General features: G+C 41.3%; 12 protein-coding genes across 31 annotated transcripts; 8 read left to right on the top strand and 4 right to left on the bottom strand.

Annotated features, from left to right (window-relative positions):
* The first annotated feature begins 886 nt into the window (after positions 1-886).
* On the top strand, positions 887-17,762 carry ctdspl3 (CTD (carboxy-terminal domain, RNA polymerase II, polypeptide A) small phosphatase like 3). 2 transcript variants are annotated; one of them, XM_085433100.1, is made up of 12 exons: positions 888-993; positions 1,082-1,173; positions 3,509-3,623; positions 3,736-3,879; positions 4,108-4,222; positions 4,445-4,556; positions 12,937-13,023; positions 14,753-14,815; positions 14,962-15,041; positions 15,231-15,357; positions 15,785-15,880; positions 17,310-17,762. In XM_085433100.1, the coding sequence occupies exons 3-12, from the start codon at positions 3,554-3,556 to the stop codon at positions 17,373-17,375; spliced, it is 960 nt and encodes a 319-aa protein (XP_085289226.1). In that variant the 5' UTR covers positions 888-993; positions 1,082-1,173; positions 3,509-3,553; the 3' UTR covers positions 17,376-17,762. The 2 variants fall into 2 exon arrangements, with proteins under 2 accessions (XP_085289225.1, XP_085289226.1); XM_085433099.1 differs by having other exon boundaries at positions 887-1,173.
* LOC146692859 (uncharacterized) lies at positions 7,055-9,884 on the bottom strand. Its single transcript, XM_085433098.1, has one exon. It carries the CDS (start codon positions 9,791-9,793, stop codon positions 7,478-7,480), a length of 2,316 nt encoding a protein of 771 aa, XP_085289224.1. The 5' UTR covers positions 9,794-9,884; the 3' UTR covers positions 7,055-7,477.
* Positions 17,763-19,073: 1,311 nt separating the features above from the next.
* LOC146692857 (uncharacterized) lies at positions 19,074-29,602 on the top strand. The gene is made up of 5 exons (XM_085433096.1): positions 19,074-19,236; positions 21,542-21,887; positions 23,997-24,557; positions 25,100-25,313; positions 27,043-29,602. Exons 2-5 carry the CDS (start codon positions 21,614-21,616, stop codon positions 27,272-27,274), a joined length of 1,281 nt encoding a protein of 426 aa, XP_085289222.1. The 5' UTR covers positions 19,074-19,236; positions 21,542-21,613; the 3' UTR covers positions 27,275-29,602.
* A 1,180-nt stretch (positions 29,603-30,782) lies between these two features.
* Positions 30,783-38,785, top strand: ndufs7 (NADH:ubiquinone oxidoreductase core subunit S7). The gene is made up of 8 exons (XM_085433095.1): positions 30,783-30,837; positions 31,684-31,720; positions 33,945-34,016; positions 34,115-34,235; positions 35,253-35,432; positions 35,743-35,789; positions 36,851-36,939; positions 37,613-38,785. Exons 1-8 carry the CDS (start codon positions 30,822-30,824, stop codon positions 37,708-37,710), a joined length of 660 nt encoding a protein of 219 aa, XP_085289221.1. The 5' UTR covers positions 30,783-30,821; the 3' UTR covers positions 37,711-38,785.
* A 2,827-nt stretch (positions 38,786-41,612) lies between these two features.
* On the bottom strand, positions 41,613-44,650 carry gamt (guanidinoacetate N-methyltransferase). Its single transcript, XM_085433094.1, has 6 exons — positions 44,372-44,650; positions 42,953-43,098; positions 42,769-42,832; positions 42,578-42,645; positions 42,239-42,349; positions 41,613-41,773 (listed from the first exon to the last, which is right to left on the bottom strand). Exons 1-6 carry the CDS (start codon positions 44,547-44,549, stop codon positions 41,633-41,635), a joined length of 708 nt encoding a protein of 235 aa, XP_085289220.1. The 5' UTR covers positions 44,550-44,650; the 3' UTR covers positions 41,613-41,632.
* Positions 44,651-53,691: 9,041 nt separating this feature from the next.
* Positions 53,692-71,748, top strand: dazap1 (DAZ associated protein 1). Of its 8 annotated transcripts, none has more exons than XM_085433088.1 (14): positions 53,692-53,916; positions 55,037-55,077; positions 56,755-56,921; positions 57,326-57,391; positions 58,519-58,626; positions 58,858-58,906; positions 62,636-62,718; positions 65,526-65,673; positions 65,860-65,892; positions 66,427-66,576; positions 67,059-67,223; positions 69,352-69,444; positions 69,897-69,944; positions 70,857-71,748. In XM_085433088.1, exons 1-14 carry the CDS (start codon positions 53,885-53,887, stop codon positions 71,027-71,029), a joined length of 1,356 nt encoding a protein of 451 aa, XP_085289214.1. In that variant the 5' UTR covers positions 53,692-53,884; the 3' UTR covers positions 71,030-71,748. The 8 variants fall into 8 exon arrangements, with proteins under 8 accessions (XP_085289214.1, XP_085289219.1, XP_085289216.1 ...); XM_085433085.1 differs by lacking the exon at positions 53,692-53,916 and adding an exon at positions 54,096-54,588 and having other exon boundaries at positions 58,522-58,626; XM_085433091.1 differs by lacking the exons at positions 53,692-53,916; positions 70,857-71,748 and adding exons at positions 54,098-54,588; positions 70,571-70,849.
* A 180-nt stretch (positions 71,749-71,928) lies between these two features.
* LOC146692853 (dipeptidyl peptidase 9-like) lies at positions 71,929-86,844 on the top strand. 5 transcript variants are annotated; one of them, XM_085433078.1, is made up of 21 exons: positions 71,929-72,243; positions 74,487-74,577; positions 75,611-75,855; positions 77,430-77,542; positions 78,708-78,881; positions 79,487-79,655; positions 80,042-80,152; positions 80,341-80,469; positions 80,622-80,683; positions 80,776-80,876; positions 80,986-81,163; positions 81,340-81,499; positions 81,703-81,782; positions 82,830-83,000; positions 83,353-83,488; positions 83,642-83,787; positions 84,065-84,211; positions 84,369-84,521; positions 84,963-85,105; positions 85,352-85,463; positions 85,584-86,844. In XM_085433078.1, exons 2-21 carry the CDS (start codon positions 74,522-74,524, stop codon positions 85,674-85,676), a joined length of 2,679 nt encoding a protein of 892 aa, XP_085289204.1. In that variant the 5' UTR covers positions 71,929-72,243; positions 74,487-74,521; the 3' UTR covers positions 85,677-86,844. The 5 variants fall into 5 exon arrangements, with proteins under 5 accessions (XP_085289204.1, XP_085289205.1, XP_085289208.1 ...); XM_085433079.1 differs by lacking the exon at positions 71,929-72,243 and adding an exon at positions 72,332-72,398; XM_085433082.1 differs by lacking the exon at positions 71,929-72,243 and adding an exon at positions 74,202-74,313.
* A 2,006-nt stretch (positions 86,845-88,850) lies between these two features.
* LOC146692852 (angiopoietin-related protein 4-like) lies at positions 88,851-90,791 on the bottom strand. Its single transcript, XM_085433083.1, has 4 exons — positions 90,269-90,791; positions 89,928-90,035; positions 89,747-89,834; positions 88,851-89,351 (listed from the first exon to the last, which is right to left on the bottom strand). Exons 1-4 carry the CDS (start codon positions 90,707-90,709, stop codon positions 89,173-89,175), a joined length of 816 nt encoding a protein of 271 aa, XP_085289209.1. The 5' UTR covers positions 90,710-90,791; the 3' UTR covers positions 88,851-89,172.
* Positions 90,792-107,313: 16,522 nt separating this feature from the next.
* Positions 107,314-152,814, top strand: kank3 (KN motif and ankyrin repeat domains 3). Of its 2 annotated transcripts, none has more exons than XM_085433076.1 (12): positions 107,314-107,395; positions 137,499-137,554; positions 138,087-138,171; positions 138,751-140,550; positions 143,156-143,258; positions 143,429-143,653; positions 143,793-143,883; positions 144,297-144,516; positions 146,120-146,266; positions 147,681-147,877; positions 149,379-149,480; positions 151,882-152,814. In XM_085433076.1, exons 3-12 carry the CDS (start codon positions 138,135-138,137, stop codon positions 151,942-151,944), a joined length of 2,985 nt encoding a protein of 994 aa, XP_085289202.1. In that variant the 5' UTR covers positions 107,314-107,395; positions 137,499-137,554; positions 138,087-138,134; the 3' UTR covers positions 151,945-152,814. The 2 variants fall into 2 exon arrangements, with proteins under 2 accessions (XP_085289202.1, XP_085289201.1); XM_085433075.1 differs by having other exon boundaries at positions 138,083-138,171.
* Positions 152,815-155,609: 2,795 nt separating this feature from the next.
* LOC146692850 (phosphatidylinositol 3-kinase regulatory subunit gamma-like) lies at positions 155,610-171,313 on the top strand. Of its 4 annotated transcripts, none has more exons than XM_085433072.1 (12): positions 155,610-156,183; positions 159,304-160,053; positions 162,500-162,640; positions 162,753-162,858; positions 162,992-163,090; positions 163,742-163,922; positions 164,100-164,222; positions 164,305-164,447; positions 164,551-164,727; positions 165,780-165,851; positions 166,074-166,235; positions 166,320-171,313. In XM_085433072.1, the coding sequence occupies exons 2-12, from the start codon at positions 159,801-159,803 to the stop codon at positions 166,507-166,509; spliced, it is 1,647 nt and encodes a 548-aa protein (XP_085289198.1). In that variant the 5' UTR covers positions 155,610-156,183; positions 159,304-159,800; the 3' UTR covers positions 166,510-171,313. The 4 variants fall into 4 exon arrangements, with proteins under 4 accessions (XP_085289198.1, XP_085289196.1, XP_085289197.1 ...); XM_085433070.1 differs by having other exon boundaries at positions 164,097-164,222; XM_085433071.1 differs by having other exon boundaries at positions 155,610-156,187; positions 164,097-164,222.
* A 5,007-nt stretch (positions 171,314-176,320) lies between these two features.
* Positions 176,321-180,226, top strand: LOC146692849 (gamma-interferon-inducible lysosomal thiol reductase-like). Its single transcript, XM_085433074.1, has 7 exons — positions 176,321-176,695; positions 177,509-177,697; positions 177,785-177,856; positions 177,941-178,033; positions 178,476-178,628; positions 179,076-179,144; positions 179,231-180,226. The coding sequence occupies exons 1-7, from the start codon at positions 176,555-176,557 to the stop codon at positions 179,288-179,290; spliced, it is 777 nt and encodes a 258-aa protein (XP_085289200.1). The 5' UTR covers positions 176,321-176,554; the 3' UTR covers positions 179,291-180,226.
* Positions 179,586-261,811, bottom strand: LOC146692848 (3',5'-cyclic-AMP phosphodiesterase 4C-like). 4 transcript variants are annotated; one of them, XM_085433065.1, is made up of 16 exons: positions 227,345-227,852; positions 202,624-202,815; positions 201,149-201,190; positions 200,029-200,065; positions 198,746-198,819; positions 198,612-198,661; positions 198,130-198,242; positions 193,412-193,505; positions 189,944-190,116; positions 189,755-189,853; positions 189,503-189,667; positions 189,279-189,378; positions 187,309-187,463; positions 186,543-186,665; positions 185,539-185,721; positions 179,586-184,521 (listed from the first exon to the last, which is right to left on the bottom strand). In XM_085433065.1, exons 1-16 carry the CDS (start codon positions 227,578-227,580, stop codon positions 183,952-183,954), a joined length of 2,406 nt encoding a protein of 801 aa, XP_085289191.1. In that variant the 5' UTR covers positions 227,581-227,852; the 3' UTR covers positions 179,586-183,951. The 4 variants fall into 4 exon arrangements, with proteins under 4 accessions (XP_085289191.1, XP_085289194.1, XP_085289193.1 ...); XM_085433068.1 differs by lacking the exon at positions 227,345-227,852 and adding an exon at positions 222,258-223,340; XM_085433067.1 differs by lacking the exons at positions 201,149-201,190; positions 227,345-227,852 and adding an exon at positions 260,726-261,811.
* Between the last annotated feature and the right edge of the window lie 6,366 nt (positions 261,812-268,177).

Raw genomic sequence — 268,177 nt, 5'->3', positions numbered from 1 at the left:
GATGGCACTGTCAAAAAGCACAGACAGCAGAGATGGAGATGTTCAGATTTTCATGTGGAGTGTCAGATTGGACACAGTTAGAAATGAGTAGCTCAGGAAGACAGATTGAACAAGCAGTTTGGAAATAAAGTTAGAGAGGCTGAGATGGTTTGGATATGTCCAGAGGAGGGATAGTGGATATACTGTACAATGGATGTTGAAGATGGCACAGCAAGGAAGAAAAGAGGAAGAACATAGAGAAGATTAATGGATGTAGTGAAGGAGGAGATGTTGATGTGGCATAGAATAGGTGGCAGAGAATCTTGCAATAGGACTTAAAGGTACTGTGCTGCTGGGGTTGTAACAGACTCCACTTTGTTTGTGTGAATGGGGAGTCTGCCTAACACTAAGTTTCATCATGGAGTTCCACAGGGTTCTGTGCTAGAACCATTTATATTCACATTATACATGCTTCCCATTGACTGTATCATTGTGGCCTTTAATTTCTTACTGGGCCCTAAGAGTCTTAGAAACATGGGGTATGGTTGTTGGGGTTTTCTTTTGTAGGGTCTTTGCCCTAAAGCATCTTGAGGCCACTGTTGTTGCCATTTATGTAAATAAAATTGAATTAAAGTCTGAATTCTACACCTTAAATGCCTCATTTTAAGTTCACCGTGTATATTAAATTATGCAGTTTTTTTAAAAAAAAGTAAGGTATGCTGTTGCAGAAATTGCCTCTTTGCTCTTTAATAATCGTGCTCACCCAGAGGTTCTTTGCATATAAAATTCAAAGGGGGGTGGGAGTGAGGGCAACGTGACGGGCGTATCACGTTGACGCTGGCTTTTTTACAAAGCACCGCCCAATAAGCGTCTCCGCGGTGCTAAACCTATCGGAGCCCGGTAGATTCAAACGAACGCGCTGATTCAGCGAGTGGGGGCGGAGCTACTTCTAGGTTCTGTTTGGTGCTTGAACAGCGAAGCGTCGGATTGAGAGCGATTATCTTCGTTACGGTGGCAAGTGTTACGTTTAGATGATAACAAACCCCCACGTAAAGAAAAAAAATGAGACTTAGGTCTCAGAAAACTGTTGCTGTTTGTCCAGAGACACCGAGGCGCTCCCGTCGACGGTCTAACGGAAAAAGGAGTCGATCGCGCCTGTCGGGGTCGGAGATTGAAAGTCCGCTTCAAAGCAAGGTAATTTATTGTTTGTCGGGTTATTTCTCTATGGTGATAGTGCTGTTATTAATGTTGGTGGAACAGGTAAACATTATGGTAGCATACAGAGCTGGATGTTGAATATCGTCCCTTTGTTAGGATGCTAGGCTAGTTAGCTAGCTACTAGCGTTCTCATAACAAAACAGCTAACAGAGTTGCTAACATTAGCAACTTCTCGATGGTAGGTGGCATTTGCCACAGTTCTCTAGTTCTATCTGGATCTGTCTGGACCTATTTAAGTAATTTTTTTTGGTTAATTTTAATTGGTAGGTTAAATACAGCAAGGAGGGTTGGTAGGGATATAGTTTCCAATTTAGACCTGAAAATAAACCATCGTGGTTGTAAATATAAGCTACTGTTAAAACCTCGAGCTACTGATTAAGCTTTATGACTTCAAGTTTAGATTTTAAAACGTGTTGGATTGGCAGACATGACTGTGACTAACCACTGTTTGCATTGTAGATTTAAACTGTAGATCATTCACTGGGTGTCGAAAAGAACAAAGGAAAACAATGTTGTTCATACAGATCCAATTCATTCTTAGTAGCTGCTGTCTTTAAGTAAATCAATCAATCAATGAAACTATCATTAGTATTATTTTTTTGTATTCTTTTCTTTTAACCTCTACACCGAGTCGTATTGTTGTGTGTTGCTTTAAATTACTAAAATGAAACAGTGAGTTAACTTTGGTTTCAAGTTTAATCCTTTACCTTAAAATTGAGGGTCTTTTCACCCATAAGAGAAACTTGAGAACATCTCAAAGAAGAAGCATACATACTAGGCAGCGTTAATCACATCACAACACTGGATTCCAAGAGGATTGATGCCAACAAGGATTAAAGATCCCAGTTGCATGTGGAAGAGGGTCGCAGTAAAGTAGGTCACCAGGACACGTCTTCCTGTTTAGACCCATTAGACTAGTGTGGATAGAGGCCATGCAGAACAGAATCCTATTCAGGGCAACATATGTGGTGACTTTGGTTGTTGGTTAAATCAACTTGATACTCAGGTTGAAATATGGGGCAAACTGCTGCTTGAAGAAAGGTTTATAACCATATTACAATTGTACTGTAAATAGCTGTGAAACTGTGTGGTCACCAAAATACAAGCTGACTTACCTTTAATGACGGCGTTTGAATGACGGCGTATTCACTACGTGAAGGCTTAAAAATAGCCAAATCTTGTATCCATCCTAGGTGAATTGGGTGTGTGCCTCCAGAGATTTATAATTGCGAAATTGGTTCGCCCTATATGTGCTGACTCCTCAGACAAGGTACGAGAATAAATAGCGGTTGGTCTTCAGGGTTTCTACTCCACTGCCGTATTTCATACGGGTCCACATTTCCAATGCGCGCAATTTTTTGCAAGTACCGTCTCTTTGCATCTGGACACAATCTGTCTCTATAACGTCCTCTTTCTTTTGAGCTGCTTTTAAGTATGGTTCATAGCAATCTTCCTTCCAACACAGTGTGTTTGTTTTGATTCGTGGCCTACTAAAATGGTGCCGCGCTCCCACAATGCATTGCGGTGTGAACTCCAAAGCCCCATTGTCCTTGGTGATGTAAGACTTGGATGCAGCTGCTGGCCATGGAAACCCATTCTATGGAGCTCTCTACACGCTGTTTTTGAACTAATGTAAATTCCACAGTTTGGAGGTCTGTAATGATTGACTCTGCTGAAAATTGGCGACCTCTGTGCACTATGCGTTTGTTGAAACAATCTGCATGCCTAGGTGTTCCCGTGGAAGTAATTGGAATATATATACATACACACACACACACACACACACACACACACACACACACACACACACACACACACACACACACAAGCTAGAGGCATGTCAGCAAAACAAGAGAAGGGGACACATTGAAGAACAAAGTGCTTGGAAGCAGTGCAAAGGGGTTGGTCTGAGTATATCCGTATGTGAGGCCTGAGTGATGGGGATTACTCAGACCGTGGCACAGATTGGTGGGGGGATGGTGTTTGTGAGGTGTAGGACCTGATTGACCTGAAGTGCTGACCAGAGGTCAGCAGGCCTTCCTGTTCTCAGTCGTGGCCCCTGCGTGCCAAACACCCAGGCAGTAGGAAAGCTTGCTCTCCATCGAGGAGCGGTAGAAGGTCAGGAGCATCTTCTGGTCCAGGTTATTCTGGAAGTGCAGCTGCTTTTGGGTCTTCTCTAACAGAATTTTTTTATAAACGTGGAATACTGATTGAGACATTCTGAAGTAATGCACTATTACGCTGTTTTAAATGGACCTTAGGGGTAATAATGAAGGTGGGTTTTTTTCTTCTTCTTGTTTTTATTGTGTAGGATGAAGAGACTGTGAATAAAGACTCAGAGGATGAAGTTCCCACTATGGTGAGGCGACCGCTGCCTCGTGGCCGGGCGAGAAAGAGGGCTATTGCTGTGAATGACCAAGAATCAGGTATTTTAGCGCCATCGGCTGATTCTGCTTTAAAGCACAGTTACACTACCTGTTAGTTGAAAAGCTCATCGTTTTCTGTTGTGTTTTCTGAATGACTCATTTTACTGTCTAGATTTGACCTTCAAGACTCCAGTCCGTCCCATCATGCACCACGAGCGCATACTGTCAGAGATCGACCCTGTGACTCCGCGTAACGCGACAACAGCTAGAAACATCTACTCACCCATTGTGCGTTTCCTCACACCCAGCAAAGAAAGTGAGTACCAGTCATCCATTTGAAACTTGTTTACATGTAACAAAAGTCTCTCATTGAGAGACATCACCATACAACTGAATGCAGCTTTGTGATCCATGTGATAAACTCCACCTTGAACAAGCTGACCTGCTTAAACTACTTGGTCGGGAGTCAACTATATAAGTCTTATGTGATGTCATAAAGTCAGACTTGGTACTTACAGTCTGTGTGTGTGTGTTTTCTATTCAGATTTGAAGTACGCAGGAACGGGGACCAGTGTACTGATGAGCCCAGAACACGGTGTGTTCGGTTGTGGCTCCATTGACCTTCTGGGTGGAGACGAGGACGATGACATCTTTGATCCGTAAGTTGTTTTTCTACATACAGTCACAGGAGAAGACCATGATGTAACTTCATCTCATAGATTATTTTAAAGGAAGTATTCAAAATCAGTTTACAAAATCCAAAAATATCTTTTTCTAGTTCTTCAGTAACATGGATATGGGTTTGGTAACTTAGCTATTTGAGAAACGACACAAAGTTTTGTTTGAAAGTTTCTGTTGCTGAGCATCATTTTCATCTGCAGCTTTACGTTCATCAAGAACATGCCGTCGCGGTCCCAGCATTCTAGACCTGCTCTTCTAGATATTCCCCCGAAGACCAGAAGCACCCCAGAGGGAACGCTGGTGGTCGATCTGGTGAGTTTTATCCTCCCTGGCCTCCTGCTCGCTGCACACATATGTAGGGATGGGTACCGGTTCTGACATGAACGGTAGTAACCAGACCGAAAAGCAGCGCACATTTCGGTGCTTTATTTCGGTGCTTTTTTTCCCTGAGCTGTGATACACTTTAGATTCTAGCCAATCATTTTACGTTTCCGAGGATAGTAGGCGGGTCCAGGTACGTACGTTCTTTTAGAGCAGAGCTACAGATTAAAAATGCCCAGGGCGAAGCGGTCAAAAGTCTGGCTGTACTTCACAGCAAAATATGCAAACTCAGCAGCAACAAGTGCTTTAAGGTGATACTGTGCAAAGGATGTAATACCTCAAATCCGATGAAACACCTGGCGACGCATAGCGTTTTTTTAAAAGCCGAAAAATGCGCCGTATTTGATAGCTTGCTGCAAGACCTCACACCGAGCACATCTACTGCGGGTGTGGCGCCTGTTATCGGACCCGGAGTTAGCAATATCCCCCAAAAACCCGAAGAGGAGAGTCCTGGCCCCTAGCCCTGCCAGTGTAGCAGAAATGATGAGGATGATGATGCAGCAGCAGCCGTTCTTCTCTGCGTGAGTAGCTTAATGTTGTTCGTGTGTAATTTACGTTGAGTAGGCTAACCACATTATTACATTAATGCATGTAAGGTGAACTAGCAAACATCATCATAGCTACATCCGGCTGTCTTCTTGTTTGATGGCAGATACTCCCTTCACCCTGGCCAAAAAGGCTAAAATGACCAAAGAAAAAGTGGAAAACAGTTAAACATGAGAGGTTTTGGACAAAGTTTGTGTTTGTTCCATTGATTAAGCACTGCTTCCAGCCAAGAGTGATACCATATATGCCCTGTAGCTGCAGAAAAGGCTAACATTGTTATCTTTTTACAAAAAAACAGCTGAACATGAGAAGTTTTTGGACCAATTTTGTGTTCTCCATTCTTTAAGCACCGGTTCGAGCACCGTTTAAGCACCGGCACTGTTTCAAAAGTACCGGTTTGGCACCGGTATCGGATAAAACCTAAACGATACCCATCCCTACACATATGCAGCTCGGACACATGGGCTGTATCCCAATTCAGGGTCTGCAGCCTTAAAGGCCGCATTTTAATGCCGATTATGTCACAGCGACGAAGGCTGTCCAAATTCAAAGGCTGCTTGAAATGCGGCCCTCAAATGTGTCCTTCATTTCCCTGAATTTTAAGGATGTGGCGGTGTAGACTTTGTGGCCCAAAATATCCCAGAATGCATAGCGAGGCGGTGGGTGTGGATAATTTTGCCGAAAAAAGACGGTGGAAGAGGGGGGGCCGAAGAGTAAACTTTTAAAAGTACTGAATATTATGTCACTTATTTATGTGCAAACGTTTAATGACGAAGAACATTAAAACATTACTGTTGGCCACATGTCGGCAAAGTTATGTGACATTACTGATGTTTGTACTAACGTGGTTTTAAAGACTTTACTTTAAAATATACGCTGTTCAATAGTTGACGTTAATCTTACAGAGAATGTGATAATTTCATGGATATTTAAAGTAAGCACTGAGACAAATTTAGTAATGCCAACATATTGAAAGAACATATATTTGTCTCTTATATATAATACATTTATATGTACAGTGTCAAAGGAACCTGTCTTTAAATGAAGATTTAAGGTGACAGGAAATATAAATAAATGCAGCTTGAATCTCAGTATTTGAAACAGAGTTCATTCACTGCTATAATAACTAATAATGATTGAAATAATAACTTTAATATTGGCAATATTATATTTACATTACCAACATGAGATGACTTTAGTCTCATGAACAACATTAGCTAATTGTTATTTACTAGCTAATCTTAAAATGACTGTTCAGTACAGAAATGAAGCCCAACAGTCATGTTTTACAGTCCTGTGGTCTCAGCCTCAGATACTTATCAAATCAAAGCTCATGTAGAAAAAAACAAACAAATGAACAAAAGATTTTCTCCTTCATTTCTGTCAAACAATCCTGTATGAAACGTTTCCAGTATCATGGTTGCTAGGCAACCTGGGCAGCGCGACGGAGGCTAGACCGTCCCATTTCACAAGCCTCGCACTTAAGGCCTTAGCGGTCTTTGAGTACGCGACCCTTGTGGACCGTCAAAACTGCGTACTTTAAGGCTGCAGACCCTGAATTGGGATACAGCCATGGATGTCAACTGTGGAACACGAACTGAGGACATCTTAAAGAAAAATCACAAACAATATTTACTGAGTTTTTTTGTGTGTTAATTATATTTTCAAGGTCAGGAATAGTTTGCTTATTTTGCTTATTAGTGTGAATGCTTACCAGCATCTCTGTGAAGCTCAAATCTCAGTGACCTTGACTTCAAGGTCAGAGGCCAACTTTTTTGAAAATCAGAGGAGTTTCACATTTATAACACAGGGATGTCTACTAGGAGGCTGAAGGGTAGCACTATATATTTATAAACAATCAAAAACAACAATTATTAGGCAATTTATTTATTTCCAATTTTTATTGAATTTATTTCTGTTAACATGGTGTTTTTGGTCTGATTGAAGGACTGATGTGATGGTAAGGTGTCCGCTGCTCTGCTTTGAATATTGGTAGGCTTTTTTTTTTTTTTTTAAATTTTCACAAGAATTGCTAGTTCCCCTAGAGTTTTGGCCACCCCAACAATCAGACGATTCCCTATGAGCAAGCATTTAGCAACAGTGGGAAGGAAAAACTCCCCTCTAAAAGGAAGAAACCTTCGACAGAACCAGGCTCAGGAAGGGACAGCCATCTGCCGCGACTGGTTGGGGTGGGGGGAGTGAAAATTAAAAAAAAAACAAAAAACCAAAGTGATCATTATTGGAGCAGCTTAATGAATTTTTCCAGTGCTGTTAATATCCTTTTCCAACCCCAGTTTGTGTTTTTGTCACTTTTGTCCAAGGTGGAGGAAGCCATGCTGTAGATTGATTCTGTATGGTCTTTCAATGTCAATACATGGGAACCTCTTAGAGAGGCCAGGGTTGAAAAAGGGATGCCGGAGAACCTCCGAGGGTGTTATCCGCTGGTGTGCATCCAAGGCCAACATCCCTTTAATTAAGCTGACAAATAAACGTTGGCCATTTTCAGGTCCTCGTCCAAACACCATTACTTGTTCGAGGTCATCAAGACGCGCAAGTTTTATGTATCGAGTCTCCAGGGACTCATATCCTGTCTCGCACTGAAATTGTTTGTCAGTCTTAAATGTCCAGCGCTGTTGGTTGTAGTTGTCTTCAATGAAATAGTCTTCAGTGTACACGCCAGAGTCCAGAACATGATCTGGTGGCTGTCCCTGGGTCTCTATGATGAATTTCAAAACATCATATTCTCCATTTCCAGGGTAGAGTGGCACCCCTGTACCAAGTTCCACAGCTACAAGCCCCAAAGACCACATGTCAGCTGCTTCATTATAAGGAATGCCAAGCATAACCTCAGGTGCACTATAACCAACCGTCCCCACACAATCACTAGGATTCACTGCAGACACAGGACATGCGAGGCCAAAGTCTATAAGTCTGACTTTGACTGGAGACTCATGGCGGTTAACAACCATGATGTTTCCAGGTTTGAGGTCAGCGTGCACTATTCCCACAGAACCTAGGTGTGACAGGGCATTTGTGAGTTGATGTAAAATTGGCCTGACTTCGCTTATGGGGAGACCCTGGTTTTTCCGGTCCCGTATGTAGTCCCACAGGCATTGATCAAGGAGTTCAAAGTTTAAGCAGACTCGCTCTCCGTCATGGAAAAAGCCGTTCCATTTAACTATGTTGGCGGCATCTGGATCCAACCTTCTCAGCTGCTCCAGGATGAAAATTTCCAGTTTTGCCTGTTGCAGAATATCAGGCCGGTTCCTGTTGACTTTAATAGCCACAGCACGGTTGGTTTTGGTATCGCGACATTTGGCTACAATACCAAAGCCCCCTTCTCCGAGGAAAGCCTCTACCTTGTAGCGGTTTCCCAAAATGCTCCCTTCAACTATTTCAAGCTCACCTGAGTTGAAGGATGAGCTGGCTGACGTGTGGACGCATACTTGCTGAGAAAATTCAACCGAGTTTTGGAAACTGCAGTTGATTTTCTGTGATCTCTTGCTTTCCAAGTTTGAAGGGTGCTGAAAGACCACAGGGTTTTGTGGTCGTTCAACACTCATGTTAGTGCAAGGGGAACTCTTACGGTTGAAAAAGGGATGCCGGAGAACCTCCGAGGGTGTTATCCGTTGGTTTGGATCCAAGGCCAACATCCCTTTAATTAAGCTGACAAATAAACGTTGGCCATTTTCAGGTCCTCGTCCAAACACCATTACTTGTTCGAGGTCATCAAGACGCGTAAGTTTCATGTATCGAGTCTCCAGGGACTCATATCCTGTCTCGCACTGAAATTGTTTGTCAGTCTTAAATGTCCAGCGCTGTTGGTTGTAGTTGTCTTCAATGAAATAGTCTTCAGTGTACACGCCAGAGTCCAGAACCTGATCTGGTGGCTGTCCCTGGGTCTGTATGATGAATTTCAAAACATCATAATAATTTCTCCCAGGGTAGAGTGGCACCCCTGTACCAAGCTCCACAGCTACCAGCCCCAAAGACCACATGTCAGCTGCTTCATTATAAGGAATGCCAAGCATAACCTCAGGTGCACTATAACCAACCGTCCCCACACGGTCACCAGGCATTACTGCAGACGCAGGACATGCGAGGCCAAAGTCTATAAGTCTGACTTTGATGGGAGACTCATGGCGGTTAACAACCATGATGTTTCTAGATTTGAGGTCAGCGTGCACTATTCCCACAGAGCCCAGGTGTGACAGGGCATTTGTGAGTTGATGTAAAATTGGCCTGACTTCGCTTATGGGGAGACCCTGGTTTTTCCGGTCCCGTATGTAGTCCCACAGGCATTGATCAAGGATTTCAAAGTTTAAGCAGACCCGCTCTCCGTCATGGAAAAAGCCGTTCCATTTAACTATGTTGGCGGCATCTGGATCCAACCTTCTCAGCTGCTCCAGGATGAAAATTTCCAGTTTTGCCTGTTGCAGAGTATCAGGGTGGTTCCTGTTGACTTTAATAGCCACAGCTCTGTTGGTTTTGGTATCGCGGCATTTGGCTACAATACCAAAGCCCCCTTCTCCGAGGAAACCCTCTACCTTGTAGTGGTTTCCCAAAATGCTCCCTTTAACTATTTCAAGCTCATCTGAGCTGAAGGATGGGTTAGCTGACATGGTGGAATGTGTCGGCTTGATCGGTGAATTGCTGAGAAACGTGAAATTCTCTCAAAACTTTCCAAAAGGTTTTTGGTTGCTGTCAGGTCTACGTCCGTTAAGCACTGAAGTTTAACAGAGCAAAGCCCCTATTTGTAGGCTTTGCCTCTCAGCAAGATTATGACATAACAAAGGATCAACGGCATTCTATTTTGGATCAAAGGCATTCTATTTTTTTCAGTTGAAACACTGAAAAAAAAAATAGTGTTTCAACAGGGCAGGCTGGCGCCCTATGGGACGCAGAGGTGATAGGGTAAGGATGCAGAGGATAAGATCCAGGATAAGATTTACTTATCGGTCAGCTCATCATCAGTGAGCAGCCGCAGAATCACAGGTGCAGCTTGGCAGGAGATGGACTCAGGGTGAAGACACAAAATCAACAATGACAACACTGTTATTCTTTATTAGTGTGAATGCTGGTAAGCGTGTGTGTGTGTGTGTGTATGTGTTTCGACTGCTGCTGTGTGCACAGTGTTTGCTCTACAGCCATCATTTTATCCTCACGTAGCCATCGTTGTTGTCTTTCCAACAGCATGTCTTTCAAAGCTCACAGATGTAAACGTTTTTAAACTGTGTGGATCCAAGTGGAGGGATAATCCTCTAACCGACCCATAGAAATACATTATATTTTCAGACAGGAGTTTGTCTCAACAGCAGGAAAGACCCTACTTTTTAAATTGCTCCTGCGGCCAAAGTTTTGACAGCAGGAACATGAAGAACACACTGTTGTATAGAGCAGGTCCTCGGGATCGTCACCATTTGAAAATGATTTTGATGGGAGTTAGGGTCTTGGATTTAGAAGCAGTTGTTCAACAGGTGCACCGAGGCAGATTTGACAGGGTTTTGCCACAGAGTAATAGTGTGTCAGTAGTTAGTCCTGGACAACTAGATCAAGCATTCCGATTGGCCCATGAAATTCAGGATTCTGTTTGATTGGTGCATTTGTTTTCAGCAGACAGGTGGTTCAGATCTGGGCTTTTGGAGTCAGTTGATGACTTTTAGAATCATCTTTTCTGACTGGATCATTAAAACTTAAAGCATTGATCTTTCTGCAGTGGATTCTCCCACATTTCAGTGATATGGTGAATAAATGAATATTGTAAAGTCAAAATACACAACGTCGTAGTCTCACTTCAAGCACTTTATTCCTTACGTCTTGTTTTTCCGCTCACCCACAATAAGAACAACCCACCGCAGGCAACAGTACTCTCGCGATATAACAGAAAATGACAAGTTAACAATCTCCCTCTTTCTTTTTTAAAAATAAAAGTATAAATATCCCTTTTAAACATTTGTATACATATATATGTAAACAAAACAAAAAAACATTGTCAACATTATAGAACATTCAGGAAACATTTCAATGTGCTTTGCTTTACTCAAAGCGTACTATCACTGCACACAATAAACAAGAGTGCATTTTAATGCAAAGAAAACTTCGTAAACAAAGGATCACAGTATCCAGAGTCCTTCATCTAGTGCTTTTAGAAGGGTTCTGGATAAAACTCCCTTTTTTTTTTTTTTCAGACAATCAGCAAGTTGGGATTTGAAATCTGACCAACCAATCTGTCTGATTTTAATGGATTGTATGAGCGCTTTAATGCTGCTCATTTCCAGCCCCAGTCTCTTCTCTGTAACCTGCTTAGTGGACTTGAGTGCATCAAACAAGGAATGATTGTCAGGCACACAGATCAACAGAAGAGCATTCAGACCAGTGTTACCAGTTTTAAGCTCAGAAAAAAGTGTTGCCAGGAAGACAGCACTGTCTATTCCAGGGGTGTCAAACTCAAATACACAGTGGGCCAAAATTCAAAACTGGAACAAAGTCGCGGGCTAACGTTAATATTTACTGAAATACATTTATTCCTCCAGATATAAGAATGAATCTTTTCTTATGGACTCAAACACATTTTGCTGAAAAACTGAATATGGAACAAGCAAAGCTTAATACTAAACAATATATATATTAGCTGTATAATACCAGTAGGCCAGCTCTAATAGTAATTTGGTATGGCTTCGGGCCAGAGTTTGACACCTATGGTCTATTCCATCTGACATGGCAAGAGTTTCTCCTGCCAGTGTACTTCTGACCACACGTCTGATATTTTTTTTTATTTTTTAGACTGCCAAAAGAGAGGACAAAACTTTCCTCCTTTACCCATAAGGATGATTAATGCCCCTCCTTGAGTACCGCCAGCGGGAAGGTTGCCAAATGAAGCGTCACTGAAAACAACCAATGCCAAATCCTCACTGTTACCCAAGTGTTGAAACTTAAGAGTCACTTTCTCTACTTTAAGTTTATGGATAACTTTGTTCACTTCATGAATGGACTGCACAATTGCACCTTTGATATTAGATCCCAGGCTGCATGTGTCAAACGTAACATCTGGTCTCGTTTGTTTGGCAACCCACAAAATCTGTCCTATTTTTGACCCGAGTTGCTCCCGTTCTGTTTCACTTAAGGAAGCATCCCTCTGTACAGCCCGTGCTGCTTGTAACTGAACCGGTTGTAGGTTGTCAATGCAAAGTTATTGATGCACCTCTATTACATCATTAACTGTACAAATGTCCATACCAACATAAAAAAACTGTCATGTTCTTCACGGCCCACAATTAAGGTAGATTTCAGTACAGGAATGATGAGTTGCAAAGTGACTTGAACCAGCCCAAAGGAAATCATCAACGTGGCATGCAAGCACTCCTGTAATCTCAGATTGTTCATTCTGCCAATAGAACACTGTGGGATCAACCTGTGATATTTTACCACCAGTTTTGAGCATAATGTCTTTGACCTTATTGTACCAATAAAGTGAAGCAATTATTTCATTTCAGCTCAAAACATTCAGCTATCAGCATTCACACAGCAATTTCTTCAGAAAATGCATTTTCTAGTTGATTTTTAAGTATCTGCAATTCCTTTTGGATGTTGTATTTAGCAAGAATAGAGTATGGTCTACATTTTATTGTTAAAGATTCACTTTCTGTGGCTTTAACATGGTTAAAATCATAAACTGGACACTTTCACCTTGCTCCCTTGTGAAAGCAGTCAGTTATATATTTAAAATATTAAGTAATCTGAGGCATGTGGTCGTGTTTATTTCCAGGAGGAGACCCTGATGTTGAGCTCTCTGAATGTGATCGAAGACGCAGAGTACACCTTCCATGCAGCTTTCCAGGACCATCAGTACAAGGTGACCACTCACTGAAAGCCACTCTTCACAACCCTCTGTGGTACTCTCTTCTGCAGACCAGATGTTTACCACAGCAACTTATTTAACAACAAACAAGATCTTTCATTTTGATTCACTGTTGAGAACTTAACATGTGCCTCACATGTTGGTGCATTATATCACAGAGCTGGTGATGATGTTACTGATATATCAGCAGGTTTATTTTTCTTTCAGAGACATGAAACAGAAGCTTCCCTAATATTTGTTACCCCTGCTTATTGGAGTCCTTATTAACATGATGTGGCAATAATAAAAAAAATATTGATCTTTTTTTTTAACTGCATTGTCACAAGTCATGGATAATTACTCGTGTCTTTACTCTTTAATCTGCTTTTATAAATGCTGATACCAGCAGATCGTCAAACAGCCAATATTTTCAGGGGACCTCTACATTATGTTATCTTTCCTAACGTCGTTAAAAACAAAAGGAAATGTATATTTCAGTTGAAAGTCACATAACCTATTGGATTTTGTTTTTAATAACTTGATGCGGTTGGGTTTCTGTATTTGGAAATTGTGCACTTCTCTATTTCATACTTCCTTCGTGGTTCATTTACGTACAAGATGCATGAATTAGGAAACTAGTAGAAAGTGTGGCATGCAAGCATCTGTGAAACCATTTTTCACTCACTCTAAAAATTAAAAACTGCAGTTGATGAAGTGCAAAAACCCATTTTGGAAAACTGAAAAGAGACACACACACACACACACACACACACACACACACACACACACACACACACATATTTTTATGAATTTTGAAATATGCATTTGATTTCTTTGACCTCTCTTCTGTTTTGTGAGCAACTGGGGAGCTTCCATCGAGGGCTAAAATGGTCTAAATTCTTTCTGTTCCCACAAAGAAATTATTCTGCAAAGTGTTGTAATCGAGTGCAGCATCAAGGCATCTTTGTGGATAAAAGGATTCACGAGGTTGAGCAGACTTAAAAATTGTCTGTAAGCTTGTTATCTAGCTGGGATCTGAAGATGATATGCTGCGGAGGGTCAGTGAAGTCACCCTAGTTATAAATAATGATATGTCATTCCAAGGCAGGCTACACAGCTGTCATTACACGAACATAACACTGGCAGAGGTTTAAAGGTGAGGGTGAAATGGGTTTTAATAAGCACCCAGTGGGGCGCAGATAACGTAGGAGCCAAGAGCGTCTGAGACAACACATTTCACAACGCTGTGCAGTTAGTTGAAATGTTTGGTGGTTTTGAGTTAATTGCCAAAAGTTATGATCCCAACCTTAATCATCTGACTAGACCAGGCAGTTGGATCTTTACTGAAACTACAAATTTTGGTATCTGGGACGCTGTGAGTCCAGGAGCTGACTCTACAACTGCACTTGACTCTTTACCCCTTAAAGCCTACTACGTGTAACCCTCAAAGCTCTTTTATGAACTGAGTGGCTTCTGTCATTTCTCAGGCTTATAGAACAAAATGACTGAGTGTGCATCAGCAGTTGGTGAGGGTGGCCTCTGTTGATGCAGACAAACCATTCTAGAGGTGGTCAAACCGTTTTTATTGGTGTGTGTATACCAAGGTGTCAAAGCTCGTCATAAAGGGTACCTGGAAGGTTGTCAGATGTCTTGATGGGGAACAGAGTTAAAAGATGAGCTTCAGTCAGCAGAGCAGATCTGAGGTTACTGACTTGACCACTTATTCTTCCCCTGTTCTCAACAGGTATACATGGTGCTGCGACCACATGTGAAGGAGTTCCTGCAGGCCATGGCAAAAATCTACGAGGTGTGTGTCAGTGTGTAGATTAGCAAATAGTTTGGTTATTTTGAGCCTCATTCACACGTTAAACAAATTATTTTTCTGTCACTGCTTTAACGTGGAGCAGTTAAAAGTGTGGAATTGTACCAACTGCTGTGCGTGCTCTGTTCCAGCTGTTCGTTTACACGTGTGCGAAGAAGGAATATGCCGAGAAGATCCTGGACATCCTGGACCCGCAGAGAAAGCTGTTTCGGTATGAGCTGCTTCCACTTGTGTTTTGTAAACTCGGTGCTTGAGTGCAGAGACGTGCGGATTCGCACTGCTGCTGTGTTGCGTGCTCAGAAATTCGACATGGCCTGCTTCAAACGTTCCCTTTAACATTCTGCCCGTGCCATACAATGAGGACGGTAAATGTGAGTTTCACTTGTGATTTCTCTGGTAGACACCGGCTGTATCAGGACGACTGTGCCTGTGTTCTTGGCCACTACATCAAAGATCTCAGCATCCTCGGGAGGGATCTGAAGAAGACGGTGGTTCTGGATAATGCACCCCACACATATCCATATAATGTAAGTTTAAAGGCTGTGTTCTTTGATTTTCTCTGAGCCCCACTTGAATGACTGAACTTCTCACCCTGTGCTAACCTGTCCACCCTTCGGAGAAAGCTCATTGCACCGATTGTATCCACTATCTCATTCTTCGAGCTAACAGTAACAGTATAAAGAATGAGACCAGGCTTAGATACTGGGACTTTAGCTCCATCTGGTGGAAGATGGCTGCATAACATTTATGGCACAACAACTTATGGTAACTGGGCATCAATTAAAATGTTAATAATTAGACTAAACGACTACGTCTGGCATCGACTGACAGTAGTGGCGATTATTCATCTTGTTGACTATTCGCACACATCCTTAATTAATTACTTTGTTTTGCTCTGTCAGCACTTTGTTGCTGTTACTAACTTTTAATAACATGTTTGTTTGTTTTTTGTAGTTGTTGAACACGATTCCCATCAAGAGCTGGTCTGGGGAGTCTGATGACAGAGAGTTGCAGAAGCTCATCCCCTACATGGAGAAACTGTCTGCAGCTGTAAGTCTGCTTACATCTTCTGTGTTTACTGTGTGCTTGTTTAAAATGGATTCAGAGGCAACAACATGTGCTTCCTCCTTCACTGCACCAGCATCATTGTTTTTGGTCCCGGCAGGCGGCTGTTTTCAGAGAAAAACCCCGCTGCTCTGCAGGTGCTGCTCTGCACCGGACAGCAAACCCATACAGATGGCATTTATCAGTGCCTCACGTTTACTTTAGAGATTATGAGAGAACGAGAGCAGATCTTTGAGAGTAAAAGTGTGAGTTACAGTAGTCAGCTGGACACAAGCGCCAACCAAATTAAAGGATTGAGCTTTAAGGTCCGCATCAAGTCGAACTGTATGCTAGCGTTGTTTCGGCTGCCGCCAAGTGGCCACTCACCTTGTTACGTGAGTTACAGTTAACAAAAAAGATTTTAAAATGAATATAAAATTCAGATAAGTAGCTTTGATCGTCAGCTTTAGTGAATGCCTCTCGTCCGTGAGCCTGCTTCCTGCGATCTATACAGACGTTTAGATGTGTGGCAGGCGGACACTTAATCGACTCAGAGCTCATTTGCATCGGTTTTGTTAAACAAATGTTTAATCGTGTCTATGTGTGATGGTGCCTGTGATAAGATGCAAGCGTTTGTCTGTCTTTAATCTCACGAGATTCAAACATGCTAGTGTGTTTTTTCTGTCTGTTATGTAGCTGCAGTTAATAATGGTCATAAACTATTAATCTATCATGTACAACAAAGAGTTCTCACATGCTCGCATTCGATAAACTAGAAAATCTTCACCATTTAATACAATGATTGATTTATATTAATAGTTGAGGCTGTAAGAATGCACGGTAACTGGTGTGGTTCTCTTACAGCACATTTCTACTTAGCCCTAGTACAAGTCTCATTTATGCTTCGCATTCATTTGTGCCTCACAGACTGGACACGTGAATATGGTGGGATACATGTTGTAATATTGGGCGGATCCATTCTGGGTTTAGTTTTTTTTATTGTCAGCGTTATAATTTGGCCCCTTGTTTGAAAACTTTGCTGCATAAACCTGTCCGTGTTTGGGATGAGTCGCATGCTGCGCTCGCGTCCTGTTTCATGTGAACATGCTGATGGCTGGAGCGGGGAGGCCCGGGCTGGCTCGCTGAGTTGATAACCTTGTCGTGTAGCTGCTCAGCGTCACCGTGCTTGTGGTTTGGTGAGGACAGATAGTGAAAAGATATTCTGGGCATGCCGGGCAGGCTAAGTGCTACAGACTCAGATTGTCATAGAGAAAATGGATTTTCCTTTTCTTTTAGGGTTGTTGCTGATTCCCCGGTCAGTGAGCTGTGAGTGAAACAGCTGGTTATCTGCAGAAGCATCTGCCTGATGTCTTTCCTCTCCCGGTTTCATGATTGACTCTGAATATCTGAATATCTCTCGCTGGTGTTTTTTCAGGAGGATTTTCGGGAGGTGCTGAAGAAGAGGAAGGATCACGTCCACAGGCTGCTGTCAGAGGACTGACAAACCCCCCACTTTGACTGCTTAATGTGACTTTCACAGCCCATGTTTGCTTTGGCGAAAAGGCAGAAGCCAGTTGGACCTAGGTAACCTGCAGACTGTTGGTTCGTGGTGGACCTGTGCGCCCTCCCCCGTCCTCCCGTTGGCTTGAAATGACAGCAGAGCGGTGTTTCAGACATGCTGCTGGTCGCTCAACAGATTACACAAGCAATAAACTCATATCTGTGTATATATATATTTACAGCTCAGAATCCAAAATATGTTGTTTATAGTCCTGATTTTTTTTTAATTTATTAACTATATTGCAAATCTACAGCTGTTATCTGTATATTTTAAAATGTTTTCTTATACAATAAAATATCCCTGATAATAACTGGGGAAAATAAAGCATTCGTGCCTAGGTGTCATTTGATTTTCATATTTAGATTATGTTATTTTATATGATCACCTTATCTTCAGTTGTTGAAATTTTTCATTGAGCATACAGACGACTGTGAGGAAGAGGAGGAAGCTACATGTTTGGAGAACACATGGGCTCAAGGAGGCTGAACTAAAAGAGAGTCAGACAAAAAGAAATATTAATAAAGTTGAGGTGATTGAATGGAAATTGAATTCCAATCATTCCACGTTCAGGTCTCCCTATTTTTCAAGGGTGAAAGTCTTATGTTTCCAGGAAACGCTCCTCAACATAGCGAAAAGCAGCGATGTGAGAATTTCCTCTAAGGAAACATCCTGTAATAGGATTTTCAAAAGATTTGTTTCTCAGGCATGAAATAAATAGATTTTCAAAAATCTCAGCTGCTCTCTGCACTGCCTCTGCAGGTATCTGTAACCCTTTGAACATCTGCACCGCTGCAGCAGAGCTTTAAACTTGTTTCTATTCACAATAACTTAATGCGCAAACCCTGCTCATCACTTCCTGTTAAGGAGGAAATGGAAGTATCACAAGGGCAAGTGGAAAGATGGTAACGCATGCGCACACCTTTCCTAGATCACTCCTTTATTACCATTGGTAATCTGATATTCACTGACAGCACATTAAGCATCCCAGGATCCATGTGTGAGTCACAGACTTCATTCACCAGTGGCTTTTATGTATTGTTTGTGGGCAAAGATGTTAAACGCTTTTCTTTATCTATTTGGTGAGAAATTCCAGGAATCAGATGTTTAGAGAAAATGGGGCATGCGCAGTAAAGTTACACACAATCCGAAAATGTTTGGCGTCTGTTCGTCGCGCCCGAGGCCACCGAGGAGTTATCAGTGGACTGTTGGAAGTTGGAGTGACTGATAATGAAAAGCCCAACAAAATCAGCAAAAACACAATGACGTCTCTATAACCTTAATTTTGAAAAGTTCATCACTTATTATTGAGTGAAAAGACTTTCTATAAACGGGTTGTCTGTAGTAGCTGATGCTGTCTGAGTGAGCATTAATATACTTGGAGTTCACGCGCTCATCCTGTATATGAATATCAGAGGCGCGCCGAGGTTTGGTTTCATTGTAAATATTTACTGCCCTGTTTAGATGCACTCGTGTTCGTGATGGATGTGATTGTTCATGTTGAATTTGAAGGTAAACTAAAAGTAAGTGCCTCCTCCTCCTCCTCCTGCTGCTGCCGCTCCTCTGCCTTTATTTGCTCCATATGGTGTTTGACATGGTACCCAGGAAGGAAAAAAAAAACTTGTGTGGGCGGAGGAAAAAGCCTAGTATTTTGTCCGTCCTGAAATTTGATTCAGAAGTTCGGGATCCTGGAAGACAAAAAGCAAACGGAGGGGGAGGGAAGAAAGGCAGACGAGGACGGAGGGTTTTTTTTAAACTGCGAGGAGAGTAAACTCACCCAAATACTCCGCAACCTCCGACTAAAGTAAGTTAATTTATAAGAGTAACGCTTCTTGTTCCGCTCATCAGCACATTTGGGCATTTCGTTTCGCCAAAGTGAGGCAGGTTTGTCTGTGAAATGAAATGAATCGCTTTAATTGCTGCTGGATGCCACAAAATACACGATTCGTGATTTGTGAATGACCCGTCCTTTACGCGTAGCTTTCACGCGTGCGTTTTCCCCTCATTTGATTTATTTATCTATCAATAAATGAGGTGTTTCCTGCAGCTGCTACACTGAGCCCGAGAAGCTTCGTGGAGGAGGCATCGTATAAAGTTTTTGTTTTCAGAGAGTGGCTCAACACTGAAGGGAAAGTTATTTTTCAGCGGGTTTTAAAGCCACATACCCCTCTCCGCCCCCTACGCGCCACATCCAGGCCAGCTCCGATAACCGCCACCGACATTTATTCCTCCAGACCTTCAAGCCCCGTGGCTCCTAATTGATCTCTATACATGGTAAGGTCCTCGCTTGTTTGGAGAAACGTCGCCGTGCGCGCCCGCTCTGCGCCACAGTTGGTTGTGCGCCAAGAAAACCCAGAGAAAAATGCTCCAGATTCAATCTGCAGATGTTAATGAAGCCTTTGAAGACAAAGGCGCGTGACTGATGTTATTTTACGCACACCTGGCAGACGCTTTTGTCCAGTAAGTGCATTTTATGTGCTTTAGAGTTCATAAGTGCTGGAAACATTCGTCCGTGTGTATGCATATGTGTAGAAAACAGTCATAAATGAATATGTATTTATAGATTGTATTTACTGTTGTAATACAGGAAAAGGTACAGTGTTACAATAACTGCTTAGGATTATTTGTGATATCAATAGTGGAGTTGAAGTAGTCCATGAAGAGCCATAAAGGAGATGTTCCAGTAAGCTGCTTCTGTGCTTTTTTTAGACCTTTTTAACTAACTTGAACACCTCTGGTTCAGTTTCACATCATGAGATGGGAACAGGTGAAACGTTGCCCTGTTTCATCCTCCAGAGTTCTCTTAGAAGAAAGCTAAAGTCTGACCTCACAGTAGCAATGTAACACAAGATTTTCCATGAATCCACGAGTTTCTGAATTGAAATCTCATCAGTGTTATAATCCTGTGTTTTTTGGATTTGAAATATGTGTTTTTAAAATTTGTAGCTTCTAAAACTTTGGTCAAAGCTGCCAGGACAGGAAATACTTTTCACAAGATGCCGAGAACTGATTATCAGTACTGAAGGGACGTGTAGTGACATCCACACTTCAAAATATAACTTTAGAGATCCCTGATGGTGACACACTGAGCAGTCGGAGCACTTTGCTCAAGAAAGATTAGAAACAGGGGGGACGTTATGTGAATACTTCCAGTGCCTTTAAATCTTGTTAATAAACACATTATGTCTCATTTGTTTAATCAGTATGTGAGTAAATACACATTTAACATTTCTCCCTGTTTCAGTTTTGCTCGGCAGGTCAGCTGTTTGCTGTAGCTTCATGGTTTTGGACTTCTTATCTCCCAAAATATCGATTTGCTCCTTTTAGGTGAAAACGGTCAAAGCATATTTATTACACCTCTGCAGTGCTTTCCATTTTACTACATAGATATTTGAGTCATCCTGCTGCGAAATACGAGCCAAAAGGAAGATTTTAACTAACAATAAGCTTCCTCCAAAGTGTTGAAACCTGCAGATTCACACAGTCTCATGTGTGATACGTTTAAAGGATGCAGGGCAACAGCACGGTGCACGCCAGCCACCTTCTGGACTTCCCGCTGTAGATCATAAAGCTGGAGTCTGTGATTATTGTGACGTGCTTCGGTGTGCACGAGAGTGTGACGCATTCGTGTGCTGATTTGCTGAGTTTTTCTACTGACAGGGATTCAAAACTGATGAGAAAGTGTTCCCAACAGAAACAGGGGAAGATAAACTTTGACATCCTGTCAGTGATGATTATTGTATAACCATGTGCATAAACCCATAATTTCCTCTATCCTCCCCCCCCCCAAAAAGCCCGCATAAAGTCCCAGTGAAGTTTTTGAGTGTTAGCGTCTCCCTCAGCGCTGACCTTTCCCCTGAGGTCAGGGCTGTTCTGGTCAAGACAAACAGATTCCTGAAGCAGGATATAAATTGGGCCTTACAGGTAGAAGAAAAGCGCAAAGACAGCAGAGGCTTGAAAGAAAGCAGATTACTGACGATATTTAAGGGAAAATAAAGATGAATCACTGTGTTTTCTCGGGGATATTTTTTCAGACGTGTGTATTAATCAAGCTTTTCTGACACTTTGGGGAATTAAGGTGATTTTCTCCCTCTTGTCTCTTTCTGCAGTCTGATGTTTTAAACTGATCTTGGCCTGATTTCCACCTGGACCTCTTCCTGCTCCTCTCAGGCTCTGTGACTATGAGCACCTCGGGGCTTCAGGCCACTAACCGGCAGAATGCAAAGGAGCTCGACAGCATGAAGGAATCCATCAGCGATATCATCAACCAGCTCCAGGACATCGACCCGGCCAGGCTCTCCTTCTCCCCCTTCCTGGATCTGGACACTCAGATCTCTTTGGCTCCGGTGTCAGACAGCCCCGAGTCTTCGGTGGAGGAGCTGCACTCGTCCTCCCACTCTGTCTCCGGCTCCCAGCGCTCGCTGGAACCGCCACCAGCGACGGATCAGCCAAGGAGTGAGTTATTACCGCTGCTTTTTACTGTCTCCTCGTCGGAGCTGTAGGATTTGAAGGGAGGCCAGAGCAAATTAGCAAAAGCTAAAGTCGGATTGAGTACAGGCTGGATCCAAATAGAGTTAGGACAGAGTCTGTAGAGGAAAAAAAGCATTGTTTGTGTTGAATGGAATAAGCTAAGAGCAATTATATCACAAAAACATTAAGAAAAAACAAGTTAAGTCATTTTCCAGAAGAGAAAAAACTTTTAAAATCCTTGACTTTAGTCAGATTTTGGAAAAATCAGCTTTGAATTCTGGGTAAAATATCATAAAAACTTGAGTTGTGTTTTAGGAAAAGGAGCTTTTTTTTTGTAAACAAGACAAACATTCTTATAGTTAGATTTAATATTTGTGTGAGAGAACCAAGTCCGAGCTGTGAGGGAAACAGTTAAAGTTGGTGTTGGTGGGTGACTCCCATCTGTAATGTGAAGTGTCCAGATGTTTGTAACCCTTCTCAACAGCTTCTGGTGTTTAATGTGTGCTGTTTTGTGTCCTTGCAGCAGCGGCGGTCTGGATGTTTTTACGTTTCGGTCCAAACCATTTTTCTAGAGCTTTAATTTGTGTCTGAGGGCTTCTGTTGGTCTTTGGGCTCTCTTCTGCATATCGCACCCGTCAGATGCTTAATTAGAAGTGAATGAAATGTAATGAAAATTAAAGATGACACGTGGTTTTTGTGGCAGTCGGGATGCACCTCATGATGTACGACTTTACTTTTTATAAACAAATCCCATTTAAAGACCAAAACCAACAGCGAGTTGGTGCGACCGTCTACACTTTAGATAGATTTTTAAAGAAGCATCTGTACAGGACTATTTTCTGTGTATTAAAACACAACCCTTTGGTTAAACTATGTCACACTTTTAGTATACAGAAAATTTAATTCCTTTCACTGTATGTTGGTTGTTTTGGTCCTTTTCATTCGATTATTTGACAGTAATGCAAATACACTCACATCGACCCGTCCAGGCTCTCCTTCTCCTCCTTCCTGGATCTGGACCTTCAGATCTCTTTGGCTCCGGTGTCAGACAGGCCAGTTCATTAGGGACACTTGCTAGTACCAGGTTGGGGCCCTTTTTTGTCTTCTGGTTGTTTTAGGGCATTGATTTAACAAGGTGCTGAAGTTTGATTGAGATTTGTTGGCTGCATATCCATGACATCAATTTCCCGTGCTCTATTGGATTGAGATCTGGTGACTCTGGAGGCTGTTTGAGTGCAGTGAACTGATTATCTATCAGCTCGGAGCGCTCTAAAAGGTCACCTCTGACATCAACAAGGCATTTCCATCCAGAGTGCTGCTGCTCACTGGATTGCTTCCCTTCGTCAAACCATTGTGTTGTGCAAGAAAATCCCAGCAGATGAGCAGTTTCTGAAATATTCAGATCAGCCTGTCTGACACCGACGATCCTGCCACATGCAACGTCACTTAAATCACCTTTTCTTCATCCTAGTGTTCAGTTTGAACCTCAGCAGGTGGTTTTGATCATGTCTTCACGCCTAAATGCACTGAGCTGCTGCCATGTGATTGACCTAATAAAATGGCCCGTGAATGCATATATCATTACTACAGCTCAACCAAAGATGAATTAAAGTTCAAAGCAATTATTAGACTCTTTATTGGTTCATTTAAATGTTTTGATATATCTTTTTTTCCACACATATTTTCAGTAGCATTGAAATGACTAGAGAAATAAATAAAACATAATAACAAACCTTTCAAATATAGATTTCACAAATGTGTACACAAAGCCAGCCTGTTAAGGACACTGTGTATTAGGCTAATATTACCTACTGTTTACATGCTTCGAATACTAAACTATGAACAGTCATTTATGAGCAGGCCAACAGCCTGCAGAAATCCAGCCTTATAGTAAATGTAATTAGTGTGTAAGCACCGCAGTTCAACCACGTAAACTAGAGGTGCCACTAATTGCTAATCTTGTAAGAACAGTTTATATGAGTATTTCGACTCTGCTTTGTATTTTGAAAGTAAGAAAGTGAATGATTGATTGGAGTAAGTCTGCAGCTGATTGCTTTTGATGTTTTTTTTTTAAATGTGCTCTGATTCGAACAGGCTCTGCTCCTTGCCACCAGCAGTCTGGCGTCAGTCTCCCACAAGAGCCTCGAGCGCATCGTGGGGAGGAGGGGGAGCTGGATCAAACTCTTTCCAGTCCTATCATCACGGCGCGCAATTTGGACGCCGCCACGGAAAACTGCGTCGGCCCTCCAACCCCGGCCTCTCAGGGAGACATTCCCAACGGCACAGACGCACCGAGATGGAGTCCAGAATCCACCAATCTGGACTGCACTGTGGACGAGGGTCGGCCTCTGATAGGGCCGCCGCCGGAGAGCGTGGAGCTGGCTGTGTGGAGCTCCGAGGGCCGGGGAGAGACTTGCGTGGCTGCGCGGGAGGCTTCGGATCGGGGGCAATGCCGCTGCTGCCAGTGCACATGCTGTCAGAGCAGCCGAGTCCCCGCTTTCTTCTCGGTGCTGGCCTCGCTTCTGTGTGCGTCCGGGATCCTCTATGCACTCTATTTCTACGTGCCCATCAAACCCCCTGACTTCCCTGACGTAACCAGCCGCATCGTTTTCACCTTGTGCTGCTGTGTGGTGGCCGCTGTCCCCATCCTGCTCGGTATGCGTCTCACAAACACACACACCTGCACGCTGACATTCAAAAACAGCCATGTGAGAGCCTTGAATGAAAGATAATGATTAAGAAAGGATTTGGTTTGTCTGGCTGCTTTGTCTTGGAATGCTTCAGTGTCTCCTGTCCTCTTTAATTTCATGCGCTTTCAGCCTCAGTAGCAGCAGACGTCTCCCAGGCCTCTGGGGAGAAGCATAATTTCCTTCTCCTTCACATAGCTTTAAATGGAAACTACAATAAGAGGCTGGCTGTGTCCTTCATCTCCCAGGCTGTGGCCTAATTGTTCGAGAACATTTTAATCACTTCCCAACCGAGAGTGACTCGGAATAAGAGGGCAGGTGGTAAAAAAAAAGGTCAGGCTGGTAGCTGTGAGGAGCATTTGCATGTGGGCCAGTCTACTGGCGTTTGCTTCACATTCAAATGATGGAATTGCAAAAACAAAGTGTGCTGTCAGGATGAGCGCGCTGTTTGCGGAAAGATGGCCCAGATTCAAGATGCTAACTGACTTATTGCTCCTTTATCCCTTGCAGCGATGCTCATGGGTGCAGCCTGCCAGTTCTGCAACGGCTCCTTCGATCTGCAGGAGTCGTTTCCCAGAAGAGGTGCGGTTCAGCAGCTTTTCGTCACCACATCCCTGGAGCAGTTACTCCTCTATGTCCTGAACCTTGTTGTTATGGCTGCGTTACTGCCTCAAGACCAGCTGAAGTTGGTGCCTATCCTGGTCATAATGTTCATCTTTGGAAGGTGAGGCTCAAAAGCGAGAAAGGTGGAAAGCTCCTGTGAGCCAGTGGGGTTGGTCCGACCTTACCAGATGCACGATTTGTTTTTCCTTTCTTCCCCTTCTGTGGTCACTCTCTTCCCCATTCTAGCCATTTGAATTACCCACTGTGGATGGGCCTGCTAGCTGCTGGCTTGTTGGAGGACTTTACATAAATGTCTCAGCAGCCTCCACGTCAGCTGAATTTCCATAATCCTTCTATCTGCGTAGCCGGAGTGCTACACAAATAAGGACCAATAAATCCGCCTAAAAGTCAGGTCTAGAATAACTCCAAACTGTTACACACAGATCACTTTGTTCCCAGCAAAGAACTCTGACATTTTAAGATGAGACCGTGATGTCCCCACGGAGAGTTAACCCTGTAACGCCACGTGTATCATATTTGACTTTTTGAGACCTCTACATCACCAGTAACACATTTTTAAGTAATAAATAGTGGATTTGGCAAATACGATATAAATTAAAACCCATATATGGAGATTAATATTTAATATCTTATTTTTTTATTTGGCAGAAAAGTCGATAAAGACAGGCTTTATTGAATATTACACCTGCAACAACCTAAGAGTTTCTAGCCATGCTGGCAGCCAGACTTTCCTGTGAGCCCAGTGTTGTCATCAGTGTGCAAACGTGCTAATTAGTGACACTTTTTTCTGCTTCACAGACCAGAATTGAGAAAAGTCCAGAGTTAGTACACTGAATAGGAAGAGTGCAAAATGCCAACCCCATGTTGAAACTAGACAGAGGTAAAGGGGACCAAGACCAAAAGGTTAATGACTTTTTGTTACAGTTGCAAAAATAAAAAGGAAACCCATTTTGAGCCAGCACTTTAAGGAAAGGTTATTGAAAGATGTTTCAGTGATCAGTAGTTCACGCAAAAGTGTGACAACCACACACGTTTTCTCCAAAAGGAGTTTATCCTCTGTGCACCATAAATGACGGCGATGGCGTTGAGATAGTTATTTTAGTCCAAAGCGATGCACTGACAGGCTGACACTGCCGTTTGTAGAGCCACGCCACTGACAGGGCTAAAAATGAACACAACCACTGTCATTAACAAACCCAAAGAGAAGCTCTGGCTCTGCGTCACAGAGCGGTGCAGAGCTCAGACTGCGAGCCTCAAAATTTGCCAGTTTTACAAAGTGAAGTTGGTTTGTGCATCTGATTTATCAACCCTCTTATTAGATATTAGTTAGGCCTCATTTGTGACCTCCTGAAGTTTTGTCTCCTTTACTTTGGTCTCTAAGATCTGAGTGAAATGCAGCATCTGTCTCTTAACCTGCTCATTTAAACAGCCCGTCGCTGACTGCGTCTGCACTGCTGTTTGATGCTGGACGGGTATTACTCAGTTAGTTCTTAAAGCTGAGCAGCTGTCTGCTGTGGCCAGTAAAAAACGAGAGTACAAAAAACCCCAGTAAAACTGTGGTTTCGAAAGTTGCTATAAACTGCTGAGAGCTGTTTGTGTTATTGCACCCACTCCCAAAAAAAGGTCAATTTATGAGCCTACAAATCGATTGTAGCAACATTTATTGCAGTGCAGTGAAAGGCGTATATGTATTTTGGGAGACTTTATTTAAAAATATGGAGTTATTAAACATGTCTGGCAGACTGAGCTTAGCCGATTGGAGGTAACGCTGGTGGGGAAGCTGTGAGTGTCTGATTTCCTGTTTGATGTTTTCTTTTCGTGCTCCTCAGGCTTGTTTACTGGGTCGCCCTGAACACGTGCGTCTCCTGGCGAGGCTTCGGCTCCGGCCTGAGCGTCTTCCCACTCCTCGCCATGGTGGCTCTTAATCTGTTCCTTGTGTACATGCTCCATCTCAGAGAGCCACTTTTTGGCTCTCAGGACGTCCTCTATAATCAGGTCACCCCCTCTTCCTGGTCATCACAGAGCCCGAGTGCCACACCAGACATCCTGGACGCTCAGTGAAGAGGCGAGCTGCCTGCTTCCTTCTCCGAGAGGAGGAGATCTTTCCAAAAATAGCCCATTCCTGTGGTCTGCAGTTCAGCACAGCTACCCGTGCTGCCACTGCAACCTCCAACTCTGTGACGGCTTGACTTGTGTTTTCTTGCTCCTCCCTATACACAACCTTTTATGTGGATTCATGCTTATTATCTGAAATGCAAGAGCTCCGCCTGCTAGTGGCTGGGGACGCCTTTGAACAATGCTGTAGTCATAAAACATTTGTCCTTTTAAGCTATTCCTGTGCCTACATTTAATGTTTTGAACTCTAAATACTTAAAAGCTATATATACATACATATATATGGCTGGATTTGGTTTGACCGAAACACGAGCAAAGCAGCTGCAGTTGTCAGACTTTATTATTATTTGACAAAGTTTGTACATGATGAAGACAGAATAAAAGCCATTTTGTAAAAAACAAACAAACAAAAAAAAAACCAAATGAAAAAATGTCTTCCCGTTGTTGGTTTTCCATTGACCGCTCTTTGCTTTTGCCTTGGCTGGGCGTCTATTCCTGGAGAGACGGCGGCGCGCGTTTTCAGAGCTGGGACTGTCATTATGTGATAATAACGTGCTCCATCTCCACCCTGCTGGCGTCCTCGCTGCTGCTGATGAACTTGCTCGGTTTGTGGCACCAAAACGGGGCCAAAACAAAAACGAGATGAGACGCAGTGCGTTTTGTCTGACAACTGACACTCAACTGAAGAATACCCAGGGATCCAGATTACTATAATTACAGCAGTGTTGACCCGAGGTATTCACTGAATCTGAATGCATATTTTTCACCGTCAAATCCAGAGATTTATTTGAGTTTTCCAAATAGCAGTAAAGATTGAACCACACTCACGCACGTTACAAACAACCAGCACACAGGTTTGTCAGCGTCAGACTAAATAACCGGCTCTAAAGGTATCTGAGCACAGAGCACGGTGAGAGGGGAACACAGACGTTTTGATGCGTTTCAGAGTGAATGCCTGAAATTACTTTACAAATGACTGTTTATTAAAAGACCTTTAATTTCCTTTCTTATAAATTAATGTGCAAACGTCTTGAGCCACCACTCTTTTGTTTTTCTTCAAAATATTTTGCTTCCAAGCAGCCAGACTGTCTGGTCATTTTTCAAAGTGATAAAAAGGCACCTAACTCAGCAGATGAACCTGCATTGTTTAAATGTAACACTTGGCAAAGAAATTGTATCTTAGTAGCAGAATGTTACAATAACTCATAATTTGTTCCAGTTTCTTTAGTTGAATCCACAAAAAAATCCAAAGAAAGTAACATTTTTGCCATAACAAAGTGAATCCCAAAGAGCCACGAGCCAGAAACTGGGCATGGTGAGCAGAAACAGGACAAATGGGGGACTAAAGAAGAAGTCATGTCCATCTACTGACCATCAGACGTGGTCTCAGTGGGAGGATGGACCATTCTTAAGAAAGGGAAACGGGAAGAAAAGGCAGTGGTATGTCAAAGTATGTCAACTCTATGGAATCAGAAAACAGAACGAAAGAAAGTCGACATCCAAAGAAGAGCTTTGAGAAGTCTGGAGAAATATTCCAGAAGAAAGAAAGTTTGCCTGAGAGTTCGGACTGTGTTGAAGAATAAGTCAAATCAACCATGTACAGTGGTACAGTACAGAGTGAAATGAGACAACACCAAATAGAATTGTACAAACTGTTTTCTGTCTTCTGTATTTCCATGCATGTTTGCAGATGTTTCACCTATTTCCCATTTTCCGAGCAAAATACAAAGAAATTAGCTCAAGACTTTTGCACAGGACTGTATATAACATCAAATTTGGGGATTTCCTCAACATGTTTCCAAACAACTTTGAATAAACTTCATCTGTTACAAACTTCCTGCAAGCTGCTTTGAGAGTCAGCTGAAGTTCTGGATTTTTTTGGCAAGCAAAGTAATTCAAGTTTGAGCTTCTTTTTTCACACTCATAGTAAAATAAATTGGAGATTAATCGACGATCTGCTTGCTGCGCTGCTTCTCGTCTGTTCTGCTTTCATTTCATTTGAGATAAATTATTTTAAATCTGCACATAAAGATGTTAGATTAGCTTCCCATTCATCATCTCCATCCTCCTCCTGATGGAACCAAGAGGAAACAAACCATCACTCTAGGTCAGCAAATGAACAGAATATTAACCATTTAAACACTTTTAGACATTTAAATCTGTTTACAGAGATGGATCAGGAGATTAATGAAACACAGGTTAGACCGTGCAGGACCTCTCGCTCTCTGCTATCAAACTGAAACCACAGACTGCTGCTTTCAGCCGTTGAGCAGCTCCAATAATAAGTCAGGCGCTCCTGCAGTGTTTGATGTTATTGTGCTCTCATGCTGGTGCGAACCTTTGGCGTGGCTGTGCTCTGTTTTCATGGTGCAACACTCACATGAATGGAGACAATAAGTTCAACTTCATCTGTGATCGTAAAGTAATAAAAAAAAGAGTCAACACGGACATATTTTAAATATGATCAAGCACACACACGATCATATGTGTTAGTGCAGCAGATATAAATCAGCCCTGGTAACATGACAGCGTTATTCGAGTGTGATAAATTTGATTTAATAAATGTATTTGTTATGACAACATGCTCCTGAATGCAGCTCGACCAGTAGAGCCAGGCTGTTCCTGCTGCTGCTCTGATTACCTGACATGTAAGTGAAAGTCAAAGCTCTGTTAATGCACTCTAATAATCTCCAAAGTAAGAGTAGCCACAACCCCACTGGTGTTTTTCACGATTTCTGAAGTACAGTGTAGTTGGCCAGTAATGAAACAGAAATGTGTTGTGTGGTTTTGCTCTAAAAAATAGATAAAATAATAAATAAATTAAATAAAATGGAAATGTTTTATTGACTAATGACATAAATTATGTCCCTCAAACGGTTTACTTTTTGTTTCCTCTGCACAGAAACTTAAGTTGCACCTCAAACTGTGGGGTGGGCCCCAGTGATGGGACATGGAGCCACTGTGGGTGGGATGTAACTGATAAAATCCTGCATCAAATGTGGGGCATTTCAGAAAACGTGTGAGGCTCAGTGAGTTAACCTCAGTCTGAATGTGTCACGGTGACAGTATCTGTGGATACTCTTTAGCATCGCAGAGGTTTTTACAAATGCATACATACACATATACATGAGAAACCACAGTCATAAATCACCCTTGGAGACGTTCAAGTCTGTCAGTAGCAATGTGCCTCCACTGGAGGCGCCAAACAGCTACCTAAAGACTCAATAACTGTGATCAGTCTATTTAATAATATATAGACATCTAGACACGAAAATTCAGTATTTCTAAAAGTCAAAGTCCAAAAATGTTCCCCCAGTATTGTATTAGTACTTTTAGGGATTATTGTTTGTCTGTTATTTTGGTTTTTGATTATGATTCTCTGAGGATTTGAGCTGGTTTAAAGTGCGCAGCTCGAATATGTAGCAGTAGCGCCCTCAGCAGCTCGCGCTCTGACACGACAAGAGCTCGTTTGACGTAACCAGAACCTCCAAAGATGGCGGCGTTGGTAGGTGAGTGATGTTTTGACTGAAACTACACGCTTTTCTGTAGTCGTTGGTGTCTTTTTATACTCATGCTGCTCTGAGTATTTTAAAAATGAGCCCAGGGGAGTGAACTGCACAGCGATTTGGCTGCGTTTGACGGCCGGTTTGTAACTTTTAAGGAAAGCGCCGCTGACCTTGCTCTGTCTGTGTTAGCATAACGGCTAGCCATGTTAGCGTGCAGCAGTCACATTAAACAGGTATTAAAACAGGCTTTGACAAATGTCGTGTTTAAACCACCCAGACTGCTGTTATTTTAGTTTACTAACGACTGCTTCCATACTGGATTAAAGCTGGTGCCTCCCAGTGCAAGACGACAGGTTCGAAGTGCTGATCATGGAACCAAACTTGGTGTAAAAACTTTACAAGTTTAGGATTGTCACCCGAGTTTGCGATCACCACAGCTTGAGAAGCACAAGTTAAAGACTTTTTGAAAAGAGGCAGAAATTTACTACTTTTCGGCTTTGATTTGATATGTTACAGACAGCAAGAAAACTAATACATTTCTATTCCTAGACCCCCCCCCCCGAAACCATAAAGTTATAATAACTTTTAAGTGTTACACTTTGTTTCTGGTGGATTGTCAACAGCTGGGTGCTGACATTACTTTAAGTGAACAGATGTTGCAGTGTAGTTTGGCATGCAGAGAAAGTGTTTTTCGTGTGCAGACATGGTGCTGCTCCTATAGCTTGCAAAAATCCTTCTTTGCATAGTTTGAGCAAAGGCCCCATTTATACACCTCTAGCTCTTGCACTCTCTCTAGTTGTTAAAGTTTCTTCACCTTGTGTAATAATGCGTTCTGTATTTATTTTGCAGCACCTCGCCTGGCCATATTTGGCTCTTTTTCAACAAGGTAAGAACCTTCTAATCTGGTTCCTTGTATTGAAACCGATGCTAATCTGGCCTTGTCCTGCTTACAGCTGTTACAGCATCACACTTCATAAGAGGTTCTCTTTATACTTGTGTACAAATGCATTCTGTATGCGGTCATCTTAAAAACAAATAACAAAAGGTAGTCACACATATAGAGTAGACCAGGGCTGTGCAGAGAGGTTTAAAGGGGCGGGTGCTCAAAGTTAAAAAGGGGCACATTGAACCAGGCTGAATAACAACACACATTCATCAAGAATCTAATATGGGAGGGCAGGGCTGTGTTGATCTGAGACTGTAGACATTAAAAAGTCCATAGGAGAGATGGTAGCTGATTAAACAAGTGTCATGAGATAATAACAAAATGCAAAGATTGGTGACAGCACTTGGAACCATAAGGCAACAAAAAAACTGTGAGAAATAATTTAGGCTCTGCCTGTGAATCACTCTTTGCTTCTCTTCTTCCTTCCATCCCATCATTTCATATATCACTCTCCACTTGCTGTCTATCTGAGAACAAGGCACAACTTGCTATTGCAATAAACTATAATTTAATTATCCACACCTAACAACTCTTGCACTTAATCTATAATAAAATGATGACAGAAAAATGTTATAGCCCTGCCTTTAGTAGCCTCACACAGCTCCTGCTGTTTCCTCCTCATGTCCTTACCAGGCATGTCTGGACAATGTTATATCATGAGTAATAATTTAAAATAATCCATATACATAAAACACACACATGCACGCACACACAGTGACATTTTAGACCTTCTTCAGAATACTGTATATACTATGGGCATCACGGTGCTGATCCAGAATCCTTACATTATTATTTATTACTAGAGCTACAATAATAAAGCAATGAGGAGGGGGAAGTAATAAATATGAAGTAATGTATTTATGACGATTCCATTTGTTTCACTATCCACTCTGTGCAGGGGCAAAGCTTATTACATTTTTAAACTGTAAAGATACAATAATTTTACTGCTGTAAAATCCAAATTTTGTCTTATTTAAAATATAAATCTAATATAATCTGCTTCTTAATGTATGTTTTTTAAAATACAGCGTGTGTTTTTTAATATATTATAATTATAATAATGCATAATTATGTGGACATGCATATTAGATCGTTTTTTAGTGAAATATAATCCCTCCAGAAAGGCAGGAAAAGCCCGGAAACTTACTTTAAAACTAAATATGTTCCCTAAAACGGTGACAGAGCTACAGACCCATGACAGCCTTACACAGGTAGCCAGCAGCTATGACCAGCACTACTTGTGCAGTTAATAAAAGGACAGGTAATGTTTGTCGTGCTGTTGCACACACAGCACGCTCGTTTGTTTCAGTTCGTCAGTTGCAACAAGACAGCTTACCAACGTGTACGTAATAAGCTGATACTCCTGTGTGCTACACACTACAGTGTACGCTGTACACCTACTTACTGGTTTTGTTGCATCAGTCTGTGTCTCTGAGTAAACTTGTGTTTCTCCTACAGCTCCGGACAACAAAAAATGCGCGTGTTCTTTATGAGCTCGTTCCCGGCTCATAACCAGCGCGTTCTGCCGTCAAGGGCGATCATTGGTTAAATGTGATCATGTGACTGATGCAAGCCAGATCCTTTTACGTATTTAGCAAAACTGTGATTAATAGTTAAATATTATTGTTGAGGGGCACAGACAGGAGTCCGCATGCACACACACATTAAAAATAAATAAATAAAATTTTAGTTGCCTCAACAAAAGGGCACTTTGGGCACCCATCAGGAAAGAGGCGGGTGCTCAAGCCCCTCTAGCCCCCCCCCCCTCTGCGCGTGCCTGGAGTAGACCCGATTTTACTTCTCAACGTTCTGAATTTGTTATTGGAGAAAATAACAAGATGAAGCAACCTCCAGAAAAAAACAAAGACTGAAACATTTGCTGTTAGGTTTTATTCCTCCACACTGGCAAGCAGCAGCAGCCAGCCTGCGAGTTAATCCTTTAAAGCACCACCAGGTTTTGAAGGCTCAGGCAAAATTGCCATCGCATCGCCCTCAAAGAAATCCCCCCCATCTGTCCGTCACCCGGTACCATCAAATGATGATAGCATTTCAAATGTTGTCTTTTTGTGAAGCTGAGAGCTTTTGTGGTGCATTATTTTATTGTTAGGAGTGGCTTTAACATTTAACATCCCGCTATGTCTAACTGTTACTTCTGTCCCCGCAGGCCCATTTCAGTTTTTGCTCTTCAGCACAAGAGCCTGCACAGCACTGCTAAAAATGATAACAACAGCACAAGGTGAGTTTATGAGAGAGATTCTGTGGTAACAGATACATTCAAACTAATGCGCATGGTAAAACTCTACTCTCTCTCATTCCCTCCTCCTGCTGCTGCAGCGTGGTGCCGGCTAGAGAGAAAAGCACGGCGGTGGCTGCAGCCAAACCGACGTCTGCAGCCAGCAGCAAGGGCGAGTATGTGATCACCAAGCTGGACGACCTGGTTAACTGGGCTCGCAGGGTGAGTAGATGAGAAACCGTGAGCTGTGTTAACATGCTCATGAGTATGTGCGCTGTGTTTTCATTACATGCCAAATGGAGAACAAAGCAGTCTGATATAAAGTACACATCTAGAAATAAAACCAAGTTCTCTGTCAGCATGTGATGTGACCCCACCATCAGCTGAAGAACGTTGTAAATGTGACACTGTAACTGGGGTATTATGGATCTTAACCCCCTGGGGTCGACTACTTCTGATTTTCTGTTTATATTTCACCTTTAAAAACTATTGAGCTTGTCTTGTTTGATATCATTCGTCTCAGTACAACCTCGGTTTTCTCTGTTCAGTTATTTTCTTATTTTCAGTGACCTTATTGTTTTGCCACACAAAATCAAACAAATGACTAGAATACTACACACTAACCATTCACTCCAAACACACTCAAAACTCACTATCAATATTGCTCTTGCTTTCTGCCGTCACTCCCCAAACTTTCCCCTCTTTCTAAGCAACCGAATGCCACGTGTTGTCATATAATTTAGTTTGGTTGATGTGGTGCATTTTCCCACCAATAGGAAAGGGGGTGTCCTTTTTTTTTTTTTTCTTTTGTCTTTGTTCGAGGGCTGTCCTTTTTTCTTGATGCAACATCTGTTACAACAGTATTCAGGAGAAAGTATGGTGCAAGTTGTTTATCATAACTCTGTTGTTTTTTTTCTGGCTTATCAACAGAGTTTAAAAACTAGTATACAGTTTGAAGTCCAGGCTTTCAAAACGAGTTGAAACAGAGACTCAGCGAGGCTGCATCTTGCTGCTATTTCATCTTAAATCAGTTACGTGATTTAGACACTACAGCGTGACTATGGGGGTTAAAGGGCCAAAAGTAACTTGCAGACTTGTTGCTGTCACGTTAACATAATGCACATACAGAGCTAAGTACAGATTGAGACAGTAAACGTCCTCAAAAACTTGATAACCCTGTGAACGTTGCGGCCTATTGCCCAGAAACTGCACAAACGATAACTGCTGTTTCCTCCTCAGAGCTCTCTGTGGCCCATGACCTTTGGCCTGGCTTGCTGTGCGGTGGAAATGATGCACATGGCGGCTCCCCGTTACGACATGGACCGTTTTGGAGTCGTATTCAGAGCCAGTCCCCGGCAGGCAGATGTCATGATCGTGGCAGGAACGTTGACCAATAAGATGGCTCCAGCCCTGCGCAAGGTGAGAAAAGGGCCTTCACTAATCATCATCATCACTTTCACCTAACTGCAGTTTAACTGTTTAGCTGAAGTGTGAGGTTTGACTTGGGTTTGGGAATTGAAGGAGAAACAAAAAATGTGTTTTCACTCACAGCTTGTAGACATAGTCAGTGCTGTCTGTCTGCAGGATAGCTGAGCAAACGCTGGCTGGATTATGAGCAGCCTGCCGGTGGATTGAGTGACTGGCATGAAGCCGCCTCCAGCTGAATCTACAGATTAGACTTAGTTAGACATTATATAAGAGTGTCTGAACCGCTTCTTCTTCCCAACAGGTGTATGACCAGATGCCTGAGCCCAGATATGTCATTTCCATGGGAAGGTAAGTCCTGAAGAGATCTCCTCTAATCTTTTTATTCCAACCACTGATCAAGTCGTTCCTTTTTTTTTTTTTTTTTTTTTTGGTGGGGGGTGGGGGGGGGCAGTTAAAGAAATATTAGGCTTCTGTGATAAAGAGACAGGATCAAAGTGCTGAAGCTGCTCGTTCCAACCTATGAAATTTTGAGTTGCAATTTATTCACTTTTGATTTAACGATAAACGATGTTTAGAAGCTGGTGTGTGCACCCATCTTTTCAGTCTTACAAAGACAAATAATCTGGCACGTTTGTAATTTTTACTCTTGCACACTCTTAAATTGTGATGTCGTAGAGTCAGACCCTCACTGCAACACTAGCAGGCTGAGGTGGGTGGGGGGAAAAAGATTTGAGGATCCCGACATCTTCGGATCATCACAATGAGCTTTTTAATGATCAGCTCTGCTAGGAATGAGAGAAGAAGCATAAAAGCAGCTGTCTTAGCAGAGGTTTTATTTTAATTGCAAAGAAAGAGGCAAAAAAGGTGCAGCAAAATCAGAGTAAAGGAAGTCAAAAGACTAACAAAGCACTAAAGAACTGAAGAAGTGATTGAAAAGAAATAAAATTAACCACCTAACAACACTTTGTCAACCAGGTAAAACTAAGCCTGTCCCAGGTAGTGAAATGAGTACTTCGTGTAAGTACAAACACTAATTACAACAACAGGATTATCGCTATAATCAAAGGAGAGAGATGATTTATGTAAATAAAGCAAACATGAGTGTGGTGGAAAAGCTGGAGTGGGCTTGTCTCCACTCAGTGTTCAGACAGCAGCTGGGAAGCAGACTGAGCTGCATTCTGAGGCTCAGCCAATCACACAATCAGAGATTGCAGAGGAAAAGGTCGAGCACAATCAAAGCAACGCTGGGTTTTAGGACACAACACATCTGTGTCATTAGGAACCCATAATTTGGCTGAACGTGAAACTCGGCAGTGTCTTTATTACTGCTGTGACGTTGACGTGAAATGTTGCTGCTGTGGTGTAACGTTTAAAGAGAGCTGATTGGATTTTTTTCTTTTCTTTTCCAGCTGTGCTAACGGAGGAGGCTACTACCACTATTCTTACGCTGTCGTCAGAGGCTGTGACCGAATCGTACCGGTGGACATTTATGTTCCAGGTAGAGTTTATTACAGAGAAAGGATAAAATTTGCACATTTTCTTATTAATGAAAGTGGAAAATGTAGTCTAGACACCCAGTTAGTGGAGAGATATTTGTGGATTGCCATTTCTGTAGTCTGGTTATTAAGAATTACCAAATTAAGGGTTTCTGCTACCATATTGCAAGCCTCTTCAATCTGTGACCTTTTCCATCTTCATATATTTTCTGCTGGAGTGGAGCTGAACTGGCAATCAGTTAGATTTGAGCCAATAAACCAAGTCAACCTTTATGAAAACGCCTGTAGGCCTCCAGTGGCTGACCTCACTCGTGCTTCTGCTGCTGAATGATAGATTAAGATTTTGCAAAGAGATGTTGTTCTCACATTTGTTGGTGTGTTCAGTCTGTGGTCTTGTGTTCCCCATCCACACTAGTCCAGATCAACATCTTTTTCATAGTAATAATTTATAAACACGGCAGCCTGGAGTCTGCTGGCTGGGGAAGGGGAGAGAAGCACTCGTACTTGATCTGTAGCTGCAGTATGAAAACTAGTAATTGTGTCATCAGCAGTAATCAAATATAGATGTTTGATTGTTTTAAATAGGAGATGACTGCGCAGTGCTAATGTCATTGTGCAGTAATGTGGCCTCGTGTTTCTGTTGAAATATGCATTATCAGTACCTTTGCCTTGCAGGTTGCCCGCCCACTGCAGAGGCTCTTCTCTACGGGACTTTACAGCTGCAGAAGAAAATCAAGCGTGAGAAGAAATTAAAGATCTGGTACAGGAAGTGAACAATCTGTATATGTGTGTGCGTCTGTTTGTAAACACTGTATTCTGGTTGCATTTGGAGCGCTGCTCCTCCTCAATGTAGAGCTGCAGGAACGAACTTCATTAAAGTCTTTGTTGTAATTTACAGACGGCACACGCTGTGTATTTAAATTACAGCTTTAAATTGAATTCATGTCTTCAAGTAGCCATCAGAAAAACTGTATATCTCATCAGTCATTCATGAAAATAGAATATGAGTGGCATATTTCAGAATCTTAAGTGTTATTTTCAATAAACTGAGCTTACGTGAAGTCCCATGCCAGCTGTTGTCATTTCTGATGCTGTGAACGCCGGAGCCGAGTCTCGGCCACCAGGGGGCTCCTGTGATCGCCAGCCCTGACCTTCACTGGTGTTTGTGGACGTTCTGCAGTGGTTGGAATCAAAATGCACTTTTATTGTGTGCTGATTGTTTCGCTCTGAGTTTGGTCTTTTAAAACACACACAAAGGAGTAAAAAGGTTAGTGTATGTTTGCATGTACTGCTAAAATGGAATAGGCTGACATTAACGCTAGAGCACTAATTTGCAGTTTTGTAACACTATCACTAATATCAGGTATATTTGAACCCTTATAACCCTTTTAACCCTTATGTGCATTAAATATTTTAATGTATATATTAAAATACATGTCTAGCTGAATTACTCTTATTTTATTTTGCCTCTACAACATCTCATAAACTGAAGAAAGGTAACCTATAAAATGGCTCTAAAGCTAAAACAAAGAGAATTACGTGGGTGAAAATCGCCTATCATAGGTGTCCTAAATTTTTTCCTAAAAATTCAAACATGAATTCACTTTATGGTTATCTACCATGCAGCCATGACAGCCAAGTGTGAGTCACAATATAACCTGAAATGCATGTTTTTAAACTCTGGGAGGAAACCCAACAACCTGGTTGTTGAGACCGCTCTACCACTGTGCAATCAAAACACAAGTATGCAGACATTCTTTACTGTGACTTCAGGATCTTTGTTTTATGTTCTTCTGTTAATCTGATTGTTTCAATTCCACAAAAGTAAAATAAAACAGGTTACATGTTTATGAGCAGTGTTTTTTTTTTTTTTGTGTGTGTGTATCTATATAACGTATACCAAAATAATGAAGCTCAATAAAAGGCAGCAGGATGCTAGAGGAATCAACCATTTAAAAACATTTCTGCAGGTTGTGTTGTTTAGTCTCACTGAGCTGAAACACGTTGTAGTCCACGGGTTCATCTGATATTTAGTTATTAAGTCATCAACAGTTACAGCAGCACAAAACAAAACTAAAATTTCAGGAAGCTCTGAAATAAATATCCTCAACAGTTGAATTGCTATACTAGCCTTGATATATTACAGGGGGTGATCATGTGTAAAGCTCTAGAGCAGTTTACTTATTTTGCTGCCAGGGAGCCAGACCTTTTGTCATTTTTAAGTGATATATAAGAAATGAATCAGTGCACATGCACTAAAGTAAATCTGCTTATTATAGTTGCCAGTAGTTAAAGGGGAGCAAACAAATGCTAGTTACATGCATGCATTTGTGGTACAATGCTGTGCAAAAGTCTCGAGCCACCTCTTCTTTCTTTATATTTTGTTTGGAAAATGGGAAATATGTGCCATAGTCCAAAGGACATTCAAAGCGCTTCTCTGGATGTTAGCGGCTCGTAGTTCTGTTCTCTGTCAAGATGATCCAACAATGCTTCAGTAATGATGAGGTCCAGGCCAGGGTTAGGTTTAAGCCAATCCATGACTGATTGGGTTCTTCGTGCATTTTTCTATCCAGGCATGCTTTTATTGCATTGGCAGTGTGTTTGGGATCTTTGGCATGTTGAAAACTGAAGCTGTAGCTAATCAGATACTTTTCAGATGGTATTGCATTCAAAATAAAAATGGTTAAAACCCTGTCCAAACTAACCTCTCGCAGTGAGAAGGAATTGAACCAGATATTTGAAATGTACATTAAGTTTCAGTCCTCATGTGTAGTTTGTGCCCTCTTGGGTGTAAGGTCTGGTTTTTTTGCTTCTTCATTTTGCACACGAGCACACTTGCAAAAATACAAGTCCTGATTCAGATCTGCCAGCTGCTGTAGTTTCCCACCTGACTGCCGCTTGGTGTTGCATCATCACATCCGTCTAATGATTAATGAGTCTGCGCCAGGTGGTAACTTATTTCCACATGTTCAGATAACGTGCACAGTTATCTGAGACCATAAATGAAAACATAGTGTGCAGTGTACTCTGTGGTAACCTCGATGAACTTTTTGACAGCTGATACCTTGTTTTAAACAATTGTCTTTCATTATGTAGACGGATGTTAACACGTGCAGTTACTAGAAATATGTCACTTTTAAGCAGGTGATTTTTATGGGATTGTCGTTGTTTCAGTCTTTTTGCCTTTTCTTGTGAACATGCATGATATTCAACAACGGGTCGTTTTATTGCTTACATGTTGTTAGTGTCTGGTTGGACTCCTTTTTTGCTTGCAGAACTGCTTTTATTCTTCGTGGCATAGATTAAACAAGGTCCTGGAAACATCCCTCAGAGATTCTGGTCCATAATGACAAACCAGCATCGCACGGGTGCTGCAGGTGAATCTCCTGTTCTACCACATCCCAAAGGTGCTCTGTTTATTGAGATCTGGTGACTGTGGAAGCCACTTGATTACAGTGAACTTATGTTCAAGAAAGCAGTTTGAGATGATCTGAGTTTGTGACACGGTGTGTTATCTTACTGCAAGCAGCCATCAGACGATTAGTACACTGTGCTAACTGACACAGTCAGCAACAATACTCAGGCAGGCTGTGTTTAAACAATGCTAAGTTGGTACTATGGTGCCCAAAGCGTGCCAAGAACATATCCCCCTCACACCAAAACACCACCAGCAGGCTGAACTGTGGATACGAGGCAAGATGGATTCATGGTTTCATGGACCGTTTACGCCAGGGTCTCACCCTACCATCCAAAAGTCTCAGAGGTGGTCTTGCATATCTTAGTTTGTAACTCATGGTTACTTGATTTACTGTTGTCTTCCTATCAGCTCAAAGCAGTCTGACCTTTCTCCTTTGAGCGCTCACTTCAACAAGGCAACCATAGAGATGGCTGCGTGGGGAAAATCTCAGCAGTTCCTGAAACACTCTGAAACGTTCAGTCACCTTTCTCCCTCATTCTGATGCTCAGTTTGAACTTCAGCATGTTGTCTTGACCATGTCTATATGTCTAAGTGCACCAGAGCAGCTGCCATGTCAGTAGTGATTAGATATCAGCATTTAACGAGCAAGTGACCAGGTGTTCCTAACAAAGTGGCCAATGAGTGCATACATACAGTATAACTTCTGAAATACTACTGGAAACTTTTGCACCGATTTGGCATTATAAAGACAGATTTCACATAAATATAAGTTTACAGACTTTTCATGGTGGACACTTTTGTGAAACTCATTACAAAGCATGTCTTTGAACATGCAGTGATATATTCGCTGGTCTGAAACTGGGCTACGCATGGTGTGAGATGCTGTGTGATTAAAGACCTGAAACAGGTGAGTCTCAGTGGGGTGTAAATGCAACTCTGCCGTTGTCTCACGTTTGTTACGGAAATATATTTGTAGCTAGGTGATTGTGCAGACCCCCAAAACTGGAGCTAAAAACGACGCTGTGCTCCAGAAGTCGTTTGAAATGTTATATTAAAACCAACCAGGGAGACAAACTCATGACAAAGTAATTACAAGGATGTGTAAGGGAGTGGAGTTGGATGGAGTTTATTGAATATATATATATATATATATATATATATATATATATATATATATATATATATATATATATATATATGGCAGAGGTCAGAGGAAAAGGCACGTTAGAAAAAAAAAAAAAAAAAAAAAAAAAAAGCTACACTGGTGTCTTTATACTTTATTCTTTTACAACAGTGGGAGTGATCATCTTGCGGAAGGAATAGTATTTGCATTCACTGGGTGGTTCAATGTCCATGGTGGTGGTGCTAATCTTCTCCTTCTTGAAGCCTGCTTCGACCAGATGAGGCACCTGGGTCTCCTGGAAATCATTAACGGGAGGGGAGAGAGACGGTCAGCGTGAGGCGTCTCACGGCGTTATCGGCCTCTAAAGAACGCTCCTGTTTATCATTAACCTTCCAGAGATTGCCTCAACCAATCCAGGTGCTGTGCTACACTGACGAATTAATCGAGTCCTAGACTCACAGGCCTGAGACGTGTTTATGAGTGGACCAACCGGTTCAATCTTCAGCTGATGTGCATTTAAAATTAAAATCACATTTTATGAATCAATAATTTATCATTTGTAAATCGTGTTGAAATTACACGCATCAGTTTTTTTATGTGCTCATCCTCCTTTTGCAACATAGCGCTTGCAGATACTTTGACAGCAACAACGTTCCCGGTTCTGCACTGCTCGTTTTAAGCATATAATGCATTAGAAACTGATAGGCAACGCAATTATATCTCATTAAATGTCAGTATGTCTATTAGCAACTGCACCAACCTCAAACATTTTCTCAATGTTGTCGTATTTAGTCTTGAGCAGCTCGCCCCAGGAGGTCAGGTTGCAGTAGGTGAGGACACCACCGGGTTTCAGCAGCCTGTGAGCATGACCCTATAGAAGACACACACACACAAAAAAAAAAAAAAAAAAAAAAACCCCTCAGCCCTTCCTTGTGTGTAAGCATACAAGGCTATATGACCAAAGGCCTCTCCACACTACAGATGAACTGATCTCTTCAAACATAGGTCATTCAAATTGTTCTACTTTCTTTACTTTATTCCTTGTGTGTAACTTACTGTAAGTATTTACAAGTACACACAGGTAGGTTCAACTACCTACCTTGATGAAATCAAACTGGTGAGTGTGCCACGTCTCCTCTGACAGAGGGTATGTGTCATACAGGATACCTGAGAGAGGAGGACAGTGTGTTAGCAGCAGGTCAATCACACTTTTTAATGCATTTTTATCCTTTAACAAAAACAAAATATAACTCTTAAATATGAAAACAGCTTAAGCTTCATCTGTCTCACCATCAAAGTGGTTATCTGGCAGAGTGGGGACAACATTTTCCCAGAGGCCCTTCAGAGGGACGACCTGCAGCAACATTAATCAGCATGTAAGGCCAGGAACAGTAAAATTTACTATAAGCTAGTCCTGCATGCAGGTAGATCAGCTGATGTCTTAGTGTCCTATCGATTCATCAGACCTACTGACCTTGTGTGGCTGAGCCTTTGCCCAGTTCTCCAGGCGGCCAAAGACTCCATCGTTGCACTCGATGATCCAGTGCTCCTCAATGGGGAAAGACTCGAGTTTGGTGGCAGCGATGGCCATGCCGAAACCAATCTCCAGCACCCGACCGCCTACCAAAACATTCAAAACAGAAACAAAAGATGTTGCTAAAGATTCAGCAACTTGGCTGTCAAAGTATTTCTGCATAACTGCACAGATGTGCTGTCAAAATGTCTTTTCCAGCTAAGCTAGGTTAGGGGGAAGCCATTATCATATTACCGTTTTTCTTACATGTGGTATCTTTACAGGACACGTCTGTGATAATTCTAGTACTGAAGTTGATTTTCATGATAACACTCAGACTTGTGGCTGAACAGAAAGGCCAAAGGGTTTAATTTCCTTTCAGAGTGGAATATAAATAGATGTGGGCTGAAGCCTTTTAGTTATTGCCTGACCCTTTCATAGGAGATTTTTTTTTGTATTTTTGAAGATCTATCAGAGGAGCTGAGTGTTATTTTCACACTTTTCAATGTATTCGTTTTTGTGTAGTCCCAGAACAATGTGTGCAGATGAGGTAAAAATATCTAAAAAAATATTAATAAAACTTAGTGAAAGTGAATGAAAAGTATCTGGGCTGTGCAAAATAAGATTTTTACTTGTATTGACAGGTGAAAACATAAGAAGCGCTACTGTTCCACGTACAGGTAAAGTCATTTTGTAAAACAAGTGGTAAAGTTACAGTGTAAATGTAAAACAACCCCAGTCTAACAACGCTGTGCAATGTGCAATGGAAGTCACACTGATTAAAGCATGCATTCATTAGAAGAACAATTTGAATCACCTAAACAAATAACACTTTCAAGTGTGAGAAAGTTGTGCAATTTTGCAAAATTCTGCAGACTGCTGTGTGCACATGTTGTCTGTGAGGTCATGTGGATCAGTCTATTTTCACATATAGCTAAAAGCGGATGACCCCCCCAGACTGATTTCTTGGCTCTGTCCCTGGAGTGAAGTAACAGCTGTTGTAGTACTCACCAGTACTGACCACACTGCCACATGTGCTCACAAGATCAGTAACCGTAAATGAAGAGAAAAGCTCTAATATGTGTGAAAACTCCATTCAAACTAAGTAACATGTATGTATAGTTGAAAAATAATATCAACATACATTTCCCCCTGTTTGGTTTTCTCCCACGTGATGTCATGATTTTTCATTCATCTGACCACAGTTTGTTTTCATATAGTATCCTTTGGATGGCATCTAAGTGTGTACAAATAGTACGTGTGTGCCTGCTGCGCCGACTCCATACGGTGCCTTCTGACTCCATTATCGGACAAACCGCATGACGCAGAGTACAGTGTCCGACAAAGGACAAGCCACTTCATACAAGTAACCGCTTTTACCTTTTGAGGCAGCAACAGTGGCCAGGGAGTGCATATACGGCGTCTCCCAGCGCTCCATTACAGGCTTTCCCATGATCTCCAGGTGCGTGTCGGCTTCATTGTAGCCCGCGCTAGCGTCGTGCCAGGTGGCCTTGCAGTCCTCTCCCTTTGAGAATATGGGCTGAGCAGAGGTGGTCATTTTGTTTTGATGCAGTTCGGCTCTGGTGAACGGTTTGACAGGCCGGGTCTCCACACAGAAGGAGGGGAAGGCGGGAGGTCGCGGTTTATATCTGGGTTAAAGTGCTGACTCGACGGGAGTTTGAGAGTTTGGAGTGCGCACACACAAGAGCTCCCAAGATCCTCTGACAACAAGATGTTTCACTCACTGGGAAATAAACCTAAGGCCTGGGGGCCAGAATCGGTCCAACAGGGACTCCCTTTGGCCACCGGCTTTGGAAACTGCAAATGAGGACATATTTTGGACTTCTTTTATTTCTTATAACGTTTACAGCTTTTTCTGCTGATCAAGATCCACCAAGGTAGGGGTGTCCAACTCCAGGCCTCCAGGGCCGGTGTCCTGCAGGTTTTAGATCTCACCCTGGGTCTACACCTGAATCATTACCAGGCCTCTGGAGAACTGCAAGACATGTTGAGGAGGTAATTTAGCCATTTGAATCAGCTGTGTTGGATCAAGGACGCATCTAAAAACTGCAGGACACTTGCCCTCGAGGCCTGCAGTTGGGGACACCTGCACCAGGGTATCCATACCACACCAAAGTAATTAAGTCGTAGATAAACAAATGATAGAGATATTTTTTGTTTTTCTTTATCATTTTAGAAATGCATGTTTTTCACAGTGGATCCAAAATGGAAAAAATAGCACTTTATCTTCAAATTAAGAAAACCCTTCTGTTTTACAATTACAGTCAGGACCAAGGGTGTCCAACTCGAGGGCCGGTGTCCTGCAGGTTTTAGATGTCACCCTGGGTCAACACACCTGAATCAAATGGTTAGTTTATTACCAGGCCTCTGTAGAACGCCAAGACATGTTGAGGAGGTTATTTGGCCATTTAAATCAGCTCTGTTGGATCAAGGATACATCAAAAACCTGCAGGACACCGGCCTTTGAGGCCTTGAGTTGGACATCCTGGTCTAGACAATAAGCTAGCAGAAGTTTTTCTGTAATTTGACACATGAATTTCTTAGAATTTAAGTTCAAAGAGCCATGCTGATGGATTTATTTTTTATTTACTACAGCAGCATTGTAGAAAAACTGAGACGTACTACTGAAACTCATCTTTGTTTTCTCATATTAACATGTCTATCTAAATGTGTAGTTAAACTAACCCCTAGAACCGGATTTCCTTTTCTGAAACCTCAGCATGTCTCAGTTTGAATATACAGATTTATTTACACATACTGGAAGCTTTTTGGTTTCAGTTTGTAATTCAAGTAGTACTGAGTAGTGTTTGGGGTTGAACAGGCTTTGTTTGAATGCAAGTTAACAGTCCATGCTGAGGGGAAAAGCACTTGTAGAAATACAATCTCGAAACCTTCCCCCATAATCTGGGGGTTATTTAGTTTGTAGTCACAGTTTTTTTTTCTGTACATGTAAATAATGACTAATACATGAAAGTGCAATCCCTACTCTAAACAGGTTACTATAAATTTTATAGTAATGTAAGTTACCAGAAATTACAGTACGATTGGTTTTTTTTTTGTTTACAATAAAATTGACCGCAGCATTGACACGCACCATTTGAGGAAAGGAAATAGAAATAATAAATGTCATAAAACAAGGTTTTGATGCAGCGCTTTTCCACCACACTCAGCCAGGCAGATATTGTGATATTGTTATTCAGCAGCACACACTTAACATTAAATCTAATTTCCAAAAGCAGCGGTAAACCTGTGGGATCCCTTGGATCTAGAATTATCAGCAGAGTGAGAGGTGTTTGTTTTGCTCTGCTCTCTAAATGGACATGCTGAAGTTAACCATTGCCATTTGCTCTTAATCACAAATGCTGCACATTGGCTCCTGTTGCACAACATTGGAACAGTTCAGTCAAAGGGATAAGCAGATTAAAAGCCACTACTCTAAGAAGTAGTTAGGCCTTTACTCCTGCATTGCAAACAGTGTACTATTATAAATGTGAGCTTAATATTTGTTTCGCATCCTTCAAATGATCAAGTAAATACACTTCCCCAGATGTTTTGCCAGCTCTGCTCACAAACTCAAACACTGCAGGAGCTCTTTTTCAAATAGTACTCACATGTTGCCGTTGTGGGGCGATCATGGCTCAAGAGTTGGGAGTTCGCCTTGACCGTTATACATTTGATTGATTTGATTTTTATTGATTAGCATTCAAATATCTCAGTGAAAACAGAACAAAGATCTACCACAAAGCAAGAAAGCATGAGACAAGGCTAATCAAAAGGTATTGGCTGAAGCATTTGCTTATTACGCCAACCATAACACCACCAGTCAGTGCACCACCCTGAGGTGCACTGACAGAGGCGAGGCTGCCGGACACTGGTGCCACCAGGCCCTCTGACCACCACCACCAGTAGGCAACGGGTGAAGTGTCTTGCCCAAGGACACAACGACCAAGACTGTCCAAGTAGGGTCAGTGCACCCCAGGGTGGCTGTGTAGCTTGCCATCACCAGTGTGTGAATGTGTGTGTGAATGGGTGGATGACTGAATGTGTAAAGCGCTTTGGGGTCCTTAGGGACTAGTAAAGCGCTATACAAATACAGACCATTTACCATTCCACTGGAGCTTTGATGTTATGACTGACAGAATATTGTGTCCAAAACACAACTCCATATACGTTATGTATGTGTTATATACATTGTAAATTATATTATAGGAGTACGATGGTGTTATTGAGCTAACTAACAGTGACACATCATGCTGTGAAGGAGTATTACAGTAACAACAATAATAACAGTAATAACAATTTTATTGATAAATGTGGCAATTCAGCAGCTTCATGCAGTTCCTGTAATGTGAGTGTTTTCCATCTGAGTGAGTCTTAATCTTTGGATTTTGCACCTTTGGTCAAACAAAGATGTTTTTGGGGAGTGTGAAGAGCAGAGCAATCGACTGAAGATAGGTTGCAGCTGTAATAGCAATGGATTTATCATAAAACTCCTGATTAGCACAATGGGAATAACTTCAGGATCTTCATTCATTTGTTTCCCACCAAGGACTTCCATTTAACTTCAAGCTTATAAACCCTGTGTTAGCCAGCGTCACTACAGGCAGATGGTCTTCTTTTGGTCAGGCCCCTCTGCCCAGGTTGCTCATCATCCACTTCACTCCCATTAGGTGAGGCAGAGAGGGGCTGGCTCCTCGGTGAGAGTCATCACCACAGCATGTTTTCATCCACCTACCTCTCTTTCTCACACGAGGCACTTGATTTGTTCAGCCTTTGATATGTGAAACAATACAACATTACTCTTATTCTGCAGCACTAAAATGCAGTCATGTCATGGACCCACCAGAGAACTTTTCAGGAGATTTACCTCCAAAATGTCCCACTCTGGTTGGGTGGTGTAGGTACTGAATTGCAGTGAAGAGCGGATGTCAGTTAAGGTTGTTTTAAAACGTCATATTTTCACAGTCAATACAAACACGTTCATATCTTCAGATGAGAAATTTCTAACTGGTCCAGCGTTTTAAAATAGAACCTAAAGGGGAAGGTAGCTCTGATGCTAGGTCAGATTAAATCACAGCTGAAAGTTTAAAAAGCATCTCAAGAATCAGGCTGGTGTTGCTCTTTGTGTAACAAACGTTTATTAACACGTTTCTGTCTTACATCCTTTATTATTCATTAATAAAAACAGAAATCTTATGAAATCTAATCTTATAGGTCTTACTTATAAGATTAAACTTACGTTTTAAACTTTTCTATTAAATCTATTGTTGCTTTAAAAATTGTGCTATAAATTTAAAATCGACATGGACATAAATTACAGTTTTTCCAACCAAACATATGAAAGCAAAAAGTAGAAATTAACTACAAGATAATATTATTTAAAATGATTATGTGCATTTTAATACTTTTCCAGCTGTAACAAACTGTGGAAACCGCCCCTCTAGTGGCAGTGACAGTTACTGACAGGTATTTGACTATTGGCAGCAGGACTGATCAGAATGTGCCTTATTTTAATAAATGCAAAAATGAATAAATACATTAATTAACAAAATCCTACAAGCTTTGTATTATACTGCTATAGGCTTGGTGTGCTGGGGGACTTTGCATGATGCACTGAGCGTTTCTTATAAACTCACCTGTTTTCTCTCGCCATGTTTTCCAATGTCACTACAGCGTGCCGTTGAAGTTTTTCTACTCTGTCAAGCAGTTTGTGCTTTGTTCCTGTCGAAATAGGGAGATGCTCTGTAAGTTAAAGACTCTACAATATCACAGAGAGAACCCAAACAATCAGGTGACCTCCTGTGAGCAAAATACTTGGAAACAGAGGGAAGGAGACTCTCCCTTTTAACAGGAAGAAACCTGCACCAAAACCAGGCCCAGGGAGGGGCCTGGTTTTGGCCCCCGACTGGTCCTGATCCTGCCCCTCCCTGGGCAGGATCAGGACCAGTTGGAGGTGAGGGGAAGGCGACAGGACAAAAAATAAATAAATAAATGAACATATATATATATATATATATATATATATATATATATATATATATATATGTTCATTTATTTATTTATTTTTGATAGATGATAGATGCAAGCATATATATATATATATATATATATATATATATATATATATATATGCTTGCATCTATCATGATAGTATCTCATAAATAATATCTCCATAGCAACGCTGTAATAACTCATGGTCAACCAGTGTCCCAGTGGCAGCAGTCAAAAGCAGGTTAGAGGCACAACTTCACAGCCAGTGGTAACCAACAAAAGCATTTACCCCTTCTTGCTTTTGCAGCACACAGCAGGAATGACTGTGAATCTTTTGCTTTGTTTTGTCTTGTTTTTTATTGTGAGAAAGAGGCAACAGCAGTGCAGGGCTTTACGGTATTATGGCAACTGTCAGAAATGAATGATGCAAGACTGACTTTCATGACAGCCTTTCCACAAAGACTGCAGTGCTGCAAAGCTGGTTATAGCTACTACTACAGATCAGTATTAACAAAAATGTAGCCACACTACAGACCAGGAAATATTGGACCTTTTAGGATTGAAAGATAAGGGCTGCAGTTACACAAGAGACCACTGACTTTGCATTTTATTGGCACTGCTTTGTGTACAAATAGACTTTTAATTTGTCTAACAAAACTCGTGATGATGACATGATGTGTTGTATTATCATCATTTTCCCCATTTAAGATCCTCTTCAAATGAGAAAAAACACAAACTATTCATAAATGCACGTGCAGAATGTAGCTGAACATTGTTCAAGTCACTCTGAGATTACTGACGACTAATAATTAGTGAGTACAGAGTGAGTATGCTTTCTGCATATCACCATCTCCTGCTCCTGGTCTTTTATAACTCCCTGTTAACATAACAGTACCCATTTCAAGCGAGCCAATTTCTTCTGAGAAACATGATCAGCTGTTTCCCCCCCACATGCAAAGCAATTTGAAAGAAAAATTGGCTTCAGTCCCAGCGGAGAGTGTGTTATAAATCTTGACATGCTGATTTGTAACCTCACTTTGTCCTCCAAAAAGGAAAGAGAGAGAGAGAGAGAGAGAGAGGATCTTCCAAGGACTGAGTGAGAAGGTGAATTTCTCTGACATTCACAGTTCCCACAAGAATTTTTAGGAAAGTTCAGGGAACACAACCACATGGGGGTATCTGCACACCTCTGTGTCTCTATTTTCATTGTTAATTAGTTCTTCAATTATTGAATGTTACAAGTTACACAATTTAATGCCTTCAATGAGAGTAAAGGAGGCAGCATGTGTATAAATTATGAGATGTACATGAAGTACTTTTATGTTTTATAGTGAAAGAGCTCGAGTTTTTTCTCTCCTGACAGTTTTTCCATTTAATCCGATATGACTTGGATGCAGATTTTGTTGATCCTTCAGAGAGTGTTAGAATAAATGTGCGATGGGGAGTTATACGATATACAGTCTGGCGTTCTCATAAAGCATATTTTTCTGTAATGATGCCCAGAAAATTAATGAGGTTCAAAATAATACGTTCAACAAAAACCTGATTTGTCTGATTGGTGGTTAATGATTGTAGTGGGAAAATGGTGTTATTACAGCACTGAATAATATCACCATGTCTACATACAACGAGGATATAAATACAGAGAGTTAGTTTATTTACAACCACACACAGGAGCACATAATACATTACTGAGGGTAGAATAAGTCTAATTTGCCAGAGTACTATTGGCAGCATAAGCACACTCTGTTCAGAACACAGAAGACTTCAATCATTAAAAAAAAAAAATTAATGGGCATTGTGCATGTAAAGTGTTATGTAATCACACATCACCCCTGACACTTGGATTTGCATTCCATGTTTAAACTGTCACTGCTGTCACTTGTGTGTGGTTTTATTTAAAGAGCCATCTGGTTATCAGGCACAAATATTGAAGTAAGGTCTGAATTTGCATAAAATTTGTTGTCTGCAAGGAGGAAAGTTGATTTTGGGCCTCTTCTTTGCTGTAACATTGCTGGAGGCTGAGCTTACAGTTTTTAAAAACTAAAGCACTGTATGTACAGTGGGGCAAAAAAGTATTTAGTCAGCCACCGATTGTGCAAGTTCCCCCACTTAAAATGATGACAGAGGTCAGTAATTTGCACCAGAGGTACACTTCAACTGTGAGAGACAGAATGTGAAAAAAAAATCCATGAATCCACATGGTAGGATTTGTAAAGAATTTATTCGTAAATCAGGGTGGAAAATAAGTATTTGGTCAATAACAAAAATACAACTCACTACTTTGTAACATAACCTTTGTTGGCAATAACAGAGGTCAAACGTTTACTATAGGTCTTTACCAGGTCTGCACACACAGTAGCTGGTATTTTGGCCCATTCCTCCATGCAGATCTTCTCGAGAGCAGTGATGTTTTGGGGCTGTCGCCGAGCAACACGGACTTTCAACTCCCGCCACAGATTTTCTATGGGGTTGAGGTCTGGAGACTGGCTAGGCCACTCCAGGACTTTCAAATGCTTCTTACGGAGCCACTCCTTTGTTGCCCGGGCGGTGTGTTTTGGATCATTGTCATGTTGGAAGACCCAGCCTCGTTTCATCTTCAAAGTTCTCACTGATGGAAGGAGGTTTTGGCTCAAAATCTCACGATACATGGCCCCATTCATTCTGTCCTTAACACGGATCAGTCGTCCTGTCCCCTTGGCAGAAAAACAGCCCCATAGCATGATGTTTCCACCCCCATGCTTCACAGTAGGTATGGTGTTCTTGGGATGCAACTCAGTATTCTTCTTCCTCCAAACACGACGAGTTGAGTTCATACCAAAAAGTTCTACTTTGGTTTCATCTGACCACATGACATTCTCCCAATCCTCTGCTGTATCATCCATGTGCTCTCTGGCAAAGTTCAGACGGGCCTGGACATGCACTGGCTTCAGCAGCGGAACACGTCTGGCACTGCGGGATTTGATTCCCTGCCGTTGTAGTGTGTTACTGATGGTGACCTTTGTTACTTTGGTCCCAGCTCTCTGCAGGTCATTCACCAGGTCCCCCCGTGTGGTTCTGGGATCTTTGCTCACCGTTCTCATGATCATTTTGACCCCACGGGATGAGATCTTGCGTGGAGCCCCAGATCGTGGGAGATTATCAGTGGTCTTGTATGTCTTCCATTTTCTGATGATTGCTCCCACAGTTGATTTTTTCACACCAAGCTGCTTGCCTATTGTAGATTCACTCTTCCCAGTCTGGTGCAGGTCTACAATACTTTTCCTGGTGTCCTTCGAAAGCTCTTTGGTCTTGGCCATGGCGGAGTTTGGAGTCTGACTGTTTGAGGCTGTGGACAGGTGTCTTTTATACAGATGATGAGTTCAAACAGGTGCCATTCATACAGGTAACGAGTGGGGGACAGAAAAGCTTCTTACAGAAGACGTTACAGGTCTGTGAGAGCCAGAGATTTTCCTTGTTTGAGGTGACCAAATACTTATTTTCCACCCTAATTTACGAATAAATTCTTTACAAATCCTACCATGTGAATTCATGGATTTTTTTTCACATTCTGTCTCTCACAGTTGAAGTGTACCTCTGGTGCAAATTACTGACCTCTGTCATCATTTTAAGTGGGGGAACTTGCACAATCGGTGGCTGACTAAATACTTTTTTGCCCCACTGTAAATGTCTCGAGCCAACTTCCAAGGAGTCAGACTTTAATGTGGTCATAAGTAATAGGATTTCTGAGGGTTCGAAGTTTTTCTTTGGACATTGGTCACTTTATCACTTATTTCAGTCCAGTTCTCATATCTGACCATTTTTTGAACCACTCAACACTGTTCTATGGATCATTGAAGTGTAATGGGCACTTAACTCAGAGAACTGGTGTTGTGTCTACACATAATAGACAACTATCTTTAGGCACTTGTAATTAGCAACCTATCATAAAAACACAATTTGTTTCAATTGCTTTAGTTAAATCTAGCAAAAAAAAAAAAAAAAAAAAAATACATACAGTTTGATGGGCATAAATTTTTTTTGTCTGAGGCTAAGATAATGATTAAAGAACTGGATTGAAAATCAGTAACAACAAGTCTTACGTTTTTGTGTAGGCAGGAGTTCAGGAGGTGATTGTCTATAGCTATCTATAAAACATGGTGGATGCTCTCATGGCTTGAACTGCATTTCAGCCAGTGATGTTGGTGATTTTGTCAAAAGTGATGAAATAATGACGGCATCAGATTTTGATCCAATATGCAATAACATCTGTCTGATTGGCAAATGCTCAATTTTTCAGCATGACAATAGTCACAAACAGACTGCCAATGCCGTAAAAGCATACCTCGATAGAAAAACACTGTCATTCATGGATATTATTATTATTATTATTGTTATTGTTATTATTATTATTATTATTATTATTATTATTATTATTATTATTATTATTATTATTATTATTATTATTATTACATACGGATCTTTTGGTGGAGCTTTTACATTTGAATGAGCATAAATAAATAAATAAATAAATAAATAAAAGAAAAAACATGGGGTATCAATCGTAAAGTTGACTTTCTGTTTGATTATCATTCGGTGCTGTGTCTTGCTAATGTTGCCCTTATCAGAGCATTTTAAGGCTGAGTAAACTAACTGTGAAATAAGAATCGTTGTTTAAAGCGTTTAGCTGCCCCCTCGGGGCTCATTAGAATTGACGGGTGAGTGGGTGCTGCTGGGTGTAATGTTCCTTTAAAGAGCGCTGCCCCCCGCAGCGTCGTCATTGCGCAGAGCAGTTTGAACCAAAAAGCGGAGTGACCTTCCTCCGCTCTCAGTCTGAGAGGGGCAGCACTGAAGCAATAAGCCGGTCACAGCTCCCGCGGTCCCCCCGCTTTAGCTTCAGAAATGAACAACAACTTAGTCGGAGATGAAGTCGGGTAAGATCGGTTTAACAGAGCCGTGCACGGCATCCATGCGGAACCGTGAATCTGTTTGTGACTTTCTGTTAGAGCGCTGTGTTGTCAAGCTGTCAGTTGACAGCTAACGTTAGCTAGCAGGCTAAGCTAGCCTGAGTAACTTAGCGAAGTCGCTAGCCTGAGGAAAGGCGGCCAAAAAAGTGAAAGTAGTCTTCAGAGTAGCTCAGCCTTTGGTGCCACAGCTCATGGAGAAATTTACCATGTTTGTGTGAAGTGCTACCACTTGTCAGACGAGTACACGGAATTGTAGTTAGTTATTTCTGTGTTGTTTTCGGTTAGCTCCAAGCAACTGAGCTAGTTGAGCTAACGCTTGCCAGCGAAGCGAAAGTCTCCGTTCCTGACTTCGTCGGTGCGAGGACATTTAGCGGGCACTGCTGGAGGATGGAGCATCCTCGTGTGTAGCCAGTCTTCACTTTTCCCACGGTCGTTACAATTGTCATTTGTGTGTTTCAGCAGTGATCCGAGGCACACATTAACGAACTCGCTAGCGCATTTGACAGAAGTACCGTTTGAACTGCCGCTAAACTTCCAGTTATGCAGGCATCATCCGAGTTCACTGGTCCGCATGCGGAGAGCCGAGCAACCGCTCGTTGCTCCGCTCATAGATGGAAATACGGATCTCAGCGTTGAAAGGTGATAGACACGGGCTGTCGTGGTTTCGGAACTCAGTTTGTGTTAGCCTGCTAGACGCCAGGGCTCTGTCCCGGGTAACTTACGTGGCAGGAGGTTTATAAAAAGCCCTTTATTGTCGAGGCCATTGCCTTGAATGTTAGAAGACCAAAGTGACATCCATAGCAAGGACTAGACCTCAACATGAGTCACACTAAACACGGACATTTTAACTGTAGCTGTACTGTGGATATAACCAGATGCTGCATTGGTAGCAGGCTTGCCTGATGTTGTGTAATAGCTGTGTTCCTGGCTGTTTAATCAGCTGTGCTTTCAGCCTGTGCAGGAGAGCTTTCATTTTTTTTAAATCATGCCTTTCATATGTGACTCTGTCCTGACGATTTCCAGATTATCATTTAGTCTGGCTCAAAGTGATGATCAGTGCTCACTTAATGGTCACATCTCCTTTCAGGAAACTTTTTGTGGGTGGATTGGACTGGAGTACCACACAAGGTATGTCACACGGTTTCACCCATGAAGGCTTATTTAAATAATTCAACCCTTTCTGCATTGCACTGTTCACGCTGCCTGGTTGTATATCAGAAATTAGTTGTGAATGTAGCATATAGATCAGATCAGGTCAGGTCAAGTCAGTAGCAATACAGAGATGATTTCCAGAGATAATAATGAAATAAAATCTTGCTTTAATATCAGTATTATGATGATATACTGACAGTGACTAATGGGGCTTGCATTTAATTGATAACCTGTCACTGAGTCATGTGAAGACCTGTAGAGAAGTAGTTTCTCTTGAGGTTTCAGTAAATTTATCCTTATGATTGCTAAGAGCATGTAGTTAATATTAATTACACATTTTTGACCCTTTAATGTCAAACCCTTCAAAACTCAATATCATGTAATTTTTATCTAATGAGCACCTGAAAGCGAGGTTTTGTAAAACATAACCTGCCAAGGTGGAATTGCTCATTCCTGTTTGTTATTATGAGCACTGTTTTGTTGTGTACCAAAGCATGTGTATCATTTTAATTAGTCCTTAGCCTTGAGTATCTAGAAGCAGACTATGTAACACTCACAGTAACCGTAATTACAGATAATAACAAGTTTTGCATGATATTATTGGTGTAGTGACTTTGTAATATGCATAGACTTGACAGCATACTAGGAACGTATAGTTAGTAGCAGCATTTATTAGATATTAAATCATGTCATTGAAATCTCCGTGGTCATTAATGTGCTTTGTCTGTTATAAAGAACAGGAATATAAAAAGTAGGCATAGTAACGCCTCACGCTTTACTATGATTTCATTCAAACTGTCATTTATGAGCCTTTAATTTTCATATTTCCAAGCAGATAGTGTAAGTGTCCCTGATGGTTTGCTTGTAGCAAGTGTCTCTCGGTATTATTGAATTTTTTGATATGCTGTAGTGACTTTTGATGTGCTTTTCACATCGCAATATAACTGATATATCCACGTGTGTATATATATATATGAACGTCTCTGTTGGGTGTGTGTTTACACTGTCCTCTCATTCAGTCCGAGCCGGAGATTGTCTTGCTTGTTGAAAGCCCTGCACTGTCTCATGCTAGATTGGCCATTGTGTAACATTGCACGGGTGCTTGTCTGTGCTACCAGCACTGAACCACAGGGCTACGTAACTCTGAGCTTGTTTCTACGGTGATGCCTCAGGGCTTCTCAGCAATGAGAAAAAGCAATTACGGTAATGCTCTCCAATGTGACTCCTCATTTGTTCAAACTTGCACGCCTTGCTTGTCCTGCCTCCGTGGGCGTGTGCGGGCCTTACATTTGTTGGTTGTATATTTAGTGCAATGCAAGATGACAGTGGGTCAATGCTTCATTTGCTCTTGAGGAGTTTTAGTGTGTCACTTACTGTAACATTATGTTTTCGCATGGATAGCACAATACCAGATATTCTTCCATAACAATAAAGGTTCCTTAATACCTTTTGGTGTTGCCAGTATAATCCACAGAAAAATAATTTTTTCTCTCAGGTTTTGGTCCAAGTTGGAGTGTCACAGATATTTTTATGGTGTCCTTCAGCATAAAGAAGTCATCTAGTATTTAAACAATGACTGCACTTCCTTCTCTTCATGAGGAAAATTGCTGTGGCTCAATGCTTTTGCTTTGTTATCTTCTCTTCTCTTCTCAGAGACACTGAGAAACTACTTCTCACAGTATGGGGAAGTAGTAGATTGTGTCATCATGAAGGACAAAACTACAAATCAGTCGCGAGGCTTCGGCTTTGTTAAGTTCAAAGACCCCAATTGTGTACGGACAGTGCTGGAGACAAAGCCACATAATCTCGATGGAAGAAATGTAAGTATTTTAACAACAGAAGAGCAGATGGTTGAATCAAACGCAGTAATCTGCCGGCGCTTTCTGTGAGAAAACTGAGAAAAAAACCTTCATATTGTATTTCATCATCCACCAGTTAGAAGTTATTTAAGGGAGAGGAAAGGTTTTCTTTAGGCCATACATGCCTGGAACCATTAGTACAGATGATGCACTTTGGAAAGACTGACATTAGTTTGCCCGACAAGATTTACCTGTTTAAATGAGTGAAATTGAAATAGGGATGGGTTTCTCCCACGTGCATCAAATCAGTTTCATTCACGTGAGATTTTTCTTGGTTTGCTGTGCTGATAGAAACAGTGCGGGGGGTGAGGAACATTTGAAGGTGCCTTTATTTTAGGCTAATGGAAAACTCTCTCTGTTGTTAGATTGACCCGAAGCCATGTACTCCCAGAGGAATGCAGCCTGAAAAGTCTCGAACCAAGGAGGGCTGGGTAAGAGGAATCTGATTTCTTCTGGGGATGCTAGGCTAGCTGTTTCTACTGGAATAAACCTGGAATAGACCCCAGCCTCTCCGTCCCCTCCTCTTCTGGAGGTTAGGCTATAGCTTGTTTTAATGAGGCGACCTTGAGCTTTTAAGTGTAAATTATATATTTTTTTTCTTTAAAGTATAATAATTTTCTTTTTTCCCCCCATCGTGACAAAAACACAGCCTTTATTACTTTGAGGTCTGGATAACTCACAGAAACATTAAACAATCTGTGACTTCTGTCAGCTTCGATCTCTTACTACAGGGACTGCAGCAATATCAGCCACTCTCTGGTACAGCTTCCACTTATTTGAAATTGAAGTATAGAATTGTGACATTTTAAAATGTTCCTGTATAACGACACTAAATTAAAATACAGCTGCATGATTGCATTAACTTTTTTTTTTCTAGCCGTCTTATCTGAAATGTGATGTTCTTGTAATTGCCCTCACACATCGAGGTATTATTAAGGAGGGTTTGAACATGAGTTGGCTAATGTGGTGCATCGCTCTCAGCAACAAATTTTCTGAAAGGCAGAAATCTCCGCTCTTGCTCGGATAATTTGTGGGTCGATCAACGATGCTTATCAAACCCCTGCAGACCTATTATAGCCATTTTGTCCCTTTGGGCAGCGGGGACTTTAGTTTTGCTGTCAATATAACGTTTTCATAAGTTGCTTATTTGGCTGTATGTCAGAAGCTTTTAGAAATGCGGCTCTTTGCTTGCTGCTGCTGCTGGAGCCCCTTTCACTGGCTTTAAGTCATGCAGCTGGTACTGAATGTTTTACTAAGTAAACACAAGATGTAATTGTTAGAAATCATTGTTGTAAACAGCCTCTAGCCCTTACGGCATGAGTGCAGTGTACAGCAACGGCGAAACGCTTAGTGGTTGAGAATAAGTGGAAGAAGCCGTGTTCTCTGATCTGTGGAGACTAGTCTTTGCATTGACATGACATGTTAAGAATTATACCCCAGGGCAAGAGGAGAACCTAATTTCTTCTGCACTGTCTGAATAGATGATGGCTAACTGGCCCCTTCCCAGAGTGATCGTGTAAGAGACATTGAAATCCATACACTCCCTGTTTTTTTTCAGAAGGGCAGCAAAGCTGATAGCAATAAATCAAAGAAGATATTTGTAGGTGGAATCCCCCATAACTGCGGCGAGCCTGAACTCAGGGACTATTTCAATAGATTCGGAGTGGTGAGTATTGCCAAGTGCATAATACAAGTCAGTTCATTATTGTCATTAAGAGTGCTTGAATGGATGTGACATTGAACAGGGTCAGTACTACAGCATAAAAATATATGGGGCGAGATGCGATAGGACGATTCATTATTTTTCCAAACTGAGCAAGAGTATTTAACTGGAATAAGAACGGACCCTTACCAGATTTCTAAAGCTGAGCCACTGTTTCCCTTTGTCCCATTCAAGGTCACAGAGGTGGTAATGATCTATGATGCGGAGAAGCAGAGGCCCCGAGGTAAAAGCTGATCCTGTCCTTTCCCTCCCCTCTCCATACCTTACCATATTAAATCTAATGACAAACTATTCTGCCCCCCCCCCCCCCCCCCCCAAAAAAAAAAAAAAAAAAAAAATCCCATTCAGCCCCAGCGATCTCGTTTAGTTAATGCACTGGAACGGGAATTTTGTTCATGGTAAATACAAGCATTAACTGGAACCCATACTAGGTTACTACAGTCAATATCAACCAGTTTTTATTATTGCTGTGGAAAAAAACACTGCCCGCTGAGGCTGCATTAAATTCCTCAAGATAAATGAAGGCAATAATTGTGCATTCGTATATGTATTTTTATAACATAATAACGCAAAACTTTAGCTCAACCTGTGTTGTACATTATCACAGTGGGAATATGTGAATTTTGCATAGGTTGTCTAGCAAACTGGTGTCATAAGAGCAAATTAACTGGCTATCATGAGCGTAACTAGTTCATTAGCATTTAGTGTAAGTGATGGCTTCACTTTTTCAAGTATGTAAACAATAGTTGGGTAAAATGAAGAAGTAAAATTAGGAAACTACTTTTTGGTGTAATTTTTCCTCTTGCTCGTATTCACTTCACTTTCAGTGTGAGAGATGGAAGCAAAGTCCACAGTCCTTGTTTATTTGGAGCTAACTTGAGTCTAAAAAAGTCAAACAAAGTTGGTATCTTTCAAAATCTGACACTGCAGTGACCTTTAAACTGGAACCGCTTAAGCAGAGATCTCTTCATAGTGAGTGTAACTAGGAGGACTAAAGACACTTAAGAACTGCTGAATATTTCAGTTTTTAAAAAAGAAAAACAAATACACCTTAAAACAAATATTGACACTAGATTTTTACGTATCAAACGTTTTGTTTGTTTTGTGGCTGTCGCTGTCCATAACCAATCAAATGTAACGTGATATTTAATTACCAGTTAACCTCCCCAGCATTATTTGGCCTTCAAAATGACATTGAAAAAATATGTTGTGCAGTTTTAATACAGCTTAGTCAAAATATTCCATTCCTAGTGCATTTTGTCATTTTCTTTACAAATAGCTGAAATAAAAGGTATAAAAACATATTCTTAAAAAAAGAAGAAGAAAACAACGCATACTAAGGATGCAAATTTGTCTTGAAAACCACAATTAATCACCATGAAGTAAAATGACTTATTTTATCTTTTTTATTTACTAAAACTGTTTCCAGTAGTTATTAAAAATGATCTCGGAAACAAGCTAAGACTAACTAACTGAAAAAGAGACATTTTGCAGGAAAAATAGGTGCTCAAAAAAACACAGTACTTAATCACACTGTGCAACTGGCGTATTGAGAACACTTTGAGCGTGTGAAGGGGGGGTTTGTCCTTCAAAGAGGCTGGTTGCAGCCTGTTGTCTGGAGAACAATGGAATCATTTTAAACCCTTTTATTTCCCTTGGACTCCTCAAAACTTTCAGAGACCTAATTTTGAACTTCAGAAAGGACCTTTTATGTTTACCCACTTAAGTCATAAATGTATCATGAGTGTGTGACATGTGTCGACACTTTTAGCACGGATGGCCTCGCTGGGAATCAGACCCGTGCCACCGGACGCGATGGTGTCAGGCCCTGCCCACCGAGTTACAGTCACAGCTGCTTCATCTGCATTTGTCCTACATAGAAACGATGAAGCGGTCACTGATCCACAACACGCACCCCGCCTCTCCCTTCAGAACCCACTCTCTGTTCACTCTCTGTTGGGGAAAAACCCAGAATAGTTTGCCATTGGATTTTAACATGATCTATTGCACAAGTAACAACCATTACATAATCTTTAATAGTGTAAACCTTCTTTTACTAAAACCGTTAGATGCTGATCATTGGAATAAGTTTTCTTTACCTTTATTTAGAAGTAACTGATACTTGTATCTTAAATGGCATAGTATGTGTTTTCCCATACGTAGAAAGTTAAGTATTTTTGTAAGTAAGCCCTTTCTATTTTTTCTTTCTTCTGTCCCCCTTCTTCTTGTGAATGGTTTGAATGTGATTAACGGTGTCTCTTAAGATTTGTCTTTTCTCCTTTAGGTTACTGTGTATTGATGGGTAGCACAGAGGTACAGGCCAAACGTAAATGCAGCCAATTTATTTTATTTTATCCGTTTGTTTTATTTTTTTTCTTTTTAACTTGGTAAAAAATGAGGTGTACACAAAGCTGCATCTATGCTTGCCTGGACTTGACTGATGATTTCACTCTATTAAGCTTAAGAGCAATTTAAGGAAAGTCCTGTCGCAACAGTGTCTCACGGTTGTGATCACATGATGCTGCAGCATAATTATTATAAATAATAACCTTTTTCCCTACATATAATGAATTTTAGATGTAAAGATTTATATATATATAAGATGTAACACAGACTCTGTGTGGACCAATCTTGCTTAATTGTGACCCCAAAAGGTCAATATTGCCTTGGGAAAAAAGTCTAACTAATTACAACTTCAGTAATAATTTATCATTAAATATTTTCAATAATACAAATTTGTAATATAAAGTTTACTCTGATAAAAAATACTTGATTTCAGTAAATTTGTGTCATTTCTGCATTAAAAATACTTAAACTGTCACTTGAATATAACAAATCTTGGTAATTAGTAAGCCAATAATTTGAAAATGTCAAATTATGTTCTAGTTCTCCATCCAGATGGTCTGTAGTTTGTTAGCTGATATTTTAGGCTGGGTAAAATCCTTACCAATGACACCATATGTCAAAATCTTTAATGGGCCAACTTGGTTTTACATTTAGGTTGGGGAACGGGTCATCGACAGATGTTAATAATAGCAGTAGATCACGAGTCTTGGGAATGTTTGGCAGGGTACTAGAGGTCTCTGAAAATCTCAGTTGTCTTGTAGGACATTTAATTGGATTCAGGTTAGGTCCCCAAGTAGAGATGCACACCCAACCCAATTCTGCCACAGCGGAAAGTTAATCAGATTGAAAGTAGATCACTGCAGCACGCAGCAGCTTGTTGGCTCTGCAGGGTTTTGCCTCAGATCATCAGATGAAATAATTTCCCGAACAGCCGGCGTGGTCAAAAAGTTGTCGAACTTGTTGATGCACTTTGTGTATTCCCTTGATGAAACAAAACACACCCTGCTCATCAGTGCGGACGATCAGTTGTGGCCTATATCTTTGTGTTACCGTTGTGAGCAATATTTTAATTGTCCATTTTAGGCTTATCCTGGCTGACTCAAAAGTAAAATACTGAATTTGGGAAAGCTTGGAGAAAGCTTTAGGCATTCTACAGTTTGTGTTTCTCCATATTTTTTGTGATGCATTAACAATGGCTGTTGCGAGTGTGTGCTCCACAGCAATATACCACGGGACAGATCAAGGTGGGGTTTGGATGAAACAGCATGAAGTAATTAATTGTAATATTGGCTCAATTGGAATTCATCAGCTACACGTTTGACCTTTTTATGTGACATTTCACTTTAAATCAAACCTGTCACCCTTCATGTTTAACATTTAAGCACTCCATTATTAATCTTCACCAAAAGTTTCTCTGCACAGTAAAGTTTCCTTTAATTCCCCAGGCGTTAGTCTTGGATTTGTATTGTCTGCGACGTCATCCGAACCCCAGGAGCCTCTTGCTCAGTCTTGACGGATCCTCACTCTGCTGAAGCCCAATACTGTTCTTCATCTTGTGTTGTCACAACCCCCCTGCTACCTTGATTCACTCTTGGTCGTTGGCTAGGTTTTGGATTTATTACTTTCGAGGCCGAACAATCAGTGGACCAGGCTGTCAACATGCATTTTCACGACATCATGGGCAAAAAAGTGTGTAGTTGTAGTTTTATTTTACCCTTAAGATCAAACTGAGGCTTGGGCGACAGAGCAGGAACTGTACTGTGATGCTGCTTTATTGCTCAGAGCTAATTTTCTAGTGGCTTCCTATTTGTGAACGCAGCATCATACGGCTCAAAATTAAGTGTCTAATATCTTAAATTGATGTACGTAATATTTTTTTCATCACATTACATGCCTATCTCCCACTTATGCTTTCATAGTTTCTAAAAGCCCTCATCCTTCTCTTGCTGCTATTACAGTTTAAATTGTCGCCCAAGGCTTTGTTTAAACTGACCACTCCTTTAGGATGTCTAAACAAGTTAAATTGTATTCTACGAATTTCAATTACAGTAATTTTCTGGCTCTTGATGTGCTAAAATGGAAACCAAATGAATGAAATGCAAGGCTTTAAATCCAGCAGTCTTCTTGAGATTTTAACTCACCTAAAGGATTGGTCGAGTCACTTCTATTTTTGTTTCTTTGTTTCTTTTTTTCTTTGTTGTTTTCTTTTCTAATGTTTTGTTGGCAGGTCACTTACACGTCAACATGTTTTATTTTCTTTGTTTTTCTTTTTGAAAAGTTAAAGAAAAGCTCAACTCAGTGACCTCAGTTGAAGAATCTCCATACTGTGTCTGTCAATTCTTTAAATCTACCAAATGAAAGTCTGCCACTTCACAGTGTTTGCTTTAACTCGGCGCGTGAAGCAGATGGATGAGGTTTAGTGTACAGAGTCAGTTCAGATAGTGTCAGGTAGGCCGTCCGTCCGGTAAAGTAACAGTAAGTCTACTGTGTTGTAATATTTAAGCACAGCTCTTAACCCGCTGCCACACCTCTGATTGTACCATTGTACGGACAATCCAGCTGACACCTCACCTGAGTTACAACCAAACAAAAAGACATTGACTTGGGTTAAAATGGGACTTTATCCGCTCCCTAGGAAAACCACCCCGGAGAGGCAGTAAATGAAGACAGCCTCCTCCTTGCCCTCCATGCAAATAGTAATGAGTTGTGGGCATGAGAAAATGATCGCAGTACAGTTACATCCACTTATGCATATCCTGTTACTGCACATGTGGTTTTAGTGTTTCAAGGTCAGTCCATAGTAGCTGACACGTTGAAGATCTTTCGTAACGTATGTTAAAATGATTTTGGAGAGACACACCTCTCTGTGTCTCCCTTCTTAGATGTTTTTCTCTGTCAAACTTGACTTGGAATAAGTACTCGAGGGAGAACGAACAGTGACAAGATGGCTGTAAAACGAACCGATCGCCACTCTGAATTGGATGTGACATTCAATAAAGACCTCAACTGGAGTCCTCAGTCCAAACCACAAATTAAATGATATTATTAACTACCAGTTAATTTTCTCCAGAAAATACCTAAGGCCAGGAAATTTGAAAGCTTCCCTGAAATGGATTTTATTATTTGCCAATTTAGAACGGCAACAGATTTTCATTCAGATGTCACTGATTATTACATGAAAAAGATGAGCTGAATCCAATTTTGCCAGCCCGACCTGTATACTCTCTGCTGGTACCCGCTCCCCTTGACTTTGCCCTCATTTCTTGTAGGATTGGGGGCTCAACTTAATCCATTGTTCTTGACTTGACATTACCTTACGCTGGGACTTGAGGGAGGCTGGGAGATATGAGTTACAAAATTAGAAATTGGAGCACATCAAACTGTGGAACAAATCCCAATTCTGCTGTTGGGGACTGTACAGAAGTCACGGTATCCATCACTCGTAGCTGAGATGCCCAAGGGAGAAAGTGCTCAGGTAACCGGCGGCGAGGCCACTCCCGGAAACATGTGCATGTAATTAGGTCGACAGAGAAGGAAGAGGGGAGGCTGGGGAAGGTGGTAACACCTTAAAGCAGGGAGGAATTTGCAATTCGTTTTCCTCCCGCAAGGTGACCCCAATAACTCAACCTCTCAGTCTATTTATGGTTGGCTCCCCCTTAGTCTCAGCCTGTTTCTTTGCTCTGGTTAAGTGCTGGCAGCTTTGCCTAGTTATAGACAGCGAAGTTTTGTTATTGGGTCAACACATTCATACTTGACTCAAGGTCACCCAATTTTTTTTATATATATTTATATATAATTAAAATTAAATCAAATGTGGCATTTAATTAACATCGTCTTTATCAAAAATGAAGAAACAACTTGTCAAATTTATGGACAATTGTTGGGATCCAGTTTGAAAACTGTTTTCTCACTTTTGACACAGTATGAAGATTCAGATTTAGATTGAATAAAAAAAAAAAAGACTGTTCATTTGTAGTTTCTGCATGTTTACCTTATATTCTGTTAGAGCTGAGATACCGATCTACATCCATTCCCCCTTAAAACTTATACCAAAACAAAATACAAATGAAATTCTCTGTAAGCGTTAGCTGGAGAAAGGTAAGTCATGACCTTCCATTAGATGTCTTTATCTTTTATATAGGGTAGTTAATGACAAAGAAAAAGACAGACATCTATGTTTCTCAGGTACCTTTCAGATCTTGGATCATTGATTGGCTCTTTGATTTTCTTTTTTTCTTTTTTTTTCCTGGCCAGTGAAATTCCCGATTAACACAGAGTACCTGAGACACATAGCCATACAGCCCTTCTGGCTACACAGTAATATTAATTTATATATAGCTGGCCCACATAAATTAAATAAACATAAAGTAAAATATTTCAAACTGGCCCAAATTGCTGAGATTAAGTATCAGAGCTAGGACAGGTCTGTCTAGGTGAGGGGCTTCATGGACTTTTTACTGGTGTTGCCAAATGTGCCCTCCTTGTCCTTTGTCCAGGTGGAAGTAAAGAAGGCCGAACCTCGTGACAGCAAAGCTCCTGGCCAGCTTGGCCCTGGCCAGTGGGCGCCCAGGGGCATCTTGAGTGCAGCTAATGGTTGGACAGCACAGCCTGCTCAGGGCTGGCAACAGCCTTATGGGCCACAGGGTGAGTGGGAACAAGTCCCAGAGCAGAGCAAGAGAAGCTCACTGTTCAGAGGAAAATCCAATGTTTAATCCTCTGCTTAAACATTAGGTTTGTATGTATGTGTGACAGTTTGAATACTTAACTGTTATGTGAACATTTTATGTTTTCAGTCTAATCTTTTTTTTTTTTTCCTTCTCCTTCCTAAAGGAGTGTGGGTGTCAACTACCGGCCAGCCCATAGGTAGGTGTTAGTCCTCCACTTGACAACACAAAAACTGTCTTCTTTTTGTTATTTTTGTGGCTTTCTTGCATGTTGTGTAACTGTTAGACTGCAGATACATGTGTTTTTGCCATGTGATCATGTGCTTATCTCAAAACGCTTGTGTGACAGCACAGGGCTCGCACACGGTGTGGCCCATGGACCGATGACAGTTAACAGTACATGTTATCACTGATTCATTAAGGCTGAGGCTGCTGATAATTTGCTGCTCGAGACAGATGGCAGCATTGAATGGATTCCGGGCCTCCCTCTGCTATTGGTCAGGCTCGGCTTCATATCACCACCTCCGGGTCAACCTGCAGCGCTCGCTGCAGTGTCGACTCTGTGCTCGCTCGCAAGATCCTTCAGTTTCAGATAGTCGTCTGCTTCAGTCTTTAAACAACTTCTCTGTGCACACTTTTAATCAGAGAATCTGTTTGATGCAGTTCATATGTATCCTATTATTGTCAACTGTGCTCAAGTCTCATTAGTCTTTGTTATTCTGTGTTGGGGTAGGCGGGTATGGACCTCCGTTGCCAACAGGCCGGGGAACCCCCACCCAGCCTCCGTCGCCTTTCAACGCATTCCTGGTCACGACCCCGGCAGGTGGCTTTGCTGCACCTCAGGGCTACCCTCAGCAGGGCTACAGCACCGCACCTCAGTTTGGTCAGTCGTACTAACTCAGTCACATTTTACTACTGTTGATTGGTAATGCTGTGTATATAAATAAGTTAATAGTTTGGAGGCCAGTAGACGGTGACTTTTATTTATTTTTAAAGCATTTGAAAAAAACATGTTTAGTGCAGCGTCACTGAAGAAAAGAGAAGAAAATTTGAAACAATGATTTAAGTCATTTTTGTAACAACCACAGTTTATATTTATGAAAGACATGTATTGGCCACACAGAGCTTTGGTTCTTATACCCCTTATGTGGTCTAGGTTTAGACTGTTAGACAGTGATATTAGGTGAATAAATGGTAGTTAGTGCCTTGACTAGAAGTGTTTTTTGTGAGGTGGTAATGGTGTCAGAAATCATCCACTTTTTTTCTCCTTTTTTGCACACAAATGGTATAAAATGCTAAAGCAACGCTAGAAAACGTTCTTTGGGGTGAAAAACAAATACAAATCATGATATGTCTTTCCAACAGGTTACAGTTTCGGCACACCACAAGCAGACCAGTATGCTCCACAGGTTCCTCCTCCACCCACGACTCCAGGAACTGCACCGCTGGGCTTTGCACCAGCCACCACACCGACTCAGGATTTGAGCAAAGCTCCCACCGGGCAGCCCGACTTCACTTATAGCCAGTATGGTAAGACGGGCTTTGTGCATAAAGAATGCCGCCTCTTTTCTCTCCCAGTTGATTTTTCTTCACCTCTCGGTCCTGCCCGTCTCCCTGGTTATTTTACTGGGTGCAGCTACAGCCTTTTTAGGTTCATGAGTATTCCCCTTAGACGAGCAGGAGCTTGCTGATGGTACCATTTAGCTTGAACGGCTACACATGCATACATGCTTTCTGCATAAATGAACCCCTCTGGCTCCGCCAAGAAGATCACTGCTGAAGTTTCGCCATACCCAGGAGTCCTCAGCAGTCATTTCAGTTGAGTGTTTCCGGCGGGCCCTGGATTGATAAAAGATTGGTAGGTCTTGGTAGGTTTGAATTAGATCATCCTGCCTTGCGATGTTTGTTTTTCCTGTTTTATTTAGTTTTTATTTTAAAAGGATTCCAAACTTGGCCTGAACGTGCAAACCATTTGATTTGATTTGGTTCAGGCACTCCTGCTTTTCAGTTAATCCCTTCGACCCTTCCTCATCTTCCATGTTGATGACTTTGCTGGCTTCTTTTCCCAGACTTGGCACGATTCCCATAGAAGAGCACCAGCATGACAATATTATCTTATGAAACACTGTTTCTGGAATATGCCGTGTCCAATCTGCCAAGCCACCTATCAGATTTTTTTCACCATGTTCATCATTGTTATTGCACTGGAGCTTTGCATGCTTGTCTGCAGAATGTGACCTTTTTCCACTCTGTGTTGTAAATGCATAGAGATATTGGAGTACTGGATTAGTCATTTTTGACTAATGTGTCTGTAGGTTGTACTTTGTGGTTTCTGTCTTTGTGGTCTTTGAACAGTGCTGTCGACCAGTCTAACAAAACCTTTAGATCGTGTCGGACCACAATAAATATTCGTCCTGGATCTCGACTGAGCTCTGAAACTGCTGCCACATTTCAGTCAGCATTCAGTGCCTTGAAAATGAGACAGTTCGCCAATCCACTTTAGTAGAAAACAATGATTTGTAGTTTGTATGATTTTAAGACTGTTAGGGGCCTGAATCACATGTTGTAAATGCACGATCACGCTGAGAGCACAAATGGAGGCCGGAAGTTTTCAGATGTGAAACAAAAGGCCGAGATAAAAACTAACCAGCATCCATGGAAAAGGAGCAGTCTTTGTCTTTGTTCAACACCGAGCCATTCACTTACATAACCACACAGGCAGATAACAGTCAGATGCTCATTCATAGCTTCCATCCAGTTTCTTGGCTGACTGGTGTTATTTTATTTTTTTATTATCATTATTATTATTCTGACTTGGCTTCCAGCTGCTTCCAACTGCTTAATCCCACATCTACAGCAGTCCTGCGATTGCTGCCAGTCATGACAGGTGCCCATCTTGTTCAGTGTTTTGTGCCTGTGCTTATCCTCCATCCAGCTTTTTTGCTTTTACTGTTCAGGCACTTTGTCTGCTTATCAGTTGGTAGAAACAGCAGAGCCTTGCGAAGGTTTTGTGAAATGAGCATAAAACACGGAGCTCAAAAGTGACGCAAGATTTAGATACTGGATAAGTTTGTGTGTAAAACTAGCAAATGGTTAGTTTGGCTTTTATTAAAGTGATGCTTGTCTTAAAAGCAGCAGTTGTCGAAATGCCCTTGAGTGCACTGCCAAGGTGCATTCGATTTCTAAGAGAACTGGGGTTATTCAAGTAACCAAACAAAGAGATGAAAAGTGCACACAGCAGTGACACAAAGACTCCAAGTGGCGTGTTGAAAGATGGGAAACAAGCCTAGAAATGTGTATCATGGTAGACCAATGGTTCTCTTTCTTGTTTCTAGCTGCTTCCTACCCGTATTTTCAGGCTTCTTACTTGTTTTGGTGGGTTTTTTTTGTTGTTGTTTTTTTTAGAACAATGCACATTTCACAAAATTTTGCGAGACCAGGCTGGCATGATAAAGTCAGGTGTGCTAGCAGCTAGCTCACACATGTGTTTTGACTTGTAGGCGAAGCTGAAAAGAAATGCATCGCGGAGCATAGTGCAGACCCATTAAATAAGTATAAATGTACAGCTCTGTTAGCTCAGTAAGAGGGGGAACTATGTAAAGTAGTCGGCCAGCCGTATGTGGGTTCAGTCAACCTGGTCTCCTCATCTCCCTGATAGGCTTGGGTAACTACCCTCAGGACCCCTCTGCCTACGGACCAACGCGTCCTTCTCACAGTTATGGTCAGGATGAGCAGGGAGGATATAGTTCAGGTAGGTGCCAGCATCGTCTTCTCCAACCACAAAAGCAGCATTTGTTCAGTAATACAGTATTTAGAGCTGCAACTTGGTTCTGTGCCTCTTTTCTTTTGCTCTGTGTTGAGTATTTTGCATGTACATTTTGCATGTACATACAAATTACTATGTGTATTCTTGTATAGTAAAATCAAGCTATTGCAAGCCCCAAAGCTGAGTGGATTTGAAAGAAATTTAAATTTGGCAAGCTTAGCCGTAGGCCTGCCGTTTCCCTCAGCAGCTGTAGCTTTACTATACCAAGACTGACCACATCCTCCTTTTTTGTTCACTTTCTCAGTCTGCATTGCTTTGCTGGTTGTTAAAGGATGATCTAATTGTCAGAAAATGTGTTCATGGTTCAGTTATCTCTATGCATCAGCAGTCCATTCAACCATTGTTTCTTTTCCCCATGTACTGTCTCCACATTTTAGCTAAAGGGGTGAGAAAGGAAAGAAGATTTAAAGAAGGCCACGAAACCAGTAAATTTCAATTTCTCTCAGATTGTTCTGTCTCACGGTCCTGTTGGGATCACTCCTCGTTTTAGTTCTTTTCCTATGAAATTTTGTTGTATTTTCCAATTTTCACCATTTTCTTTCTCTCTTTTCAATTCAGTTATTCAGAACTATCTCTGAAATGCTTTGTTTTCTGTTTGTTTGTTTTTTTTTTGGTGACACATTGATACCTTCACTCTTTTCTTGACTGGCTTTTACCAGGGTTGGAAAATAATCAGTCGCCATGAGCAGGTTTCAGCAGTGTGAGCAGTGCTTCTGTTTTTTGATAAGATTGGTTTCCTTCCCTGGGAGTCACTGTGGTTCCCTCGTGTGTTTGCAGGGAGATGGTGCCACCGAGAGTGTGTGTGTAGGAGAACATCCTAAGTGTCTCAAACAATGTTTTCCTCAATGAAGCCATTTAAAAATGTCCCTTAAATTCAACTGAAATTTTCCTTTTACTGTTTGTTTGAACGCACACAGGTTTTGACATAAAAAGGCTCATTGAAGGATTACACAACTAGTTGGAAAAATCCACCATGAAACACTGAGAAAACTTAAATTTACTGTCAAGCAGTGCTTACTCTGTTTCTAAACCCCTGTTGTTGCTTGGTTAGAGCTGCACAAAACTGCTTCAAAGCTGCAAATGTAGCACCTGCACCAAGCAACACGCACAGCAGTGTGTCCTGTAATATTTGGAATATGGGAGCAGTGTGAGTACAATAAGAAGCAGTTGGTGTTAGATTTTTCCTTAAAGTACAAACTGTGAATATTTTACATTAAATTTATTCAGTAAAAGGATTTAAGGCATTAGCCTTCTATCGAAACACCATCCGGTGAACCTGACATTAACGTCACCCCCTCTGTCCTGTCTGCACCTGTCCTGTGTGTTGTTCACCTCAGGGTACAGTCAGGACCTGACAGCCTTCGGCCACAGCTTCGCAGACCCCAGCCAGCCGACAGCCTCGTATGGTGCACCGACAGCACAGCCCGCCGCTGCTCCCCAGCCTGCCGCCAGCGCATTCGGCAGAGGGCAGAACCACAACGTACAGGGCTTCCACCCGTATCGACGCTGACCACCACCACCATCACCCCTTCCCAGGCAGGACCGCTGTGTAAAGTTCAAAAATAAACAAAAAATAAGAAGTCAGGGAAATCTGTGTTCTTGCTAAAATGCAAAACTGGAGTTCTGGATGTTCTTTAGGAATGTTGAATGCACACAGTTTGTGAAACAGGGATTCCAGTAAATTTAAAAGGGTATTTTTTGTCTTTTTTTAAAATTATTTTATTTTATTTTTTCGTTTTGCATAAATTAAAAAAAACATTCAGCAGAAAGAAGCTTTTATTCCCCACCCCCAACCCATGTTTTATAGTAGAAATAAACTACTTTGCAATAATTTTGTCTGGTCAAACACTAGCACAGAGACTATATGTAAAGAGACTTGCCTATGAATATGTATATTTATGGTGGACACAAATGAAAACAGGGTCTCAAGTTTCCTCAGCTTTAAATTATAGGGAAAATGTTTTTATTTTTCATTTGGTGAATTTTGTTTACTTTCTGAGCCTTTAAAGTTTGTTTAAAATGGAGATTATGAATATATATATTATACACAAACTGTGCAATTTTTTAAAAAGGAAAAAAAATTTTGTACTATAAATGTACACTTTGCTTGTTTTTTTATTTAAAGATGTAGACTTCCCTCAGGTGGCTGTTTTGGGTGCATTTTTGCACTTATGCAAAAAGTAAAGATGAAAAATTATTACAAAAATAAACGTTTTAAGGATAAAATCATTCTCGCTGATCTCAGTTGTGTTTCTATCTGGTGTTTTGTTTTGTGTTTTTTTTTTTTTTTTTTTTTTTTTTTTTAAAGGAGGAGGAGGTGGTGGGGGGGTAAAACAATTGAAAAAGGACTGATGTAAGTATCTTTTGATTGTTTTTAAATGAAGGGGTCACATTTGGCTATTGTCACATTGACAAGGAAGCAAATCATTTTGGGTTCTTCGAAATTAAAATAGCAGGTTCAAGTTTGAAATATTGCCCAGTAAAAAAGGAAAAATACACGCTGAAAGACACGAAAAACAAACGGATCGAGTATATCCGGGTTAAAGGTAGTAATTTTCTAACGTTGCTCGGGTTTGATTCACAGTCTATTTCCGCGTTGCTATCGTTTTAGCATCAAGCTACCTGGTCTCTGAAAAGTAGTTAACTCTAATTAATCACGACTTTTCAACACAGACGTCTATTCGACAAAAGGAGATACAGCTTCAAGGTCTCCGGGCAGAAAGTGTAAGATGGAAGCGAGTGGTTACATTTTGTTTTGCTTTGTTTCTTACGTTTTCTGTTTTGTGCTCTTCTGGTTTACCCAATAGCTAGCTTGCTCGTTTCTGTTCTGTTTAATGGGTGGCTAACATGTTAGCTCCCAGCAGCGCATCACAGCCACAGTGAGTTTTGTTATTGGATATAATATATATGCATATAATTATTGGATGGTTAGGCTTTGCAAAGTTTGGCGCTTAGGACACACTCTGCCAGAAGTTTTCTGTTAGCCTGTTATTAGCTTAGACCTTTTAAGTTTACTAGCATAAGTGTCAGCCTGGGCAGAAATAGTGAAACTGAGTCGCTGTTTCTAACGCGAATCTGCGTTTTTATGGTGTCAGTGAAACATAAAAATGTACAGATGTAGAGGACACGGATGTCAAAAATGAAACGCGAGGTTCTCACGGTGTCTTTTGTGGAGTCAAATGAGTCTAATCTACATTTAAGCTAGCAGTCAGAAGTTAAATACAGTGACACAACACTTTCTTGATGCCCTGACAGGTGTTGGGGAATATTCAGTAACATTTTAGCCTGAGGACTGTAAACGTGTAATTGGTATTTTAAGCACCTCATTGTCTCCATTTATCAGGCACTAAAGTTTTTTGGGTTTTTTTTAACCATATGTAATACATGTTTACATCATCAAGCTATGTTATTTTTTCTTGACTTGTATACTCTCACTGGACATTTATTTAGGTACACCGGGCTAGTTGGACTCCCTTTTGCCTTCAAGACTACCTAAAATCTTTATGGTATAGACTCAACAAGGTGTTGGAAATACTTCTCAGATATTATTGGTCCATATTGACATGACTGAAATTGTCAGCTGCACATCCATGATGCAAGTCTTTCACCACATCCCAAAAGCACTCTATTGGAGATCTGTGACTGTGGAGGCCATTTGAGTACAGTGAACTCATGTTCAAGAAACCAATATGAGATAATTAGAAGTTTGTGACACAGTGCATTATCCTGGTAGAGCAGGTACACTGATGGACATGCTCAGCGACAGCACTGAGGTAGGCTGTGGTGTTTAAACAATGGTCAAATAGTACCAAATTGGCCCTAAATGTGCCAAGGAAAAATCTGCCACACCATTAGGCTACCACTACAAGGCATGAAGGATCGATGCTTTCTTCCACAGTCAAGAATCATCGGACCAGGCAATGTTTTTCCAATATTATGTTGTGCAATTTTGTTGCGCTCATTTAAATTCAAGCCTCAGTTTCCTATTCTTAGCTGACAGGAGTGGTAAATGTGTGGTCTTCTACTGCTGTAGTCCTTCTGCTTCAAGGGGTTGTGAATCCAGAAATGCTCTACTGCACTATAACCTTTGTTTGTTTTTGTTTGTTTGTTTTTGTTTGTTTGTTTTTTGAGTTCCCGTTGCCTTCGTTTATGAAACAGTCTGGTCCTTCTCCTCTGACCTCTGACACAGAGAATTGCTGCTCATTGGATATCTTCTCTTTTTTTAGATCATTCTCTGGTAACCCCCAGTTGAGGTTGTGTGGGGATTTTCCACACAGGAGGAAAATCCCAGTAGATCACCAATATCTGAAATTGTCACACCAGCCTGTTTGACACCAGTAACCATGCTATGTTCAGAGTCACTTAAATCCCCTTTCTTCCACATTCTGATGGTCTGAGTTGCTGCCATGTTATTGGCTGATTAGTGTCAACAAGCAGTTTAACAAGTGTACCTGAAAAGGTGTCCAGTGACTGTATATCATTCTTACTATTCCCAGTGTGGCAAAATCCCTGAAGTTGGCTAACTTCTGGAAAAATACTGCCGTGTGTGCTGTACACTATGTTAAGGATCCAGGCAGCAGAACAGCCTACAGTGCTGCAGTAAAATGCGGAGTTGCAGTGTGAAATTTGCCACACTTATGACACAGACGCTGTAGTGTTCGAGTCATGCAGCTGAGTCACACTCGGTGAGGCTTCACATGAGAAATGCTCAGCTGGAATATGGCAAGCTGAAGAACAGCAGCTTCTCCATGAAGAAGTGCAGAGATGTGGGAGAAGAGCGGGGCCTCAACCCCAGTAACAGTTTCTCTGTTCATAGCCTGTGAGCTTAGCTTAGCTTATGGATTGCTGTCGTTTCTGTTTGCTTCTGTTATTAGACCGAGTTAGACGAGCTGTCGCCATGCTGTTGAATTTCTGTGATCTGGAAAGAAAGTTTCCCAGTTTTTATTCGGTTGCCTGGTGTTTTACAGGGTGTCAGGTCTGGTTCAGTCTGGTTGAACAGTTAATGCACAGAGTAAAGAGGCCGAAAATTGAAGACAAAACAGAAGACGGCGAGGTAAGGTAGGTGAAGCTATCTGACTGTCATTTGGTTTGAATTTTCAGCTCAGTCAAATCATTTTGTAACCATTTTCACAGGTTTAATGAACAAAAAGTTTAAAATAGCTTAAAACTAGTATTAAGATTAACATGTTCATCATTAGAATAGAAGTATTTTCTGACTAATTTAATTAGCTTTGTAGATATTTGATCACAGACTGAATTATCTCACAAGCTAAAATACTGACCTGCTGGTGGGGTAAATGGACCAGTAAACACCAAAGTCTTTAACATCGGTGCTGAATTTCATGCCAATTAATAGCAGCATTTGTTGACTTTAAAAGATCTCTTAGAGGATTTATTTCAACTGCTTAAACCATGGGTGTCAAACATAAGGCCTGGGGGCTAAAATCGGCCTGGCAAAGCGATCCAGTCCAGCCCCCTGGTTAGCTTTGGAAGACGTGAAGCAGTCCGTAGTTGTTTAACTTTACTGTAGGTTTTGCAGCTGATTAGGATTTTCATTCATGTAATCATTATCACCCAAGTATCACACAGGCTGCTTGGACTTATGTAATTTGGGCTGTAAAATTACAAAATTATTCAAATCATTCAGGAGAAGTTGGGAAGCATACATGATAAAATCTAGGAGGAGCCAAATTTTCTGTCTGTGTTCAGGCAGCAGTGCCTTGTGAATGTTTTACTCCACCATGATTTCCCAAATAACCCGATACTCTCTTCTTCTCCTGAATTTTGTCTCTAGTACAAGCGGTAGCAGAGTTATGGTCGTTTAAAGAACGGGCCCGTAGAAATTACATTTATTTTTCTTACATTGAGATTATTCAGGGATTAAATGCTTAGTTTAATATCTTTAGAAAGGGGAGTTTTAGTGATCTGGCCCACTTACAATCAAAGGGGTCTGTGTAGGGCCCATGATGTAAGGTGAATTTCACATCTGTGGTTTAGAGTGTTTCATATATTTAGGAGCCTAATGGTTTTGTTTTATTTGTGGGCTGAGCGTAGGCAGATCACACTAATCGTTATAAATGTCTGTCGACAGTGTGAGAGCAGCACTGGCAGGCATGACCGGGGTGGACGAGCTCTCAGACAGCACAGAGGTGGTGGAGATGGAGGACGTGAATTCCACCCAGTTCCAGGTGGAGAAACATACGTGGGACGGCCTGCGGAAGATCATCCACAACAGCCGCAAAAACACCGGCGTGGTTATCAACAAGGCACCGCACGACTTCCAGTTCATCCAGAAAGACGAGAGCAGCCCGCACTCTCACCGCATCTACTACCTTGGTGAGCGGCGGTTACTGAAACCTGAGGTCTGACACATGAATGGCTGAAATAACATGTCATTTTCTACAAGCGCTGTAAGAAGCCCGAGCTCACAGAGGCATTTTTTAGCGGCCGTGACTTGTTGGCTTGCAGATTCAGTGGCTTCCGTTCAGTCTCTTTGAAAGGTAGCACACGTCTGTGAAAAATCTGTGGATGCAGCTGGTGAGTCAGAGCTGCCAGCCTGCACCTGTTTTCGAGCTCATTTGATTTCCACAGAGCTGCACTGGCTTTAGTGTGTGCTGGAAAAAAATGTGGAACAACATTTTGCATTGTGGACATATTTCTGCTTTTTTCCCCCCCCTCGTCTTGCAGCTGTAGCACACAGGATTCTTGTAAAATGGCTGCTAGTTTTTGTTGCCCTGAGTTTTACATTTTGATACCTGGCTATAGTAAGCTGTGTAATGTTGACTAATTTAGTCAGCTATAACTGCTAACCATAGCTGATGGTTTGGTTATTTTGTCCGTTATAACCAGTCAGACCTTAACAGTTACCGCCTGGTCTGAATGCTCTTTTTATATTTAGACCTTCACTGTGACCAGAAGTGTGTGGTACATGTTGATCTCATGCCTGTTTTTTATCTTCGTGGTGTATTTATGCTGCATTGGCCATCATCCTTTAATTGCTGTTTGCCTCCCCTGACTGTCATTTAGCTGAAGTTACATAGTTTTGCTGTAGAGCCTTCCCAAACTGATTTAATAGATTTGTTGTTCAGTCTCAAATATAGCTAGCCGCACAAAAAACAAACCAAAAACACCTACCTCATGCTTTTAAAATAGCTTCTTACCCATGTTTTATTCCTTCCTTTCTGTGAACTGCATAGTTGGATTATTAGAACATTTTATAGCACACAAATGTGTTGTCTTTGTCAAACATCTGTGATGGCAAACATCAGCTGCCATTTTTCTTTTTTTTTATGCAGCCACAAGACAGCTGCACACAAAAAGCAAACTGTGCACTTACATGGACAAACCTTTTTGAAGAGTGATCATGTAAGACAAGACAGTAAGGGTCTTGTCTTGTTATTATTATCCTGTCTCCCTCCCCTCACCTCCAACCGGTCGCAGCAGATGGCGGACCCTCCCTTAGCCTTCACTGTGGGTGTTTTTCCTCCCCACTGTCACCAAGTGCTTGCTTAAAGGGGTCATCTGATTGTTGGGGTGTTCTCTGTATTGTTGTAGGGTCTTTACCTTACAATATAAAACACTTTGAGGTGACTGTTGTTGTGATTTGGTGCTATATAAATAAAACTGAATTGAATTCAGTCTTAAACCTGTCTCTGTTTAAGACCTTACTGCAGGCACAGGGGAAGACGTGCTGTGAATTGCCTCAGGGCGGAATTGAACCTGGGCCTTTGCATTAGCCCTATGGCCCAAGGGTTGCCTGCTCATCTTGGCACTCTGTGCGGTATGTTCCTCAGTAAGAAGCTTGTGTAAGCCAACACTACTGCTGCGAATGCCGGCCGAACCAGAGCGCCTACAAAAAGACCAGCTCGCCTTGCTTCGTCTGATGCCTTCTGTGGTATGTTTCCTGACAGGAATGCCTTACGCCAGCAGGGAAAATGCGTTACTCTACTCAGACATTCCCAAGAAGATCCGCAAAGATGCCCTGTTGGTTTTGTCTTGGAAACCAATGCTGGATCACTTTCAGGTGAGGAAGAATTTTTAGTCCTCATCTTGCTGTCCAATCAGATGTTTTGACATTCGTTTCAGACGTGTTTTTGTGCACCGTCATTTGAACAGTGCATTTATTTAATAACATTGGCATTCTTTAACAAAATATAAAACACTGTTGAGCAGAATGAAGTAGAAGGTGCAAAAGAGCCAAAAGGTAATGTCCCCAAATGAGGATGCAGGGTCGCAGGAGGTTAAAGGGACTTACTGATTTTTTTGCCTTTTATTTACAGTGATGATTTTAAAGTTTGTACTTGGTAAAACGTTTAAGAATTACAGGTGAATTTATATAAAAATATTTCTTAAAAGTTGAGAGCAAAGACTGTCTGACCTCATAAACACCATTAACTTGCATAAAACTTTACAGTGTGAATGCATGGAAGCTTCATGTCAGGCTCAAGTCAAGCACCAACCAGGTGAATCCACTGATCCGCTGGGTTTGACCGTGCACCTTCTCAGTTAGCAGCAAGTGCAGCCAGAAAGCAGAGGGATGGTCACTGGTGTCACAGGGCCAGCTACAACTGAGGGAATGTGCAGCGGAATTTACATTTGATTAAAAAACGGTCATAATATAATGAATGAGTCTGACTACAGCTGTATGTTGCTGTTGTCAGCTGAGGGAATGCTGGATGAAACGGACTCTTTATCAGACGGCGTCTGGTCTGAGAGGCTGTGTAAAGGACCTGTGAAATATTAATGTGATGTGTTTTTTAATTTCCCCTGAATAAAACTATAGACCTGGAAATGTGTTTGATATTTCCCCTTTAGGACCATTTAATTATTTAGAGGTTTATTGTGAGCCATTTCCTAAATAATTGCACTTCTCCTTATGGAGCTTAAAACTGCTGTTGTAAATCTTCTCCTGAAGACAAATTAACTCGAACACTCAGGTCACATGAGACCACATGATTGATGTTAATTGCTATCCAGCTGGTCTGCACTGATTTCACAAACAAAGCGTGTTCCTGCTGAAGCGAGAGAACAGCTTTTATTTCCTGGTCCTCAGAGATGCTCTCTGTAATTTAGAAATTTGGTCATGTTTTGTTTGTATGTTTTTGTTTTTCCACGGCGTGAACGACTTTCTTTGACCTTGACTTTGGTCACTGTCACGTTGTGTGTTCTCTTGTCACTCCTGACCTCAGGCCAGCCCTCACCACGGAGGCTTCTCTCGGGAAGAAGAGCTGCTGCGAGAGAGGAAGCGTTTGGGGGTGTCTGGCATCACCTCCTATGACTACCACCGACCCAGCGGCCTCTTCCTGTTCCAGGCCAACAGCAGCCTGTACTACTGCCGTGATGGTGGGAACAGCAGCTTCATTGTGAGTTAAAGGCCAGTTAAGTAGGACTCTCACTGCTGCAGAGCACAGGCTGAAAATTACAGACCCGATGAGGCTAGTTGGGAAAGACATCTGATTTTTGTGCATCACTAAATATAAAAAGTTGAAGTCTCCCTTCACTCCATGTATCTTGAAGTTTTCTCCATCCCCCTCAACCCTGCAAAGCATCAGCAGGGATCAAATAAATCCATGATAATAGACAGATCGATACTTTACTTTTCCCCAAGCGGAAATTCAAATATCCAGCATCTTTATTTAAAAAAAAAACAAAAAACATCCCTCTGGCCAAAAATACAAAATCATCTAATTAAATAATGTTAGTAATAGTGATAAAAATACAATATAAACAGGAAAAAAGTCCTATTCCAGTGGGGACAAGTTGAGATGTGCCCTTCTCCACCACAGTCTTAAGTCCAACCTCCGGCTTTACCCCCGACACACAGCAGCATAAAAGAAAGCACTGGCCACCACAGTGTGATTAAAATATATGCAGCATCTCCTCACACACACACCAAAAGACCTCAGCTGCCACAGGAAGAAGAAGTGGCTCTGCATCTTATAATTAATGTTTTCTTTTTCTTCCCCAGACTTCTCCGATGAATCCCACAGAGATTACGAGCCAGAATTCAGGCACACGTATGGACCCCAAGATCTGCCCCGGTGACCCCAGCTTCATCGGGTTCATCAACAACAATGACATTTGGGTGACTAGTATTGAGACGGGGGAAGAGAAGAGACTCACCTTCTGCCACAAAGGTGTGAACTGTGACATTTATCAAGTTCCCTTCAACTTTTTCCTTTCTTGTAGTTGAAATGGTTCCCTTAAACCAACTAAATAGACTCAAAAGCATCTTTAATTCATCCTTTTCTCTCTTTCTTTGTTTATGGTATGTTTGGGACTGTGAGACAGTCGTTTATATTAGTTATTAAATAAGTCGTTGTTAGTTGTGGTGCATGAAGCCAGTGATGGCACCAGATATTTACAGAAGCATAACAGCGGCTGTTCAAGTCAGCCACAGCACCGTAAACTTAAATTGGAGGTCAAACCCTGGTAGGGATGGCACAGGTTGCCTAATGTAAGCTCACTCTCGTGTTTTGTCTCTCGGGTGTTTTTATTGTAATGGCCTGTATTTTTATTGTAGGTATCGATAACCCCAAAGAGGATCCTAAATCTGCCGGCGTAGCCACTTTTGTCACCCAGGAAGAGTTTGATCGCTTCACTGGATACTGGTGGTGTCCGGCTGCTCAACAAGGTGAGTACATTGATTTCGTAGTTATCATTCATTAGAAAATGACTCACAATATTTATTAATACAGTTTTTGTGAGCCCGGTCGCTTCGTCATGAAATTATTTCTACAAGCTTTCATGTTCAGTTTCTTCCAAAGACCTTTAAATAATCCTCACAGCTGCTTACTTTTCTGGCTGTTCTCATTGGTTTAGAGGCAGACGGCGGGAAAACTCTACAGATTCTCTACGAGGAGGTGGATGAGTCTGAGGTAGAGATCATCCACGTTCCGTCTCCGGCTTTGGAAGAGCGCAAGACAGATGTGTACAGATACCCACACGCAGGTATCAAATCAGCAGAAACTTACACAAAAGTTCTACATATACTTCTACATGGCTTAACTCCTAATGCTGGGTGTAGCCTGTGTTTATACATGTGCTCCTGTAAAATGTTTGCTTATATTTTGGTACATAAATCAGCTTACTTTCTTTTTCAGGCAGCAAAAATCCTGATATCACCCTCAAAATAGCAGAAATACGAACAGACAGTCAAGGCAAAGTGAGTGCTCATTCAGAGTTCAGTGGGTTTCCCCCCCACAGTGAACGCAGCACTGATGTGAGCTGGTCTGATTGGTGTTTTTCTCTCTTCAGATTGTCAGCACACAGGAAAAGGAGCTACCTGTTCCCTTCACCAGCCTGTTCCCACGTGCAGAGTACATTACCAGAGCCGGATGGACTAAAGACGGGCGATTGTAAGCCAGAAAATAATAAATAGTTAAAAACAGGAAGCCCAGAAGTAAACTTGTCAGTAGAGGGCACATGTTCTCGTTGCATCACAGCTCTCCTGTGTTTGTGTGTCAGCGCGTGGGCGGTGATGATGGACCGACGGCAGCAGAATCTCCAGCTGGTCCTGCTGCCTCCTGAACTCTTCATCCCAGCGCATCAGGACGAAGCCAAAAGACAGGAGAGCCTGGAGGCCCTCGGAGACTCGGTCCACCCTTTCATCGTTTACCAAGAGACCAGCGACATCTGGATCAATGTGAGCACCAGCAGCACGTCTTTAGCGAGCCTGGTTGTTTCTCAGATTAGTTTCCCCTCATGTTTCAATCAGCCCGAGTGGCACAGAGGCAGATGTTTGCTGTGAAGTTTACAATATACAATATAATCCTACTCTGGACTTGGATCAAAAACATTTTGTTTGCCTTTCCTACACAGGTCCATGACATCTTCCATCCTTTCATCCAAACCACTGAGGACGAGATCACATTCATCACAGTAAACGAGTCCAAAACTGGCTTCTGCCACCTGTATAAGATCACCTCAGTGTTACAGCGGGGCAGCCATCACTGGGCCAAAGGCTACACGCACTCTGAAGGTAGCACCACGTGCAGACACACACTAACTCATCTGTACTGTTCATGCAGAACATCTTTGACATGGTTTTAAGTGAGATTTATTTATTTTATGAACAATTCTGTATTCCTGGGATGTTTCTGGGTTTGTAACATAGTTTTACTGTGTTGTTCTTACCGTGCCACTCACACGACCTATGTGACACATTTGCTCCTCTGTCATCAGATGATTTCAAGTGTCCAGTCAAAGAGGAGGTGATGGTGACCAGCGGGGAGTGGGAGGTGCTGGCCAATCATGGCGCAAAGGTAAAGCCCTGTACATGGGTTCCCACATTCACAGCAGCCACTTAAAACTATAGTTTTATACAAAATAACTTGTGCTGAGTACATAGAGTAGAGGTAGGCAATGTAGTGTCACTATTATATATTAATGTGATATATAATCAATGATATAGAATAAAAATACTGAAGGTTTTATAAGTGCAAGTAAATGAAGGGCATTTTCCTTCTTTTACAATGAGCTGCTGTCATTGACGACACACAGCCTAATTTGAAACAAGGTACCAGCAGCATTAATGTAACAGTAGTGACACAGCATACGTCACATGTAAGCACATAAGTAGTCGGTTAATTAAGCGCTGTGAGCAGAGTTGGTCGTCTTTATGTTTTTTTGCTCCTGTAACTGTTATGTCGCATCTTCTTCTACTGCTGCTGCTCTCTGCTCTGTTTCGGGGTCGCCAGAGTGGATCATCTTCCTCCATCTCATCCTATCCCTAGCATTCTCCTCCATCGCACCAATGATACACCAAACCTCTGTCTGTCTGTTCTTCCTCTTTTCCTCCAGCCTGGCAGCTCCATATTCAGCATCTTCTGTCTAATTGATCCACTCTCTCTGCACACACACAAAGCCATCCCAGCCTCGCCTCTCATACTTGTCTCCAAAATCACCCCCTGATCGAGCTCAGCCGATTTACTCATTTCTAATCTTGTCCATCCTGGTCACTCCGAACACAAATCCTCTTGTCGTCTTGTCAGCCGCACCGTCTCCAAACCTCGTAAACCTTCCCTTTCACTCTTGCTCTCCCTTCTGTCACCTCGACACTCGGGCCTGCTCCACCTTGCCTGTGCTCTCTTCCTCACCTCTCTTGTACTGTTGCATCAGCATGTATCTGAATATGAGAGTAATATTTCTACATTTTGCTTAAAAAAGACTAATAACACACAGACTCTCATGCAGATTAGAACAACCTAATAAAGGAGATACTTACTTACTGTTTGGTGTCATAGCTCAGCTGTCTTTTTGTTTGTGTGTAAACAAAATGTTCCAACAGTGTTTTTTTCTTGTTTGTGCAGCGTTCATCCAGCCCTCAGATTTGGGTGGATGAGGCAGCCAAGCTGGTTTACTTTCAGGGAACCAAAGACTCTCCTCTGGAGCATCACCTCTACGTGGTGAGCTACGACTCGCCGGGTGAAATCGTCCGACTCACCAAACCTGGCTTCTCCCACAGCTGCTCTGTGAGCCAGGTACCTGAATACACACTCGTGTTCCTCGCCAAATCTCCTCTGACCTTTCTACACCTGTCAACTGATTTTACTTTTTTAAAATCTAAGAGTACAAGCAGTTACTGTCTCATCGTTCCTTTTTTGCTGTTTCCTGTAGAAATTTTCACAAATTATGTATCGCCTGCTTTTTCCTGTTTTATCATTTGAATAGCTCTCTTAAGTGAGCGAGGCTTTAACAGTATTCAATAGTTTAATGCACATGAGAGAGCATGACCCAATGCCGTAAACTTCACATTCAGATATGTGTATGAAGTGTTTGTGTACACCTTGGCGATGCTTTCTAACTCTGCCTCATCTGTTTTCTTTCACACAGACCTTTGACATGTTTATCAGCCATTACAGCAGCCTGACCACTGCACCGTGTGTCCACATTTACAAGCTGAATGGCTCAGACAGCGACCCTCTGCACAAAGAGCCCCAGTTTTGGGCGAGCATGATGGAATCTTCTGGTACTGAATTCCCCTTAAAATCAAACAGATTTTTACACTTTTATCAGATGGTTTGACACCCTTGCCTCCCTGTTTGTTTAGTTTTCCTGTTCTGCTCATTAAAGATGGACAACAACTTAAAGATTTTGTTTTGGGGTTTTTTGTCGTCTCCAGCTTTCCCACTTGACGGCACACCTCCAGAGATCTTTAGCTTCACGGGCAAGTCGGGTTTCGAGCTGTACGGCATGCTGTACAAACCGGAGAAGCTAGTCCCCGGGAGGAAGCACCCCACCGTCGTCTTTGTCTATGGTGGTCCTCAGGTTTGCCCTCCAACTCCCACCCCATTCATAGGGCCAGATTTACTAAACGAGTCAAAATGGTGTGTGAGTGCAGTTAGCAATAAACTGCCTGTTGCAGATGCTAGTAAATCAGTTTGCACGCTTCATTTATATGACCTGATCCTTAATTTCTTTTCAACGTTAACAAAGGAACTCCACAAAAATGCTCACAACTTATCCAGAAAGTATTCACAGCACTTCATTTGTTCCACATTTTGTCATGTCACAGTGACATAAACACAAGTTTATTTTCTTCCAGGTGCAATTAGTGAACAATTCTTATAAAGGGGTGAAGTACCTGCGGCTGAGCACGCTGGCCTCTTTGGGCTACGTTGTGCTTGTTATCGATGGGCGGGGCTCCTGCCAGCGAGGCCTCAAGTTTGAAGGAGCTGTGAAGGACAGAATGGTAAATGTCTCGAGACAAACGTGTACGGGTTAAAGATGAAGATGCTCCCTCCAAACTCTCCTAGGTTTCCTAAAATTCAGGAACACATTAGCCTCTTTTCTTAGTTTTCTTCTGTAGAAACAAAACAGCCAAGTTCAATCTTTTCTCCTCTGTCCAGGGTCAGGTGGAGATTGAAGACCAGGTGGAGGGTTTGCACTACATCGCAGACAAGTACAAGTTTGTAGACCTGAGTCGCGTCGCCATCCACGGCTGGTCGTACGGCGGCTTCCTGTCCCTCATGGGCCTCATCCACAGACCCGACATCTTTAAGGTGAAAAAACATTTACTGTCAGATTTAGATCAGCCAACAAGCCGAAAACTAGAAGTTTGATGTGTCAGTTCAGTTTTTCCTCTTTGCTCCAGGAAACCGAAATACCCATTAAAAAATGTAAACACACATTTGTAAAACTCTCTCTTTGTTGTTTAATTAAAAAAATAGGTCTCCATCACCTGATAAATAACTCTTTAAAGCCCTAAGAGTAAATTATTTGTTCCATCAGATACATTTACCGTATCTTTTCTAAGGATGTGAGCGTTACAAAAATAAAAAAGCTGTATGGATGTTGATAATCCTGGTGCTTTAGGCAGTTTCTATAATTACATTTCATGCAGAGTGATTGCCGCCTCTGTTAGAGAACAGACCTGGAACTTCACTTTCAGTGAAAGGCAGAAATGATGACGCAGTCTCCCGTGTGATCTCTTTGTTGGTTAGGTTGCTATCGCGGGCGCTCCGGTGACGTTGTGGATGGCCTATGACACCGGCTACACGGAGCGATATTTGGACACCCCCGAAAAAAACCAGAGGGGATACGAAGCTTGTTCTGTCGCTCTGCACGTCGACAAGCTTCCCAATGAGTGAGAAACAGTTACTGCTTTAGTGCATTTATGACACATTATTATTCAGTTATTGTATGTTGCTGCATCCATCAGGCAGCTGAGACTATAATGCACTATTACCTCTGGCAGTACCATATTATACTTTGAGTTATTCATAAAATTCTGTATGAAGCAGCACAGGAAGAGACTTGCTATTCGGTGCTTGATTTCTCCGAGTGGTGCAACACATCAGTGTTTTATATGCCCTCTCTGTGATTAATACAGGCCCAACAGGTTGCTGATCCTGCATGGATTCTTAGACGAGAACGTGCACTTTTTCCACACTAACTTCCTCGTGTCTCAACTCATCCGAGCAGGGAAACCGTACAGCCTGCAGGTATGGCCGCTGACTGATGTCTCGCGGGGTTCAAACCTGCGCACTGTTTAACGATGAGACCGGCACGTTTGAAGAAGCGGCAGCTTTGAAACGCTTGTTTGTTGTTTCTGTTTTTTCCAGGTTTACCCCAACGAACGACACAGCATCAGATGTCCAGAGTCTGGAGAGCATTATGAGATTACACTGCTGCACTTCCTCCAGCAGAACCTCTGATAAAGCCTTTTGACGCAGCAACCTTCCCTCCTCGCTTCCTGTCCTTCCTCCCCTTTTCTCCTCTTTCACATTCCTCCATTTGTCCACCTCCGCGTCGCCTCCTAGATTTTTATAATCTGTTGAATGCAAGCTATGCCAAATCTCATCACACCTTGACAGATATCTGTCTTAAAGGCACTTCAGCATTTTAGCATCAATAAATCATTACAGGGATCATATGCAGATGTCAGTACGATGGGCAGGTACTGCCCGGCACTGAGGAGACCTCTTGTAGCCTTCAGGCTGACGGAGGCTTTGGGGAGAGAACGATCGGTTGCTTTGAGCCACAAAACAAGCAGGGGGCGCTATTCGCCAGAAAGAAATGTAGCTTTGGGGTTTGTAGTCACAGTGGAGTGAGAGAGTGTCACAGTAATGATGATTGATGCTGAACATGCTGCACCAACACAATCAATTCATCAGCAATGCAAAAAGTGCATAAATGGACCTGCAGTGCCCAGTTTTTGAACCTGGTTTGTCTATTTTTTTTCTTTTTGGTGCCTTTTTTTTTTTTTTTTTTTAAAGTTCTGCTTTTCTGGGTATCAACTGACAGAGATATCACTTTCCCCCCATGTGAATAAACACTGATGTGAAGCTAGTAAATGTAAAGCTCTGAAAGAGCAAACAAAACAGCGCTTAACCCTCCTTGTCACACACTTTGTAGTCTTTTTGTGCTTTGAGATTTCTTTCTCATGTGCTGTCAGAGATGATTTTTGTGTGGCATGCCAAGCCAAATGCCACATTTTTATTGTGTATTAATAAAATTTATACTTTTATTGTTATCTAATCATTCATAATGGGAATGCGTAGCGACCCTTCACTGCTTCCCTCAGTCACGTGCTTTAACTTTTCTCTGGAGCTTCTTTTTCTTCTGCTGCTGAGGACTTTTGCACAGTACATGTTTGCCTTGGTGCCGACAAGCTGACCTGCATGATGTCTGGCAGAGCCGTTGGCAATCTGAGGTGCCTTGCAAGAGTTTAAGAGCGCCCGCTCACATCACCCATATCAGGGAACCTGTTAGAGTACCTCAAGTGTCTGATGAACATCTGTAAGATGAGCTGCCATGACATGGTATCTGTACATGGTTAAATGTACTCTCAGATATTGAAGAAATAAACAGAAGTGAACAATCTTTTCCAAACTCTTCTCACCGGATTAAATGTGTTTTTAAAGGAGTTTCGTTGATCGTTTAGTGCAAAATTGAATTTATAGAATATACTCGTATAAAAATTTGTTAAAAACAGCTCCAGCACTCGCCACTTAAAGTGCTGCTGAAATAATTTTTGCTGACTGAGTGATTACGAGATCTGCCCAGCTTTCATCAGATAGACAGGCAGAACCTCAACACTCCCACAGTTACACACACAGGAGCTGCCTCAGTCATCCTATTATACTGTGATCAGTGTGGCTAACAGCTGTCAACTCATATCCACACCTATGTTAGGACTGTTGCTTTCAACCAGAGCACCACCTTGGCACTCCATAGCACCATTTTAACTATATTGTATTAAAAAAAGTCATCACACAAAGCAGAGTGAATATTATTTAAGGCAGTTCATTATTAAACTTAGGATGCAATTATTAAAATGGACTAAAAACACTTAACACAGTAACTTAAACAGTGCATTGGGTATTTTTAAGTAAACTGAATTTAAATGTGTTCATGAAGACCTAATGCAGGACAGCTTCATTATTACAGAGCTGCAGAGTGATTTAGCTTACTTTCCAATTCTGTAATAATTAGATAATACTCTGATAAGAAAAATAAACCTTTAAAAGGTCATTGTTCAGTCTCCCAGGTGACAGGATTGTCAATATTAACTCTCTGGCCACTTTATTAGGGACACCTATTACTGCAAATATCTAACCAGCCAATCACATGGCATCAACCTAATCCATTTAGGCATGTAGGCATGGTCAAGGCAACCCAGTGATGTTCGAAGTGAGCATGAGAACGGTGACTTTAAGTGATTTTGCACATGGTTGTTGGTGCTTGGTCTGAGTATTACTCGACCTTCTCTGGGGTTTACAGAAAATGGCCTGAAAAGGAGCAAAATATCGAGTGAGCAGCAGTTCTCTGGGAGAAAATATCTTGTTGCTTTGATATCAGAGGTAAGAGGAGAATAGCCAGACTGCTGCGAGCTGATATGAAGGCAACAGTGACTCCAGATAACCACTTGTTACTGGGAAGGTATACAGATGAGCACCTCTGGATGCACGTGTCGGACACGTGCTGAAGCTGATGGGCTACAGGAAACTGGGGCTTTGGGTCACACCAGCTCACACAAACTGGACAACAAAGGATTGATGAAATGTTGCCCGGTCTGACATTTGGGTGGTGGTCACAGTTTGCACTAAACAGCATGAAAACATGGATCCATCCCAACTTGTATCAGCGGTTCAGGCTGCTGCTGTAATGGTGAGGGGAATATTCTTCCTTAGTATCAACTGGGCCCTGTTTAAACACCACAGCCTACCTGAGTCTTGTGTCCGATCATGTCCCTTTATGACCACACTGCTTCCAGCAGGATAACACACTGTGACACAAAGCTGAGGTCATCGCAAACTTGTTTCTTGATCATGACACTAAATACGCTGAACTCAAATAACCTCAACAGTCCCCAGATCTCATTCCAATCCCACATCTGTTGTGATGTTGCTGAACTGGAAATTTACACCATGGATGTGCAACTAACAAGCAGTAACTGTGTGATGCTGCCAGGACAACATGGACCAAATCTCTGAGGAATGGTTTCAGCAGCTTGTTGAATTTGAGCCGTTCTGAAGGAAAACTGGTGTCCAACCTGCTTCTAGCAATGTGTAAAGTGGCCAAATCTTTGCTCCCACCTCTAGGTGGCATAAAAACTTGTGTAGCTCCAATTGTTTGGCCTCAATTCAATTTGGCTTCAACTTCACTTTTATAGTCGGGTTTAAATGCAGTTTAATAGCTGCTCATTTGTGGAGCCAAGTTTCACTGCATACAGACACACACAATGACAGAAATGAATGCCTCATAAGTGAATAATTCTATTTGTTTATCACACTGAAATATAAAATAAAGAGCAAAGTCTAGACTGTCTTCCTGGAGTCATGTCATTCAGCCTCTTCAACCACAAACAAAAAGCCAGGACGTCCTGGTAAGGTAAACTTAAAAGTTTTATTTCCATCCACTTCATATAAAATATTCAAAGTTTTGTACAAATCTATAAAATAAGAAACTTCACATTATTTAAGTACAAAACAAAACAAATGGATAAATCCCTTACAAAGGGAATAAAGTTACACCCGTCAATATGACTGAACATGTCCAATGAGACAATGAGTTATAGCATGGCATAGCATCCATGTGTCTGACCCTGCAGTGAATCAGCAGAGAGCAATGATGTGCGTGTAAACACTCAGTCTGGTTTCAGTCCTTCAGTAGTTTAAGTTAAAGTCATTCTCTCTTTAGCGCTCTGCTTTAATGGTTTGGGGATGGCGGTGTCATTTTTAGATGACCGGCGTTCAGAGAGTTGCTCTCTCGCTCTGTGGCCGTGGAGAAGGATGCCGCCTGCTTCTTGAGCTGCTCCCTCCTGCTTCTCCTGTCTCTGCTGGCTCGCTGCCCACGTAGGAGGAGATCATCACCGTCTCCGGTCAAACCTGAGAGGAAGAGAAGAGTGATGAGTTTGAGGCTGCACTTTGCATTTCTGCTCACAGTTTGGCGTTCGTTATTAATCTTTGGGAAACTTTCTCTGCCTTGGAAATAAAAGTATGTGCAGTCAACATGTTTTTAAAGCTGCTGCCCTCCTTTTCCTTGATCTTTGGACTGTGCTCGCACAGATCTGCCAACAAGTCAGCGCTATAAACTCAGGCGCAAAGGTGAACTTCTTATGTCACTTGTTATGATTCATATGTAGTTCATGCGTGTCTGCGCTCAAGGCTGCCGGTTTTGTTTAAAAGAGACTTGATGTCTGAAAGTGCTCTGAGGGTCTAAACTCTTCTGAAAGCAGCACAGACACACGCACGGCTTTAAACTTCAATAGCACAAATCTTACCTGATTCTGTGTGGATCTGCTGAGCCTCGCCCCTCAGTGCCATCTCTTCGTGTTTCCTCCTGTGCGCCTTTACTCTCTTATGCGAAATCTGCAGGACACAGAAACTTCTCGTTAAAGTTTTTTTGCTTTAACGTCTCAGGTGCTGGGGAACGGGTGAATTCGTGGATGTGGTGCGGCTCACCTTGTTCTGCAGTGCTTGTAGTTGCAGACTCTGCTTCTCCAGTTTGTCTTGCTGCAGCTTGAGTTTCTCCTCCAGCTGGTCCACGCGTTTGTCCTGAGCCAGCAGCAGCTGGATACAACAGGGAGAAACATCATCAGCTTTATGCAACGTACAACATCCACCGGTCTGCGATGGGAGGTGCTTAAATTTGGAATGAACTATTATTTAAAGAGAGAACTCTTAGTGGCTGCCGCTAAAAGGTTTAAAGGGGCTATTCAGGTCTATTAAAATGGGCGTGCACTGCTCTCATGTGTCTACCTGGTTAAAAAGCAGCTACAAAAGCCCTCTTTCCCCCTTCTCACCTGGATCACTGGGACTCCTGAGTGACCGCTGTCGTTGCTGTCCAGCATCCTTTCTGTAAGCGCTCCCTGCAGCCAGTCCATCCTGGAGTTTAAATCCGCTGTCTGCTTCTTCACCTCCTCAGCCAGCTCCGCCAGCCTCTGACTCTCCTCCGGTCCCTCACTTCTGGCCTTCAGAGCTTCATCTTGCTCCCGCTGTTTCCTCTCCAGCTCGGCCACCGTGCCGTTGAAGGTCTTCAGTTTGGTGTTGATGTCGCTCATCTGGACTTTGGCCTTGTCCACGTGCTCCTTGAGCCCCAGGCCGAGCTGGAGGAGGCCGTGGGCCACCACGTTCACATCGTCCCACGAGGCCTGTTTCTCCCGGCCCCTCCTGTCAGTGGGGAAACCAACTGCTGCGTGCACCAAAATGGTCACGAGGAGGATGAGAAGTTGAGGCATCTTCATCTTTGTAGGTCCGATCTGGTGTCAGTGCTGCGTCTGAAATCTGTCTCTGTCTGTTGTGTGTGCTGCTCACTGAGAGGCACTGAGGCTTTTTATAGCTCTGGTAGGAGAGGAGGAGGAAGAGGGGGCGGGGAAAGTCTCACAGTGAGCAACATGATGCAACGAGGGCCAGAATTTCTGGTTATACACTCACTGATGCAGAAAAATGACATGTTTACAGTTTTAGTTTTGAGGCTTAGTTTAGTCTTATGCTGATGATGTCATATTTTTGCCTCTTATTCCCACTCTGTTGGTTTCATTTGCTACAAAAACACTTTGACTCCCCGCTGTTCTCACTGCTGATTCGTTTACAAATCAACTATTTGTTTTATTATTTCTGTAACATCTGAATAAGTGCAGATAATTTCCAACAGCTCAGGGCTATAAAATGTTCCCTTGAAATGACCCACAGATGCATGTGCCATTAAAAGCAGTTATTTCTTTTTCTTTTGATGGCTGTTTTATTAAATCTTAAAAGTCCTTTAAAGTCCCTATTTTCACATCTGATTGGCTTTTAAGCCGTCCCTAAAACAGTTTCACCCAAAAACCAATGATTCCTTTTGGATTTTTTCACGTTTAAGACTAAAGCCCTGATAGCTGAGCTTAATGACCTCAGTGGGTGAAGACAGCCAGTTGCTGAATCAGGAATGCTGGTGAACAACAGAGGCTGAGGAGTCACTGTGAGAAGTAGGGGAAAGTTCAAGCCTTCGGGCCCTTTTACACACTCGTTCCCGACAACAGAAACCCCGCTCACGCAGACATGAGGAACGTGATGCTGATGTCCTGCCAGGCGCTCAGACTCACACACGCACGTGTCAGCGGCTCACGGCTCCTGTTTCACATTTAATCACACATTAGGCTCAGATACTGTACTTCTCTCAAAGCGCTAAGCAGCCATCCGAGAAATATGATGAAATGCACATGTCCAAATGTTTCTACACTCACTGTATGTTAAGGTATCACTGGATTAGAGTAAACTTGGGAGGTTTCATGCTGCGGGGAAGAGAAAGGCTGGAAAATGTAATGACAGCGAGTATTGTAGAGGGATAAGAGAGTCAGCCAACAACAAACAACTACACGTTTAACTAAAAGGTCAGTGTGGTTAATGTTTGACTGGAGTCACTAAGTAACAATATGTTGTTATGGTGGAAAATTAATACTGAAAAAAATTACTTGCATGTAAAAGTGAAAGAAACCCTCGCTCTGACTCAGAAGAGCAAACTTGCATTTCCACTGTACATTCTGTCCAATCATAAAAAAGACGCGTTTCTCCTTTAGCCTCTTTTAAACCCTTAAAATTGTTGTTTATCCACATGTGTCATTATGCAGAGGTGCACTTCTCGTACCAGCAGGATTTGAGTTTTTACATGATGAACCTCTGCAGGGAGCAGGGTACTTCCTGGATGCTGGACACCCGGTGCACGTAGGCTGCTGTTCTGCACGTATCCTCCGAACCCGCTGCACTCAGCTTACGTGAACCAGACCATTGTCCTCAGTCGGATGCACAGGCGGGTCTCCGTCCTTACTCAGCTCTATCCGAACACTATGTTCGCATTAAACATGAGGCTGTGCTGCTTGCATGTAGCTCATGTCCCGTGAGGAGATAAATGTGACCCTGCGTGATGCAGGGAGCTGCAGGAGGGTCAGCACAGCCAGCAGACACAGGAGGAGGACCTGCGTAAACTGGGAACCAGTTTTTCCAGTCAGTCTGTGCTTCACTTTGGAATGACTCACTCAGCGTTTTGGGAACTAAAACAGACTGTATACAAAAGAGGCCAAGCTTTCCGACTTCTGTTAGTTAGCAGGCAATCATCTGTAAAAATGAAAGTACTTGAAGCCTCGCACATTTGTATTTTGGCCACCACCACGTTAGTTTCTTGAAGCCAGAAGTTACAAGTAACGGACTAATAAGCTACTCACTCACCCAAACTCAAGAACAAGCTTCTGTACCACACAGCGACTCCTGATATCAGTCAGATAATCCATTCAAACGCTCCAGAAGGCTCCAGTAGCAGACACCTGACAGTCATCATGGTTACGCCCCTGACTTTGTTTTCCAGGTGGATGAGTTATAAAATAATAGGTATAACCACAGAGACCAAAACTGTGTTTTGTACCAGGAGGTAAATGTGCTTTTTAGTGCTGTTACATTTAATGTTTCAACACGGGAGATGACTCGCTTTGAAATGCAGTTCAAAGGCTGCACCTCGATTTAAGCCGCATGTGGTGTTCCTTTCATGTCAAACAGTTTTGTTTTTATGTTCAAAAATCACCATTCATAAGAAAAACTGTAATTACACATATAGTATCACTACTTCTCAAGTTTGATTTTTCAAAATAAAATGAAATTCTTGACTAAACTTTTTGACTTTGATTTGTTATTTATTTTTCATTTGTAGGTTTTTTTGATCTGAGCTTAAGTGTGAGTTCTAGAAATTATTGTGACCAAGAAATGATGAGATGAAACACAGCACACTGCTGATCACAGACTACTTTGGGTCAAAGTTACCAGGTTATTTGTTTTGAAGGACAATCACAATCTAGACTCAAAAACATATTTATGTGAAAAATGCTCGAATTTGATGTAATTCTTTTTAAATTTACATAAGTAGAATGTAAAATGTTAAATTTAATGGACTCTGGTGAAATTAAATTTTCTTGATTGCTTTATATTCAGTTTATACCAAACATTTTTTCCTTAATGAATAATAATTTAAATAAATAAACCTTTGATTTTTTTATATTTCACTTCTATTTAATTAAAAATGATTGCATCTTGTTTATGAGCTTGTAAGTTTAGCACAGATATTTGGTTAAAATCTTACATTTTAATGCTACAATCATTACTAAATATAGCACACTTCACTTTCGTCATGTATTTAATTTGGTACTGTGGCAGAGTTCAAATCTAGAGTGTAATCGCCTCCCTGCGTATTTCTTTTTAGGCTTTTATATGACGACACCCCCATAAAAATCAATGCTGTGTAAAGATAAAAGTGTTACATGATGTGTAATTTACTGTGTCTATCTTTGAAAGGACCTCCATCATCACAGGGTTGGATAGCGCTGTCTGTCTGATTACAAAAAAACACAAACATCAGGCTCTGTTCATCTGTCGTTTTAAAATCTCAAACTTGTAGGAAGTCAAAACAGCTTCTGTTGTCTAAAATAAGCCCTGAAACCTCCTTCCTTTGTTTATTACCCACGAGGGCACGGTAACTGTGCAGATTACAGCCACACAGCATGTCCCGTCAGATCTGCACATGTACAGTGCATGAGTTTCCAGAGCGGGGGATCGCAGGAAGACGGTGTCCTCAGGCACCAGTGGGTTAGTGTGTGAAAGGTCAGGATGTTGCTACATGTCTGGTATGTTGCATCAGCCTCTAGCGGGCATGAACTATTCCCATACTATTCCCCCTGAGCTCTGTTTGAGCCCAGACATGCACAGCGGGAGACCCAGAGGAAGAGCCGGGACTCTGAACCAAAGCCTCTAAAAACAGGCAGAGGCACAGCAGCTGGATCAGCATGTAACCATTATCTTGTTTAGTAATTATCAGGAAACTCAAACAAGGAAATTCTCGAACAACCAACCTCAGCAAAGTGTTATTCATAGAACTCTGAAAGGAAGCTTTCAGACTTTAAAATAATCTGATGGTGGTGGCCAATTACAAGGGTCTTAATCCCTGGTCAGGTGTCAGGTAAGTGGCATAAAGATGAGACAAGAAGCCTAAATAAGCGCTGTCCATTTGCAGCTTGGTAAACCCAGTCCTTTATTTTCTTTATCATATTGTGCTATGGCTGCCATCATTCCATGAAGCTCAGAGATTTCAAGGTATTCTCCTCCACTCCTGGGATATGGTCTGTTTCTTCCATTTTCATGTCAAATGTGTTAAGAGCTCTTTCTTACTTGGCTGTAACCAGAAGTCCCCCCAGATTTATTATCCTTACCTTGATGCTGACCTACACAATGAATTTACTTTACTGAAATAGCTTGAAATTTGATATATATGCAGGGAGTTAAACTGATGCCAACATCCACTAGTTAAAGCCAAGCCTATACAAATAATACAAAACGCATACAGGTTTCTGTAAGAAGGCATCAGTTGCCTGCATTTTCATAGGAGTCTGCAGACATTTGAACAGGGATCACCAAGATCTTAAAGTGAAGTCTGAACTTTATGGGGAGCCAGCGCAAAAACGACAAATTAGGTGTCACCTGGGACCACTCGGAGGACTTGGTAGGTACCTTCGCAGCTGGATTTTGTAACCGATCCAACAATGAAATCCTGACGCCCAGATACAGTGAATTACAATAGTTCAACAATGAGTTGGACCAGTCAGTTTCCCAGTGTTAAGTAAAAGATAATTAGCAGCCATCCAGTTCTTAAGGATAGATATATTTAGAAAAGACATTTACAATTAGATATCATCCACTTAACGTTGATATGAAAGGTGCAGAAGATAATAAATACAGTTCAAACAGTACGGGCGCCAAACCAGAACCTTGAGGTACACCATAGGACAGAGTGGCAGATGAGGAGACGTAGATAATGCCGTTAAACCGAGACGTACAAGAACAGTCTATTCACCTGGACCTCTCTTTATTAAAACGTCGATTTGTTTCTGAAGAAGATAAATCTCCATCATAAAAATCAAGTCTGATTTCACTTTTTGTTTATTTTCATTATATTATTGATTCATGTTAGTCTGGCTCCTGTTTTTCATGTCAACTATTGGCAGAGAAGAAAAGTGGGTGAAAGGTAATGCTCGTGCACAGCTCGTACGCAGCTCGCGCACAGCTTCATGTGTTGATGTCATGTGGGATTCATTAAAAACAGCTGTTATTCACAAATGCAAGGCTGCTGCTCCATTCGCTGACTTTCTTCCCACTGACCTTTTACCTAGTTTCCACACGCTCGCAGCATCCCTGCTTTACGACTCACTTTGGGACTGGTGGTGTTTTTTCTTTTACACTTTCTGAATGCACTTTAACCCAGAATGCAGCACCGTTTCCTCAGGGCGTCCTCCCTCTGATCAAACAGAGGAGCAGAGCCAAAGACATGTAAGTCAGAGGTTAGATTTGTGTTGACTGCAAAAACATGCTGACTTTTCGTGTTGATGTGAGTGTGTTAATTGAATTTTATGGCTGCTGTAAATGCCCGAGCATAGTAAAGTAGCACTTTGACTATTACCCAGTTTTCCTAACTCTGTGTAAAAGCATCAGTGTGTAAATTTAAACACTTTCCAAGCATCCACACTCTTAGGAAGGGACAAGAGAGAAGTTTGACACTTTACTGGAACCATTATTTTATTTTTTTAAGTTAAAGCAAACAGATGTTTTTAAATAGTATTATGATTAGTTTTTATTCCTTGAATTATCAAAGTAGTACTTCATTTTTACCCCTTTCAGGATATTTAAGATCCCCCCCACTGGTTTCCAGGCGCCTCTTCAAAAGCTTCTGCTTGTATTCATGCAGATTTTGAAGTTCACTTGGATCCTTGTCCTGGTGTAAAAGCAAATATCTTCTTTAGACATTTGCATCCAGGATTTGTTGGCATTGTGTTGCAAGTATAAACCTGCATCTGTGTGCAAAACAACATTACCAACCCAAACAAACTTCCCAGTGCAGATGTTACTTTTGCATAATTGTGGATGAGATCACAGATACGATCTGAAAATGTTCTTTGATATGTTGTTTTGACTCCCACTTTGTTTTTATAAGAAAGGAAAATCGCACAATGCTGTGTCTCGACCTGCGTTGCATTCAGCAGTCCAACCAGTAAACACTAAAATGACAAGAGGGGGGAAAGGTCACATCAGATGAAGGCAAAACACAGAATAGGACCATGTGTGTAGTCCATATGCTGGTGGTGCTGGTGGTGGTGAAGGTTGTTTTGGAATAGCTGATGGAAATTTTGAAAGTCACTGGACATCCAAGAAGAGGAGGAGGAGGAGGAGGAAGTGGCACAGTGGGAAAAAATAAGTGGTTTAAAGCACTGAGCTTAAAAAAAATGTGGGCAGGAGAAGTGACGGAGAAACAAAAGGAATGAGGGACAGATGTTCTTTATCAAACATTTGTCTAAGCTTCATTTAGCATCATTTCCATGAGTTTTCAGTCAGTCTGAAAATGTCATTAATCAGCACAGGCCACGGACCGCCTTCTAGATCCTAATGACTCATTTAAGGCTTAATGAGACTCAGTGGAGAAGTGAACGTTTTATAAGTTTGTGAAAAACATGAATAATTGACATGAGGCACACTTCAGTCATTGTTTGGTGTAGCAGTTACACCCTTTCACCTAAAACAAATGCATCTTAGGCTGTTTTCATCTGAATTTCATCACTAAAGTAATCTGCTGTGGGTGTGGTGCACAGTGTGCTTGTTGTTCTTCTGTAAGCGATAGGACCACATTCCCATTAAAAAGATTCCCTTTACCAAAACTCTGTGGGACTTTCCACTCTGATTTGTGGTTGCCAGATTACTAAAACCCACAAGTTTGAGTTCTCCACCTTGTTTAATAGTCTGATACTGATCGCACATGTTTCAGCATACTCACACTCAATAAAAAGAAGCAGGTATATTTTTGTTATTAACCAGGTATTAAGCTCTGATCATGGGTTCACTTCACCCTCCATCCCGTTACTCTGCACTCTGATTGGTCGTGACTGCTCCTGGCAGGCCATGCTGCTGTTTTTACACAGCTCACCTTTTACCCAGAAACTGGGAGGAAAGCCCTCACATGTGTGAAAATGAACAGAAAACAAATAATAAGTGTTGGTTACCGCATTTGTAGAGATTAGGGGCATGGGCAAAATCAGCCCTCTGGTGAGTGTTTGCATTTTGTCTGAATATTCAAATTTCATGGGATTCATATGATATCCTACAAAGCTCTGTTTGTGAGCAGCTCAGAAGAAATCAATAAAGTTTTTCAGTTTTTAAAAATGTAATCTTAGTGGTTTCTAATCCAGAAAAAATGACTGAAATGTTAGTAATGGATAAGTTTAGTAAAACACTAACATTAAAACTGCTAATAAAATTGATTTAATTTATGTAACTTTTATCATTTTAATTTGATTATGTAATATTTTGTGAGTGATTACTGTGAAACAACAGTTTGTTTCCTGAAACTATGAGTTAATTTGTGAGTTTGACCTCAAATACCTTAATTGTTCTAGTTTTTGTAACTGTTAATATTTCTTTTTGTAATGTTGATCCAGGAGTCATCACCAACCAGAGGATGAATTCACCTGACTTTGTTGAGGCTGTAGTTTTCCTACTTTTCCTGCAAATATTCACAAACTGCACAGTCTCGGATGTTTCTGTCTTCAGATCCAACTGTTTGAAGCATTTCTGTGAAATCTATGGATAGTAATGTTCCCATCAAGATGACTTGTACTGACTCAGGAGAGCTCCAGGCTGTTCTTGTAACACAACTATCATATCAGAGAGCTCCAGTACTTGTTTGAACAGGACTTTTTTCCATTGCAGCATCCAGAGCTGCTAAAGTGTATTTTCACAATAAAAGAGGGAATCTGTTGTGAGGCAAGTTTAAATGACTCATCTTCATAAAGCAAGAGGGTGATGGAGCGTTTCCTAAATTTTTTTTTAACCCCAATTTAACAAGAAAACACGTAACGAGGCCGAGAGTGACAGAAACTCTTTCGGTTATGGGAGTTCCTTTTTCTGTTAAATGTGAATTTTCTTGTCAGTAAAATGCTGAAACATTTGAAAGATAATAACTTATAAATAAAGTAGAAATCAGTCATTCTTTTAAACAGGCTCGTTCTTATGTGACACTTTTCTGCTCTGGTTTATATAACATACCTCATTCACACACGCTTTATTCTGAGATTCAAGATTCACACGCTATTGAACACACTGCAGAGCAACTTGAGGTTCAGCATTATGCCCAGTGATCTTTTGACTGGAGCAGCCAGGGATTGAACCACCAACCTTCATATTAGCAGATGACCCATTCTGCCTCCTGAGCACCCTCAACACCTTAAGCCAGTGGCTCAGAGAGCCTCGACAGGTGAGGCATTTAATGAATCTGATGTTTTTTTTAGGGAAGATTAACAAACTTCAAGAAGCTAAAATGATGTAATTCTTGATATAAAGGTCTCCTGTGATTCCGACTCTTCTCTGATCGAGTTTTAAAGGAAAAATGGTCAATGACAAAATAATCATTACTATGATGTAGAAATAGGAATCTATAGCCACTTAAACTAGAAGACTGCATCAGTTATTTATTTGTAAGCTTGTTTTTCTTGGAAATTCTGAGCATTTATGTGCGCAGAGGCCTTGAGACCAATGTAAATGTGTTTATGACTCCTTCCTGTGTGGCCTCATTCTGACTCAACTTGAGAAAACACATTTTGCTGCCAGCCTTTTCTTGGACTTTGATGCATACTCTGAGCTGATAGACAGGTATACTCCTACCTCCATCCTGTACGTACAACTAACTGCTCAGCAGGGAAATTATTTTACAGGTTATTGTTCTGATAAAGAGCCGCTGCTGCTTGGCCTCCAGCTTTGTTTTTCCTCCCTGGCCGGTAATAGCGTACAAAGGTTTCTACAATGTTACCATGAAATGCGGCACTGCGAGAAACAGCAGAGAGGAGTGGTACCACTGATGGTACAGAATGTGCAGCAGTTTTTATTGCAGTGTTTGTCAGCATTTTAATCATTTCTCAGTTGGGAACGATTGGAACGTGCTGTGATCTCAGGTTTGTGTTTACAGGTGGTTTCTCTGGCCCCAAGTGGCCACATTTTTTTTTTCATCCATCATCCATGAACAGATCGTTCGGGTGTTTTACTCAAAAATTACAAATAATTTCCTGATGAACTTCTGTTTTAGTAAGATCAGTGAAAATCTACCAGGAGAGTCTCCTCTGGTGTTGCACAGAGCAGGCGTGGAGCTAAAGCTCAGACTGATCCGAATGATAACTTCCTGGCTTTGTCGTGTTTAATGCACATTGCACGTTCGTTCTTGAAGACAAACCATCGCACTGATGGAAGTAATGACTCACTGAGAGAAACCTTGCCAACACACAAACAACCAGCAACCGCCCTATGTTTCTGGTGGGATGAACTGGGTGTTGACGCCATCCGTGATAACAGAAAACCTTTGATTTGTGGCAATATTAGCAAACAAAAACGTTATGATATATTACCACATGTCCTGTGAACAGCTTAAAAGCTTCAAAAGGACCTTGAGAGAGACATGGAAAGAGAGAGAATTTGCCCACTAAAATCAAAGCTCTTTCTTGGGCATAATGGAACTCCAGATTTTTTTCTCCCACACATCTGTGTTTAAAAAAAATGAAAGGTTAAAAGGTTGACTTTAGCTGATTGCAGTCTCCTCTTCTTTTAGGAGGATGAGGGTGTGTCCATCTTTTTTAGGCATGATCCAAGTCACTGTGAGGGTGACCTTCTGAACCAGAAGTCGTGCTTACCTGGAGGAAAAAGAAGCCATAAAACCTTTCAGTGCTTCCAAATTGCTGCAGCTTCCTCCATCTGTAGGATCCATCAGAACATCTCCTCATGCGAACTCCTGCACGTCTGTAACTGTGGCTGTAAGAAGAAAAACAGCAGCAACCTGTAGGAGACGTGCAGAACCATTAGCAGGAAAATGCACTGGTATACTGAAATAGATTTATAAATTTCAGACCATTTCTACAGTTTACAGAGGTTACAGCTGGGTGGGTCATGACCACACACAACAAAGAAATAAGTGAATGAGTGACTAAGTAAGTGACTATGGTGCCAGACAGGCTGGTTTGAGTAATTCAGAAACTGCTGGTGTGCTGGGATTTTCCCACATAACCAGGTTTACAGAAAATGGTCAGAAAAAGAGAAAAATATACAGCTCTGGGTTTCTCTGGGTGAACATGTTGATGTAAGAGGAGAGTGGCCAAAACTGCTTTGCAGATAGGAAGGCAAGAGTAACTCAAATAACCAATTGATAAAACCCAGTTAAGGAGAAGAGTGTTTCTTAAAAAAAAAAAGGAGTGAATGAGGAAAGACAAAGGGCCCTGGGTTGGAATTGTGTCTCGCAGCACATCTCTTGCTCAACCAGGCGAGATGTACTGGTGCCTCAGAAGAGCATCTCTGAATACACAACATATTAAACATTTAAGCTGACGGGCTACCGCAGAGCACACCAGCTTCATTCCCTGTCAGCTATGAACAATAAACTGAGGCTACAATTTGCACAGGCTCCCCAAAACTGAACAATTCAATTCAATTTTATTTATACTTACCATATATAAATATACCATATTTATACTAATCACAACAACAGTCGCCTCAAGGCGCTTTATATTGTAAGGTAGACCCTAATAATAATACATAATACATACAGAGAAAACCCAACCATCATATGACCCCTTATGAGCAAGCACTTTGGTGACAGTGGGAAGGAAAAACTCCCTTTTAACAGGAAGAAACCTCCTGCAGAACCAGGCTCAGCGAGGGGCGGGGCCATCTGCCGTGACCGGTTGGGAAAAATGTAACCTTGTGTAACATGTAAGATTGGAAAAATTTAAAATGTTTGTTGTGATGAGTCTTAATTTCTGCTGTAGGGTCAATATTTGGCATAAACAACATGGATCTATCCTGACTCGTATTAATGGTGCAGACTTGTAGTGTGAAGTAATACTGTAGTAATACTGTACTGTTTTCTTATCACACTTTGAGCCCCTTAGTACCAACTGAGCATTATTTAAATGCCACAGCCTGCCCGAGTATTGTTGCTGACTATCTCTATCCCTTTATAACCACAGTGTACCCATCTTCTACCTGCTGGTTCCACCAAGCTAACACTCCTGGTTTCTTTGGGATGGAAAATATCATGTCAATACAGACCCGAATCTCTGAGAGTTTTTCCAGCAGCTTGTTGAATCTGTACTTTGAAAGAAAATGCAGTTTTAAAGGCAAAAGGGAGTTCAACACTGACAAGGTGTAACTTCTTTTTTAAATGAATGTATTCAGTTGAAGTCATTGTTTGTTTTTGCCTTGTTTCATTGTAGAGACCAAAAGTTTTATGTTTTGATCCAAGTGGGGGAAAGGGTTATCTGTGTATGAGTGTTTCTTAAGAAGTGGACCAGGTCACAGGTCTTTCTACCAAGATCACAGAAGCAGCAGCTTTGCTACTTCTAAGTATCTGTTCCTCCAGGGTGGGATAGTTTGGCTCCAGAGATATGAACTGTTGAACTGCACTGCTCTTCCCGTCCAGAGCCTGCTGTGTTTTCAGTGTCGTGTTGCTCATTAATGTATTGACACAGTGTCATGTCGACCCTGCTGGGTCACACTGACCTGAAAGCATTGTTGCTTCAGCCTTCCTGTCCAGCAGCTCACACTCCATCTTATATCAGTCAGATCCAAACCAAGGTTCAACAATGTGTCACCTCTGCAGTGTTACAGTTCACAAACTGCTTGCCTCTAACCCAAAATCAAACAAACTATCTTGCCAGCTTTCCCCAGGCTTAAAACATCTCATGTGCTTCTCAGAACTAATGATAACAGGTTTCATTATAACCACATTTAAAGGCAGTTTGACATTATAATCTCAAACATTTCTCTCTGTTTCCAGGTTGTTTAAACACTTTTTTAAATCATATTTTTGTGTGTCAGTCAGTAATAAGTGATACAATATTCTATAAGAAAACCATGAGCTGAGATTTTGATGATTGTGACTCTCGTGCGTTCTCTCAAAGCTCTTCCTAAAAAGAAAAAAAGAAGAAGTTTTTTTCTTTCATTGTTATAGCTCTGTTCTCTCACCCTCATCCCATAAAGACTGTGTGAGGTGAAGAAATGGTCATGTCATCACTGTGAACTGTGTAAGTTCCCCATAAAACAGGCTTATAAGCAAAAAGGAAACTGCTTCGGGAGAGGGAGAGGTGAACTGTAACTAAGTCAAATGTTCCTTTTTCTCTCGTAGTTTATGGTTTGTTATGGCAGCAAAAACAAACCAGATGCTGGATGGTCTGGCTTCCCAGCAGCAGAGAAGGAGTGGCATTGTTCCCCTATTGTTTATAGATTTGGATGAAGGATGGCAATTTCTTGCTTAGTCGTGGGTCCAGGGTGGGGCCCTAGTAACGATCTGTGCAAGGTAATATGGACCACTGATCTTCTATCTTGGTCTTGGTCTGGCCTGACACCAAGGACCAGTTTGTCTTGGAAGACACTATCTGGGGCAAATTTCTCCTGGATAAGGTGAGATGTTTCGGGCAGGCCTGACTGGGAGCCAACCCAGGGCATTATATCTTTTGGCTGATATGGGAACGCCTCAGCATCCACCCCCAGAAGAGCTGGAGGAGGTAGCAGATGAGGGTCTGGGTATCATTGCTTAGACTGCTGCTCAGTGACCTAAAACAATGGATGGATGAATGCTAAACCCAGTAATAAAAATTTATATTATACTTTTTGAGAAAGCAAACAACAGCTCTGTGTGATATGAAAAAGATAATAAATGGTTGAGAATGAGTGTATTATTTGAATTTTAATATGTTGATTGTTTGAGCTGATGCACAAATAAGAAACAGGTTGAGTAGACTCCAACAAAAATGCAGGCCCAAACTTTGAGCCTCAAGGCCATAAAAACAGATTTCACAATTAATTGCCGTGTAAGCTTAACAATGGTTACAATTCACCATTAACAAGGTTTTTAAAAAACCCGTGAATCCTCAGAGACACATTTGAGAGCTGAAAGTACAGAGTAATGTAGCGTTCATTTGAGGTCATTTCTGTGGGAAGAAAATCCCTGTGGACAGACCAGTCATCCATAAAAGTTCTTGGATTAAACCCTCCCATAACCACTGACAGCAGTAGTTTCATCTTTGGGGCCATCAGTTTGATTACCAGCATGAAAGAGCTCTTAGGTTTGGACCCAAACTTAGTCCTAATTGCACGCTTATGTTTGACTCATGCATGAATACTCCTATAACCCCCGTTGTGACTCTGTTCTGCACGCTGTCCTGCTGTTAAATTTCACGCAAACAGCAAAAACAAAATGCTCTTTATGTTGAACTTGCTTCATAGCTCAGACCAGAGGACCACTGCAGTAATGAACATGGAGCAAGGCGATGAATTAGAAATGACTGAAGATACACAAGAGCTAAATGCAGCTGTGCACACCCCAAAATACTGGATGAACTCAACAAGCATGTCAGGAGAATGATGCAACATGATAATCCTTAAGTTTTTAGTTTTTTTTATAGAGTCTTTGCTTTGACGGTGATCAAAATGGTGAGAAATAACCAAAACTTACAGCAGAAAAAGAATTTTGGGAATCAATTTGAGATATTTTAACATTTTGTTATGGTGCAGGGCTCTTCTCCCTAGTTAGTCTTTGTTACACTTCATTCAGACTGGTATCTTTGTGTGTGGCTGATGTCTTTTTATTGTATTAAAGCCAATATTTTCATTCTTTATTTCACTGAAATGACCCTTTACAGTTTCTTTGTTTGGTTTCAAATATTTTGGCTCAGTAAGGTTTCTTTTAAATTTTTAATTCAGTATAAAACATTTGGAAGCTTCTTTGTCACAGCCACTTTAGGAATCTTTTTGTTTTCGGGTGTCCTGTTTGTTGTATGTAGAGAATCCCTGTGAGTACCTTCATACTGGAAAGACTACAGCGCCCTCAGCTGTTGGATGGCAGGTGATGCAGTTTACAGTGCTTTATGAAGGTACTTTCGAATAATCACAATCAGAATCAGAAAGGGTTTTATTGCCAAATGTTGAGCGGGTTTACAACATTAGGAAATTGCTGCGGTGCTTCAGTGCAAACATACTGTTATAAATACTGTTATAAATTAAGCTTAAATGGACATGAAAATAAAAATGAGAATAAGAATTAAAAGTGCTAAGTAGATAGATAGATATATACATGATATATACATGAGTGCAGGTGGTGATCAGTGCCAAACATGGAATGATGCAGTGAACACAACGTAGGGTCATGTGTTAGTGGTGGGAACAGTCATAAGGTTATTGTTCATGTGTCCAACAGCAGAGGGGAAGAAACTGTTCTTATGGCGAGAGGTTCTGGTGCGAATGGACCGGAGCCTCCTGCCTGAGGGAAGCAGGTCAAACAGACTGTGTCCAGGGTGAGAAGGGTCAGCTGAGATCCGAGCTGCACTCCCCAGTGTCCTGGAGGTGTACAGGTCCTGCAGAGATGGGAGTCTGCAGCCAATCACCTTCTCAGCAGAGCGCACAACACGCTGCAGTCTCTGTTGTTCCCTGATAGTGGCTCCAGCGTACCACACGGTGATGGAGGAGGTGAGGATGGACTCGATGATTGCAGTGTAGAACTGCATCATCGTCCGTGTTGGCAGGTTGAATTTCTTCAGCTGCCTCAGGAAGTACATCCTCTGCTGGGCTTTCTTAATGACGGAGGTGATGGTGGGCTCCCACTTCAGGTAATAAGTCAATCATCCCCTTTTTGAGGCCAGGAAGACACACACAATACTTGGACGGTTTTGTCAATTTCAGATCTTGAAATTTCGAATTAGGCATGTCAAAAGCTCAACTTATTAACTCAAAATTCTGAGTAAATACCTCAAAGTAGGACCCAAAATACCCAGTAGGAGTTCAGTTAGACTTGACCAATAACAGCGTCCCCTGCCCTGTGGTTGGTGACGCTGTTATTTGTCATTAATCCTTCACTACAACTGTCAAAGCACCAAATGTGGGAAAATCTCTTGGAATCATGGTTTTTCATCCCTCAGGCAGACAGTCTAGAATAAATCGGCCACAAAGGCGTCTCAAGAAACTTTATTTTTAACCTCTCAGCTCCCAGTCTGGACTCAAGAGACAGACACCCTCTCTTCTTTAAAGATGAGGCTTTAAACTTTCCTTTTTGACAAAGCCCATAGTTAGGGTTGAATCAGGTGACCCTGAATCTTCCCATAGTTACCCTGCAATAAGCCCAGGCTGCAAGGAGCTTCCCATGATGCACTGAGTGCTTCTTCTTCACTGGCCTCCTTAATCATTAGTTATTATTCATCTCTGGTTCTCTTCCACAGCGTATCTTTTGTCTGTCTTCCTCCCGTAGCCCCTAACCAGTCACAGTAGATCACAGTAGATGGCCAACCCTCCTTGACCCTGCATCTGTTGGAGGTTTCTTCCTGTTAATTTACCAACCAAACCCTTTGAGTTAAGGAAAAACTTTGATCTCAAACCCAGAAATTTTAACTTGTGTTGGGCTTTTTTTTTTTTTTTTTTTACAATGGCACAAATGACCTTACATGCAAGAAACAAAAGAAATATTTAAAAATGATTTATGATTACATGCCAGATTTGGCGCCATTTGACCAAACTGACAAACAAGTCCCGCCTATGTGTCGTCGGTCCCTGGGGGCTCCACACAGGGTTCCTGATTGGAGCATTCAGCTGTTTGTCAGTGTTCCTTCAAGATGGAATTAGCGGCAAACTCTCCAAAACCTACGTCAAAATATAATCTGTCGTTGCAGCTAAACAGGAAATGACGGAAAAGAAGGCCTCTGCATTCAAAATAAAAGCCAGTTAAAGCAACATTTCATTAGACGTTAAACCAACATACTTATAATAAAATATAAAAACATAAAAAGCAATTAAAGACAAAATAAAAAGTTACAAATTCTTATAAATAATATATAAAAGTTAAATATACACTTTTAAGTCTGCTTTTGAATGTAAGCATAGTTGTAATTGCTCTGAGGTCAGCAGGTGGCTTGTTTTAAAAGTACCTGAATGCATCCTGAGCACTAATTTTCTGAGATCTGCTTTGGGAACAGTTAAAAGATTTGCAGCCGATAACCTGCTACAACATAAACAAATCAGCGCCTCAATTGTTTTCAAGCTTCAGCTGACATTACCCCACCCTTGATATTCACTCACACTAATAGATACACAGTATGCTCACAGAAGATGATTTTCATAGGTTAAAAAACAAAACAAAACCCTGTAAGACAAGGAATATGTATGAACACCAATGATGCTTTTCCAAATCCTCATCACTCTGTGCATCCGACAAACACACAAGTAGAGTGGTAGAAAGCAACGCATCAGTCATGATATAAGCAGTCGTGAGTTTGAATTATGTTTGTGTATGCTCTGCCGTGTTGAAAGAAAACCTGTTTGTTGGACTTATTTACTGATCAGACAATGATCTTTACTAAAAATCATGCAAATGTTAAACCTACTGTATTATTACTGTATCACTACTGAGAAATAAAATAATAAAATGCATGTTTTAGAAAATCAATTTTACAATACAAAAGCATGAATGAATAAATTAATTAATTAATTAAAAGTTCAATGCTCTAAATGTATTTATAATATCAGACAAAACATTAGATAACTGAAGCTGACAGGTCTGTCATCAGCGTATACACAGGAGCTGTGATAGAACGTGATTTAAGAAAACGAGATTAGAGATGTAAATGTATACAAGAGATAAAACAAACCCCTTCAGTGCAACGTGGTCGTTTTATTTTGAAATTCTAAATCGGAAACACATTTTAAACTTTTTCGGTAACTTGACCCAAAGGCTGAAGTCAGGGGGTAGGAGTTTTTTTTCCCCCTCCCTCCTTCTCCTCCCAAACTTTTCTTACCTCTACTGAAGTTATGACAAGCCTCAGTGTGACTGGACGGAGGGCAGCCACAAGGTAAGACAGCAGTGCCCGAGGGGGTCCATGGCTGTATTGATTAGCTGATTATTACTAATCGAGCCTCTGGCCAAAGTAGTTGTGTCTTATTAAACAGAGGCTGCTGCAAACTGTTCCAGTGGATTATTGATAATGTCTGATTTTGTGTTTGCCTCTGGAACCTTATATATAATATATACATTTTTAAATTATTTTAAATGCTCCCTTTTTTAAATTTAGAGTCTACTCAGACTCTATTTAGGTTTTACTGAACTGTCTGAGTGGATGTGGTTTGTACTGGCTCCCTCGCCACTAATTTGGCAAACTGAAAATAGTTTTTGTTTCCCAAACAGGGCTTTTCTCCCACCACTGCATTTGCTATGAGAACCATTCACTTTAAAGCTGTGTTTTATTGCCTGCGGCTGTCTCACATTAGAAATGACAGGATTTAGGTCAGTGTTCGTGATATCTTTTGTGGTTTTCTTGTTGTGTTGTTGTTGTTGTTATTGCTGTTGCTTTGACTTGTCAAACCTCAGACGAGCCACTTCAGTGCGCATCTCCTTTTACACCTCTTCCTGCAGGACACACTGCAGCTTCTTCACATGTGAAGCAAACTAAATGTAGCTTCAGTAAAGAAGGGAACATCTTTCTGTGCCAGACATTGTTGTGGGAGGGGTGAGGCTGCTTTATAGGACGGAAATCCCCCTCCATCCCAAGTCAGCACCCCCAATATCTGTCCCCCTGGCTGCTTTCCTGTCTTATAATAAAGTGCTGTGATTCCAGTGTCTGGTTTGCCCTGTAGCTTTGCTGGCTTCATCAGCCTCTCACTATGAATCACTTGGGATGATGGACGGCCTGCAGCCACAGCTCCGGATGTTTAGCTTGAAAACAGCACTGCTTTAAAAAAAATCCTAAGTGGCAGCGCTGTTGGGGGCGTGTTACATTAAATACCAGTGAGGTGATGAGATATTACCCTCAGAGGCTCTTTTTTCCTTTTTTATTCACACATCCATGAATTTGAAGGTTTATAAGACAATAAAAACTTTTGCTGCATTTCTTTTCGATACAAAGACACAAGTTTTTACAACTCGACTTTGATCCTTCATCCAAACAGAAGAAGTGCACTTTATGTTATGAAGTTATTCAGCGGCTAAAGAATTGTGTTGCTGTCTCACCTGTATTAATGAAACAGGAAGTGCGTATTTAAGCTTTTGGTTAAAGTGATTAACGCCACTACTATTAAAAAACAAGGTCTGCATACCCACAGCTTCATTTACCCTAACACTGGCAGTCAGTGTGGCAATGCTGCATATTATGTTGTAGGTCCTGTATGTAATGTTGGATTTTTGATACTTTTGAGATGTTTTGAGTTTATATGGTTGCTATCTTGACAAAGTCTCTGTTGTAAAAGAGATCTTAGCTCAGTGGTTCTGCTATATTAATAAAGTGCTGACTGTGGTATTAATGCTCTGTCTTTAAAATCTGATCAGTTGTTTTTCAACTGAATCTATAATTAGATGTGTATAAGTACTATAAAGCAAGATTGGAAGTTTTCGAGCTATGTGAGCTTGAAGTCCGAGTTTTCTGTTTCATCAAAGTGTCCACCCTTACCTGGCTGAATCACCATGCAACTTATGCCGAACACATAACCTAGTTCTACTCTGCTAAGTCTCTTTTGCACTGCCGGATGTGCAGCTACTAGAAGACAGAACACACACCGAGAATAGCTGTTCGGTCAGTAAAATTAATTTCACTTTGATTTGCCGACAAACTAAAGTGATCTCCAGGTCTCCTTTATTAGGCTGTGGGACGGTAACCTTGATGTTTAAATGGATCCAGTTTAAAGTTTCAGAGCTCTAATGTGCGGCCATTGTGTTGTGACCTTTGTTTGTATATTAAATAAGAAACCTCTGCAGATCCATCTGTGGCTCAAACCCAAGAGACATGTTTTGATTTTCTGGCCTGTTGTTTTGCAGTGAAGAGTGCTTTGTGCTGCCAACACACACACACACACACACACACACACACACACACACACACCCCTCATGAATGTCATGGACGTTCTTTCGGTCAGGATGTTGTCGTTATGTTGCGCGCCATGGGATAAAACAATTTGTTGCCTGTCTGGGAACGATGAGCTCAGCAGAACAGGAATCATGAGATAAGTAGGTGAAGCAGTGTAGTGGCTGGTGCTCGGTGGCTCGTCGTTACCTCGCTATTGTCAGCAATTCTGCATAATGTAACCTTTTTGGATTTCTTGTCCACCCATCAGCTCTTCCTTAATTAACTAATGTGGGAGTAGGAAGAAAAAAAAAGTGAGCTCATTTATTGGTTCGGGAGTGAAATATAGCAGCCGTATGGATTAACAGACTAAATATCAGGGCTCCAGAAAACTGAAATCAAAGAGGCAGTTGCAGTAAATACATCCTTAAGTCTCTGGATGAAGGGTAAGAGTGAGAAATTGATGGGGGCGATGAGGAGAAGCTCTTCAGAATTTGTGTTAAGCTCTTAATAACTTTGTGGCGCTCTCTCAGGGGAAGCTGCCTTTCTGCAACAGGACCCTGGGGTTTGACTTACTGCTGCCACCTCAAAAATAGCTTGGCAGTAAGTCTACTTGGAGGAGTCAAGAGGTCACTGTAACACTCTTGATACTCAGTGACAGGATTATATACATACATATATATATATATTTTAATAAACACTGCCTTCCTAATTAATGCATTCCTGCCTGATTTACACCTCGGAGCTGATGGAGAACAGTTTATTAAATTAGAACTAAATTGCATTTGAGTGTGTGCTCATGAGTCCTGCTTGATAAAGTACATGTGGTCGTATTTTTAGCTTTATTACAAGTGGCTTTAATTTTAGCAGGCCAGTGCACTGCGGTGACATGATGCAGGCAGGAAAAAGAAAGCTGGACGCAGCAGTGTCAGGAGAAGTAAAAAATAAAACTGACATATTCTGACCGGGCCACGTACTGAGATACAACCGCCGCAGCGAGACCGGGCTATAAATCAATACTTCATTCGCTATTGTTTTCCTTCGCATTTTGTGCCACATTCAGGTCAGATTTTGGTAATGGTAATTATGAGATCTAGACTTCTAAAGTAATAATTATGACTGGGAAACACAGACTTTTCTGACATCTTTGTTTATATATACCCAACTTGGTGCTGAGATAGTTTCATCAGTGTGGTATTTTTAAGCTCCAGAAACTGTAATCGCACAACTCAACGAAATACGTTTTCTTCTATGAATAGACTGACCCCATCACCCTTATGTGAAGAATTAAATTTTTGTATTGGTCTGCCCAGATCACGGAGCTCTAAACAAACCAGGTTAGTAAACAAGAGACCGCTGTGTGCCTCGCTGAACTTGGTATTGAATTTCTGATTTTTATTAGAGGTGCAACGATACACAAAATTCACGGTTCGGTTCGGTTCGATACTTTGGTGTCACGGTTCGATATTTTTTCGATACAAAAAAATGTTCATGCCTTTTTAATTTGTCATTTATTAAAATTATAAATATATATTTTAACTCAAAAGTACAGTTTTTAAATTTAATGTTGCTGAAACAAAAAAGTAATAATAAAAAAAAAATATCTCAGGGCTCGTAAAATTTCAAAATCCCTGGTAGCCCTTCGGGCAGGGACTCTTCAGTTTTTGGTAGCCCAAAATAAATTTAAGTAGCCCGAATAAAAAAGAGAGCAATTTTTTGATTGATGTTTTGTTTCCTGTTTTGTTTCCTTTATAAAATTATACATTAAAGTATAATATTGTAAAGGAAACAAAACATTAATTAAAAAATTGTTGAAAAACAAATTACAACATTGTATAAAAATTACAATCATCAACTCAAATACTTGGTTCTAATTGAAGAGAAACTTCTATGAACTTGTAAGAACTGTGTAGGACATGAATCAGTCTGTGTCAGATCCTGTATTTGAAATTTCCACTGAAGTCACGGGTAAGAGACAAGTGGAACCAAGATCGAGGCCATTTGCTTTTTGAAGTTTGCAAAGACTGCTAAATTTTGCCAGTGGTAGTTCACTCTTTGCAACATAGTACGCTGTTCTAAACAGATTTTCAGGTTTATTTTTAGTATGTTATTTGCAATTGGTGTTTGTTCTGGGAAAGCTATTGCAGACTGAGCAATAATGCATTTCTTGCATTTCTCATGGGTTCTAATGGGGGCCTTTCTTAAAATGACTGGTCCCAGTAACAAAGGCGCTTGTCGACCCAGAAATCGAGGGAAACCCAACAACACACCCGGCAGAACATTACAGGGAGTGCAGAATTATTAGGCAAGTTGTATTTTTGAGGAATAATGTTATTATTGAACAACAACCATGTTCTCAATGAACCCAAAAAACTCATTAATATCAAAGCTGAATGTTTTTGGAAGTAGTTTTTAGTTTGTTTTTAGTTTTAGCTATTTTAGGGGGATATCTGTGTGTGCAGGTGACTATTACTGTGCATAATTATTAAGCAACTCAACAAAAAACAAATATATATCCATTTCAATTATTTATTTTTACCAGTGAAACCAATATAACATCTCCACATTCACAAATACAGTGGGGCAAAAAAGTATTTAGTCAGCCACCGATTGTGCAAGTTCCCCCACCTAAAATGATGACAGAGGTCAGTAATTTGCACCAGAGGTACACTTCAACTGTGAGAGACAGAATGTGAAAAAAAAAATCCATGAATCCACATGGTAGGATTTGTAAAGAATTTATTTGTAAATTAGGGTGGAAAATAAGTATTTGGTCAATAACAAAAATACAACTCAATACTTTGTAACATAACCTTTGTTGGCAATAACAGAGGTCAAACGTTTACTATAGGTCTTTACCAGGTTTGCACACACAGTAGCTGGTATTTTGGCCCATTCCTCCATGCAGATCTTCTCGAGAGCAGTGATGTTTTGGGGCTGTCGCCGAGCAACACGGACTTTCAACTCCCGCCACAGATTTTCTATGGGGTTGAGGTCTGGAGACTGGCTAGGCCACTCCAGGACTTTCAAATGCTTCTTACGGAGCCACTCCTTTGTTGCCCGGGCGGTGTGTTTTGGATCATTGTCATGTTGGACGACCCAGCCTCGTTTCATCTTCAAAGTTCTCACTGATGGAAGGAGGTTTTGGCTCAAAATCTCACGATACATGGCCCCATTCATTCTGTCCTTAACACGGATCAGTCGTCCTGTCCCCTTGGCAGAAAAACAGCCCCATAGCATGATGTTTCCAACCCCATGCTTCACAGTAGGTATGGTGTTCTTGGGATGCAACTCAGTATTCTTCTTCCTCCAAACACGACGAGTTGAGTTTATACCAAAAAGTTCTACTTTGGTTTCATCTGACCACATGACATTCTCCCAATCCTCTGCTGTATCATCCATGTGCTCTCTGGCAAACTTCAGACGGGCCTGGACATGCACTGGCTTCAGCAGCGGAACACGTCTGGCACTGCGGGATTGGATTCCCTGCCGTTGTAGTGTGTTACTGATGGTGACCTTTGTTACTTTGGTCCCAGCTCTCTGCAGGTCATTCACCAGGTCCCCCCGTGTGGTTCTGGGATCTTTGCTCACCGTTCTCATGATCATTTTGACCCCACGGGATGAGATCTTGCGTGGAGCCCCAGATCGAGGGAGATTATCAGTGGTCTTGTATGTCTTCCATTTTCTGATGATTGCTCCCACAGTTGATTTTTTTCACACCAAGCTGCTTGCCTATTGTAGATTCACTCTTCCCAGTCTGGTGCAGGTCTACAATACTTTTCCTGGTGTCATTCGAAAGCTCTTTGGTCTTGGCCATGGCGGAGTTTGGAGTCTGACTGTTTGAGGCTGTGGACAGGTGTCTTTTATACAGATGACGAGTTCAAACAGGTGCCATTCATACAGGTAAAGAGTGGGGGACAGAAAAGCTTCTTACAGAAGACGTTACAGGTCTGTGAGAGCCAGAGATTTTCCTTGTTTGAGGTGACCAAATACTTATTTTCCACCCTGATTTACGAATAAATTCTTTACAAATCCTACCATGTGAATTCATGGATTTTTTTTTTTCACATTCTGTCTCTCACAGTTGAAGTGTACCTCTGGTGCAAATTACTGACCTCTGTCATCATTTTAAGTGGGAGAAATTGCACAATCGGTGGCTGACTAAATACTTTTTTGCCCCACTTTATACATTTCTGACATTCAAAAACAAAACAAAAACAAATCAGCGACCAATATAGCCACCTTTCTTTGCAAGGACACTCAAAAGCCTGCCATCCATGGATTCTGTCAGTGTTTTGATCTGTTCACCATCAACATTGCGTGCAGCAGCAACCACAGCCTCCCAGACACTGTTCAGAGAGGTGTACTGTTTTCCCTCCTTGTAAATCTCACATTTGATGATGGACCACAGGTTCTCAATGGGGTTCAGATCAGGTGAACAAGGAGGCCATGTCATTAGTTTTTCTTCTTTTATATTCTTGCCAACCACGCTGTGGAGTACTTGGACGCGTGTGATGGAGCATTGTCCTGCATGAAAATCATGTTTTTCTTGAAGGATGCAGACTTCTTCCTGTACCACTGCTTGAAGAAGGTGTCTTCCAGAAACTGGCAGTAGGACTGGGAGTTGAGCTTGACTCCATCCTCAACCCGAAAAGGCCCCACAAGCTCATCTTTGATGATACCAGCCCAAACCAGTACTCCACCTCCACCTTGCTGCCGTCTGAGTCGGACTGGAGCTCTCTGCCCTTTACCAATCCAGCCACGGGCCCATCCATCTGGCCCATCAAGACTCACTCTCATTTCATCAGTCCATAAAACCTTAGAAAAACCAGTCTTGAGATATTTCTTGGCCCAGTCTTGACGTTTCAGCTTGTGTGTCTTGTTCAGTGGTGGTCGTCTTTCAGCCTTTCTTACCTTGGCCATGTCTCTGAGTATTGCACACCTTGTGCTTTTGGGCACTCCAGTGATGTTGCAGCTCTGAAATATGGCCAAACTGGTGGCAAGTGGCATCTTGGCAGCTGCACGCTTGACTTTTCTCAGTTCATGGGCAGTTATTTTGCGCCTTGGTTTTTCCACACGCTTCTTGCGACCCTGTTGACTATTTTGAATGAAACGCTTGATTGTTCGATGATCACGCTTCAGAAGCTTTGCAATTTTGAGACTGCTGCATCCCTCTGCAAGATATCTCACTATTTTTTACTTTTCTGAGCCTGTCAAGTCCTTTTGACCCATTTTGCCAAAGGAAAGGAAGTTGCCTAATAATTATGCACACCTGATATAGGGTGTTGATGTCATTAGACCACACCCCTTCTCATTACAGAGATGCACATCACCTAATATGCTTAATTGGTAGTAGGCTTTCGAGCCTATACAGCTTGGAGTAAGACAACATGCATGAAGAGGATGATGTGGACAAAATACTCATTTGCCTAATAATTCTGCACTCCCTGTATGTTATTTACACGGGTGCACATAAGTGGTCTGCATGTGCGCATTCGCTGTCAAAATAAAAGACGCGCACCAGATAAGAAGTTGCAACGCGCGTTTGCGTCCATATAAAAAGCACTGTTTTTGTCTGCTAGAGTGGGATTTTCACGGCACATTCTGCACCACATCTCTGTGTGTTCATCATTTGTTTGAAGCCAGCTCACCTCTTGCAACTACTTTTCCGAGAATACGCGCTTCTTTTGTGGTTCGGACTCCTTCTGACATTTCTTTGGAGGTGGAAGAACACCAAAGTAATTGCTTAAAGGAGCTTCTTCGACATCTTTAAGAGTTCTAAACAAATGTCTGTCCTCCTCCAGAAAATCTTATGTACGCAAACACGCGTTGCAACTTCTTATCTTGTGTGTGTTTTTTATTTTGACAGCGAATGCGCACCTGCGGACCACTTATGTGCAGCCCCGGTTATTTAGCTCGTCATATTGCAGCCACAGAAATTCTTTTGTCCATGAAACCATAAAGCTGCACTTTCTTTTTGCCTTATAGTCTGATTTGTCATTACTCTTCCGTTTTGTGGTAAGCTTTTCTTTGGCTGTCACTTCTTCACCCTGACCTGTCTTATTTGGCTCAGCAGAACTAAAATATATATCCTGCTGCTTTTACACACACACACACACACACACACATATAACGGTCAGCGATTCTCTGCGTGATCAACCTCTCACATGTTTAAGCTTGCTGCGGGAGATTTCACTTGTCATGTTTGCATAGTAAGCTAACTATTAATAAGACGATGTCAGAGGAATTGGTGCACAAATTATCATCACTCACAGATCAGTGCTGTCGCTCTCTATACACAGTTCACGCGATTGCAAAGTGAAAGCAAAAAACAAGCGCAAATTCAAATGCGATTTCAATATGTCACATATTGACAGTGGCTCACCGATGCCAATGACCTAATTACCCAGCTACATTTCCGAAAGAATGCAAAAGCATTGACATATTTTTCCTTCCTACAATAGCCCGACGGGCAGGGCAGGGCAGAGATAGATTTTGGTAGCCCGACTGGAAAAATCGCTAGCCCCGGGATGTCGGGCTAGCGATTTTGCGAGCCCTGTATCTGATTGAGGAATCACTCATCTTTGGAAAAGAGAGTTTATTACAGAGAAATGGCTCTTTCCAAAATAAAAGCTATACTATACGCTTCTTCTGGGCTATATTCTCAGCAGCATATTAAACATATAAGGAGAATCATGTGCTAACAGCTGTCTAAATGACTCGGCTAAAGTTAGTAGCATGCTTGTTGTTTTTGTCTGCTTCCATTTGTCTTTGCACTAGGATGATATCTGAGTAAATGTGCAGTCATATTCATTGTGTTCCCACTAGTGCTTTCAGGTTAATCTCGTTGAAATGACCTTAACGCCACAACACAGCAAATCTCCGTTAACGAGCTACCCCTGATCGCCCCGTGCATGGGGCTAGACGGCCAACACGTTAACGAGCTAATTGCGCTAACACACTAGTTCCCACCCATGTAATTGAGCATTGCGTGGCACATCCAATACACTGTTTTACTTTAGTCCATGACGCGCTTACCTTCAGGGTCATACGTCACATGAAAACCAAAATAATTCCAAACGCCAGATCTGAATGAGGGTGGGGGAGGTTCAATTTGCTATGTTGCAAGGAGAGCTTAACTTCTGTCTCGCTAGCTTGCCCTGCGCTCTTCCTTCTGACGATGCTGTCTGTGTTGAGCGCTCAGTGGATCTGTGCTCGACAGTGTAGCCTAGGCGGAGTAGTCGAGCGCAGATTCACTCTGCACTCAACACAGACAGCATCGTCAGAAGGAAAGTTGATAAAATAAATGACAAATTTTGTATTGTTCGATACATATGCGTACCGAACCGAAAGCACTGTATCGAACGGTTCAATATCGATACAAGTATCGTTGCACCCCTAATTTTTATGTAGGCCTATTTAAGTAGTTTCCTCTTGCATCCATTTTTTAAGTAGTATTGATTGAGTTAAAGGGAAATTCGGTCATCATCAGAGTCTCTCTGCAGGTTTTTGGGAGTATTGCTGCTTAACGTTTTTGATAGAAAAGATCCAGAACAATGCCCATAAAGAGCAAAAACAAAAAAAAAAAAAGATTGGCTGCTTGTGAGGGACTGGGAGTGCTCCAGCAGTAGAGCTACAGTGTGTCCAGAAAGTATTCAAAGCGCTTCACTTGTTCCATTTTTAGTCCTGTTACAGCCTTATTCCAAAATGGATTAAATTTATTTTCCCATTAAAATTCTACACACAACACCCCTTGCTGTCTCAAGTCTTCCTGAGTATGATGCTACAAGCTAGGCACGCCTGCTTTTGGGCAGTTTCTCCCTTTCTTCAGTGCAGAATCTCTGAAGCACCATCAGGTTGGATGGAGAGCATTGGTGCACAGCCATTCCCAGATCTCTCCATAGATGTTCAGTATGGTTTAAGTCTGGGCTCCTCACAGAGTGGTCCCAGAGCCATTTTCCCAGTTCCTGCTGGTAAAAAAAACATACCCATAGCATGATGCTGCCACCACCGTGCCTTCAACATGTTTTATAGGCCAGGTGATGAGCAGTGTCTGTTTACCTCTAGGCGTGATGCTTGGCGTTCAGGCCAAAGAGTTCAATCTTTGTTTCATCAGACCATAGAACTGCTAATGTAGTACTAAGGGGCCCAAAGTGTGCCAAAAAAATATATTCCTTACACCGTTACACCAGCACCACCTGCCTGAGGCACTGAACAATACAAGGAGGGATTGAGCCTCAATTTTAATTTGTTTACACCAAATTCTGATCCTGACTGTCACAGCAATTCTCAGCAGACCAGGCAACATTTTTCCAATGTCCTGTTGTCCAATTTTGGAGAATTGAAGTCTCTGTTTCCTGACCGTACTGGCAGGAGTGGCACCCAGTGTTGTCTTCTGCTGTTGTAGCTCATCTGGTTGTAACAAGTAGTTATTTGAGTCACTGTTGCCTCTTACCTCTGGCATCAACAAAACTTTTTCACCTGATCTCTTTTTCAGACTGTTCTCAATAAACCATAGAGATGTTGAGTGTGAAAATCCCAGAAAAGCAGAAGTTTTAGAAAAATACTTCGACCAGCTTACCTGGCACTAGCAACCATGCCATGTTCAAAGTCACTTAAATCACTTTTCCTCGACATTCTGATCCTCAGTTTAAACTTCAGCCGGTCATCTTAAACATGTCTATATGCCTAGATGCATTGATTTGCTGTCATGTGATTGACTGGTTAGCATTAACAAGCAGTTTAACATCTAATGAAGTGTTCAGTGAGTGCATATCAAAGATGTACTTGGAAATATTTGGTAGTCTTACCCTTACTCATATTTTCTCCTTGGTAGGTGGTACGTTATTAGAGGAAAAATGGAAGTGAGTGAAGAGTTTCTGTTTTTATTTGTTTCCATCAAGTGCAGTCGTAAGAAACATTTCAAAGGTTTCTGAAAGTTTAAAAGCTGAAGCATTTTTTCCTCTGGAGCAATTAGCTTTAAGTGCGAGACCTGCATGGAATTCCCATAACAATTAGCATGCATCCAGGCTTTTAAAATGGAAATGAACACTTTATGCTAAAGGAAATGGTAGGTCTTTAAAGAACATTGGATTTCTGCATTCAGATCTAGATTTTAAAAGGTAAAAACGCATATCGTAATAGTAATGGTGTTATTGAGGAAGTCTGAAGCGTCTTTCTGTGACTCTCAGATATTTACAGGAATCAAGAGCAGCTCTGTTTCTCATAATTGTATTTGCCTCAATAGTCTCGTGATCATGAGTCATTTACTTAAAACAATTTCGGAAGCTCATGTCCAGTTTTTGAGCTAATTGTACTGAGATTGAGTTTGCATTATATTGTTATCTCGAGATGTCAGACAGTTTTAAAATCATGGCTTTGCAGAAATTTAACTTGATCAGCTTAACTTAATCATGTTGAAACTTGTCGACAGTCCATGTCTGCATATTTTCATTATCTTCATTCCTTGTTAAATGAAATCAAACATTTGTGATCTTTCCTTTTGATACTGTATAATGCTGCCTAGCTATTAGGTACGCACAGGCTCATGAATGATATGATGTAACCACTAAAACTCAATTATCTTGAAAAAATGATGAAGTTCTGATCACAAGGGAAGGCGGTTTGATAATTCAGGACATCTTGTAATAATCATTTGTACATAATGAAGACAAGATAATTGAGCTAGGTATGGATCAGAAGAAAATCTCAAGATAACAGATTGTGTCTGTAGTGAGGGTAAATGCCCGGAGTATCAGACAATGTAATGTATGTCCTCTCTTATTTAGAAAAATGGATATAAAGATAAAATGAATGTTGCTTTCTGACCTTCCAGCTTATATGTGGCTCTGATAGGCCTCTGATCCTCAGGCCTGTCGGTTTCCATAAAAGAAATCTTAAAAAAAGGTCAAGTATGAGGTAAATCTATGTACTATAAAAAACCTCAGCTAATATGTATATATAGATATAGTCCTTATAATCCATCCACTTGTTCACAATTAAGGTAATGTTTGCCTGCAAAGATCTGATTCTGCCATCTGAACAAATGTGAAAGTCGTGTCATAGAAATGCCAGTGAGGTCTACCACTGTGGTCCAATCAGACGCTCCTCCCTCTGCTATCTCTGCAGTCTGAGAAACACTCAATGAAAAACAGGCTAAAAATACCAACATCAGCTCAAGTACTAGCAGGGCAGCACTGGGAAAGTCATCAGACTCTGTCCACTAACACCAGGGTGGGAAAACTCCAAATTTACTGAAGACTGGCTGCAAATTTGTAAAGTCTTTACTCAGCCACGCACTGGCCATCATTCAGGGGTTTTTTCACTTAACTGGTTGGTAGAGTGAGAATGGATTTAATGCTTGTGGACTGAACATCTAAAATATCAGATCTCTCAAAGAACCAAACCACAACTGCTTTTGGAAATTTAGACACAACTTTCAATTTTTTGACCGAACAATAAACGCCCTGTTCGACAGGAAAAAATATGTTGGTACTTTCTCTGACGCCATCTCCCCAATTCTGCCTGACAAGCGTCTCTAAGTGTGAAGTGGGAGCGAGGTCACCTCTGTTCAGTGGTCCATAGTGGAACAAAAGTTGTGTTTGGTATTAAGGTGACTGTGAAAATGTACCCCTGCCCTGTGAAGCCACTAAATCATATAAAAAGATTTAACAAGGCTCCAGCACTCAATGTTCCCTTCCTCATGCTGTTACAAGAGATATAACTGGACTTTATGGTCTATTTAATCCCTTAATACATTTCATTACTGAGACAAACTCACTCTTGCTGCCAAGTATTGTATGTCCCATCGTTAAAATAAAAAAGACTTATAAAATGACGTCTAATAATACCAGTGCCACTTTGTTCTTTAAAATAATTTACAGGTTATAACTGATCGATGTATTCAACTATTTACAGATTAGTCTTCTTTATTTTGATCTTTTTAATGCTTGTTCGCTTCCTGGAATCTGATCTGGCCATATCCAGCAGCAAGATTTATCCCAAAACCCTAAAAATTACACTAGTGTGGGCACCCTAAGCTATCATCCACCTCTACAGTCTGACCATCCATAACTTCACCTTCCTGACAAACCCAACATCCCTGCACTAAGGTGGATAAAACCATCTTTTACTCTTCTGATCTGGCTTTTGTCCCAGGTATTGTAGCATTTTTCTCCCCCAGAAAATCTCTTTGTGGAGTTTACATGTTCTCCCTGTGCTTGCATGGGTTCTCTGCAGGTACTCTGGCTTCCTCCCAAGGTTAAACACAGTGTCATGCTTGGGGTTAGGTTAATTACTGATTCTAAACTGGCCACAGGTATGATTGAGAGCATGAGTAGTTGCTTTGTTAACTGTGTGATAGAACTGATGACCTGTCTAGGGCATGTACCCCACTGGATAAGCTCCAGTGCCCCCTCCCCCTGTGAACCTGAAGTTGAGAAGCAGAAGAATATTGTTAGATGGAGAAAATCTGTTTTCTGGTGAGGTGTGGAAATCTGAAACCCTTTCTTGCTAGTGCATTGTGGAAACTACTCTTTAGCATATTTTTTTTTTTTTTTTTACAATGACGAGGCAAACGGCAAATATGGAGTAAACAAGGAGGGCAATATAAGCAAACCATATCTTGCTGGACTCAGCAGGATTGTGGTAATATGGCACTCAGTGAGTCATCCCCAGACTGCACTTTGTAGAAATTCTTTCATATAGATGACAAAACAAAATGTTGTTTTCTTGAACAAAACTGTGACAAGAAAAGAAGACACGTGGTGGAAACATTCTGCCAACTTTAAACTTGCTGGAAACACTTAAAGACTTAATCCCAAGTTTTATGTTGCTTGGTGACAAATGGGTCTCCAGATGTGAATGCAACTCACATCTGGATGGGAAAAACTGGCCAAAGATGCAGATCAACAATTCTAGCTGTGCACAGAAACAGCCAAGCAATCAAGAACAAGAGCATTTTCCAATATTTTCAACATATCGTATTTTAGCTTCACTGTCTGCAAATATCTCACAAAGCTATGTTTGAAAATGTAGCTTAATTGGACAGTTTCTGAAGCATACGCTGGAAATAAACACACAATCCTCACATTCAATCACACACGTTTATTGAGATTTCTCACGTGATGTCACTCACACATTGCTTAGGAGTTGTCCATCATATTGGATGTGATACAACCAGTTGTTGCACGGGAAATGCGTATTCTCCGAGTGGTTGGAAGGGGTTCCTGGAGGCTGCTGGCCCCTGCTGGAAGAAGGTACCGCACTTAAAACCTCACCTGATTTAAATGGTTATGTCTAGATTTTCATGGTTGCCGGAAGTTTTTCATGTGTGTCTGCAAATGCTCGCTAGCTATTAGCTGAGCAGTGGCAAAACTTGAAAAAGTGATATGGAGAAGGTTCGCCTTCAAAGTAAAGTTCTTCCTTTTGGCTGTAGCACTAAGACATAACTTTTACTTTGGAGGCAAATCTCCATTTTAGGTTTGTGTTGCACTTTTCACAGTTTCACTATAGCTCAGGGAACAGCTGGTCACTGTTTGTAGACAAGTCTGTCACTTTCATTCAACCTATGATCGCAGCAATAAGCTAACGATCAAAGCAATCACAAGGAGGATTGAGCCAAAGGATTGGAATGCACATTTTTCTCTAATGACAGATGATTGCCATCTGGGCACTCACTGGTCTGTATGTCTGTGTGACTGGATCTTCAGCAGTCATTTTCTTAGTGACTGCCATCAACCTCCACCAGCCTAGTTTTGCCTTCACAGCCAATGGTTGCCAGATGGTTGTGAACCATTTTCTAGACCTGTGTGTCTGGAGTCTTATTCACTTCAACCTACACTGTCGGCATCATTGTTACACATCCAAGTTAAAATCATGTGGTTAATGGTCATGTGTCTGCAAAACCTCAATCCGTGCAACCTGGCTACACAACCAACGAGTGATGTGATGCTGGTGACATTTCCGTCTTTAGCCTGTGGTAAAAACATTGTAGGGATTGGGATTGATTGATGATTTCTAGTAAATATTGCAGCATTTTTATCAGAATCTTCATCACTTATGAATATGCCTTTTTGGTGGCTCTTTTAAAAAATTGCATTGTTACTAAACCACAATAATTCAAAGGGCGGACACAGTTTGATGTCTTCAAGTGAAAAATTCATAGAACATAAACAGATTTCAATGATCTATCTTTGTCAGTCTAGAGGTTTTAATACTTTTGGATGCAAAAATGGTGGTTTGGTGGTTTTCTCATGTTGTCATAAGTGGTTTATAGCCAATTTATAGAGTTTTAATAATCAGGTCTTGTACCAAAAGGATGGCATAAATTCAGTAAGTAAAAAACAGACTTTCCTTGCCTAAAATCACCTGGCAGATTGCCTCAGGGTCAGCCGCAGGCCATCAATATGTTCGGTGCAGTCATGATCCCTGCAATTGCAATTGCATCTTAGTGTGACTAAGCCATAAAGAAGGAGCTAACTGAATCACTGCATTACGGAAAACTGAATTAGAGCCCACAAACATGTATTTTCCAGAGGAGCAGCCCAAAGCAGATGAAGGTGTGTGTAGAGAGACATCTCATAGGCGGTGCATCCTCTGCCTTGTCATTATACCGACCAGCTCCATCAACGATATGCAGAACTATCATAATTTCATCCGGTGAAGGAAATGATAACAGTATGGAGTGTGTTTTAGTAGATTCTGGGCATGAAGCAACAAACACTTGACATCTGGTCTTGTTCTGTAGTTACGACAATCAAACATCTGGAGGCTCCAGTAGCTACTGTTGTGAAGGAGACAAATGGGTCACAGTCTCCTCTTAAACTCAAATCTGTGGACCAGATATCTGGGTCAACTGCAAAAAGGCTTTTAGAGATGTCAAGAGCTGCTTTACTTTCACTGTTCACTTGGCTAGAATAGCAAAGAGCTGAATGGATTACAAAAAAGGGAAATGAGAGAGCGACAGACCTGCAGTTTACATGGAAATAATATGGCTGATTATTGACCCAGATACAAGATTCTACAAGGATTCAGTCTGTTATGATGGGAAGAGTTTGTGTCACCACAGAGGGAGAACAAGGCGTGTTCGGTCTGAAAGGCAACGTGACGTCAGAGCTGGAAACTGACTTATTGAGGGGAAACTTGACTTATGAACGCTGCTTTGTTTTAAAGAGGGACTGACTGGATGCTGCTGCTGCTGCTGGGATACAAAATGGGTGCGGTGCAGGAAGTGTATCTAGTTGTGCCAATACCATCATTGTTTCAGAAATAAACATGCAACATTTATTAATAAGAGATGGGGTCTTAAATCTTTGGAAGAGGAAATCAGCAGGATGACCAACATAAAACAACGATAGCAATCTGTGGTAGGTCCGTCCAAACGGCCCAGACTCTCTCACAGATTGGTTTAGTTGTAGCCGACATGACGGAAGGAGAGCCTTTGGTCAACAGGATGCATCTAAAAGAAGTGAAAGTCTTAACAGGGTTTCTGTAGGTGCCCTACTGGAGCTGACCCTTCCATCACTCTTGCAGGTCTCATGAAGTGCTGGGACCACTGTGTAGTTGTTTCGCAGTCAGAAACACCCCCTAAGCTAATAAAGTAATCTATATGCTTTTTCACTTCAATTATATTGGAATTTCAAAGAAATCCAAAATCAAGAAACCCTTGTGCAACTTTTGCCAAGAGAGAAAAATCAGTACTCGTGCCCTTTGTTACTGAAGAAAAAGTCCCTATTAATATGCACTCTGCCTTTACAAACATTTCGGAAAGAATGGATCATCCCAAAGGGCTGCAGGCACGATGACAGAGTAGTCATTCCTCTTACTTATCTGAACTCTGCTTAAAATCCACCATTTGCGGCATATACATAGTTGGTGTATTGTACCAACAGAAATGTACATCACTTGGACCTGAGCACGCCCTAGTGGACTTGCGGATGCGAAAAGTATCATAATTTTTTTCAGGATGCTGCAGTAAGCCAGTTGGTGAAATTTCTTCCATCCTACATATTCAGTGATCAACAGTAAGTAGTACTACTGCAAAGTGGATGTGTTCAGGAATTCTCAGCAACTACATAAAGTTACAGAGTGGGGTGTGTAACAGTTTCCAACACTCTGCAGACTCGGGAACTGCAGCGCTCCAAACCACCTCTGCTATTAACATCAGCACAGAAACTGGAAGCACACAGCGATGCAGCTCCTGCAGGTGGCCCAGTCCTTTGGTGAATATAAGTTATACGGACACAGATTCCCTGTGTTCAATCTCAGCTTCTGAGGTAACTGGGTTTGGCCGAAGGAGATGAGAAGTTGAGGGCGTGTAATAAGAACCTGTACAAAGTCATTATCAAGTCATCTTGTAGAAACTTCATGAAGTAATAGTCCTGACGGGTTTGAGAGTCGGTAAACAGTCGGTATTTTGACCTTGCATTTGGAGTGACAACGTCCAACAAACCATAATGTTAACGCTTTTAAGGAAACCTAAGGAAGCAGGACACGGTGAGGTATTTAAGAGATCACAGATGGATGAGATCTGACAGAAGTGGAGTCAGTGGGAAGAAGAAGTCATTATTTGATGCCACCATCTGTGGACAGTGTCCGCCCTCTCTCCTTTATTCAGCAGGATCTCTTCAGCTTCAGATCCACCTTTGGAGCGGCTTCGGCTCTCCATGTTCAAAACTCAAGTGCCGCAGTTCCCCCACGACTTTGCTAAATTCACTTTGTGGCTTTTTGAACCTGGAAATGGGGGAGGAAAAAAAAAAGGCAAGGAGCACGAAAGGGAGTGGAGGGTGAGGGGGTGGGATGGTTTGAAGAAAACAACCAGGCCTCAGAAAACTTTTGGAAAACAGCGTCACAACCAAAGAGGCATAATGCCTCATTGTGGAGGCTGAATGTGCATGATTGTGTGTGTTTGCTGGAGAATCTGGAAGGAAGAGGGAGGGGGAGGCGGGACACATGTGATGTTTGAATTCAACCTGATTGTGAATTTTCAAAAAAATAAAACTTTTTTTTTGTACACAACAAGATGCGATTGAGGTGAATTTTGTTATTTAGGACACAGGAAATGGCATCTGGCGGCAAAAACCCTGCACAGAGGTGACTGTGTGTCACCGTGAGTGAGAGCGCGCACAAACACTTAAATGCTCGTGTTCTTGCCAAATGTGATAACATGTTACCTAACCTCAGTGTGATGCATCATGTGATGGCGGATTCAGTGCTGGTGTTGGCGGCAGGATACCTCTTTGTGTGTATGTGTTTGTTCAGCTCTCAGCTTTTGCTTGTCGTATGCTTCATGCTTTCCTGCTGCCTTCAGGAAGCAGCTTTCAGGACGGCCTGATGGGTTTCCTGGCAGGACCCTCTACCCCCCTCCCAGTTCCTACTGGGAGACAATAGGAGGTCTCACAGGGCATGGAGGTGTGTGGTGGTGGGAATTTATTGGGGGAGTAGTGGGCTTCCCTTCAGGAAACTTTAGACCTATCCAAGCAGCAGAGAGGCCTCTTGTGTGTGGATGTGTTGAGCTTCATTTTAGTTTCTGTTCAGCCTAAATGTCCTCATGAGGATGAGGACTCCTGTGAAAGAGATTAAGCTCAGGATTAGCAACTGGCTTTAAGTTTCAGATTATCAGATTGGAAGTAAAGATTCTGAAAACGGACCTGTAAACTCTCTAAATGCAGAGTTGATTCTTAAATGGTAATTACAGAAACTCTCACCTCTATTTCAGAAGCTCAAGTTTTTATTAATGTCCATTGAGCTTTGTTTAAAGACATAGTGTGTAAAATCTCATCGCTAGATGTCAGTAGATTGGAAGTCGTAGTCAACTGAGCTCTGTTTTCTTACTTGTTCCAATTCAAGTGCATAATTTTTAGAATAATCTATTTTTGCTGCTGTTAGCCACTGTTAGCTGCTGTTAGTGATTGTTTTGTTTTTGTTTTTTTGAAATGGCTCTAACATTGTTAGATGCTTAGTAAATAAATTACATGATGTGAGAATGTAATCAAAATTTTTTCAGAGAGAAAGTGTGATTATAGGATATTCAAACATGACATTAGCAGGTTTTAAGCTAATGTTAGCTTAAAACCAGCTATTGTTGTTTAACTGGCTTGTTGTCAGCTGTCCAGTGATGTCTAATCTGATAACAATTTGTCAAGTAATTTCTGCACGTTTCTCACGTTTTAAAGCCCTGACTTCAGTTCATGAGATAAGGCTTAAAGTGAGGAGAAAAAGGATGAGGTGTTGATGAGGGTGGAGGAGGAGGGAAAAATAATGAACCCCTGGAAGATGGCTGCCCCTCCTCGAGCCTGGTCTGCTGGAGGTTTCTACCTGTTAAAAGGGATATTTTGCTTCCCACTGTCGCCAAGTGTTGGCTCTTAGGCACTTGTCTGTTTGTTGGGGTTTTCTCTTTCTTATTGTAGAGCCTGTACCTTACAATATAAAGCAGCGTGAGGTGACTGTTGTTGTTATTTGGTGCTAAAAATAGACTAATGAAGATTGCTGACAAAATCAGGCAGGATGATTCAATTATTATATTCATGGATGTACAGAAAGTGTATTAGTTACCTTCAAACAAGAAGGTAAATAAATTCTAAGCAGCTCTTTTACTCTAGACTATTCTAGCTGTGTGTCTGGAAATGCAAGTTCTTTTGAATCTACAAATGCCTGTAATGCAGTGTAAAAATGCACAGATTAATGGATCAAAACTTGATCCAAACATCATGAAAGTTAAATTATATAATGATAAGTGTATGGTATTCATTCTGGGGTGGATGAGTGTGTGTCTGGTTTTTATCTTTGCTTCTATTAGTCTGTACGTGTTCACATTTCTGAATGAGTTTATTTTTTCTCTTGTGCAAAGCAGTCAGACTGTACAAGCTACTGTCAGGGAGAGGATGTTGGCTTTCGTCCCTCTCCCCCTCATCATCAGTCTAGTCGTGTCTCCTCGTCTCTCTCCCTTTTTCTCTCACAGGCCTCCCTTCTCGGGAAAAGGGTGGCGTTGGGGATGAGGTCATTCTTTCAAAACATGGCTCCGATTCTCCAACCAACATGTTTCCTCCTCCATGATCTGGACTGACCAGTGTTCCAGTCCTCGTTAATAACACATCTATGAGTGTGTGCTGGGATTACAGGATACCTCTCCTCTCATGTTCCATGTTTTTTGACGGGGAAAAAATGCAGCAATATTATTCTGTATTTTCCATTTTTGTTGTAGCTTAAAGGTAACTAACATGCTGGGTTGTGTATCCAGTGCAAAGAAGCTCTGACTGATGCAATGAAGCAATTTTGGGAAAGTATAAGATTTTATTCATTACTTTGCTAAGTGGTTACAACTTGAGTGCTAGTTTTTTCATTCAGTTAAATTCAATTACATTTGATTTATATAGCTCCAAATATGTGTTTTATATTGTAGTCGAAAAGATTTGTAACACAGAGGAAACCCCTAAAATCAAACAACTCCCTATGAGCAAGTAGTTGACAACAGTGGGAAGGAAAACCTCCTTTTTAGCAGGAGGAAACAATCAAACCAAACTCGGGGAGGGGCAACCATCTGTCATGACTGTTTGGGGGTATATGCTTATGCTTGCAACTTTGTGCATACATTTTTGCAGGTGATAGATTTCAGGTGTGTTTAGTGGACTGCATGATGGATGTTTAGTTTTACTTTTGAATGTCTTAGAATCAAGCTGTTGTTGTTCTAACATATAGACATATTTTGTACCACATTCTATGATGTACAGTGGATATTCTGATGATTTTAAGTCTTTCATCGTTTACGCTGGCTGGCTCTGAGAGTGTCCCAAACTCGCTGCAGTAGTGTTCTGGATAATGGCCGTCCCCACTCAGAAAATACAGGTGGTGATGTAGAGGTTTTGTCTGAGTGGTCCAAGAGAGTGGACCATCTCCATCTCTTGGAGCCTGTACTCCTATATCAATCAAGTGGCACGATGCTGGTGTTTTCCACTCAGTCATGTCAGCTTACAAAAATCAAGAAATGCACAACAAGCTGTAATGATACCAAAGTGTAGCTTGTGCCAGCAGACAACAGCAGCTGAACAGGTCTTTATGTTTCAAATATATTCAGTAAAAGTAACATAATACATATATTGTAGCACCAGCTGGTGGCTACTTGGACACATTACATGACTGTGTTCTGTAGCTGTTGCACAAAGCTGGCCAAAAAACCCTGTAGTTTACTAGTGCTGATCTGGATTCAAACCAGGAGACAAAACACAATCCTGAAATCAAAAGCTCATGAACTGCACTGCTAGTGTACCCACCGATGCTGCCATTACCTGAGCCAGCCTCTTCCAAATTACAGCACACAATGTTCGTACTTATCAAAAGTATTAGACTCTTTGGTTAAAGATACACGAGTCAAAATTTGTCAAAAGCACCCACAAATACAGGCAGTTGGAGCATTTAATTAATTTCCGCTTACAGGTGTTTATTTTTTAAGCGTTTAGTTTCTGTGCACCAGAATAGAGCTCCAGTAGCTATGACTGCAGTTCAGCACCAAATTTTAAGAATTTGTTAAAAACACAGTTTGTTGACATGGGAAGTACTGGAGCTGCTCAGCCACAGAAGCCCATTCCACTGAAGCTCCCAGTGTGCAGTTTCTGTGCTGATGTTAATACCAGAGGAGGTTTGGAGCGCTGCAGTTATTGAGTTTTCAGAGTGTTGGTGACAAAGTATGTGCCTCAGCTCTTGGCGATGTGCTGTTACTTGATGTAGTCTGACATTTTGCGGCTGAGTTGCTGTAAATCCTAAACAATTCCATTTTGTAGTAATACTCCTTATGCCTTGCAACAAAGCTGACTTTGTTGCAAGGCATGTCATTACAGTACCATGCTTTAATTCAGTGAATTTTCTAGAATGACTCATTGTTTCAGGAATGTGTCTAAAAGCAGATTGTGTGGTGCTTGATTTTATAAACCTGAATTCAGAGATTGAAGGATGTGACCCTCAGTTTGTGATGTTTTGTGAATAAATTGACAAGTTTGTTCACTGAAACTTGTAGTGTGACATTTGAGATGTGTTGTATTGTTTTAAAACTTTTACATTCAGACAAGCAATAATCAAAAATTAGCCAAACCAACAACAACAAAAAACATTTATCTAAAATAAATTAATGGTAGGACCTAGGATGCTGCATTGCATGTGTTGAGAAGGTTACTTTTGGAAAGTAATAGCTTACTTTAGATAAGCTAATAGATAATTTCCACAGCCTGTCTTTATCTTGTCTTCCTTCTCACATCACAACCTGTTGCAGCAGACTGCCGCCCCTCCCTGAGCCTGGTTCTGTGGGAGGTTTCTTCCTGTTAAAAGGGAGTTTTTCCTTCCCACTGTCGCCAAAGTGCTTGCTCATACAATTGTTGGGTTTTTCTCTGTATGTATTATTGTAGGGTCTACCTTACAATATAAAGCACCTTGAGGCGATATTTGTTGTGATTTGGCGCTGTATAAATAAAATTGAATTGAATAGATTAGATTAATAATCCCCTGTGAAAATGGATTTAATTATTTTGGAGTAATTAACAGCTAATTTGATCACTTGTTTAAGTAATGCCTTATTTAAACAGGAAGGTCCTCTCTAGGTTGACCTGCATTGTTAAAACAAAACCATGTCATAAACAAAATACTGCTGAATTTCCTGCACTGAAACACATTCTTGTCTGCCGTGCTCGTGACCAGCTGGCCACGTTCTCAGACTCCGGTTTCAGAGCAGTGGGCACCAATTTCATTGGCAGATGTGAAATTCGAAGAAGACAAAAGAACAAAAGCAATGCACTAAACTGCACAGTTAAAACAACAACAACAAAAACACCCTAAAAGTTATCAGTGGTGTGAAAACAATCACTTTTGAGCTGTTTAAAACGGTGTCACAGCTGTATATCTTTGTGTATACGGTGTGTTTTGTGCCAGCCTCAGAGAGTGTGAAAGAGAGTGTGAAAGACTTGACAGCGGGGCTCTCAGCTGGTTAGGGCTCGGGGTGTAGAGGGAAGGAATGCAGCTTCTTTCTGCAGTCTGTAATTTGCTGTCATCAAATCAGAGAGAAAAACAGCAACACATGAGAGGAGCCGAGGGAAGTGTGTGTGTGTGTGTGTGTGTGTGTGTGTGTGTGTCTTGTGGATAGCTGGGGGTGAGAAGAAGGGAAAAGTCATGTGAGAAGGGTTAAGATGAGGAAGACAAGAGCTGGGAAACGAAGAGGAGCAGGGAGGAAATGAAGGGAGCCGTGGAGGAAGAAGTGAGAAAGAGGAGACTTGCCCGTTGACTCTTGTTTTAACAATCTAATGAACTTGCAGCGCAATGGGTGACTCTCTTTAATGAGTAATGCCTCAGCATGTCTCAGCATTCAATGTGGTGTTGATTTTCGGGAGTAAAAGTCTCCTTTTTTTGTTTTTTACTTTCTGAATGGCGCCTCTTACAGCAGCTGCTTGTTTACAGTATTTTCTTCAGTTTGTTTTCTGTGTTGCTCCGTATGGTAAACAAATTATCTGAAGTGGGAGCATTTCTGAAGGAATTGTATTAACTTGGTTGCGTCACTAGTGTCAGCCTTGAACTGTTAAGCCAACAATTTAAGCATGGAAAACGCACTATTTTCAAGGAGTGTCCTTTCTTCTATTCAGCAAGTTAAAACAGCCCTACTGAACATGTAATCCAACAGCTTCACATTAGTAAATATGGACATAATACCACAGTCTGCAAGGAGGAGGAAAATATACAACACACAGCACTGCGACTCATACCTAACTGGATTCAATAACAACAGGCTAACTGAACCTTACTAAAGCAAACAACACTGAGACTCAATTTGTGAACTGCAGACAAGTGCTCAGACAAAAACTGTAGGTAGGATTACATGTTACTAAAAGTGACCGCTGAATCGAGATTTCTGTGACTTGTTTTTGAGCTCTGCTTAGCTTGTGTTTGGTTTTAAACAAAGCCAATACAAAAACTCAAAGTACTGCTCTCTGCTTTGGTCGAGGCCACATCTTTAAAAAGCTTTTGTGTGGCTTTTGTCCGATTGGCACAGATACTGCAGCGTTGTGTTTGCTGTGGTCTGGGAGTCAAATGTGGCTGAAACACTGAGGGGAACCTGAAGCCCGTACTACTTAGCCAGGTAACTTAAGAAGTTCATACATTAAAGTCTTTTGTTTTTTCCTAACTTTTTTCTTTCTAGACTAAATATTATAACATATTACAGAGTTAGTTAATAATGTATAACAAAATAGCTCTAATAGATACAAATGGCTCTGCTTCTAAATATCCCAGTATATTGCACAAATTGGATATATATGTGGTTAACACTGAGGTGCCCCTCTTATCATGTGGTACTTTTTTTCCGTAGAGGATGTGTATACTTGTGCATTATATGGAGGAATTCTACGGGCAGGAATAATTTCCTGTGTCGTTCAGTGATGCATTTGGGTAATCTCGGTCTCTCACTGAACGCGCTCCTGTGATTGGCCAGCACATCATGGAGTGGGTGGGAGGTGTTGTCCAGCATTGTCCTTATTTTTGACAACATCCACCTCTCTGACATCATCTCAAGGGAGTCCAGCTCCATCGCCACAGTTTGAGTCTGTTGGCATCTGCGACCCTCAACCTGCCACAACAGACTCTCAGAGAATCTTGAACATTGTCTGACAGATGTTAAGACGTCAGCTGCTTCAGAAAACAGAGTGTAGAGTGCAGTGGTGTTTATTGTCAATATGTACTCTGTTGTATTTATGAACCTCAAACAGGAAATTTGTTCATACTTGTCTACGGCGGGTCTGTAACCTCTGTACAGTCTATGAACTAACCTTCGTAAGTGACCAGCGTCATTGCCCACGTATATTGTACATGTTCATAACCATGCGGTTAGTTTAAATGCATTATATGCCTTACACTGAGGCGATGTTTGCTGATAAATGATCTCACTGACAGATTCAAAAACTGCGGGTTTCCAGGAATTCCCAGGAGGAATTGGTGGTGCTGAACAGGCCAATTACAGGAGTGGCGGGCTGCGTTGAGCCAATGCTGACGTGCTGCTGGTAGACCTGTCCATGTTTGTGACTGGTCAGATGCCAATGCCAAATTTCTTTCATGGCAATGAGCTTGCAGCTAGATTAACAAACCCTGGGTTAACTATTGATAACCGCTTTCGTGTGACCGCTTAGCCTGATTGTGGATGTTGGGGAAAGTGAAGCCTGATAAGGAAAAAAAAAAAAGATATCCCGGGTATGTTGAACTTGCTTTGTAGTACAGGACCCAAAGCAGTGGGTGATATGAAACGTTTATCAGTACTGCATTCTTTCTTCTCTTTGCACTGAAGGTTCTTACTATCAAGTCCGAGACAACAACCTCTGACAAGATTTGGAATAGTTAGTCAGCAGCCTGTGTGAATGTTTACGGGCTTTTCTTTGACAGTAAAAGGTGTATGTGTGTGTGTGCGTGTGTGTGTTATAGTCTGAGCTGTCAGATGATGTGTGTGTGTGTGTTTATAGGTTATCAGCAGTCTGCCAGCTAGAAGGACGACTGGCGTGCTTCAACAGCGTGTGTTAGGAATGTGCTTGAGGCTACTGAAAAACGTCTGTGTGTGTGTGTTTGTGCATGGCTACAACAGTGTGTGTTGTAAACTAAATGAATGACTACGTGTATTCTAAAGTTTTGATTGTGTGTGTGGGTCAGGTTGCTGTATTCAACTTCCTGTATCCAGTCTTTGCTTTAAATCTGAAACACACCAAAACAAGGTTTGTGCCAGTAACACTGACCATCTCAGACGCCAGCCACTATCACCTGTGATAGTGGCATGTGCGTCAGTGCCGTTAGACATAAACACTGTGACAAAGTGGGATTACATGACTTACTTCTCACTTCTCTAAGAGCGAGGAAGCAAAGGTGTATCCAATGTGCACGTCTTTTGATGTGTTTTTATGTATATGCTGCGCCTCAACATCCATCCATCCTCATCCGCTTTGTCCGGGGCCGGGTCGCGGGGGCAGCAGCCTAAGCAAAGAGGCCCAGACCTCCCTCTCCCCAGCCACCTCCTCCAGCTTATCCGGGGGAATACCAAGGCGTTCCCAGGCCAGCCGAGAGATATAATCTCTCCAGCGTGTCCTGGGTCTGCCCCGGGGCCTCCTCCCGGTGGGACATGCCTGGAACACCTCACCCAGGAGGCGCCCAGGGGGCATCCTTGTCAGATGCCCGTACCACCTCAGCTGGCTCCTTTCGATGTGGAGCAGCAGCTGCTCTACTCTGAGCCCCTCCCGGATGGCCGAACTTCTCACCCTATCTCTAAGGGAGAGGCCAGCCACCCTTCGGAGGAAGCTCATTTCTGCCGCTTGTATCCGCGATCTCGTTCTTTCGGTCACTACCCACAGCTCGTGGCCATAGGTGAGGGTAGGGACGTAGATCGACCGGTAAATTGAGAGCTTCGCTTTTACACTCAGCTCCCTCTTCACCACGACGGACCGGTGCAGCGTCCGCATTACTGCAGCTGCAGCCCCAATCCGTCTGTCGATCTCCGGCTCCCTTCTCCCATCACTCGCGAACAAGACCCCGAGATACTTGAACTCCTCCACTTGGGGCAGGAACTCATCCCTGACCCGGAGTGGGCACTCCACCCTTTTCCGGCTGAGAACCATGGCCTCAGATTTGGAGGTGCTGATCCTCATTCCCGCTGCTTCACACTCGGCTGCGAACCGTTCCAGTGCGAGCTGGAGGCCCTCACCCGATGAAGCCAACAGAACCACATCATCTGCAAAAATCAGAGATGAGATTCTGAGGCCACCAAAGCGAAAGCCCTCCGCCACTTGGCTGCGCCTAGAAATCCTGTCCATAAAAATTATGAACAGAACCGGAGACAAAGGGCAGCCCTGGCGGAGCCCATCACCCACCGGGAACGAGTCCGACTTATTGCCGGCAATGCGAACCAAGCTCTTGCAACGGTTGTATAGGGATCGAATGGCCCGTAGCAATGGGCCAGACTCCCCATATTCCCGCAACACCTCCCACAGGACACCCCGAGGGACACGGTCGAATGCCTTCTCCAAGTCCACAAAACACATGTAGACTGGTTGGGCAAACTCCCATGCACCCTCAAGTATCCTGGAGAGGATAAAGAGCTGGTCCAGTGTTCCGCGACCAGGACAAAAACCGCATTGTTCCTCCTGTATCCGAGGTTCGACTAACGGACGAACTCTCCTTTCCAGCACCCTGGCATAGACTTTCCCAGGGAGGCTGAGGAGTGTGATCCCCCTGTAGTTGGAACACACCCTCCGGTCCCCTTTCTTAAAGATGGGGACCACCACCCCGGTCTGCCAGTCCACAGGTACTGCCCCTGATCTCCACGCAACATTGCAGAGGCGTGTCAACCAGGACAGCCCTACAACGTCCAGAGCCTTCAGGAACTCGGGGCGGACCTCATCAACACCAGGGGCTCTGCCACCAAGGAGTTGTTTAACTGCCTCAGTGACCTCGCCCCCGGAAATTGGCGGGTCATTCCCCTCATCCCCAGACTCTGCTTCCTCCTCGGAAGACGTGTCAGTGGGATTAAGGAGGTCCTCGAAGTATTCCTTCCACCGCCTGACAATTTTCTCAGTCGACGTCAGCAGCGCTCCGCCAGCACTATACACAGTGCAGGTAGAACACCGCTTTCCCCTCCTGAGACGTCTGACGGTTTGCCAGAATCTCTTCGAGGCAGTCCGAAAGTCTTTTTCCATGGCCTCTCCGAACTCCTCCCACACCCGAGTTTTTGCTTCAGCCACTGCCCGAGCTGCATTCCTCTTGGCCTGTCGATACCTGTCGGCTGCCTCCGGAGTCCCACAGGCTAACCAAGCCCGATAGGACTCCTTCTTCAGCCTAGTGGCTCCCTTCACCTCTGGTGTCCACCATTTGGTTCGGGGATTACCACCACGGCAGGCACCAACCACCTTGCGGCCGCAGCTCAATGCAGCAGCTTCGGCAATGGAGACGCTGAACATGGTCCATTCGGACTCAATGTCCCCAGTCTCCCTCGGAATGCTGTTGAAGCTCTGCCGGAGGTGTGCGTTGAAGATCTCGCGGACTGGGGCCTCTGCTAGACGTTCCCAGCACACCCTCACTACGCGTTTAGGTGCACCAGGTCTGTCCAGCGTCTTCCCCCGCCACCTGATCCAACTCACCACCAGGTGGTGATCAGTTGATAGCTCAGCCCCTCTCTTTACCCGAGTGTCCAGAACATATGGTCGCAGGTCTGCTGATACGATTACAAAATCAATCATCGACCTACGGCCTAGAGCGTCCTGGTGCCACGTGCACTTATGGACACTCTTATGTTCGAACAGGGTGTTCGTTATGGCCAAACTGTGATTAGCACAGAAGTCCAATAACAGAGCACCGCTCTGGTTCAGATCAGGGAGGCCGTTCCTCCCAATCACGCCCCTCCAGGTCTCGCTGTCGTTACCCACGTGAGCATTGAAGTCTCCCAGCAGGACAACAGAGTCTCCAGGTGGAGCACCCTCCAGCACCCCCCCCCCCAGGGACTCTAAGAAGGCTGGGTACTCTGAACTGCCACTCGGCGCATAAGCGCAGATGACAGTCAGGGCCCGTTCCCCGACCCTAAGGCGCAGGGAACAAACCCTCTCGTCCACCGGGAAAAACCCCAACGTACCGGCAGCAAGCCGAGGGGATATTAGGATACCCACCCCAGCCCGCCGCCTCTCACCAAGGGCAACTCCAGACTGAGACAGAGTCCAGCCCCTCTCCAGGAGACTGGTTCCAGAGCCCAAGCCATGTGTAGAGGTGAGACCGACTATATCTAGCCGGTACCTCTCAACCTCACGCACTAACTCAGGCTCCTTCCCCACCAGAGAGGTGACATTCCATGTCCCTACCTCAACATGTCATAGTTTATTCATGCAGTAGCACAGTGAGATGCAATATAATGGATCATCTGATTGGTGTAAATTTAACACTGTAGATTGGGCAGGCCAATTTAGTGCAACATGTTGTAGGTAATAACGATGCAAGTAGGTAAATGGTCTGAGAAGCAACGTATACACCGATGCATTAGGTTTAAAAAAAAAAAAAAGTAAATATTAAAAGTAATAACAGTAATACAGCCATTGGTAATTATTAACTTACTAATCTAACAGCGTTATATGTAAAACTTTCACCAGGCTATTAGTGATTGTAATCCATCTATGTATGAATGATGGGCAACAAACTTTGACATTTTCATACCAGTGTGAAGGCTCCCAGCTTTGATTTCATTTCATTTATATGGCAGAAACACTGCTAACTGATCAACAATTAAAAAAAAAAAAACAACTAAATGGATGGATAAATAAAATTCATGAACGAACAAAGAGATGCAAGTGAAGGAAGTGAGGGGACATGTTGGTGTATTAAAAAACAATCGTAGACATGGACTCAATGCCGGCCTCAACTGTTTGACATTAACTCATCAGACTGTAATCAGAGTTGGCTTTCTCCACAGAACAACTTTTGAATTTTATAATAGTTTATTGTTTTGTGTAAAATCTCTCATTTCTGTGCGCATCAGTTGGTGGTGAGCTTAGCCGGTTTCTAGTCTAAAAGCGAACTTTTTCTGCAATGCAAATTCTTATTGCATCACTAATTATCTCTTTGTTTGAAATGAACGTTTTTCTTTTTGCCTTGACTATTTATTGGTGGGAAGTAGCAACATCCTGTAGCATTGTAGTGACAGAGTGAGCCAAACAACTCGAGGCTTGAAAACAAAAAATCCACTTCCTGTATGGCATTCCTGCTCTTTCTGTCTCCTTTCCTGTCTGCTTCACTGTCCTATTCAGCAAGAAAGGTTGAAATGCCCAAAAACAAACCAAAAAGAAAATACCTGCGAGAGAGTGCATTCTGATCTGTATCATAGCAGTGTTTGTGTGGTAGATTAACAGGAAAAAAGACAAAGCTGTAGAACAGCTTCCTCGGTATTGACCCACCATTTTTCCCAGTATGCTCTCACTGAAGGTTGTGTGTGGCATTTGGTCACTGTAAAAGCCAGATGTGATGATTCACATCATTTTCATCTTCAGCAAACTGATACAGAAATGTTGACTCATCAGTTTATTCAGTTCTCCTCTGTTGTGACAGAAGTTGTTTATGATGATAATTGATGTCTGTCTCACAGGGCTGTGTGAAGCAGGGAGGACGAACGACCTGAGCTCCAGCTGCATGAATTAATCAGTGAGTGGCTGACAGAGATTAACCTCTTTAACACACTGTTTTAAGCTTCACTTTTTCGTTTTTCCTTTGTAATTGGTGTCCAAAATTCAGAGTTTTCCACATGCTGTTTGGACCTAGGAGCTTTTCTGCAGCACAGGAAGCATTTTATATTTCCCGAGGAAGAATCAGTTAGTAACAGCAGAGACAGCTACTGTGGCTAAACAAAGAAACCTCTCTTAAAAAGGCTGACTAACAGCAACTAACTACGAGATGGGTTTAACTGAATTAGTTAAAGTGAAAGACGGGGATTCGCAATCTTTTGAATTCAGTCACAGGTTGTTACACGTTCTTACAACTCATAAAAGACGATCCTCTGCGCTTGGTCTAAAAATTTTACCAATTAAGAAAAAAAACAAAACATGGGAAAGTCTAAATTCTACTTGCAGAAACTTACTTCTGCAATACTTTATAGCTTCCTTTATTTCCACTGGTCTTGGTTCAAGGTCATCTATAACAAATGCATTCATGTTGATCTGTTTTTTCTTTAAGCCAGGTGTTGATTCAAAGCTGTGTGCGTGCTGAAAGGTCCTCGTCCTGAAAAATGACTCAGTCTGTGCAAGTTAACCCAAAGCTGCCTGGTAAGAAACTCCATAAAGAAGTCTCTGTTATTGAAATTAAAGCTTACTGTCAAATGTAATTGTGTGTCCTGAATATTTCTGTTCGTTACGCCTAGAGATGAGGTTTGGGGTTTGCAACATGTAGTTTTAGAAATGTATCAAGTAATTTGTTTTGACCTGACAGGACGGTGATGAACTAACCACTTTTAGATAATTAAGATGATATCAGAGTATCTGAGTTTGATCCATCTTTAAGACACCTAAATCAACTACAGTTGATAATGAAATAACGCTGAAAGTGTTAACCTTTGCCAATGCTGAAGCCAAAAAATTAGACATGGCTTTTTTTTCTCCTTTTCTTTCTTTTTTTAACTGTTGATCATGCATACCAGGATGATAAGGAAGTCGGTGAGAAAGCAGCTGGCAAAGACGGATATAGACAAAGGAAATAAACACATGCACATGTTTAAAAAGGAAACGCAATTCAACTCATTGCCAGGTCTCACTGAAATCAAATGTAACTTCTGTTTATAGAGATGCCCTCTGGAATTTCTTAAGTACCGATCACGTGTTGTCCATAACATGTCTTTCCCCTTTCAGATCTAGGCTCGCCTTTCCATTACCCCAGTCAAGAGGAAGCAGATCAGCAAGCTTCTTACTCTGTCCAGACTCCGTATGGATTTCAGCTGGATCTAGACTTTCTTAAATATGTAGAAGAGATAGAAAGTGGGCACAACCTCCGTCGTGCACCCATCAGTTCTCGACGCTCTGGTCGGGGGCTAAAACTCTCCCAGAGGAGTCCGGGTGTGGGGGGGCGTACCAGTGGCTGGACGTCCACTGAGTCGCTCTCATCCCCGGTCAGCGAAGATGGCAGAGCTCCACCGCCACCACCGCCTCGTAACCGACTTGGGTCAGCTCCCTGCGAGACAGTCTCCCTTTCCCCTGTAACTTTTCTCAACGTTCCTCCGCTATCTGCTGGGGCAAAAGTGCCACCGCCTCCACCACAACGTAACCCCAGAGTTGAGCGGACTCTCCTGGAAACCAGCCGGAGGCTACAGCAGGAACAAACCCACCAGAACCAAAATGGCGCCCGCTTCCAGCTTGCAGATCCTCCCAAACTGCTCTTACCCTCTCCAGCCATGCAGTCTCTGCAAAGTAGTTGGACCAAACCCAGTCCTCAGACCTCTGGGCGCAGCACTCCAGCTGCTGGCACCACTGTGACCCCAATCCCACCCAGCCAACTGCAAACAGTTAGAGAGCAAATGGCAACAGCCTTGAAGCAGCTGAAGGAGATGGAAGAAAGGGTAAAAGGTGTTCCTGCACTTGAGAAAGAAGTGGCCAAGCTTCGTGCAGAGAAAGATATGCTCTTGTTAGCCCTGCAGGAGAAGAAGGCAGCCATGGACTTGGCCCAACAGAAGCAACAGTTTACAGAGACATCCACCCAAACCGTAGAGATCCTCCAAACTGAACACAGTCGATTGACTTCACCGACCTCGACTGGACACAAAGGCTTTGTAAAATCTGGTGAGCTGAAAAGGCTGACAGAAAAGTTTGAAGGGAAAGAGGACAAACCCCTGAAACTGTCAAGTAAGACTTTAGTAAACGCCCCTGAAAAAACAGTCATTCAGAAGAAGTCAGTGGCTGTAGGGGACGACATGCCGATGGCCTCAGTTGTTTTATACTACAGAGATGGTGTAAAAGATGCATGTGAGGGCACCAGAGTGAATGTTTGTGAGAAATGCACAGAAACAGAACCCCCCCTGGTTCAGGAGGAGGGAATACAAACCAGAGTGGAGACAGAAGAGGCTGAGGTTTGGGTCATGGAGTCACTACTTGGCCTGACCACAGAAGCACAGCGGGAGATAGACACCTTACAGGACACCATTAAATTCCAACAGGAGTCCATTGTGGCTCTAGAGGATCGGTTGAGTGTTGCAGATAAAGACCTTGGAGTTCTTAGAGCGAAGATGGAGGAAAACATCTCCAAAATCACATTTGAGAAGGGGGTTCTTGCCAAACCTGTCATGACAAATGCCCAAGTAGAAACGCTAACTTCTGCATTAAAGCACACTGCAGTTTCTTGTCATCCGGAGGTGGCCGATGCATATGTAGGTGAAGACGCAGAGTCAGATCAAAGTGAACAAAGCACTCAGACCGATGCATTAGAGACACTAGAAGAACGAGCTCCGGCTGCTCCGGTTGTACTCGTTAGCACCGGGTGTCAATGGGAGAACTTAAGCGAGGAAAAGACTGAAGAGCAAAAAGTTACTGTACCAAAGAGGAGACAGCTGACTATTGCTGAATACAAGGTCTCACCAGAAGAAGAAGAAGTAGTTGGAAAGGTTAAGAATGAAGGAGGAGATGAAAAAGAGAAGACTGCAGCCAGCAGCACCAAGACAGGTAAGTACTGTTTGGCTTTGCTGCTGATTTTATGAGCTGGGGTCAAATATTGGCTTGCAGTTAACATTAAGGATGCATGGATCCAACTTTGCCCAGTTCTGATTCGATCCAGACATCCTAACTTAAACCCAGTGATGCAGTAATGACCTGTAATTATCACTGTTAGAACGAGGCTGAATCATTTATGTGCAAGGCAATGTCAGGCTCAGCATTACGAATTATTTAATAAGATAATAAGTAACAAAAATAATAAATTCCCATTAGCAGTATTAATTTTGATTTTAGTTTAAGTCATAATTTAGGCATCTAAATTCTTTTAGTTGAAAGTCGACACAAGATCATAGGACACACTTGCTACATGCAACATACCGATAGTGAGAGCGAGAGAAGGCGCTCTGTTGTCAGTGCTCAGTTTTTCAGCTCACTTGATCACAATTTGCAGTTAAATTTAAAAACTCCTGCAAACATACAAATGAAGGTTGTTTGGATGGCTTGAGTCAGTTGGCTTCAAGCACTTGTTGCTTTTCTGCTAGCCTCTTTCAGGCTATGTTAGCTTAGCGAGTGTGCTGCTAGTGGGAGATGTAGTACTAGGGTTGCCAACCGTCCCTTAAAAAACGGAATCGTCCCGTATTTAGAAACAAAAGTACACGTCCCGTATTGAGCTAATAAGGGACGCACTTTGTCCCGTAATACAGTGAGAATCAAAAGTAGTCTATAACTTTTAATGGAATTAACACTTTGTTTGAAAACATAATTCCCAGCCCCTCTCCTGCTTTGTGACCAATGAGCTGACAGCACACTTATGACAATTCGAGTATGACAAGTCAGATTACCGCTCATCTCATTGGTTGAGGAAAGGTCGCTTACGGAGAAAATACCGGAAGACAACCGATGACCACAACAACAAGCATGGCCAACAGGGAAACAAACGCCGACACTGCGGTGCAAGTCTCGGACGGCACACTGTGCGTCCATAAAATGAAGGTTATAACAGAAAATCTGTCGCTCGCTCTCTCTGTCTTTCACTCACACAGACACACCACCACATCAACTTTGCTAAATTGCTAATGAAAAACATGATCAGGCAGCTGTGACTGAGCAACAGTGTAAATCCAACTATTTTCACGGTTGTTGTGGTCGTGATAATTTTGTGATGCCACATCGAAAAGGCTCGGATGAGCTTTCCAAAGTTCTACAAGTTGTGCCTCCATCGCTTGTGTCCAGATCACACGCTGCACAGCTGTGCTGCTCCGTCTTTTTCACCGACGTTTACGTGTTTGCGCGTGAGCAGCTGCGGTGACACCCTCACGAGCGATTGATGATCGGGAGCTGGTCGTGAGGTGTTAATCGCTTCTCGTTACCCCACGTATACTACACGACGCACGATGAAGGCCAAAATCGGGCTGATCACCAAATCGGTCGCACGACTCAAAAATCGTCTCAAAATGGGCCAAAGATCGCACAGTGTGAGCCCAGCATTAGAGCAGCAATGTTTGTTCGCTCAGAGAAAGAAAAAAAAAAAAGGCTGCAAAAGTACAGGGAGGAATGGGAAAAGGAAAACACCTGGCTGGAAAAGTGCACTATAAAGCGCACTGCACTGTGTGCTGGCGCACCTTTTCCATAGGCATGCTTCTATTGGTGGGCACATGAAGAACATGAGGGGCGTGAAAGCTCGGGGAACCCTTTACCAATTTTTTGTCCGCCAGGCCACGGCAGAAGCAGATATGGTATGTAAACACTGGTTTGTTTTTTTTAAACCCTCTGGTTAAGGTTAATATGGGCATGTGCAGTGAATATCAGGGCTATGTGGCCAGAAGTGTGATAATATAACTTATTTTGTGTAATAAACAAATGCAAGGATAGATGATTACAACAAATAGATGACTAATACATAAAAGTAATACATAGATGAATAATGATGATGAGTTATGATGCGTAATCATGGGAACAAGTGGGTTTACAAACAGGAGCAGCTGATTAGCTTTAGAAAAGCTGAAATAATACCTCAACTGAAGCCAACTGTACTAAATGCACTAAATGTGCACTGTTACAAGAATATTTTTCGTTCTATTGCTTTCTATTAATTTATATAATTTTAAGTTAAGTAGGACAGAGTTCTTTTAAAGAAAGATTTACTTATATTCTCAAAAGTTAAGCATGACAGGCTTCTGTTTAAGAAAGAGACCTGTTTTACTGTGTTAATGTTGTCATTGTGAGCTAAAAATAAATGGCTAAATGATCATTTGTTTCCCATATGGTCATATCACAAAGAATATGCATCTGCTTAAATCAAGTTCAAGTCAAATGGTTAAAAAATAATTTCACACACAAAAAAAGAGCTACCACACTGGGAAGGGTGAAGACAACTGGGTTGCCCGGCCCTGGCCACGAGGTGTCCCTTATTTATTTTTCAGGGAGTTGGCAACCCTATGTAGTACTGAACTGAATGGCTCATCTGTGGATTGGTTGTCATCACTAATGCTGATTGACTGCAGCCTAACTGTGCTGCCTGCATCTCTCATTGAACCTTCTGCTTGTGTGTGAGACACGTTCTGCTCATGCACAAGCATTTTCACTATTTTTCCCCCCTCTTTTATGGCAACAGGTTTGCTGAAATCAATCATGAAGAGGAAAGACGGGAATAACGCAGGGGAGAATCGCAGCAGCAGCAAGAAGAGCCTGCAGTTTGTTGGTATTCTAAATGGAGGGTGAGTTACTGTAATGTGAAACCAAATTTTTATTTTTACCTCTGCAAAAGTAAAATAAGTGGCGACAAGTAGTCTCGAGGAGGGAAATGACACTTTGACCAGGTGACAGGTTTAACAAATGAGAAATAAAGAGCCAGAGATGAGATTTTTGAGATATTTGGCTCTTCCAGGTATGAATCAACATCCAGTGAAGAAGAGGAGGAAGAAGAGGAGGAAGATGGGAGTTCTTCTGGAGAAAGTGTCGAAGGCGAGTGCTTGGACAGCACTGAAGAAGATGAGGCAGCTTTGGAGGAAGAAACGTCAGAGGAGGAGAGAAACGTTAACCTGGATGAGAGTGACACTGATGAGGAAACGCTGAGAGCTGCAAATTATTCATCTGATGGTGTGAAAGAAAAGTGGGTTGTTATGAAAATGAAAGTAAATGTAGTTTTGTTGACTTAGAGTGTAATCTATGGAGGGAACAAAAGGCCTTATCCTCTAAATGCGATTTTATTTCTGTGTTTCAACTTCACACATTTGTCTGCTTTGTCACAGATTTGAGTTGAGCTCAAAAATGCGAGAAGCCTGTCTCATTCTGAAGAACCACCTAAACGATGACCTCAAAACACTGAAGAGTAAGGAAGTGGTGCGTCCCTGCTTTCCTCTTTTTCAATTTTACCTCCAGGGGACACACGTAACGCTTTCGCCTGCAGTGAGGCAATATTTAATCATGCAAAAGTGTTTAAAATCAAACTTTTTGCTCCTTCTCTTGATTATATAGCAAAAATATTCTGAGAAAGTGCCAAATGTCTCTTGAATTAGTGATTCATGACTGCCTGGTAGGAACTCTGGGGGGTAAACTGTTAACCTCATCACTGCTAAAGTGTGCCTTGTAGAAAAACAGCCATCATGTAAAGAAAAACTCATTCACTGGGTCTAACTGGCTACTAAAAACTTGAGACAAAAGCAGTTTTACTTGTGTCTATGCTGTATGCCGATCTACTTCAGGCACTTGTCTGCAGTTTATAAGTATATATCACTTCCCGTCCTCACCTCCAGCTCTCCAGCACACACACTGTCCAACTTGAGTGGTTTCGTATCTCCAGCGCGAAGATGGCTCAGCCGCCGCGGGTCTCTGACTACCTGATGGCGTTCTCCGAGGTGTCATCAATGCTGCTGGAGCACGTAGTCAACATGACAGATGGCAATGGGAATACAGCTCTTCACTACAGCGTCTCTCACTCTAACTTTGGTGTGGTGGAGCTGCTGCTGGACACAGGTTAGCAGTAGCTTTCAGAGAAGGATAATCCTGACTTGAATTTAATGTTTGCGCACTGTTACTATCTTGATTTGAGGTTTGATAAGATCAGGCAACATGTGGTTCTGTGTCCACTTTATGCTAGGCAGGATCAGCCGTTTTTGGTTTTTGGAGTTTATAATTCCTGTCGACCTTATCACCATGCCTCATGGGAAGAAAAACAAAAAACAGCACACACTTAATGTGCAGCCACAGGAAGTAAACAATGAAATGAAACCTGCTTTTTCAGTGAGTGTAGCACTATCCTTTTGTTTAATAAACTAACAGTCAAGGAGAACTTTCTTGTTTGCACTGTGGGGCTGTGTATACATTTAAAATAATGAATGTTTGAGGCAGATATAAAGGGGAATTTAAAATGGACGGTAACGCTCATTTCTAGCTCCTTGTGTTTATTGCGCTAGAGTAGCTTTGCATGATTCATATCTCAAAATAGTTGTAAATGTTATACTGAACCTTAGGGACAGCCCTTCAGATCATCCAATGTATAACTCAAACTGATGGCGTGTGCACTGCAAGTGTTCAACTCTTCTCGCTTGAAGGCGAGCTTCCTTTACAACGCGCTTGCTTATGATTGGCTGGTCCTTGCAAACCTTCTGTTTGCAAGGACCAGCCAATCATCTGGAGCAACCTTGAACATCTGGAGCCATCTGGCTGTAGCCATCTGGCCGACCCTGAGCCTGGGAGTGACGGCCTCCCAGGCTCAGGGAGGGGCAGCCATCTGCTGCGACTCCAACTGGCCCCTCCCTGAGCCTGGTTCTGCCGGAGGTTTCTTCCTGTTAAAAGGGAGTTTTTCCAACTGTCGCCAAAGTGCTTGCTCATAGGGGGTCATATGATTGTTGGGTTTTCTCTGTATGTATTATTGTAGGGTCTACCTTACAATATAAAGCGCCTTGAGTTGACTGTTGTTGTGATTTGGCGCTGTATAAATAAAACAGAACTGAATTAAACAGCAAGAGGGTGGGTTTGCTGTGCGCGCAGCCAGAGTTGACCCTCTTAAGAATATACCATCTCTACATAATCATGCAGAGCCAAGAGTATCAATAAATAAATAATACTGACAGTTGACAGCCTCCTAATAGATGGACCTGTGGTATCAATTTGAAAATCCTATGTTGTCTCGTTCTTGTTCTGAGTTATTGTGATCACAAAGTTGGTTACTTGCACACACCTAATTTTTTTTAAAGACTTTCACCATGTGTATATAGTCAAGTCAAGTCATCTTTATTTATATAGCACATTTAAAAGACATAAAGTCTCAGCCAAAGTGCTGATATACATGATCGAAATATAAGTTGAACATATTATGCTTTTCCTAATCTGATGATATCTTTTTAAAGAAACGATAATCAGAATACCACCACAGCAAAACTCGTTTTTACTCAGTCATGAGCAACAAATGTATTTAAAGCGCCATCTTTGGAATATATTGTTACTTTTTATACACTATTTACATAGTGACAGCATTTTCATTGGCATTTCAGTGTTATTCACTGGTCAACTAACCTAATACCTGCTGACGGTCCTGTCCTTACGCTTCAATAAGTGATAAGCATATCTCCTACAGGTGTGTGCTCTGTGGATAAGCAGAACAAGGCGGGCTACACAGCCATCATGTTGGCTGCTCTGTCAACTGTGAAGAAGGAGGAGGACATGGTTGTGGTCAAGAAGCTCTTCAGTCAGGGTAATGTCAACGCCAAGGCCAGCCAGGCAAGTCATCAGCAGTTCATCATCCAGCTCTTAAAGTGGACAAACATGCCACATGAATGTGCAGATATTTGGAAGCAGCCATTTCTTTCGTATGCTAGTAGCTTATATCCTGTATTTCTCATTTATTTTGTTCGTTTTATTTTGAAATTCCACAAGATTTGATGGGAACAATTTGTGGAAGAAAGTTTTAGTACTCATGTGACTTTAACATGCCAATACTAGTTATTTTTATAATAAAAACAACCTCAGCCCTGGAGAAATGCGAATGCGCAACATGTCTAGAAATGCACACAAAGAGCTTCTGTGAATGTGTAGTCGGCTCCATCAGCCAGAAGCGTGTTATCATTTAAATGTGGCAGTCTTGGCTCTGTGGGCTTGTTTTAATGAGTTTAGATGGATTTGAACACAAGAAACTGGAATAATAATAAAAAAAAACCATACAAAAAAGGGCAAACGTGAAGCAGCCAAATTGGATTTATAAAGCTTATTAACATTTAATAAATAAAAAATAATGTTATGAGTGAATTTGTTTTTAGACTACTGTAATTTCTTTATTCCCTGTTTATTTCGAGGTGGCGCTGTTTTATTGTAATAAACTACTATACTGCATTTAAATCTGGAAACCTGAGGTGTGATTGGGCATATCTCAGATTAGATTTAGCAAATGTGGAGCCTAACATGACACAGAAGCCACTCACGAGAACCCGTTGACTTGAAGTCTTCTTCATTCCCCGGCTGATCTAATCAGGCTGAGTAGTGTATGTGTTTTGACACAGCGCCTGATGGGTTTTTCCGCTGCCAAGTCATAGGACCGAATTTATAGCATCACTGTCTATAAAACCAATTACTGCTGCTTGTTATTGTTGCTGTGGGTAATTAAGCACGAGTCACGCAATGCAGTTTTTCTATATTTACATTTTGGATCAGTTTTGTGCTTAATCAGACAGCCAGAAGACTTTTCTTGTATACTTATTGTAAAGCTGCCGTCTTGATTCTCAAGTACGGTGTGTATTGAGTTGTGCCAGCTTTCCTTGTAGCTGGACTTTAGGGAGACATCCTCCCTTTAAAAAAAAAAAAAATCAGCTCATAGATGGCAAAAATTAGCATTGTGTGACTGCACCTGCAAGTGACGATGCAAAATCAAATTATGTGTCTAGAATTTAATTTACTGCCTGCTACTGAGTAAACAGCTGTCTGTTATATGAGGAGTAGTAAATGAGTGAATGACCAAAAGTGCACGGTGCTCAAATGTGAGCGTTGTTTTTGGGCAGTAGCAGTAAAAGGAAACAGTGCACCATGCAGGAATGCCATTTATCCAAAAATAAAGCAGTCTGAAGTCTTCTGAACACTCAAGCTTTAAATGGCAGAAGCTTCCTCGTTAATCCAAATCATTTAAAATTCTTTACCTCTGCAGGCAGGCCAGACGGCATTAATGTTAGCAGTCAGCCACGGGCGTCAGGAGATGGTGCGGGCGCTGCTCGAGTGTGGAGCCGATGTCAACGTGCAGGACGATGAGGGATCGACGGCTCTGATGTGTGCCAGTGAGCACGGCCGAACTGAGATTGTCAAACTGCTCCTGGAACAGCCCGGGTGCGACATATCCATTGTGGATAACGTAAGACTTCTACAATTTAAGCATTTGAACTAGCTCATGCAATGACAGAAACATGAGCCTAACACTGAAGCCAGCTGTTTGATGGCTGCCAAAAAACATCCAGGAGCTTTCTTCTCTGGGATTTGGCTTAATCTCTTCTCAGGAAACTGCTCGTCTGTGTAGTTTCCTTTTTTCTCTATTTCTTCTTAGAAAGCTGAGGTGTTACAATCAGATTAGACTAAAACGGATGCTGTACAGAGGAAACGCAGTGACTGGACCCCAGAGGAAAAAAATTAAAACACACTTGCAGATTTCAGACACAATGTCCTGCAGGCATTACACTGGTCCTCTGCATTTTTCACCACTTAACCCATAAAGAAATACAAAAATCTGGCAGCATTAAATGCTAACGCTAGCAAAGGTCTGCTCAACACTCCTGCTTTTCTCCCCACTTGTATGTTTTAAAGTGATTTTACAGTGGATTTCTGTAGATGCTTGAAGAGAAGCCAGACAGACAGATATTTGAGCATTAACATCTGTGCCAGAATGAGTTGGCCATTTGGTGCAAGCAGCTCCTGGTTTGTGTTTCAGTACAGCACAGCTGGACTGAGGGGGTGGAAGGAAAAGCCCCCACCTCCCCTCTCCGCTGAAAACACAAAACTGCGTGACAAAGTTTGACTGCAAGGCTGAGTGGATACAGTAACGACTGCAGAACCATTTTTACTTTCAGTTCACTTGTTATATTAAGCAGTATTGTTACTACAAACCCCATTTTCAAATGTTGGGACCATGTTTAAAATGTAAAGGGAAAGCAACGATTTGCAAATCTAACAAGCTCATATTAGAAAACCTATCAAATGTCTAAAATGAGAAAATATTTTGGCTCACTTTGAATTTCTTGGCACATTTTATGAAAGCTGGGACCTGGCCACGTTGACCGCTGTGCAGCATCCCCCAGTCTGCACATGTCTGGGAACTGAGGAGATGAAGCGAGTTCAACATACCCAGGGTAACTTCCGAAATCTGGATTCACTTACCCCAAAATCAGCAGTCAGGATAAACGGTCACATGAAGCTAGTTATCAACTTTCCCCTCTTTGTTCAAAAGAAAACGGTGGCGCTGCCAGCATCTGACCAATCACAAATAAGGATAAGTATACTGACAGCAGTGTGACTGGTTTTTAAAAAGGATCATAAAACCAAACAGACACTGACTGAAGGTAGCAAGACACTGTACTTTAAATTCTTTGGCCAACAAATAACTCCAAACTGACCATTTTGTCTTCCTGTATTATAAACAGTCAAACGTATCATAAAGCAATAAAAGTCCCATAGTTAACTGGTTAAGCAAAGGTGCATGATGGTAAAAGAAATAACAAAACTGTCCAAACAACTGGAAAACAGAGCAACTGTGCGTAACGTGTATCACATGGTTGCTCTCACACTGTAAAGCTTTCTGCTCTAGTTGAAAAGCTCTCCTGGATACTCATGTGTCTCTCTCCATCTTTGCTGTCTGTCTGCAGGATGGAAGCAATGCTCTGTCCATCGCACTGGAGGCATCCCACAACGACACAGCTGTGCTACTCTACGCTCATATGAACTATGCCAAGACCCAGACTGCTGCGGTGAGTTCATATTATCAAAGATGGACTTTGGTTTATTCCCGACTCCTTCTTCTCCACTTTCTCAAATACAGACGATTTATTTTAGGCTAAAGGGGAAAATCCGCATAATCGCCATATAATCTTGTCACACTGTGTGAATAATTAAACTGGTAAGAATTGTTAGGGACAGCTGAGTATTGGAGGCAGAACTCAAAGGCGTTTAAACAGTTAAACAATATTTTTATTTCTTTTTTTGCCTCCTTCACAGCAGTAGATTAGTGCACCGTATGTTCATGGCCAAACTAAAGTCGAACGGAAACCAAGAAAAATAATGGAGAACAAAAAGCAAGGCTCGCTCAACATCCAAAGTAAATGTAACAGTTAAGGAAACACTTCTGCACACTGCTATAGAGTGCAACAGTGATGATCAGGAAGTAAAAGTCCCATTCATATTCTCCATAAGTATTATGAGCCATAAAACTCACCACACATACAACACTGTTCGCATGTTTTCCCTGTGGTTTCTTCCTGGGTACTCTCCCACAGTCCAAAGACATGCCGTTAGTAGGGTTAGGTTAATTGATGATTCTAAATTGGTCCAAAGGTGTGAATGTGAGTGTGAATGGTCGGTCTCTGTGTTAGCCCTGCGTCAGACCTTGTACCTTGCCTCTTGCCCTATGGTAGCTGGAATAGGCTCCAGCCCCCCCCCAACCTTGATAAGGGTAGGTGAAAGAGTATGGATGGATTGTTGGAAGTAATTTGCTGTGGAAAACTGGGATTTTTAATTTTTATGGGATGAGTAGTCCCTCCAATGTTAATTAGGTGCACAGTCTTAGTATCTTTGACTCTTTTTATCCAAATCAAATCTTTTTTTTTTGGTCACAATTCACCTTGTAGCTGGTTGGCTCGATTCAAGGTGTAAAATTCATTACTGAAGGACTTTCTCAGACTTCACTGGAGAACATGAGTAGAAAAAAAAAAGTTTGGTCACTCTTGTGCTCTATACCTAATTTTAATAGGGCAGAAAGCTGTAATAGGTTAGCAGTGGAAAAACAAATGTTGTTCTATTAAGAGAATGTACCTGCTCTCTAACTACTTAAAATGGAAAGATATTTCAAACATCAGACCAAACTTCCCCTCCTTAATACCACATTTGACACATTTCCCTAGGACGTTCACCATAAAAGGAGCCCAAAAGGGCCTGGACTGAACTGGTTTGGCAATTCCTGGGATCAAACCAGACAGAGGCCAAGTTTAGTCTAGAGGAGAGGTATCCAAACTAGCAGTTTCAAAGTCAGGATTCACTCACAAATCTTAACGATTTCATGAATGACTTGGCAACAATACACAAGAAACACAGCATATTTACAAGCACTGTGTGTTTTGTATAAAGGTCACATGCCACCCTGTGACAAGAATAATGCCCTTCTGCATAAAAATCTAATAAAATGCCACAAGCCTTCTTCACAAAGTCTGGCCCATCATATATGAACAGGGTGGCTAGAATTAGTTGTGATGCTCGCATTGTTGCTTAAGTTTATCAGCTAAGAAGGACCACTTTCAAGAATCAAAATTATAATAGTTTTTAAAACAGTTTCTCTTTTTCCATCAGGGAAACACTGAGCTTCACTTTTCTAATAATCACACCAGCAGTAAACAGAAAATTCAACTTTACACACTTTGAATGAGGCTATGCGACATCACGGCTACATCTGATGACAAAAGCTATCATTTTTAACCAAATCAACATGTTTATTTCTTCTGAGCGGGCCCGCTTCAAAGAAAGTCTCTTCAAAATGTTTGGAGCGCTATAATACAGTGATTTGGGCCAAACATCATGAGAATTTCCCTTTTGCCAAATCTGATTGTAAAGTACAGTACAATTCGATTAAGTCATCCAACGTCAGCAGAACCGATTCAGCACTTCAAAGAGAAGCCAGGCGGTTCCTTTACAAAACAAAGCCGACCCCAATCCCCCGTGTTCGCCTTGTAACTTTGAGACTTTTTGGTTATCAGCTCCCATCGCCCAGCTATTTTTATATTATGCAACCTACAGTGTCCCTAATGCACATATTGCAAGATTTCACATTGTAGCTGGCCAAGTTTAAAATTAGGGTTGTAAAATCACCTTTGAATCTAATAAATAAAGCGTGCGAGTTAGTTAAAGTTAGGTCACACTTATAAACAACTTGGAGTGAATGATGCCTCTTGTATTTAAAGGTGGTAGGATCAGTTCCGCTGCAGTGCTCCAAGCTATAGTTAGGGTGTGGGCTGCACTAAATGAAGGTGCACCGCTGCCCCCTTTAGGTGTCACCACAGTCATGCAAGCTATGGTCTTCTTGGGAAGGCGATGAAGTGAATGCATACAATCGTTACCATCAAGCCTTTAAAATGTAGCCCTGTCCTTTATGTTGTCTTTCAGGGGAGTCCAAAGGCCCAGCCACGGAGCCCCACGAGCCCACACAAGTGCTGGCCTGCAGACTGACACGATCAAAGCCGCTAACTGGGGCAGACACACCAGCAAACATAACTGGATATGAGCTGTGAAAAGCTCCACTGGAATTTACTTAAACGCATATTTATAGTTTGCCATGTCCTCCATTTACACTGATCAGCCACAACATAAACACCCGACAGGTGAAGTGAAAAATTATTCGATTATTTAGTTAATATACTTTGTTTAGCTGGTCAGCTTTGATTTGGCTTATGTCACTTGATAGACAAAATTTAGACTCTCACACCACAAAAACTGCTGAGGCACAGCTCAAGAACATGTGGAGTCAGCCTCCACAAACCCACAGAACCAAAAAAACCTGTTGCCAGAAATCCCTTTTCAGGCTCCGACGAGTCAGAGCCGGGATACTAATGCTGTTGCTGATCAGTGTACAAAATATTGTTAAGAGAATATTATATTTCCATAAGATTCTTAAATGGTTATTATTTACTTTAGGTCTCTAAGATATGTTTATTTTCTCTATGACATGCCTTGAGATGTTACATTTATCATTTGCACACCACTAATATTTTACTATTAAGGGCAACACATCATTACCACATAATGTACATCCAAAAAATACATCTATTGGTTTTCCATACACATGCGCACACACAGTGGCGTAGTGTACAGTTATACCCCAATGTCATCAAAAATCATCACATGGATGTCACATCGTCCAGCGTGACTGAACTGAATGAATGTTGCTCTGTGGTCTTCCTTTCCTGGCTAACTGATGTGTAAACCTTAACTGTCATAGTCTGCACTAACTGGCTGTGCATTATGTTGTTATAAAAAAAATATATATATATATTATTGTCTAAAATAAACATATTTACATAAAAGTTTGTGGGTGTTGGTGTTTCAAAGCAAGGAGTGCCACATGTTTGAGTTGGCAGCTATAATCTTTTTGTTTTTAATACCAGAAGAACTGAATGAGAGCTCTTTTGCTAATTAGACAAACAGGTAAACCACTGAACTATGGAGCTACACGGTTACATTCGAGTGGGGATAAACAGGACTAATCCGTTTGAACAGTTTTTTAAAAAGCTGATATTAGATGGTATCAATTTAAAAATTCTAGGTGACATCCTTTTTGAGTTGAGTTTGCAAGATTTTTTTTTGGAAAAACTTGACTTCTGACCTGGACCTTGAGGTCAAGGAATCCAAACTGGGAGCTTGGGAAAGGGGTCTGGTAACTGATAACCCTGCCTCCCATTCTACATTTAGAAATTCTGGGAACCACAAGTTACCCTCCAGTCTGAGTGTGACGCGTTCCACTGTGATAATGTGGTACTTTGAGGTATTTAAGATATGATGGAACACAATAGTTCTGTATGCAAGGAGAAGGATTTTAATTTCAATTCTTGGTATAATATAGACCCAATAAAGAGAAGATGATATTTGAGGATTAGGGTCTCTCTCTGTAATCCTTGTTAGTACTCCTGATTGTCTCATCTGACTTCATAGATAAAAACATACAGTGCTTTCTGATAACATTACCAAAGGGAAGCACGCATAGCTTAAAAAGTCTTGGTCCTAGTGCAGAACCCTGTGGAACTCCATGACTAACTTCTGTGTGAGATTTCTCATTTATATGGAAAAATTGGAATCTATGAGATAGACGATGATTCAAATTCATTCAGTGTATTTCCTTTAACTAGCAAACTCGTGCAGTATGCACACATGTTGGTTCAGTGCTCAACTGAACTTTTTGTGGGATCTGTATAAAGTATTTGTATACACAGTATAGATGATGGCATTCACAGTGCCCTAAGCAATGTTTCATCACGATTGCTCCAATTGTGTAGGAGAAGATGGGGGAACATACATAAGCTAAGATCATTATAGTGTGATGATTATGTCAAAGGTGTATTCTAGTCTCTGTATTAAAATGTTGTGATCAGCATTATTTAATAATGAGGCCTAGCAATACAAGCACCTGAGGAGATAAAGACTGTATATTTCACTCTTAAGCAGTCTTGCTCATTGATTTGTAAGATTGAGTCTACATACCCGGACAATCAGCAGTTACGCCTCTTCCGCAGCACAAGGCAGTCAGCTGAGTGAGGTTTAATCTTGTGTTTAATCGTCTTTCATTTCAGACCGCTCTCTCACTTTCCATGTAGGCGCCATGAGGGCTGTGGCCAGACGTTGAGTCTAACCAGGTCACTGGAGCTGCCGGAGGCTGCAGATAAATATTCATGAAAACCTGTTAACTCTTTCCATCTAAACACCGGGTTATTTCACTGCCTATTTTCCAATGTTTTCCTTTTTCTAACAAATGCCTCATTTTCCCTCTCAGCTAGATAGCCAGCTGTGTAAGCAATCGCCTGTCACAACTAAAAACAGCAAGCCTTAATAACCTTCCCCCTCACCCTTCAAACTTCAGTCCAGTGCTGCTCATCCCCCTTTTATGCTTGCTCCCTCTTTCTCAGCCTTGCATGTCCTTCACTCCCCTTACCCCTCTTTATTACCTCTTTCTTCAACTTCCTTTTACTTCTTCAGATTACTCTTCTGTCTGTCTTTCTTTTTTATCTGTCCTCATCCCACTTTTAAAGTTGGATAAGAATTCACAACTGAAATGAATACAACCCTGCACAGGCAGACCAGAGCACATCACAGTAAATAATACCTGCCATGTGTAAAGAGGAAAATGCTTTTCAGACCTTTTGCATGCATCGAATCTGATGCCTATTACTGACTGCATAAAAGGGCGATAAGCAAGATAAATAATGAACATATTAGATAAATGCATCTTTAAAAATGGTTGATATTATTAAGGAAATCATATTTTCCAAATAAACAGAAAAAAGGCAAATACATCACACCCCTTTCTAACTACCAAACAATGTTTGAGTTTATGAAGTCTAAATAATAATATTTATGATATGAATATTTCTGTTTCCTGCTTTTAATAATGAGCACAAATTCATCTAGAACAAGGAACTGTCCCAACTCTGTTGAATGTGCTAGAAATGCAGTAGTAGTGTAATTTAAGACATATTAGAGAGATGACTGAGCATCAGTCATACCACAAATGTAAATAGGGCACAATTGCAGATGATCTTTATTTTTTTCCCCCCTCAGCACTCAATTTGTTTAATTTTTAATGCATGGACCTGATTTGCTGCATTGCTGCTTATATATAAGTTTCATCAACACCATGTGCAAACTGTAGGTAGAAGCAAAATGCTTTAAAAGGCAAATACAAAAATTCTAGAGAGAACATGAATCTGTTTTCCCCATTACTGTAACTGTGCTGGCTGGGACATCACGAGGGCGCTTGGGTGGTGGAGGTGAGGGGAGGGGGGTTGTTTTGTCTATAGTGCCGTAACATTTTTTTTTTATAACCAGTTACTTCCACACCACTTCTTTCATTATGCTGATCCGTGAAGTGGAAAGTAACGCTGGCGGAGTTGAGAGGTCAGGGACTCCTGCTGCCTAGATACATACAGTCTAATATTAGAACATTTCCTTGATTTGTTAGCAGCATCTCTGTTGTCTGCTGAGCACATGGCAACAAGCCGACCAATTGGATTTCAGGAGAATACTAAGCCCCTCGCTCTGTGTAGCAACAGTGGCATCCTTCCCTTATTTATTTATATATGAGTTTTTTCTCCCACCGACTCATTCTCATGCTTCTGTCCCCCCAGTGTGCAGCCACACCGCGCTGTCAAACTGTGCAAAAGAGTTACAGTGCTGCTCTTTTAGTTTTGCTTTTTCTGTTAGCAGCATAAGCTCTGAAATGTACATTGTACATTTAGGCTTTTCATATTTGTTTATATTTTTATAGACACTTTCCCCCCCCTCTCTTTCCTCACTGCACCCCACTGATCAGTGGAGTTTTTCCTGCGCTCTGCACGTGAAAGTAAAATCAAACTGGGGGAATGTCTCAAGAAGGCTTCATTTTTTAAGAGGACATGTTTTAGTGAAGAGGAGAGGAAAAACGCAGAGGAATGACAGCGTGGGAAAAAGATGGCACTCAGAGGGGACCATTAACTACCAAATGGAGAGGATCTTTAAAAGATGGAGGACATAGGAGGAGAAGCTGTACGGGATAGGATGAGTTGGAGGGGGATGGAGGGACAGAGAATGGCGTGAGGACCGAGGACAGTGGTTGGTTTGATCTGAGCCACGTGTGCGTCCAGCCACGTCTCTTCGCTGCTTCGTGGATACCGATGAAACGCTGGTTTCCCATGTCGCCCGGTCCCTTCTGTCTGAGCCCAGGTAGGTGCGTACTCTCCTGTACATCCAAGTTTGATAATGATCTTTCATTTTTTCAGGTTCTCTGGACGTTAGTTCTACCAGAAGCTGCCATTTTGAAAGTTCTGTTAACGTTTAGCCTTCACGTCTCTTCGTTGTCGAAGCTCTGGTACAGGATGAGAAGCTTGAAGGCGTTGAAGAAAAAAATGGCGTATATTAGCTGTTTCGTTTTTGTTGTGGGGTTCAACATTCATTGATAAGACACTAAAAACACAAGCTAAGCTGCAAAATGACCCCTCCCCCAAATTAAAATAAAACCAAAAAACTACCAAAACCAAACCGGTAACATATGATCAGTTTCTCCAGTACTATCTGAGAGACGTTGGACTGATTACCAACTGTCGCAGACTACGTGAAAGTATGAGACGTTGTGTAATGCAACATATTTGTGAGACCAAACTGGCCACTGTCAGTGGCATTTCAAGTGGCGTAAATGATAAGGTCACGACTGAAAGATTGCTAGTTTTTCAGATAGGACATTTTTCTGACTTGCAAACCAAAAAAATGGTTATGGTACAGCTGTGCCATCCCAGATGGATTGGGTCCGTAAAGTATTAAAACATGACAAAACTGGCTGGATGCAATAATGACACTTTTGTAAGTTTGGGCAAAATCATGTTTAGTATCTCATCTCAACTGGAAATCGACAAAATGTACGGTGAACATCAATCCATGATGGTTGCGTACCGCGTAAAACGCCATTTTCAATGGTCTGAAAATCTGTAATGTCTGTAATGTTGCATAACTTGGACACATTACATTTGACAATTTAGTAACTACATATGCTTTTTTCCCCTGTTCTAAGTAATCTCAAAAACTAAATTTGACATAACAAAAAATCAGTATATATATTTAAAATCTGGTCAAATGAGAAGTATCACTCTTCTCATTTTACCACATTCATAACTACTAAGGTTTTGTTAGTATAATAAATTAAATGAAGCTGATTTGTTTTTCAGTTGCAGCGTACAATGACAGCAACTGCAATCTCTTCATTGTCAAAGACGTTATTCATCACAACACGATGTGCCACATTTGCAAACAAATTCAATTCTTAATTCAAAGATAAACACAAGAGGTCAACTATGTGGTATTGTCACATCAGTTCCCTTAGATAAGGTCTTGTAAAAGAACACTGTAGGCAGCCTTATCAGTATTTTCAGAAATGTTCTACTTTTACATATGAAGATCTGTTACATAAATGGTTGAATATTTGATATAATATTAATGTTTTTTAATTGGATGTATTTTTAAATCTCACCAGGTATCTCTTGAATAATTCAGGGTGATACCATTTAGTGCTGAGGATTTCACGCTGCCTTGTATTTTAGCAATAAAAAAATTTTTAAAACTATTTTTTAAAATACACGCTGGTGTTTTTATATGATAGTACGTCTGTAAAAACGAGTGTGTCAGAAATTGTTGCAATTGTCTAACGAGCTTTTCAAGTCAAAATACTTCATCACAATGAAAAAAATTAATAAATTTTAAAAAATGCAAGATATACTTTATAACCCCACGGGACCCCTGCCCCTTATTTTATGGTTATTTATGATTTGACTTACTTTTCTCGATTCCACTGGTCTGTGTATGTGTCTCTGTGCATGAGAGAAACACACTAGTGTTGACTGATACATTACATTTGCATTCATTTCATTCAATGAATGCGTAGCAAAAATCTGCAAATAACGCATCGTTTTTACCCAAGTCCTAACAAGTACAGCCCCAAACGTCAACCTGGGAAATTTGCCCTCAGTAATGTAGGCAGCTTTTCAGGATTTGTCTGTGGAAATAATGTTATGCGATTCGTGGTCAATTTACCATTTTCTTGTAAACCTAGAGGATTTTTTTAAATCAGAAGTTTCATTATTGATGAATGTGTTAAGATTGAGTATTTCTACTTACATTGTTTCTAACATACAATAATTCAAGGGACAGATGTTGTAAGTTAACATCTGCGAGTTAAAAAATAAACGATAAATCTGCACATAAAAATGTTAGAGATGAACATTTAGCCTGGTTTTCACATGCTGCATCACATTTCAAGCCCTCACAGCTGATATGTGTACATCTGACTCATCAGATGACGCACTGAACACTTCATATGTAAGTAATGGGTTTTTCCAAACGTTAAAAGAATTAGTGGCATTTTTTAAGAGCACAGTTTCGCAGTACTGCCAAACACAGCTCAAATTTCTCTCAACGATGTGCAGGACGTGTTTACACTGAGAGGTCTAGCAGTGACAAAAGGCTACCAAATATCATTTCATGCCAGTGAAATTCAGCCAGTTGTATTAATAACAGGTCCAAAAACCACTGGCTTTGCCAATAGTTGCAGTAAATGCCACACTTTTGACTGCATTTACCAGTAAAATAATTGACGACGCTTATTTTTTTACCTGCTCACACCACATTTGAAGCAATGCTACTCTCACCAAAGCCTTGATGCTTGCTGTCCCGACCTGAGCAGAGCGGAGCAAGTGACAACGAAAGTGTGAGACGGAGCAAAATTAGTCACAGTATTCCTTCTTCTTACGAATTTCTTGAAAACAAACCAAGCAAAAAACAAACAAACAAACAAACAAAAAAAGATATAAGGCTGCAAACAAACCCCACAAAAACTAAATACTGCAGCAAATTTAAGATAGCAACGATTTTGACTGAAGCATCTTCTGCAAATGTGTACAAATCTCAAAATTTGAAAACTGCAAACCTTCCAATGAACATCTAAGGCTGTCTGTTTGATATTCACTGTGTCACTGCCATAGTGACTCCCAGTGACCTGGGAGGTGATGTCCCAGATCCAGTTAATAAATCTGAATTTGATCATTCACAAAAAGTTAAATAAGTCTCCTTTCCCTGCCATGCACAGTACAAATTACTTGTTGTTGCACTGCTGTTGGTTGCAGAAACAAGTTCTTAGTTTAATGCACACTGGCCCAGGAAATCTGGAAAGTTTCCCTCTTACCGATCCATAGAAAAAATGTAAGCTATACAGGTGTATAGCTTACAGGATAGTTATGAAGTAATGTGTATAAGGATTTTGGTCAGAATAACTGAAAATTTGTGCCTTTTCTAATTTAGGTTTCCTGAGATGAGATGATGCACGGGTCCTCGAAGCACAAATTGGGCAGTTTTTCCTCAGCCTGCTGTTCTTTAGCAGTTTACAGCTTAGCTACTAGTGTTGAGGTATATAAGAAGCACTCATATCGGTAGAGTGTGATTGTTCTCCATTGCGCCCAGATATGAACCCCTTTGAGCAAACAGCGACGGAGCACAAGAGCACCTGAATAAGGAAAACTCCACTGATTATAAGGAAGTGAAAACTGGATCTATTGGCAGTGCCATCAATCTACTATATGATATGCTTAAAACCAAGACTCAAGGTGAGGAACATGCTCTACCTCCACAACACTGGGCAGCCATGAACTCTGCACTGCCACCCTCTCTCTTCTCAGCCATGAGTATAACTGTAAGCTGATAGTATGTGATCAACCACACTGTGGGGCCGACATCCTGCTGCTTCACCTTCTCAATAAATCCTAGCTGCACAACAACAATACTAAGTTAGCGCTTTCAAAATGGCAGATCAGAATTTACAGCACAGCACAGAGGACGACAACCTTCAGCCAGCTGATTACCCAACGTCATCACTAGCATCGCTACATCTCAGGGATGAGGCTGTCGTCACAAATGAGAACACCAACCAAATCGGGGATAATCCTGAGACCGGTTCAGTATGTCCTGTGGTGATGTCATCAATGTTTAACCAATCACGACAGCAGGGAGACATATCCATGGCTATCATGCCTGAGTCTCACCCAGCAGATCAAGGTAAGATTAAAACATAAAACATAAAAATGTTTTATAATGTCAAAAATCAATTTGACAGTAATATAATTTTTTATGAATGTAGCAATTATACAAAAAAGATGACAGAATGATCAAGAAACGACAACAACAAAAAAGAACAGACATGCTGGGTTCTCTTCTTTTTGGGGTAACAAACAAAACCACTTCTGTGAAAATGACCAAATTAAAAAAATATTTTGGCACAGAAGGAATCAGGAGGCTCGAAGGATAGAAGACGAGGACTGTCATTTCTGTTGACCGGCCACTTTGTTATGTGAAAAAAGTGCATTTAAGGTAAATCTTCAACATTAAGTTTTCTCGTAGTCAAAGGAGCTTGCAAAGAAAAGCGTCTGGACTTCTTTAGGTTGCTTGAAGACGTCCAGAAAACAGCTTAAACAACCGGAGTATCAATGTGTATAACCATCACTCTATGTGATAGGTTATACTGGCTAAGTTTCGCTAATGAAACTATGACACAAATGTAAAGTTTAAAAACCAACCAAACAAAGACAGACAGGTTAAATATTTTTGTCAGGTCTGAGGCTTTCATGCGGTTAGCTAATGTTGACGCTATGAGGGCTCAAAGATGCTGAAAAAAGTTGGGGATTAAAAAGTGCTTATGTTTGACCCAAACATATGGACTTTTATTAGCTTGTAAATATTTTCATGGGTACATTACACAATAAAAGATAATCATTAGGAGCCAGTGGACAGAGGCTGAAACACTTTCATCTTAAGGAAGCTTGGAGGCTGTTGAAACACTATCAAACCAAATGTTAAGATTAGTTTGCAACATGTGGGGCATGTCTCCAAAGGTTGATTCTGTTCATCTGGATATAGCGTTTTCAGTAGGAGAAACGTTTCATCACTCATACAAATCGCTTATTCAGTCCCAGCTGACTGCAGATTTCCCCAATCTTATAAACATGAGGGAATGGTTTAAAAAGGAACCAGCAGATGGCAGAATTTACCCTTCGATGCGCTAAGACCGAGTGACATGGTGCTCTGTTTTGCTTCTGCTGAACTCCAAAAATACTACAAATAGTATTTCAAGTTCTACACACAGTTGTTTAGGGAAGTTGGCACACCCAGGTCAGTGGACCTTCAAAGGTGCAGAAATGCTACAGTGCCTTTATTTAAAAAACAAAACATGCATTTCAGAAGTGTAAAAAAGCCAGCAGCACTTTTAGCCCAGAAGACCAGTTGACTTTTAACTGGAATCAGGTAAAGAGAAGAAGCATTCTCCTGGCAATCCTTCCAAACAAACTTGTGTTTTTGCCTTTTCTGCGAGCACTGAGCAGTCTGACCTTGGGCGAATTTGCTGGGATGTCTCCTCCTAAGAAGATTGTGGTACTGCGTCAACACACTCGAACGCGCCAAACCAGCAAGCTATCAAAACGTCTGCTTTTATAGAGGCGCTCGCACTCATTGATGATCACTTAATCAAGTGCATCTGATTAGCAGCACCTAGCTGCCAATTACCCTCTTAATTCCTATGGCAGCAGTAAAGGTGGGCTTAGTTTTTCACGCTATGACACAACACCATTGCTATAGTTTTTTTAAAACATTACAAGCTACACCACGTTGAGGAGGAAAATAAAGCAAAGAAACCTAAAGTTAATGAATCTACCATCTACTATCCAGCTTTTTTTTAGTTGAACAGCTTTTATTAGGTTTTTATACAAGGCAAGTTTTGACAGAGCTTCACTGTGTGTAGACCCTGGGTTAATGAGTTGACACCCTTTCTAATTTTACAACAGTATAAGTATGATTCCCCCAACACACAGCTCTTTCTGGAGCAACGATTTCAAGCATCTCCAGGCATGCCTTCACAAGTGGTGAGGGGACGATTTATGTCAACTGCTTAGAGCACACCTCTTATTGCACTCAGTGCTCGTGTTGCATGTGTGTGTGTGTTTATATGCTGGGAAACACAAAGAATTCCCACATAAATGTAATGATTGCCGAATATGCCTGACAGACGGGGTCTCACGTTTCCCTGCTATCCTAATGTAACACTGACACAACCACACACGGCGGGGTAAAAATCACAAGCAGCCACAGTGGAGCATCAGCTCTGGATCTTCAGGCCAACATTGCATCTCGCTGTAGACAGCTGTTGTTTGTTAGGCGAGGCAAGGCGAGGTCGGGCACTAAGCAGCGACGAGTCTAGCCGAGTGTGCCTGAGCGAGGAGTGCCAGTTCTGGTATTTTAGGCAGTCAGACACTGTCACCTGTCAGCGAACTAGTCTAGACACGGTCTCCCACGTGGTGCGAGAATAAGCTACACAACGATATCAACCTCTCAGCAGCTAGTCAGGAGGACGGCAGTGTGTGCAGAACGGCCGCAGAGCGCAGATCGCCAGATACAGACTGATGTGAACAGGCAGGGAGGGTAACGCTGGGTTGTTTTACGGTTGATGTTTCAGAGTTCTTGGAAAGTGAAATGGGCCAAAGTGAAAGTGAGGCGCAGTCCGACACCCTGGCAGCGTTCTTGCAGGACCATTCCTCTCATGATCATAATGATGGTACGTCTCTTCCAGGAAAAACCAACAGCAGCAAGGAAGGAGGTGCGCTCCAATATATTTGCAACTGACTGTTTACTCCTTAGCAGTTTTGTTTCAAATTAAGGTAAAATGTTTTATCCTACTTAAAAATGTAACTGCATTTTTTTCTATTCAGAAATATATCCAGAGAACAAAATATACAAAGCTATGGCAGAATGTGACTGCGGCGCTGATGACCACCAGCTTTTTGAAGCAGAGTGGTACTGGGGCAACATCTCAAGGTACTTTATATTTCTATCACTTTTTCTTTCTTTCAGCCAACACCACTGTTACAGCATATCTAATTTTATTGACGTTGTCTTCCTCCGACCGTTATAATTAACAGAAACCTTCATGTCCATTTGATTTGTTCAGAGAGGAAGTAAACGAGATGATGAGAAACACTCCTGATGGTACATTCCTGGTTCGAGATGCTTCCAGTAGGATTAAAGGAGAATACACGCTGACATTAAGGTAACTACTAGAAGATTAGTGACAAGTATGCATATGGCTACACTTTCATAAAGTGTATCAAACACAACTAGTTAAAGACTGTACTAGGTTTTATAAGTTTTATTGCTGCATTGCAACCAGTCATCAGTAGTCTGTATGTGAAAACAAAGTTAACCCCAAATTAAATATATATATTGTAGTCAAAGGTTAGTTATTATTTCCTGGTCTCGGAGTCTAAGTTTAGTTTTACTGGTTTTAAAGTGTAACTTTATACGTTTTGTGGTTTCGCTCTAATTTTAGCGGAATTGGGACAGACCAGGTTTCAGATATAAAGCTTTGTTGATTAGAGTTTGGCGTAGACTCCAATGTTCAGCAACATAACACCCTGTCCCCACAAGATGTGTTTCACGAGTGTTTTTCCAGTCATCCATCTTACATTTGGATGAAAGAACACACACACACACACACACACACACACACACACACACACACACACACACACACACACACACACACATTTTAGAGATCTAAAAGTCTCCTGTCAGGAAAAGCGAGAGTGACTAAACAGAACCAGGAGAGGCTCCAATGGGGAACAAAGCTCCCTACTTGCTAGCCTAAAATGACAAGAAGTACCATGTTATTTATGGGACAACTATCCTTTGACTTTTGCAGAAAAGACGCTTCAAACAGACTAATTAAAATCTTCCATAATGGCGGCAAGTACGGCTTCTCTGAGCCACTGGCTTTTTCCTCTGTAGCGGATCTGATCCAGTATTACCAGAAGAAGTCACTGGCCCAGTACAACTCTAAACTGGATACACGGTTACTCTATCCAATATCCAGAAACCAGCAGGTAAACTTTTTGGGGCAATTTAACTGTGAACTTTTGTTTTCTTACATTACAACAACATCGCAACAAGACGTAATCAACTGAAGACTTTTACCACATGGTCTGTTACTGGTATTGGAACAAAACCGCCGTGCTAATGTCCAGACTAAATCCTTTTTTACCGTTTTGTGCATATAGCAGCAGGTTGTGATGGAAGCTGACATTGATGCAGCTGGAGAACAGCTAAGGATATTTCAGGATCAATACAAAGAAAAAAGCAAAGAGTATGACCGCCTATTCGAGGAGCTGAATCTGACCTCCCAGGTACATGATCTTAATCCTTTCTTTTCAGAGCCCTTTCCTTTAAAGACTTAAAAACAAACGGTTTGTTTTCTCTTCTTCCTAGGAACTGCAGAGCAAGCGAACTGCCATTGAAGCTTTCAGCGAAATCATTCGGATCTTTGAGGAGGAATGTGAAACCCAAGAGCGCTACAGCAAGGAATACATCGACATGTTCCTCACATTAGACAGCAGTACAGAATCCGAGAAGTACGTTCACAAAGCACCTGGTTTTCCACTTTTTGTTTAAAAACAAGTTGAATTAATAATAGTTGCTAGATTAGTTGAGTAATTCCTTCATTTTTACTTTCAGAATTCAAAACAATTCAGATGAACTACAGTCGAGGGTGGAAGAGATCCACAGCAGCAAGAAGAAGTTAGAGGAGGAACTGAGGAACAAGGCACTGGTTCACATGGAGGTCGACAGGAAAATGAACAAACTGAAGCCTGACCTTGTGGAGCTCCGGAAGCTCAGAGATCAATACCTGGTGTAAGTTCAACCCTTCACTGTCCCATGTTTAGGGTTGTTGTACAGTGGTTCCAATTTAGGTCCCAAAATTTCCAAAATAACAAGAGATCGGTATCAGCATGGGCCAAACTATGACTTTAAACATTGGTGTCAGGGCTGGATTTTACAATCAGTGCGTCAGTGAAGCAAGGACTGAAAGACAAAACACAGTGTGTCCTGCACAGCGTCACAGCTACTGGAAGATGCGTGTTGTGACTTCACAGTCAAACGAGTATCTCAATCTGATTCTTACATTTCATCACATACCAATAACACAGCTGCGTTATAAACATAGAAAATAAATCAGCTGTTCTCCATGTTGTCACAGCTGTGCAGCTCGACTATGCTTGGTATGGAGCTTTATCATAAGCCTGATTGGTAGTGCGTGTCTTTCTAGCCAACTGTTGCCCTTTCACACGAAGTAAACCTGAACAAGTATCAATATAGTTAGCCTAAAGCACAACTGTAAATGTACTTAATTTACTGGGCAGTACAAAAAACAAACAAACATGTAAATACTGTATCTCTCTTTTTACTGTGTAACCCTTTGATCGATGTCATTGATCTGGATTGGATTTCTAGCATATAGGTGAAATAATCTCCTTTTTAAACTTTAAAGTGACATTAGTGAATCAATAATCATCCACTAATACAAAGTGTGTGCTTCTTTGTAATAAGTGCTTATACTTTTAGCACTTTAAGTATATTTTGATGCTTAAAGATTTGCACTATTACTTAACCAGTGGTCGCAATCCTTCTTTAAGTAAAGGGACTGAACACTTAAAGAGTAAAGTCAATGTTCTACAGCGGCACTTTTTATGAATACCATCCGTATTAGGCGAAAGTGATGCCAGTGAGTCTGAAAATCATAGCTAATGTTTTCTACACCAATTTACTGCTCTGTATTGATTTGGATTTTCTGATCAAATAGCCTGATTACTCATTGGTGTTCCTTTAAAAAAAAAAAAAAAATCCTGGAAATTACCCTGATATACATGTAACAGCACTCCAACTGTTTTTTGTCCATGTTTCAGTTGGCTAACTCAACAAGGCACCAGGCAGAGCCAGATAAATGACTGGCTCGGTATTAGGAGTGAAGAAGAAGAGTAAGTATCCTTTTTCTCTTGGCCTGTGGCCACATTAGTCAAATCTTTTGGAGTAAAATGTCACAAAGGCATGTTCACTGACAACACACATACTGTATATGTGGCTCATCATGCCACCCATGTTGCTATTTTTGGTTCATATGATCGATACTAACACCAACACTCAACAAAACTGAGCACAACTGCTTCAAATCATCATACCGCTCCCTCTCCACCGGCTAGCCCATACACCCTAGCAGATGATACCCACCAGGAGGAGAGGAGCTGGTACGTTGGTGCTATGAGACGAAAGGAGGCGGAGGAGCTGCTGAGAGGGAAGAGAGATGGGACATTCTTAATCAGAGACAGCCAGACTCGGAGAGGCTCCTTTGCCTGCTCTGTCGTGTGAGTGTTTTAGGTACTTAATGTTTGGATGCTCTGTAGATAAATCCCGTAGATACCAAATAATCAGTTTCCTCTCTCATACAGTGTGGACGGGGAAGTGAAACACTGTGTAATTTACAGGACGTCCACGGGATACGGCTTCGCTGAGCCCTACAACCTGTACTCATCACTGAGAGAGCTCGTCCTTCACTACCGTCACACATCCTTGATCCAGCACAACCAGCAGCTGAATGTAACCCTGGCCTGGCCCGCTCTCAGCCAGCAGCCCAGCTGAGACACACCAGCACACACCCAGTAACAGTACTGTGGACACACCCGAACAGACACTATTACCAGGCTCAAAACAGCATACCGGTTAGTGTCATCACCGCACTAAAATATTCAGTGCTAAAATTGGATAATAATCTAAACATTGCTTTTATGCCAAACAAAAGTCATTTTATTACTCTTTTGTTATTATTATAATTTCTGTGTTTAAAAAGCCAATTTACTTTTCATCACCAGCTAAAGTTTGCCAGAAGCTTTTGCAGAAGTCAGCAGTAAATATTCAACTAAACTGTCCTAGTACAGAATTCAGCCTCACTAGTTTCCCCAAAGTGTTGCAAAAAGCTGTGCAGTGAATTGGATTCTGAATACAACACTTCCATTAAAAGAGTAACTAAAGCAAAGGCACAAAATATTTAGGAAAACACAAATAACAAAATTTGTCATTGCAATGTTGATTTCAATTATTCTTTAGTCCTGAAGCTAAAACAATCCAGCAAAAGTTTCTGTATTTTTTTCTAGACGCAAGCACAAGCACTATTTTAATGAAGAAGCCAAATATAAAATAGCTTCACCGCTATCAAGTTTTTGTATTTATAGTTGGCCACTCCTGACCTCTACCACACTTGTTTTAACTTCTTTGAACAAAAACAAACCAGTGTGCATTTCTTAAATTGATTTCTTAAGCTTCGTAATCATCTAACAAATGCATAGAAACAGTGAAGCAACAACAATATGAACAGAAAAAAAGCCCAGTATGGGACAGAACCACCCTGCATTGCTGGCTATGGTTATTTTAAGGCCAGAGCAAACACACAAACACTTTCAAAATAAGATAGCCTGAATACACACAGAGGATTGGATTCCTGTATTTTAAGACTTCTCCAGTTCAACTTCACATTTAGATGATATTGATATTTTCATTTTCTGATAAGGAGCAGCACATTTGGATCAAAAAGTTTTTGAAATACCAGGTGTTGGGTGTAAGTGTGTGGGGTGTTAGAACTAATGGAGCAAGAGGTTGAAAGGCTAGTCTAACTGCTTTAATGGTGACTGATCTGGTCACATTTGAGGCTTCTTAGGCACAAACATGACATTACAAAACTACATTAAGTTGTAGTTATGAAAACTAACCTTAATAAGGGTCAGTAAGGAATTTGACAGGATTTGGACCTGCTCAGTGAGAAATCTAAATTTAACAGTCATTTGGTTTGAAGTGATTTTGGTTGGAGTCCAGGAGATTTGTTAATTCAATTCAGTTCTATTTTATTTATTACAACAACAGTCGCCTCAAGGCGCTTTATATTGTAAGGTAGATCCTACAATAATACATACAGAGAAAAACCCAAGAATCATATGACTCCCTATGAGCAAGCACTTTGGTGACAGTGGGAAGGAAAAACTCCCTTTTAACAGGAAGAAACCGAGCGGCAGAACCAGGCTCAGGGAGGGGCGGGGCCATCTGCTGTGACTGGTTGGGGAGAGTGAAGGAAGATGGGATAAAAAACAAAGTTAAGAAGTCTGATGTGAGGTGCCCTTACAAGGTTATACTACAGGACTTCCAGGTTCATAGCAAACTGTAGAATAGTGCCTTTAAGTGCTTCTTTCCAACCAACAGACAACAACAGTCTGATGAACCAAACAGATAGACAAACCAATCTCTAGTTGAATATCTTATAACAAGGTAGTTGCTACTTCCCCAAATGCATGGCGTCTGATTATCAAAACAAAGGTTAATGATTTTAATGATTTTAGCCATGACCCTGGTGGCTACAAACTGTCAACAAAAGACACAAGGAAAAAGAAGCAGGTATGATTGGTTTGTGAAAGCAGTGTGTGTGTTGTGGCGTTTTTTAAAGGCTTTATATTGAGTTTAGATTTTAAATTTTCTACTTTTTTGGATTGAGAATGATAAAAAAAAAAATAAGGGGGATTGGTACCCACTAACAAATTTCGGTTATATCAACACCCCTAGCACATAACATAGAGACTTACAACTGACCAAACAGCTGTAACAATTTTTATCATTACTGCTAGAATTTTGCAGGCATATTCGCTAGCTAGGTATTAACTAATAATGTAAAGATTCCAACTATGGGGACCAAAAACTGTATGTTACAATTAAATTAGATAGGTAATGATTTTTAGTTTTTTGAACCACACCAGCAGACCATACCTGAGAAGTTTTTTTTTCCTCTTAAGTGTAAATGAGATATATACACGGTAGAAAATTGTGTCTATATTGATAAAAGTATCATTTAAAATTAAAACTGTTTACATTTCAGATCTATCCAGGTATGTGTATCCCTGGATAAGTAGCAGGTTTGTAACCCAGGGACTTCTTTGATTGTGCAATTTTTGAGCAGAGATGAAGTGGTGCTTGTGGATATCATCGATTAAACTATTTTTATAGAGGAGAACACAGCAGTGAATAAACCTTGGTCTGCCCATGAATTAAGAAACAATTAAACATATATAAAGATATGAAGAGTTAATTTTACATATCGTGACCTGTATATATTTTTTCTTGTGTCATCGGGTCACATTAAAATGCACTTCTCTCTTTATGGTCACACGTTCTTGATTGTCATTGCGTATGTACACTTGAAGTTAAATGTCAGACTGTTTATTGCCACGAAGGGAGAGAAACTGTCAAGTTCCTACTTTGTGGCAGTGAAAAGGTGTATATGTTTGATTTTTGCATGCTATTATTGTGTAACAGGTTTTAAAAGGTATAATGCATATTACTAAATCAGAATATTATGGCTGGAAACTGTTTTGATACCAGTTCTGGTATTAGAATGACACCAGCAGCTATGAAATCAATTTTGTTTAGCCTCCATTAATGGTGCTAGGCACTTATTGCTATAGTTTTCCTTTAATGCGTCTCTTTCGATCACCTGTCAGTATTAGTCAAACTGTGACGAGTTCTTTATCAAAGCAAATGGAAATGTTTTCGTGTTGGCCGTGGTCTGTCGTGCTCGTAACCACATCAGTCTGTGAAATAGTGTTGCACAGTAGTAAACTGTCCATCGCTGCATTGCACAGGTCGCGGACGGAGTGCGCCACAATCGTCACATGACAGCGCGAGGAGGAGTGAAAGCAAAATGTAGGCGCCCGTCCTCCGCCACGTTATCTCGTTGTCGTCTTTTTTGTATTTTTTGCACACTGAATAGAGTCTATAACTGCAATATATATATATATATATATATATATATATATATATATATATATATATCTTCTAAAAATGAAGTGTTAGCTATATTGGTAAATTTTGTAGCAAGAATTTAAAATATGAAATCAATTTACACAGGTTATATGTGCACAAAGACCACTGCTCTGTGGAGTTTAGGTTTAAAGCATAGCATTTGCACACACGTAACTCCACATTTGAGGTGGAGATGCTGTGACTGTCTTCACCCTGTTACTAAGGCAGGTGGACATGTGGGATTTGTAAATATGGTCAAGTTGCTCATGAGATTGATGCATAGTAGCACTGATTTTTAATATATATATATATATTTATCTTCAGTTGGTGGCATCTTCATTGAGCTGACCACTTAATAGGATTTGTACTTCAGCAAAGTCATGCCTCTTTCTAATTAGCATTTGCACAATTCGGTCTTTTTCTGTCTCTTCGTGTATCTTAATGTTTTATCACTGTGCAAACAAAAACAAAATAGAGATGGTGAAATGATCCCTGCAGGGGATCATGAAGTGTCATCATGATCTGCTACCTAATGATACAACCATTACCATGTTGTATCTGCTGCTGTATATGAATAGAAATATACACAGTGGCTACAGAAATTTAACAAATATTCACATATGTTACAAATACACAGATGTTAATTATCAAAGATAGGCTCTTTAACCAGCCTGCTGAGGTTTATAACTAAATAAAAGAAACAAATGATTGCCATTTAGCGTTTGACCTTTAGAACTGTGTAGTCCTTGAATTTGTATGTGCGAATCATATTAAGGAGGTTTAGTACCAGTAATATTTGTTTTTTCCCTTCAGGAACCTCCAAATGTTTGTTGGCATTTATGCTAGATACCACAGATTTGTGGCATGAAAGTGAAAATCGGTCTACCATAATTAGTTTATGGGAAAGTAACAGCAGAAACAGTTATGTTGAGGTATTAGTTATGTAGGGCAAGAAAGATGGTGTGGCATGTGTTCAGGTACAGTATTATGATGGAGGTTAGTAAGTATGTCAGTTGGAGGTGGAATGTGGGGATGGATTAGGTGGAAGGAGGCTGGTGAGATATTTGTATTCACCCAATCTCTTGGCTGTTGCCCTTTCTTTCATGCCGTATCCTGATGAGATCTAGCAGGTCACGTGATGTGGAACTACTTAGTATAGAATATATATCTGTTTTCTTTCTCACGATGAGCTGTGCATTTGATCCGATGCCTCTGTCTCTGGCTCACATGCATTATCGTATTTGTTAAAATTATGTTTCTGTATCTTTCATTTTTATCTTTTCATTGTGTCTGTATACACTTGTTCTTTTTTTTGTATCTGATCTAAAGGATTTAGCTGCATTAGTTGTACGACTACTGCTGTGAGAAAATACTGTTATTGTAACTGTTTATTTACTGTATTGATTATGCAATAACATTCAGCTTGTTGTCTTGAATCAGAATCAGCTTGTGCGTCCTTTGAGGAGTTATAGAAGAAAAGTGGTATTAAACTTCTTCTCCTTTTTTTTTTTTTTTTTAATGTAAACCCCAATTTTACCAACTTCAGAACTGTACTGTTCATGTATGCACTTTCAGATCCCAAATAAAAGATTATAGCTTCACGGGTTGTTTGGAGTATTATTTAATGCCATCATTTTAGCACCTTGTTGGATCTCTCTAAATGGCGTCACAAAACAGCAGCTAATGTAGGCTAGGTCACCGATCTGTAACGGCTTACAGATTATTAGCCATTAGACTGCTGTCATACAAGCTAGAGTACAAAAACCCATCTCCATAGAGACTGTGTCAGCTTCCAAAAAGACAAAAAACAAACTAAAAACCAGCAACAAACAACTTAAACATAAACAATCACAAAGAAAGAACAATACAGTATCCACATCTGAACCAAAGAGTAAAACAGTGAAATGTGGATTATTAAATATTAGGTCTCTCTCCTCCAAGTCTCTGTTAGTACATGACTTAATAATTGATCAACAAATTGATTTACTCTGCCTTACAGAAACCTGGTTGCAGCAGGATGATTATGTTAGTTTAAATGAATCAACACCCCCGAGCCATTCTAACTACCAGAAATCTCGAAGCACAGGCCGAGGGGGCGGTGTGGCAGCAATTTTTCACACCAGCCTATTAATTAATGAAAGACCAAGACAGACTTTTAACTCATTTGAAAGCCTGATGCTTAGCCTCGTCCACCCCAGCTGTGAAACTCAGAAACCAGTCTTACTTGTTATCATCTATCGTCCACCTGGGCCTTACACAGAGTTTCTGTCTGATTTCTCAGACTTTATATCTGATTTAGTTCTGAGCTCAGATAAAATAATTATTGTGGGTGATTTTAACATCCATGTAGATGCTAAAAATGACAGCCTCAACATGGCATTTAATCTGTTATTAGACTCAATTGGCTTCTCTCAAAATGTAAAAGAACCCACCCACCACTTTAATCACACTCTAGATCTTGTTTTAACATATGGCATAGAAACTGAACATTTAACAGTGTTTCCTGAAAACCCTCTCCTGTCTGATCATTTCCTGATAACATTTACTTTTACAATAATTGATTACACAGCGGTGAAGAGTAGACTTTATCAAAGTAGATGTCTTTCTGAAAGCACTGTAACTAAGTTTAAGAATATAATCCACCCACTGTTATCATCTCCAATGCCCTGTACCAACACAGAGCAAAGCAGCTATCTGAACGCTACCCCAACAGAGGTCGATTATCTTGTTAATAATTTCACCTCCTCACTACGTACGACTCTGGATACTGTAGCTCCTGTGAAAACTAAGGCCTCAAATCAGAAGTACCTGACTCCGTGGTATAATTCTGAAACACGTACCCTAAAGCAGATGACTCGTAATCTGGAGAGGAAATGGTGTGTCACAAATCTAGAGGATCATCATTTAGCCTGGAGAAATAGTTTGCTGCTTTATAAGAAAGCCCTCCGCAAAGCCAGAACATCTTACTATTCATCACTGATTGAAGAAAATAAGAACAACCCTAGGTTTCTCTTCAGCACTGTAGCCAGGCTGACAAAAAGTCAGAGCTCTTTTGAGCCAACCATCCCTTTAACGTTAACTAGTAATGACTTCATGAACTTCTTCACAAATAAAATTTTTATCATTAGAGAAAAAATTACCAATAATCATCCCACAGATGTAATATTATCTACAGCTACTCTTAGTACCATTGATGTTAAGTTAGACTCTTTTTCTCCAATTGATCTTTCTGAGTTAACTTCAATAATTACTTCCTCCAAACCATCAACGTGTCTTTTAGACCCCATTCCTACAAAACTGCTCAAAGAAGTCCTGCCATTAATTAATTCTTCGATCTTAAATATGATCAACCTATCTCTAATAATCGGCTATGTACCACAGGCCTTCAAGCTGGCTGTAGTTAAACCTTTACTCAAAAAGCCATCTCTAGACCCAGCAGTCTTAGCTAATTATAGGCCAATCTCCAACCTTCCTTTCATATCAAAAATCCTTGAAAGAGTAGTTGTCAAACAGCTAACAGATCATCTGCAGAGGAATGGTTTATTTGAAGAGTTTCAGTCAGGTTTCAGAGCTCAGCACAGCACAGAAACAGCTTTAGTGAAGGTTACAAATGATCTTCTTATGGCCTCTGACAGTGGACTCATCTCTGTGCTTGTCCTGCTAGACCTCAGTGCAGCGTTCGATACTGTTGATCATAATATCCTATTAGAGCGATTAGAACATGCTGTAGGTATTACAAGTACTGCGCTGCAGTGGTTTGTATCATATCTATCTAACAGACTCCAATTCGTGCATGTAAATGGAGAGTCCTCTTCACACACTGAGGTTAATTATGGAGTTCCACAGGGTTCAGTGCTAGGACCAATTCTGTTTACATTATACATGCTTCCCTTAGGCAGTATCATTAGAAGACATAGCATACATTTTCACTGCTATGCAGATGACACCCAGCTCTATCTGTCCATGAAGCCAGATAACACACACCAATTAGTTAAACTGCAGGAATGTCTTAAAGACATAAAGACCTGGATGGCCGCTAACTTTCTGCTTCTTAATTCAGATAAAACTGAGGTTATTGTACTCAGCCCTGAAAATCTTAGAAATATGGTCTCTAATCAGATTCTTACTCTGGATGGCATTACCTTGGCCTCCAGTAACACTGTGAGGAACCTTGGAGTCATTTTTGACCAGGGCATGTCCTTCAACGCACATATTAAACAAATATGTAAGACTGCTTTCTTCCATTTGCGCAACATCTCTAAAATTAGAAATATCCTGTCTCAGAGTGACGCTGAAAAACTAGTTCATGCATTTATTACTTCCAGGCTGGACTACTGTAATTCATTATTATCAGGATGTCCAAAAAACTCACTGAAAAGCCTTCAGCTAATCCAAAATGCTGCAGCAAGAGTCCTGACAGGGACTAGAAAGAGAGAGCATATTTCTCCTGTTTTGGCTTCCCTTCATTGGCTTCCTGTTAAATCCAGAATTGAATTCAAAATCCTGCTCCTCACATACAAGGTCTTAAATAATCAGGCCCCATCTTATCTTAATGACCTTGTAGTACCATATCACCCTATTAGAGCGCTCCGCTCTCGCTCTGCAGGCCTACTTGTTGTTCCTAGAGTATTTAAAAGTAGAATGGGAGGGAGAGCCTTCAGTTTTCAGGCCCCTCTTCTGTGGAACCAGCTTCCAGTTTGGATTCGGGAGACAGACACTATCTCTACTTTTAAGATTAGGCTTAAAACTTTCCTTTTTTCTAAAGCATATAGTTAGGGCTGGACCAGGTGACCCTGAATCCTCCCTTTGTTATGCTGCAATAGATGTAGGCTGCCGGGGGATTCCCATGATGCATTGAGTTTTTCCTTTCCAGTCACCTTTCTCACTCACTATGTATTAATAGACCTCTCTGCATTGAATCATATCTGTTATTAACCTCTGTCTCTCTTCCACAGCATGTCTTTATCCTGTCTTCCTTCTCTCACCCCAACCGGTCGCAGCAGATGGCCGCCCCTCCCTGAGCCTGGTTCTGCCGGAGGTTTCTTCCTGTTAAAAGGGAGTTTTTCCTTCCCACTGTCGCCAAAGTGCTTGCTCATAGGGGGTCATATGATTGTTGGGTTTTTCTCTGTATCTATGAAGCGCCTTGAGGCGACTTTTGTTGTGATTTGGCGCTATATAAATAAAATTGAATTGAATTGAATTGAATTTATCATTTTATCTTATTTATATTCTGGTCAAAGTGGACTTTATTATTATATTTGTTTATTTTTTGTTGTTTGTTTTTGTTAACAGTACAGATCCAGTGAGAGCACGTCAAAAGCATGTTACAGTACGTGTCAACATCCAGCAGCAGCCCATATTCAGTTTCAACACTGTTATTGAAGGAAACTGTTTCCAGGGCCTACTCCGTGGATCGGCTTCCTCCGAGGCGTGGACGTCTATCAGCAGAGAATGTACCTTCACCTATCAGCAGAGAATGTCCCTTAGTCTGTAACACAGTCAAATATATTCTCAAGTAATATTCAAGCATGCCATTCAGCGTGTTAGTACGAGCAGCTCGGGAGCAGCTTGGGAGAACAAGAAAACAGAGACTGCTTTAGATTGTCTTCCCAAAGTGACTCAACTTTATTCACAAGTACAACAGTTTATATAGAGGGTAAAATTCATGAGACAGCAGATTTATCAGTTTAAACCAGTACAGACCAAGATAAGGCAGCGTCTTCCTGCCCTTGGGTGAAGAAGCATCCTTTGTGTAGTTTATTAGTTCAGCTACAATTGTGATTATCTCAGCGACATATTTTCAAGGCACAAAACGAAGAGTTCTTTCATTAGTGAAATCTGAAACAAACCATTTGGCCTTCAACAGGCGTCTAAAAGATTAAGAAACTAATGTAGCTGAGGGAGTGATCTCTGTGGTATTTCAACCTTGTTGAATGACAGAGTTTTCCTGTATAATGTCACTATAAAACAATATCCAGTAAATGCTCCCATGGTACTAAAATACCTAACAGTTATCATTTGAATTAAGATTTTTAAATGTGAAAGGGGTTTGCAAGGCACTGCACGTATGACATTATGCATACAAAAGCTTTTGGTCCCTGTGAATTACATAATCATGTGTCAATGAGTCACACCATGAACGCCAATTATTGACAGAGACAATGAGCAACCGTCTTACTTATCTGCTCTTGAACTCTCTTCACCTTTTAGCTTCTTAGTAAGTTCCAATGCAGTACAAATTCAGTGGTGTGCCTTACTCTTCAACGCAAACGTTAGCCACCCTTTGATCTCAGTAAGAGCAAAAATAGCAGACTTTCTCGTTTATAGCCACAGAGATGCTAACGGTTAGCTTCAAAATTGTGTTCGTGCAATTGGTGAGAATTTAAAAAGGCAAACAGTGGATCTGCCCATAAACAGTTCATAGAATTTTACACATTACCAATTAATAACATCAAAATCCAAGGCCAAAATCGAAGATGGCGCAAGATGCCGCCTTTCATCTTTCATTAGCTGTTTCTGCAAAGAAAAGAAGAAAAAAAAAAAACCGTCAACGCTTGCTCTGCGTTTCTTTTTTAAATTTTAGTTTAGTGGCTAACTAGTTTAAGCTGGATTTTTTTAAAGTAAATACTAATATATATTAAATCCTATCAAACTGTCAGCATTTTCAGATCATTATTTTGTTACTCCCTTATACTCCGGAGCCAGAAACGGTGATGTCCGAGGATTACTGAAGGCAGCATTCACACCTGTAGTCAATCAGCTGATTGGGCGGTTCCAGTGAGGAGCATCTTCGATATTCTCCGTCCTACTTTCTCAGATTTGTGTGGATTCCTTTGCAGATGCCAACATGAAGCTCTCGGGAATCCTGGCTGTGCTTTTGCTCGTCTATACTGAACGGAGCGGTTTCGGGATGTGTCATCCCAAACCGGCCTGTCGCTACCCTCCCTCCCAGTGGTGTAGGTCCCTGGAAATAGCGATAGAGTGCAGGGTAAGTCTGACCACACTGGGGGTCATCTATGCTCCTACTAGTAATTTTGTTTAGTATAGGCTAGGCACAAGTAAGCACAGCTGAACGAGATTTAAGAAGTTTATTCCATTTTTATACGTTATTCGTGTGCTTTTACTCAGTAGAATGTAAAATGGTCCTCTCAGTATGAAAGCGTCTTCTTAATGTAAACACTTTAAAGCAAAGGACTAGCAGGAAAACAAGAGGAAAAGTTTAATATTGCTATTGTGCACCCAAATGGTATCATTCATCACTGTCGTATAGAGGACAGTTTTTGTGGAGTTGAAAGTTTCCTTGGTCTGGACATTAATAAGAGTCATGCCTCAGAAATTCAACACCAGAGGTTGTTCATGTGACTGACAGAGCAGCTTGAGGTCAAATCATGCAAACACCTAATCAGTTTAGAGAAAACAGAGTCTGGAGGAGGAGATGAATGTGCAGTGTCGCTTCCTTAGACCATTTTGAGCTTTGTGTCTTTTATTAATTTTAATCTGTCCTTCCTCTTTATTATTTCAATAATGTAGAAAATGCTCAGAGCACCGAAGAGCTATTCTTTTCAGTTTTCCAATGATTGTGTTTTAAACTTTGCAAAATGGTTCAAGTCACATTTGTTACTTTTTAAAAATTAATCCTTGTGCATGTCATGGAAATGTTCTTCAGCACTGAACTTGTATGTGAGCGTGTTTGATGAGCTTCAGAAAAGTGTTTTCTGTAAATGTAAATCATGTAAGTTATGAAAAACACTTTTTATTTGTCTTCTTACTGAAATGGGATGACATCAACTCTGTTTTGTAGGTGGAGAAACAGTGTATGGAGGTTAATGCTACCAGGCCAAACCAGGCTGTCCCTGGAGTATCTGTCACACTGTACTATGAGAGTCTGTGTCCAGACTCCAGAGAATTTATCACTCAGCAGCTTTTCCCTACCTGGACAATGCTGCAGGACATCATGGCTGTCACACTGGTGCCCTATGGGAATGCTAAGGTCCATCAGTCCTTCCTCTGTTGATGCATGCAGCATACAAAAACAAATGTTTCACCTGAATAAACCTAGGCTTTGTTTCTCTTGTAGGAGCGTCGCTCAGCAAACTCTCCCTTCACCTGTCAGCACGGAGAGCCTGAATGCAGAGGAAACATGATCGAGGTTTGAACAGCTTAAACTTTGCATGTGTTTTTTGTTTTGTTTTTTTTCTGCTGGGTCTTCTAGACTGATTGATCTCTTCCTCAGGCCTGCATCCTCCATTTAACCGAACACTCTCTTGCATTTCACATCATCTACTGCATGGAGTCATCTGCAGATGTTCTGAGCGCTGCACAGTCTGTGAGTAACTTCAGAAAAAAATGTTTATTTGATATAAGGGTCGTTTTCATTTCCAGTGATCACAACTGTTACTGTGATAGCTGAGCTCATGGTCCTGAGGAGCCAGCACAGGCCATCAAGAAAATAACCCCCCTGCTAACCTGATTCACGTCCTCGGGAAAACTTGTTTCTTGATGAGTTTATGGTCTCAATCCCTGGTTTCAAGTCTAATTGTATACAGTGTGATGTTTACTCTGATGCTGATTAAATAAAAACAACAAATGAAAGGAGAAAAGGACGGCCTACTCTGTAACTGAGGATTGTAACAGCTCCTGACATCAAAAAGCAGAAATGGCAATCACAAATGCTCTGCTCAAATTCTGAACGGACCGATAGGGGACATCACATTCGCTATGTCATTGCCCTTCTGCTTTTTCTGTTTGTTTTCTTTTTCTTTTCTCAGTGTCTCCGGCTGTATGCTCCCTCTGTGCCCTGGTCCAGAGTTGACTCGTGTGTCAAAGGAGATCTGGGATACCAGCTGATGCGTGCCAACGCTCTTATGACCAGAGCCCTGAACCCTGCACACACACATGTGCCCTGGATCACCTTCAATGGGGTAAAACGCAAGCTGAGATTTGTTTAACATACTGAGAGGTCTATCTGCTTCTCATTTTAAAAAGCTAGAATTTGAAATTAATTCTGAGCTGCAGAGAATATGAACTAACTCATGTTTTCAGACAAGGCTTGTGCATCTTTCTGCACTTCTAGTTTCTACAGTTGTTCAGAATACACCAAATCTGTAAGAGCTGAAGTGAAAAGATCTTAATTTTTTTTTCTTTTAAAAGTATAAAAATCATGTAGTCCCTATCAGCTGCTTAAACTCATAACTGATATGACAAGGCTGAAATTATTACTGTGGACAGAGTTGTAAGTTTAAATTTCATAATTTGGGTTCAAAGTTTAAAAAGGAAAACTTAGATAATCAAATATTCCAAGCGAATTTAATACCTTTGGTGGGGTTTACAGAAGGAAATGCTGGCACTAAGTGCTGTCCTTATTACAGGAATACACAGAAGAGAATGAAGACAAAGCAATGTCGTCCCTTTTCCAACTGGTTTGTCATCTCTACAAGGTGAGTAGATGTATTTGTGAATGAAGTGCTTTGATTCAAACACAACTCTAGCGTCTGACTTTTTGTGCATGTTTCTGCTTCTACAGGGGGTGAAACCTCCAGCCTGCGCTGGAGCTCCGGTCCGGCTCGACAGAAGCTTCTGCTGAACATGAAAAATAAAGTTATGTCAGTGCTACAGGCAAACAGCCAAATGTGACACGTTAAATTAGCCATACTAATGTTTAGTTTGTTTCAGTGTTGTCGTTAATACTATGAAAACGTAAGCATATAGAGTATTATAACTTTCTTGTGTAACAGAGCAGATAACTAAGTTGTCTTTTAATTCAAATATGGTTTATAATAACAAATGCAGCCAAACACAGGATAAAAATTTCCATATAATTTATTGGCATTTTCCACTTAAAACACCCTGAACTCCCGAGACTCTTTTGGCTTAAAATGCGAAACAAAAATAGATTTAATTTCTCTGACAAAAACATCGGAGTGGCAGGTGGATACATACTTGTGAAGTATACTTGATTTTTAGGCTCCAGAACATAAAATCAGACATCCTACGTTACAGTACTTTGTATCGACAGACACATCTGAAGAATAAATATCTCTATAGAAGTTTGCACGACACAGAGGCTGAAAGAACAAGACTGCATGGACGTGGGTGGAGGCGGTGTCAGTGCAACACTGTCTCTGTGTAGAAGCGGGAACGCTCCCGCTCACCGACACAGATGGCGCTGTATGGCACTGACGTCTTCCTGCAAAGAGCCACGGTGCTGAGTTTAACCTGCTGTAACTCCTCAGACTGTTCAGTGCTGAGCAAATTACACCTGCTGTCAGAAAACTGTTGCTGTATATCTACTAAAACTATCACACAGGATAAAAATATGAGCTTTTAATTTGTTCATTTTTGTGTTACAATAAGAGAAAATGATGACTAACTGGAAACACATTATTTGTTGTGCCACATCTGAGAAAAATCAGTTTGATCTCAGAAGCCAAATTTTTGAATGTATTTTTACATTTTTGGACGATTATTCCTTAATTAAATGTAGTACAAATATAATAAACTTCTTTTGGGGGTAAAACCATTGTTTTTGCTCTTTGTTTGTGCTCTTTGATAATGTAGCCATGTGAACATTGCTACACTATGCAAAAATGTAACTAAAATAGGTTTTCTCCTCATAGAAAGCTGTTTGACTGGATCAAAACCAAAGGATCTTGACGAATGGCTGACAAACCAACTTTTGACACGATACATGTTTTTTGATGATGTAACAAAAAAAACAGACGTTTAAATGCAGTGTTTTGAAAATGTTTACTCTTCCGGGTGATGCTCAAAGGCTTTGAGGTTCACTGGCTTACATTCAGCCTGTTACACTCTAGATAATTATAAAACTAGCCAAATGCAGACACTTTTGTCATACGAAGGCATCTGTGGTCAGCTGGATACTGATATCTAAATATGCTAATGAGTAAAAATTACTGTAAAAACTGAACTGCTCTGATTGCAATGTGAACGGTTTAATAGGAGACACTTTTAATATGACATATCTACTCACAATTATTTTATTAGACCTCTAAACTGTCTTTAAATCTGGAGCCTTTGAAAAAAATCTTCTTTTGCACACTTTGTAAACGTTCTCAAAAAAATGTAAGTCTGGCAACAGTTTTCCCACTTTCCTCTTTCTCCACGGAAAAGTGAATGGAACAACAGTCTGAGGATCAGCATTTCGAAATCATCACAGTGGTCCTTTAGCACAAGGCTCAAAACGTTTATAAACCACGTAAGGCTGATCAATAAAGCTTACTAGCTGAAATAATGAAATACTGTTGGACTAGTGTTTTCTACTACTGCCTGACTGGGAAGTGCATCGTATGTTGCGTAGTGCTTGCTTACTTCCCGGTCTTTCTACCTCAGTGACGGCGACAAACACTGTTCTAGGCTGAATGTGTACTTGGTACAGAAAGACAAAGTCATGAAACACGTGAAAATACACACATCCTCGAGTCTCAGCTATCTGATTAGGAAAGAACTGAACAGACGGATCCAAAGCTGCACAAAATCTATTGAATTGTTTGCCTTAAATACTGTTAACATGTATCATTTGTAAAAACTAACACTATAAAGTTAATGACTTTGATACAATCATCAGGTTAAAATCTCTAGTGTAAAAATGTACAGCATTGTAGGCTGGCAGGTGTTTGTGTGTTGTCAACACTTGTGGCACACATTTATCCCAGTCGAGCACTATCTACCAAATAAGAGCTGATGGAGCACAGTCTGTTTAGGATGAACTACAGGTGACTTGTTTCTGCCACCTGAGCTCTCTCTGATCTCTACATCGGTATCTGTCGGCAGGGTAGGAAAACACACCGCTGGGATTTTAGAATTCAAAGATCCTCGTTGGGTTTTTTATGGAAAATAAAACAATTTAGAAGCAGCATCTTTAGTTCAGATGTGTAAACATGTTTTACTGTTGACTGAGGTTTGAAGGTTTGTGTGTCGAAACAACATTTTACCATTAAAGGATAAGGCTGGCATTTTTTACATTTTCTAAAATACCTACAAAAACAAAATCAACAGCAAGGGCCTCTTTTATAAAGTGCTCTGAGCTCAAGTATGATTTAATCAAACAGGTGTCAAAGCCTGTGATGAACTATGCTGCTGGTTTGTCTTCCCCGCTCTGTTCAGATCAGATGGTTGATGGCTCAGGTGCCCTCAACATCTAGACTTATAGCATGGCTGAAGCTTTTAAATTTCCATCTATCAGCCATTATAAATGCACACACTGATAGTTTGTCAAACATCCAAGTGGCTTCCTTGGAGGGAAGTTAACAGGATGCTCGCAGAGTTTTGGGAATTCTATCTGATCTGAAAGACATGATGAATACACGTGTTACAGAAGTAATATAGTAGATTACTTGTTACTTTTACAAGAAACAAGCAGTAAATCTTAAATTTCCCTGGACATAAGCACAGATCTCCTCAGTAATCTCTCTAATCTCTTATAAGCACTTTAATAAAATATAACCACAAAAACAACTACACAAATGTTGGTTTTAAAAACAAAACAAAACATTTGAATGAGCATAGAAGTTCACAGAGCTTCAAAACAGTAGTAGCTGGAGCTGCTGATTTTAATTGTAGCAGTACAGACAGAAATAATGTGACTGCATGAATAGTGTTTCCCAACAAACATGTGGGAGCCTTTAAAAAATCAACAGTTTCTTTGTTGGACACATTTTCATCAGGATGGTAGAAATAAGATTGAATGAAAACGGACTAAATTATAATTAGGGAGCATGTGCATCTATGGAACATCTATAGAACAGATGCCACACAATACTTTGTTATAGCAGTGGTTCATTGTTTGCTGATTATTTAAAAAAGAAGGTTTTTGCCAGCATTATTCTTTTATAAGAACAAATATTCAGAATCGGATTCAGTTTGGGTCTGAGGTGGGAGGCTGAGTTTTATATTTCACCTACAGTTGTTGGAGTTTGCACACCTTTGGACTGTCTCAAAACAAACAGATGCAGTCCTAGAATTCCAATATTATCTGACCGGTAGATGAATAGGAACTTTATTATTGTTGCACGCCATCAAATCCTTTGTTGAGACGCTAGTTTGTGAAAGCTGGTTAGTTTCCCGCCCTGCCTTCTGGTACCTTTAGTCAAATGCTTTGTACTGTGTTTTTGTGATCAGCAGGCCTACAGTGGGTGAAGCCCTTTTTTTGTGACTGAACAGAAGAGCTGAAATGGCCGAGACAGTAAAGTGCTACTGCGGACTGGAGGCACCCTGATTTAAAAAACCGAACAAAACAAATGCTTTTTAAGCACTTAACCACAGACGAGATCAGCTAATGTACAACAAGGAACAGGTTGAAAATCAAAACAGAACAATGACATCATTAAAAGTCACTACAGGTACAAAATAAAATAAAGCTTAAACTAATTATACAGGTGGTGTCTTATAGTATCAACAGGTGAGACTGGGGTAAAGTCTTCTTCAGTGTTCAGTTTCTGTGGTGCTACAAGCTGGTTTAAGTATGTAAGTTGCCAAATTGTATATTAAAGGGTTTTGATTAAATGTAGAGACACACCATGGGTTAAAGTCTCATTTGTCCAGCTTGGAGGTAAATCAAACTGGAAAGACTGTTTGGGGTGGTGGTCAGGTTAGGGGGTACCCAGTACATCTGTGCTACATTAGATTTATGTTTCTCTTCATACCCTGAGGTTAAGGTCCACCGATTTTTCTCATTTACATCCCGTATTTGGTAAAATGATTCATCTCTCACATCATTCTTAAAGAAATCAGACTCACTTAATCCAACGAGGACTCAATAATTTTATACCTTAAACTGAAATTATGGTGCAAAATAATTTCCAAGACCCTGTCACACCACTGCGGTCCTCATTCGCTGCTCGCGTTCAAATGTCACAGTTATTTTGAAGGAAGACATTTCCTTTACCTTGTTACCTCTTGTTAGAGAACAGGCCTCAGCTTCGTTCTTCTTCCCAGAATAAACGCAGCAGTTTCGTTTTCTTTGTTTCTGTCTGGGACTCTCCAAACTGAAGCTATAACAAACCAGGATGGCCTATCAGGCACCCAAAGATAGGCAAAAACTATTCTCCCTGCTGAAAAACGAAACCTAAAACAGAGGGGGAACATTCCTCTGTTCTCCAGAGTGGGTGTCTCCAGTGTAAAGGGACTGTGGTGATTTTACAGACATTATTGGTAAAGGCTTGCCCTGCCTCCATCGACATACATCCAGCACCCATGTCTCTCAGGCAGGGCAGGTTGTGCTGGTCATTATGTGCCCAAACGCAGGCAGGCCACTCCGTCGCCCTCCTGGCTCAGTTCTCTGTCCGTGTCAGCACCTTCCCGCCCTGGGGAGACTGGCGCTCTTTGAGGGCTGGGGCTCCGCACCGACATGGCAGCCAGGTTCAAGGTCCGAGATGGGTGAGGCGAAGGGGGACGGTACCTGCCGCTGCTGCTGCTGCTGCGGGGGTCTGGGGAAAGAGATGGGGAGGAGGAGTCTCGGTGCCTCTCCGCAGCAGACTGAGACTCATTCTCTATGGGGCTCTCAAGGTCAGAATCTGCCTCCTCCTCTTCTTCCTCCTCTTCCTCCAGAGTTAATTCAAACTGGAACTTGTCCCCTCCTCCTCCTCCAGAAGGAATGGGTGCGCCTGCTCCCAAAGCTGCTGGTCCCACCTCAGCCTGGTGCTCTTCTGGGGTGGAAGGCGAGGGGCTGCGGGGGATCATGCTCTGGTACCACTCCCTGTTGTCCTCCAGCGTGTCCAGGATGTCCTGAGCGTCGGGGTGCACTAAGTCGGCCCAGGTCTCCCACAGCGGGTGCACAATGAAGTCAATGAAGCTCACCTGGTTATGATAGTAATGTTAACAATATTACAACAGCAAACGTGACAGGAGTACGATACATAAAGGACAAACAGGATCACATTTGCAGAGTAAATACTGGAGAGGTGGTTTCAGGACACGTAGGAAAAATAACAAACTGTGCAAAAGTCTTGAGCCACTCCTCATTTTTTAAATATTTTTCCCAGAAAAATGGGAAATATGTGCAGCAATTTATAGAAATATAAATATACATAGAAATGAAGTATATGAGGCAGAAACAGCTGAACAATCAGTGAGGATTGCTTGCTGTTTCAGTAATGTTGGAGGCTAATCCATGACTGATAGTGTTCGATTATGTGTTTTTTTTATCCAGGTGTGCTTTTACTGCATTGGCAGTGTGTTTGGGATCTTTGTCATGCTCAAAAAGAAAACCGGTGCCATTTAGACACTTTCCAGATGGTGCTGCATGATGGATCAAAATCTAACTTTACTTTTCTGTGGTCATAATTCCATCAATGCTGACAAGAGCCTCCATTGTGTTTTACAGATATTCACTGTGGCACTTTCTCTCATTTTCAGTCCTGTTCTTATGTAGTTTGGCATACCTCAGCTGTTCTCTGTGTTTCCCTTCCTTAAGAATGGCTTCTTGACAGCCACTCTTCCACTGCATCAGCTCTAGAGCCAGATGCATTGCACAGCACATCCATTTGAAAAGGTCAGGTTCAGGGCCTGAACTGAAAGTGAGTGAAAAAGCATCCAAATGTCTAAAGAAAAATTTTGAAAGACTTTCAGAAATCCTGGAGAACTTTTGCTCAAGAGCACTTTAAAAGTATTATAATAAAGTTTGCCTCCTTGGAAACATAACACAAGGAAATGAGGGGTGGCTAAAGATATGCACAGCACTGTACTTTTAGATTCAACCTATGAAGGCGTATATATTAGCTCATTGCTTATTGTATTGCAATTATGTATGGAAGCATTATGTAGACAGGTTATTATGAGACTAAAACATCTGTTAACTTTGCCATCTGTCAGCACCTGACTCTTTTCTATGGAGGCGTTGTGTTTGTCACACATGGGGCTGATCTCCATGCCTCTATCCCGCTCCCTGTCTCCCTGGGTGAAACGCTCCTTCATGATGCGGTCCGTCCACTGGCGGTAAAGCTCCAGCGGTTTGGTTGGATTGCTCAAATCTGCACAATGGACCATGTTCTGCAGAACCTGGAAGAGAAAAACGCAGTCAGATGTGGCGTGTCATGCTGGGCAATGTTAGAGATGCAATGCAATCTCAACTGTAAAAATAATCCAGAAAAAAATTCAGTTTGAAAAACATTTTGAGCTTTGGCAACAGTCACTCATAAAGCTAAGAAAGTTAGTTAATGTTACTGTCATTTTTTTTTTTTGGGGTGTTAAATCTGTCCATTCAGAGCAGCAGTCACTGCTGACAGTAAAAACTACTGTTTATTCAAACAAACTGCATTTTGTAAGTGCTGTCAAGGAGGTGGGGTATTTATTACCTCTTTTTTTTTTTTTTTTTTTAAAGAAATTACACAATTTATTACTTAGAAACAAGATGAACACAGAACAAAACAATACAGATTTTCATTGTACTGAGAGGTTAAATACCCAACTTTATTCTTTATTACTATGATCAAAACCTTTTACTTCCATCAGAACCTCAATACTCAGCAAAACTGTACAGATGTTATGACTAATCTGTCCAGTAGATGGCAGCACCTTCACACAGACTGCCTGGTTTAAGTGCGCGCTGTACAGCTGTGCACAGGTCAAAATGGAAACACGCTGACACCAGTGTCTTCGAGCCACTGCATAGTTTTCATCTGTCACATTGAGCAATTTTAGTACCAAAATCCTTTTTATTAAAGACCTAATGGTGAAATGTACAGAAACAACTCTCTTCTGCTCATTGCACTGAATGGACAAATGGTTTGCACATGTATATAATTGAAAAAATACAACGTATAATAATTATTTTTAAACATATACTATTAAAGTGTTATGCCAGCAGGAGTTGCTCTAACCTGGATACGGTCAGAGTAATTGTCTAGTAGAAGGACTCCCAAACTTGTGACTTTCTTGGTCTCCACCATTGTCTTCATGTCTGCCAAAAAGTTCATGTGTTTGGACATATCTGTGGCCAGCACCTACAGAGGACAGCAACCACACAAATACACACAATGCATTACAATTGTAAAGGTCTCATGCTCAACCTAAAGATGACTTCCTTGTGATTACAAGGAAAAGGAAGGATAGATGCAGGAAGTGAAGTGTTGTCTTACAGTGCCTGGGTTACAAAATGTAATGCTGACAAAGCAAATGCACACAGGCTGTTTTATCATCTATCAGATTCACTGCAGCAGTCCTGAGCAACACCTGATCTCTGTGTGTGTGTGTGTGTGTGTGTGTGTGTGTGTGTGTGTGTGTGTGTGTGTGTACCATGTTTACATATCTTTGTGGGGACCAGAAATTTGAATGTTACTATGTTTGTGGGGGTTAGGGTGAGCGGCTACGGATTGCATTATGTCAATGTGATGTGCGACAGCAAAAATTATGTTTCTGAGTTCAGCTCACAACCTTCTGGTTTTCTTTGTTCCGTCCAGTTGTAGATGCGAAAAAAAGGAAGCTGCAATTTTGTTCTCAGGAAAAATATATTACCAACAAGACTTTTCAGTGTGTCAGCAAGCATTCACAAGACAAACAAAAAACTGAACTGAAACGATCACATTTCAAAGGGACAGTATAACTAATGTTATAATATAAATCGCATAAAAAGGGCAGCGCTCTCACCATGTCAATCACCATCTTGCGGAGAGAGTCTCTCTGTTTCTTGCTGAGGTTCTGGAAGATGTCACAGTTTTCCTCCTGCAGCAGTTTGAAGCCCACAGCGAGATGGTGGTTTTCCAAAACTGACGCGTCATTATACATCAGCGCCAGCTCTGAACCTGGAGAAACGGAGGTAGAAATCCATAAAAACAAAAAACAGAACACCTTGAAGATAATTCTACTTTATTTAGCTTGATGTAAATCGGAGCTCACAGCAACCCACTGGGAATTAAATCATGTGCCACAGTGTGCAAATATAATAAAGAACCTGACCTGGCATCATTTCTATGTATTACTATGTATTTTAAAGACTGGAAAAGTTAAGGAAACATGTTAAAATATTTTGGCTGTAATTATTATTGATTTTAATCTGTACGTCTTTTTTTCTTTTTTTTTTTAGCTAATTTTCAACTTTAATGTATTTACATCGTCAATTCAGACTCTTGTTTTTACATTTCTGAGCTGCATCTAAACTATTATTAATGATAACGACTGAACAAAGCTGCTAAAATAAATGTGCAGATTACAGAGATCCATATAGATTAAAATAGACATATTAAAATAAAGGAAATAACCCTTTAATGCATAGTGGTCACTACAGTGGACAGCTAGTCAAAGGCTGTGTTCTTGTATTTGTGTCAGTGTTGATGGTACACTTGCACATAAACCACTACAGTAGACACTGATGTGTCACTCCATACCAAATTCATAAGTCAAAACGTATGACTTATGAAGGGCCAGAGTCGTCTCTATTTTTTGAGGCGACTGAGGTCCTTCAACATCTGCCAGAAAATGCTCGGGATTTTCTATGAGTCTGTTGTGGCCAGTGCGATCCTCTATGCTGTTGCATGCTGGGGGAGCAGGCTGAGGATCGCAGATGCCAACAGACTTAATAAACTAATCCGTAAGCCCAGTAATGTTGTGGGGATGGAGCTGGACTCCCTCAAGGTGGTGTCGGAGAGGCGGATGCTGTCCAAGATAAAGACAATGTTGGATAACACCTCCCACCCACTCCATGACATGCTGGTCAGTCACAGGAGCTCGTTCAGTGAGAGACTGAGATTACCGAAAAGCACCACTGAACGACACAGGAAATCTTTCCTGCCTGTGGTTATCTCCCTGTACAACGCATCCACTTAACACACTGGTTACTGCTACAACTACACATGTTTCTTTTCCAGCTATTTATTTATGAGTGACTTATGTATGTATATATATGTATATATTGTACTATTCTTAGTTAGCGTATTGTCTGTCTTGTCTTAATGTTGGTTTATGTTGGTTTATAATGGAGCACTGTAACAAAAAATAATTTCCCCCAGGGATCAATAAAGTATTCTGATTCTGATTCTGATGTTGTCCACCTAAGTGGACATGTAAAAAAAACTCTTTGAACAGTACATGTTTTAAAAAAAATGAAGTTCAAAAATCTTTTTTTCATGTCTAAAGATGAATAAAAATACTGATTGAGGTTGTCATAATTCATGCATCAAAGGGTTAAAGGAACAAAAATAACAGAAATCAATAAAAATCAATAGAAAACCTGTGGCGTGTATTTGTATGAGAAAGTGGAATAGTGACACAGAGGTATGCATTTTGTTTCGGGTCTGTGAGTTAACTCAGATCAGTCTGCCTCCACCATTTGATAAATATATCATCCTGAGGTCTCGGGGAATATGGCGTTCCGATCTGATATATGTACTACTGTATCTTCTTGACCCTATTTTCTCACTATACTTAGAAAATAGTGTTCATATCTGGTATTTGATACAAAAATGCCACCTTTTGATCCTTAGTGACATTTTGGTGGAATACCTCTTTGAAAGGCGGCTTTAATCCTAAGCTTTTAGCTACAGTTTCTTAACAGTCAACTTTTAAACTGTCCTTATTTACCCCAAGCTGTGTGCTGTTTAAATAGAAAGACAGAAGCCTACTGGTGTTTATGAGGAACTGGTTGGTGACTCCTGGGTGGTCAACATCGTGGATAGCACTGGCAAACAGAGCGGCGATGATCTCCAGGTCTGTGAAAACCACCTGAGGTGAACGAGGAAGAGAAAATTAATTTATTCAGAAGAAAAAGTAGGTGGAGCTTTGCTCGGTCCACTGAGAGATCAGAGCCCTGGAGCTGGTAGGGTTAGATAATGCCTTATTTGCTCACCTCTAAAGCTGGGGTGGAGAGGAGGACGTGGGTGGACTGCACCACATCAGCTGCGTGGATGCTGTTGTGATAAGCTATGTCTGCATGGTAGTGGTCCTCTAAGGTCATCATGAAGGTGATGAAGGTGTCAACTGGGATATCGAAGGTTTTCAGAAGGTCTCGCTCCTGTCACATTGATGAGGAGCATTCAAGATAAACATGAGACACAAATTGGGTCGATTCTGGTCTTTGGTGGAGCGAACAGATTTCTACCTGGAAAATGGTGTACATGGTCACTGTCAGAGGACGGTTTCCAGAATATTCTGCTACTTTGAATATATCCATACCCCAACGATCGATATCCTCAAATTGCTGCAGAAATAAAAGAGAGCATGTAATGACACAGCGCATTTGTAGGTGTGTTTGTGTCTTTCTGTCTTTGCAGCGTATGCGCGAACCCACCTTGGCTAGCAGGTTCTCGTGTGGTGTGTTGACTCCAAAGCGAGGGATGGAGGCAGGCGCCAAACCCGGGCTTTGTGTGACCTTTTTCACACCGCTGATCTGTGACATCGGCCTCTTTTTCTTCTCCTTCTCCTTCGGAGGAGGAGAAAGGATTTCCACGTCATGTTGTTTCTCTGCAACATGAACAGACACGTAATGTTATGGCCAGATGTGATCCATTAGATCTGTAGGTGTTAGAAAAACCGTGACAGAGTGCTCACTGCATCCACTTGTGTCTTCAACCAATTTAAAATACACAGCCACTTGATTATTCAGTTCTACCTGCCTTACATTTAGAGGGAGATAATCACGCTGGATTTCTTATCTTTGCAAAGCTTTTTACTCTGACAAACGCAAAAAAATCACAAGTTCTCTCAGATCTGTTAAACTGACTCACCAAACTGTCCACAATGTAGCCATTTCTATGAAGCAGCCCTGTTTCCACATAATGCGGGTCTGACTGTCATTTAGACACACTGCTGTTAGCAGCTGTTCATGAACCTAAAAACAGGACGACAACCTCCTCACTGCAATCACTCGCAGAGAGATTGGCAAAGTTCTTAAAAAAGGTACGTTCGGATTTAAACATGCAGACAGACGCAGCCGACACGGTGCAATCAGTCTGAGTAAGCATGCACCGATGAGCGTACCTCATTTGTGATGCGCTTCTTTGGAATTGGGAACTCAATTGATCGCAAAGTGGTTGTACTCCTAGTAAAAGCTTGGCTGCTGAATGCTAGTGTTACTGCGCAGCTACTACATCACTATTGGTGGACGGATTTGCAACTGACTTGCAATTTTTTTGCCAGTTTGTCATAGTTAATCATATTGCCACAAACATTTTACATATTGGATGTAATTTCTAATTTGACCCATTTTAAGCAAACCCATAGGAGGCTGACTCCATCTTATTGCCATTCGATCACAATGCTCCGCCTTAACAGCCCAAAGTTACTTTCAAGACAGGAACTGACTCTAAGTGGCTGCAGACCTGGTCCCTGTTTTTGCAACAACCATTTCAGAGATGATGACATTCCAAGTTTATTGCACAAAATCACAATGATTTTGCTTTTGCTGTGGCCTCCTATCACTGTAGAACTATTGTAGATCTGCCCTAGACAGTGGGAAGTATATGATGATGTGTCTGCATACTTTTAGCTACTGCTACAATTACTACTAATACTGTCAATATTTTAGTAATCATTGCACTACTAGAAACACTTAACTCTGTAAGTATTAGATGATAGTGTGACTGCAACAGCTCACGCAAATTCTCAATACTGCAGCTGGAACTTGTGATTCTTCAATTGTTGCTGCAGTCACATCCACTAGGTGTACTTTATAGACTTACTAGGACTTTAGTTGACACATTGTGAACAGTAGCTGTTACTACAACTGCTATTAACATAGATAATACAAGTCCACCTCAACAACCAACAGTTTATGGAAAACCTGAGAAAAAAAAAAAGAAAAGCCTGGACATCCATGAAAGACTACAGAGGATTTTCAAAGGATCCTGTCCATGGTAAAGAAGATCTTTTTCACAGCGTGCAGCAGGATGCAAAACACTCCACTCCCAGGGCTACTGTATAGACAAGTTATCAAGAGAAAATACTGAGGGTTCATCAGTGTAAAAGCAATGTAGAAGTAAAGTATGTTACAAACTAAGCTAAACTAAGCTAAGACTACTGAATAAACAGAAAGCCTGCAGTAAATAATCATAAAGGCAGAAATCCACATTTTGGTGATATCCATGAATTTAAGCAATTAATTTATATTTGTGATATTGTTTTCCACTTACAAAGACTGTATAAAAATAGTGGCAAATCCTAAATGGTTAAAGTATGCATGTCAGTTGCATCATTTTCTTCATTTCAAACCCACTGTAGTGGTGCACAGAGCTAAAATTCAGGAAACCGTCACTGTGCAACCTGACATTTTCCTAAACACATGAATTCCTGCACAAAGGAACTTAAACATACGGAAAACATGTGTAAACCCATCTTCATCAGCAGTATAATGACACATTATCATTATAATGACAATGAGACTCAGTTCACACCACCTGATCAGAAACCCGAAATCTATTTGTTCGTAGCTGAGATAATAAAACAAGGCTAAAAGGAGCAACAACATTGCTGGTTTTGCAGTGCTTGCTGAGAGATCTGGCCAACTAAACACAATTAATGTAAGTATTGCACAAAAACACCATGAAAACAGATTTTACGGCAGCAGGTGAAGAACACTAGCAGCAAAAACGTAACGATGATGGTTAAAAACCATCTGTTTCCCAGCAGTTTGATGACAAAGCACACTTGATTAAGATCAAAGGCAGAAGATTTTGTTTTTCAACCCAAATTAGAGAGCGTAGTCCTTGAGGCAAAAACACAAAAACACCAAAAGGTTTCCTTTGACGGTATCAGCATCATCTCAACATGATTTGTTGACTCAGAGGTACTGCCCCAGCAGACATGGCTGTGTTGAAGACGACTCATCCATTTTTTGGGGGGTACAAACCAAGGGAATAATGATACCATTGTGACATCACGGACAGCCAGCTTTACCTCACGTCCACACATCCTCTTCGGTATTTTCCATTCATTGTGTTTCATTAGCACAGAGGCACGAAATCCAGATACGAGCACACGGCACCTAAGGATGCACAGCGATCTGAGTGGCAGCGTCACACGAGGCGCTGTCTGGCCTTTCTCACCTCTCTCACAGTGCCTTCTCTTCCTCACACCCAAAACCATGGTGCTCATTTCCAAACGCAGCCAGACTTGAAGAAGAGGCACTCATATCAAAACGGCGTCCGACTGACAGCGCCATCCTCGTTCAGCCGGACCATCCTGCCGGAAGGGCTGTTGAACACTGAGCCTCCTATTCATACGGCACGCCGTTGAATAATGTGCACCCTGTTGCCGTGACAACGCCACACAATGTGTCCGGGAATGCTGTCTGCAGCCCCGCCTCCTTCTTTTTCAGAAAAAGGAAAAATCCTCACCTTCTCCATCTGTCCTGTTAACACAGTCCTCACCTTCTTTCAGAAACACGCTCTTTTCATTTCCATGTACAAGAAACCCCCCCCCCCCACACACACACACAATGACTCCCTTCTTCTATATAGTAAAATTCCCTTTCCCTGTTCCTTTGGAAAGTCATCCTCTCCTTCCCTTCCCTTCTTTCTGTCTTCTTTTTTTGTCCCTATTCATCCTCAAACCACATTTTTATCCACTCCAACAAAATACAAGAAGACCTCCTAACATTCAAATATGTTGAAGAGCAAAAAAGAAAAAAAGGAGATGCAAAGAAGCAAATTAGTTTACTGGCAGTGTTTCCCCTCAGCCTCGTAGTAGATACACCTGTGGTATCAATTTGAAAATCCTTCTTCAGTCGTTGCATTCACAAGATTTCAAAGTTCTAACTTACCGAGGAAGGTGTTGGCGATGTACTCTGACACCTGATTCCCTGAGCGGCTTGTTTCCGATAGCTGTGTCAGCTCGCGGTTCAGCATCCTCTTAAACTGTGTAGACATGACAAAACCATAAACAACACATGGTTAGTCTGCAAACACACACCAAGCATATGGGTGTGCATGTGTGTAGCAAGGCATTTTATTTCAAAATCCTTTCTGTAACTATAAACACTAATACAACATGCCTCCTTCCCTTCATTTGACTCTTAGACCAACAGAGGAAATGTGTAGCAAACTACGTTACCAAAATATGGGTGCAAACAAGCAGAAGGACCAAACAAAACAAACACAGAAGCACTTTCCAACGTTTGAATGAAATTTGTTTCATGTTCTAAACACGGAGACAAAACGGTAAACAAAAAGGTTTCCAAGGACAAACAAAAACAAAAACAAACAAACCCACAGTGCATGAAAGGTCAACGGAAAAAATGACTAATATGTTACTACAGACAACCTAATGGATGCATGTCACATTTTAGCTTTTAAATTGCACATTACTAATTTGCTTAGATTTTTGTAACTGCAAAAACGTGGGAGAAATGTGAAGAGGCAGGTGAAAGATCGCATAACTAAAAAACAAATCATTATTTGTGTAACAAAATAGAGGGAAGAAGACGAGGTGCTGTGATGAAGGTGGTAACCTCCATGCATCCACGCTTTACACAATACACTTGAGCTACCTTGAGTTACCTGATACACATGGCTCATATACATAACCCTAAATGAGGAAACACAATCTGTGATCTCATACACCACACTCATTTAATTTGCATTTACTGAAATTGTTTTATATGTAGTGTATGCATATCATTATTTTTTATAGGTTTGACTCATTTTTAGAAGTCTGTTTGGCTGCTGAGGCCTCTGGGCTGTTCCTCCAGCATGCGGTGCTATTAAATACAGGAGGTGCTGATCGGAACAAACCAAGTATTGTGACGCCATAGGGCAGATAGCTAGAGTCATTTATCTTTGTTCTTTATATATCTTAGTTTTGTGAGTTAGATATTGAATAATTTGGGGTTTGATCGTTGTTACAATAGATTCAATTAACTACTAAGCAAACTGTAGATTTTTTTCTTTGTTATTAGATAATTTACAAGTGTTTGTTCCTCACCCTGCTCAGAGTATCTACATTGGTCTGATTGAATCTCTTTGTATCTACTTTATTATACTGGGTTTGGTTCTGTTTTTTTAACCTCTTTTAAGTGCCAAGAACTAAACTTGGCACATGAATGAAGGAAATCTGGGTTTGGTCGATTACTTCTTTGTTGCAACAATGCTTCTGCGAATAAATCTTATACTGTTGGAGAGCCTGTTTCCTCTGAAATGATGCCACATTTGTAAAGAAAATGCATTCGTGGGTCGAGCAGAATAGTTCAGTATGTGAGTTGTGCCCATGAAAAATGTGGCAAATCTTCTCTGACAATATTAAAACTCTTCTTGACTCTTGTTTTGAGCTTCCAGTAGCCTAGATGCTAACAATTGGGTGCCTGATTAGCAGCAGTTGTGAGCAAGGTCCCTGCTACAGTAGTCAGGTGGTGTCTGTCTGCTCTAAAAGTGCCACGTTTGACTGACCTGGAAAGGGCCCGTGCCATAAGGCAACTTCAAGCTGGTGTCTGGGATGTCAGAGACAGGCCATGAAGTGGGTGTCCCAAGAAGATTACACTACACCATTACGCTGGCATTGGCAACATGTGCACTGGGACCTGAACACTTGGAGGTACATTATGTTCAGTGAAGAGTCCAGATTCTGCCTACAACTATTGGATTGTAGGATCAAAGCTTTAAGAGGACATGGACAACACTGTGCTGACTGGTGGACCTTCTGGTGGAGGTAGTGTGATGGGGCGGGGCGGCATCTCCCTCACTGAAAAATAAGGCTTGTTATCTCAATGCAGAGAGATGCAGGTTGTGCGACCAACACAACCACATTTGCGAGAAATGCTGGTTGAAGAATGGGATGCCATCCAACAGCAGTGTGTGACCAAGGTGATGACCAGCATGAGGAGGAAGTGCCAGGCTGTTGTGGCAGTGTTCTTCCACATGGTAAATGGTAAATGGCCTGTATTTATATAGCGCTTTACTAGTCCCTAAGGACCCCAAAGCGCTTTACATATCCAGTCATCCACCCATTCACACATTCACATTCACATTCACACACTGGTGATGGCAAGCTACATTGTGGCCACAGCCGCCCTGGGGCACACTGACAGAGGCGAGGCTGCCGGACACTGGCGCCACCGGGCCCTCTGACCACCACCAGTAGGCAACGGGTGAAGTGTCTTGCCCAAGGACACAACGACCGAGACTGTCCAAGTCGGGGCTCGAACCGGCAACCTTCCGATTACAAGGCGAACTCCCAACTCTTGAGCCACGATCGCACATGCTACTGAGGCCTCCATTTGTTAAACTGTCAGTACGCATCGTTTTTTCAGACTTCCATAATTCAGTCCAGTAAGCTGTTTGCATTGGTAGAGAAAAGTTAGCAAGTTCTTAATGGGCACGACCCACATCTGTATTTTCCTTATTCATTTTCACTGTTAAAGCCCCAAAAACTTCACAGCCAAATCAAATGTTTCATTGTTTTTCCTTCGATTAAGAGTGAAACAAAATGTGGGGAAACCCCAGCAGTACAGCACTCATAGGATTATGCTCCCAGCCTACAGTCCATGAATACCCTTTGATATACCTCCGTATATGCATATATATATACATATATATATATACAAAAATCAAAACAAGCTACAATATCTCTATAATATCTCTAAGCACAAAAAACAAAAAACAAAAACACGTGCACTGTTTGTAGGAAAACAAAAACACAAGTGAAATTTTCATGAAGTTTTAATAAATTAAAAGAGTTCAGTGTTTCGCTGTTGAATTTAATGGCAGTAATGGGCGGTAGTTTCCACACTGATTATGTAACAGTCTCGGCAGGTGGAGGCTGAGGGAGGAAGGAGGGGATCTGGGTGAGAGTGTGATGCTGCAGTGGCTGCACGGCTATTTTGTGGCACACATACAGGCCAACGCAAACACATGCATCAGCCTACATAACTGTTTATCATCTGTTTGATTTCTCCTGGAGCTTCTCATCACGGCTTCCCCCTTTGTGCTTCAGTACTTCCTGCACGCGTGCGCACACACACACACACTTGTTTACATGCGAGCCATTTCTACACCTATGAATCATTCCTCTTAAGATTTCGTGTTTTGTTTTTTGACAATCATGACAACTGCTTCCTCTAACACGCATGGCTATTTTGGCCCTTTTTGTTGTCATTTCTGTGCTACACACACACACACACACACACACACACACACACACACACACACACACACACACACACACACACACACACTCACGTTCAGCCCCTTTGTGGATCTTGTCCTGAGTCAGATCCGACAGGTGGGCTCACTCAGCATTCATCCCACTGCAAAGCCTGCACTGCTGATCACTAGATCCCATTGTCAACAAGGAAAGCCAGCAGGGCTCCCCATCGCTCACCTGTCTGAGTCTCCAGTACAGATAAACCCAGAGAGCCGACGCAGGCATGTCAGCTCACGCATGTTGATGTTAGTAGAGGCTAAAATCCAAGTTTGCTTGCTTAGTAATAGGCTGCAATTTCCCCACTCAGTTCTGCTCCATGCTCAGCAGAGATGGTCTGGACATGAAAAAAAAGTCCATTTAAAAAATTAAAGTTCCCACAGTTCCTAGCTGCAATCCTGAAGATGAAGGGGGGGGGTGGTGCTGGAGGGATAGGGTGGGGTATAGCTGAGGTAGAGGAGGCAGGAGAAGAGCTCTGCCATCAGGGTGTGACTGCAGCCTCTCATTCAACTACTGTCACACGCTGTCAATGATAAACATAAAGAGGGAGAGCAGGAGCTAGAGTGAGGGAGAGTCTGCGAGAATCCCCTGCCCCCCCTGCCCCGCATGCTGGTCCCCCTTCTTCGACCAATCACGTTAGTCTAGCTTAAGGGGCTGAGTGGAGGAAAGAGATATGATTGGCTGAGTGAGGGAAGGAGGAGGTTTGCAGCCAGACAGCAGGAAGAGCCAGCAAGGACGTGCGCTGAGTGGAGAGAGGCACCATTCATGAACAGTAGTGTTATTTACGCACGCCTCAAATCTAATTTTCTTCCTGTACAAAGGTAATTTGTGAACAGTGAAAGCAAGTTTGCACTACAATGAAAAAGCTGAAAATCTCGTGTGTAGTTGATGCATGAGAGTAGATTGCAAAGCTCCTAGGACACACTGACTTTTCCCCCTCCATCTACCTTATTACAGCCCAGTCACAGCCAGTCTGTGTACTCTCTCTACAAACTAAAGTACAAAGAAAAAGTTAAAAGATTTTAGTCAATGTAGTATTTCAGAAAAAAACGAGTAATATTTAGTTTTTTATTGATTTTTATATTTTTGTGTGACCCAATTTGCACCAAATCATCTCAGCTGGAGCTGTTATCGGTATCTACCATCACACAAAATTTAAAAATGATATCTTGAAAACTGGATGCTAGACTGCCAACAGACAGTCAAACAGCACAGATTGGATACTCAGTTGAATAAATACATAAATACATAAACAAATGGGCATAGATCAGAGGCTTTTGTTTTCCACCTGCACTTCTTCACAGCATTAATGATCGGTATGGACACAGCTGAGTTGAATCACCTCACCTTGTTGGATGCCATCTCGCTGACCGAGTGTCTCGTCTGCAGGGTCTCCAGCTGGTCCAGACACCAGTCCAGCTCCTCCAGGGTCTCCATCGCCAGCTTCTGGTAAGGCTCCTCTGAAAGGTCAGAGGTCAAACAAAGACACGTTGCAGTTTACACCTGGGACTGCTGTGGAAACATCCACATCTTTAACATGTTGCATGGGTCTGCTGTTGATCTTGGTAAGAGAAAACTTGATCCTGTCATGCTGCACCTGTCCTGACTGTTAATGTCTTCACCATTCATTTACCAGCACTGTTATATTTGCATCCGTTTAACTGTAAGAAGCGCATCTTTCAGATTTACCTGAATCAACAATCACTTAATTCTTTTTCTATGTATTTAAAAAGACAACAACATTTTCATTTTCTATGAGAAAGGCACCATTAGTCACAGAGGAACTAGAACCTCTCAGTGTCCCATCACCCAGGGGTATTAACACTGACCTGTGAGACATGGATTACACATGGGCGGCTGGTTGCTGCTTGACGGCCGCCTGAAACACAAAACAGATGATGTGTCGGTAGAATAACAAAAGAGCAAATTAGTCATCCGCTCCACATCGTGTTTGTGCTCTTACTTGTTTCCCACACGATCTTGCAGATGTGTCAGAACAGCAAAGTTACTTCTCACCGTTCGTAGACTGGCAAGAACCTAAAAAAAATGAATAAACAAAATACGTGAACCAATTTTCGTTCAAAATAAAGAACCATTCTTTTAGATGGTTGAACCTTTTTTACCTGTTACCGTGAATATAGTGACTTTTTTGTTTTGGAACTTTTAACCCTTTTTAAAGACCCTATCAGGAACTTTTAGCATTTAAATAAAAATGCAAAATGGACTTTGAGTAAGAAGAGAAAAGCTAAGTGGTTTAAAAACATCACACTTTACAGGCACAGCATGCAAGGGTTTCATGTCGCTGATAGTACTATCTGAGCTCAGCTAACTTCCAAAAGCCTGATGTAAGAGAGGAAGCATGCTGAAGCACTGCTCTCTCTCATATCTAACGTTTACTGATGATAAACTTTTATAGGGTAAATATTGGACTTTAGTTTGGAATTATCACATGTACACAGATCATGTTAGTAGGTCGCTGATGATGATCACACACACACACACACACACACACACACACACACACACACACACACACACACACATAAGAACAAGCTGTTCAGCACAAAGAGAATGTGTGTGGGTGTTGTCTGTGAAAAATGAACCATGTCTTATTTCTCAAACTGATGAGTAAGCAAAGAGCAAGGAGCCACGCAGAGCATCTGGACAGCGCAACGCCCCAAATTAGATGGATTTACTTTGAATGGAAACAATTATATTTCACATCTCACTTCACGGGACAGACGGTCTGTCATAAATAACAAACACTTCGGTAAACAAATATTTTTTTAAAGCTCACTGCACCACAGCTACTGTTAACAAGTGAATGGGCATCCACCCTTTAAAGCTCTATAGTAGCTTTAATGAAATTCACTGTGAAAACAGGGCTTTCAGGAGTTCAGAGAATAGTGTAGTGCTTAGCTGTTTACACCATGCTTTCACTGTGGGCTGTTTCTTTATGAACTGCTTACATGTAACTTGCTGCTTGCTGGCTAAATGCATTGATCAGCAGATCTTCACACAGTTCAAACAACTGTTTCAAGTAATACGTGTATAAACATTCATTTTGATGCCACGTCTGTTAAACTGTAAAGCCTGTGCTGTGTTTGGCCTGTTGCCGTACAGGTTGCTGGCTTCCGCCTGTCATAATATCAGTGCTGGCACCCTCGATCCTGAGTTTGGCTTTGATTCAATGACAGCAAACAACGGAAGCTCTTAAAGGACCAGCAACAAGCATATGCAACTAACCTGTGCAAATGGAGTCACTATCATGTCTTCTCCATGCCTGCAAATTAAAAAAAAAGGCCACGTGAGAGGGGAAAGAGCAGTTCATGATGTATTGTGTGATTCCACACCACAAACACACAAATCATGACAACAGTCAGGTTGCTGTTACTGGGATATTTGACTGAGCAGGAACGTCGCAGTTGGATGAGACCGTGACTGGTCTGAATATCACGCTGAACAAAGAAAGGAGAACAACACGTTGTATTAGTTACACAAAATCCTTCTTAGAGGCAAAGGTGCTAAACCTCATAGATATATTGTTTTTGTGACTACGTGGTAATTAAGAGTTGGCAATAAGGAATAGAGGAGCAGGATGAATGTTAGAAAGGCTAGCACTAGTTGCTAGGCAAAAAACCCCTATTCGTATTGTATCTAAGGACTAAAGTTAATTAGTTAAACTTGCATTTAGTGATGTTTTAGTATTCACTTTGATTGACTTCTAAATTTAAATTTAAACAACAAGATTGCGTCTCACAAATAAACCCAGCTACGAGTAAGCTGTATCTCAAGGGAAATGTTAAAAAAGACCAATCCCACTAAAGGTTAGAAATGATGGGATATTAAGTTTATCTATGAGGGACAAAAAATGCCTCTAAGACTTATTTGTATAACTAGAACAACATGCAGGTGAGGAACAGAGCTCATGCTTTGGATGCTTGGGAAACCAGTTTTAGATCAGCTAAAGCTTTCTGGAAGCTTTAGGGTGACAACATGCACACAGACCTCCAGACCTCAGGGTGAAATCATGCTAACTATGAAAAACACTAAGTTGGCCTTCACTGTCCAGCAAACAGTTTGATGCATGACTGTGAGCGCCACCTTGTTTAGTAAAATATCAAAATCCTTTGTAGTCGTCAGGTTTGTGACTGAAACACGGGTGGCAGCACATCAGCATCTGTCAAATGGTTGCTGGGACTGTTTCTCAAACTTTTGAGCTTGAGATGCTTTTGGAGCCGAGCATCCAAGGTAAAGTTGTTCGGATCGTGTTTGGGAAAAGCGTGGGAGATGTGACTCATGAGAGTGTGGCACAGGCCAAAGAGATAGACAGAAAAATCACAGCAATCTTCACACTTTGTCTCACCGAGGTAGCCAATTGACTTCCCAATGCTTCAATCCCTCCTCCCTTCAAAACAAAGGAGCGACAGCTATTGGTGGTCGAGGCCCCATTAACACTCTGGCTTCAAACAGACTGCTAGCTGCACAAGAGAAATCTTCAGCTGTATAAACAGACAGAAACTAGTTGCTGAACTAGCGTAGCGTTACCAGCATGTTTCCCGCTAGCTGGCGACTTCACTGCATTTACACCTACAACTGGTTGCTCTCGTGTTTACATTTTTAAACTCTAGCTGTGCTGCCTGAAGTGTCTTTAAAGCCTGCTGCCAAATGCATGTAGTTCTTCGAGTGTAAATAGGACCTTAGGTGAGCTTACTAGAAATAGTTTTAAATGTATTTATTATAATTTATTGTATTTATGACACTGACACAATCAATGTGATCTCGTGAAATGCAAATCATTTCAAACCTTGACTTAAATGAAAAATTTATTTTGTTGTGCTAAAAAATGTTGAACGAAATACACAACTAGCCACTTTATTAGGTACACCTTCATGGTACAGGGTTGGACCCTTGTTTGCCTTCAGGTCTCTTTAATTCTTCATGCCTTGATTCCACAGTGTGCTTGAATCATTCCTCCGAGACTTTGATCCATTTTTGACATGATAGCGTCACATCAGAAGCTCTATATTTGTAAGCTGTAGATCCATGATGTGGATCTCCTGTTCCAGAGACACAATTCTCCCTTTCAAACCTTTTTTTTCTCCCCCAAATTTCTATTTTGTTAAGCTTGTCCAAACTTTCGCTGTTTGTAGGGTCCACTGTGCTCTTTTGCTCTTGTAGAGCATCTGTTTGATGTGCGTTCAGAGATGCTCTTCTGCAAACTGGGACGCTCTCCCCCAGACATGGCATCAACGAGAATAGCAGCTCCCTGGATTTTGCTGTTTTCAGATCGTTCTCTGTAAACCTTAGAGATGTTTGTGCAGGAAAATCGCAGCAGATCAGCAGTTTTCAAACACTCAGACCAGCCTCACATGATGTCAAGAGTCACATAAGTCACCATTCTTCCTGTGATGCTCAGTTTGAACTTCAATAGCTTGTCTTGACCATGTCTGCATGCTTCCATGTGATTGGCTGACTAGATAACTGGTGTACCTAACAAAGTGGATAACATGGCTAACTAACAGTTTTAAAACATATTGCTGGAATCATATTTAAAACTAACTTTAAAGTTTTCATTTTCATTCAGAAAATAGTTTGTTTTACTCTGCAGTTTCTCAGAGATTAGATGATCTGTAGGTATTCGGCGCCTTCATATCTTCAGCCTCTTTCTGAAACATTTTGATTTCTCTGGAATGATGAGATAAGTTTTTGTGCTCTTAAGCACACTATATATATTCCTCCAAATCCAGCTCTGCAACCCCACCAACAAAAGAACAGAAAACAAAAATCTCTCGGCTTATTGTTGCTGAAACAATACAGAAAGCGTCCGAGAATACTTACAGGTCGCTGGCAGTGGACGAGTTGCGGGACATAGTTTTGGGCGAAAGGTCGAAGTCTGAGTCAGAGCGATAGAGGAAGGACTCGCGGCGCTGACTGTGGGGAAAGTTGGCCTGAAGTACCAGACCAGAACCCGGGCTAGTCTGAGAGTCCAGTGGACTGCGACCCACCGACAGGCCATTCTCCACATCAAAACTACAGAGAAAAGAAAGAGAAGAGAGAAAAAATTAATAAGTATTCTGTTGTTCCTACCCACAAGCTAGCATCACAGCCTGATTTTTAATGAAATAATTATGTTGCTTTCATTTATTTTATTTACATTTTTGGCGTGATTAAAATTGCATGCAGTGACTCAGAGGTCAGGTTAATACCTCTATTAGTATTAGCTGCTATTAACTGCTATAATTGTTGGCTACTTACTATAATATAATATTGAGCATAAAACCTAGCCAGAATAACAAAGAAATGCATAGTTCCTACTGTAGGAAAAAAGCACAAGAAATATATGAAAACATGAGACAGGCAGCAAAGATTTCACATATAAATCTCAGACAAACACAAATATTGTGATGCACAGCACTAACAGTTTCTGCAGAAGCTGCTGATCTGCATGTAGAGACAGAAAGGATAAGACCGTGGTGAGACAGGGTACAATTGCACCTCTATGGAACAGCTAAAGTTGAAAGTACAGTGCAGAGGGCTGCAAATCCAAATCAATTTCCCAAAGTGCCCCCAAATCATCATAATGGAATCTCTGACAGCAGACACAAAGGAGCTACAATTATAAAGTGACACAAGAACGGGGTTCATGCGGACTACCTGAAAATTATAGTAATACAATGCACAGGATGCCACTTTTATTGGCAGCACAATGGGAAAAAAATGTATTCAGATAGAATGTCTCCTCTGAGTTTAAACAGGTGACCTTGTGATTACTGCTTTCACAATCTAGCACACACTCACGCACATCTTTCCCCTTCACCATCTCTGTTTGACGTCAACACTGGCACGTTGCCTCGGTGCAACGACAGCCAATAACCCACCCCGCCGCTCACGCTCTTGCCCGTCATAGCAGCGACATCGAAATATGCCCCCAAGTGTTCAACAAAGAGTTGCTGAAAATAACCACACAGTATTTTTTTTTCCATATTTGCAAAATTTTGATTTTTTTATTGGTATGATAAAAGTGGGATTATGTCAATTCCAGAAAAGCCTCTGTCAGCAAACAGCAGCACAGCTGCAAATGATCAGATTGAATTCTTCTCAATTGCAGGTTTCACTATGACAGTAAATTCCCTTTCCCTCCTAATGCCTTTGAACCAAACCACACTTTTTTGTAACACGCTGTCCAAGCAAGAGCCAGCACGGCGCTGCAACCATTGTGGGCAGAGAGGAAGTGGAGGAGAACTCGACTTTGAGTGTTGTCTGGGGGAGTCAAAGCTTATCAGCTCGGAAATTCATCTTTTTCTGCTGATCTCTGCACTATTTGAAGCTCACCGTGAGCCAGCGTCCTCTCGGCTAAACCTCTTTCCTTCTAAGGAATTCACCTGACTGAGACCTCGGAGCTCCATTATGCGGCCGCTGCATGGGTACGATTAACAGACCGTCTTTATCAATTAGATACATTCTCATTCATGCAAACTCCCCCTTTCATAACAGCTGAAAACAGAGCACCAGTCGAGCAATGGAAGCTTGCTCCTGTGTCTATTTTTAGTGCAGCCTGCCTCCAGCGCTCCAGCAATAATATTGCGTGATAAATGAAAGATGGCCATTAAGCAATCAATGCTGAATGAAATGGGCCCAGTTCATAGAAACAGTGAGATACAGCGAGATCAGGAGGGGTTGGGGGAGGTGGGGGTGGTGATGAGGAGGGCTGTATCCAGCACAGTGATGTGCTCAGCACCTTGCATCTGATTGGTGCAATTTCCCGGAGGGTGGGTTGGTGGGGGTGATATGCAGCAGCAGGGCTTACCTCAATGATGCCACCCCACCACTACACCTCGTTCAGCCCCACTCTACACACCTCCTCCACCCCCGGCTCGGTGTAATCGGCCGTGACGAGGCTCCATCAGAGGAGACCGGTGACGTCAGAAGCTAAAAATAGACCTGGCTGACAGGAAATAGGGGAACTGGGAGACTTGTGATGGTGCTTACGTAGATGCACCCCCACCCCAATGCAGGGTGCAGATGATTTCACCCGTCCGCATGAATATATTTATGAAGGATGATATTTTAAATTCTACTAGGTGAATCCTAGTAGCCATACAGCTCTTTTCATTCCAATCGTACAGTCTGTGTTTTCTTTTTAGATATCGGCGTGAGCAAGTACGATGGCATTCAAGCACATTCCTCAAGGACATCGTGCAGGTGACATGGCAATTCGTAGCATACGTTTAAACTTTTGCTAAATTTCATTATGAGCAAGAGTCTTTTCTAAACCAGACCAGAGGATCCCACATTTAGAATTTCATGCAATACAATATTTTTGTTGAAATGTACAAGAAAATGACAAGTTTATTTGTGTTCACATCAAATTTTCCATAATGTTTAGGGGTAAATGACAAAGGCTAGATACAGATGTTTTTTTAACAAACACTCCTTAAAGTGGACTTGATGAATTTATATGAAGATAACTGCACAGCAAGACCTAAAATATGACAAATCAAGTGTGAAAGAGAATTTTGATGTGGCATAAAATAAAAACAAAATACAAAAAAATCTATACAAAGTTTTTCAGCAGCAGCAGCTCACTTCAGAAGGCTTCTGATAGTGAGACAACTCCCCCTACTGAGGAACAAGAAGTACTGCAATGGCCATTGTTTTTGTGGTATGCACAGCAGACAAGTTATGGTTTAAAATAAAAGAATCCTAATACTCAACTCATATCTCATCTCTTGCATCCTGATCCAGGTACAATGCATCTGGATCTATCTGAATTTTGTAAAACACTCTCCACGCAAGAGACTGGCGACCTGTTCAGAACTGCTCTCCCTATGACAGCTGGAACAGGCTCCAGCTATCTCTTGCTTCTCTGAATTGGAAAAGCAGGAAAGAAAATGGATAGATGGACCCGACTCCCAGTAATCTGGCAGTTTCTGTGTCTTCTGTAACACAGTTTTAATACAGTGTGGTTATACTTCCTTCCATCACCAGTAAAGCAGAGTGGTATTCACCAGATTTGACCATGATACACCTTAAATGCACTTACATGTGCTGTTACGCTGAGCTGTGTTAGACTTGTGACCTTTACCCTATGACAGTTGTGATAGTCACCAGCACTCCCGAGGAAGCGGACGGATGGATGTTAGAGTTAAGTTAAACAGCTCAGTCCTGGAAGTGCTTTTTAAGTTTTTTAAGGTGAATAGTAGAATTTGTTAATATTACATAAATGACGTATTTGTAAAAATGCAGAAAATGTAGAAAGCGTCCCTTTTTTCACTGCACCACAGCTACTGTTAACAAGTGAATGGGCATCCACCCTTTAAACAGAATGACAGGCAGACATTCAGCCAGGCACACTGGCGTCTTGTTCAGTTACAGCGTACATAACACGCTGACCTTGGTCTGTCCCCTGACTCGAGCATTGTTCTTCCTTTCTCTGACGTACATTATGGGTCCCTTTTCTCTCACACACAAACACATCCCTTGACACCCACATCCTAAGCTCTGCTTTTGTTCCCAGGATGTTTAGTTTTTCCCCTTATCACTATATCAAAGAAGGGGGAAAAAATATTTTGTCTGTAAACTAAATTAAAAAGAACTGCTTTTCTGGTTTTATGATCAGTTATTCTTTTGCTAGAAAAGTGAAGCTATGTCAGGCATTTTCAGATTCATGTTTCCCAATTGTGAGGATTTGCTGAGTTTTGTAATTCTAAATTAAATATTTTGGTTTTAAATTGTTTAAAAATAATTTAGTGCATTTGTGTCCTTAATCTTGGAGCAACTTTTGAGTCTAAGTACAGATATACCCTGTATAAGTGGACCTTGAGCAAAAAGTTTAAAACCTGTCCGTATGCCATGAAATGAGATGCAGAACTGATTCCAGTTATTGTTCGTTTGTTGTTGTTGTTGCTTGTGATGTGCTCATGGGAAACCAGGCTGAGGGATTTCAGAAAACATTCTGTTGTGTGTGTGAGAGTGACCAGAGTCCAGATGTTATTTGATGGCTGAATGACACAGCCATCAAATAACAAACCGGCCTGTCCCCTCCGGGGGTTGGAGGTAAAAACACATACTTGCACACACACCCTCCCTCCTGTTTTCTTCCCTTGTAGCGTGGGAATTGGCCAAGGGGCCTCAAACATCACACCAGGAAGGAGACAAGAGGTGAGGGGGAGAGGAGGAAAACAGACCAGGGAATAATTTATACCACTGAGGCTCAGTCTTAGCAAATAGTGAGTTTTCTCCAAGGCTCAGGTTAGCATTAGAGTACAGTGTGTCTTCTCGTTGCATTATGTCACTAAGAAAGGAAAGACAGAGAAGCGTGTCTGTGTGACAGTCCAGGGAGTAAAGAGGGTTTGTTTGCTTTACACCTCAAGCCTATTGTATATTTGATCTGAACACAGCAGAAAAACAGCCTGCTTCCCTTCGTCCAGCAGCCTGCCAAACAGATCTTTCCTCTCACTGTCACTCTGTGCAGCTTGCACGCTCTGTGCGTGTGCGAACGTCATCACGACAGCAAGGCAGGGCACGGGAAGAACAAGCAGCGAAAGTATTTGTGCAAACCCAGATTTGAGCATTGCAAAAAGAAAGGAGGCCCTGTGTTCAAACTCTTCTCGCGCACAAACTGTGAATTCTAGTGAGTTAATGATAAACATGCTGCGCTACATTAGGGAGCAGAACATCATTTTCTGTGCTGATAAAAATGTGCTTTTTTTTCCTGAAAGAAAAATACATTACCCACACATGGGCAACAAGCAAAACACGCTAGATATCTTCCAGTTGTTCGTGATATCACCGGTGCTTTTCTTAGCCCTCCATTATCTTGCGAGGGCGTAGCAATCCTGTGAGAGTCACAGGATCGCACAAGGTGATCTTGGAAGTGATCTCCATTTATTCTGACAATAACAAATGAAATAGAAACAACAGCTTCAGGCTCATCTCCCACAGGGGAACAGTCCAAAAGAGTTAATCAGTGTGTGGAGCTAGCAGCAGGTTTAGAGTGGTCGCTGAATGGACACTTTTCACTCTTAGATCTCTATAGGATTTGCCTCAGCATGCACAGTGTTTACAACTTACATACAGGACATAAACAGAATGTATTAAAATCAATAATGGTGTATAAATCAAATTAAGCTTTCCAAACTCCCAAATTTCTGTTGTTTCTAACAGTAAATGCACTGAATAAATAAATGTGGCATTCCAATTAAGCATCCTGGAGCTAAACTGAAACCCCAAACTGCAATCAGTTACAGCACTGCCCGCTCACAGTTTCCAGAGAGCAGAAAAGGTGATTTTAATGAGTGGAATTTCTTCTCTACTTATACTGGTCACACGCTGTACAGTAAAATATCACTTTACACTTTACGGCAAGCATATTGTACCATCAGTGGAAACCCTAACAACCCTAACAAATCTATCAGCTCCTCTCTTTTATAAAACTGCACTGGAGCCGCACCTTCCTTAAGAGCCAGTTGCTCTTTCCATTCACCTGACCAGCCAGCCACTGCGGATCGCTGTCCAAACAGAGCACGCACTCTGCGTCCAACATCAACATCTGATCTCAGAGCAGCTCGTGTCTCTCTAAATATAGCCAAGGGGAGGAGAAGGTTGCTGAGAGTCAAACCAGCTGCTGTATTTATTATTTTTCTGTCACCTCTGACCTACAGGCAGAGGAAGGACTCTTGTCTCTGAAAACAGCAGAGCTCTGTTTTAATTGCTGTCACGAGAAACAAAGGAAGGAAGAAAGCGAGAGAAAAATTGGTGTCTGGGGCTGTGTGCATAAATTTAAAAAAAAGAAAAAAGTGTGACACAGTGTTTTGTGAAATCTGTTTGCAGCCAGTACAATGGTGCAGCTATTAACCACTACTGCAACACATCTCACACACATGAATCATCTTATAACATAAACCTAATGCACACATACTGACATAAAACACTCCAATCAGACCATCAGAATAAGAACTAATAGCATTTTTTGTCCTAGGATCACACCCTTTCATCCACATTTGAAAAGCTGAAACTCTGAACGCTTGAACCTCATTTTAATAAAAGATAATTTTGTAAAAGTGTGTGCCGTCTAACGTAACAGTAAGAAATTTGGCTTTTTTTTTTTTTACAGACTTTTTACTGGTGTGGAGCTGAAGAGGTTAAAATTTTGGAGTTCAGGGTGCCTCAAAGGTTGATTCGCTCCTCCGGACGGGTATTGATCATGGAGGTCTATGTGCAGTGATTATCTCTGTCCATCCAGCCAGGCTGAAATCCATACAGTGGCTGATCAGCATTAACATCATTAGAAACTGGTTAGGTGGGTAACACACTAGGCCAGAATGACCCAGAGCTACACACACACACACACACACACACACACACACACACACACACACACACACACACACACACACACACACACACACACAAAGGCAGTGTGTGATTACAGCCCCAGCGGTAGAGATCCAGATTTGGCTCCAGCATCGACCTGAAAATCGAACAGCCTTAAATCACACTGGTGCGCAACCGGACAGGCTGGTTTGGGGCACGAACAGACACGCATCCGTCTTTGCCCAGCAACAAGCCGTGCTGGGTGCCCCTTTAATCAAGTTCATACGCCAGTAATTGGCGCCTTTCAGTATACAGTGATTGAGTCCAGTGGTGAGGCAGGAGCATGCAACTTCCTCCTCTAATTAGCCAAGGGCAGCCCGGGAGCAGCCAATCACATCTCTGATCAGCAGGACACAACAAGATGGAGACAGCACAGAGAGAGTGTTTTTTCTAACCCTTTGTTTCCCGTGAGGGTGGAGAATCACACTTAGTAAATTTAACAGCTATGAATACTACATACTGTAGTAATGCATTAAAAGGACAAATAAAAAGAGAGCAAAATCTACTTACTATGTATTTATTGATGAGACATGCACTCATGCAATATACTCAATTGGAACAGGCAAGATACTGACCTTTCCAAGTGTATGAGGTGCCAGTCACAACATTACCTGTTCATGTTAACGCCATGTCTGTTGCCACCACTGAGGGCTACAGACTCACAATCCAGGCCTGTTGTAGTTTTTCATTAAATGATCCCAGTGCATTCAAACACATGGATTAGTTTATTTCTTAGGCTTAACAGGGACCCTAAGTTCAGGCACTGGTGTTGTTAGACAGAAGGTCTTATATTCCCATATTTTACTTATATTTTGCATGCATATCTTTGGCACAAATACAGTCCTAGATGATATCCGTTCCCCTACATATTCAACGTCTTTGTTAAACTTCCACAAAGCAAAAAACAAGAGACAAGCAGACTCTGAGTCACTTTTCCTCTATGTTAGTATTTCTTTCTTTACCTTACTGTTCCAGTTGTCTTGCAACTCCACTTCCCAAAAAAGGTTGCGTCATCTTTTTTCATATAGCTCGATTATTATTTAATTTTACCTGTCAAGCCAACTGAAGTGCGATCTCCGGGCTTTCCCTACCTGGCCTCCCGCTGTGTAGGCGGAGCCCTCAAGTCTATGTAGGTGATGGAGTTCACCTGTGACAAACTGAGCAGAAGCAGGCTGCATGTGGACACCTTAATTCCTCATTCGTTAAAAGTCCGGTCAACCAAACTATTGTCTACTGCGAGAAAACAATTGGACAGCGCCGCTTTGTTGAGTGTTTGCCTGGCTCTGAGTTGATCATCATTCCTGGAATCACACAGATGTCAGGATAACACTCAGTCCACTATTCTAGTAGTGATATTCAACATGAGTACACACACACACACACACACACACACACACACACACTTGACTGCTGACGTCAGTTGTGGTTTCATAGCTGTCGCTGCAATGCCGATCGACCAGCATGCAGGCCTGCAATTATTCCCAGCCCAACGCTCCTCTCACTGCAGCTTTGTTTTCCACCAAACACAAAGGATGCCATGAAACACGCTAAAGAGAAACCAGCTGGCCCGAGCTTGCAGACGCGGTGGGATTTCTGTCGACACGTGTTTGTTGTAGGAACGTAGAGGAGCGACTCTGGGGACTCTGAGTCGAGGCGTCCCGCGGTTCAGCGAGCTGAGCCATCATCTGTGAACTGGAAATGATTTGGGATCATGTCCAGGGAGCAGCCATCAATATTTCCTGTCCTCACATCAGGGCACATCCTTTGTCACAAAACGGGAGATTAATGATGGAGCCTGTTATATTTGTCTTGAAGGTGCTAAATAAACCTCTATGTAAGACAAGAACCAACTGGAGAGGAGAACTTGTAAAGATGTATGGCATCATCGTTGTGTCACATACGAAAAGCTACATCTGGATGACAGATTGAGTGAATTCAGACACAAGATCAGAAGACTAAAGCACCAACTGGGAGGGGGTCAAATGTCAGTGCCGATAAACATTTATAGGGTCCACTGAAAGCCTTACATATAGATAGGCCATGTTTGCCAACCAACTATTATCACAAGACCAAAGTTCCAGTACAATATCTAACTTAGTTACATAATTACAATAAACTAGAGAGCTTCAAAAAGGCCTGAAAGCTCAGGTAAAAACTCTTTGAAAAGTAAGTAACTTTAAAAATAAAATAAAATAAATTATTAAATTTTCTTGCCACCTCCGTCTAAGTGGAAAGCTGGCTGAAATACCCTCTCTGCTTTGTAGCACATCCAGGTCCTCGGGGAAATACTTAACCAGAACAATATATGCCATTTTATGCTTTTTGGAAGAGTAGTTACTATTGTTGAGATTTGTAAAACCCACCAAACCCATACAGTTTAAAGAAACCCTGCAAAAATAGAGCCAACAGAGCAGATATACATATCAGTGTGATATGGCAAACACGGGCTGAGATATGCCTGTGACAAGCATGAGTTATACAGATGGAGCTGGTGCAGGTGAGTAAAGCCTAAGCAGCTGCAGGGGCATAATGAGAGCACTGATACTGTCAGCTGATACTCACTGCTGACTCATTCTCACTGTGAGCACAACTCCACAACTGCAACAGCTAACATTACTCTCTATTTACATTATGTGGGAATACATACTGGCAGCTCACGGTGACCTGTGACCATACGGGGAGCGAGCTGTGCATCGCTTTTCCGTGTGTTGACATGGCCTGGGGCCCATGGCACCGGCCAAGCTGCTGCAACGCCACCAAAGGTCAGCTCTCATTGCTGAACTACTGGGAGGGGACAGGCAGAAAGCACGAAAAGTCACACGACACCTTTTCTGAGACGATGCTGCTGTTTGATTCCACGTCTGATTTTGATTATTATTATTTTTCTTTGTGAATAAAAAAATAAATAAATCACACGACGGATGTTGATAAAATGTTTCTTTTAAATGAGCTAACTGGTCATCATGTTTAAGTCGATAAATATGTTTTACGTGTGAATCTAATAAGAGTACTTTTGGAGACGTCTTGCGTTTTTCAACTCTTACCACCTGCAGCTAGGACACAATAAAAAGATATCAGCTCAGTTTTACTACTTACAAATGACTGCCTGTGAGGTCAGTGGTTTGGCATTTGATTTTCTGGAACATCTACATGTGAATCTGATAGTAGATGCTCATATTTAGAAACATTACAGGTAACACTGTGGTCTGGCATTTTACAACAACAAGGGAACCCGTCTGCAGGGCAATGCAACAGTCGGCATTGTAGTATGGATCTGACTTTGTGAGGCAGCACTATAAAGTATGTCGCTTTACAAGCAGCAAAGACCATTTCACTGTCATCTTCATGCAAACACCAAACACTTCCGAGCCCATCCACTGAAACCTGTCTGCTCTCACCTTCAACAGAGATCGCACTGAAATTCACTGAAAAACTAAAAAAACAATTCCATCTGTTTACATGTAAAAAAATCTATCTATCTATATATATATATATCTATATCTATATATATATATATATATATCTATATATCTATATCTATATCTATATATATATATATCTATATCTATCTATCTATCTATCTATCTATCTATCTATATATATATATATATATATATATATATATATATATATATATATATATATATATATATAAATCTTAATGTGCAGTTTTAATTTGTGCAAACATTTGCAACATTAGCCATAATTTCACAATTTAGTTATTAAAAATGTGTCATGCAATTCATATCATTTTTTAAGGGTAAAAATGCTGATGAGGTACAAGTCTCAAAAACTCACAAGAGCACATGTACCAAATATGATATTCTTGGCTTTAAAGGGTTAAAATATACATTTATGATTAAATCAGGACAATATAACATCTAGCAAGATTTCCAAGATTTTGATTTTTTATTTTAATTATATTCTGATTACAGCTACAACATAATGTAAGATGTAGCTTTTTTTTTTTTATTTAATTTAAATAAATGACTGAAAATGACCATATTGGTCAAAATGCTTACTTTGACAAGGCTGCAACCTAAAAGTAAGAAAGAAGTCATGATGTCTATTTTACTTTTTGCCACCACAGGCCTTACAGTCTCCTTCATTAAAAAACAAACAAACAAAAAAACTTTATTGGAATTTAAATTGTCAGTGACAAACGGGGGCTTGGTATTGAACTCTAGTATTGAAGTCACAATGCAGAATTACCACTAAAATACTTTTATCAGTTCCTAAGGCTCTCAGTGGTTTGGCCCCTCAGTACACCTCCTGTTTGCTTACTGTTCACAGTCCGGTCATCCCCCTCAGTTCATCAGCTGCAGATCTTTGAACTGTTCCCAGAATCAGATCTAAGTGAGCTGAAGGTGCTTTTAGTCACTGTGGTGCTGTTCTTTGGAACAAGCTCCCAGCTGATCAATTAAATTGTGCATCAAAAGCATTAAATAAATCTATTTTTATCTACGCAGTCCTACAGTAAATAGGAGCTTTTTCTTTTGTTCATTATATTTTGTTTCCTTTTAGGAACTGTAAATGTGTTTTTACTGGTCCTCATTTAGTTTGCATGTAATGAAATGTGCTATATAAATAAAATTTCCACTGCCACAAGATACACTTAAAAATTGTACTATGCCTGCTCAGTTCTTAAAGACAACCTTGCGAACATGCTATGGTTGAAGAACAGAAGCAGACACTGAGAAAATATTCAAGCCCAGAACAAAAAGATATTCAGGCTGCCAAAAACAGCAAATCTTTACACTGGAGAAACTGAAAAGAGGCGACAAATAATAATAATAAAAAAGTCGCTTGCATGTGGACTATTTTTTAACTGAAAAATTATCGCATCATTAGTCTATAGAAACAAAATTTTTAAACTAAACAATTAATCAGACAAATATTTTATTAAATATTAATCAATAACTAAAATGTTGTTCCGGGTCCAAGTATTTCCCACAATACTTACAGTCAAGTACTATATACAGTACTAATAGTATGTGTACAGTACAGGTCAGAACAAGAAAAGACAAGACGTAACGCGGTGCTATGAGTCGTCGTGCAGCGTCAGTGTCAGTGGGGAAAAAAAAAAAAAATCAGGACATAATTAGAAGGGAGGTGAGTGATACATCGTCACTGACGCTTTTCCACTCTCAGCAAACTCCCCCTTAATCATAACCCTAAAGGCAAAAGCTAAATATTTGCACTCTCTGAAGACTCTCTGTAAAAGTACTACTAAAAGTAGTAGGTTTCCCTGTTAAACAGATTTGGCAGATTACACTCCACGTTGAGCTCTCCTTTATGCGGTTCATCCATCAGGCCTATAAATACGTCCAGCTCAGCATTCATTAGGTATCTGCCTTTGAAGGTTTTTTGTTTTTATTGGTGGGTTGACATTATAAAATCACTTTGATCCCCCTCCCTGTCAAACACGGCTTATGTCGTCATTACTTTTCTGGAAGGTCAGCTGCAGAATTAGTCATATTTCCTTCTGTGCTCTTAAAGCAGCGGACACTTTCAGGTATACTCATACGTGTTGTAACACATGAGGATGTGTCAACTATACAGAGTTGTTTTTTATGTCATATAGAGATGTCGTTACATATTTCTGTATCTACAACTTCTACATCCATCCATCCAGATTCTGCACATTCAGGCGTCAGCTGTTCCTTCTTCAATCATCTTAAAAAAAACTTCTCTGTTTTGTAAAATCACTACAAATATGGACAATGGTCATACTCTAAACAGTCAGTATTTAAAGTATCAGAGGAAACGAGCTGAGGTGGTCAAGCAGCGGGTTAAGCTGAAATTCATGTATAAATGACGACTATATAAGACGCACACACACAGATTTACAAGAAACTGATTCATAAATTCCAAAGATCTCATCAGTCCATCTGACTCACCATTAGAATTGCAAACCGCACAGACAAACTCTGATGACTTTGTCATTGTGAGCTAAAAGCCACTGTGTGATTGCATATTTTCCACTCATATGCACATGTCACTCTCTATTCCGTTAATGTCCTGGAATAAAATGATTTGGATCCAGGAGATGAAGAACATTTTTGCACAGTGTGAACATCAGGGGCTTGTTTGGATGTAAAGATACTGTGCTTGTTAAATAACAATATCAAAGTATTCATTGTATGTTGCTTTAAAGGGAAACTAACACACGTACTGAGAGTGCAGCTTGATGATATGAACACTAAAAGAAAACACGATGTAAATGCCACATACTGGAGGATACACCGCTTTGAATTTCATTCTAATTTCTCTAACCTAAATAGACATAAATACACATAAAATAATATGATGCATTAATGCTATTTTAGGTTAAAAAATGCTCTAGTTCTTCATTATGTTGCGGGGGCCAAGTTACAGTTAAACCCATAACTTTAGTTATTTTAAGTTAATATAAAAGAACTTTACTTTGTGTGAAAGAACTGAAAAGCTTTCTTAAGAAAAACAAAAAAGTTCAGACACCAGTGTGCTCAGGGTTGTGCAACAACAACATCTGGATTGAAACCACATCTGGCCTACCGCCTGCGCTTTTGAACGATGTCGATGGGACGGTTGACGGCGCACGGCGACCCGCAGATATTCCCGTTCCGCATTTTGAAGTAGCGATCCTGGACCGAGGGCGTCAGATACACACAGTTAGTTGGTAAACTCATGTCTACAGTTTGTCTCTCAGCTGCTTTTGTTCTCCACTAATTATCCTTTTCCTCCTCCTCCGGGCGCTCCTCTGCTCCTCGGCTCCCACGCGCTCTCTTCTCTCCCTTCACGGCACACCGGGTTTCCACTGACACGCGGGCAGATGGAGGAAAGCCCTCCTCGGTGTGTTTTGGCAACATGACTCCAGTCCGGCGTTTGGAGAGGGCGAAGAAAGGAAAAGGGATCAAAGCAGTGTGGGTTTTAAAGAGTCATTTCCTCAGCGTCATGCTGCTGTTTCATGCGGTGGAACACGGAAAAGCTAAACAAGAGCAGAGCGTGAGGAGGCTTCTTTCTAATCCACGTTGAGGAGTTCAGAGCTGAACTCTCCCTCCCTCTGGAGACACGCTCCTTTCTCCCTCCCTCTGTCTCACTCTGTCTCCTCCTTCCAGGCACATGGACTACTGAGGCTTTAAAAAAGACATGAACTATGTACATGTGCATGTACAGTATGTGTGGGTTAGAGAGGGGACTGATATGGGTGTATTTGCTTTCAGTTGGAGTAGCTTCATTGTGTGCATGTGGATATACTTCTGCCATATATCTCAGCGAGGACCAGTTTGAGTTTCAATGAGAACTGTGAGGCAGCCTTCGCCTTTTAAGATCCCTTTAAAGAATTCAGTTTTGGTTTAGGGCAGGATTGCGAGCTTAGTTTGATTGTTAAGTAGGGAGGGAAAGTATTATGTAAATGAATGCTGGCACAAAGACATGTACGTATGTGTATTTTATAAGCAGTGTATGTGTGCGTAAAAGAAGAGGTGTGTCTCCCATCTTACTTATTTGCAGAATCAACAAACACACATGAGTCATGAAGCATTCCTGCCTCACACCTCAAAAATGTCATCACTTCATTCATTACATATGAATATGAAAAAATTCACCCTATTTACTGTATGAATTTTCCAATTATTGCCATTGTGAGGTCACAATAACCTTTGACCTTTAAGGAGGATCTAGTCAGTTCCTCGAGTCCAAGTGATCATGTGAGACAAATTTAGAAAACTACATCTATGTGCAACAGGAACCATTGACACTCTGACGACATGATGGCCAGACTTGTGTGGGAAAGTATCAAGTACTTTTAAAGTATTTTCAAAAGAAAAGCGAGCAAAGTCGCTTAGTGCATCTGAGGAGCAACATTCAAACAGCAGTGTGTTAGCAGGTTTAATTAGATATTCCCCCTTTTTGTGAAATACTTCAGCCTGCAGCAGCTCTAGCACACCAGCACCAGTCAGTCTCACGACACAGAGCGGTGGACTTGCTGGACTCGGTGATCTCACCAACTGGCTGGCCCGCTGCTGTCGACACTGCAGGCAAATATTTGTCTTTTGAGACAGTGGGCCGGAGCCTGGGTCAGACGTGTTGGCAGGCACACGGGAGAGGAGGTGGAGCAGAGGGGGATTTAAATGTCAACCCGTTTTTTAAAAAAAATGGTTGGCTAACGATGCAGCCAGATGTTGTGACGTAGTCACAAAGGGGGGACGCAGATGTTTCACCCTAATCTCTGAACTTTTAAGTGGCTAGTTGTGACGAAGTCTTTCTGTGCGGAGCTATTTCTCAATGGCTGGTGTTCCCACAAAGCCACACTTTAATAGCATAGCAATCATCTTTAACTTCAGCAACAATTTTTTTTAATCAGTGAAGATTAAAACAAAAAGAAAGCTCATTATTCATGGCAGGTAAGCTCGCAGTTTCTGTGCTACTCCAGTGTAAGTAACGGGTCTAAGAAACCCTCCAAACACCACCTCTCTCTCTCTGGGACATTGCTGCTGGATGGGCTGCTCAAATCTATGAAAAACATAATAATTCAAGGTGATCAGGAACATGTCTGTGGACACATAAGAACCACACTTTTTACCAGCTTATTATACCGTTATGCTGTATCCTGTGTGACTGTAATCATAACTGACCTCCTTCTAGTCTCCCAAAAGAACTGGGTCAGACGCTGGTCCCTCTAAACCAGAGCAGCCTAATAATGACGTCAACACACTTATAAAAATAGTGTTAAACTAATCTGTTGCATTACCCTCATTCATAAAAAAGACCATGGGGAACCCTACACATCTTCTGGTGACTTTCCTGCAAGGGGAATTGACAGTTTCACTCTTTATTTGTCTCACAGTTATAGCCAGATGCAAACTTTCCCTGCACCTAAGTCAGGGACTCCATTCATGTGAATAAAGCATAATAAAAATAAATAAATCAAACTGGTCAGCCGTCACTCATTGTGGAAATTATAATTGCAAACAGAATCACTGGCAACAGTTTTATTGGAATCAAACAATCAAGAGCACATTTGGTTTGCTCCTGTAAATGCAGACAGAGTAGGGCACTCTAAACTGTCACTGTCAATAAAGACATAAAACATCCCTACAAGCAAACCTCCTGCAAACCCATAAAACACATTAAGACTGAATTCCCTTCCAGCCATCTGGCATAAGGTTTTCCAAGAAGCCCAAGAACCATGCATCAATCAGGCTTAACAATATGACCACCTGCCAAATATTTTGCTGCCAAAACAGCACTGAGCCATCAAAGCACGGAGCCTTACAGGCGTGGTATCTGGCACCAAGAAATTAGCAGCAGATCCTTTAAATCCGGTACGTTGCAAGGCGAGGCCATGGATCGGACTTGTTTGTCCAGCACATCTCACAGACGCTCGACTGGATTGAGATACAGGAAATGTGCTTGTTGACACCGTTCTATCAGAACCAGCATTTAATTTTTCTGCAATTTGAACTAAAGTAGCTCGTCTGTTGGATTGGGCCACAAAGGCCAGCCTTCGCTCCCCAGATGAAACACTGGGCTTTGGCCTCCAACGATCCTGTTGCTGGTTCATCGCTGTTCCTTCCTTGGACCATTTTTGACAGATACTGACCACTCCAGATTTGGAACACCCCACAAGAGCTGCAGTTTTTGGAGATGCTCTGATCCAGTCGTCTAACCGTGACAGTTTAGCCTTACATCTGCCAATGTTTCCTGTTACTAACAGATCAACTCACTGCTCACTGCTCCCTAAAATGTCCCACCCAATAACAGGTGCCACGCTGAAGAGATAATCAGTGTTTTTCAGTTCACTTGTCAATGGTCATGATGTTATGCCTGATCGCTACACACACACACACACACGCACGCACGCACGCACGCACGCACGCACGCACGCACGCACGCACGCACACACACACACACACACACAAATTCAGATGTTCAGATGTTGGGTTTGGCAAAATAAAGACTAATCCATCTGCTTAGTCCGCAACAATAATATGATAAATATTTCCTGGTTTGTAAAGGACGGTCTACCTGGAACAGCAGCAGCTCCTCTGGGCGTCTGGTTACACTTTTTGGCATCAGACCATTTTCGGTCAGGGACACAACGTCAGCGAGTGCCTGGTGTTTTCTGGGAAGTCTTATTTTCACAATTGCTTCTTGTTCATTTTCCCACATTCCAGTTTATCTCGGAATGCAGATTCCCAGTTTATAGTTTTGTTGAGTTGATTAAATTGAAAAGGAAGGCCTCACAGAGCTAAAGTGGCATTACTAGAATGCAGAATATTTTCAAAAAGGTGAAAAACTAAAGCACAGAGGTACAATTCATTCCTCCCTACTCCTGCATTTTTCCAGCACTGTCTTAAAGGCCATTTGTAATATCTGGAAAGACAGAATAAACTTATTTTGTTCCGCATGCTGTGATTTCTGGTATCATATTTAAATATTTGTAGTTAAACTAAACTCCTGTTGTTTCTCCCCTCCAATGCTGGCATCTGTCCTTGTGAAATGTTCCTGTGTTGGACCTCTAAACAGATGCCAGCGTGGAGATTTGCTGAGAATGAGGTGTTTGTGAGGCCGCTGTGTAACCAAATCCAACTGGCCAAATGACTTCCACGGCCCAGCTGGCTGCAGGCTCCTATGACATTACCTCTGCTAATGAGAATGAGCTGTGAGGGCAGAGTGTCATGAGCGTGTGTGTCTGAAAGTGTGAGAAAGTGTTTGAGGAACTTTTCAGTACAATGAAGTTTTGTTTAACTCCTCCTTTAAGGATCTTTTAGTGCGCTCTGCATCGGAAAGCAGGGAGAGTCTATTCTACAGTTAAAGACGCGAACAGTAAGACAGCAGCACAGATATTCTTGCGCCACCTTGTGCAGAAATCTGTGGTGACACAGTGAAGTGCACGCACAAACTTTAAAATACTATTTTCTAATTCAGTATTTTCCAAATGCATTCATACCACATCATTTATAATGAATTCTTAACATACTTTTAGACCTATTACTACCATCTTTGGTTATTCAGGAGTTCACACACTCCTCTTGATGGACTCAGGTCCTGTATCTCCTATAACACACACAACAGTCTTATCTATACCAACTCTTATCATTAGTTTTTTAACATTTATGTTTACTTGTCCAACACAAGTTAATAAGATGATGAATGAATATGAAATGTGGACATTGTGCAAACAGGAGTTTTGTAAAGCCACAGTTGTGACTAAGCTGAGCTGACAGCCCAGCAGAGGTTGCTGTTTGCCAGTAAACTAAATGGAGGAAAGCCAGACACACACACACATGCACACACACACACATATATAAACAATGCAACAGATCTCTGCACTCGTTAGCACAAATGAGAGTAGAAATTGCAATAATTTTAAAGAGTCAGCATCACAGTCTCCTTGTACTGATGGATAGCGAGGTAAACATCAACAGTACGTGATGTGAAAAGTGAATTATTAAAAAACAAAACAAAACTCAAGAGCCTATCATCAGTAATAACCCAGCAATAAAAAAATATCACATCTCTACTTCAAGAACTGATTTAACGCACACCCTGTAGCCCAAGATGACCTCACACACTCTTTGGTGGAACAATCAGTATGGATTTTGTGACTGGCGGCTATGGCTGTGTGCACGCAAGGAACGACAAACACGTGTCACATTCACGTGTTATTTGCTGCCAGCCTCTGGTGGGGCTGGGGGAACAAATTTAGGCTCGGGGGGTTTATTTTGGGGATCTGGTGTGTTATTGTGGTATCAACCCCCCACCCCACATCTCCCCTGCCCTGCTTAGACTCAACTGTGGCGGCACTAGGTCAAAAGTCAGTCCTAATATTAGTTTACTTGTTACAAACTGGGTCTAATGGGTAACTGGTTACTGATATTCTCTGTCAACCTGCCAAATCACAAAGTACTAAATATTCCAATATCCCTCATCTTAAAACACAAAAATTAAAGCATTTCACACAACTTAGAGCTTTGAAGCTGAAACTATTTCCCAAAAAGAGATTTTCTCTTATTTTGTAATTAAGAAAACTGAGTTATGTGACAACAGTCGTAATTCAAAAATAAGGAGCCCCAACAAATCCACTAAAAGTAATTCTAAGAGTAATATTAAATATAAAGACGTTTAGGAGGATTTAACTGGATTAATACTCCTAGTTCGCAGATCATGGTCACGGAGGTAAAGGTGTGGTTTTGCTGAGATGTGGCGTGCATAACTGAGTGAACTGCTGAACTGGCAGAAAAGAAGAAACCTTTGGCCCTCAGATTTCACCTCAGTTTACCAGCAGGGAGGGCAAAAACAGGCATGAGCAGTCGAGTTTGAATACACACAAACACAGCACAATAAGATCTACAGAAGGCGTGTGTGCAGTGAGAACTTGTGCAGAAAACTTGCTTATAACTTAAGAGACGTGCAGACGCACAGAAGCCAGTGAGGGATTATCATTAGAGTCAGCTCCTCATTGTGACGTCAGGAATAACTAACGTCACATCTGTCCAAAACATCTGCCTCCTGCTCGGAAACATCAGTGAGAAAAGTTTGTTATTCATGAAGCGGAGGGCACACAATCAGTCGACTATTTGAGCAACTTCATCGTGCAATAAAATGTGCGTGACTTGCAGCAGAAACAGGAAGTCTGTTGGCTGGAACTTACCACAAATGTAACTTGCTTCCTCTTGAAAGCTGCTGGTTTTAATGCAAGCAAATACAAAATAATTGCATTTTAAAAAACACCAAATCACAACTTTAAAAACAATGCATTGGCATTGTCAAAGAAGTTGGTACTATGAAATCTAAGTTCCAATTACCAAAATTGTATAATCATTTGAATATTTATCAGCTGCTACACGCCAGCTCTCTGCTGCTGTTTTTTAAAAAAAAAAAAGTGAGATCTCATGCCAGAGTGCCTACTTTATCTGCAACAGCCTTCTCTGGGATGTGTGTTTGTTTAAAAAATTATTATCTACAGTCTATTTTCCATGTTTCTTACTGTCGCAGTGACACTACAAGTGCAGATCTCTGAGCCAATCTCGCTGAGCAGCCTATCTGAACACTCCCTCTCATGAATACGAGTGCCAAGGAGATGCAGGATGCAGAGTTTAGGAACATACCCCAAGCACGAGTGTCTCCGACCGTGTCCAAAACCAGTCAGCCCTCCTTTCCTTGTCAATCGGAGGTCTTTGTTCATTGTCCCTCGAGCGCCTGACTCATATGAGACACTTTGGGCTGTAATGAAAATAAACTGCACATCTGATCTGAGCCTCTTACAACAGTTCTTCACAGTTTAGTTATTTTTCTCCCGTAAACCTCCGGGGGTATCTGGATCGGCTCCATGAAGTTTTGCGCGCCGATAAACCAAAAAACATGAAGATTCCAGGTGAGAGGCAAAAAGAAAATGGAAAGGATCAGATAGAGAGCAGATCTGCCCAATCTTCTGTTCCTCGGGATGCGGGAAGAGAAATCGTGGAATGCTGCAGAGTTTCTGCGCCGAGGTTTCAGGCAAGCCCCAACAAGGCAGACAGGAGTGTGATATTCAATTAGTCTCCACAAGCAAGAAGCACACATGCAGCTGTTGTAACTGTAGACTCAACTGAATTGAAGGATTTTCCACAGTTGTCTGTCCATTCTCATTGATTTGTTGTTGTAAATACCCAAACTAATCCCAGACATGACACTGACAGCATTCCTGAAGGGGTTTTCAGTAGTACAACTCCAAAACAGAGAGAAAACAGGCGACCTGTAGAGAAGTCTGAAAATTTTGAAAGTAGTGTTTCTCTACTTCTCTGTCAGGCACTCACTCACTGTTCGCAGGAAAGGGGAAGGGTTGAGCCACTTCTGAGAGCAGTGACACTGCAGGGTAGCGTCAGTGAGGGTTTGACCTCTTCCTTTGGCAGTGCAAACACTGGAGGAATCCCCCGAGGTCGCTGTGGGAGCTGAGGACAGACCACCACGAATTCCAATCTGTCTAGTACAGGATATCCAATGTCAAGATGTTCAAGTTACAAACTGGTCGCGTTTCGAGCCACACTTGCAGCTTTCCAAAGAAAAACCTCAAAGAGAGAAAATGCTCCCACATTTAGAGAGTTACAGGGCTGCACAACATTTCGGTGTGTCCCAACTTGTTAAAGGGAGATCTGACTCGACTGTGTGGCTGGCGGGTGTTTTTGTGTCTGGCAGAGCTAGCTTGACGCAGCCTTCGTTGACACGTGAGATCAACATGCTGCCTGACCCAATACCCTCCTTTTGTTGCCCTGCAGCTACATAATTATAGAGGTTATTGTTAGAGTTGGTGCTGGGCAGGGTGGCAACGGGGGCTGGGTGGGCCTGACAAAACACATGTTAGGATTTACGGCAAAAAAACGTGGATAAACTAACCATAGGGAGAAAGCCCTGAGTTTCAACTTGTGCAGTTTTTATCACCGGCAAGTTTCAGATTCAAAGACAATCAAAGAAGGGCCGCACCTAACAGATTAGTCTGCAGGTTATTGCTTTTGCTCAATCAATCAGTTGTTTGATTTATGGAATGAAAAAAATAGAGAAATCCAGTCTTTGCAGTGCTGTGGAAACCGCTGGGTCAAGACGTCATAAATGCAAACGTTTTTGCAGGAGTGGATGTCCCATTAAATTCACCCCAAGGTCAGACTGCACAATGCAATCAGACAGAAGATTAGTACAATCTCAGACTCTATAGGTCTCAGGTAGCATATTAGCACCATTAGAAAAAAAGTGGACTAAATGAAGTATGGCTTATTTGGAAAGGTTGCCAGGAGAAAGAACAAGGCAGCACAGTTTCGGTTTTCACAATTGCCTCTGAACAAACCACAAGACTTCTGGAGCAGTCTTTGGAGAAAGCTGTCAAGCATGGTGGTGGAGGGGTGACAATTTAGGCTGCTTTTGTAGCCACAGGACCTGAACATGTTGCAGTCATTGACTTGACGATGAACTCTCCTGTATAGTAAAAGTCTTCTAGAGTCAAATACGAGGCCATCTGTCAGCTAAAGCTGGGCGAACCTGCATCATGTAATGGACAATGATCCCAAGCAAAGCATCAAATTTACAACAGAATGGCTGAAAAAGAAAAGAAGGTAATGCGATGGCCCGGTCAAAGTCCAGAACGCAAGCTGACTGAAATGCTGTGGCAGGACCTTAAAGATACCTGAGGCAAAGGTATAAAAAAGAGCAGACCACAGTTCCTCCACAATGATCTGGGAGACTGATGGAGTCACATAAAAAAATTCAAGTTATTGATCAGGGGAATTTGTTGCACATCTTGCATGCAGACTGCAGGATCCTTTTCATCATTGGCAGTCATTGTGAAACAGGCTAAAATTTTGAGCATCAGTTGTGTGTTTTCTGACTAACTTATCAATGGCAGTGATAAGTGATATAAATTGCACGCCAGTGTAAATATATAAGATATATGGATGCATAAGTCACACGTTCCTGGCTTTATTTCCACACTGCTAACAGCAGAGGGGACTGGCCTTTGAGAGCTGTCAGGGCAAAACCCATGCAGATACTGACATGCCAATTCACTTTCAGACTGACGGACACTTGTTGCACGGCAACAACCAAACACACCACAACCACTTCCCTAAGCACTACATGAACTGCAAACTAAAATAGGGCATTGTGCTGATAGATCATTTATCTTGTTGTTAGCCCATGTATGTAAAGAGGCTCATAAGTTAAAACAGATCAAATAAACCAAACAGGATGTAATGAAGACAAAGAAACAGTAAAAATGGTCTGGCTCATTTAAATCCTACTGAAAGGTACCTGACAGTGCATGGGCTTTATAATACTAATGAATATCTGTCCTTAATGCTATTTTTCAATGCTGTTAAACATTTAAATAAGCAATAAAGGTCGTCTTCCTGATTGCCTGTGGGCTTATTTTTGTCATTACAACCACCCTGCTGTGACTCTTGTTATCCTTATTTCTTGTAACTACCCTTCCTTTAATCTGTCAAAAAAAAAAAAAAATGATAAGGAAAAGGTTAGACAAATAATTAAACTCACCACTTCCTCCAAAGCATTTTAACTAGAAGGAATTGATTGAAATACTCTGAATTTTAAATGGCTTAAAGCTGCACTTTTGTCCTCATCCTTCTTTTGCAGTCTTGTTTGGGTTTTAGTTTCTGCTCGGTGTGGTTCATATTTTATTTATGCTGGCACTGAGACTCGCACACCTGACAGGGTGGGGTGGCGGGGAGGCTCACAGTATAAAACAATAGGATGTTTAAACATTACACGGGCAGGCATCAAATGACATCAGTAAAATGTCACGACTGATGACGTAGGTACACGCAACGTGTTTACAGGCCGCTTCCTCTACATAGTCACAGGCAGGCTGCCAGGGAGGCAAACAGTCAGGGGGTTTGGAGAGCGGGAAGGGCTGCCGCGGGGGGGGGGGGGGGCAAAAGCACCCAGGTTTCATGTTTATCTGATAAAGACAGTTTAACTTTCGACTAAATGGTTCGTGACTGCGTGTGGGGGCTTTCTCTTCAGTATGACATCAGTTTGCAGCCTCTATAATTAAACTGATTGGTAAAATGTGTATTTATTGAGAGCACGATTATAATTTTTAGTACCATGACAACTCAAAGGTTAGTTGCTTTATATAATCTGGCATCTTAACGCTAACGTGGGATCATTACGCAACATATTATCTTTGGCAAATTTATCTTTAACAATGGCATGTTTTACAAATTTAAATATTTGTGTGTGAATTGCAGCTTTTTTTGATGCTATGTTTTAAACTCAAGCATAAGACAGCATTTATCACCATTGAATTAATTAAGAAAGGTGTGTATGGAATCTGTGATCATGTACAGGCAGCTCTGATGCCGTTTGTGTGCAAAATTGACAATAACAAGGGTGAAAATGAAAACCACAAGAAGAAACCACCAATATTGCTGCAAACAGCCTGCAGCCACATGAGGGTGGTGACAGCAGAGACAACCTTGTTAAGAAAGTCGTATAAAAATGATCTTCCCCTGTTAAAACTCTGCTCATTTTCCAACACTGTGACTGCTCTACAAAAGAGATAAAAACATCAGTTATTTACTACATATAACTGATTTTAATGCTAAAAAACACTTCTACGCTTGTAAACTTGCATCTCCGTGACCCGAAAATAGTTTTTTCCTGGAGTGTTTACATACATCAGAGAAAAATGAGGGCTTTAGACTCCAGGGTAATTTTCACAGCTTTCTCAGAGTTTCCTCAATTGACCTACTGGTCACGATTACGTCCGTGGAAAATCTAAATACGTCACTACCCGGCACTGCTGCTATTTTTTTCTTAAACTACCATAGTGAGGTTCTCTTTGGAAAAAAAAAATCAGCAAATGCCTTCATAGATCACTCTGTTATTTAAACAGCTTCATCCATCAAACTTTGAACATTTAGGCTCTGTCATAGCCTGAACAAGATTTACTCAGCTCCATCTTTTCTGACGTAAAAACAAAAAGCAGGACACAGGTTGCCTGTTTTCAGTCACAAGGACTGACAAAGTGACGATGCAGCATTAAGCGTCATCTTTGTGTTTACTGTGGTGAGCCACCCCGAATCCCTCCAGACTTTAGCTTTGTCTCTGCTACACAGAAACCCTGGTGGTATAGGAAACCTTTCTCATCTCTGGCTCCGCCAGGATTGTTGAACACCTTGGGCACAAAACAAAACCCTCTCTTTCATTGCCTTAACAATAAGGTCCTTTGAGATGACACCGGTCCCGACGTCAACAAAACTGTGATTTCCCACAGTTACCTTCTTATCAGACAATGAGGCTTTTTTGCTACTGCCAACCCATGACACATACCGTGATGACGTGAAAAAGCAGCCTCTGCAATGTTACCTCAGAGCTGCTGAACAAACACTGGGCCTATAGTTTATTAGAGTTCAGCAGAGTTCAGAGAAGATGACCTCTGAATCCTAACCTTCTGATTATCTTATCAACGTACAGCTGAAAGTTGTACCTATAAAGAACTCCTTCACCCATTCACCCCACTATGTCTTAGTGCTTTCTACCTAACAGCCACACTTCGATGAACACATCAGGAGCAACCCGGGCTTCAGTATCAGATTGAAGCGGCGATCGATTAGTAGACAACCTACTCTACCTCCTGAGCCACCCCTTACACACAGCTTTCCACATAAGCTAACGACAGTAATTAGATCCATGTCATTGACTCTACCTGGGTGTGTACGCCAAGGTGAAGCGGCGTTGCAGGGCAATGTTACGGTTCATGAGGAGCTTGCGGAACAGCAACGGCGAGTGACGGGGGGAGTTCTGAGGAGAGTCACCGGGGGACATCCTGGGAGATTCATAAGGCGAGCCGGATGGTGACTGCGGCTTCAGCTTGATGGGTTGAGGACTGCTGAGTGGGAAGGAGCCAGCCTCCCCTGAGCTTTCCAATAGGGCTTCACTCATGCTGTCGTGTAGGAGTTTAACAAAATGTTCCTCTTACGCTGCTCTCTGGTGCGACCTTCTAACCCCTGACAGGGAGTCCAAGTCATCCATCTCAGCACAGCAGCATTTATCAAGTGAATTAGGTAAACGGCTCTCAAGCGCGTCTTGTGATGATGCAGCTCAGATTCGGAGCCGCTCGTAGTTGGCTCTAAGTGCTTCACAGCCACTTTTGCGCTACGGCTTCATGGCTTTTCTCTACGGAGCCACCTAAAAGCCCTGTTGACGGACGTGGACACGAGTGCAGGAGTGTGCCCTCCCCTCGGCAGTAAGCTCTGTTTACATAGCACTGAGCTCTGCCTAAATATGGCCAGGCCTGAATTATAACGTTGTTAGCTCGTACCTCGGGTGAACTAGCTGCGTCCTGCACACACTTCACAGAGGAGTGAACCGTTTTACGTCGGCTTCCTTCCTCAACTCATCAGTACAGAAATATTAGACAGTGATTACAGCTCTGACTGTGTAGACACATGCCAGAGCTGTGCAGTGTCAAGAGGCCACAGTCTGGGTAGATTTTCACTATGATGGTTGCTGTAGTGGGGTAGTGGGGGTGGGTGGGGGTGGGGGCGACACTGTGTCTAAAAGCAGAGCCTGCTTGAGATAAAAGATAACGAGAATCCTGGAAATGTCACTTAAACTTTTACTGGTATCTTGACTGAGTAGCGTTTCCCACTGGGGCTGAGGGGTGATGGAAAAACAGAGATCAGCTCGAGTTTCATCTCTGACCCCCAGACAGCCAGTGACCCAACCCTCCGCTGCCCAAAACAAAACTGAACTGTACTGCTTGTGCCTAAATGTTCCCCTCGATAACGAGCATCCTGTAAATACATGCTGCATGTGCTTTAGTCGTGCTTAAGTTAATACTCGGCCCCAATCTATTAAACATCTAAATGACAGGTTCGCATTCAGGCAGTCAGGGATCGTTGCCATATTTATCACTGATCAGTACACGTCTTTCTAGATTTACAGTCCACACATTAAAAAACAGATCAAGAAAAGGGAACTGCAAATCACATGAAGAATCTCAAACATTATTAGGAGCTTTACCCAGTAGTTAAACAGTTCAAATTAAGCAAAACTTTTGATTCTCCATTCAAATGTAAAGTGTTCAGTGCTGTGCTGGTTCTGCACTGCAATCATCACAGATTGCTTGTCAATCAAACAGTGGAACCACAAAGTCTTTATGCAACACTATTAGTTTCTGGGGTTTTGTGGAAAGGGTTTTTCTTTCTTTCTTTTCATCTGTTTCATTACAAAAACACGAGACCTGCACAGATGGAGCGACTATGACAGCAAACCTTTGAGCTATTTAAGCTACAGTGCCACGAGGGCTGGAGTTAAAGTATGTGAGTAACACTTAAACCTACAGTTACTGTTTTTGTGACTGCACCGTAATGCATCTAAATGGGATTAATACCTTCACAGAAAATCCAGCCACAATTATCCCCACTGCCATAATGTCTCTTTGCCTCTGCATCCATTTTAATGAGGCATTAAAGTAAGGACGGAGAAGGGCTCTTGAGTTTGAGGGGCTGCCTGCCAAAGTACTGATTTAACTCAGGAGGGAGTGCAAGAGGTCACTGCAATGAGCTCATGAACAAAAACACTGCTGTTGTATGAAGTGCTGTTAAATGTGACCAGCAGATGGCGCCCACGCACAAACACAAGGACACAAATGCTCATGAATACACACACACAAACTCAGCATTATGAAATGTCAGTTTATTCTGCAAGGTTTTGAGCTGTAGCTACTGAGCTCTGGATCATTTATTTGCCATTTTCTTTAAAGCAACATAATGCAAACCCCAATTCACTTTGATCCTTTTAGCCCTGGAAATGGCCCACATCATTTGCCAACACAGTCTACCGATACAGTTGTGACTAAGTGAAGGTTTGGCTGAATGGTAATTTAAAAACCTGTAGACTGTGTGGGCCGACTCAGTCATACGGTTACCATTATGAGCCAATGGGGAGAAAAGACAAGGAGATGAATCCCGTGGCTTTTCTTTAAGTATATGTGGAACTATTTATTAGACTGAGTCATATAACCATACTCCTCCCACCAGCAACACCAGATCAAACACATGCAAACACACGGCTGACAGCAGAAAACACACACACGCACACACACACACACACACACACACACACACACACACACACACACACACACACACACACACACACACACACGGACACATGAATTCATTTCAAAAACACACAAACAAACTGGGTTTCAGCACCTGAAAAGCCTTGGAATAGACAGCACGCATGCTGCTTTATCAATTAAGCTCCAGTATACATAAGTGCATCACATACCCAGTCAAGGATCTTTAATCATAAAAACGATGGAAACAACCTAACTACATACCTAACTAGACAATTGCAGTTTATATTTAATCGAGAAAATACTCCCTCTATGAGCTCGCAGCAACTCCCAAGGCTACTTACTGTATGTTTTTAATAAAAAGAGACTACTTTCTCATTAATCTGTTTTCTCAGCAGATATGCATGTAAGAAAAATCCCATTTGTGGTGTGAAGACAGTGACAGATCCACGCTTTCACAGTTGGTGGAGATTTGGTTGTAAATACAAAGTCACAACAAGTCCAACGAGTATCTGTAAGAACCAAAACGGATTTGTTGGACACATAAAAAACAAACAAACAGTGATGGAGTGGTTAGTACTACTGCCTCACAGCAAGAAGGTTCTGGGTTAAAAACCATCTTCTTCCTATGTGTTTACATGTTCTCTAGCTTCACCCATCAGTCTATAACATACTTGTTAAGCTAACTGGTGATTTTAATTCAAAGCATGAATAGTGGTATTTTTGTCTGTATTACCCCTGTGATGGACTAGCAGCCTATTCAGGGTTTACCCCACCTTTCATACCCTTGAGAGCTGGGATACGAGACAGGATTGTGTTAAAAAAGCAAGACTGTGACAACATGTGTGCAGTGGGTTGCTGGATTAACCCTTTAAGACCTACCATAGAACCAAGTCCGCCAGAGCTTATCTTTATATTTTTACATGCTGTAGTGCCATTTTTGAGAGCATTTAAAGTTGTTATACATCAATAAAACCATTATAGCCCAAATATTAATAATATGTATGCATTAAGTCCATAATAACTACATAAATTGCAAAAAAGTGCAATAAACTCATTTTTGTTTTGTTTTTTACATAAATTTCTAGTTAGAGAAATTTCAGAAGTTTATCCCTCAAAACTGTACAAAAAAGTTGTACAAAATAGTTTCCAACAACAGGAAATGTATTTTGAGCGTCTTCATAGTTTTATTTTTGAGATACACCAATTTTTATGTCCTGCAGGAAAATCAGAATCAGAATCAGAATCAGAATACTTTATTCATCCCGAGGGAAATTAAGGGTTACAGCAGGCAGCACGCTAATGGCGCATGCGCACTCACAAAGGAACCTTCTGACCAACTTTACACAAACATCACATTGGGCAGACATGTCAGAAGGTAGGCTGATAGGAAAAAAACAACGAAAATACACTACATGAGGTAAGAGGAGGAGAAAAAAAACTCCACTCAGACTGAGCTCCTAGTGGGAGAACAGTTTGATAAAAGAAAAAACACCTCAGCACAAAAGCACATGACTATCAATACACCATAGAAACACGAGACAAGCAACAGGGCGGGTAAAGGGTAAGAGAGAGCCGGCGTAGACAGCGCATCCGGTCCTGCAGCATCTGTGCTGGTCCAGTTGACTGCTATCATCCCCGGTAGGGCACAAGCATCGAAGGCGTTGGAAAGGGAGGGGGATGAGTGAGTGCTTATCAGTGTAAGTGTGTGTGTGTGCGTGTCCATAGTTTAGCTGAGACAGTGTCCTTCGGCCTATCAGGCTAAGTAAACAGTCCTCCAGCCAATCCAGGTGTCCTTCATGGGGCGGGAAGAATAGTCATCACACAGTCGTTATCAGGGAGTTGTTTTGGTGGGCTCCAGCCTTGGGCCTGCAGCTGGAGCTGTGGTGTCCAAATGTTGAATATTGTTGATAAATATTATAATGCAATTTTGCAAAAAAACAAAACAAAACAAGTGCATAAAAATGAACTATTTCCAGCAGTGCAATTTGAGTTCCAAGCATCCCAGAAACTATTTAGAAAAGCATGAAGTCAAACATGACTTTTAAAAACACCAGTATAGGCTTATAAGGCCCCGAAGGTAAAAAAAAATTCCTCGAAATGACGTCACTTCCGGTTTCGGGCAGGTAATGGCGGACATGTGATAGTTCAACTATCGCATGTCCAACATAGGAAGTGTCCAACATAGGGAGTGTTATGAACAGTTGATCGGATCGGCAAAGCATGTTTCTGAAAAATTATGTTTTTGCTGCTGCAAGTGCTTTTTATGCAGTTTTTGCAAAGCCATATGTGGAAGGAAACCGTGACTTAGGACAAGCTGATGGCATAAGATGTAAGTACAACTCCTCCGGTTTCATATGCAAAAAAATTTATTGTGCTAGCTTACGTGGTTCCGGTTCTACAGGGATTTAAAAATAGTTATGCCGGCTTTAAGGGGTTAATGTGTTCAGCATAAAAGAAGAGCTGTACAGTGAGACCTAAAATTGTCTCGTTGAGGCCAAGTTATGGCCAAGTCTCCATCACTCCACTTCCCTAAGTAAATGTGTGGCACCCTGAGTATTTTGAGCATTAAGAACAAGTCTCAGATGTGTTTGCATCATAACACAGAGCGAAAAGCTCATTTGCTCCCACCTGATGTGATGTTAGGGCGACATTTAGTTCCGCCAGTAGGTGGCAGTGTTGGCTCAGCCAAACGGGTAACAGGCAAAATAATCCTTCACAAAAGTAACGCTAGTAACGTTTGTGTGCTAGCTAAGTCATGTTAGCCTCCTGCATTAATCTCTGTAACCGTGTTGTTCCATCAGTAATGTAAAAGGAAACTGTTAGCTGGTTTCAGTTAAAGTCATAGGAAATAGACCAGCCAGTACATGTTATGTTGTCAATTGTTTACTGGTCATTTTCTCTGTGTGTTAAGGGCTGATTAATACAGGGCCATTACACGTAATGCTACAAAAGTAATGCAGTCCAGTTATTACAATGGAAGCCGCCAGTAACACTGAATTCCTTTGCTGTGCTTCAGCGCAATAAACCTTCATGTGCACCTGAATGAACCCTGTCGTCCTTCAGTGTGTAAGAATTGCATTTTTTAGTTGGAAAGGTTAACGACATTACTCATTATTGAAATGAAGAATTATTAAGTTAGATTAGCATAAAAGCACTGTCATAGTTCTTTTTTAAAATTTCCTTAATTTAATCCAATGGGAGGTGAAGGAAACGTTTTATAAACACAGCTGAATCCCTGTTCACTCTGTAGGTTCACATGCTGACACGGTCTCTGTCTCTTAATACGACAATGTGCAAAAGTCTTGAGCCACCCCTCACTGCTCTATATTTTACAAGGAAACGGGTACAGTGATTTATTGAAACATGCTAACATACATTGAAATACAGTACATAATGCAACAACCGAGTCTGCACAATTCTTACAAGCTTGAAAGTCAATATTTGGTATTGACTTTCTTATAATTGCCTTAGGTAGTTTTGAAGGAGAGTCAAAGCTCCTTCAAATGTTGGCTGCCTTTTGTTACATTCTCTCTGTCAAGATCACACACTGCTTCAGTCTTTTCTGGATATCTTAATAACATGACTTTCAGACTGTTCGCCTGCTGCAGAGGTCTTACTTACTTAGGCCTGCCACTTCTTCACCTTCCTTCTTTCAGTTTCATCCCTGAGGTATGCTTGAATTACTCATAAGTCAGACTGTGCTGAGAATGAGCAAAAAAGCAGCAAATGCCCGAAGACCTTCAGAAAGTCTGGAGAACTATTGCTCAAGACTACACACACAACAAAAGAAAGAAGAAAGTCATGTTTCTTAGAAACAAAATATAAAGATATGCGGATGTGTAACAGCATTGTATGCACTTCAGTGTCCCTTTCTCCAGCATCGACATGTGACAGCAACAAAAAAAAACTTTATCCCATTACCAAATTCTAGCATAATTTATTTGATGGGTGTCAAATCCATCACTGTAGTTTTTATGTAGTTCTCAGTATTCAAATTATTCAACTTCTTTGCCTTAAAGGTTTTTCAAAGCGCATTAAGTGCAGATGAGTTTCTCGAGACGATTTCTTGTCTTTGTCTTTGTTTGTTTTTTCAAGTAATGTGCGCCATCTTTTTTTCCTTCTGGGATAAAAAGGATGCATGCACCATTGAGTTGAGCACTTTGCAGTGATTCTGCTCAGATGGGTGGCACATGAAGCTCAAACTAAATAACAGTACTATGTGTGTAGGCAGCATTATGACAGATGATAGTTCATCAAGGTGACTGACAAGAGATGGAGCAGGAACTTGACAAACTGAAAGGGATGAAGGCTGAATAAATAATACTTCACTCCATCAAGGAGAAAAGATTATTTTGTAACTGGTAATGAAGAATAACTTGATTTCAATGTCTCGCAGTTACTAACACAAAGAAATTGAATTATTCAGCCTAACCATCAAATTCAGCCTTTTTCACTGTGAAGATTTATCTACATATTAACTATTCATGTTTGCTGCAGGGCAGAATTTCATCACTGGTTGGCATTTAAGAAATGAAGCACATCTGAACATTTATTAGTGAGCAAAAGCAAAGATAGGACACCTCGAAAAAGTGCAGGATAAAACGAAGCCATAAAAGCTGGAACACTGAATTATACATACTACAAAATGTGGCTGAAACACACATACAATAACTCCTCTCCTTGAATGCAAAAAACCCACAGTCTTTCACAGTATTTCCAAGTGAAAATGATAAACCTTCATAATATATTCATACATAAAGAAAAAAGGCAAGGTGAGGAGGAAAGAGTTGTGTTTCTACTCAGACGCTTAAAGAAATGAATGCCCACTCTAAAGACGATTAGATATTCGCTCTTTTTAAGAGGTGTTTGGCAGGCATTCAGGTTAACACTTAAGTTAGTAACAGCAACAAGAATAACAGTAATAATAAATGAAGTGCAAAGAAATATTTTTAGTGGTCAGGGGGCATGATTGGTGATCTCACCAGTCTGTACTTACACAGTCATAAAAAAACTAAAGTGTATTAAAATCTCAGTTCTGCACTTAAAAATTAAACATACTCAATGTGCATTGTGATAGCACACAGTGATAGCAGTGTGCTTGGGCAGCCTGCCCTTTAAACAACGCTCTTGATGGCCCGTGTTGTAAAGAAGTGACCCACTTTGTGTGGTGAAAATCTTTATCAACGGTGAAGAGGATGCCAAGCTGCCACGGTATGAAGATGGGCTCAAGTTTCAGTGTAACACTTGTTGTATTTTTCGGACTATAAGTAATAACTTAAAATCCTTTAATTTTCTCAAAAATCATCAGTGCGCCTTATGTATGAATTCTGGTTGTTCTTACTGACCTTTATGTGGTACACTGCGCTCAAAAATCTGTCAAAAATGTTTTAGTACGACTTAAGCTACAAAGCCGCACCGCTTCATAGATTGTCTGAGCATTATGGCTACCGTAGTCATGAGCCTCGCGGAGTAATCCAGGGACGTGTCTCAAAATGCTACTTGTGTGTACTTGCGTTCTCGTGGACTTGTGATACATCATCAGTCGGAGACCAAGTATGGTTCTAATTTAAAGTACGCATCAAGCTCAGGTCCAAACGCCGCTTCAGGTCCCAAAGTCAAACGAACACTGCGGCATCACTGAGAGTTAATACTGTCTAAATTCTTTCATCTTTAATAAAATGATCTGTGTTGCTGCTTTACCAGGTGTAACAATTAAGTTTAACATCCAGGCATCCATGAAAACAGAATTTATTAAATTTAACAGAGTTAGAAGTTAGCAGGAAGTTAGCTCGCTAGTTTCCACCTAAACATGATACACCATGTTGACTGAGAGATTTCTGAAAAAATTCAAACATACAGCTCTGCTATCACTTCCAACATAAATGAAGACAGAAAATTAAAAAGCAGTAACTTTTGTAGGGTTACTGAAGTTGGGCTAGCTGATATATAATGATGTGGTACATGATCGCTAGTGACACAGCTATGTTAGCATAACATAAACATAGTGAAGCTGGAGGATGAATGCAAACTTTTTTCCACTTGATAAAAGTTAACGTGAGGGTTCCTGATGGTTAGGGACAAATGCAAACAGACCAAACATCAGTCAGGAGAACAACTGAGATAATCCATCCACAATACGGTGTCAGTCATTAGTTTACTGCAACAACATGGGAATAGAGCTGTAAAAGAATTCAACATTAATGAATCAATGGTACGGAAGTGGAGGAAGCAAGAAGAATGAGTTTAGTAAAGTCTGACTTATCTGATTGTTTTGTTTTGCTTAATGCACCTTATAATCTGGTGCGATTTATGGTCCGAAAAATACGGTATCTAAACATTGCGTACTGTTTACAGTGACAGGAAAGGAACTGAAGACCTGGCTCATGTGGTCCAGTAGCACTTTTGATCATAATCAACATTAAGTTTTTTACAATCAGCATCATTTAGGTGCCCAACATCCTGTCGCACATATCTCACAATGGCAGATGAGGCCATCATCTGGCCGGTCATTGGAGTTCACTTGGACATTTTTCCACACAGATGTGAAAACAGTATGTTCAGTGGTTGTCTAACAAATTTCACCACAAGGCTTGCAGCCATTTGTTTGTATGATGGCTTAGTCGTTGGCTCTGGTTGTGTAATACAAATTACAGATCATCAGGCTGTGATTAGATCATAGAATTTAACATAATGATGAAACATCATCTTATGTTGCTGTCAGGGTCCCTGTGCCTACCCGGTCGGCTCAGTATGGCTACATATGTTTTGTATTCTTTTTTTATTTGTTCCTGCTCTCTCCCTTCCCCTCTTTCCCTCCTCCCTCTGCCTGGGCGGAGCTCACCTGTGGGCTCCTGCCCTTGGCCCACGCACCTGTGGCTCATCACGAGTGATCCAGCTCCTTTATAAGATGGCAGCTCTGTGTTTCTCGTCGCTGGACCGTTTCCGACCCTCGTCAGTGTAACCCCAGCTCAATTACTTCTAAAGTGTTTCCACAGCGATTTGCCTTACTATCCCTTCGTGTCTCTGTGTACAGATTCCCTGGACCTACCCCTGTGTTACCCGAGTGAGTGGAGTGTAAAGAGGAGTGGACGGAGTGTGTGTGTGTGTGTGTGTGTGAGACTATCGGCGTCTTTCCCGTTCGTGTGTGGACCCCCGGAGCCCGGCTTTCCCCTCACTTTTGTAAATAATCACCTGGTATATCATAATAAAGACTCTTGTGCTTTCAAGACCTAGAGCCTGTTTTTCCATAACAGCCCAGTGGTTTAGCAGTTTAGTGTATTTTTATTGTGCTACAATCATCGGTGATATAATTCAATAAGAATTATATTGCCAGGAATATGCAGAGGCTCAGTCTGGAGAAATTTCTCTGGAAAAAGCTACAAGTTGAGATCAAAGCCAGCAACCTGTGTGAGAGAGACGATTGTCTCAGACCACGTTGTGACAATGTTTCAATTTAATCTTTAGGATTAATGGTTTCTCAGTTTATGCTGCTTAAGACTGCTGTTCATTCAAAATGACTCATTCATCATATTTTGTAGCCAGTGTTGAGTGCTGACAGGCAATTATGTTACTAAAGATTATAAAATACCAACAATAAATGCTTAATTTTAGGAAGCGCTAATTAAACAATTATACTACTTTGAGTATTTCCTAATCATAGCTGACTGTCCTCTGAGGATCTTTTATGTAAAATTCAAACATATTGATCTTACAGTATTTATATTACAATACTTTACCAGGCAACATGAGACTTAGCCAACCCTCAGAGTTAGCCAGAATAAAGCATCTGGTAAGAAGTTAATGACATTCATGACAACAAATGCAAATACAGACAATATTATATATTGGAACAAGAAGTCGATCAGCACAAAATCACTCAATACAACTATACAACAATTTCAGTCAGGGCCACTATGATCATCGTAAGATTTATTTCCACATTTTGGTGCTATGGCTTTGTACTGGGCAGGGCAAAAATGATATTTTCTGTCATCTTCATGATAACAGAAATTCAACTTTACTCTTTTCCCGAAACTGTATTAAGCATCTTCTCTCAGTTGAACATCTCTGAAAGAGGTACACATAATGAACTGAGGTGCTGCACGGCCACCTTTACCCAACACATTTTTCCTTACGTCAGATTTGCATAACAAAACAAATGTCAGTTACATCATTTTCCAGTATGTGTTTACAAGTACACAAGATTACAGGACATAGATCTCTCTGCTTTTTCATTCATTGTAATGACTTTGATCATAGCTGCTTTGATCTTTTCACTGCTAATAAGGTGGCTGACTTTTGACTAGCTTAGCTTTAGCCACTTTTCCTTTGATACCTTCTTCTTACTGGGCTTCTTCAGCTGAGTGAGGGTGAAGCAAGTCTCATTAGGTTTGTTGTTCTGAGCGTCTTCCTGGTGTTTGCGCCACGGGTTACTTTGGCAAGCTTCCTCACTCACAGTGAAGAACTCGCTAACAACCACAGCCACAAGCTAAAAGTGTGCGTGCAACTATTTGATTGCACCACTGTGTGCATGTTGTGCACAGACTGGACTGACTGGTCAATTACCAGACTGGGCCATGCACGCTGGTAATCGCCCAATTCCAGTCTCTGTCTTGATCAGTCAGTCTTGATCAGTATATCTCTAATCTCTAGGTTTTCAACTGCTAGCAGGTTGCAGACAATAAGAGCGCCAATCTGACACTGATTATGCTAATGTAATAAAACCAGAACATCAATGACATAGTAACGTATCCAGCCCACAATCCATCACAATTCACATATTTGTAATGTACGAAGTACAAAGAGGATTGTACAAGTTCTGTTGCCACTGGTTGGCTTCACTGCACAAACTAATGAGAATTAACATCCACTACAAAGTCAAAGAGGCTAGCTATATCCAGCACAAGTAAGTCATCTTTCACTAAAATTGGAGTAAGAAGAAAAGTGAAGAGTGACAGATGCCTTGCTTCACAAGCTTCTCTGATCTACAGTATGCTGTAAATTTGAATGACAGTAATTCTTATATCATAATGTTCAACACCATGGTATGACTCTCACTTATGAAGGTGGCTGCCTGTCTTTTCAAAGCACAACCTTGTTGTCAGCATTTCAGCACTCCTTTTATGCGCTGACACAAGGTTCAATAAATTCCACGAGTTCCTGAAAGTCGAGGCTATATAAAGCAAAACCACCAAAGCAACAAAACACAACAGTTCTACACCACATCGGGTTATTTCACACAAACAGTCAGAGCCTTTTTAGCATAGGATTTTCTCACTTTTGTACCAACCAGGTGACTGTGTTGATGACAGACTCAGTCATCGCATCCTTGATCACACGGCATCCCATCCACCTGTCTGTTAGGGTCTGCTGCATCTCCTAGGCAACCGGGAGCTCCTCAAAGGCAAATGCTGTCTTGTTATTAAACATCTCGTCATCTAAGGCTTTACCTACGCTCTGTGACCTTGGACACAGTTGGGCCTACAGCCAAAGAGATGGTGTAGTTTAGCACTTCAAATCCAAAAATAATTTAGGTAAAAAAAATAATCAAAGTTCAAGTAAAGCAACTACTAAGATGATATCACATATTAATATAGTTAGAGTTTATCTTGATATTGTCACGGTTTCTTACTGACAAGCCTTCAGGAGATTTCAAGAAGATTTCTTGAGAGATCACCTTATAAAAGGTTTGGAGTGAAGAGAAATAAACAGCTGAGGGAATTTAAGATTTAATCTGCTGCTGAAAGCAAAGTTCAGAGCAAAGGCAGTAAACAAGGAAAACAGCCCATATGGCACGTAGTTTGTTCTGCAAATATTGCCTTGTTTTTATAAGAAATTGCTACTGCTTTGTATTTATAAGAATCCACCAACGGGCAAATGTCAGCACTCATAGTGGCTCTGAGGACGACGCACTGCCTGGATGTGGGTTTTTACAACAAATTGAAGAGAGAGAAGTTGAGATGTGATCTCTAACGAGTTGGTAGAAGAGTTTGAAAGGTTTTTTTGGCACCCACGTCTGTGAGAAATACACAAAAACTGTGTTAAGTGTCATCCTTATAAGTTGACCATGGTCAGAACAGTATCAGTATGTTCCCTTCTGTTTACTTCATTGTAATGTATGTTTGTTCCTGTTAAGCAAAGTGTGATCTATGTCAAAGTCGGATATTATTGTAATGAAATGAAATGACACTTGTGGTCTGTCAGCCTGTCAGCAGCTCTGCTCTACAAGAGCGGTGTTAATAGTGTAAAAATAATTATTCTTTTTTTCTGCTAAACTAGGCAACTTGTAAAAGTGATTCTCTGTTGCCTTAGTAAGCTAATAGTTTGGTGTGTTTCCTTTGACCTATCTCTCTTATTAGGCCTCTTTTTGGCTTTTCCTTGACTCGCTGACAGCATCAACTCTGTATTTGCGTCGTTGTCATCCCACTAACTGCAATCTCAAAAGCCCTCTGGTAGCTTTGCAGTCACACTCAGCTTACTGGCAACTTAGACAACTCCACAAAACATTTCACCTGGTGAGAACAGACAGGCAAAGCCTCCAAAAGAACAAGGACATCCTGCACTGAACACTTTGTTAAAATGTTCACAAATTCATTGCTCAGTCTGACACGAAAGCAGGTTCTGCGGAAAATGAGTAGAGGTATCAAATTGGGCAGCACTATGCTTGAGCTCACTTGCCTTGTTTCATGTCTCAGACTAACAAGAATGAAAAGTAGACAGTAACTTCCTCACGACTAAGAAACTAAGTGGTTGCATGGTCATTACATTAAATTATTTACTGTCACAGACACACAGACACACTGCAAGTAGTTGTGGCAAACACTTTCAATCAGAAGGTGATTGCACAGCAGGAGACAACCTGATCTGACTCGGCCTGTCAAACTGATTGATAAAGCTTGGAAACAATCACAGTGCAAACACAAACAGATTGCCAACACGTTACAATAAATCTGAGTCACTCTGCTCTGATGACGCATGTCTTTGCACAAGGGGAGTCGACTGGTTGTATTACATTTTTATTTCCTTATAAAAGCAAGGTTGTTAAATTGCCGTCCAACAACAAATATGTCACTGAATTTCTGTTTCGAATCTACGAGGTACTGGCTGGACATTGAATGTAAGTAGTTTATATGACTTTCAGTTTAATTAGAATTAATCTGCGTGTAGATGGCAACAGATTTGCGCTGATATATCACAGCTAATGAATAAACAGATTGCATTGAACTGCCAGATTGACCCCAATCAACTCCACACCTGATTGCTGTTCTATCTTGATGTGCCAAAGTTGCTTTGAAGACAATAAATTGTGAGTAGTTGCAGCCCTTGCCCTGATATTTGAACAATCATTTTAAAGAATGCAAAATCATTGCACATGGTCACGTTATTTATTACATGTCTATTCAGAAACTGATTCAGTGGAAGTATGTATCATGTTAAGAACCCCCGGCGATCCTTAGAAAAACTCAAAACAGCTTTGCTAACCAAGTAAGCAATGCATTTGGCTTTTTCAGAGTTTGGAACATCATCTTGTGGGGTTAATTATATCAGCACAGGCTCAACTGTCTCCTCCCTGACCGTACATAAAGCATTCATGATTCATGTTTCCAGTGTCTTTAGCTGTCTTTTAAACATTTCCCTATAGTCTACAGTATTTTTTAAAAACTGTTTGTCCTGTGCTACCTAAAGTTCACTGTGCAAATCTCTATTTTTTATGTACAGCTCATTTTGTTTAGACCATAAAACTCTTTCTTAATGCTGACAAAAACTTGAGAATAGGTGAATTTTCATCACAAAAACAAACACTTGTTTCAACACTGGTAAGTAGCACCAGAATGTGTTACTAAAGCTGAGGAGTGTTAATTTACACATGTCCAATCTGCTTCTGTTACCATTATACTACTTCATGCGCACGATGTGTTTGTTCATCGGCAGCAGCGAGAACAGTCTGACATGTCGTCAACCTTCCAGTTAAAATGGAAAATCTTCAAAGGAAAACAACGGCTCTCTGAAAATCTCCAAAGATATTAATATTGTCAAAATTAATTAATCTTCGCTTTATCTGAGCTTCTTCAGTATGTGTGGCAGTACCTGTCAAGACTGAGAACAGAAGGTGGCAATGTACTTCCCAACAGGAATATTCAGCTCACTGCACAATAAATTACTGAGGCAGAATCTTTCATGTGTTTATCCCATTTGTCTGATTCACTTTTTCAGTCATGTGTGACATTTTTTCAGTGCCAGGATTCTCTTTTGTGAACAGTAATATATGCTCTCTACAGCAAATAAACTGCTGTAAAGGTTAAGCATCCATTCACGAGACTCCACAGGGAGGGAGAGCTGATCCAAAACAATGGGAAACCACTGACGAGTAAACCTTTTCCAAAATGGGGCAGCTCATTTATAATGTCTCAAACAGAAGGTCAAACTTTTCTTCTGGATGAAGAGCCTTTGAGAGCAATATCATCAGGGGTTCTTGGTTGTTTGGGAGACCATTTGTCTCCCATGAAAGTAAATAAATATCATGATATTTGGAGGCCCAGGGTACCATTTTTCTTTATGTCATACCTGTAAAAGTAATGGAAAAAGGTATCTACACTGACCTTATTGGTTAATTGCGATATTTAAAATTAACGCAGAAAATAATCAAAGACACTGGAGAAAGGTTGACTGCATGAGCTGATGTCCCACTCTCCATCACTTTGTTTCCTCCTAAGTATGTCCTTTGTAATTGCAAGGGAGTGACAAAACTTTAGTATTTAGTAGCATTTACCAAACTGTACTAACTGTAAAACTGCATTAAAAAGACCAAATATTCATACATCTTTTCCCAGAGTTTGTGCCTTTCTGCTGTGCCTGGAACCATTTAATCCATAAATTGTTAATAAGAATGAACTCATCTGGTTTTGAGATACAATTCAACAACATGAGAAGTAAAGTGAAAACACTTCATGTTGTGGTGGTGAGAGGAAAAATGACAGCGCATTTCTTCATATTTGGCAAGGAAAATAGGAAATGGATTTATTAAACATGTGCAAACATAAAGAGAATACAGTATATGAGGAATAAGGCAAGCTTTCTTGAAATTTCTTCAAGTAGTCTTCAGGAACAGTTCTCCAGGTTTTGTGGAGTACTTACAAAGTTCCCCTCTGGACATTGGCTGTCTTTATTACGTGCTCTGTCAAGATGATCCCACACTGCTTCGTTAATGTTGAGGCCCGGGCTCTGGGGAGGCCAATCCATGACTGATAGTGCTCAATTGTGTGTTTTTCTATTCAAGTATGCTTTTACTGCATTAAGAGTGTATTTGGCATCATTAAGCCAGAGATAATCAGATGCTTTCCATATGGATCTAATTCTGACAGTACTTTTCTGCATTCACAATTACATCAATTGTAACAAGATCCTCTTTAAAAATTGTGCCTTGGCAGCCAAACTTTCATTGAGACCATTTCTGATAAGGCTTTCATGAACAGTAGTCGATCAACTGAAGGGGCGGGTGAATTTCAGGTCCTGGTCTTGTTTCTTAAGGATTCAATTTTCTGGTATCTGAACACGCTGTAGATAGTTTTTTAGGTATGAGATATGCCAAGTCTTTGACTAACAGCTTTTTGGGAATCAGCTCATTGGTGGAAAAATCCTATTTCATACCTGTCAAACTGAGTTATCTTTGGCATGTTGCTGTGTAGACACAACACTGGTTCATTGCTTGAGTCAGGTGTTTTTTTAATTATTCATAGGTCAGTATTAAGTAACTTAAACGAAAAAGCCAATGATCTGAAAATGGGCAGGTGTAATGGTAGGAAGACCTTCAGAAATCCTGGAGAACTCTGCTAAAGGACACTTTAAAAAATTAGAAGTCTAGCTCCCTGGAAGCACAATATAAAGAAATGTGGCTCAACCTGCAATCGTCATATTGCCATTTAAAATGATTTAGCACCCAGTGAATGATGACAGGTAAATCCAGCTAAATGTTACATAGTATTGAATCCTAGAAAGCTTGCCACAATTACAATAGAAAATACCATAGAAATGAGTGGGACACTGTGCAAGTGTGGGACTGCTAAAGAATGATTTACTTGGGAGCTCTAAGAAGTAAACAAATAAAGCTTTGAATCCATATCCTGATTACCCAGTGATGCGTGGAGAATCTCATATGTAAAACCCACCCAGCAATGTGTCTGCTTGTGCTGCACTGGCAGGATTTCCTTTCAAATTTGATGTAGTTATTTTCTGGAAAATGCAAAGTGTGTGAACAACAAGAAAAAATGTAACACTCCTAAGAAACTAAATGTAACTGGATGGAGAATAACATTTTCATCTGCCTCCATAATCCTTATGTAACACATATACTGTCAGTTAGACCAAACAAAGTACTTGAGACATACTATAGCCTGTAGGTAAGTACAGGTAGAAGTGAAGACGCTAGGGTGTCGCAAGCACTTCTCTTACAAACAAATTAAATCAAGACGGACAAATCCGTGTGGCTATGGTTGCCTTATCAATAATAATGGCATACAGAAGTAAAGCTAACAGGAGAATGGTATAGCCAGTAACTGCGGGAGCCGAAATATGAAGCAGAGGCCACCTAAGCAAACTGACATTCGCTAATGTCAACAAACATCTACGCTCAGACCAAACATGTAGCAGTAAAGCTAACAGGTGTAGTATCACTTACTTTTTACAGACTCACCTGCTGCCATTCTTTAGAAAATGCAAACATCAGAATCAACACTAAATACTATTCAGCAGGCCACTTGATTTATTATTCACCGTGCATGACTATCACACTGAAATTAATGTCACCAGAAAACATGCCTCTGGTGCATTGTAATGTTCTGTATGCAGCCTGTTGTTCTTCTAAAGAGCAGTTTCTAACTTGGAATGAATAAATCCCTCTCTTTAGCAATGCACGTTTTTGACACAGCTCAGCTCTCAGTGGTAACAAGAGCTTTCTGCAGCTGCTCCTCAACAAAGAGCATCACCACGACACCGGCTGCCATCGTGGATGTTCCATCATGGCTTCAAAATACCAGCTGTTGCCACTCCAGTTAAGCAGTTTTTCTTGCTTTTGCCACTATTTAATGTGCTGCAATCTAGGATGGATAAATTTAACTGAAAATAAGGTGAAGATTTTCTTCTATCCGCCATCCTTTGTGGCTGACAAAGGAGCTTTAAAAAGCTTTTTTTGTGCAGGCTCCGTGTGTTCGGCTGTCTGACAGTGTTAGTCTGTCATGGGGATTACTGTCAAGTGTGTGCGCAGTGTTCCTCCTGAAAACCTGAGAGTGTAAATAAAAAAGACTGAAATTTTATTGACGTGAAATATTCTCAATATTGCTATCACTGGTTGGCAATAAATCAAGAAGACAGCGAGAGATGTTTACTGACCCCCTCCTAGAACTAAGAGACAGTCTGCATGTACGTGTTAATTAATTTCTTTCTTGCAAAAAAGCTCAGCCATCTTTGTAATTCTCTCAGCAGCTGGGTCAGGACAAGGTATACACATAACAGAGTGCATGTTATTTGTAGTTTTGCGCTCTTCAGCTTCATAGTTTCTTTCTGTGTATAAAAGAGATTTCCTTATGCCAAACAGGAATTAAATAACATCTGATCAACAGCCCCTCAACCAGCCTTCTTTTTTAACAGCTTGTGATTTAGGCCATTTATGTGGGTGTATTTCAACACACAAGTCTTCCAATGCAGCTTTAATTCTGTTTGCAATAAATGAAAACACAAATTATTACTTTAATCAAACAATAAAAATCTCCCAAGGCAAAGAGTTTGATTGCTGGCTACGCAAAGCAAATATCCCAGACCTCCTACAACACAGACGCTTGTGGAGGAGACATTAAGTTGGGTTAGGAAAACCAATTAATAATTGCAATAAGTCTTCAGCTTCATATTGCTTCTGTACAATAGCCAGACAATAACCCGAAATGAACAGATTGCAAACCATTTTGACAATGTTTTACTTTTTTTTTAAAAAAACCTTTCCATGTTTTACTTCTAATGACATAACTCTGAAACTTTTGTTTCTTCATATTTTCTATTACATATCTGATTTTTACAGGGCAAAAAGAAAACCGAGCACACCAGACGTGAGCTGGAGGCTACTCATTGTCTGCTCCACGGTCTCTTTAGTTTCTGACAATTAAACGGATGCATCACTGTTAATTTGGCAATAGCACAAAAATGATTAACATAACATTATGAGTGGCAGGGGGACTACTGTCTGCAGCCAGAAGCCCAGACCTTCCAGCTTAAAAGAGGAAGAAGAAAATCATCCAGTTCTGCTTTGTATGACTAATCAGCACAGTGATTCCCCTTGACTCAACACACCAACAGATCTGCATTGCTGTGATGAATCACAGTCATTATGCTTACCGCCTCCTGTTTTGCTCCTAGAACTGATCTGTAGTCCATGCTTCTCATATTACCGGTCAAACTAAAACAATTACAGATATTACAGATGTATTATTTAGACAGATTATTTCTGTGTGAAGTGGCAAAGAGTGAAAGAGGAAGGTTACAGCAGCTAACAGGAAAGCAGAAGGCAAAGTGGCAAGTGTCTCCAAAATAACTTCATTTAAATATACAGCTGCTACAGCTCACAGTAACACATGTCGCTGTCACAGAACCCAATACAGATAGTCTCGATTTTTTTATAACATCTTTTGTATAGTTTTCTGTCTGTGTGAGGGCTGCAAAATCATTGTTTATTTATATGTATTTAATTTTCAATTCAGAACACCACTCAGGTTCAGATCCCCTCTGCGAATCGTGGTGAAGAGAGAGCTGAGCGTAAAAGCAGTCGATCTACATCCCTACTCTCACCTATGGGTTCACGCATATGTTACGTTCCCCTAAAAGGGTCCAGGCGGTGAGGGGGAAGTAACAAAAAGTGTCCGGGTCAGAAAAAGGAGTCAAGGAGGCAAAAGGGTTAAATTAAATAGTTTTATTAAAGTAGCTCAACTAAAAGAGACGGACAAGCCGCTATCACCATTTAAGAAAACACAAAACTCAGGCGTTGGTCAATAAAGTAAAACGTAAGCCAAAAAGAAAGAGCAGCTCACCAGCTGCAAACACGGACATGCAGCTCACTAGCTGAAAACCACCAAAAAACACAGCTCACTAGCTGCAAACACAACAAACACTCAGCTCACAAGCTGTAACCACACTAATGGCACTCTGGCCCAGAGCTCACCTTTCCCTTAAATACTTTTAATTACTGATGTGAGTCAGCTGTGTAACAGGAAAGGTGGCACCTCAGGCAGAAGAGATGGTGGGACACGCCCACACAGGCACCTTCAGGAGGAGGCCCTGCTAGGGCCATAACACCCCCTCTCATAAATACAAACCTATGGTTTGTCAAATGATTATGATAAACAAAACCACAAATCAAGTCCGTAACTGTCACATCAACAAATTGAAGGCTTTCCACCTACCAAACCACATAGCAACGGTTAGGCATTTCCTGCGGAAGCTGCCAACCCCATCTCAGTGGGTTCACAACATTGACAGAGAGTGGCCCCAGACCCTCGAAACAGTGTCCCATGTGATAGCCAGGGCTTTGAACCATCACATGTGGAGAACCCAGCAGGCAGCTAGTGGGCCTTACTGAAACACTTTGCAGACGATTCCTCAAGTCACCAGTACAGGCATGTTTGTTAGCCAGGGTTGCGGGTCTTACTGGTGGTTTTATACACAGTCTGTCCCCCTGCAGGTCATTTTGAGGACCTGGGAAATTGTCAACCAATGGCAGCTCAGGGTTAGTTGACCTCTTACACTGATTACAGGGCGCTACTGAGCAATTGTGCTCCAAGTTTAGCCTTTTACTAGGCCTGGCAACCTTGTCGGTTTGAGAACCACGACTGACTTTTCTCAAAGCAGGCCCTTTTTGCGTTGAGTGGGCTTTCTGTTTGAGTGCCAGTTTGACACAATTGGCAACCACATGGCCAGGCTTGTGACAGAAGAAACACAGTTTGGGCCTAGATCTTAAAACCATAACTGCATTTGCCTTGTTAGCTGGCCCACTCTTACCTGTCCAGGATGGATATCATGTCCTACAGCACTTGCTTTATGAGTCAGCTTAAACTCATCTGCCAGGGTGGCAGCTTGCTGTAAAGTTAAAGCCCTCTGTTCACTTAAATAACAAGCAATAGACTCAGGAACAGAGTTTTTAAAGTCCTCCACCAGCATAAGCTCACGTATGGACCCCACATCGTTAACCTGGCTTGCAGAACACCACTATCAAAGAGCTTTGCCTTCTCCCTAGCGAAGTCAAGATAGGACTGACCCTGTGCCAACTCCAAACCTCGAGTGGCTAAAATGAGCTTCCTCCAAAGGGTGGCTGGCCTCTCCCTTATAGATAGGGTGAGGAGTTTGGCCATCAGGGAGGGGCTCAGAGTAGAGCCACTGCTCCTCCACATCGAAAGGAACCAGTGGAGGTGGTTCGGGCATCTGACTATGATGCCTCAACATAGCATTGGGAACTCGAGAAAAAACTCAGCTGATCTCAAGTGAAGCGAAGGTCAAATGGCATGACTTGTTTTGAAAGAAGTTCCTTATTAATTAAATGGTGGCATCATCGTCTCAGTCCCATCCAATAATTCTTGGGAGAGGAATGTTGCAACTCATAACGGACCACATTATTTTGGAAGCTGTTACCATCATTTCTAATCTCTCGGTATGAGAGAGTTATTAGCCTGAGCTATTAAACTGGCATAACAGATTGGCTCCTAAATGTAAAAACAAAAAAAGTTGCATGGTCATGCAGTGACATAACAGCATGTTTAGAAACTGTTGGCACAGGTGTGTGCGCCATCTGACAGTTTCTTTTTTTTTGATAGCATAAAAGATGAAAACGACAACGGAGACATGCAATTTTCCTTCTACCCTACCACTGCCAAGGGTGGTAAAATAAATTAAACAGGACGTGCTTCAGCTTGAGGTCAGTACAAAGACAAAGATACAAGTCTGTGCTCGAGAGGATGGTTCGGTAATTCATTGAGGTTTATCAAGTGCTCCTGCATTCATTTCTCTGACCTGCTGTACCACGACTGAATCAGCGGGCACTGTATGCACACAGACGAGCGTCGCTTTACTCATCTCAAGAGCTCAATCGCTGAGCTATCGCTGCTCTCCTGCCAGATGGATCAGAAACCCTATTTTCTACTGTGATTGCCAGCTACTTAGAAATGCTTGGTCACCTCACAACCCACACTACTGCAGATAAAGGGAAAAACAGCCTTTAGGTTTTCTTAGTAATTACAATCAACATCGATGAGAAAGTAACTTCCATTTGTTGCCATGTCATTTAAGGACTCAAATAATATTTCTAAATATTTATAGTCCTTGGCGTTATGCTTCTAATGTGAAATCAGCAAACAAACAGTATGTGTGTTGTATCCTTCTTGCTGTGAGGTCACAGAGCTTGCTGACTTTAAGATTTCACCACCTGATTGTGTTTTGCGGATCCGTCTTCTGTCACTGGAGAATTAATAAAAGAGATTCTTCACATTACAGATAGCATCTGTTGACTCATTTAATTTTTCACTTTCTGTTTGTCTGGCAATTATAATTAATTGTTGCAGGCTGACTGGGAAGCAAGCCACCGTGGGTAAGTCGCCATTTCAAGATAGAGCCTTCAATAAAAGCGCTATTTCAATGTTATGCTGCATCACAAATATGCCACAGTAACAGGGCTCTTTATGTTTTGGCAGGAAGAGGACAAGGGATAAAATGTGTAAATGTCACGCCTGACACTCATTTCTATTCCCTGTCTAAAATTTCAGGCCATTATGTGGTTGTTTTATTGTGAAGTCACCGGGTTTACAAAGAATGTCTGATCAAATGGCAGAAAATTACAAATTCAGGTGAGATTTTTAAAAACGGGACCATGAGTAAAGAAGAGGATTAGGGAAAATGAAAAATGATTTCAACTCCTTTCTCGGAAATGCGCATTAAGGCCACTGAAAAATTTTCATGAAGATAAAACAAACAAAAAAAAAATCTGAATTCTCAAAGTTAGAACTCTGACTTTAAAAGTCAGGAAAACTTTAAATGGCTCTAATCCTTTTCTGTACCCAATTGTAGGTTGAGGGAGAAGGTGATGAATTCATCTGTATGTTTGATTAATTTTTACTTTATAATAAACAAACTCTGTTAGTGGAAAATAAGGGCTTCGTGGAAAATGTTATCTTTTCTCTGTGTAACTTAATAAAAGCTTCCTTGCCTCCTTTCCTTTGCATTTATTAATTTCCCTAATCAAATAAAATGTAACCACCCTAATTGTCTGTATAAGCGCGCACGCTTCAGTGAATCAATCTGTTGACAATGTATGAGTCATATTTACCCACAGTTTTACAAAGGATAGCCTCAAGGTAATTTATTTTTCGACACTTGAAATGAAAACTACGAATATTAATTTTCTTTTTCAGGAAATTATGACAGTGATTAACTTATCTTTGAAAGCATTAGAGCACCATTAAACATTACATCCTGAGTAAAATTAACAAACAAGTTCATCAAGAGGGCAGCAACAGCGGTTTCCAAGAAACACCTGACCCGTTTCTGAAACAGACGACACGACTCACTGGGAAACGGGAAAGCACTGTCATCTCTGCGTGTGTCCGGACACCAGCTGTAAGCAAATGCACCATAAGCAAGAAGGCAGCAATCGTTTGTTAAATGGATGTGCCTTTACATCACAGCTATAAATCTGAGTTTAGGACAAACAGTTCTGCCAGAGTCAAATCTACATGAGATGAAGAAATGAAGGTTTGCACTGTGTTTCCCATGAAATCAGAGAAAGTTTAAGGATCCAAATCGACATGTTTGATCTCCCAGAGTAAAACGGTGTGCTTGCTATGCTGGCCCGAACTACCACACCCTTTGATATGAGTGTTAGATTACTGGAAAGTGAACAGACATCCTGATATGTAATTAGATTTAGTTAGCTGCTAAGTTTAATTATGCCTTGACTTGAGTCTACCCATTGTCCTAACGGCCCGACTGTGATAGCAAGACAACAAGATGGCAAAAAGTCAGTGCACAGTCTGCAATGTTCATTTTTTAAATGTTTATGCACAAATAAACAAAGCACAATGCGCTAATTGTTCAGCTTTAAGTCGACGGTGGGCACAATTTTTTAAAACATCTCTGCAGTCTGATTATGTTCTGGCTCCATTTCTGACAGATACTAACTGTGCCTGTGGAAGAGAACATGACTGAGCATTTTTCATCTAAACCTTGTAGGGACATGGTAAAATGGATGTTTCTGTGTCTGCTCTCAAACTAAACACACCATCATGATGTCAGTTTTGAAGATCTACGGTTTATGACATAAGAAGCCATGCATGGTCAAAAAGACTGAGGTCAAAGAATGAATATATAAATATAATGTGGCTAAAAGCATATTAATGCAGCCAAGCAAATAAATGAATAAAATAAAAGCTGATAATCAGGAATCAAGATACGTAAACATTTGAAAAGCACAGATGGGATCGCAAACCTCAGAAGCAGTGTCCACTGTTTGTCTTCATAATCAGAGACAACTTTGAAATGTCAGAAAATGTGCCAGATTTTCTGTGAGCTGCAGGTTGTTGTGCTGGTAAAACAATTAAATGTGAGGCTCTTTCATAAGAGACAAAGCAAGAGGAGGGGCCTTTGCCTTGCTTTATTCTAGCTAGCATAAATTAAATCCATTATACCTTCTGAGTCTTTTTAAAGAAACTTAATAAGCAATGCAGGCGCGGAGGTACACCTCCACTTCTTAGGGCATTTTAATTCATCAGTGTTCTTTCAAATACATTTTTAATGTCTGTCTTCTGTGCAGTGGATTAATGCATTAAATATATGACAAGGTAGACAACGCACTGTACTTTCGCACTGTACTTTGACACGGATCCAACAATGAACGAATGAATGTCACAAACGATGACTAGGTACATTAGGAAAAAACATTTGCTAACAATATTTGCCTGAATTTGTTAGCTCATTTTGTTTTGGGTGGATCCAAGAGCCGAAACTGGTACATATGCTTCATCTTTTGATAAAGCCTATTAGCAATTTTCAAGATGGCTGCCAAAAAAAAAAAAAAAAAAAAAAATAATAATAATAATAATAATAATTTATATATATATATATATATATATATATATATATATATATATATATATTGTTGTTTTATTTCCTAGACGACCCTTTTGAATGATTTTAGTGTGAAATCATGTATGCCCCATCACGTAGAAGTCAAAAACAGCTATAAGCTTTTAAAAAAAATTATTTTAAATCTCAGTTCTTTTGAATTTTTTAAATATTATGTTCATTTCATCACCCCCGTACAAATGCGATGTCACAGTCTTCATTTGCGTGTGTTGCGTGTTGCCTAACAGTGCCTGGTTAAATATACGTCACCTGTATGTAATTGAACTATAAGCAGTGGAACTTTACTCCATTCATGACTAAAACTGATGAACGTTTGTGCCAGCATGATAGAGCTGAACCAGAGGAGTCCATCAAGAGTCACCGAATTTAAATTTGAATGTCTAAACCTAGCTGTATGCATGTTATCAAAAGGATGGCTGTACAGTTCTTTGTCTCTAGACCATCGGAGCGCCATGTAACATTTGTGTCATTATAGTTATTCTGTGTGACTAATTTCACTTACCTATAGTCAAAAGCATTTAAAAGGTTAAGAGTAAAATCTGGTAATTTAATTCTGGAGCTGTTTCATGGAAATAATGACAATATTGGAATTTTTAATGTTGAAAATTCAAGTGGCTAATGGGATTTTTTATTTTTTTAAATTACTGGCTCCAAAACCTCGCAGATTTTGCTCGTATCCACTTATGAAAATTGTTTCAGTTTACTGAAGCCAAATAACAGCAGGAGACCCAAAGAATACAGAAATGTTAGACGTAGTTTTCTAGCTCTTTTGTTTAAAAGAAAGCTCCAGCATCCTGACCCTAATTGTTATTGGCTAACATATTTGGTGAAAAACAAACTCAAAGACTGAACAGTGTCTCCGTGGACCACTCTGATTGTTTGGCTGACAGTGTAGAGGAAAAATGCAGGCTGCTTCGCATTGCCTCTGTCAGCCTTTCAATAGACTGCAGCGATAATGAATCGATGTTCCTGCCACTGAACGCTCATCTTCACCTTTTACAATAACAAATCTCTTCCAAGCCTCTCCAAAAGGAGCACCACGTACTTGGACTATCAACACGAGCACTGCTGACTGATAAATTAACCATTTACTGACACTCTGTAAAATTCAGACACTAACGAATTCACGTCTTCGCCAAAAAGAGACACAGTAACTAGCATGAGACTTGTTAGAGTAGATTCATTATCAAAGAGCAGAGAAATGCTCAGTAAACTGAAATTCCCAAAGGTTTTTCAGCTTCCTTCCTTGAAATGACAACACATTAGCTGTTATTGGATGGTGAAAACACCGACCCATCAGCACCCTCTAATTTCACTGGAAAATCCTCCCCTGCAGGGGTAGCAGTGGTTAAATGGTGTCGATTAAGTAATGGAAGTTGATTGATGCAACATGCACATAATAAGTGGCACCTGCAGGTCAGCTCACACAGCAGGTATGAAACATGACAACATTGCTTTCACTAATCTTTGCTGTAGTGATGGAGCCAGTCCTCTTTGGGTCTTTTGTCAACATGAGACTGGTTAGATAACATTCAGCGAAGCTGCCCCTTACTCTCTGATAACCTAGTGGGTAACCCTTCATGCCATTATCACTGGAAAGCAGGGCTCCATAGCAACGAGTGTAATTTTTCAGTATCACCCCATAAGAAGTGCTTTCAAAGCAGCCCATTCCCGATTCAAGTTGACCAATTCTCCAGATCACAGTTTCTTTTCTCACTACTCATGGCCTGGAGTGTGGAGCCACTGGTAATGCATGAACACACTGCAGACCTAATGACGTGAGAACATCCTGTGGCCACGAAGCCAAAAATCCATTCCCCCTGGGAGCTGACACACTCGCATCAACAGGACTGTGCTGCTGAAGACCCCCGAGGAAGACAGTGCAGCCCTATTTGTTAATTCATTGTAATTCAGCCTGAAGCGCGGCCTTCAGCCTGACAAACAATCCACTCTGTCATGTCCATCTGGCCTCTGTCTTTCTGTGCCATTTGTGAGCCAGTCAGCAGGACCGCAGTTACACCTATTAACAGTATTAGGTGAATTTCAGAGTTGTCACTTTCACCAAAAGACTAAAAACTTGAAAGGCATTTGTTCTTTTGATTAATAAAGAGAAAATTATTGAACCTCCCAAGGACAATGATGGCAAACAGAGTTATCATCCTGCTGGACCCCCTTTTGCCTTCAAAAGGAAAATTGCCTGAAGACCTGAACTCTTTCATGGCATGCATTTTCAATTTCTCTTTGCTATTCGGGCTGATTGGGACCTGATGAATGTAAAAACAAAGAATTACCTGATTTTTTCTTTTTTTACCTGAGTTGATTTTTTTTTTTTTACCTGAGTTTTGTTTCTGTGAGAAATGAGATCCACAGATGAGGACATTCAATTTAAATTTCAATAGAACAGTGGCAGTATAATGTCCTCGTAAGTGGTTATCAGGCCCTTGTAGAGCAAAATGAAATATCTTGGTTTAGACAACCCAAAATGTGATGTCCACATATGTGGACACCAGGTCCTAGGAGGTTAAATCTTCCTAGCGTAGATTCAACAAGGTGCTGGAAACTCCGAATTCTCAGGGAAGAATTTTGACAAAGTTGCTGCTGATTTTTTGGCTATACGTCAGTGATGTTCTCCTCTTTCACCAAATCCAAAATCCAAAGTGTGCTGTATCATAACACCACCAGATCCACTGATACAAGCTGGGATGGATTGATGCTTTCATGTTGTTTACTCCAAACTCTGACCCTACCATTCAAATGTTGCAGCAACAAGGCAGCATGATCTTCTGCTACTGTAGCCCATCTGCTTCAAGGTCTGACATCTCCGTTTTGGGCCATTCTCTGTAAACCCTAGAGTGTGGGAAGATCAAATCAAATCAAATCACATCAAATCACTTTTATTGTCACATCACATGTGCAGGCACACTGGCACAGCACATGCGAGTGAAATTCTTGTGTGCGAGCCCCACAAGCAACAGAGATGTGCAAACACAACAACACAAACGAGCAAAATACAAGAATGGCCAACCTGAAACTAATAAATATATGTACAATATATAATAGTGTATGCATTTCTGGATGTGTATACTAAATATTTTCCTACGTGTGTGTGTGTGTGTGTGTGTGTGTATACACATTTTAACAAATTAAATAGTAAAAAAAAAATAATAATAAAATAATAAAAAAAAAAAAAATAATAATAATAATAAAATATATAAAATATACAGAGTTGAATATGTGCAAAACAAGTGGCATTTATATACAGTGTGGAGTGCATAATGTTGAAGTTCCAGTAGTGAAGCTGAGGTGTCTATGACGTGTTCAGCAGTCTGATGGCCTGATGGAAAAAGCTGTCTCTCAGTCTGCTGGTACGGGACCGGATGCTGCAGAACCTCCTTCCTGATGGAAGCAGTCTGAACAGTTTATGGCTGGGGTGACTGGAGTTCTTGATGATCCTCCCCGCTTTCCTCAGGCAGCGCTTCCTGTAGATGTCTTGGAGGGAGGGAAGCTCACCTCCAATTATCCGTTCAGAGCACCGCACTACTCGCTGGAGAGCTTTGCAGTTGTAGGCGGTGCTGTTGCCATACCAGGTGGTGATGCATCCAGTGAGGATGCTCTCAATGGCACAGTGATAGAAGGTCCTGAGGATGCGGGGGCTCATGCCGAATCTTTTCAGTCTCCTGAGAAAGAAGAGGCGCTGCTGCGCCTTCTTCACTGTTTTGTTTGTGTGTACTGACCACGTAAGATCCTCAGCCAGATGTACTCCAAGGAACCGGAAGCTGCTCACTCTCTCCACAGCAGCGCCGTTGATGGTGATGGGGGTGTGTACTTCTCTGCACCTCCGGAAGTCCACTATCAACTCCTTTGTCTTTGCGACGTTGAGGGTGAGATGGTTGTCTTGACACCAGTGGGTCAGATTGAGGAAGATCAGCAATTTCTGATATACTGAGACCCACCCATTCAACACTGACAACCATCCTGTTCAAAGTTATTTAAATCCTCCATGACGATGCTTGGTTTGAACCCCAGCAGGTGCTCTTGACCATGTCTATATGCCTAAGCGCACTGAATTACTGTCATATGACTGGGTGATTAGATATTTGCTCATTACAAGCAGTGGAACAGGTGTACCTAATGAAGAGGTTGCATAACAGCTGTGCTCCGATGTCGGTTGTATTTAAAAGCAAAATTATGGTGCAGAGAAAAAGTTAGAGGAACACTCTTATCTGTCATTGACTGAGTACAGTAATCCAAGAAAGAGCTGTTCGTGCCACAAGAGAGATCTGCTAGCACAGTATTAAGCTCCACATCATTATACCTAATGAAAAAAAGATCCAATTAATATTATATGTGGGTACAGCTGTAGTGGCCATGATTCCAGAGAGATTCTGGCATAGAGAGAGTCACCAAAAATTAAAGTTTGGTCTACTGACTCATTTTTATTAATATTATTTTTTATTTTTTTTAACTGCAGACTCAAATTCATAACTCATTATGTTTTTTACTGGGTCTTACATAAAATTTTAGCCCACGTGTGTTGTAGATGATTTATATTTAAAAATAATCTGAGTCATCCAGAATGATCCACAATCAGAGGCATTCTGGGACGAAAAAGAAAAAAGGAAATACGTACTCAGAGCAGGGTAAAGGCAGTGCCAGTGGTGTTGTCGTTGGTGGCTACAGAGCGGGCTGACTCACTGCTCTTACTCCTACCTACACCTCGAACTGTTTGCATTTTCTCGATCATCATTGAGAGATGAGAAGCTGGCATTCACACTGGCAGGATCGTATGGGGAACTAACGGATACGGTAAAAGCAGCAGGCCTACAGTGAGGGTGACGGAAGAGCTTGAGGGTAAGACGGCAGCAGGCTTCATTGTCCAGTCCCCTGTGCAATGACTCTACTCTACAGTGCAGTGAACTTGGACAATCCATTTTAATTTATAATTTGTTTTCACAGACACACGGATATACACAGAAACCTCCACAAACACATACGGCATACGGTATCCCTGCCAGTCTGCGCACATACTACCTTCTTCTTACATATTCTACTATAATTGTTTTTTTCATTTCAGGTTAGTTTTTCAGGTACGCTGAGGTCTGACACAAATTGATGTGGCTTCACTGAGAAAAGTCAGAAAAGAATTCCCATTCTGCTTCACAATGAGTCTTTATTGAACCTTTGTCATATTTTCTTCACTTTAATGTCAGATTGTGACCCAAGAGAAATCCTGTCTGGCTTGTGGCCTTTCTTATTTTTCTGTCCGTCGATTCATAATAGATCACGTTCAGTTTAGCTGCTCTCACATTTGCTGCCTAACTCCCACATTAATGCTACCATTTTGCTATTAACCTCTACCCACTACCTTAACCTCCTAGGACCTGGCATCCGCATATGTGGACATCACATTTTGGGTTATTTAGACAGAAATACTCAATTTTGCTCTACAAAGGCCTGATATCCACTTACGAGGACATTATACTGCTACTGTTCTATCAAAATTTTAAATGAATATCCTCATATGTGGCTCTCATTTTTCTTAAAAACAAAAATAAGGTAAAAAAAAAAAATCTGGTAATTCTTTGTTTCTACATTCATCAGGCCCCAATATGCCCAAATATCATAGAGAAATTAAAAATGCATGCTGTGGAAGAGTTCGGGTCTTAGAAGGTTAATGGTAACTTAACAGTCAATGTGGGTAACTGCTAATAGTTAAACAGCTGATTTTAACACTTATTAACTATTCAATGCTGTTGAAACAGGAGCTTTACTGACCTCCTGAATTCCTCATAAAGACTTGGACATCAGTCCTTAAGATGCTTCACTCTGCTGAGTTGCTGTTTACATGTTCAGCTACTAGTGAGGGGAGGGGCTGTGTGGCTACCTATCAGCAGCAATGAGGTTGTGTGCCAGCTAGAGGTGAAGGTGAAGACAACACTATTGGTGTCAAACCGCCAAACCTGCAAATATCTAACCTGACAGTAATTTTCAGTATCCAGTAGCATTCTATATAAAAAGCCTGCCAACTCAAATGTGGAGCCACCCGCTGTGGTGACCCACTTTAATCAAAGAAGCCGCCGAAACTAGCTAGCTACTCAGTACATATGGTGCTGTGGTTGTGAAGACCCCCAAAACCAAACAGACACACATGCAAAAAAAGTGCTGTTATGTTTTCAGAATTTTTGTATCGAATGGTGCCATCAAGCATCAAGTGCAGAGCATGCACTTCTACTCAGAAAAGGAAAAATGACCTGTTGGAACAAATTGAATCATTAATGATTATTGCCAGGAGCTGTTGAGAAATGTTCAGTTGATAATGAGAGATGAAAAAGGGAAACGAGAATATGATAATGAGCCAAGCAGGTGTTTACTGTCTGTTTGAAATTATGCAAGTGCAGGAGAAATTTCCCAGTGTTACCCCAAGGCATGTTAAACACTGAATTAATCTCAGTTCAGCTACATTATATCAACACGCCGACCAAATATTGCACTAAGCATGTATGCAGATGGAGGCATACATACTTACCTGTTTGAATTTTGGGCACGGCTGCACTGAGCCTCTCAGTGTATTTGCGTTGTTGGTGTTAAACGAATATGAGTTGCTGTACAGTTCAGACTATCCAGTGACTCAATACTTCAGTTCTGATGCTTGAAAATTGTCCATTTGGCAGATATTAGTGCCAAACCAAGGGTACAACCAAGTTAGCACTCCACCCTCTTGTTACTTCTGCTTTCAGAAAACAAGAAGCTCTAAAGTTGAGACTTCAAAAACCTAAGTCCATAACCAGTTGTTGCTACTGCCATCTTTATACAAAGTCTATATTGTCAGCACATGCCATACACATCTTACCCCGGCCTTTTTCTGTCTTATTACAAAAACAATTGTTTGTTGGTGATTATCTTCTTCTTATTCTCTTGGTGCACTACCAGGGGACAAAAACAAAGCACTTCAGTGTAGTGTGAGAAAGCTCTGAGGCGAGACGAGCTGCCGCATTGCTTGTTGACAGCGTCTGGGGAACGGAGCTGAACTGACAGTGGTTTTCATGCCTGTTCAGCTCTGCTGCATCCAATCACCAAAATATTTTATCAACTCTATAATTCAGCTTTTTCTTTCCTATAGGAAACACCGAAAACCGAGGGTCAGCGCGTGTTACATAAACACGCCAATGTTTCCCTACAGTCTTATTAGCAATGGAAAGACACTGAGCCGGGGTCTAAACTATCGTGGCACTAAATCTCAACAGAGAAAATGAAATAGTAATGAACAAAAAACGAGTTTTGCAAAACTCGTTTAAAATAAAATGCAATTTACAAGGCTCTTAAGTTTAGTCCTTTTTCATTTCTTCTCCTTGAGTTAAAAGCACATCCTTGAGGCTCTTTTCAAACTCAGTACAGTAAAATCACACAAATATGGGTGAGGCACAAACACCAGCCATCAATCTCTCGCCTGGCAATCTCTGGGTGCAAAAGTAGGGAGAGGAAGTCAGAACCTTTTCCCAGCCTGGCTGAGCAGGTTTACATAGTGCACCGTTAACTACATCCTCCCTCCTCCATCATTCCTAAAAAGTGAAAGGTGCAGAACACAAAGTCAAGCTCGAAGAACAGGTAGGCAGCCTGTGCAGGAGACACCCACGCAGTCACAGGGGATTATTTCGTGGGCTGAATAATCCAAAACGCCTCTCATGGCATGATCAAAAGGCTTTATGTTTGAGTTTCTTATATGTTAAGAATCAGATTAAGATGAGCAATCAAGGGAGAAGATTATTCAAAAATTGTATGTTACATATTTTTATGAACTTGTAATAAAGAGCAGAATTTTAAGTTTTCTGAGGATACAGCATCAAAGACCCCAGCAATCACCTCTGAAACCCTCCTACATACAAGGAAATGCGTAACAGGTCAGAAACAGCCTGGAACTAAAAAGTCATATGAGCCTTATCTCTGAAATGTTTGCAAGGATACAATTTATGCAGGTTTTTAACAAGTCACTATAGAAAAAAGAAAAAGCTCTTCAACAACACAGACACTGTTGCAGGTCCATTACTGATTCACAGCTCTTATATTTTCTACATGTGAATGAAACATTATCTATAATGACATTACAGGGATGATCAAGGAACTGACCTCTCAGCCCATTGTTCATTCAGTGGGCTAGGTTCAGTTATTGTGCAAATGTACTGTCTATAAGTTTGGGGAAACCTGCAGAAGTCACCTGGATGAAACGTATCTCCCACTGAAAACATCCAAATGAACTGAATCAACCTTTTCGGATGTTAAATGGAGTTTTTAGGGCATAGAATCTAAAACCCATTTAATATGTTTGCACTGTGTGCTTCAGGGTCTGACAGTCATCACCCGCTCGTGTCAGCAGCATTAAAGGTTTTGGTGGGAAACAACACTGGGGGGGAGCCTCCCCCTAACCCCCAGCCCCACCACCCATGACTGCAACAGGCAGCAAAGACTAATGGCCTAACATCATCTCTCAGACAATAACATCTAGCCATCACCGCTCCACTCTGCTCAGCTACATAAACAGGCAGCTGTCAAACTGAGCACTGTTAAGTGTAAAGATTATGACAAGTTACACAGTTTCACTTTAGCTACACAGCTCGTCGAGCTTAATCGACTTTCAGAGAGCTTTGGTTTGCGGGTTCTTCTGAACCTTGACAATTAAAACTATCGTCACGCCATTATTTCATCGTGTAATTAGTCAAAGCAACGCTCCAGTGGGTGTTCTGAACTTTTAGGCTTTTCAAATTGACTCTCATCCCCGAAGCGGTGGAAAACAATTCACTTGCTTTTACTTTAGTGACTCGGGAGATTAAAGAAGGTTACCGTTTCAGCGAGGAGGGCCAGGACATTCGGGGTTGCCTCAGTCCGGGACGGAGCTTCTCCAGGGTCCGGTTGCGGCACAGGTAGCGCTCGGTGTCCGAGTTGAAGCGCTGCTTGATGCGTATGTGAGTTCTGGGCTGCCGCCACAGGTGTTTGGGCGGCTTGGCGAGCCCCGCTCCCTCTCTGCTCAGTGTGGTGCACTCCATTTTTTACTTTTACGTGCTCGCTGGATTTTATTTTATTTTTTGTTTTTTTGTCTGTTTTTGTAAAAAAGCGACTTCTAAGCTACAAACAGTCTCGGAGAACAGCGTAGAGCTCGTCTGCAGGGATTGTGAGGAGGAAGGCACGCGCTTCAGAGAGGCGCGCGCGACGTCATGGTGCGCTGCTGTCCACGAGGCGGAGTGCTGAAACGACTGTGAGCCTCTCAGTCAGTACCAGCTCCCCCCGTCTCTCTCTCTCCATCTCTCTGCTTCCTCCTGCTTCCTCCCCCTCCCTCTCGCCCTCTCAGTTTCTCCCTTCTTTTATCTCTCTCTCTCTCTCTCTCTCTCTCTCTCTCTCTCGCCATCCTCACCTCTTACTGTGCCTCTCTCGACCAGCTTCCTCCTGCCATCTCCATCTGTTTCCCTGTCTGTCGCTGTCTTATTTGTCAAACCGCCAATCATCAGCATTACACAACATTGCTTTATCTTTATTGTATTTGCTCTGGTAGAGCAAAACTGCCTGTTCATTATTTGTAATTGATTTTTTGGAAAAATCCATCTTTTATCTTTTGTGTCATATACCGGTAAGAGATATTGAGCAGTCAGACAGATTTTTGACATAATGAAGGTAGAGATATGTTTACTGGTCAGAGCAGCACTGATTTAACATATTTCATTAACCCTGTCTCAGGAAATCACAGTGTACAAGCCCTCAAACTAACAAATAAAGGCAAACCAGTGTGTAACTGAAGATAGGAGTGGTTGCATGTTGGTATATAGCCATCATAAGGCCTATAGTTTAATGTGCAGTGCAGCTTCCTATAAGGTTGCAGTGAATTTTATATGTCAGACTTTGTACCCTATCTCATTACCAGCTGGAAGATTGGGTTGCGTTTTATAAATTCGAATAAATTCAGGTTTATAGGTACAACAGGAAAACAACACGGGGCTGGTTCAAATTACTGATGTCACCAAACCCACTTATTTTTATTATGTAGGAAAAATAGGGGCTGTATCATTAGCTAACGAGCTGTTTATCCAAAAACGATTTTCAGTCTGAAAAAAGCACGATCACGTTACAAAGAACAGCTGTTTTATTTATTTATTTTTTGGTAATTAATGCCTGGACAGCACACACATGTTTGTAGATGTTCAAACATGAAAATGGTCAGCCTTTATGTCTAAAAGGGAGTCAGGGGAGATACAAGTGCACACCCACACCCACATGCATGACCTTTCAGTGGGAGGTTTCTAACTGTTGTTCCAATTACTAGGCTTCTTTTTTTTTAAACACAGGAGATGCCTTTCATTATCACCAGAAACCACAAAACAACAGTCCACATTTCTATTTTTGTCTCAGTGTCACATAGACAGCCTCTGTCTGCTGCTTACGAGCACTGACCTACCAAGACAATCACCAAAACATGACCATGTGACAGGAAAGTGGTACAGACGAACGAGGCAAATGTCTATTTGCTGAGCTTGACTTACATAATTTGTGTTAAGCAGTAACAACAGCTGCTCCAAACCAACAAACAAGACTTCATTTCGTGAACAAGAAAAACATGATTCCTAAAACTTTTAATTAGAATGAAAAAACTTAACTAAAGTACTATGCAAAAGTCTGGAGTCACTCCTCATTTCTTTATATTTTGCTGGGAAAGTTATGGTGATTTGCTGAAACGTGCAAAGAGAGACATACCGAGTTTGTGCAATTCTAATGAACGCGAAATTCAGTATTCAGTATGTCTGAACTCTCTTTGGCAGCTTTCTTGTCATTTCTTTAAGAAGTCCTCAGGAATAGTTCTCCATGCTGAAGGACATCTTTGAATGTTCACTTCCTTTTGTTTCATTCTCTGTCAACATGATCCCACACTGCTTCAATAATGTTGAGGTCCGAGGTCTGGGCCAGTCCATGACTGTGTGTGTTTTTCTATCCAGGTATGCTTTTACTGCATACACTGGCAGTGTTTTTGGGATCTTTGCCATGCTGAAAAATGACCCGCTGCCAATGACTTGCTTTCCAGATGGTATTGGATGGTGGATCAAAATCTCGCTGTATTTTTCTGTCCTTTAAGATCCCCATCACCACTGACTAAATGCAACACAGACCATGACAGCCTTTCTCTTTGTTTCCCTTCCTTAAAATTGGCCTTTTTTAACTTGTTGGTGCAAAAATGTTATGCCATGCCTGTCGATGTGTTTTCTGTTACCGGCTGGTTGTAACAAGTTCCTAAAGATATAATTTACAGTTTTTCCCAATTTGTCTTTTATGCTTAGACACCAAACATGTTCTTTCCTTGAGTCAGTGTTAAGTGGCTTAACCAGGAAAAAAGCAACTAAACAGGAAAGGACTTAAAATGAATGAAAAAGACCTTCAGAAAGCCTTGAGAGCTGTTGCCCAAGTGCACTTAAAAATGTAAGAAAGTCAGGCTGCTTGGAAGCAAAATAAAATGAAATTATGGGTGTGTTAAAACTTTTGCAGAACAGAGAAAGAAGTTGTCTCAAAATTACTAATCTTATTCTCCATTTCACACAGAGTTCATCATCTGTGTGAATCATCTGTGCATTAAGCTTCATCTGATGAAGCTTAACAGATAAACAAAGCCCCACAGAAAAAGGAAGATCAGCAATTTCCCCTGTTTAACCACATCCACAGTTCACTGAAGGAATTCCTCAGAGGCAAAACAAACAAACATACAAACAAACAGTGTGTGTCACTGACCGGTGCTCATCATGGGTGGCCAGTGCTAGACTGTACAGCTCTTCTAGCCGGGCTAGCGGTAGCATGTGTCCTTGAGATGTTCGCCGGGTATCGAATGAGTGGTCCTGATGGGAGTGTCTCCTCCACAGCGGAGGCAGCAGCAGTGGGCCTGAGAAACGCCGCCGCACCACATGGTTGCCCACTGGTATAGAATCCCGAAAATGCTGCATCCCAAAGGAAAAAGCAAAAACATATTTTTAATGTAATATTATTCTCCAGTCAAGGTGACGTGTGTGGAAACAAGCAGAATACGCACTCATCTGAAAGTTTAATCACTCACAGCCAGTAAAACTAATGCAGCACAACACAAGAGTCCAGAACGCCTCTTTAAAGGATTAAACCATTTTACTTAAGCCATTTGAAAGCTGCTCATAAATCAGTCACAACATTACGGTGTACTGTGCTGCCAAAACATGGACTGCGTGGCCCTTTGAAAGTGTGCAGAAGATGTTAGCAGCAGATACCTTAAGTTCTATCAGCTGAAAGGTAAAGACTGGATAGAGCTGAGCTGCTTTTCCAGATCATCTAAAGCTCAAGAGAATTTGGTGACTAAGTTGAGACTTTTAACTCTTTGTCACGCTCCTCAATCCATTCCTGACCAAAGTGTCAGAGGGTGCATGCTAAAAAGTGTATCAACAGTTCACTGGAAGCCTATGCAGAGGCTACCAAAAATGGTCAAGGATGGGCTTCCAGTGAACTGTTGATGGATGCCTGAGGCGCAGTGATTCACCACTCAGATCTATGCGTTTCTCAAAGATTAACTACAAGAACTGACTGTGCACTTGGTGGATAACAACTCTGAGACCTTAAAAAGTGTCATCATAATCATTTTACTCACTTTTTATATTGTTTTTAATGCTGTAGCTAACTGGAGCACAGCCACCGGAGGCTGCAGTTGTGATTCTGAGTGAAACCACCGAGAGGACTGGCAAGAAATTGGCCCTGCCTAGAAATACTTTGTAACAAGCTGTAAATAGGCCAAAACCAAAAAGTAGCCTTTCCAAACTCTCATCAGACTTTGCTGTATTTTGTGTTTCATGATGATTTGCAAAGATAAAATCAGCATCCTGGGCTTCAGCTGAAAGCATTCACAGAGCTACTTGCAAGTCTACATTTTCCTGGTGATGCTTGCTCTTGCTCATGATAAACCTCCCATAGTGCGTTTGAAATGTACATTTTAAAGCCTTCTGTATACCGCTTTCAATTTGCTTCACAAATGGCCACACAGGGTTCCCGCTGAGTAGCCCCACAGTGAACTCTATGAAATTAGGCAAACAAATCACTCAAAGATTCGTTAATAAAAGGACAGAGACGACACTTTAATAGCCTAAATGTTCTGAAGTATCACCTCATCAGTTACAATTACCATATATTTGCAATACATCACAGTTGATGCATGGACATGTACACAGTTTAGGATGGAAAATAGGATTCATAAGCGTGTACCCGTGACAGACTGAAAGCTGAAATTATTTCACTGTCGCAATTAGAAATAGTTCAATAAATAACTAAAATAAATGTATGTGTATTTTTCCAGGGACACGTGGCATCTGCCCAATCTGCCCCGAGGGTACTGCAGGCACAGCACGAACTCTTTCCAGGTTTCAGACCGAGCATTAATTTGACTTTTTTTCACCATTTAATATCCAATGAGTGGAAAGTGATTAGTCAACAGGCGAGTGGGCAGACAGCAGCTTACTCTGCCTGACAAACAACTACATATGATTGTGAGTCTTCTTTAAACAGTACATAACCAAGTCTCCCCATTAAAAGGTCAAATGAGAATGAGGCACCCTGGGAAATATACATTCTCCAAAAATCCATGTCCATTTCGGTTGCTCTGAGCCTCTGCTGCTGTAATTTGGGCTTCGACTGAGTTCACGAGTGGAGTTCGGTGGGAGCTGATGGATATTGATCTGCCATCCAGCAAGTCTCCTTTCCCTGATCGGTGCTGTCAAGCATAAAACATGACATGACTGTCAGGCCTGCTGCCCACCTTGGGCTACAGCATGCACCTATCGTCGCAGACTGCTTCGCAATACAAACAAATAGCTTCAACCTTTGTATCAGACTGATATGAAACCGATGCATCTCGTACTCAAAATGTACCCCGCATGGCATTAGCTGACCCTGTTGGAAATGTCATTTACCAGGAGTTCAAATCCATGGCTCCTTTTTCACCTGCACACATTTATGAGATTGCAATAGACAGCGGGCGTGAATGTTAAACAGCTGATTTTGGCAGAATACAGAGATTGTAAAGATGTGGGGGATTCTGAAGCTGCCCAACCATCTGACATGTTGTTCAGATCTTGGCAGCTTAAATGTTCCTGACTGTGGACCTGGTGCTGCATCTAAAGTCTGGTTTGTCTCTTTGTGCCTGCTGGCCTGGCGAGTGCAGACCTGGAATTAAAATCAGTTTGTCATTTGCTGTTTAAAAGAGCTGCTGGCTCTTTTAAAACCACAGTTCAGTGGTCAAAAAGGCAAACTTCAAGAACTGCCTCCCTTCCTCTACTGACGCGGGATGTGTGGTAGCGGGCGGACGATTGGATTGGGTACCAAAGAAATACCTCCATGTCAGTTACTCTGTTGTTTCCTAACTTTCTTCGAGCAGCTATAGGAAATCTGTTTCGCACAGGCATCAGAAACAAGTCCCACATTTCTGATAGCATTCGCACACTCAGTGTTGTTCAGACTGTGCCCAGCTGTGTAATATAAAGTCTACTGTGGTTTCGTGTTGACATGTTCAAAAAAGGTGGACTGTAACACGGTTATCTAAGGGCCTCTGAGCACACCACAGAGATTTGGAACATCTACACCTGTATGCAATACTTATTTAACTGCTCGTATTAACCTGGTTGACTAAATGGAGACTTTTGATCAACAAAAACAAAATTTCTCTCTGGTCCCTGCACACAACCATTTGCCAGTTTTACACAAATCTAATATTTTTCTTCTAAAGATGAAATTTTCCCTGACAGCAGTTCTTTTCTGATTTTCCTAAACACATTTTTTGACATGACACACATGTCCCGCAGCCAATCGGAACCGGGGAGGAAGCATCTGGCTCTGTTATCACCTGGCCGATCTCCTGCCACACCACACACAGGAAGTGAAAATGAGTTGGTGGCGGTAGGCCTCGTGCATGATAAGATGGGATGGTGGGTTCTCAGCAGGCCTCTGCTGCTAAAGAACCAATGAGCTGATTCCCAATGGCGGCACGCTTTCCCTTTAATCAAGGGTACGAATGAACACTTATGACTCACCCGTTCTCTGGAAGTGCTTGTCTGTTCTCGGGAGGACACAGCGAGAATCAAAACCCAAAGCACAACTGCATCTGTGCTCAAGTAGGGCTTTAACACAGCTCAGTGTTAAGTACAGATGGATTTGTAGTGAACAGTAGAACTGATAAATCAACAGTCGTGCATTAAAGCTTCCAGTGTAGAAAAAATTATTGGGCCTAAAACTGCAGTTTGAGTTACATACAGATTTGTTTGTAGCTCAAGCTTATTCATCTTTCAGGGAGATCAGCTAGTTCATATAGTAGTATTCATTTACTGGTTTAATAGTTTATGATTTACAAATCTGTGATTGATCAATACCAAGCCTGCCACAATGCAAAACTCCCAATATGAATCTGAAACCAGCCTTCCCTCCACTAATCCACACTGAAATATCTTTTTAACTTTTCAATTAGTTGAAATTTTACAGATATTCAAGGTGCTAAGAGGTTAAATCACCTAACCTTTTACTTGTCTACACTTCAATTTATGACTAAACGCTTGGAAAATAATAATATTAGGCATCATATAAAATACAACAATATTATATATCTGTGTGTTTGCACCTTTGTCCATGAAGTCCTCCAAGCCCTTCAGGAACTCAGCAACCAAACTTGGCACACAGGTATATATTAGGACCCTGAAGGTTCTCATCTATATCAGATATTATCATGTCATCACGTTGCTTGGCAACCGCCTAGCAACAGGCAAAAATTACGTTTTATTTAGCCTTAATACACCTACAACGGCATCCTATAACATCTTATCCATAAAAAAATTTATGATTCATGCCTAGCAACCGCCTAGCAACAGGCTAAAATAACCTCCTTTTTAGCATATAAACGGTATATGAATATTTTTACCTGCAAAAATTGCATTGCTTTTCTCAGTTTAACTGAATCCAACAGTGGTCAAACAATACTCTACTATTACTATAATACAGTATGTACTAGAATAAGTTTGGTCACTGTGGGCTGTTATAGAAAACTCAAGATTTTCCACTTCTTCTTCACAATAATTGCCTTCAAAGAGCCACTGAAGACTTCCACTGTACAGTAAGGCCAAGAAGGGAAATGACTCATGTTACGAGTTCAAAATTGGGGATGGAAACAAGAGAAAAAACCACAATAACAACACTGGTCCGGCCGGGTTGAGTCAAACGATGATTTTAATGAACATACGCGTGGGAGATGGACACTGATGCAGACAG

This window comes from Copadichromis virginalis, linkage group LG15 (genome assembly GCF_057382275.1).
Source record: "Copadichromis virginalis isolate Kocher_CV1m ecotype Utaka linkage group LG15, C_Virginalis_male_GT1.1, whole genome shotgun sequence".
Lineage (NCBI taxonomy): Eukaryota > Metazoa > Chordata > Actinopteri > Cichliformes > Cichlidae > Copadichromis > Copadichromis virginalis.
This window is presented reverse-complemented; position numbering and strand designations above follow the sequence as displayed.

Coding starts and splice junctions, on each gene's coding strand:
- ndufs7 (XM_085433095.1), top strand. Junction 31,721..33,944: donor TTTGGCTCTTTTTCAACAAG/GTAAGAACCTTC, acceptor CTGTCCCCGCAG/GCCCATTTCAGTTTTTGCTC. Junction 34,017..34,114: donor AATGATAACAACAGCACAAG/GTGAGTTTATGA, acceptor CTGCTGCTGCAG/CGTGGTGCCGGCTAGAGAGA.
- kank3 (XM_085433076.1), top strand. CDS start 138,135: ATGACTCAGTCTGTGCAAGTTAACCCAAAGCTGCCTG. Junction 143,654..143,792: donor TCTGATGGTGTGAAAGAAAA/GTGGGTTGTTAT, acceptor GCTTTGTCACAG/ATTTGAGTTGAGCTCAAAAA. Junction 147,878..149,378: donor ACATATCCATTGTGGATAAC/GTAAGACTTCTA, acceptor GTCTGTCTGCAG/GATGGAAGCAATGCTCTGTC.
- dazap1 (XM_085433084.1), top strand. CDS start 54,521: ATGCGGAGAGCCGAGCAACCGCTCGTTGCTCCGCTCATAGATGGAAAT. Junction 58,907..62,635: donor GGAGAAGCAGAGGCCCCGAG/GTAAAAGCTGAT, acceptor GTCGTTGGCTAG/GTTTTGGATTTATTACTTTC. Junction 66,577..67,058: donor CAGCACCGCACCTCAGTTTG/GTCAGTCGTACT, acceptor TCTTTCCAACAG/GTTACAGTTTCGGCACACCA.
- LOC146692852 (XM_085433083.1), bottom strand. CDS start 90,709: ATGAAGATGCCTCAACTTCTCATCCTCCTCGTGACCATTTTGGTGCAC. Junction 90,036..90,268: donor CAGGAGTCCCAGTGATCCAG/GTGAGAAGGGGG, acceptor TGTTGTATCCAG/CTGCTGCTGGCTCAGGACAA. Junction 89,352..89,746: donor GCAGATCCACACAGAATCAG/GTAAGATTTGTG, acceptor TCTTCCTCTCAG/GTTTGACCGGAGACGGTGAT.
- ctdspl3 (XM_085433099.1), top strand. CDS start 1,042: ATGAGACTTAGGTCTCAGAAAACTGTTGCTGTTTGTCCAGAGACACCG. Junction 13,024..14,752: donor TCCAGGACCATCAGTACAAG/GTGACCACTCAC, acceptor TGTTCTCAACAG/GTATACATGGTGCTGCGACC. Junction 15,881..17,309: donor TGGAGAAACTGTCTGCAGCT/GTAAGTCTGCTT, acceptor GTGTTTTTTCAG/GAGGATTTTCGGGAGGTGCT.
- LOC146692849 (XM_085433074.1), top strand. CDS start 176,555: ATGAAGCTCTCGGGAATCCTGGCTGTGCTTTTGCTCGTCTATACTGAA. Junction 177,698..177,784: donor TGCCCTATGGGAATGCTAAG/GTCCATCAGTCC, acceptor TTTCTCTTGTAG/GAGCGTCGCTCAGCAAACTC. Junction 179,145..179,230: donor TGGTTTGTCATCTCTACAAG/GTGAGTAGATGT, acceptor CTGCTTCTACAG/GGGGTGAAACCTCCAGCCTG.
- LOC146692853 (XM_085433082.1), top strand. CDS start 74,217: ATGAGAAATGCTCAGCTGGAATATGGCAAGCTGAAGAACAGCAGCTTC. Junction 79,656..80,041: donor ACTCACCTTCTGCCACAAAG/GTGTGAACTGTG, acceptor TTTTTATTGTAG/GTATCGATAACCCCAAAGAG. Junction 81,783..82,829: donor TGGCCAATCATGGCGCAAAG/GTAAAGCCCTGT, acceptor TTGTTTGTGCAG/CGTTCATCCAGCCCTCAGAT.
- LOC146692857 (XM_085433096.1), top strand. CDS start 21,614: ATGAGCACCTCGGGGCTTCAGGCCACTAACCGGCAGAATGCAAAGGAG. Junction 24,558..25,099: donor CGCTGTCCCCATCCTGCTCG/GTATGCGTCTCA, acceptor TATCCCTTGCAG/CGATGCTCATGGGTGCAGCC. Junction 25,314..27,042: donor ATAATGTTCATCTTTGGAAG/GTGAGGCTCAAA, acceptor CGTGCTCCTCAG/GCTTGTTTACTGGGTCGCCC.
- gamt (XM_085433094.1), bottom strand. CDS start 44,549: ATGACCACCTCTGCTCAGCCCATATTCTCAAAGGGAGAGGACTGCAAG. Junction 43,099..44,371: donor CACTGTTGCTGCCTCAAAAG/GTAAAAGCGGTT, acceptor ATGTTTTGGTAG/GCGGTCGGGTGCTGGAGATT. Junction 42,833..42,952: donor CAAAGGCTCAGCCACACAAG/GTCAGTAGGTCT, acceptor ATGTTGCTGCAG/GTCGTCCCTCTGAAGGGCCT.
- LOC146692859 (XM_085433098.1), bottom strand. CDS start 9,793: ATGTCAGCTAACCCATCCTTCAGCTCAGATGAGCTTGAAATAGTTAAA.
- LOC146692850 (XM_085433070.1), top strand. CDS start 159,801: ATGGCAGATCAGAATTTACAGCACAGCACAGAGGACGACAACCTTCAG. Junction 162,641..162,752: donor CAACAGCAGCAAGGAAGGAG/GTGCGCTCCAAT, acceptor TTTTCTATTCAG/AAATATATCCAGAGAACAAA. Junction 164,223..164,304: donor AGCTGAATCTGACCTCCCAG/GTACATGATCTT, acceptor TCTTCTTCCTAG/GAACTGCAGAGCAAGCGAAC.
- LOC146692848 (XM_085433065.1), bottom strand. CDS start 227,580: ATGAGTGAAGCCCTATTGGAAAGCTCAGGGGAGGCTGGCTCCTTCCCA. Junction 201,191..202,623: donor TCGTCCACTGCCAGCGACCT/GTAAGTATTCTC, acceptor TTTGTTTTGAAG/GGAGGAGGGATTGAAGCATT. Junction 187,464..189,278: donor CCAGTTCCTCATAAACACCA/GTAGGCTTCTGT, acceptor CCGTTTCTCCAG/GTTCAGAGCTGGCGCTGATG.